Source organism: Apus apus, chromosome 3, assembly GCF_020740795.1.
Source record: "Apus apus isolate bApuApu2 chromosome 3, bApuApu2.pri.cur, whole genome shotgun sequence".
Classification (NCBI taxonomy): Eukaryota; Metazoa; Chordata; class Aves; order Apodiformes; family Apodidae; genus Apus; species Apus apus.
This window is the reverse complement of record NC_067284.1, coordinates 33,302,685-33,591,042: the sequence shown is the minus strand read 5'-3', so window position 1 is coordinate 33,591,042 and position 288,358 is coordinate 33,302,685. Positions and strand designations below refer to the sequence as shown.

Sequence of the window (288,358 nt, the reverse complement as noted above, 5' to 3'; positions counted from 1 at the left end):
GCTTTAAAACAGTTGAGAGGTGTTGGCATTCATACTGGCTATTAATCTGTCTTTATTGTCAATGCTGGAGGAGACTGATGACTCCAGCTCTGAGGGAATCAGGTCTTCTAAACTGACACTGAAAACGTTTTTGCACCTTCACTGTGTTGAGTTGGAACACTGAGATCTTTGGTCCCTGATAGTCTCTAGGAAGGCTCAGTGAAACCAGGATTCTCAAATTCTAGTTTGGTGTAGTCATGGAACAAGTTCACTTTGATATTTTCTAGTATCCGTGTGTTTCAACCACCAGGAAATTACATGGCAATAGCTGCATCTATAAAGAGAGTTGTGCTAGGAATAGTTATGAGACCACCAAATGAATTTATCTCTAGAGGAGATAAAGAAGTGCACCACCAGAATTTAAGCAACAACTGCAACATCAACAGTGCATGTACAGTGAAGCTGTCTAGAGACTGCAAGCTTATATTAGTGTTGTTGCACATATGATGAAAGAAGAATATAGGATAGAAAAGTGTTGAAGTGAGGGATAGTATCTTTTTTTAAAGCAGCCCATACTTTTTGTCCTCACAGTGCTGGGGAGGCATCCATATTCACTCTCCTTCTGTTTGCCAGGTAGATAAGAGGCAAACCCCTTTGACCACAGGAGCGCCTGCAGAAGAGGCTTGGACAGAATGCAGAAGAACGCAGAAGAACTACAGTCCTTGGAAGAAGCTTTTCTTTCTCCTTCAGTACTCATCCATATGCATTTACACTGTGGGTGATCCCATGCAATTCCTATACTCACCAATTAACTGAAGTTAAAATTCCCTTTATAGCTTCTTCATAAAGATAGGGTGGGAGGAGTGGAGTCAAGGCAGTCATTATTGTGTAGATCCAGAAGTGATTCCTACGTGATAACAATGCCAGAGAAGAGAAAGGGGAACAAGATTCTGTTCTGAGTAAAGGGAGAAAATAAATCACAAAAGTCTTCCATTAACTCTAACAGTCTATGAACTGTTCAGGTCTTTGAACTAGTGCTAATCCATATGATGACCACTAGCAAGGATGGGCATGGAGTGGTATGAGCTGGAACTGTTCCTTCAGTAAGGCTGTGGGGCACCATCTGTCAAGGCACAAGGTGTAATACTGCCAAGCATAATTTACAGTTACGTTTTTTTTTGTTTTCTTCACATCGCTAACTTTTCCAGTCTTGAAATCCAGAATTTAAGATTTTGTTTTTTCTTGAATAAACTTTTGTTTTCACTTTTAAGCTTGTCTGGTGGAAAGACTGAATCTGGATAAGGAAAATTCAAATAAAAGGATTTGTCTGGACAGTAACTACTCCAGTAAAACTGTTTGTGAAAGCAACAGCTTTCCTCCCTGCTAGGACCTGAGATATGTCTGTTGCCAGGTATAAGGACTAGTTTGAAAGTGTTACAAACAAGTATTAGGGTTTGGTAGCAGAAAGGTCATTTATAGCTGCGTGTAAACCCTGCATTTTAACATGCTAATTAAAAAAAAAAAAAAAATGTAACTGCTGTTGAAAACTTCACCTCAGATCCTAATTTATTCTAAAAGAAAAAAAAAATCAGTTAAATCTCATGGTTTTGGAAAACAAACTTTAGAATCAGACAATTATTTACCAGAAAGATTATGTAGTTATTCTTCTGAAAAATGCCCTCCTAACAAGTTCTTCTGTTGTTTTTTAATTGTTGAATAGTTTGTTTTCCTTCATGACTTTAGTATCATCTCACTACCACTCTTCCGAGATCATCTGTCATCAGGAATGCAAATGAGTTGAATAATGAATTGTAATCTCTTAGGTGCTATGGTCCTTCAAGACAGGACTTAGTAGAACATACAGCTGTGAACACTTTTCTACTCTGATTAGGATTTCTTCCTATATTCTTACTAGAATGAAACACTTTGCTAGACTGAGGCCAAAAGTGATCTGATTCCTATGAAAACATAATTGAAGGTCAATTTGAAGAGTAGGGATCAAATCTCCTTCCTCATAGGTTACTTCAGAAATCAATGAAAGAGTTGGGTATGTTCATTGATGTCTGTTGCACAGGATTTTTAAATTTGCTTGATAATGCAGACCTAATGTCTAACTATGATCTCTTGGTTGAGACATACAGATTAATTTAAATTCAGCAAACCATACTGAAAATCCTTAACTTTAGTTGTTTTGTCTGTGGCCTGATTGGAACAACAACAACAAAAAAAGGAGTAATTAGTGAAAATAAAAAAGAGCTAATAAAAAACTAACCAATCTTTTATCCCTTACCTGTTTTCCCAAGGAAACAATCGTATATCTGGCATCTTGTGAAATTTAGGTTAATGATCCATCTGAATGGGATGCTTGTAAGCCTCATGGCTTAATCATGCACAGATACTAAATATTGAGTGACCCAGAAATTCTACTGGAAAATACTCTGTTTTCAAGAACTCTTTCCAATCAGCCACCACAACATTGGTATTTGTGACACTGAATATGACAAAAATGGCTCTGAGCATTGTTCAGATGACTTAGTTGTAAGAATTTCAGATTTCAAGCCTTTTGATGCTGGGCAGTCTGCAGCAGAGTCTGTGATACCTGCTGTTTGATGCAGCTACCCTTTGCACTATCATCCTGTCCTACTCCTCTAATCCTAAAATCCTTGGCAGGTGAAGAGCAGCTTCATAACAAATGCACTAGCAGAACACAGTGGATACGTGGGTTCTGACATTCCAACCTGGGGTTACTTAGTGCTTGTGTCTCTGCACACTGAATTTGCCAAAGTAATGAAGCAGAACCACTTTGCTCTCTGCCTGTCACACTTCTGAAGAATCTCCAAAAGGCTCAAAACTCTAATGCTACTTTTGACATTAATACAAAAACAAACAGGGTTGAAGAATGTGTCTCAAGAAGCAGGGAACATCAGACCTATTGGGTGAGGGAAGCATGAAAAAAATCAATCCCAGCCAATATTTCCTGCAGGATGAGCATCCTTCCTCTGTTTTCTGATGTGAGCAACTCCTCGAACACAGAACTAGCAATATATATCTGAGCAATTTTTCTTCTCTAATTATTTTATATCACTATGATTGTAAAGCCTAAGCAATTCCTGTTCCTGCCATTGGACAAATAAGATAATAGGGAACTAGTTCTTCCAGCCTTTGTTTGTGATACTCTCTGCTATGCTGTAAGTTCTTTGATTCAGGTTCTGTCACTTTGCATGTTCTTCTGTGGTATCTGGCTCCTGCTTTCATTAGAGTGTTTAAATACCAAGAGAATACCAAGATAATAAAATAAAATAAATTATAGCTTGAAGTGCCTTCTTCTGCAACTGCAGAAACTTAACAGAAGAACAATGATATATTTAATTTGCAAATCTGGATTTTACAGAGCAGAAAATGATGGGGTTTTTCCCCAACCAACATGGAAAGCACTAAAGTGTTCGCAGCTGTTGCTGTTAACTTTAGTAGCCAGTTGTAAAAAAATTGCGTATCCCCTATTTAGGCAGAATCTTATGCTTTGCTGTATAGAAGTGAATACATTGAACTATTCACACCTATTTCTCTAGTGGATATATTAATATGACTACTAGTACACTCCAATATGAAGTGCTCACAAAAGCTCTTAAAGCAGCAGCTTTATGATCCCACAATGCCAGTAATTTTTGGAACTAAATGCAAACCTGATTTCTTCAAATTAACTTCTTCTCAATAAATATTTTAGCAAATATCTTGATTTAACTGCAGAGCTGATGAGACAACATTGGTGGTAAAAGTGAATACTTTCCCAGGGTTCAAACATGTCCATATGTTTCCATCTGAAATGCCAAACAAAAAAGAAAAAAAAGTGTCAATGTCATTCTCTTATTAAGTTATTGAAATTATTAAAAGAAATAGAAGTTATTAATATGCTAAGTTTGTTTCTTTTTTTATTAAATAGGAAATCAATTAACATAACCTGCAATACTCTACATCTTCTCTGAAACAAAGTGAGAAGTACAGCCTTTTCCATACTCTGTCATAATGTAGCTGAAATGGAAAAAGTCAGATGAAGTTTAACCAGGCCAAGAGAGAAAGAATGCTTTAGAAAAATTGTTTTGTCTTGAACACTCCTAGTCATCCAATGTACCTGAAAATGAAGGATAGGCAAGAAAACTGTTCAGCTAGTCAGCACTAGATTGCAGCTGTTCTGTCCCAGCCAGCCCTCCCTCTCTTTACTCTCCGGGCAAGGAAGGAGGCATGTTCATGGATCAGAGCTATGAATCTTCACTGGGCAGCTGGTTGCTGCCTGTCACCTGATGGCTGGCCACACAAATGAGTCTGCAGCACTGTACAAACTTCAGGCAGGGTTTTGTAGGGGCTTGGCTTAGATTAAGTCTGTTCTAATCTTCAAAATCTTTTGACATAGCAGATACTATTGATTACTCAAATGCTATGAAAGCAAGAAAAAATAAATAAAAATAAATGAAAAGTGCCCTTAAAGTTGTCTCGAATATTTCTCCATATACTCCTCCAGGTAAGCTTCAGGGTGAAAAAAACAACCCTCTCAAAGATATCCAATAGATGTTACTGGAGAAATCTGTATGCTTGCGGCACTGAAACCTGCAACTCTTTGTTATATAAATACTGCTCTCCAAAAGCAGCTCTTGGTCTCCTTGGCAACACAGACTGGGAAGAGCTCACCAGCCTGGTGTTCTGCTGCATGTTCAAGCTTCCAAATCAACTGGAAGATTTTTAGTTTAGGATACAGAACTTCCCTTAGACCAGTTCAAGCTACTAGTGAAGGAGATTCTTCTTTTGTAGACAGTGTCATAATAGCTATAGTTCAGTGAAATATATAAGCAATGAACCAACAGGTGCTTCAGAGAGAAAGAGAACTTCCCTGGCAGAACACTGAGCAATTTATTCCCTTCCTCCTCCCCATCCCGTGTCTCATGATCATAGGACAAAATATTTTAATACTGAAACTCATTTTTTTAACATAGCTCCCCTTAATAACTTGTTCACATAAGGATGCAAGGATGTATAAAAGAATAATCTCATGTCTTTCCCAAAGCTTCCAGAAATTAATGCATTTTTCTGGTATTGTAAGACAAAAATGTGAGAAATCTTTTATATTATTCCTTCTGTCAGTGCTCGTGAGGTGCTATTCCAGGACTAATCCTTACCTAATACTATCAAGCCTGACTTTAGCCATCAAAGATTTAAATTGGTTCTGGAAAGGACAATCTCCTTTTACATCACTCCTTCTTTCCCAGTCCCCTCTAGTTCCCTTGAGGTTTTGTTTGGGGTTTTATCTTGTTCTTAAACTTACTATTCATGCTGTTTCTGTACACACACATGTAATGGTAACTTCATTTAGGATTAAGAGTCAGGTAGTTCTATTTCATCAATTGTCACTGCACTCGACTGCATTCCTCGTTGTCACCAGATTGACAAGGACATCACTAATTAAGGCAACATCACCTAACATCCAAATATTATGTTACTCAAAACATTCAAAGGCTTCTTGATTCATTCACCCTGTGCGGAGAGCCAAGCAAGAGAAGGTGAGGATGTCAGTCTCTTAGGTTGGGGACTTTAAGCTGCAAGCCCCAGCATCCTGCCTTTGCCTCCAAAATAGGCTGTTGGGGAAAGCGATACAGCAATGAGATCACTCTGTACTTCAGACAATTTACTTTTTCCTATTTAAACATACATGTAATAAACCCTCTATTAAAATGAGGCCCACTACATGAAGATGGGCAAAGGTTCAGCTAAAGGGAAAGAAAAATATGTTCTCATACCAGGAGATTTTCCTGCCTGAACAAGTGGGGAATAGTTTTGTGGCTCATTTGCTGGAAATCCCTGGGACCTGGAAGAAGGGGTGAGCATGAACCAACGTACCCAAATCACAGATTTCCCTCACCAGAAGAAGTCAGGATGGTTTTGTTTTCCTTTACAGGTTTAATTTACATGAAGAAACCTTAAAAGGTCAGTGATTGAAACCCTGAAGCAGAGAAGTTGCACTGTCCGAACTGGGCTGGTGAGGCCCAGTCACACACCTGCTCTGGGAGCATGTTGTGTTTGTACTCTCTGTGCTCTGACTCCTCACCAGCAAACACTCTGGGTCTGCCACTGCTTTAGAAACGTTTCTGCTCCAGAGCAAAGCAAAACCACCAGCCCCTGAAAAACAATCCATTTAATTAGATTTTCCCACCACATCCACTTGGATCCAAGGGACTTGCTGAACATTGTGCTACCCCCAGGTAATGTAGGAGAAAGGCTTCTCCAGCCTCTAACAAACTCCTGCAGGGAGGGGTTTACTCATGTTACTGCAGTGCTCTGTAAAATAAAATCTAGTCTGACAAAAAGCAGCTGCAAATGAACAGGAACACTGGTTTCTGATGAAAACTTGAATGACTGGATTGTATGCTGGGTATTATTTTAAACAAAATATTTCCTGCATGTAGCTTATGCCTAATTTACATGTATTACAGCAAAACTAGTAGATGAAATAAAGATAAATTATTTTAAAAATAGATTTTATAGCTTTGTCACTTGCAGAATGTGCACTACCTTAAACCTCACAGGACACATACAATTTTTTACTGTTAATCTGAAATAAATCTTTATCAGTGAAAATGTCTCAAATTGAAACAAGTAAGCTCTTTGATTCTCTTTTTCCCCTCTGCTCGTCAAAATGAAGTCAGAACAGAAGTGGTTTCCAGATCTGTCATTGCAAGCCAAATCAAAACCAGAAGTAAGAAATATAGGCAGACTTTCCTTTCTGTATACTGTTTGTTTTCCAGTCTCTTTTACCAGCCTTTTTTTATGTACCAGTGCTCTTTTTGACCTGAAATAATTTAATTTCCAGTAAGAAGCTGCACCAGTCAAAAACATGGAGAAGTTTTGAAATGCAGCAAGATAAATGTTCAATCAGCATTGCCTTATTGATTATTTTTGACCATGAAAGTGCATTGGAGATCTACAGATTTTCATTGAAGTTTTGTGAGTGATTTTAAATCATCGTTTATGCACTTCAGGCAGTTGGGGTGTTACAGAGTGAGGCAAATCCCAATTTAATTGTGCTTTGCTTATGCAGAATACTGGTTATAAATAGTTGATTGGCTTGGTAGTAAGTGGTGGTTAACTGTCTTATTCTACAAAATAATTTCTTAGTTAAAGATCACAGTATTCATACAATTCAAATTGACTTTGTGTGTTCAGCCCATTTATGAATGAATTTAGTTTGCATCTTATGTTTATAGATGGACTGGTTTCAATAAAAAAAGTAGAAAAGCACCTGAAATTATTTAGGGGATTTTAATATAGATAACAGATTCAGGCAAATCCTTACCTATGGCTAATCATACAGAAAACTACCTGAATCTGAGAGCACCCCTAAACCATGCAGAAAAACAATTTGGTTTTCCTCCATGTAATTAAAATCTGCACTGTAAATGAATATGCACGGGGGATTAGAGACGCATTTCCATCTGAAACTTTACCTCTGGCTTTTCCTGATTTTTGGGTACTTAACTGTGTGGTTGTCATGTTTTCTTAACTTGGTGTTTTTACTTTTCTGAATGGAATGTTTATTTGTGCTGGAGACACATAATAATCAAACATCTGCCTGTGGATACACACAACAAGTACCAGCCAACTAGCTGCTCTAAGGCTTCACCAGGGAAGGAACACCCAGTTTTTGGGTCCAGCAGCACCAACCCTTCTCAACCACAGTCTACTTTTTCATAAATAGGCTCTAGGGTATATTCCTTCCAGCAGAGGGCAGTGGAATGGTAGATGTACACGAATAAAATAGTATTATAATGTCATTCAAGAGAGAAAAAAATCAAATATTCACTGGGGGGGGGAAGTTGAAATTAAATAGACAATAAGCAAGAGATATTATTTGCATGACCCTTCAGGCATAACGTGATTTTGTTTTGGCTTTATTCCAAGAAATAGAGAGGAAACCTTTTGATTAACAATGATGTGCCTTCATGAAAAACACTAGTGCTTAAGAACTAATGAAATATGTATTTCTGAACTAGAAAAAAAATATATTCTGAATGCCTTAATCATAAGAAGTCTCATTTTTGCGTGTCCCAGTTTAAGGTGCATCTTTTTGACAAATACTTCTCTTGAGGAAAAGATTAGATTAGTATTCTCTGTCAAAAGAATACAACCCATTAAGATATTGACTGTGGTATTGTTTCTAATAAAAAAACTGTGCAGACACATAAAGGAGCCCTGACTTCAAATACTTACCGTGAGATATGATGTTCAGTTTCAGATTTTTGACCTGTGCAAAGGTGAAAAGGCTCTCAAAACAGTAAGAGCCTGTGGCAGGTTGGAAATGAGAAGGCTTGAGACAGCAATTGTATGGTTGGGAATAACTAAGACTCAAGGCCTTTATTGATAGCTATGACTTAGCTTTTTAATTGCATTTTCTTGTAGAATATCCACTCTGAGAGTTGAAATTCTTGACTTCTGAAACTTAACTGCTTTGGCAGTATATGCCTAAAGTCAGAGGAAAATGCTAAATGAACCCTCATTCAGGCTGAGCTTCTGTTCCCTGAGAACTTCTGGTAGAAATCTGTTACATGAAACTGCTCCTTCTTTAAGATACACAGCAGAGTTTTCTGTGCACTTGAGAGTAGCATTTAAGCACAGCAGTGCTGCAACTAATACCAATATTTGATGGGAATGCTTGACAAGAAAATATATGTAATAGCTGATTGAATCCTCATTTTCTGGTGTCTCTTCTAGATTACAAGTTCCTCACTTAATGTTCATTTAACATGGTTTCTAAAACCAGAAGCTGCTTTTCTGAAACACTTTTTATTGACTAAACTTCATCCAGACATTTTGTGCAGTAAGATCTTCTAGGTAATACAAACATCCTGGGGAGAAAAAAATGAAAGAAGAAAAGAAAAGAAAAGAAAAGAAAAGAAAAGAAAAGAAAAGAAAAGAAAAGAAAAGAAAAGAAAAGAAAAGAAAAGAAAAGAAAAGAAAAGAAAAGAAAAGAAAAGAAAAGAAAAGAAAAGAAAAGAAAAAGAAAAAAATTTTAAAAAGCTGAAGAAGGAAGAGGGGTAGCAAAAAATGCAAACCTTTAATCTGAGCTAAAAAGACAGAATGTCATGACACTGAATAGTCCGTTTTTTCCCTAGGTGAGTGTCATAGAGAATAACTATTCTACATCCTCCTCACTGCTCAGCTGAATCAGTTGCTAGTCCAGGGTGATACGCAGTGTTGCTCTATTCCTAAACTGGTGTCACTCAAAAGACTACTTTCTAAACATGTCATGATGTCATTTCATGCTGTAACTTCCTCTAGAATCAACCAACATGAAACTGCTTTGCATGAGTTTGCATGGTTCTCTTTTGCTCTTGTTTTTATGTGTGTGAATACATGTTATATTTTCATAATGTCTTACAACCTTTTTCTAATTCCTTTGCATTTGTGCAAGAGACATGAGCGGCAATGAATAATCAGGGTCAGGAGAAAGATGCTAAGTGAGCTCTAGATGTGAATGTAAAGTTATAGCTGTGGATAAGCCAGGTTCTGAGCTAAACTTCTGAAATGCATTTCAAATTTGAGATATTGCTGGTAAGTGAAGAATCAAATTTCCAATTCCAGCTATTTACTTTATAAAAACATACTGGCTGCAAATTACCCACAAAAATGTTGGATGAAATATTGTTCCTGGTCTAAATCTCCAGTGAGTGTCTAGCCAAAAGCAGTATGTTGTTCTGTACCAGTACAGCTCAGAACTCTGGGTGAGTTTTCAGTCTGGTTTATTTTGCTTGCCTTACATTCCCAGCTATCCATAAACATCAGCCTTTGATGTATCTCAGCCTTTCTACTAAGGTAGCTCTGGAGCAATAGATCGAGCCTCCTACTAAGTAAATAAGTCTGCTCTTAACTTTGAGAATTATAAATAACATGAGGAATGTCAGGGCAACCTTGGGGATAAGCCAGGTCCCAGCACAGCTGCTATGACCTTGCATGTCAGCATCTTAGCCTTTACCAGTGGTTGATTTGTGTACAATCACAATCACAGCATGAAATTTCTTGGGGTTTACATTAACTTCATTTTATTTCTTTTTGCTATGTATTAGAAAACTATTAAAAAATAGCAACTGTTTGCAGGCTGCATAAGATTTCCTAGGAGGTTTGATTGGTGGGTCTCAGATAATTCATAATGAAAAGCATGACACCAGTTTACTCTGGTACCAGATAACCACTGTAGACATTTTGTAAGCTTCCAGAAGCTGAAGCCACTTCGCTCCTTTAAAATTTATCTTCTCTGACCCACCACACAGGACACAAAGCCAGAAAAGAAACTTTGCTCATATGCAGAGCAGTGAATAATGACAGTTCTGTAGGAACTAATCCTCTTCCCACTGCAGTTCTGTAGTTCAATTAAGTGTTCTTTAATGAATGTCTAATTTTAAACATGCAATTATTCAGAGGGAGAACAATAGACCTACCTGTGCTTAATTTCCTTAACATGTCAAAGCTGTACTGACTTCTACAGAAGTATAATCAAGTTTCTACCGTTCAGTAGTTCCTTGATAAAGCTAACTTAGGACCTCAATGAAAAACTGAATTCAACATTTATTTTATAGTTCACTAAGGTTTTCTGAATACTTTTAATTAGGTGTATGTTCACTCATGTTGCAGTTGGACTTTCTTAAAAGTTGGGCCAGCAGTATCTCTACCGGGTTCAATTATTCCAAGTAGTAGAATTCACACTGCTTCAATTTTACAGCTGTTGTGGTTTTTCTGAATCAAGGCACTAATTTTTGAGGAAAGTGTATCAATAGTATTTAAAAAGTCCACAGCTAAGAAGCATATAACATAATTCTGTCTTTGATTTTTATCATTGTTGATCTAATTTCTGTCACTTCTGATAGTATATAAGGGGTTTTTTACCTGCTGTGTCCACTTTATTGCAACATAGATACCTCTGCTAGGAATAAATATCTAGCCGCTACATAATGACTGGAAATACTGCCCAGCCATCAAATACTTGTGTGTTAACAGCCATATGAATTCAAGGTGACATCCAGGGAAGTTCATGAAGCTATTCAGAGATTGTTTTGGTTTCCATGGCAAAACTCTGCCTTGTGAAGAGGATAATTTTTTCTTCAGGTACATAAAGTAGCAATACCTGCTTCATATTCTGCATTTCAGTGTAGACCTCTGGTTGTACCATATTTCCCAAAATTTGCAATCTGATTCTCAAGTTTAGATTTCTAAATCCTTAATAATATACTTACATAATTAACCTATGGATGCCAAGAACTTACAGACACACAGAAAACTGTTTATTAATAAACTTCCCTCTCATGACTGCTGAAGGATTCATTAAAGAAAGTCTTATTTCAACATGATTGACATGTGCTAAACCAAGATCTAATATAACAAATTTCTATAGACTTTTGTGTAAATATAAATCAGCCTCTGAAACTTTAGCCATGCAATGGCTGTGCTGTTGTTTCCTGGGAGCACAGTTGTGCTTTTTACCAAGGTATTTGCTGACACTACTTGCTAAAGAATCTGCTTGTGTTTTGAATTATACACATGGTTTAGCTTTACCTTGTTTTTTCGGATTGTCATAGATCCAATTAAGGGAAGGGAAAATGCTGCTTATATTCTTTTAAATACATTACACTTTCTAACATTTTAGCTCAGATGAGAATCAGAGGAAATATTGTTCTGTTTTCTTTTAATCGTATGCAAATTCAATGAAGTTAAAATTGTAGGAGACTTCATTACATTTCACACTTTTCCAATATTTCCACTGCATTTTATTTTCTCAAGATCTGCCTGAAGGTGAATTTGTGTAGAACCTGTTCAGCAATACACACTCTGAGTTATCAAAAAACAAAAAAGCATATTTCCTTCAATGAGGGAAGTTTTTCTTTGCTTTCTGTCACTCCTTCCCCCATCCCATACTCCTTCAACACATATGCTCAGGAATCAGCTTGAAATTTTTGTGTCCTATACACAACATTTACTGAGAAATAAATGTTTTCAGCAGTGTGAAAGGGAAAAGGTGGAAAACCCAGGAAGTTACCAAGAGTATCAATATGTCAAATGGTATTCATATCATGAATACAAGATGTATTTTCTGTGAATATTTGTACTAGTAAATCTTAAATGCACAAATGTTTGCATAAAGGTGTGCTTAAAATATGCATTACTATGAATGTAGTAAGTGTACTTAACATTTCAGGCTGCTACTTTAGGCTGCTCCCCAAAGTATATGTAGTTCTCTGTTAGTTTGCACTTGGCTCCCAGCAACATCCCAGTTCCAGGAAAATGCTAAGATAGACATTAGTCTGAGTGGCAAATGTTTTTCCAGGTTGTCTTAGGGTCTTGGTCCCATACAAATCCAGATGTCTGAGCTTTCCTCCTGTGGAAAACAATACTACTAAAGACAGCTGCTGACCACCTCAGCATCACACCACTCTGGGATCAGGATACAACTAGTGCATGCACCAAGGTCTGAGATCTCCCCAGCGGTGCAGCACAGGCCACACTCAGGCCTCCATTGGCATTTCTGCCTTGGCTTTGGAATTTGCTTTCTGATAACACATATCCAGTACAGATTTCCAAATGTACCTCAGCACATCTAGCATCTAGCTTCCCAAAGCAGTACAAGGCTTTCCCAGTCTCCAGCAAGATGTACGTGGATGAAGAATGTACACTGCTTTGAATTGTAGGTGGTTGTTCTGGTATAAGCAAAGCCAAGGTGAGAGTCGACCACATCAGAAATACAGCATTTTATGCTAGCTTTACACATACTTGTCTGACTATACCTGGTCATGCCAGGCAGCCAGTTATTAATTTAATCTGGCTATTATTTTCCCCAGATTTTGGTTTTGCCACCTAGCTCAGCAGAAAGGAGGTATTTGACAACAGAGCAACCCATGCAAAGACAAAAAACACAAAGAAAGAAGAAAGGGAAAACAATCCATCAAAGTGTTCCTTTGCAACGTGCCCTTACCCTGGGAAAATGAGAAGCTGCAGTTCAGCTGTTGTTTGCTGTGGAGAAAACACAAGCAGGGTGCAGAGGTTCAGTGCTGGTGCATTGACAGATGGGGCAAAACATTCTCAATAGATGTCGACCCCCAGGACTGCCATCAGTGCTGTGTGCTGTGGCTGCACGTGCTGCAGAGCTGATGGGGTTCACTCTTCTTCAGTTGGATGCTTCAGACAGTGGAGCTAACCCAGCATGGGCAGAGCAGTTGAACGTGAAAGAACACCCTTAGTGCGTTGTGGCCTAGTAGATTAATTGTACAGCAAACTAGGTTAGTTGCCCACCTGCTTTTCCTGCGGATTAAATGGGGGATAGTGACTAATAAGTTGTGGGCAGTTTGGGGGGAAAAAAAAAAAAAAAAGTTGTTTATTCAGCACTTTAAAATCAGACATCAATATCTGTTGCAAATGTGATGTGCCACCCAAAGCTTCATTCAACAGAGAGCAGCATAGGACAGGAAAAAAAGGTGTCTCTTCTTGACTCTTTCATACTGCCCTCTGCAGAACCTGGTAATGGGGATGATTACTTGGTCTTTGTTTTGAGAACAAATATGACGCAAGGGGACTTATTCACCACCTTCTCTGGACGAAGTGAGCAAAAACTAAATGAAGCAAGAGAAGGACAGAAACTATGGTTGCCTGAATCACTTTGACTTCTGTGGAGATGACTACTCAGTTAGCAATCAAGTGATAAAAGTGGGGTTTTTTGGCACTCCAAGGTTGTCTCTAGGCACATCAAGCTGATGTTTTCAGAGAAGCCTTTAAAAACAAAGTTTGTTTATTTCTGAAGCTCTTTCTTATGGTTTCTTCAAATGCTGGCTTTAGAATCTGAGGCTGAGGACTTCGAATGAGATTCATTTCTCTGGCTTACACTGATGGACCAAAAAAGCCAGTGTATTTATTCCCTGAGGTAGCTTACAGAAACTTTCAGGGCTCCTTGATTCAGTGCTTTCCTTGAGACTCTTTAGAGGTACAGCACCTTCTCCCTGTTTCTAGTAGTCTCCTTTTCATCCATTCCAGGGATCTTCCCCGCGATGCTCTAGAACTGGAGATTTACTACTTGTAGCATTGCAGCTGCTTCTAGAAGCTGCAGAAAAAAGAGGTGAATTAGATTCCCTACTTTTACTAGTTTCCAGAACTGTCATGAAAAAAAAAAAAAAAATCTGTTCCACAACTGTTAAATCCTGATGAACCCTGCATCAGTATTTTTCAGATTTGGTCACAAGCAGCTGTGGTTAGGTTCCATTTTCAGGATGAACTCTGCTTTTTTGTTTTCTGCTTCTCCCATAAGCATAACACTCCAGCTGAAGGAGTTAAACCAGACTTTACAGTGAATCTCAAGCATATACTGTGCCACGTGATTTTGTAATTGAATTCCGAATTTTTTTTTCTCACTGGCTTGCAATAATGTATGTGCTTGGAGGGAAGATGACTGAGATGGAAATTCACTTACATTCAGTCCACTACACCTCACCCAAAATATGTAGTTGACTGTTACAACACTGTAGTTATGCATCACAGAGACAGACAGAAGAAAGAGGGAGGAAGAGAGAGTGTGCATTTTTCTTGTCATGAATACTAGGCCTTTTACTTCAAAAAGTTCCTTGTGAGTTCAGTAGACACAGTTTTATTTATAGTTTATTTTAGTTTTATCTTCTATACCGTGTGACCTACCCTAAGGGGACACCAGCAATCTTCACACCAAAATGGAAGGAATAAGGAGACTGGTTATGTGGGAACAGCTGCTTGTTTTCAGCAGCATCACTTGAGAGTTTTTCACATTCTCCTTCTCCGCCTCTCCCCAAATGTTCAGCCTGCTGTGTGCAAGCTGGGTGTTTACAGTTCAGGACTATGGAGGAGGAGGAAATATTTTGCCTATTGTTCAGTGACTTCAATGGCTTCACTCCCAGTCACTTGAGGGACGCTGGTGCTTAGCAAATGTCCGTACACTGCTGCTACTGCCTGCGACTTGCAGTCTGCCTGCAGGAATTTAAGGTCTCTCTTTCAAGATAGATCCAGTTGGTGATTGAGGCGGGTGTGAAAGGCAAAGAGCAGTAACCATGGGAAGCTGGTCTGCTGCTTTTTACATGGGAAAACATTTTTCATTCCAGCATTCATGTTATTAACATTAAATGCTGAATATCGTATTAACTGTCTTTTATCCTGCACCACGTTCTTCCCTCTCACACTCTCTTCCTTTGTATTAAATCAAGGTTCTAAAAATAACACAGAAGACACTAACAATTTTATAAATAATCAGGGTAAATAATTAACTCAACATCTGACCATATTCAGTGTTCTTCTGATGTGTTTTCGTTATGTATTTTGTTGCCAAATATTGATAAGTGAATTGTAAATGTATTTTTCATATGATTTTTTAAGCTCAGGGCTGATTTTACTTTTTTTCTAAATGCATGTTTTGTGAAAGTATGCTCCAGTGGATGTTCTTAAAAGGACTGCAATTGGAAAGCCACACTTCAACCACTTTATATTAGAACACATTTGAGATCTTTTTTGGCAAACTGTTCTGCCTATATTTTTGTTTGAAAAAAATGGATATCTGCAGTCTTTCTGCATGTATGCAGGAAAATGGGTTTTTAGAAAACACTGAGACATTGTTTCTTGGTGTCTGTGCCTTATGTTAAGTTTTTGTTGTTGAAACTGAAGAGGTTGGTTATGAAAAAAACATCCATCATATGTCTGAACAGAGCTGTGACTTTGGATAGGACCAAAAGTTCAGCCTACTGACTGTGGTGATGTGAGACCCCAAACGTGTTTCATATTAATTAAGTAAGCACCATGAGGGTTTATTAAAGCTTCCAATATAGTGTAGCACTGTAATGATACTTTCAGGTAAAGAGACAACACAAACAAATGCCTCCGTTTTGTAGGGCAAAAATGGGAAGGGTAAGAGCAACCAATTGTGACTACAGAGACTAGCCCTTGGGTTGCAGTGGGAAATAAAAGGGCGAGACAAATGGGTGTCCATGCCTGCTGGGTCTGCACCTAGTCCACTGGTCATCATCCATTGCCTATTGGGATATACAGAGTTCCAGAAAAGATGCCAAAAGTAGCCTAGCTTTCTGTGCTGAGAAATAACTTGTTGATGGTATGAGGTGATATGCACTTAAATCTACATGCTTTCATTTGTAAGTTGCCCATATATATGAACAATTCACCAATCAACAGAAGAGGGCCTTGCTCCATGATGCTCCCACACTGAAATTAGTATGAATTTTGCTGGTAGATGACTGAAGAATGTAGATAAATCAGATCAATAACGCCTATTCCAAAATGTAAAAAGAACATAAGCTTTTGGAAAAGATGGTCAAAACTAAGTTGCAACACTGAAGCAGGGATTTCACATAATTTGGCTTACTTCTGCAAGTAAGTCTGTAATTACAGAATCACTATTCCTTTTTATTCTTCTCAAAAGTGCTTAATTTTTCCTCCAGCCTGTCTGGATCTCAGCAAGGGGAACAGTCTAAGGAGGTGGCTATCTTCCTGGATCTCAGTCCTAGAGTCTCATACTACAACAGTCTGCAGGAATTCAGAAAAAGTCTGTGTTGCTTTGAATATGCTCAATGCAGGCAGAAGCCTTAGAAAATTAGGCTAAATATCTCTGTCAAGCCTATTTTAAACTGAATTGCAGTTTTTGAGATATTTAGAGCTTTTCCGGCTTAAGTGGTCTTTTTTGAAGAATAAAGAGGCACCAAGAGAATTAATCTACCATCTCCAATTCAAAGCACAGAGGCCAAAAAAATTCTGAACTGTTTTGAAAAAATTGAAATATAGGAAATAATAAACGAATTCTCTCATCATTTTATGACAAAAACTCCTCCCAGACATGATACTTAGCAGGGAAAGTTGCAGCCTAAACTCTTAAAGCTGGGGAGATTATGACAAAGAAAGTGTTAAAAAGCCAGAGACCATACTGCATTTCTGATGTTAGGGTTCAAGAGGCTGAGATATGAGCACAGATGTTGTAGGGTAAGGGGGGGAAAGTCTCTCTTTAGTTATAAACCAGGATGGAATGTAAGGAAGGGTTTTTTCCGGTCCTCTTAGTTAGAATAATAATTTCAGAATGATATATGATAGAATAATTAAGAACAAGTGTTTGGACAAGTTTTCTTCTCAGGTTCTGGACCTGCAAATAGTGCCCAAAATGTCACTCCTAAAACAAAACAGTCTTCTGAGGTCTTTATTATCTGGGTACAGAGTTAAACTGTAGTTTTGTGCAGCTGTAGGTGTCATGTTTTGTTTATATAACTACTTTTTGCTCAAGATAGAGGAAAAGAAGGTGGGGGGAAGGGGCATGATTATTTCATTTTTATGCCAGAACAGCAAAAATGTTTTCTTTTTTTAAACAGCATCTTTTCCCACAGGATTTACAGCTCCAGTTATATGTAGTAGATAGTATCAATGGGGTTTTTTTTAATAAGTATTACATTACAGAAGTAAATGTTTTGTGGAAAAAAAAAAATGTTTTGTGCCTGCTTTATTTGCTTGCTTGCTTGCTCAGTCTAAATCACCACACTTTCAACTTTCTCAGATCCCAGGGGATTTGGTTTGCTTCACTGACGTGTACTGTGTTTTTAAGCAGCACACAGCTGCAGAATAGGGCCAAACAGACAACTGTCAGAAAAGGGGGTGTCAAGCTACCCAGACCAGAATCCTTCTTCAAGAGGAGGATAATCAAAAGATCAATACAATTTTTAATATTGGTTTTTTTTTTTCTAATGTATTGTACTGGGTGTGGTCAAGATGGTAAATACCTGGCAAAATTTCCCAGTATTTTGGGAAATCTGTTTCAAATCAGTGTTGAATGTTGGCTTCACCACCCGAATGCAGAGGAAGGAAAGCCTGTTGCAGTTTCACTGCTGTTATTCCAATCCCTCTGCAATCTTTCAAAATGAAAACAACTGTTAAAGGCAGATTTGCCAGCATCTACTGAAGTGGTGTCACCATCACCTCTCTTTCAACCTACTGAATTCAATGGCTAAATTATTCCTGATAAAGAATGTTCAATATTTCTTTTGCAAAGTATTGCCCATTTATTTGTGAATCTTTCAGTAGCATTTGTACCCAAGGCCATGAGTCCTAGCATTCTGCTTTTTATGTCAATTACAGAACACCCTGGCTCTTCACTTAAGGAGCATTTTTTATGATACTAACACAAAAGAATCGTTTTGTGGACCAAAGGTTCACTTTTCTTTTTTCTATATAGTCATCTTACGTCATGGGTGGTTCTCAGTTTGGGACAGAAATAAGATATCAAAATAATTTTTTAATTTGAATCACAACTGAATTAGCATTGCCATAACAGTTTCCTGATTTTTGAGGAAGTTTTCAGGAACAGCTAATCATCTAATGAGAAGGAATGTAGTGCTAAGGATTATGAAAAATAATATAGGGCATGAAATATGATACTTAGTCTTCCCTAGAGGCTTTTACACAGATGCACATATATATAAATATCAAGTTAAAGCAAAATCTACCTTATAGAATTAGCATAAAATGCTGCTATGGTATCTGCAGTTATAATTACCTTCTTCTTACAGGCAGGGATTGTAAGTCTCAACAGACAGAAGCTCAAACTATGCTTTGCATTTGGAAATCATAGCAAACATGTACAAAGTCATCCAAAATTATTAGCATAAATAGGAAACAGGTGAATGTTGAAATACTCTTTGCTTGATCTTGATTTGTTTTTCCCCACTAACCTGTAAACAGACAGCTTTCTGCCTTTCACCTTCTAAAGGAGTTTCTAAATCAGGTTTACATTTCCTTTACTTGTCTTAAAGATGTTTTTCTAACAGTATCGAGAAGCTGTTTGCCTGATTTCAACTGAAACAGGGAGGAGGCCTGTCATCAGCCATAGAAAAACAATTAAATGTGTCTAGCCCAAAAATAAAGTGAGCACTTTCTTCACATAATAAACTGGTCCTTGGCAGAGCCAGGTTTTCAAACAGACAATATAGAAAGAAGAATATGTCATGAATTCTGTTGTTAGGATAACACCCTGTATACGAGGTATATGAGTGTTTGGAAGCAAAATCTATTGCAAGTCTTTTGAAAAACAAACAAACAAACAAACAACAACAAATTACTACATCACTTTCTGCCCCAGTGGGGGTACATAGAGACAGAAATGAAGAGCAAAAGTTCCATATCCTCCCTCCTTCACTGCCTCCCTCACCTCCTACCCTTCTCTTTCTTTCCCTTCTTCTTTCCTTCCCATTCCAGCAAGACACCTGCCTAGTGGTGTTCCTCTGTCTACTGTGGCTCCTTCATTGTAAACTACTGTGAAACAACTAAGAAAATCCATTTAAAATAACACATAAGGGCTAGCTCAATTAGTTATTAGAATAATAGGATCATCATAAAGTCATAGACTGGTTAAGGTTGGAAGGGACTTTAAAGATCATCAGGTTCCAACCTCCCTGCTATGAGCAGGGTCACTTCACACTAGACCAGGTTGCACAAAGCCTCAATCCAATCCCTCCAGGGAGGGGGCATCAACAACCTCCCTAGGCAACCTATTCCAGCGCCTTCCTACCCTCATGGTGAAGAGTTTCTTCTTTATGTCTAACCTCAACCTACCCTCTTTCAGTTTAAAACCATTACCCTTTGTTCTATCACTACACTCACTGGTGAAAAGTCCCTCCCCAGCTTTCCTGTAGCCCCTTCAAGTACTGGAAGGCTGATACAAGGTCCCTCCAGGGCCTTTAATTCTCTGGGCTGAACAGCCTCAACTCTCTCAGCCTGTCTTTTGTAACAAGGGTGCTCCAGCCCTTTTATCATCTTGGTGGCCCTTCTCTGGACCCTCTCCAACAGCTCCATGTCTTTCCTGTGCTGAAGGCCCCAGAGCTGTACACCGTATTCCAGGTGGGGTCTCATCAGAGCAGAGCAGAGGGGCAGAATCACCTCCCTGGCCCTGCTGGCCACACGTATTCTGATGCAGCCCAGGATGCAGTTGCTCTCTGGGCTCCAGCTCACACTGGCTGCTCATGTCGAGCTTCTTATCTACTACCACCCCCAAGTCCTTCTCCTCAGGACTGCTCGCTAGCCATTCTTCCTCCAGCCTGTATTTGTGCCTGGGGTTGTGCTGACCCAGGTGCAGGAGCCTGCTCTTGGCCTTGTTGAACTTGATGAGGTTGATATTGGCCCACCTCTGCAGCCTGTCAGGGTCCCCCTGGATGTTGTTCCTTCCCTCTAGGGTGCCAACTGCTGCACACAGCTTGGCATTGTCAGCAAACTCGCCAATCCCACTGTCCAGTCTCCAACAAAGATGTTAAACAGCACTCATCACAGTATGACTCCTGAGGGACACCACTCGTCACCTGCCTCCATTTGGACATTGAGCCATTGACCACAACTCTCTGGGTGTGGCCTTCCAGCCAATCTCTTATCCACCAAGTGCTCCATCTGTCAAATCCATGCCTTGTCAGTTTGGAGACCAGGATGTCAAGTGGAACAGTGTCAAACGCTTTGCACAAATCCAGGTAGATGACATCAGTTGCTCTGCCATCATCCACCATCTCTGTAGCTTTGTTGTAGAAGGCCACCAGATTGGTCAGGCATGGTTTGCCCCTAGTGAAGCCATGTTGGTGTCACCAGTCATCTCCTTATTTTCCATGTGCTTTAGCAGATTTTCCAGGACCATCTGCTCCATGATCTTGCTGTGCATAGGTGAGACTGACTGGCCTGTAGTTCCCTGGCTCTTCCTTCTTCCCCTTTTTAAAAATAGGGGCTATGTTCCCTTTTTTCCAATCAGCGGGGACCTCACCAGACTGCCATGGCCTCTCAAATATGATGGACAGAGGCTTAGCAACTGAATCCACCAGCTCCCTCAGTACCCATGGATGGACCCCATCAGGTTCCATAGACTTGTACACCTTCAGGTTCTTTAGATGGTCATGAACCTGTTCTTCTCCTACCATGGGGGGTACTTAGTTCTCCCAGTCCCTGATTTCACCTGCTGTGGCCTTTGTGATGAGCCTGGAGCATTTGCCAGAGAAGACTGATGCAAAGAAGTCACTGAGAACCTCAGCCTTCTCAGTATCTTGCATAGCTAGGTCTCCTGTTTCCTTCAGGAGAGGCCCTACAGTTTCCTTGGTTGTCCTTTTATCCCCGACATACCTATAGAAGCTTTTCTTATTGCTCTTTACATCCCTGGCAAAATTTAATTCCATTTGGGATTTGGCTCTCTTAACCTGACCCCTAGCTGCTCTCTATAATCCTTCCAGGATACCTGCCGTAGCTTCCCCTCTCTGTATGCTTCCTTCTCCAGTTAGAGTTTTTCTAGGAGCTGCTTGCTTATCCACACCGGCCTCCTGGAGTTTTGACTTGTCTTTCTCTGAGTTAGGATGCATCACTCTTGGGCCATGAGTAATACTTAATATTGTTAGAAAAACATGTTTGAAGCACATGACATGTATGATATGTGAAAATCTCATCTGTTAGCAACAATGTTAATTTAGGCAATTGCTCTGGTGGTTCCTGTGATTGTATCCCATATTTTGGAAAAAAAATCTGAGAGTGTGACACCATATTCAATACAGGCTTTATCTACACTGACCTCTTGACCTTCTTGTAATGGCTTTACTCTTCAGACCCCTTGAGAATTCCATTAGGGTAGCTGTTTCCGAGGAGATTTTTTTGTGAGCTGCACTACCCCACATATAGTGATGGTTCACAGACAGGACTTGCCAGGAAACCAGAGGACAGTTTTAAGGTGGGCATTTCTCACACTTGGGCTCAGACTGAAGACAAGCTTTGCCTTTCAGGCATAAAGCATATTGTTACACAACAATTTCTTCAGTAAGAGAGTAGTCGCTAAGGAATAGGCAGCCTGCTGTTTTCATCAAAATGAAATGGAAATGAAATTTAAAAAATAGTGAACCTCTTCAAATGAAGGAGGAGAGTACAGTCCTCATTAGGAGAAATAATGCCAGTATTTAATATTATATAGGATTCTTAAACAAATATGATCATAGGTTATTATTAACTTATTTTAGTGTCTCAGATCTTCTGGGAGTCCCACTGTATTTTACAGACTCTTTCTCTATCACAACTGCAATGCAGTGGGTGGAACATAACAGCTTTCTGCATCCAGAAAGGTACAGAGAAGCTTTCAGCAGAATGCTTTGTGCAAGGACAAAATAACCAAACTAGCAATCAAATTGGAAGCTAGAAAATAAATATGGAGGGGGACAGGAATAAAATACGCTTTTTAATTTCTAAATAGTAAGAAGTGGTTTCCTTTCTCCTCTGCAAAACAGCAGCATGTCAGCATGACATGCATGTTTCTTCTCAGAATATTAGCCAGGGGATCTTCAAGTAGCTGGGTTATTTGAGGGGGAAGAAAAATGAAAGACATAAAAGGAGACCAGAGGGGAGTAAATTTGGTATATTGTTAATCCAGAGAAGGTTTGGGAGAATGGTGCACATTGGAAAGTACCTTGCCCCCTTTCTGGGATAGCATGGGGAATGTAATAAGCACCAGATGCAACACAGTGGAGGGAAAGTAATGCCTGGAGGGAATAGTGTCACTTGCTACTCAAAGGGACTAACTGGTCCAGAAGGGAGAGAGCAGGAAGGAATAAGATGCAATGCCATAGATGAGAGACAAGCTGTTAGAGTTCGGGTCTAGCACTTGGCAAGACAACCTGCCCAGAGCACAAGGACAGGGAAGGATCTCATGCCTCCCAATAGGGAAGATTGTCACAAGACAGGCTGTGACTCCGGACCTGACATAGGAAATGTCCCCTAGTACAGGAATGGGTGCTGGCATTTGTGTCCAGGCTCAGCCTGGTATGAATGATGAGCCTGCTGTCAGCATGATGCAAACTCAGCTTTGAAGGGACAGTTATTCCAGTTTTGTGATTGCTCAGGACTCTGCTTTGTCACTTGTGGCATGGGTGATCAATGACAGGATGCAAAGCTGAGCCTCTTGGAGATGCTGAAAACCCAAGCAGAAGAGCAATGCCATGCTGAAGCACAAAGATGTATACAAACCCAAGGCTGGGGCACCCTTTCCCCTCACACTCCCAAGGCTGTATGTAAGGCTAAGAGGAAGACACCAGGATTCCACTAGCAATTGTGAGATGGCTATGCCATCTATGCCAGATGTAGCATGTTAGCCTGGGCTGGCAAGACGTCTAATTGCCATAATTTAACATGTTTCTACTAAAAAAACCAAAACTATATATATATATAAACATTATATATATATATATATATATATATATGTATATGATGTGGTTCTTATGTTAACAGGATCAAAACTTTGTGTCAGCCTCCTTGCCTGCCATTCTAAGCTTAGTTCAACAATTGCCCAAAGGAGAGAGGAACCATAAACTGCCAAGTGCTGTAATCTCAGTATATCCCATTTAATTTAAAGCCATCTTTAAATTTTATTTTTCTTTACATAAGATTTCTATCAGTTTTCTGTTTCTTATAAATGTTTTTGTAGCATTTACTACCATTGAAGTAGTACTAGCAGCAATAGTATTTGTATTATACTAGTGCCCAGAAACTCCAGAGGGGTTTGGAATATGTGGAAATACAAAAAACAACACATGATCTTTGCCCTGAGGAATTTACACAGTGGATCTTGTTGCAGCTAAATTATGTTTCATCCATTCTTCTAAATCAAAATGCTTAATGAGTAAAGGAATTATCCTGTAATTACAACAGGATTCATGTAGTGCATCACTCTGTTTTTTGACTCTTTTTCTCCTCCCCATTTATTGTCTGCAGTTGAATTACTTTTCACACCATCCCAAGAAAAGGAAGGGTTCTTTTGCCACATATAATCAGATCAGCACAGAAAATCTTCTTCTTTTTTTTTTTTACCTGTGTGAAGTCTCTTTTCCCTGAGTGGTGAATGAAAAAAATTCTTAAACAGCAGTTTTAATTTATTTCCTAACTATATGATACACTCTTTTGTCTTGATAGCTCAACATGGGAACTGCCACAGGAATATTTCATTCTATTCCCTTTGGCAAGTTATTTTCTTTGAATATCACCTTATTTTCCTATGGAAGGATGGCTAGGTATGATGAAGCTCCAAAACAGCAACCCTGCAACAAAACATTATTTCATACAGGATCTTTATGCATTTTTTTACATGGGAAGCCAGGCTGTGGTATGTAAGCCTATCAGACTCTCCCAGAGGATTAGGATGGCTGTCACACAGTGTAGAAAAGACTGCTGAACTATGTCAACACGGACATCAGTCCTACTGCCTCTTAAATTGCCGCATAAACAATATTCTACCAGTCCTCTCTTCATTTTCTAATGGCCATTTAAGGCAGCACTGTCTGCTCAGCTATCTGCTGCTTCCCTTTGGTGCCTTTAACAAGGTGCATCAGGATGATTTTCTCTGGATAACTGGACTCTTATATTACTGTATCTACTTGTGGTGAATGTGTGAGTGGCACAATTTTTCTGTGCCTCCCATAAGAGTTTGTGATTGAAGAAAGGACAAGACTGAGGCAAGGTAAAGATGAAATTTCACAGATCTATGATGAGAACAGGAATGTTCAAGAAAGGGAGAATAATCTTTGCCATTTCACTTAATTTCTCTTGCTGTTCCAAAGAAGCAGCAAAGGCGGATGATGCTGGTGGGCCATGGTCCATCTGAGTGCACCTGCATGCAGGAATTTCTTACATTAAAATATGTCCTTTGAGACAGTGACCAAATATCATCAAACTGAAGAAGGATAGGACAGTTAGCAAAGGGATGAAAAGCTGAGGAAGGTATTCAGGTTTTGCAACAAAGCAGCAAAATTGATGGGGTTTATGAAGTGGTTATTTTGCAAATAAACTCTTTCAGTTAAACTTAAAAACAAGGGAGGAAGATCAGTCACATCTCAGCAAACATATGAATGCAGTTAATGATAATGACATAACTGTTGGGCTGAAAAGGTTGGGCTCAGTGTCCTGGTGAGCCTGATGAGCGGGTGGGATAAACAGAGGCAAAGGCTGAGAATGAATCAAAGCAGAGGACCTTCAGATGGGGGAATACAATCTCTTGTTCTGAGGAACTTCTCAGAGAAATCTAACAGAAACTGAAGCAGGATGTCTGTAGGTGGAATAAAACCAGGATGCAATTAGTTTATTGTCTTCCTGTACTTTAGAAATTCCTGTATTTTAGAAATTAATCATATTTGGGCAACACTGAACTGTCGAATTGCCATGTTCACCTCCTTCATACCACCCAAAACCAGATGGAAAGAGTGGACCCCAGCAGCATGCTACTTAAGCACAGTGGACAGGTGCTGTGGTCTCACCTAAAGGTGTCTGTGAAAAGTGCTGTCCTGGCGCTGGGAGAGGCACAGGGCTGGAAAGCAGAGAAGTTCTCCTAATGAGACAACCCAAAAGGAGGGACAAAAAGCTACACCCACAGCAGATGAACTAAATGGATGAGTTATATAGCTGTTACATTTTAAAGAGGATCATATGCTTACATTCTCTTTGAATGCCCATCCAAAAACTAGCATGCCCTTGGCGGTACCCTGTGATAGGATTTGTTTCTGAAAACACCCTTAATCCCTAGTAAGCTTGATTTGATTCTGAGTTAAATATAAAGATCATACAAAATACTTTGGCTGATGAATAAATTGGGATTCTCTCCCTGCTTTAACTGGTTATATTTTTCTATACTTTTATTTTTAAAGTGTGTAGGTGGTAGGCAGACTTTCTGACACCATTAAGTCAATGGCTTTCTCTAACATGCAAAGCATACAGGTGTATATATTACATTTCCAAAACAGAAAATAATGATTTTTTTTTAAAGTTTCTCTCTGAACTATGTGTGGATAGACTATAGTCATAGCTGTCTTTATTATGTAGCTTCTTTGACAGCAAGAGTCTGAAGGCAGTATGACTGGACAAAACTTTGTCTTGTTAGGCATGTACAAATTTGTCTGGTTGCTATGACAAATGCTCCAAAGCCACATGTGATGCTGAGCTCTTATAGTAGAAATTATAGAGGGCAAGGCTGAATAAAATGAAGTGTTTATTGTCTTCAGTATCCTTCCAAAGCCTACCCTCACTTTGCCTGTTTTCTCCATCCTCTAAGATTTCTTCAGCTGGCCACTGTGGAACAAAACTGGAAAATATCTAGTGTGTAATACAGAATGAGCCAATATAAATTTAAGTTAATACATAAAACCAGGCATGCTGTCCTTTCTCTCCCCACAACCTGCTGCTTTTTCTTGCCAGTGCTGCTGGAAGATGAATATTTTTTGTTTGTCTGAGACACTTTTTTGGTCATTCCCATTTCAGAGTGAGTCAAGTGAGTCAACTTGTACAGACACTTAACCATTTTTTTATGCTGTAAGAAATGTTAGAAAGAGACTGAAGACCAATTTACAAATTCACATTCTCAATGAACACAAGTTTGTTATGTTAATAGAGAATAGAGAAAATATCCAGTATCTTAATTTAGAAGGAAGGGGGCCCATGACTTTAAATTAATATGAGGAAAATTTGCTTTCTCAGAGGCAAAGTTAATTTGCAGTAGAAATCCTTCACGGTGAGAGGATATTCATAGCACTTGTGTGTAAAAAGCATGGTGCTAAGGAAAACAAACCAAAAACCCAACAAGCCGTCAGGTCTATAGGGTTCAAATATTCCAAAACTTGCAGACTGAGCTGGCAGTTGCTGCTCATAAGGTAATTCTAGACTGGAATATCATATGGTGTGAACAGGCAGGACTGAAGGGCTTTGGTAGCAATGTGTGTGGGAAGCCTGCACAGAGACTGCTTGCAGTGTGCCTCACAACCAGAATTGTTCTGCATTACATTCACCCCCACTTTGAAAATATATGCAATATTTATTCTAGTACAGTTTTTGGCATAGTTTACACCTCTAACACTTTGAACAATTTAAGCAAGCTCGGGGATCTTATCGAGGGCAGTAAATTAGAATATTGTGTTTGTAGAAAAAAGGATTTGCTGTACTCCACTGCAAAAGCCAAACCAAAGGTGAACTATGTGCTTTAAAAAACAAAATAAAAATTTTCATGAGATAAACTGTCTTCATCTAGAAAAGAGTTAAATAATGGCCTTATTGACAGCAGCTGAACAAACCTGTCATATAAAAATGTGTAATTTTCAGTATGTTTGGATTAAAGGCTTTTCCCCCATTTTATTACATTGTATAAACATATTTCTTTAATGTATACAGACCCTCACTGGTGTTTGGGAAAACAAACACAAATCTTAGGAACATTTTATAATTATTTCAGGTTTTACAAAAGTTTACTTTTACAAAACCCTGAAGTACATAAGAACCTTTCTGTTCTTTTAAAGGAGTATGTATATGGTGGTAGGGACTATGGTTTAGACTGTGAAAATAAAAAAGATGTTTGCATGACTAAAACCTTCCTGCAGTTTGTGTGGACATGGCCACTTGAAACTACTGACAGCAAGCACTGCAAGCTACAAAAATCCTCAGGAGACTTTTAGAACAAGGAAATTAAGTTCAACCTACTTTTGAAAATAATTCATTGAAGCCTTCTGGCAATATCACAGAAATAGCATTTTTCTACTCTACTTTTTGTCCAAACTACTGTCTGTCTTCTCTCTGCTGTAATTTACATTACCCCCACTCTTTGATGTGTTGATTTTTATGAAGCCCCAGTGAGATAGAGAAATACTTTTATAATCTCATTGTGAGGGAAGAGAAGCACTGTAGAACCAGGCTACTTGCTGAGTTTTTTCAATATGTTTTGTAGTAGATCAGCAAGTTCACTCAGCATCAACTAAATCCCAAATGGAGTAAGTGAAACATTGCATCATTTAGGGTAATTTAAGGAAAAAGCCCTGTTCTTTTCAGGAATACACAAAACTTTCTCATTCAAAACCTTGTTTGGCAAAAGCTACTGTGATTTTGGAGTAACAAAAAAAACCCAAAACAACAAACAAAACAACAAACAAAAACCCACACCACAAACACACAAAAAAACGCAACAAAAATTAAAAAACACTATGATTAAAAACTATAGCTCAAATATAAATCACCTCTTTTGTAGTATAAATTGGTCATTCATAATGTTACAATTCAGAGCAAAAGCTGGGCAAGCAGAGTCTTGAGTGGATCCCAAAGTAGATCAAATTATCAGCATTTGTTCCTGGCAATGAGGCCTTCTCAAGTGGAAGCAGACACTCAACAGAAGATGTATCCTTTAATATTTTTATCCTGACCTAAAGCTCTGCTAAGCTTACATTCCATGAAAGGAAAAGTTAAGTCATGTACGAGAAAAAGACTAGGAAGTTCTGGCTTTGTGTTCCATTTGAGGAAACATCATCCACACAGTTTAGTTGCTATCTCTGCTGCAAGTGGTTCTAGGTATTACTATAAAGATTTCTGTTTTCTGCATTTACTTTCTGTTGAACACCTGGCGATATCCAGTGGCAGAAATGGGGGGGGTGGTGCTCTCTGTAGCACCCAGCAAGAGCCTTCATTTTCTGCAGATGTTGCATCCTCCTTTAAACTAAGTTCAGTCAGAAGCAGCAAATAGCAGTGTTTCTCTCCAACAATACAGAAATCAGGCTGAATATTTCGAGTGTATTTGGATTGATTAGACTGTGTGTGATCTGTTTGGTTAAACAGCAAGTTCTTCTAGAAAACCCAGCAGGACATCACATAGCTAAAACCCATGAGACTTCCTTCTGGAGCTAGTTTATACTGCTAGTTTATACCTGTCAGCCCCAGGGAAACCTAGGCAGCATGGGAAAAGCACAATGGAGAAACTGCTAGCAGCAAATTAAACCTGATCTTTCTTTGCATGTTTCAAACAGGAGTATCATAGAGAAAAAAATAACTCACACATGCTTGTTTATTTGTTCTTTTTCTAAATGTTTTCAAACATTTATGAAACATACTTTGTCTCTAAGTTATCACTGTGATTAAACATGCTTATTAAAAAATAAGTTGAAAGTGCATAGTAAGAAATAAGAGACATTTGGGAACAACTGGAGTCAGTATGTATCATTAAACTGATGTGTTTTGAGATTTAGAATTGTTTGAATCATTTATTGTGAATGGTTTATTTACACAAGACAGCAGCAACTTGGAGAAGTACCCAAGCTGGCTTGAGGTGACATAGCTCGGAGTCCAGTGGCAGCTCAGCTGTGGCACCACAGTGCTCTGCATGGGCTAATTTATCACATTCTTGGCTGTTTTTTAATTTGCCATCACCTGCAGATTTTGTTCTAATGTTCTTGTTAGTCATAATTATTCAACAAATAATTCATGCAAACAAATTTCAGCTTTTGGATAGCTTTTTCTGTGCCCATTTACATGAAATATGGTATCACTCACTGAGTCACGTTACTGTTTTTGTCTTCTGAGTCAATACATGACATTGCTACAAGAAAGCCATAATAAATAATGAAGAACCAGACAAAATGCAACCAATGCTCATTTCTGTAAACTTCTGAATTAGTGTTGGGACTCACAACACTTCTACGAATATACTACTAAGCCACTACACTATAAATAATAAATAAAGACTAAATAAAAATGAACAAAATATCCTGTTTCAGTGAAACTTTGTCACATTGAATGGTAAAACTCCCACTGATTTCACTGAGTTCAGGCTTTTAGTGTTATTCATAAAATATTCACTGGGTTTTTTTATACCATTCTGCCAGTGTCTTGACATCCTAATTCACTGGATTTTTATGCTTTCTTAGTATAGCACAATGACATTAGCTGTAATATTTTTAATTAACATTTAGTTTCAATATTTTTAAAAACATGCTGAGTTGTATTCAAAAAAATTCAATTATTTTTAATAATATAAAGGACTGGATCCTCTAAGAGGCAACCTGGAGCTGTGGCTTTGAGGAATTGTGACAAAATCTCAATGTAAAGAAAGGTCCAACCTAAGACTATCTTGCAAAAGCCCAGCAATAGCCTATGAGAAACGCTCAGCTGTTTTGTTACATATTGTTGCCGATGTAGGATTAGCACAGCTAAGCATTTTGAAAAGTTCCCAGTTTAGCTGACAAATCATAAGCCAAAGTGAGAACTTTTTTTAAGAAATGTAAGACAAATTACCAAAAGGCCTTAACTAACATATAAATTAAATTGAAGTGCCAGGGCTTTCCTCTCAGCAGCGCAAGGCAAAGGATGGAGAAGTGGCCTTTACTGAAGAGGGATGTGTGAAGTTCTACTTTGGAGTTCAGCTCATTCCTCTTGAATACTGTAAATGCTGACAGCTCTGCCCCTTTCCAACATGTGGTTTGGGGACAGCTGGGATGGGATGTCACTCCCTCTGCAGAAACAAGCATTTCACATAAAGACAAGAATCAATGTGTCCTTGCTCCCTCGCATCAGGAGCCAGTTTTGTTTGAGTGTTGTGCCTCCATGTAGTTAGTGAAGTCAGAAATGCCCAGTGATATCTGTATCACCACAGAATTCCAGGTGAAAATGCAGAAGATGTTGCTATTTGGTGAAAAATAATCTCTTTATTTTCCAGAGGATGTCTAAATAGGCAGGAGTCTAAACAAGACGACTGAGTATCAGGTACTTGTGCTCAGGAGGTGTTCTGCCCACCTGCCCACACAATGAAAAGCTTACACATAGTGGAAGAGATCTCTGGAGGTACAGGTCTGTCTCTGAATGTCTAAGGCAGCTTCTCCCTTAAATGGATACATTACTCTTCTTTCTGGTTTGTAACTTTGCAGAAGTTGTAACTACCCAAGCTTAGAGAACCACAGAATATGCAAAACATTAATTTTCTTCTCAATGGTAAATATGTTTCATATACTTGTATTTTTTTTTTTATTATGGGAAAACACCTGTAAATACAATCTATCTATGACACTAGTCGTTTTCTATATTCTGAGTATTAGGTTTCAGTGGCACCAAGTACAATGCTTGGTTGTACAAGGGCAGACTGATTCCTGGTGCAAACAGAAGCAGCCCAATTGCTGTGCAGTAAACAGCAGTCAGAGCACTGAGCAAGCTGGATTCTGTCTGGATCTTGCTCTTTGTGGTCCACACTCTCAGATCCTGTTTTTCAGGAGAACACCTTTGTGCTCAGGCTATGGGGCAGCTTGTTATTCCTGAAGTGCACAGTGGTGCAGACAGAACACAAACCTGAGTGGTCTGGCAGGGAAGTGGCTGCTGCCAAAGCCTGACTCCAGCCTCACAGCTCGAGCACACCACTGGCAGGAAAAGAGTCCTGGGATCCTCATCTCTCCTCTAGTATATGAAACACTATCACACTCATCAGATATTTTTAATGGAATTCAGGGCTAGACTGAGGTGTGTTCTTAGCATAGTCAGCAAACTGAACTCCTCAGGAAACTTGGTCACAGAGATGCCTGGAAGTTTTTTTGCCTACCAGAGTTTTTCTGTCTTAAATTCTTTACACCTAAGGCGTTTTTTTCTTACTTGCTCCTTTGGATGATGCTCTTAGTCATATGGTTTAGTTTTAGGTAGTCCTGCAAGGAGCAGGGATTTGGACTCAACGAATCCTTATGGGTCCCTTCCAGCTCAAGATATTCTATGATTCTATGACTTTGGATGCCTAAAATGGCATTTTAGCTTCTGATCCTAATGTCTAATAATACAATAGTAGCTTCTCACATCTAAGATTGCAATATACTTAACATCTTGGCTTGACAATAGATCAAGAAGACATAACTTCTGTAAGAATCTTGGGAAAAGGGAAGATAATGGGGAAAGTCCTTAGGCAATTTGGCTTCAGCCTAACTTATTGATTATAGTCAAATAAGCAAGAATTTAATTCATTATTAGTGTAATATTGTAACAGATAAGCAAGGAAGTTATACTCAGCCCACAAATATTCTTAAACAAAAGTATTTGGAAAGCATTTGTAATGTTTCTAATGTTACAAGTTTACTAGTCATTGCTTACTAATGTATGGAAATTAGATGTTAAAATATTTTAAATAGCTTTAGGAACAGAAGGTGAAGCTACCATATTTCATCTGCAAAGCCCCTCCAATGGAAAAATCCTGCAGCAAGGCTCACTCACTCTCTGAAAATCGGTTTGAGAGAAATAGAGTGACAAGTATGTGAAATTAAAATCTTCTCAAGTTAATTTGAGGCAGATGTACCAGATCAGTCTGGAGCAAAACAAGGATAACACTAGTCCTCTTCCCTCCAGCTTTGTAGACATCACCACAGTGAGCCTGGCTCCTGCCAACGCTGTGGTGACACTCAGAGCTTGGAAGTGTTCCCTTGCCTGGTTTGAGCCAAAAGTGCCTCTGGAGCCATTGTGATATTCAGAGGGAAGCATCTGGCCTGTGCATGAGTTTGGCTGCACAAGCTGTGAGTCAGGCGTAACCAGTTCTTAATGGTATAGCTTGTCTTTTGCCCCAGGCACCTGAAAAATCCTTGAAGTTCACATTGTCCAGGTCAAACGTGTGAGTCTGGAAAGCCTTTTTCACCTGCCTGACCTGTTAGCAATAGTAATGGTAAAAATACTTCTCATTGGGGAAAATATCTGGCAAGAAATCATTTTAATGAGGACATTTGAAAATACAGCTACAGCTTTTGAGGGCTTTGATCTACTCATCTTGTTAGGTTACTGAGAGATTAACTGAGGAAAAGAAAGTGACTGCAAAACTTGTGACTGATTGAAAGTGGTAAATGTAACTTGCTATAAATTGTGAACCCACATCATTTCAACTCTTGGTGTTTCCAGTTTATTCCCATTTTCACAGCAGAATTCCCGTAATACTCGTGCTTTTTACTGCTTCACCCAGTCCACTTTTCTGAAGTGTGCAGTGACAAACTAGGAACTGGATATAGATATTATTCCACAATAAAATAAAAGATTTAAAATAAGGTTCAGCCGACACCTCTCCTTCTTTAAATATGTTTCATTCACTCCTTTTATCTCTGAACGGTTCCACTTGTTTACAGTCTCTGTGCCCTTCTATTGCTTTTATTAAATAATATTTCCAAAGAGCTGGCAGTGAGCCTTATTTTTTGATTGCAGCCACATAAATCCAGGATAACCTCACTATAAGCATCATCTGAATCCTCACCCAAGAGCAGGATGACCTGACACATGCAAATGTCAGGAAGACTGCTAGGTTTGAAGAGGTGCATCAGGCTTCTCATCCTGCTACATGTGCCATGAAATCTCAGGTGGAAGTTGGCATTTGCATGCATCCTTTGCATGTAAAAGCTATATGACTTCTTTGCAAAGGGCAAAGATGGGCTGTAGACACATGGACACATGTTCTTGTTTGGAAATTTGCTGGCTGGATATGTAATTTGACCAGTGGTTTTGTATTAGAGCAAACTTGGAAGGAGAGAAAAGTATTTGCTTGTATTTTAGAGCAAAAATATTAAGTGACTTTGTCCAGTTATATCCTGTGTGAACCTAAGTCTTCTTTTGGTTTTTTGTACTGAAACACATGCCTCTGTCTGTCTCACCCCAGAGCCCAGTGACATCAGTAGAATTGTTCTGGATTTACAGCAGTATAACTGGGAACAGAACTTGGATCTGTATCTAGTTCATTCAGTCTTTCATTATAACAGACTTCCAAGTTCAGAAATAATCACTGTTCTTCAAAGCTTCTTTTGCTAATCCTCACCTCTCTGTTTATTGAAGTATCCAGAGCTATACCTAAAGCAAAATTAATGGGTGGATTATTACTAACTTTAAATACAAACGGATTAATTAAACTGTGTGCAATTACTCAGATACTTATAATGAAGCAGGGTTTAAGTAACCCCGTGTGTTAGATCATATGACTTTATGTGGAGGATCTTACTTTTCACAAATTTCAGTAGTATATTCTTTTTCCAGCCTTTTAAAATGATTCAGCCTTTACAGTCATTGAAATAATTCAAATGGCAAAGGGAATCAATATCCCACAGCTCCTAGAACAGGAAAAAAAGGCAAATGTTATGCATATTTCTGACATTTAACTTCAATTCTGCAGTCCTTCCAATATAGATTTTGCTGTTGTATGCTCATTTAATATGATGTTGTGTCTTAACTAATCAGGATTTCATCTGTTTGGCAATATAAACCTGTTACCTCTTGACACTTCATTAATTGGACTTTATATACAAAATTTATAGTTCATAGTCCAGTTTTACAGGCATTCTACAATTCCATATGCATTCCTAATCATTACCATTACCCTTTATTTGTTATTTGTTGCAAACATAGTGGCATATCAACACCTTGTTAATTGTGCAGCCTGTTGGCACTTCCACTGCAAACATACATTTGTTGGGTTTTGTCATACTTCCTTTTTAATAGTTTTGGAAATGTAACCTAATTTTCAATTACAATTAAGATTAAACCCTTGCTCCTTATTCTTTGGCCACTTAGTTCACATGTCATATTTATATTAATTGAGTAACTAGTAAAAGGCAAAGTAGAGAGTTAAAGACGATCAAAGTACATTCAGCAAAAAGTACAAAAAAGTTGGAGTAATTATAGATCCATGGAAACAGCATGAATTCAAACATCACAGCAATATTGCAAACGTTTCTATATAAGAATTTGTGACTCTCCAGCCACAATAAATGATTACTGCAACCTAAATGATCTACAGACTATTCCTCCAATATTTGAGGTAATTTTTATTATTAATTTTATTAAGCATCTCCTCATAGTAAATAGTTCATAAAGAGAGGTGTTTTTGCAATGCTACAGGCTTGAGGAACTGTGGCTGGAAAGCTGCCTGGTAGAAAAGGACCTGGGGGTTCTAATAGACAAGTGGCTGAATATGAGCCAGCAGTATGCCCAGGTGGCCAAGAAAGCCAATGGCATCCTGGCTTGTATTAGAAATAGTGTGACCAGCAGAAGTAGAGAGGTGATTGACCCCCTGTACTCAGCACTGGTGAGGCCACACCTGGAGTACTGCATCCAGTTTTTGGCACCTCAACTCAAGAGAGGTATCAAGGTGCTGGAGCGAGTACAGAGGAGGGCAACAAAGCTGGTGAAGGCCCTAGAGAATAAATCTTATGAATAACTCTTGAAGGAGCTGGGAATGTTTAGTTTGAGAAAGAGGAGGCTGAGAGGAGGCCTCATCAGTCTCTACAACTACCTGAAAGGTCATTGTAGAGAGGTTGGTGCTGGTCTCTTTTCACAGGTAATTAGCGACAGAACAAGAGGGAATGGTTTTAAGCTGCAATAGGGGAGGTTTAGACTGGACATTAGGAAAAAAATTTTCACAGAAGGAGTGGTTAGACTCTGGAATAGGCTGCCCAGGGAGGTGGTTGAGTCACCATCCCTCCTTGTGTTTAAGGGTTGTTTGGACATGGTGTTAGTGGATATGGTTTAGAGGAGAACTTTGTAGAGTAGGGATGATGGTTGAACTCTGTGATCCCAAGGGTCTTTTCCAACCTGAATAGTTCTATGATTCTATGATATCCTGGCAGTCAGTCCTCAGAGCTCATGGGCTTTCAAAAAGGGACAGTTCAGCAGATATGGTTCAAGGTTCTACCTAAGATGAACCGTTCCCAGAAGTGGAGCATTAGATGAATGTCTTCTTAGTCTTAAAAGTACTGTGATTATTAACTACTGCGACACTAAGTCTGAAGAGATGCAATAGACTTCAAAGTTAACCAGTCCACACATTTTTTTCTGTCTAGTTTTACCTCAGAGACAAAAACTGTTTGCCTGCTACACTAAAAAAAAACCCAACACATTTTCATTGTATCTTCTGATTTCCAAGAACAGCAGCTGCTGCGCTTCCATCCCTGAAGTGTTTACCAAATGTTTGGATGTGTGGACCAATACCTGGTTCCTAGAATATCCAGAGCATGTTTTGTTTCCAGTGTTAGAATAAAGAGGTAGGGTCAAGAGCAGTGACTCATTTCTGTGCCTGTGGGAGCTGATATTGATGGCAGCAGAGGAAAAAAGGGAAAGAAATGTTATGGAAAAGAACATTATTTTCACAAGAGGGAAGGGAGCCTGAAGCTTTTACGTCACTTCACACTGGTGATGGAATAGAAATGTCCAACTTCTGCATTACTGTTGTTGCTGGCAATTTCCAGCTGTTTCTGTTACTGTCCTGACTGAGCAGAGAATAATCAGAAAAGGCTGGCCTCAGGGTGCAAGAGGCCCTCGAAGACACCAACAAAGAGGCTCTAGAACTGGTCTTGGAATGCAACAGAACCCCAAGGCAGGAAGTAAAATGAAGCCAGCATTTAAAAAGTGAAAAAACTAATTCAGGCAATAATGGGTCTGGCAGACTAACATCAATCTTGGGAAAAACAGTGGAAAAGCTTATACAAAACTCAGTTAGAAGAGGCTTATAGAAACTATATTTATTTAAATAAAATTATACACAATGTTGAAGTTATACAAATGATATAAAAATATATAAAAATAGTATCTGGACAATTAGACTTGTCAAACTGTGTCTTTGAAGAACTGTTAAGTTCAGCTTATAAAGGTAATGCTGCTGATTGAGTATGCTTAGGTTTCTGTAATACATGAGACTTGCCATAGAATAGCACTTTCTGCTAAAAAGTTAGGATGATGCAAAATTAAAGTTTTACATATAAAATGCATTAAAACTGACTAATAGGGCTGTGTTAAAATGGAGCTGTAAAACCTGTCTTTTTCATACACCAATTAAAAAAATATATATCTGTTTCTAAAGCATGAAGGAATTTTAAAAGGAAAAGGACCTTTGGTCAAAATCACCACAGCTATGTGGCCTGGAGTTTCTGCTTTTGATTATATGCCTGTAACAGTACATCAGGCACCCTTCCAGTCAGATGTATGTTAGATGTGTCCAAAATATACCTCTAAGACCATACAGTTCTGTATAAGGGGTGAAAAAGAAATGACCACATTTTAGTTAATGCACACAAGGGTCCATTCCTAATGCTTCTCATCCCTAGGTTTTTCTGTTTCAGAGAAAGGAGACATGATAGTTACTGCTTAAATGGCAGTTAAATACATATACTGAAAATATCTGAAAATGGTCTTGTCTCTTAGTCCTTCCTGCAATAGTATTACAGGCTGATTAATATGTAACACAGATTTAAGAAGATATGATTAAATAAGTTGAAGAGATGGGGCTGAAGCAGAAAATCCTCCTCATAATTGTCCTTTACTGTCAGCGGGTTCAACTTACTGAAGGGCTATTTTTTTTCCTCAAACCACAGCATGAAAAGAAGAAACTCCAGAAGGCAATTAGAAGTACAAGCTAGGCAAGAACAAATTTGGTCTTGGAAAATCTGCAAATCATCCTTTTTCAGTGAAAGCAAAAGACTGCAACTGTCTTTTAGCAGTAGCAGAAGTCACAAGAGTAGAAAATACAACTGTAAAATTAGCTTTAAGATTCTTGTGTGCAAGTACACCAGTATAGTAGTTTCCGTATTCTACAATGAGATTGACTTGACTGTGCCTTGCATAGTATGATATTCAAAAAAAGCTCTACACACTGCACAGCACAAAATGCAGCAAATACTGATTTTTAGCCAGTGATGGTGGTGAAGCCAAAGGTAAACCAGACCAGATCTAAGCCAGGCTTTGCATGGTGCCTGGCTTTGCATTAAGTCTATGTTTGTGAAGCCATAAGATTGTTCTTGGCATTACTACTTGGCAGTTGCAGTAACTTTATGTATCACATGATGTATTTTCTTTTTTTACATGTGCAGTTCATTCCTGGCTGAACTATAAAGATCACATAGGATTAGGAGAGAACATCCATGTACCAGCACTCATGCTGTGAGAAAAGTTTCCCTTTTGTGTATAAACCAAGCTAGAGATCAACTTGAAAGGTTGTTCTTGTATTATTTACTGCTGGGTTTTTTGTTATGTTTGGGTTTTTTTTTCAGGCAGGGGGGAGGTTTTGGGTTTTTTTTTACTGAAAAAAGGGTCCACATTATGTATATAGAAGTGTGGTTAACATCCATATTCTAATTGTTATAGATAGGGGGTTTGTGCTAATAAGAACCTCTAAATGACACAGATAAAATAAAGCTATGATGTAGAATTCAAACCAGAGAATTTAAGATCCATCAAATTATAAGTACTAGGAATAAGTAACAAGCCTAATGTTAGTAATTACATCACTGATTTATTTGGAACAAGAATATAATGCCCACCACAGACTGACAGATTTTATTTTAAGACCGACCCATTTAAGGACTTTGAAATATAGTTCCCTAGTCAGAAAGGCCCAAGTTTATGAAGAGTAGAGAAGTCCGATTACAAAGAGATGAAATACACTCCTTTGTTCTGAATTGCTTAAATAGAAGGGGCTGCAAAATCCCCAGTTTGCCTTCAGTGCTTGTCTAGAGCCTTGAACATACTGATATGCCACCTAATATGTAAGTAAGGGAAGTAATCCTGTAATTCTCCCAAGAAAGTGAGGGTGTAGTTGTTCCAGATTCATCTGCACTCAGGCTCTATTTGGCTCTGAGAGGTACTGGGCAGGAAAAGGAATTGAGGTGGGGAATTAAGATGCCAGGAGAGTGATGGATTCCCTCTTCTTTTGGTCTGGCTGAGCCAGTTCCAGGTCTCAGACCACTGAGCAACTCCCTGTGTTTCACAGCTGATTTAATGTCTGCTTTGCAATGGTAAGTCTGTCACAGCTCTTACCCAAGAGGATGGGAAGGGGCAGCTGGTGCAGTGTTGTCAGCCCTCCCCATATGCCTGGCTGCTCCACTGGGGTGACACAGGGGCTGGGAAGGCTCCCAGCTCCCTTTTCAGAGCTGGGGGCAGACACAGCACCTCCCACAGCCACTGGCACCCTGACTGCCCCAGCTCCTGAGAAGGTGGTGTGGGGAGCTTGTGCCAAGTCTGCTTTTGCTGCCTGCAGAAAACAGACAACACACCAGCAACAGTGAGCATATTTTGAAAGCCAGGTTCTATTTGTTTAGAATAATCTTATTTTTTAAATTATCCTTTTATTCTTGCTATGTGTTGTAAAAATCCTCGCTCATGTGAGTAGTGCCTAGAGCTCATTGCCTAAGTCTTCGTATTGTATCTCCTGTCTCTCCTTACATGCTTTCTGTAACAAAATAGTTAGGAGCACTGATATTTTAAAATACTATTTACATGAGGTAACAGTCTTGCAATGAATGGGACTGTTCACGCCTCAGACCATGGTTTCTTTTTTAATCTCTGTGCATATTCAGAAAATTAGTTATGTTGGATACACTTGGGTCACACTGGAAGTATTTCATTTGAGAACAAGAGCTAGAATTGTTTTGGTTTTAATTAATAAAAGCTGAAACAATAGAGTATAATAAAGGCGCTTGTATATATAATAGTTGTCTCCTTTGCTAAATAACTTTCCTTACCCCTTCCATTCTTACATGGGATACTGGGAAAATACTGCAAGTTGAGAAAAATCTGCTAAAATAAAAAACAAACCCAACAAACAAACAACAAAACCCAAAAAAAACCTAAACCCAAAACAAACAAAAACAGAACTGAAGGCTATCTATACATTTTGCTGATACAGAAATATATTCATAGATGCCAGGAGATGACCTGCAAATTGCTAACCAGCCATGTCACGCACTTGATTTCTATCTACTAGTTCGCAGCTAATCCAAAAGTCATCGTTCTCAGCTACAGTTCAGGAAAAGCTGAATAGCAATCCTATCTGCCAAGTCCAAACAACAGGAACACTAACTCCTTGCCTCTCCTCCAGGAAGCAAAGAAACACTTGTGCAGAATTCTGGTGTCCAGCCAAGCTATGTATATCAAGATTTTATCTGGTAGGCAGGCAATGGAAGAATGTTCAAATGTAATCAAAGACATTTGCTCAATTCATAAGAATGACTTATTATTGATGGTGCTGCTCTTAAGCAAGTAAGGTTAATTTTAAGTTCATTAAACAGTTTGCCTCTCTATCAGAATGACTTGACACTGTTGACAGTATTTATGGTGCAGTGGCCAGACTGAACAGAAAGATGAAACCAGTGGTGAGATACCCCTGCTGGTTACATTGGAAATCATTATCTAGAGAGACTTACCCATTTAAAAAAGTGTCATGAACTTCACATTGCAAAAGTGGTGTTTGAAACCAACTGGAGTTATTCTGAAATACTTGTCAAATTAAATTTTGAGCTAATACAAAGTGGTGGGGGGAAAAATGTTTTAAAAAGAGGGTAGCAATGCACTGTTACTGAGAGTTTGTGTTCTTAAACTGCAGGGATGATTAAGCAGTCAGCTTGGAAGAAATAAGCACTTTTTTTGGTGAAAATCTTTTTAAAGATAAGCATATAGCCCATAAACATTGTTTAAACCTGAATTTGTGGCTGAAGTGACAGATGTGGCATACAACAACATATTACAACTACTATTTTTAGTAGCATATCTTTCAAATTAATAAAATGTGTATTGCTAAAATGCTATGCCTTCATTAATCACCACTTGTTTACAGTAGTACATTATGGGGGGAAAAAAAACAAACACTTTTGCTTGTAAAGAGTATAAAAAGAACAAGTGAGGCTTGTGTAGGCCTGTTGGTTGATAAGGTGTTATCAAGCACTTGATGATGGAAAGTTTCTCAAACTTACACAGTTATTAAAAGAAGCAATAGCAGCAGAATTGTATTTTCTTCTGAGAAATAACAGTATCTAGTATTTTGATATAACGGGAGTACAAGGGGAGGGTTTAGAAGGAGAAATGATATTATGTGGTCAGAAAGTAGCCTTATTATTCCCCCTGTGAGACCACATTTCTGGAATGTTGATAACTGCATAGAAATATTTTTTTAAAAAGAGTTAAGAAAGATAAATAGTAACTTCATGCTGCACAAGTAGTAACTTATGCTATGTAAAAACCTAATTAAAATATTCTACAGAAATTTCCTTTAAAAATTGTTTTTGGAAAATAAGCAGTTTAATATAATTTAAATCTGTATTAAGCCATATAAAGCAGTCCAATAATTCCTTGTATATCTTTCGCTATAAACAGTTCTATATTCCTACTGGTCCCCATTGCAGTTGAGAAACTCGGTTTCTGTGCTTAGCAACCTATTTATGTTCCATTTAGTTAATTAACATACAAACCACCTAGACTGACGTCAGAATTGAAACTACCATTCTGCCTATATTGTGACTGAAAAGATACTTGACAATATACTAAAGACTACAAAGTTAAGAAAAAAAAAGAAAATCTGGTTTAATTTGAGATTATACATTTTGTTTTATTGGCTATGTGAATGGCAGACATAAGAACGACTGTTCTAGGTCAGACTTAAGGGCTAATCTAAATTAAAATTTTGAAATCTAGTAAAAAGGAGCTTGTTGACATATACAGAAGAAACAAGGACCATTTTATGCTGTGGTTCTGTAGACATGAGGGGACACAAAACTGTTCATCACTTGATCAGCAGTATACATTTTGTCCAGTCAAATATTTTTTTGTTAAGGAAACAAAAAACAAAAACAATACCAAGTAGGACGTGCATCATATTCTTTCAAGTGTCAATTTACTTATATCTTTAAAATAACATCTACTGATTTACCCAACGTACACTTACCAATTTATAACCTTCCCCCAAACCACCCCTGAAACCACTTCATTAAATAGCTGCCATGCTGGTTACCTTCCAGGCTTCAGGCACCAGGCAGTTCTAAGCAGGAGGTTATGCATCACAGGTCATTTCAGCTGCTCCTTGAGTTTCTTTAAAACTCAAGCAATACCAGCTGGGTCTCATGATTTGGAAAAGAAAGGCTAATAGTTTTTTCTGTAATCTCCTTTAACAAGGTTACAATTTGAATCTTTGTCTGATGTGACTGTCATATAAAAACCCACTAGCATGGGAACTCTCTTAAGCTCCTCTATCATGAACTCAAAAGCAAAAAGGTTTTGGGTTTGTTATTTGTTCATTTATTGGGTTTTTTGTTGTTTTGTTTTTGCTATGGCTTCATCTGAGCACTTTAGGAAGCTTTACAAAAAGTCCTTCTTTTGCAAGGTGTTTTTCAAACTGCTTCTTGGCTTGATCATCTCACAGCTGAACATGATTCAGCTGCTTCCAAAAATATACAGGTATGTAGTCCTTTCACCAAATAGTACATTTATGTGAGGCTGCTTGGATATTTATAAAACTGTAGTTTAAATGCCATATATTAATACATTCTAATTAACTAATTGCACTACCAACAAGAGGATATTTTTCAAGGCACATGGCCATTTATAAAACATTGGGAAAACAAAACAAAACAGAATTCTGATGGTTGAGAGAACAGTTACTTTAGCCTTTGATGTTTCATTCTCTTTAGAAAACGATACCTGGCTGAAAACATGGTTAACCTGAATGTTGACGAGCTTTCTGACTGCCCAAGGTTATGTTTTTGTGCAGACTGAATATAATTCAGAGCTGGACTCCTACTAATCAGTGACCAGCCAGGATGCATCTTGTCTGATCTTTTCTCACAGCGTGGCTGGGGGCCAGTGCAGGGCCACTAACAAGCCTCATAACCAAAAAAAAGCCAACAGGAAGCCAGGACTTCTTCCTTTTCTTTGTTTTTGTTTTGGTTTGTGGTTTGTTGGGGTTTTTTTGGGGGGAGATTTATTTCTCAAGAACAAAGCCTTGCTAGTTCCTCTTCCCTGGAGCTTCTCCATTGTTGTTTTTCTGATTAATAAGGATGGACCATCCCCCTTTAAGGTCACTGCATTACCCAGTAAGCTCCTCTTAAATCACTTTTGTGTGTAAGAAAAAAGTAATTTTTCCTCTGTCCTAAGACCTGGTAATCTGGAGCACAGAAAACATGTATTTTCCAAAATACATCCAGACAGTGAGACAGCATATCTGTAAGAATTTGTGACATTTCAGAAGGTCATGAGGAGAAGCACCACAGATGTTCTTGCAGACAGTGTTAAGTCCCACCTAAAGAAGCTTTAAACAATGCAAGGCTAACAAATATTAACCCTGCAATATGACATAAAGGCCAATCCTGTATTAATTTCAAAACAGACACAAAGCTAGTTCCTTACTCTTTGGTTTTGTTGATAGATATATTCAGAGGCTCCATTTACTTAGAAAAGTATGTTACTGGATATGTTAAATTTTTAATTCTAAAGAGAAATATTTTCTTCCTGAAATTACACTTTAGTGTTGGTAAATATCACTTCAACAGTTACATAGATCTTCCCAATTGAAACTGATAGAGGGATAGAGAGGAAACTCCAAGATGAGCATGATACACAGCATGGAGTAGACCATTCTAACTCTTGCTATTAAACCTACCTTAAAATCTTCACATCTTGATCCTATCAGCCACTAGAGAAGTTTTCATTTAGAAGTGGTTTTCAGTGGTTCATATTATTACATATATTGTTACAGAATTTGGGGCTACAGCTGTTCAATAAATTGACCGAGGCCAGGGCTTAAGCCCAGGAATATTTGTGCTGTTTACCTGGGGGAAAACTCCACAGCAGGATTTGACTCATGATATCTCCTTCTCTCAGTAATAACAATAAATAGAGACTGTTCAGGTAATGGCACAGACACAAGTGGTTTCCATGAAGCATGTGTACTGCCACCTTATGGTACTTAACAGGGCAAAGAAGGAGGAAGAGTGATGCTATCAGCAGGTGCTGTGATGGCTGCCTGAACCAGGGAATGTGCTCTGGCCTTGCTCCATCTACAAGCATGCTAGTAGCCCACACTAGGGCCATGCTTGGGCCTTAATCTCAAACTTGTATCTTTAAACATTGAATGTAAAGGTGGTTTTTCCATCACAGAGCTACATCTAAGCCCTGTGCTCATAGTCTATTAAAAACTGCTACACAACAGGGCAACAAAAGTTGAGGTAGCACTCTTCCCTCACTTCAGTCTGGTTTACACTATTTCTTCAAGAAAACCCATCTAATACCTATTTGAAGATTTCAGATTATAGAGAACCTTATATGTACCTAGCTAACTACCTTTCCCACATCTGGATGAGAAGCTGAATCCAGATAACCACTAAATTTAAGTTTCTCTGAAGCAGTTTGGGCATTTACTTTCAGAAATATCTCTCTTGTGGAGTTACTTACCAATCATGAGCAAATTGTGTCTTAACCCAGTCAGTTGCTATAGAGAAGATTGGGCTTTTTGAGCCATGGCTTCCAGACCTGAAATAATTCTTGTAGAACTATTCTGAATTCTTTTCAATTTGTGAGCCTTTTATTTCAATTAAAAGTCTTTGCATATTCCACAATAACAAGGCAATCCAAAAAAATTGATCATATCATAGAATACCTGGTTGGAAGGAAACCCAAGGATCATCTAGTCCAACCTTTGACTAAATTTGTTCTCAGACTATCTGAGTAAACCAGAGTGGTTTGAATAATATATGTTACTCCAATAACTAGAAATAATTAGTATTTCTATTAATCTGCTAGTGTGATTGGTGAAATAGTTGAAATTTGATACATTTCTTTTTACTTCATTTGAAACAGTTTTTCCTCGGTCTCTCCACAGGCTCCACTTCAGCATTTATATTAGGGACAGGCCATGTATTCAGGTGTTCAGTTTTCCTCATTTTCACATGTGTTAGTCTGGTTATGCTAATAGTGGTGTTTGGGCTTTGTATCAGTGTTTTGTAGACAGATTGATTTCTGATTTCAGCATTTCTTTGTTTGTGAAATGTATCACTTTATTCCTGTGTGTTGCAAACAACACGATCTCCTGGACAGAATGCTCATCTGCATGTCTCGCCCTGCTCACAGTTCCAGATGGATCACTGCAGTGCTGTATCTCTCCAGTCTGTAAGACACAAAGACAGTAAGAAAGATAGTGTCTAGATACAAGCATCACTGCATAACTTGAAACAAAAGCAGTAAATACAAACTAGATATGTGTGTTGGGGAAAAGAGTGTAGGCTTACTTCAAAGCAGGCATATAAAACAGAGCCATGGTAGTCAAAACACCTCAGGGCACCTCAAATTTAAGGATTATCTATGAACAGTTCCTAGCTGAAATGGCTTTCTTTTCGTAACAAAGGTGAAACTGGCACTTTTGGCATTAAGACTTAATTCTTTTTGTACTTATCTCTCTAATATATTGTTTTTTCACTAGGACCTGTGCTGATTTAAAGAAAATGGGTTAACTATTTTGCATTGTGAAGATCAGCTCAGCATCTGATAAATCTAACTTCTACATAAGAGCACATCTTGTCACCAGTAGCCATAACCTCATGAGTTGCAAGCTGACTAGCTAGCCTAGGCTGTGAGATACAGAAAGGAGAAATTTCCCTCATGATTTTCATCACAGACAGCATAAAATCACAAGGTTTGCAGCTGTATTCCTCAAGCTGTGATCAGAGTTGCTAATTACAAGGCAGGATTCCTCTGGTGCTATGGAGTTATACACAAATGCAACTTTAAAATAAAAACATTTGTATAAAAAAACTCTAGACTTGGTTTCAGTGATCCAGGGGTGATTGCTGTATGTTGGAGCAGCCAGTACATTACATGTAAATGGAAGGATTTATTCACTTTGCCTTGAAGCCTTGTCATTATTTATTTATTTATTTTTCTCAGAGGTTTTACTGAGTGCTTGGCTTTGTTAACATGTACTAACTATTGGCCAGTGCTTAGACATTGCCAGTCTGCCCTTTCCAGTGCATGATGTGAATGCTACTGTGTTCAGAGAGTTCTATGCAAAAGCACCAAGCTTTCTGCTGCCTCCTTTGGAAATAAATAAATAAATAAATTCTTAGCTTTCATCTTCTTGCTTCATTGCTGCATTCTTGAAAATGACTACTCAGGATGCTCACAGAAAGCAGATTTCATGTTCAGATACTGTCACTAACTGCCACAAGGTCTGACCCAGATATAGGTGTACGAGGGGAATGGGATGACCTTTCTGTGCTCTCTGGCTTGCTCACCTGTGCAAGGGGGAATTTTTTTTTTGCATGTGTGCAATGATTAGATCTAGAGACAACATAAGGAAGGGACAGAAATAAAAGTTGTGGCTATTATCTGACTGTTAATTGACCTACTTAGAGCTTTCTGTTGCATTCCTGACATTTGATACATACCTTAATGATGAAAGGTACCTGATTTGGGTACAAACCACACTGAAAATAGATCTGTTTCTGGTGAGCTTGAAAATCCCAGCTTTAGTGTATAACCCAATAAAACAGGAGTTTAGAGTGTACGTTACTTAGCAAGTCCATCTCGGAAATTTCATTGCATTTCTTGGAGGAAAAGAGCTGATCTAATCACAGTGTCAAAAAAAAACCCCAGCCACCAGGAAGGAAGGTTGGTTGACTGCTCTTGCTCTGTCTAGAGGCTGCCAAGTGTGAGTCATGGCATCCATGAAGCTGGGTGCATTGCATTTGAAAATTAAGCTGCTGTCAGGTAAATTGTGCACTAGTTTGGTATTAACAAACTTTTGCTGAACACTCCTGCAGCACTCAGTTTAAAATGGGGCAGTCCCTAAGGACACAGCAGTACATAAGGCACAATATGAGAACTTGATCTGAACTCTGGGAACATACTGCAGTCACACATCGAAAAGGGAGAGAGAAAAGACACCATTCCACTGTCTGTGTTTCTTCCCTTACAAAACATGTTTGGAATCTGCATCTTGCAGTTTCCCCTGGCAACTCTCTGCTATCACAGAATACAATGTCCCAAGGCTACACTCCATTACACTGCACCATCTTTTCCTTTTCTCTTGCTCCGAAAGCTCTAATGAAGCCCATCAAATTTGCACAAGTGCCCTATTTACTGTACAGAAATTACATCCAAAAAAATGATGTTGGCTTCCCATTAATGCTTGAAGACTGGCAGATGATCATGAAAGTCAATTGCTGTTCAGCTTGCTAAGTGATGGCATGTATTGCTGCCTTGCCTAATTACAGCAAATCAGATGTTTCCTATTGTGGAAGACAATACTAACAAATTACTAACTCTTGGTGTTTTAAGGGGAATAGTATATCTTCAGAATCCATTGAAACAGGGCATCAGAACATGTATTTCTGTCCATGTTTTATCATCAGTTATTTTAATGTGTAATTATGGATAGGTAAGGCAGAATTGAGGTGAAATATTCAATCTTTTAATCTGCATTACTGTTCATTGCACAGCAGTAGCTTTTCTCAACTGATTCAGAGCTGAACTAAATTCAGAGCTGAATGTGTACACTGTTTTTTTCATAAGCTTTTCCTCAAGAATGGTCTGTTGATGAGTTACAAGGAAAAAGGAACATGTGGTAAGCAGTGCAGCAAGCACTAGTATGCAGAACGGTAAATATAATCTACAAATAATTTGTTGGGCTCACAGAGATAAAAGGGATTGGCATTTGCACAATAAAACCAACAGAAACTTACCTCTTTCTGAGGTCTTAGTGCTCCTGCTGAGAATAGTAAGAGTATAGCCATTTCTGTGTAAATGCATATTCTCCCTACTTATGAGCCAGTGGTTGCCCAAGACAAATTCTTGCACAAAGGGAGTGTTAGGACATCATGGCAACTCCTACACACACTCTTTGCTTAACTTCTGCATGTAAATTCAATTGGCTATTAAATCACGACTTTTCCCACACAGGTGTGATTTTGCTCTTCCAGCTCAGGGAAGAAAACAGAATTCCATAAAGAAAATTTCAAGGAAGTTTCTGTATTATATGCACCAGCAGAAAATCATTGTTACATATGAATATAGTGAATGGTGGTTTTGGGATGTACCAAAACACACATCCACTCCTGATGAAGTTTCCAGGCAGAGGCCTCCCCCAGCCTCCCTGGGTGCAGCTGCAAATGCCTTGAGGAGAATCTCAGTCTGTGAGAATCTCAGTGCTGTGCTGAGCTTCTGCTGTGCTCTGCTGATCAGAAACTGCTGAGGAGCTACAGGAGGAGGGAGACCTCAGGCCTATTGGGCAGAACTGGATAAGAAAAGGATACCCTTTGAGCCTTGGGGGAGGATTAAGTCAGGTTTTGTTGGAGCATGTCAAGGAAGATTCCTCTGACTGCTGAGCACACTTTTTTATAGCCAGACTGATGCAAAGCCCCTGGAAGGAGTGAGAATGATAATGTGCATACATATCCAGAGGGATTTGTAGTGACAAAATCAGATCTGTTCACATAATTTTGGTCCCATCAGTTTCCCATTCTGTCATCATGTTCATGATCAGGTCCTATGTGTTTGATCTCAAACATCTGTGGTTTACTCTAAAATCAAATGCTTGTAAGATTCTTTACAAACTTAAGACATAAAATATTTCAGTACCATGGAAATGTCTGAAATATCTTCCTGGCTGCTTTTATTTAAGGCAATTTGATGTAAATTATAAGGGGCTTGAATTCTTCTCACTCCGTCTCTCGCTTCCTTCCTTTCCCCTCCCCTTTAACATTTTCTTCCATCTCTTTCCCTGTCCTTCAACCAGAGAAGTCCAAGCGTCTCATATCCTGTCCTCTGAATTATGTTCATTTGCATGACCTCTACCACTCTTGATTGCTGTAATGATTGTCTTTAGTGATTATCATCATCCTGTTCTATTTTTCCAGAGCAATACCTACTTCAGTGAGTTTCAGATTTACAAAATGTGTTATACTAGCAAAAGCTTAAATACTTCCTCTCTTCCTAAGTGATGGTAGTACAAATCTCCTGATAAATCAGTAGCTTACTCCAATGGTCCTGAATAAACTTAGGGTTGGCCTGATGGAAGTGACTCAGCTGAACTGAGCACATCAGCCAAAGTGAAGGGTGTCTCACCATCAAAGGGCTTCACAGTTTCCTTAAGCTGATGTTTAAGGAGTTTCTCTGTGCCTTGCAGCCACTTAATTTCATGAGCACTTCCAGGTATATCCAGTAAAACACTCAACAGGAAAATAAGTAATAAAGTGTTGATATATGCATGCCTATTACACTTGGAAATGCTTTCTAACTACTAATTGTTGAAGAAATCCTCATCCTCTCAGAAAGTTCATAGTACAATAAGAGAATGCAGTAGGGAAGTGCAGAAAAAAAATGTCTGGATGTTACTGGTGCTGTTTTGTGAGTCACGGACCAGGATTTTACAATAATAGCTGCTGAACAAACACTAGTAAAATATGACAATCTTTTTGAAACAGCAAATAGTTCTGTTTTGTTGATAATGCTAATGGGACTTCTGTTTTAAAACTTTTTCAGTAATTCAGTACAACATAGACAAAATATTATAATTCGTGTCCAGTTGTTTGATATTACTAGTACACAGTGAGTGTAGTAATTGCTGGGTCCAACAGTTTTTTCTGGAAAGCAGTTGTCTACAGGAATTTGGATGCATTGTCTGCAAGAACTTCAAAGAAGGAGCCACTGATTCCCCAGCTGAATCCTGTCTCTGGAAGACAGTGGCTCCTGCTAAGCTGCAGCTAGTGCCACCATTCAGAAAAACAGTCACTCACACTGTAAACTACTATATGGTTATGTTAAGAGATCTAAAGGGCTTTGATTTACCACAGCAAGTCATGAAGTCCCACTCCAGGTGTGGTATATATATAGATCTTGTTTATAAGGATGGATTTCTGTTATTCTCATGTCTAAACTGGCTCAGTCATCAGCAGCACAAAACATGGGCAAAACCACTGTGGGCTGTCTGAATTCGTCTGTGTTGGCATGGCCAAGCACACATCACAGCATTCCCTTTCCAAACTGTGGGGACTTTACTCTAGATTGGGAATCAGGGAGAACCAGAAAACATTAGCTCTCTGTTGGAGAAGGAGACAGCAAGCACCGTGTCTGGCAAACTGATGAGTTGGAAACATTGTCTCTGTTTTTTGAGATGTCCAGGAACTTGTAGTTCTGATAGCAGAGGGTAATTCTAATTTCAGATCTATATGGTGATGAGGGAGACCTGACCGTCCACTTCTTCCCAACATTATTTGCTGATTTTCCTAGAATTCCTTTCTGAGACAGGGATGGTCCAGGGATGCAACCTTGGACAGGTTCTTTTGCTCCTATAGCTCTTTAGTCAGGTAGAGATTTAGTGACATGCAGCAAACCTCAAAATTCAGCATTGTTTCTTGAACACATGTTAGTTATTCATCATGCTGTGTCTAAGTTCAACAAGGCAATTTTCTCGGGCCTTTCGTGTTTGGGCAGTAAATGCTTTCTCAGGAGATTTCTACTGCTTCTACACCCAGTCACAGTGGAAGATCTTTCTCATGACTTTTGAGTCCTAACAAACAACAAACACGAGCTGTCTTGTTTTGCTTCACTTTGTGACTAAAATGTAAAGCCCTGTCAGAGTTCCTATTTTCCATACCAATCCAATCTTCAGCTGTCTTCTCTAATATCAGTGTTTCATCCAGTGCTACTTCTATTCCTTAATGCTAGTTCAAATAATAATTGCAATTGCTTATTGATTCTATCAATGTTTATCTGGTAACTGCAAATTAATCTAAGCAAGACAGCAGTGAAAACAGGTGAAGATGTTGTCATACAAAGTTTAAGTGTCTTGTTTTACAGAATTGTTCTTTCAGTCAATGTCAAATGTTTTTAAAGGAAGTTAATTTTTTAAATAATTCTCTTTAAATGTGTGCTAACTTTGTAAGAAATTATCCTGCCCTCCTCTGACCTTGAAATTCCAGGGAAAGGATGGTGTAGCTGACTGAAAACTAAAAAGGAGACTTTCACAAAACAATTGTTTCCACCGGGTGACTAACCAATGTAAAAAGGTTCATTCATCAGTGCCTAACATACCATCCTCTCTTTGGAATATGTAAAGAGCCCTTACATTTCATATTGGTAAATACTGACATTCTGAACAAGAGTAAGAAATACATGGATAGTTGTGTTTGTGTGTCTATGAACATACAAAGCTACAGGCCAGAGAGGATTTTGTGTGTAGGTATGGAAGTCAAAAATTGGGACTTTAGAAATAAATACTGGTCATGTTAAGAGATCAGCCAGATAGGTGAGACCAAAGTGTGTTTCACAATCCTGATGGGACAACTGGGTATCTCAGTGTGTGAGAGTGGTCTGTGATGATGCTTTTGTTTTAGGAAAGGCATCAACTGCCAAATCTCTCCTGATGCTCATTGATCAGCTGAGTTAAACTCTGGGCATCACTGAGATCACTTCCTTCTGTGTGTGTCAGTGCAGGCCGCCTGCTTGCTTTTGCCCTTCAGCTGGGTCACGTTTAGTCTGCTTGTGTATCTAACAGGTGAGATATTTTGCCATTAGGATTTAAAGTTAGGCATACTGGAAAGATTTAGGACCACGTGAAAATATGTATCTCTTCTTAATGCTTGTGGTTGGTAAAAATTTCTCTCTTTTCTGCTCTTTTTTGTTCTTTCGTATTTTCCATTTATGTCAGATTTGCCCTTATTAGAGATGGGTTTGTTTTGCGGTACTGAGTGATCTTAGTCATCACAGAAAAAATCACTTAGAAAATTATCTTAGATAAAGGGTAATTGCACTTCAGTGCAAGTGGCTGAGGTTCTTTAAGCATGACAGGTGCAGTTTCCAGCATTTTGATTCTGTGTTTTCGCTACACAGTAAGATGGGTTTCAGATGCAACCCAAACTGTAGAAGCACAGGATATGTAGCCATACCTGGCAATCACATAAAACATAGATGATTTGTAATAGTTTTTATTTAGCACCTATTTTAATATGTATTTATTAACCTACAGGAGAAGGATTCAATCCCCTAGCTTGGCTTGACCTTGATTCCCAATAGTTACTCCTGGATAATATTCAGAAAAACATATTTCCATATGTTTAGTAAACCTTGTGACTCTGAGAAAGAAATTTAGACAGAAGGACCTTGACAGGCAGAAACCAAAGAAACTTACACTGTACATACCTTGGCATTGCAAGCATCTGGGAAGGGGATTGCATATTTTAAGAGTGCAAAACAGGGACACCAAGTACCTTGTTTGTGGGTTGGATCTGCAGAGATCACGGGGAAATAGTTCTGCTCATAAAGCAGAAGTGTGTGTGCAGAAGGAGGGTGGGTCAGGTGCAGTAACAGGGAGCATTAGCTGGGGTTCTGTTTGATGCCATTAAAAATTCAGCCTAAAGTTAACCTGTCCCTACAAAAGGCCACAGACACATTAAACCAAGTATTTCTACATTCAGTATTATATGCACTTCTTCATAATTTCCAGTAACCTAGTTCCTTATATATCTTCAATTTTAAATCAACATAATGTATTGATGCATGGCATGGATGAAGTCCAATAGCTGGAAAAGATGCTTCTCCTGGTGGTCACTGTTGTCACATCAAGAGCAACTGAACTGTACATGAAGCAGCTCCAAAAAGCACATCAGTGCAAGGGAGGCAGCCTCCAGGAGACAGGGAGGCTGAGGAGCTAAGGGAATAATGATTTCTATCACCCAATTTCATCTACTGCCTACAAAGCCAGGGGGAAGCTATGGTCTTGGTTAAGGTCTGTGAAGATATGGATCAGTGATGCTTGGAATTAGAGGACTGAAAAAGGAGGAGGGCAGCTGACAGAAAATCCATGGTTTGTCCTCTGTCAATGTTGCCAAGGCAAGTTGTCTCAAAATCTTGCTTTATCTCTAATTTACAAAATTGCAGATGGTTGGTACGTCACTGAAGTAACCTGTACTTGAACTGAATGGGTCTGCCTTCACAAGAGGAGCTGAGAATGTACCTGGCTTCTGTTGTACTAAACTGTTTTGCCTGTTTATCAAAATTCCGAAAGAAATAGAATTTTGTGACCCAACAATGTCCCTCCTCTTTTGCAGAAAGAAGTTATGTTTTGGCTTGCACTGCAGGCAGCATAGCACTGAGACGATTTAAACACTGTAAGTAAAAAAAAAAAAAAGGTGAAAAATTAAGAGTCAAACCTTGCAGTCTGAAAGAGATTAACATTGAGATGTTAGATCTGCTGAGAATTTGACTTTTGTATGTTTGTAAGAGACTTTGTCCCTTTTACGTGGCTCAGGAGTATTCTTCTCTTCTGAATTTACAATCTTTAGCACTATATTGGCTAATTTCAAGTAATGAAACAAAATAATGAAATTATTGAAGACTTCAGTGAATTAGGATTACTGCTCAGTCTGTGTAGTCAGTGTTGGGGAGGGCCATGGCAGTGGTACTTTACACTGTACACTTACTCTTCTTTCAGTTTTTCTGATAAGCACATAACACAGAGGAATAATTCCTAATCAGTTCTATGTATTAAAGCCATAACGTAGCATGACATAAATACAACTTTGAGGAGCATGCAGGTTGTTTGAAGAGAGCCCATTTAATGTTTGCAGACTCTATGGGAATCCCAAGGCACAGGGGGGATGTGGGCTGCAGAGCGAGGAGGTGAGGAGGAAGAAAATAGGTGTACAGCTCTACAACTGATGGGACAAATCATCATTCATGTGCAAGTCCTAGTGGTTGAGCAAAACCAAATTATTTTCACTGATTTTCATTTGCAAGTCTCAGCATATTTTTCATCTTAAGGGCCTTCACATGTTAGCTCACCCTAACACATTTAAATTCAACAGGAAGAGAAAGTAAATCATTACTAACTTCATGTGAAAGCTAAAATTCCCTTTGATGTTCATTGAATAATCTGCTAAAATTTTGATAGATTAAATAATTTTGCAAAAAAACAAACGAAAAAAATGTTGTCTTCAGCTTAATTTCAAGTGATGCCTCTTTCATAGAAAAGAAAATGGAAATAGTAAAATAATCTTCGTATTCTGAAAAACACATTGAAATTCCTAAGTGGTAAAATTGTTGAAATGGCTTGAAATCCACTGTATTCTAAAGAATCCATTCCAGGATCTGTTTCCAAGTTTTGCTCAAAGATTTTCTTAATCAACAATCAAATCCTTTTGCACCTAAAACCTTAACGAAGGTAGGAAAATAACAAAGAAAAAGTAACAACTAAGATCTTCATAGTTTCTGTATGCTGAAATGACAATCTAGGAGCTGTGAACTGTTTTCCTCAGTATTTTTCAAGGAAACATTTACCTGCATTTTTATCTGTGTGAAACAGTGATGCAGCACAAATTTTTAAGTATTAAAGAGGCTTTGAATTGGAAACCACTGTATCATTATTTTTCTCTACCTTTCCTTACTTGTTGGCTGTAGAATATAAGATATTTAGTTGAACAAACAAGGCTGTTTGGGTTTTTTCATATATTTTTTCACTTCTACGTTTTCACAGGAGCATATACAAACCTTTCTGACACTGCTTTTAACTCTTCAACATAGAATTGCATCTGGTTTGTTTTTCTGTTGTTTCAACTTCCTTTGTGGCACAGAAAAACATTGCTTTTGGTTTATCTCATCTCTTTTAACCACCCTAAACACCAGGAGCCCCTTAAAGAATCCACTGGCTGAAAAGAAGCAGATAAAAAAATGTTTGCACAGATTAGAGCTGGATGGATTTGGAGAAATATCAGCAACAGTACTATTAAAAAGACAATTTAATTTTTTTAATTTGCTGATCTTGTTGCTTTTGAAGACTGAAAATTTTCTCTGAATGTGTTTGGATTTTAGAGGGAAGTTGTGCCACCCCCGTATGAGTGACTAGAGCAAAGACAAAAGTACTCAGCATTGGCCAAAAAAAGAAGAAAGTTTGTCATCTTTTAGGTAAAAGAAAACACTAAACTTTTCACCTTTCTGTTCTGAATTTCCCTGGGTTTGAAATAAAATATCATACTAGGAAGCAAACAAATGGTTTTGCATATGGTCTGATCACTAAAACAAATATGAGTCATTCACAATGATGTTTTCTCACCCTTCTTTTTCCATGCCTGGGAAATGTGTGTCAGCTTCTTCACTCCAGATAGTGAAGTCCTTTGTGTCTATACACAGCATTTACAGTGGCAGCACAAACTACAGTCTGCCAGGACAGCTCTGCTCTGGCTGTGGGGCATTGAGCTGTCCCCTGTGAGCTGCTGGCCAGGAAACCCGACTCTTAGAGTAAGACATGATGTGGTCCTTTCCACTAGTAATCCCACTGACCCTCTTTCAAACTCACGTAAACACTGTAAAACAGACTCCAGACTGTGACAGGACCCTAAATTAGTTCATAATATTCATGTATGCAGTTATTGTTTCATTAATTCAGGAGTCATGTCTGTTGAAAATCAAGGTCCACACTATATGCCAGATCAGTGCCCTGGGTTAATAAGCATTTGAAGCTCTCTTCCTGATGTTTTCACCATCCTATAAGATACCTGTCGAGCTTATCCAATCCTGTTTATGTGAAATACCTAATCCATAGATAAGAAATTATTTCTATGCTCTTATGTTAGGAAAAAAAAGTTCATTTCATTAGGGATCTTTCTCATCACTAAAATCTAGGAATAAGTGTATAAAAGAAAGTAGAGATCACAGAATCATAGAATGGTTTGGGTTGGAAGGGACCCTAAAGAGGATCTATGTCCAACCTCCCTGCATGGGCGGGGACACTTCCCTAGACCAGGTTGCTCATAGCCCCATCCAACCTAGTCTTGAACACTTCCAGGTATCTCCAGATACTGAATGGAAACAAGATTAGGAACTCTGCTAGGGCATAGGGGACAGAAACAGCTGAATTTCTAGATCATATTGGAAAAATTGTCTGAAAATAGGCAGGTGGGGTAGAAAGCCTGATAAGAATAATGCAGATAAGTTTATGAGAGCTAGAGAGTGTCCCCTTGTTGCAGACACCTTTCTCAGGAGCAGTGTAATCTTTTTACGGCAGCAGTCACATGAAGCCAAACTCAGAAGTCTAAATCATCCAACAACACTCTGGCTTTATGAGTCAGCTAAATGAGGTCTACAGTCACATTAGCAATCTGTGTTCTCCTTTGGGGACCACCTCACTCTGACAAACATCATGCCCTTACTTACCTCCACGATTGTCTCAGTCATACTGCCCTTTGCGTCCTGGCCTTGGGTCATTCCAGACAACCCTGAACCTCAGCTGATCACCAGCCAACAGCATCTCCTGACAGATCAAACAGGCTGTCAGTAAATACACTGCAAATGCTGCACAGATCCTAGGTGAAGAAAAGAACTGTGAGGGACTCTGTTCCAGAGACAGTGCACCAAGGGGGCATCCAGACACTCACTGCATCTGTAAAAAGACAAAAAAGCTAACTGAGGGTGTTAATTTGTAAATAAACGGGCATAGGACATTCACATCTAGTCACTATCCACCCATTTCACCTGATGCAGACTGGAGAAATCTGCCTTAAAACGTTTCCTAACAACAACATATGCAGTGTAACGTACAAACTCACATGCAAGAGGAGGAGTAGTACCTCTTGTTGTCCTGCGGTGGGACAAGCACCAACCTCCCTGACACTATGCTGCTTTGACTGTGGTTGTCCACCCTCTCCTTCCTTTCTTTTCACAACTACGGAAGACTGTGCCTCTGCACTAGTTCTTCACCTTTATTGTCCTCTGACAAAGAAAGCTGCAACAGACTTAGCAAAGGACAGGTTTCATCACAGAGTCTTCAGCACCCTCAGATATACATGTTCGTGCCCTGAGAAAAATCCTAAGGAAATTTCCATGCTTGGGAATTGCTGTGACATCTACAACCTTGCATTTCAGAGCAATTTCAGAGGGAGCTGAAGGATGTGGAAAGGAAAAGTCAAACATGAACTTGTTCAGGAGCAGCAGAAGCTTGAAAAAGTAGCATCTTTTCCCACACTCCGAATGTACTAAACTGCCTCAGATGTCATTGGCAGTAACACGATGAGCAACCTGGGTTCCATGCTGGAGCCCTTCCTAAAGATGGCTGGGGTAGAAATAAAGAGGTGGGAAAAAAGTGAAAGATGCCTTAGGAAGGAGGTATCTTTTTGCCTGTCTGTGGACAGTGCCTGCTATTCTATCATGTGCAAGAGCTTCCCAAGAGCTGCATGATTAAAATATCCTGTTACGGCCAAGATCTCTGCTTCAGACAGTCCTGCAATTGCTAACAAAAAGAGTTACCCACTTGATCTGCCTGGATCTGCAGCAGATCCCCCAACAATGCCTATCATATTTTGTTTTGTATTCTTATTCACACTTTTAATACATGTTTTCTGCTGCTTTCTGAACAACTGAGTGAGATACGTGGCATAATCTCCTTTACCTTTTCCTCTCTTGTTTTTCCTGAACAAGCTGTGCTATTCGGTATTAATATTCCAGTCGCATATTCACGTGACTGTACCCTACCATGTTTCTATTACCTCAGTTCAGTTGTGATTTTGATCATGCATTGAGTTTTCCAGCTCCTTCTATTATTTTTTATACATTTTACAGCAGGATAGAGACATGTAGCCTGAGCATCAGTTGATTTGCTTTCTTCTTCTTCTTCAAATTACATATTTTAAAATAATCATAGTTTTCATTTTTTCAGCTTTTTTTGCCTAGGCCACTCATGTCACCAGCCTGACATTTAGCATATATCAGATTAGCAAATCTATGCTAAAGTTTTTCCTCCTTTCTCTGTTAGATGGAATCTGTTTCTTCTCAGCAGTCCTTTCCACCCCACCATGGAAGCATGTGGCTACACTGAGGAAACCAAGGTCTTCCTTGTAACACTCTACACAGTCATTTGTCTTCTTCCCAGCCTTACACGCATGTATTCATTTGAGATTATCTTTGTCTAAGAAGAAACAGCAATTCTAATTGCTTCTAGTCCTCTTCAACTTTTCACTCAGGAAGCAACTACCTCAAAAAACTCATAGTGACCGCTTATTTTCAGAGGGCCATGTGATTTCTGGGGGCTGAAGTAACCTCTGGCTTCTTCAGGAGAGAGACAATACCTATCTAAGGCTTTGGGCAGAACGAAAATGTACCAGGATACTGTATGTAATATTATTATATTCTAATTATATTATCTTCTAATAAGATTGATGCTAAAATGAAGAAAATTGAAAAAATTGAATTAGAATAGACATTCAGAAATCTACTCTTATCCTTGTACTCCAGAGTAGGCTCAACTATATCAACACTGCTCTGGAATTCTGGTTGCCTAACCATACTTTTAAAAATAGCCAGTAACTGGACACTGCAGACTATCACGGTCTGTCTATTTCAGTACTTCACTCTCCTATCTTTAGTTTATCCTATGTCAAACAACTTTCCTCTGCTGCAGTTTACTTGTTCTAAGAACAATGAATATGGAGAAAAAAATTACTCCCTTCTTCCTTGCAAATTACCTATATCGACACTGGTGAAACCAACAGAGCCACAACACAGGCCCAAGCCATGGACCTTAATCATCTACAATTCCATGTTCCTAGGATGGAACCTTCCAGAGTTTGGGCATTGCCCTAATCACTTCTCAAACACAGTTTGAGACTTACTACCAGCTCAGATGCAGCTATGTTGTCATGAAGGCTGAACAAGAGTTGAAAGGCCAGATAATGTCTCCAGGACAAAGAATAAACTTTAGTATCATTTGTTTCTTTTTAGATAAATGTACCCTTTACATAGTTAATAATTCTTATAAACTCTTACTTTTCAGATTAAACAATGTCAATCTCTGCCTTCCTCCAGATCCTTCTCAGCACAGACTCCAGATCATTTTCAACTGATATGCCCCAAACAGGTCCCTGAAGTGCAGTTCCCCAAGTGCCACTCAGCTGCCTCTTCACCAATGCTGAGTGAAGATGAACATGATGATTTTCTGTGTAGTACAAATAATATTCCTATTTGTGCATTGCAGATTGCTTCATACAATTCTTTAAGCACAGCCAGATGAACTAAATGAGCTCTAATTGATTGTGTAGATCTCTAACATATTTAATACTTTTAATATGTTGCTGCAGCATTTACAGCACCATCACCATCTGTGTTTGTTGTTGAAGCTTATTACGCTAGCAGTTCTACCACAGACAGACTTTTCAGTGAGAAAAAATAAATAAATCATTAAATATTTTGGCCTCTCTGGAGTAATGTTTTGGTAGCATCAGTTGCTGGTCATACAGAAGCTCCTGTTACTTCTGCTATGTCTGTACCTGTCCTGTGGATCATGGAGAAACTTCTTTCTCAGAAGCTATCAACCTATCCACTTTCAAAAGCACTTATATGTGCTTTAAGTTTAAATGTTAGACTGTAAAATCTTTTTAGGAAGGAACTGTGCCTCATAAGCCAATCTCTTTGAAAGAAACACCTAGAAGAGCAAACCAATACAATTAAAATGATGGAGATAACTAAACAGTTATCGTTGCCAACGGACCTCCTTATCTTGTGCTGTTGTGGCCTCTGTTGCCCTTGCTCATTGACCTTGACATACGTTGCTTGTTTTTTGAAGCTTCAGCTGCGTGACGGCTCCTCCCTTGACACTGATGTGGTGATACAGGGAGCCAGGCTTCTCCATTGCCTCTTGCATTTTGACATGGAGTTTGGCACGAAGTAAAGCCCTGTGTGGTGGTGCCCACGGCAGAGCTGGTAGGTGACCACAGCTGGGCTGGGATCTGCTGGTGGAACCAAGGGGTGTCTGACCTTACGGGTGACTGCAGCCCTGGCTCTGATGGGGCAAAGGAAGAAGTTTGCTGATTTGCCATCTAGCCGGTGCTGGCTGAGAAAGGGACGTGCACAGCAGTCTCAGTCTCATCTCTCTCACCCTGTTGACACGGGTGTGACACCTCTGGATTCAGAGCAGCAGTTCCTGATTTACTCCAGGGCAAAGACAGAAACAGGTCTGACTTTGCACCACAACCCACACGGATAACCCAGCCCTCGCTGGGCAACATCTTGGGTATACTTAAGAACACTATACGTAAGCGTATTTTTAGCCTTCTGTGATGAGATGTCGGATCCTTCTGGTACCTCTCAGGACAACAAACTCCCCAGACGCGCCCAGGGCAGGTAACTCAAGCCCCCGGTACCCTCCGAGCCGCCGGGGCTGCCCCAGCCCTGCCCCGCTCCCCAACCGCCCCCCCCAGCAGCCGTTGGAAACCAACGGCACCCGCGGAGGGAAAGCGAAGCCCTCTGACGTCACCGCTGAGGGGAGGGCGCGTCACCCGCGGGGGCTTGGCGGCGGCGCGCGGGCAGCGCGGGCGCGGATTGGCTGCGGGGGCGCGGGCAGCGGCGGCAGCTCCGCACCCGCGCGCACTGCGCGCTCGGCTCCTCAGCCTCTTCCCTCCCTCAGGTGGCTGTGCGGGGTGGGGGGGGGGCGAAGGGGCTTTTACTTTTCTTTTTTTTTAATCTCTTTCCTTATTTTCTTTTTTTACTTTTCCTTTTTTTTTTTTTCTTTCCCTTTTAATTTTTTTTTTTTTTTTTTTTTTTTTCTCTTTTCCTTCTTGCCGTTGCGTGACTCAATTCTGTTCCCCGCTCCTGGATGCAGCTGCTGGCCTCTGCGGGACACAAGCCTTCATGAGCAAGCTGCCCCGCTCAGAGGTTCCGCGGCGTTCAGAGGTCACAGAGCTGCCACTATGGTTAAATGTCTTGTTTAATGGTTGAGGTACGTACAGCGCACCCGGGAGAGGGGCAGCCTGGCGGGTTGTGAAGGTGAACTGAGATGCCGAGGGGGAGAGGGAGGTAAATACTAGCGTTTAGTCTGAAAGATCTGTGCTGGTGATTGTTTCTACAGCAACCGGTTTTTGAATTTCCTCCCTTTTCCCCCTTTATTCAAACGAGATGAAAAATTTAACTTGTTTTGATTTAACCCTTTGCTGGCGAAAGAAGGTTGCGGAAAGAAGCTGTCACTGTGGGTCCTTTCTGACCCCACTGAGGAAAGTGGGATTGCTTTTCCTATGTCCTCCTACTGCTCTGTGGCAGGAGAGGAGACCTGGGGCTCGGCAGGCTTAGATGAAGGGGAGAGAAAGCAGAAACTCGTTCTTACCCTGAGGGAGCTGTGAGTTTGTCTGAGAGAGCAGAGAGAGAGTCGGGAATAAACAGCTCAAGCAGAAAACGGTATCAGCCTCGTTTTTAGGAGCGCAAGTGCCACATTGGTTTCTTTACTACCTGCTAAGGTTGCTTTACTTAATTTGGGCTCAGAAGTTCAAAATAAAGAAGCAGACCGCGCTGTGATTTCTAAGCGGATCGTCAGTGGGAAGGGGGGAAGCTGACAGTCTCGCACCAACTCCAGGTTTCAGATAGCTTTTGCTACGTCAACAGAGAAAAGTGGAAATTGGCTTGGAAGTTGGAGTAATGCAGCCTGACGTCTGTTTGGGGGCATCTAGGTTCGATTCATGTCCGAGCTGGTGCGTCTGTCTGCCTTGAGTGAGTGTTGCAGCCTGACAGGGTGTGCTGCAGGGAAGGAAAGCAACGCTAGCATAACACTAACATTGTTTTCAGGAGTGTGATTCTAGCATGCAAGAGGAGGAGCCACTTGTCAGAGCTCGTGTGTTTGTGTGTGTGAGTGGTCTTAATCACTTCAGCCAGCACAGCCAATTTCCATTGTTGATTGGGTTAATATACAGGTGTGCTCAATGACTAGCAATCTTCATAATTTCACAGTTTGTGAAGCAAGACTTTTTACAGCTCAGTTTGAGGCGTTGCTGTAACTATAAACCCTCTGCAATTCGAAAATCTTTTCGTTTGAAAATTATACCTGAAAAAGCAGTTTGTGTAACAAGGAACAGAACATGAGCACACCCACCTCGTGCAGTGCACCTCAAAGGGTTACAAAACTGAACTGCACTTGGCTGAAGCATGCTAGCTTAAGGACTGCAAAAATATTAGCTCTGAAATGCAGAGGATGTGCTATGTGCTGTGAATGGACAATTGCTATTCTGCAGTGCCTAGTGGGAAAACAAGGACTTTGTGTATTGCAAATGCATAACTGCAGCTCCTCCATTTCCTTTGCTGTATCTTCACTGCAGAAACAAAGAGGCCTGTCAGAGATAAACTCTTTAATGCCCCATCTCTTTTGAGATACTTGAGGTTTGTTGTTTTTTTTTTCCATATCATCCAAGAACCCAAAGTCTATCTTCATTAGTCGCACTGTTATTCTGTAATGTCCGTGGCGTTCTGTCCTCCCCAGCCCTCCTCAGGCTTACTATGTGAACTGCCAGCTGTTTTCAACAACCAGTGCACTGCTGCTCTAGCCCCGGGTTTAGAAAGGTTTATATAGTATTTGTGAGATGATTAATGAGTAAATTTGACTAAGGGGAATCCTCACTCTTTAGAGGCTGGAGCCTGGTCTGTAAGGAACAGCTCTGTAACTACATAAATATATCCAAGTTTCCAAAAGACAATCTGCAAGATATTTGTTTATGATAATTTCCAAGAATTGACTTATTCACTTGTTTTGATAAACAATTTTTAGAGAAGCTTAGGTTTTAAGCTCTGTCATCTACATTTTGCTGCATCTGTGTTTTGTAGCAACTACTAATGGTGATACTAGTAGTAAATATGCTAAGTGGTCTTCATCTGAGGAAATTACACTGCTTTTCTATTTTAGTAAGAAAAGTGTATCTGCAGTGCTCTTGAAACATTCTCAATTCAGCATTGAGAACAAAATACAAATTAAGATTGGCCTTTCTGCAGTGGATGAAACACTTACTGACACGTTTGTCTGATAAAAAAAAATAAATGTATTGCAGAAGTTTCACGCAGTACGCATGGCTGCTCATTCTGAGTTTATTTCCGTAGGGTGGACAAAAGTTGTTGCCAGTGAAGTTCTAGTGATTCCAGCAGAGTAAGGTATACTCTGCTGAGTCTGAGCCAGTGTTTTGCACATCACTGTTTTAAACTATGAAATGCTTAATTCTGTAAAGTAGTGTATAAACATACCATCATAACACCAGCTGTTTCCTTGCCTTCCTCCTGTTGATGTGCTTTTCCCTTCTGAAATCCAGTCCTCTGCTTTCCCTTACCAGACTTCTAGGTAGGTCATTGAAGCAGACTGATTTTCCAGTGCCTTCATTGCAATAATCAAATATAATTGGGACATTCAGTCATTCCTTTTTACTTACCTCTTGGTTCTTCTACCAATAGTTGAAGCATATTTTAATGAGAAACAGTCTGAAAGTTGATATTTTATGACATTTATATGGTTTTCTTGTGATATTTCAGTCTCACAGGGGAAAAAAAAATAATCTTCTTTTGTACTGGTAATTTCCTTTGTAGGAGCTGTATGAAGCAGAAATGCCAGCTACTAACCAAGTCATCACTGTCAATAGACTAAAACCTGACACCTCTTTATATAATCATAAGGAAAGTTTAAAACTTAATCTGTCCTGTAATCAGGTTAGATACAAGGCCAGAAGCTGTTGACACAGTTGGTCTAAGAGAAAAACAAATAATTTGGGTTAGTCAGGAACACATTCCCGTGTACATGAGCATTCTTAGCAACTCAGTAGTGTTCATCTTTTCTCCATTTTTGTGCTTGAAAGTATTACAGTGTTCCATGTGTTTGTCACAGGGTGAAAGTGGAAGGGACAGCTGGGGTCCTACCATCTGCCAGAAGAAAATTAAGTGTTTTGTAATGAAACGATGGCTCAGTATTTCTACTCCTAGATCATTATTGGGTGGAAAATGGGACTCCTTAGCTTGGAATTAGAGCATTCATTTTTCTTGTTCCTCAGCCAGAAAGCAGGCTTACCCTTGTAAGGACATCAATTTTTATACTTCAGTGAAATGTTGGGTTTACATCTAGTGTGAAAAGTGCACTTCTCAGTCACAAGCGTTGGGATGTGGAACCAAGGCTATTTCAAGTTTATACTCTGGGGGCCTTGGGACACAGATGTCCAGCTTAAGTGTCAAAAAAACTGTGCAGAAGTTGTGATGCTTATGCCTTCTCTGGACAACATGAGATGCATCAATTTGGGAAGCTAAAGAGGAACAATGGTAGCTGAAAAGCTGGACCACAAAGCCAGGTACCAGCACACAGTCAGATGAGGGCAGCAGGTAGCCTTCTTCTGTGGGTTCACACAAGGTGAGTAGAAAGCAAATAAGGTGTTTTCTGATACTAGTAGGAATTTATCAGGTCTGAAGTATAACCTTTGTTTAAAAACTAGAGAGATAGAAGCTATTTGTTGCATGTACGGCGATTTATTTAGTTACATTCTGGAAATTTTTTCAAGCAAAAAAAATTCTTCTGTATATTCTTTAAAATTATTTAGAGCACTTTTAATTGTTTTGTTGGGTTTTTTACTATTACTACAGTGCCATTCCAAGAGAATTGCATTAGAAAACAATTGTTGAACCTCTGAACTTATTCTTGTTTTCTGGTAACAGATTGTAGGATTCAGGAGATAGATTGCTAGGGTTCACAGTGCTCAGATCTGGGCTAGTGATAGCTATCTGTTTTAAAGTTTCCAGTTTTAAAGTAGAAAATTAACAAATCAGAGCCAGATCAAAAAGAAGAGAGAACAGTTCCAGAAGCCAGGCTTCAGTGGGAAAACTGTAAGTGAAGAGTTTAGGGTAGAGAAAATTCTCAACCCCTGCCCCCCCCAAAGTGTCAACTGATTTGAGCATTTCTTTTGCACACCTTTAGTAGAGTGGTATCTGCAGTCCCTCAGTGCTGCAATTTTTATATCCATTTTTCTCTTCTTCTGTTCTTAGAAAGTGAAAACTCTGTAGTTATAATTTTATTAGGTAAACAGTGTTGAACTATAGAAATTAAACTACTAAAAAAGGCCTAGTTGAGTTCGATTTTCTTACTCCGTTCTTTCTCCTAGTGGGAGCTGAGTGAGAACTCGGTTTAGCTACTTTTTTAAGCCACACAGTCTTATGGTGGTACATGATACACATCTACTAGATTATTATCCAGCCAAATAAGACATCCAGGTTGCCTAGACAGATAAACATAGCTGATTATCTCTCCCTCTTAATTGATGGGGATGAGCAGTTAGGATTCTCCCAGTCACACACAGAGACAAATTTGTTATAGTTGATCTAAGGAAGAATTGCATGCAGACACAAACAGCAAGATTTATTTACCTTCGAGTAGGTTATTTTAAAAATAAGAAACAAATATTTAGAAGAAGATAGTTGCAGAGGTTTGGGTTTTTTTCTGCAGTTGGTAGGTTTATGCTAGTTACCCACAAAAATTTCTGGTATGAGAAAACTCACCAACTAATACCTCAGTATGGCATGTGTTAATGCCGGCAGTGTAAGGGTTTTAAAACTAGAGCACAGAATTTCTTGTCAGACTAAGCTTAGTTACTTGTCACAGAGGCATAAAAACACACTTGTGGGACCTCTGCTTTCAGGACCTGTGCACAATTTTCTACATGGCTGTTTGTAGCAGTTTATGATAATAACCCATCTGTATGTAGGAACAATGTTTTGGAAAAGACGATTGTTAGTTTTCCAAGGATTGTTAGTTTTTTGGGAGGTCAGCATGTTTTGACTGAGTATGCAGCAACTCAGAGATGGCTCAGAGAAATACACATCTGTAAAAGTGAAATTAAGAAACCTCAAGTAGAGAACTCCTGGAGAATTATATTGAGCTACCATGTAATCACTTCTGCTTCCTTTGGGAAATAAAGGGAAATTGCCCTTTATTCCTTTTGAACAAAAGGGTCTGTACTTTCATGTTCTTATTCCCTTTCCCCTTTCCCAACTTTTTGCCCATAGCACACATCTTACATTGCTTGTGAAGACTTGATAAGCTCTGGGACTTGTCCTAATACAGGGTGGCAGAGCTGTCATTAGTGTGCAAGGACTCATCCCTTGGAAAGAGAGATGACAGTTCCCAGGTGGTTACCATTGTTTAGAAATGAACATATATTGATAGGAAAAGCCTTAATACTTTCCCAAGAATTCAGCTGTCATCCAAAGGGTATAGCTATTTTCACCTTTATGTTTGATGATTCTGGTACAGAACGAGAACTGAGGCTCTGTTTAGACACCGGAGGACAGCGTCTGCTTAATATTTCTGTAGAAGAGCACCAGTTCCCATGAGAAACTGAGGGTGCAGCAGTTCTGTGAGCTTTACTGATGTATGCAGCTGCACAGGAAGTGCACTAAAAGTGGACAAGACTTGACATTTGGTCTTGCCTTTCTCTTAACTTACCACTTATAATTGGCTTTAAATCTCTGAGAAGGTTAGCTAGAATAAGGACTTTCTGCATGTCCGGCTGCTGGGAAGGAGGAGAAGACCTCACACAGACATGCAGAAGGAGAAGAAAGCAGATGCATGAGGTGGAGAAAGCACACTTCTGGCTTTGTGTTAACTGACAACCATGTTGAAACAGGCTGCTGTCCCTTTCTGTTTCAAATGTTGGGATATGCCTCAGCTCTGTATTACTTACCCATTGACGCTTCTGTTTCGTACACTGCCATAATATCAGAGTGTCTATTCATAGCAATGCTCAAGTGGCATCAGAACGGCCATCATAAATTTAATTAGGCAGTGTATCTCCAGTTTAATCAATATGGTCATTAGAAGACTGTAAGACAGCCAGGAAAACAATAATTAGTCCTGATTAATAAAGGAGGACTTGTACACATCAGCGAAGGAAAGGATGGAGCTTTGCTTGTTCAAGTGACTTGCTTTTTGTTTTAGCAAATCTAAGGACACTGTTATTAAAAAACCCTCTTAAAAATGCTCTAACAATACTAAATAAAGTAGAAAATAATGTACTATAGCAAGTGAACTACTATACTGAAAATATATTTTCCAAACTCTAGAATTGTCTTGCTAAAAAACCCCTTGATTTTCTTGAACAACCTACAAGTGCTAGTGAGAAAGATAAAACTGGAATGTATTTCCTCACCAAGCAAATTCCTTAGGTGCTCAGTGGTTTTGTTTTTGTAGAGCTGCTTTAGAAAAGCAGAATGACTGAAAGATAAAAAGCAGACTCAAATTGGATTGGTGTGTGAGAGTGTAAAATGACATGGTTTCACTGAGATGAATGGGACTCCATCAATTTATATCTGTGAAAGAGCAGACCTGTTGAGCTTTCAAGATTTATAAGCACTCCTTCTTTTCACCAGTTAGATCAGAGTTTAGGCTCATTAGCCTTTCATCATCCCTATTTCATACTAGTTTTCCACAACTCCCTCAGCATTGTGGTACCATTGGGCTGCTTTTGGTGGCTCTGCAGAAGCTGCAGTGCATTCCTTCCCTTCCATTACCCTCTAAAGCTCCCTTCTCTCCTTCCCTTTCTTACAGGGGAGAACAAAACAAAAAAACAAACTTCACCAGATTTTATTTTAAATCACAACCTTGATTTTTAGCATGCTAGCTTCTGCAAAAGAGTATGTATTTCTAATACAGACGGGGATGATCTCACTTGTTTTCAGTATAGTTCATGATCTGCTTTCAATGACACAGCTGTGGAAGTATTAATTTTAAAAGCTGAGGAGTAACAGGAAAATAGTGATTTTGTTTAGAGATCAACATGTGCTGCACTGTATCACAAGATATTTTTCATGTAGTAAGGCTGTAACATCCTGTCTCTGAATCACAAAACTGTATCTATAATAATAGTAATATCCACTACCAAAATACAACCTCTGGAATAGTATGGTAACAAAAAGCAGTGCAATGTGAGGCTGTTGAAGGGAGCTCATGCTACATATCATCATCAAAGCTGATAAAATTGGTCAGGCTTTCAAAAAAGCTTGAAATGGCCAGATCTGAAACATTGCTGTGCACAAGAGCTTGCCTGGGAAATGTTTTCCCATTCTACCTCAGACAGGAGCAGCCAACAGCCTGTGGTTAGTGCTCTCTAGAGGATATGAGAGAAAACATTCAAGTTCCCTCTCTGCTAGTGTTGGATTTCCTAGGGTGGGTTACCACTTTGCTTGCTTTGGGTGCCAGCTAGTGGGCAGAGGTGACTGATAAGCTGGTTCCACTTGAGGGACCATTTTGAAAAATCTGCTTAGATCTTTGTATTTTATAGTGCCTGAATTGAAAACTCCAAGTCACTGATACCTTGAATTTCCAAATCTTTCAGCAATCTTCTTCTCACCCTCCTCCTGATAGACCTAGTACCACTTTTGGTCCTTGTTTGGAAAATAAGTAGGGGAAAAAAAATAACAGCACTTCATGCTTTGTTTATGTAAGAACTATATAGTGCTTAAAAGATTATTTCTTTGTGTTAAGATTTCCTTGTAGCGGTAACAGCTTTTCATCTGTCAAACATACTTTTTTTAAAAAAGAGGCTTGCACATGCACCACAGATGTATTATTCTTTTCTTTCTTACCCCAAATTCAACCCTTGAGGACTTTTCTAAGAAGTCTTTAAAAGTAAAGGCTTGTGGGATTCTGTTCCATTTTTTTGGGTTTGTTTTGCTTAAGCACTATAGCAGACATTATTTTAAATCCACTAATATGATAAAAGGTTTATAATGTTTAAACGTGTCAGCTGGTCAGACAGCCTCTTGGGGGGCAGCTTCACATTCATCTGGACCATCTAATAGCCAACTGCAGCTTGGTCTCAGTACAACCCACAAAGTATCACTTGACTAATCCTTTTTTTAACTTTTAATGATGTTTACCACTAATGTGAACAAGCTGGAGCTGACTGCTATTGCTTTCTGTGTGCTTGCAAAAACTATTTCAGGTTTCATAAAAGAATAAAGCATAAAGCATTTAATGTCAATTTGTGTTTCACATTGCACCTTTTTATGTAGCCACCCTTTGCCATTTGTTGACAGCACTTAGACAGTTGACCTTCTTCATCTCTGATTTTAGGAGAACTTCAAAAGCCTCTGAGCTGCTTTCTCAATTTCTAGAGACGTTTTTTTAAAGATTAAATTAAAGGGATATTTCTCCTTTTTGACTCTGTTACCCTAATTTTCTCCTGAGAATACTGGTCTAAAAACTACCTTTTCACCACACTGATTTATATGTTCTGGCATGGGAACTAATGCTGTTTCTCTTAGTAGCAGACAGAAAATTAGTCACAACAGAAGGTAACAACTTCTTCATTACCTAAACTGTTTTACACTTTATTAAGTTCAACACAAGCAACTCTCAACACCTTTGAACAAACCAGGGAGTTCTTGTCCGTGTTGCAAATATATGAGATGATAATTAGTTTATAAAGTCAGAATTGTAAGTCAGCCTTTGTGGCAAACTGGGATCTGAATCATGGTACCACTGAATTCTCCAGAGAAGTGCCACTTGAGTGCAGCAGAGTGAAAAAAAATTGTTCTAGCTAATTTAGATTAAAAAGTCAGATACGAATAACGCTATTAACACAGTTCTTGTGATTTCTGTTAGGAGATGAGATTCGACATATTCTACCCTCACATTTGGCACACTACAGATTCCTCAGTGCTGGCAGCAAGTAATGTGCATTGTAGAGAGTGATAGGTTGGTCTGAGGTGTAGGATATCTGCAGATTTCCATGACAAAGATCAGAAAAGCTTTTATGAAGAGTCCCTAGATTCTACTGAAGTCACCAGTGGTGGTGTAATTTTCAGCTGGTCCCTTAAATTGCCCTCACTGCCCTTCAGAGTCAAGTACCTGCTGAGCATACAAGTGGTTTACTAATTAATGACCCTCTGCAACTTGCCATGAACAACCTCAGGCAGTGCTCCTGCAGTCCCTCTGGGCTGGAAGAGGAACTCCTTGGGAAGTCAGTCATGTAAAAGGGAATGGCCTTGGTCTTAGCCCAGTCAGATACGAAATTGAGTCAGCCTAAGTTGTGACATTATCATGTATTGTATAAGAATTGATAAGACGTTTTTCATGCTCTATGCATGCAGTGGTATACACTGTTCTAGAAGAGCCTGGTATAAAAGGATACGCTAATGAAAACTGAAATTGAGAAAACTGAAATATCAAAAGGAAGAGGTTCTTCTGATCACGGACCATTGCAACTACACTCTCCTGAGCTCTGAGTCTGTGCATTATCTTAAGACAGAGCGTAGGCAGGAGTAAGGGGGAGGTATATCCTCAGCTATCAAGAAACATGAGACATATCTGATGATGAGTGATAACAGAGTGAAAGGGAGAAAGGCAAGCAGAGATGGTCTCAGAGACTTCAGATCCCAAATAGGAACATGATATCATGTTCAGACTCATACCAAATGAAATGCTAACCTAGGAAAAATTGTATTGAGCTAAGAGATTATTTAAGGCTATTGCTCTATGTTGCACAGGGTGTTGCAGTACCAGCAGAGTATGAAAATGTTGTGTGTAGCATGTTAATCAGATCAGTAAGACATCTCTGTTCACCACAGATGGAACCTCAGGAAATGCAAATGTATTAAAGGCTACTTTTAAAAAATCTCTCTATATGTGAATAAATGCCTTTTAAGAGTTGGAGATTCAAGCTTTTGTCATTCCAGATTTTCTAGCTCAGAAAGTTTATTAACTCAAATATTAGTGTTTAAATTTAATATTTAGGTCTTCTGTTCCCTGGGTATGAATCTAGTTATTTTCAGAACAACCAAACATTTGTAAAAGCAGTTTATGTTGACAGTCTTCTACTATGGAAATTTGTCATTTCATAGAATAAATAATTTGCTATGGAAAATTGCTCTGTATCCTAGGGGGTTGGAGTTCTTCCTAAGCTGAGGATAGAATGACTTCAAGCATCTATTTGATTCTTTTTCCTTTTTAAAGGGTAAAAATTAAGGGTTCAGTTCACCTAGCACACGCACACCGAACGCGAACTGTACGCGCTTCCCGCTGATCCCAAGGCACAGGCAGGGTGGAAACCGGACCTGTGCCGGAGCTGTGTCCCTGCAGGCACCCCTGCAGCAGAGCCTGCTGAGCTCTCTGATCCCACAGCTCTGGGAGCAGTGCACCTTCCCACAGCCTCACAGCAGCCAAGGCTTCAGCCAGAATCTCCCTCACAGAGTTTGTCTTCTCTGACCCAAAAGCTCTGGCTTTGCTTGGCATTACATGGGCAGGAAGGGAGTGAAAGGGCGGAGGAGGAACAAACGAAAAGGGTGGATGCGGAGAATGACGGGGGGATATCGCACTGGATCTTGCCATCTTAAATCTTTAATAATGCATCTTCCTACATCCGATACTGACTGCAGAATTCCTGATATTGCCTCTTTCATAATTGTTTCTCCTTCTTTCCATCAAGTCTTCATCTTTTGACCTCCGGTATTTCTACAGTGGCTGCCCACAGAAATACACAATCTGCTCACCATCAGGGTCACCAGGGGTTTGTGTCCAACTTTTCATGCGTTTCTTCATCAGAATCTTCATGATCCTGATGACACAAAGACTATTGCCAGCATCATGATAAAGATTGTTTGCATAGGAGATGTCTCTGAAATTTCAAAATGAGTTGCTAAGAAACTGAGGACTATCATATTCCTCAACAGTTCCATTTCCAAAAGCAAGAGCTATTTCTTCCATTTTTTCAAATAAATCATCGTGTTTAAAAGGAATAATTGAGACAACAAGACATGTATAACAGGTATAGTCCTAGTTTATGGAGTACTGGAACGTATTCATCCTTGAGGATGAATGATAAAACAGAAAAAAAATCTTAGAAGAGTATTGGAAACTTTAACTTTCAGAAACAAGAAGCAATGAGGATAATTTCTATATTTCAGAACATGTATTAACCTCATTAGTTTACTGTGTGACATCTCATTACGTGTGAATATCTGGACCATTCACACAATCTTTGAGAGTTTATTATGGCAATTTTACCTAATGTGTGAAGGAAAACTCATGATGGCAGTATCTGCAAGTGATATGTTCCACAGCAGCACTAATATGGCCAGGCATTTTTTTTTCATGTGGAGAATGGTGATTTTAAATACTCTAAATGTTTTAGATCTCCAACATTGCTTTTAATCATGTGAATAGTTTTGCATATAGGACTGTTTGAATACTGAGCAAATTCCTATGTCTCTGCAGGTCTCGACAATACCAGTTCATAGTACCAGTATCAGATTTTTAGAAATTCTATAGAATATTTATTCAACGGTTATTTTGGAGAACTGACAGAATACATATGTGGATTTGAAATATATGTATATCCTAAATTTTATCACAGTATAAAATATTACTTGTTTGTGAGTTTTTAAATACAGATGTGGGGAAAAAATCAGCATGTAGCAGGCACTCAAAAGATGAAAGATCAGATCTATGATGGATGATTGACCTGCTAAGGAGTTTTGAAAACCTGCTCAGTACAGAAAACTTAGCAGATATACATCAAATTCCCTTCTTAAAAGTGCAAAGAGAAGTCTACTTGGCTTTATGGTAATCTTCCCTGTATGGAAGTGGGTTGCATATATTACATAAAGAAAGTAGTAATTTTTTCCAGGTTTTGTATTCAGCTTATACTTTGAGTCTGATAACAAGCCAAATCCTGCTCTCCTGTTTTATCAACCTGGCCTTGCTGGTTTATGTGTTTTACGTAAGTTCTGTGTTAATATTCTGGCAACTAATCTCTAACAGCATTTTATTTCAAAGAGTCAAACCATCTAACAGTTCAAGTCTTTCTGGGATGTGCCTCATTCTTAATGTCTTCCTTGCTATCTTTTAATCTGCTATGACAAGGTTAGCACTGCAGTTACATAGCCTCTACCTCATCTCCCAATAAACATTTGTTCGTAAATAAATGAATTTGGCAAAATTATCTTGTAGTCTTCTCACTAGCACATCAGCAATCAGGCTACACCTCTGTCTAGATTCCAGCTTCTTAATCATTCTGAAGAAATCAGTACAAATTTAAAATAAAATTGCCTACAGGCACCTGAAATTATTGTAAGTAATGAAATAAGTTCTAGAAACTGCCAAGGTTGCTTTGCAGTTGTTGCTTAGCTCTCATTTTAAATATATGTGTTCCTCTCTCACTGTTGCTGTAGTCTTCTTGTGCTAAATCCTCTGAGGCCATCTTTCCCTTTAAGTGATTGCCCTTTGCATCTTCTTGGCACCAAGTTATTTTCAGCAAGCTGTACTCACAGTGCTGGCAGCCATCCCAGGGAAGCTGCTCTGCCTCAGTGGCAATTGGTACATGGGAATTCCAGAGTAAGGAATGGGCAAAGGTTACTCTGTGTTTTACATCACTCTCAGAAACATCAAACTAGGCTGTTAGTGTTTGACAACAAACAGTGCATGAGGCCTCTAGGTTTTGCAGTTTGTGTCATTCTTTATTTTCCCTGTTCTTGTACCTCCACTGACACCCACCATGCTGAAATATTACCTGTGCCTTACTCTTGTAGTATCGCCCTACAGTGCAGGAAGTCTGGAGAAAAGGTGCAGGTTGACACAGAGCAGTTCAAATAGTAAGAAATAGCTGAACTGCTAAGAAACAAACCAAACACTTGGTAAGATTTGGATATTTGTATTCTCAGACTTTTCCAAGCCTTTGCTGTCCTAAGATCTTAAGAGACCAATTTCAGCCTGGAAGTTACTGTCACTGTATGTTCCAAAAGCAGACAAACAGCAGCTTTTTTTACACAGTAAAACTTGTCATTTCTCAGAAAAAGAACTATGCTATCAAGAACAACAAATACACCAAATAAATACCTGTATATATTTGATGCTAAGAAAAAAATGGAAGGCAACTCCATTTCCACAATTTCCTTTTTATAGCGAAGTTCTAATTGTACTTCTGCCTGCTGGGAGTTTAGTCAGACTTCTGAAGGCTGCTTGTGAATCAGGGGTGCTCCCTGGATGAGAAGTCTGCCTGGCTGTGCCTTGCAGGGTGGGCAACAAGTGCCCAAGCACACCAGCTGGTGCCATTGGTGTTCTTTGTTAGCCCTTGCTGGCTATCTTGGAGCCTGTTCTGCCTGTGAGGTGGCTGGCAAAGTCTTCTGCTATGCCAGAGGATATCGGTGTGCTTTATAAGCAGTGTCTGCCTAATATTGGGAGGATTGTTTTTTTTCCTGATGGGGCAGGTGCTGTACTATTGAGTTAGGATGGTCAGTTAAAGAACATTGCCAAACAGCCTCAGAGATCAGCATTCACTAAAAGGAGGATGGAGGAAGGAAACAATAAATCAAATGCCAGAGTGAATAGAGAGAAACTGAAAAGGTACTGTTAAGTCTGACCGTGCCGATGATTCACCTTAGTGCAAACTTGGTTAATTTTGACTCATATTTGATCCTTTAGTATTGATCCTTAATACTAATATGTAGAAAATCACATAACACAATCTTAATTTTCTATATTTTAAATGGGAAAAAAAGTTATGCTCCTTTCATTTCACAATACCTAGAAAGGAGTTTGTTTTCTAAAATACAGGGGTTTCTAAAGATTGTGTGAAACTATCTGTAAGAGGTAAAGATTTAGAGCAAGTCCATTAATATAAAAATAATGTAATTTTTTTTTTAAAAAACATATTCATGTCATTACTGTGGTTAGCTAGGCTAGCCTTCCAGACCTACTCAGAGATCTTATTAAATCTTTATAAATGGATTTGTTACTTACAGCAAAAAGATAATTTAGAATGCAAATGGGAATTTTTACATGAATGAACTGAGCAGTACTCTTGTGAAAATGAGTGTCACTAGGCATAGCTTTAATACTACAAAGAAAAAAAATCACTGATCCATAACATCCTTTTCTAGTACAACATGTACAAAGCCTCAAGTGCTGGTTTTCAAGTACAGAGTAAGGCAGATTACAAAATGAGATGCATCCATAATATCTTGTTACCTTTGACTTTCTGTATGCATCATAATGATACCATCTTAGCATTTCCCATAGCTACTGGAGAACACTGTTTCTCTTCATTCTAACACAACTGTCAGATGGCCTCTCAGCCATTCCCAGCAGCCTGCTAAAGGACCAGTCCACAAGAGCCATCTATTTCAAAGCCACAGTGGTTCCTTGGAGTGTTTGGGTTCTGCAGGGAGCATTTTTGTCTTGCTTCATTTGCTTTGTGATCTTTAAGGTGAGGAAATTCATCCAACTGTGAATTGTATTATTTATTTTTTTTGCCATAGTGTAATTTAAAGCAAAAGATGTGCTTGAGAAATAGTAGAAAAGGGTATAAATTCCAAGTAATTATCACATGAAGGCTTGTTTGCTACTGAAAATTAGTGAGAAGGTAGTTGTAATACATTTGTTAATGTTTGCAAAAGGTAAGGGTGATATATTTACATTTGAAAGTGTCAATTTGTGTTCCACAGGATCAGGAAGAAATTTTCCATCACCAGCATTAACATGTATGGCATCAACATATAAACAGATGGTTTATACCATTATGTGAATATGTCAAAATTACCTCTTCCAGGCAATCAGATATCTGATGTTTTTCTCTTCTGATGTGGCTTCTCTTAATGCAAAGTTATTTCTCTATTGGACAGCCTAAATCTGACATATAGAACTCTGTCAGATAAATTAATTCTACTCCTATATTCATCAGTAAAAATAAAACAACAGAAATAGGCCAATAAACACTTTTGTAGACTGGTGAACCTTTCTATTGTGACAAAATGTGTTTTCTTTTTTTACACCAAATTTTGTCAGTGCTGATCTCTAATTGTTTAATGATACCGTAAGAAACTCTGGCTTTCCTTAAAAATACAAAACTAATGACAGACCTGCATGAATGACAAGGGAATATTTGTTTTCATTAAATATTTTTCCTATGTTTTTACTCTCTATATATTTACTTGCATTACAGTTATGGTGGTTTCCCTCTGTCATCTCCATTGTCCTAGCTGCTGTGTAATAAGGTGCCACAAACAGTGATTAAGATGTATCTGTTGTATTTTCTTCACAGCAAAAATGCAGTGGAAATGATTGATCTTTTTGAGGAATTCAAGCTTCACCTTCATTGGAAATTACTCTTTTTGGTGCATGCTTGCTGTGTTACAATAGGTTACGAGCCTGTGTTTGAATCAGTCTTAATTTGATTTAACAAAAACTTTGTAAGCCTTCTTAATTCACAATCCTTAATGACAACTTCTGCTAAGATCATTAGAGGTTAGTAGTTCATTAAACATCCATGGTATGAAGCCACATCTGGAGCACTGCATCCCATTCTGGGTTCCCCAGTGTAAGAGATACGGAATTACTGGAGCAAATCCAGTGAAGCACCACAGGGATGAATAAGGACTTGGAGAATCTGCCAGGCAGGGAGAGGCCGAGAGCTGGAACTGTTCAGCCTGAAGCAGAGAAGGGTCAGCAAAGACCTTATCTCAGAGTATAAATAGCTGATGGAGTGTGTTAGGAAGACAGAGCCAGACTGTGGACTGAGTGGTCTCCAGAGGTCACTTTCAACCTCCGCCAACCTGTGACTCTGAGCACTTGACATGACGCATGCAATATGGGTAGTGGCAAGCCCCACAGATGTGACAGGATTGCCAGCAGGCACCAGCTGGAAACACAAATGCCAATAATGTAATTTAGGAAGAGGGCAGGAGGAATGTTTCTCTACTAAGTTTTCTGTAACAGGGAGGGCCAAGCTGACAAATTCTTTCAAGGAAATGTAGAAATTAATATTTTTAGTTCTTTAGCAAAACAATGCCAATAATTTAAACTTTTCCTTTATGTGTTAGAACATTTGGAGGATATTCCATGATATGGCTGTTGCTGCTTTTATTAGCCAGATCAAATTCAGTTTCAGTGCACCTTACCCATTAAGCCACGTTCAATAATGTGCCCTTTTGCTAGTGGGCATTCTATGTTGTCTGTGCTTTGATATTTTTCTGGCACATCCGTTAGTATACTATTGGAGTTCAAAAAGAACATGATAGTTAATGTTTCAAATCTAACACATGCTTTCATTCAGTATTTATGCTTTTAGAAGATGATTAGGAGCTCTGTTTCTTATGCTGTTCCAAATAATTTCTACTATAGATAATTTGAAGGCCTAATTTTGTTTATATGTGCATGTGTGTGTACATGTCCAGGCATTGCCACTTGTATCTCTTCCAAAGACTGTGAAATCCACAGGGAAGCCACATTATAATTTGCACGTAATTTACCTTTACAACTTCTTGGGTTGGTTGGTTGGGGTTTTTTTGAGCATGCCTGCTGTCAGTCTTTGCGAGATTTATTCACAACGGAGAGTATTTCTGAACCCATTCATTATTAGCTTCTATTAGAGGGACAGGGCTGTATAAAAGAATAAGATACATTTGCTGCATATCCTCTGCTCTAATACTCTTCTACTGCAATTTTAAAATAATTATTAGTGAATCATAACTTCTAATTCAGAGATTTACATCCCTGAAAACTTCTAGGACTTAACCGATACAAATTGAAGTTTACTACAAGTAAGGCAAAAAGCCCATATAGTTCTCGTTTAGGAACAACCTTGGAAAAGCCAGTATGTTGTCTCCATCAACAGATAAAGTCAAGAGCCTACCTTGGTGTGGCAGCCCTGCTTAGAAGTCTAGAAGATGAGAAGCAACATGTCATTCTGTGGAGCTGATCTCACACAACACATTCCAGGTCCCTTGTTACAGTTCTCTTTAATTAATATTTTAATTAAAGTGTATCAAAATAATGTAATGAGCTCTGTAATAAATCTCCTGTGTACTACACCAGAGCCAGGATATCACAATAACCGTGAGGAACTAGCACAACAATAGGAACCAAAACTCTGCAGAACTTACTAAATCTCCTGACATGTCCCAATCTGCCCTGTTTGATTAATACAAGAACCCATGTGATTAATCTTGATCAAGAAAGGGAAAGAACCTTTCAACAAGATTATTTTACATTCTGCTAATGTGGAGCTCTGCATCTGTTATGTCAGTGTATCTGAGTGGGATTTGTTCTGTTCTCCAGTAAAAATTATTTTTCTATTTAGGCAGTATCTCTTTTCTAAGCTGCTGGCCACACTTTGCTTATTCCCATTGTTAGGAACCTCTTCCTTTGACTTAGGCTGACTAACAAGCCAAGAAACTTCTTATCAGCATAAGAAATTGAGAATCTGGATGCAGAAATACAAAGTCAGTCTGTGGGAATTGTCAAAATGTGACATTCTGACACTTCTGTGATGTGGCATAGTCATTTTTTTTATCTGTACACTAAAAATACACCTACCTGAAACACTGGAAGATAATCGCATCTGCAGGTGATGACCCAACTGCTTACCTTACTTCTTAAACTTCATGAAAAGGTATAGATTAATTGCATTTGCCAATTTTTGACCACCTGATGACAATAATTATCTTGGGTTTAGTGTTGAAATTAAGGGGTATTTTTTGTTTGTTAGAGGATACAGCTGAGCAGAAGCTGTAAACAGTTTTCTGTTTAGCAACCAAAATTGGTTCAGCATTCAGTATTGTGGAAGTGAATGAGTATGTTCTGATTCATGTGTCCCTGCCCATGCAGGCGGGGTGGTTCTACATGATCTTTAAGGTTCCTTCCAACCCAAACCATTCTGTGGTTCCATGTATTGTCTGTATGTCTGTGGTCTGCTGAAATTTTAATTTAACACAGGCCTATGTTGGAACCTCATCACATTCATATCAGCAACAATCAAAATCGGTTTATAAAGTTATGTAGCTTACTTACAGTTTCTGTCCAAGTTTGTAGTGTTTTTAGCAACAGAGTGTTTGAACCTTCCAACTGTGACTGCATATACTTATTATAAAATTATTTGTTAATCTCAAGGCTGTGATTCCTTGTAAATAGTGTTTTCTGAAACAGTCAACAGATTAGTTGGATGCTGATTTTGTGAAGTGCTTAAACTCAAAATAAGATTGAGGCTCAGTACAAGTACAGAGGGTTTTTTTCCTTAATTTTTCTAGTGCAAGTATTATTTGATGTAATGACATAGTAGCAGCAGGCTTGCAGTTACACTAGGTTAGGAAAAGAAAATTCACTGAATGTTTTATGTAAGACTGGACACTAACAGTGACAGACTTACTAGTTCTTAATGAGCCAGATTTTTAATACTAGAGCTATAAAAAGCTTTTAAGTCCTACATACCATATTTGTGGTCCTTGCACAGCTGTATTTGTCATGTTGAAGAATCTTTAATTACACTACACTTGTAAACTCTTGTTTGGCTCCTGGTTAGTTCATTGACATAGAGAACTCTACTGTGATGACTGTACAATACAGCAGTACCTTCTTTGTTTGCTGGAGACAGAAGAATACAGTAGGTAATGCTACAAAAGGTCTCTTCCAACCCACACATTCTTTGATTCTATTAATTAAGACCAAATAATTCCTTAATAAGAAAATACATTTTGTAACTTTCAAGTTAATAGTTTTTAGTACATTATTCTATGAGGTATTCTTATTTCTTTTGGGGTAAGGTTCTTATTCTCAGCTGCAATGTTATTTGTAATTTAAGAGAGGATCCAAAGCCCATTAAACACAAGGGAAGTCTCTCTCTGACTTTAGTAAACTTTGAATTAAGTCTCTTATCTGAGCATTCTCCTAAGTTCCTGGACATGTAAATGTTGTCATTTACCATATTTACACAACCCAGTAATAACATTTTCTGCGGGGCACACCCATTTTGTTTGCCACATGTGGCTGCACTAACACTGATGGTTGCCACGTAACATTTCTGTATTTCTGTGTAAGAAATATAAAGAGTGCCCACACAGAAATGAATGGGCCCTTTGCCTGTTGTTTGGGTCTCTCAAGTCTTACTGGCTTGGTTGTAAATTCTTCTCTCAGTCACATTTCAGTATCACTTTTTATTTGAAGTGAGACTTGCAGAAGGAAGGATCTGTATTGTTATATCATGGGTGCCTGGCAGTGTTTGAAATTTATGTGTGCATTTTTATATGCCTTGCCTTAAATAGGAACAAGAACTTTGTCTGGTAGAGGTTACTCGTCTCACATTTTATCAGAATTAATTATTTCAGCCTCTTGTATTTCTCAGTTTCTTCCTGCTTGTGAATTCTTCAAGAATGCTCATATTTTATGTACGCTTACTAGCTACCTAATGCTAACAGCCTGGCTGTTACCCTGACATATGCCCAGGCACATTCAAATGTGATCTAGTACAGTGGATTCTTGTTCTGTAAAACAAATATTTCTACATTGCAACCAGTACATGTCAGTTATCCAGGCCTCCATCTCCTTCATGCTTTTAATTGCTATAACATTTCTCCTCTTTTTGGGTTTTATTAAGGCATTCTCCTGTCTTTTCTTTGAGATTTCAGTTGATGTTTCAGTGTGTGTACCATCAGATTTTGTTTGCTGGGCAGGCATTTATATTCCTGGTTTTTATTGTGAAATAGTTGCTCTCCTACTTCCTATACCATTTCTTAGCTATGTAAGTAGTCAGTTTTTACTCACCTAAGCTGGGTTGTAGTTTCCTGAGACAGGTTAAGTTCAAGGGTAAACAGATCAGCTAATCAGTGCTGTACCGTCATTTGTAAAACCTGAATCAAACCAGAATTCTTCTAAGGTTCCAGAGGTATAATCTGCACAGATGACAAGTAATCATGTTGTGGTTTTTCCAGACTTAAGGGACTTAAATTTCCGAATTAGTTGTATCATTTAGAAATTTATATGTTTTAAAAAAACAATTCTTGTTGATTTCTACTCTAGAAGAAAATCTTTAGATTTCTTAAACGAGGCCCCATCAGCTGAATTTGAGCCCTGAGAAAGTAGTGAATATAAATTTATAACCAACTTTTAAAAATATGTTTGAGGCATATTGAAGCTAATATATATCTAATCTCAAAATCACTGTTGGTGTCTTATTTGCATCTTTATTAAACAAAGTCACAATCTGTCCCTAAATCAGGGACACCCGTCACCTGGGAACGCAGTGGGAGCTGGGGGGACTGAACGATGGTGAATCCTCAGTGCCATCATGTACTTGATAAATCAGGCATGGATCCAGTGGGAAAAAGACAGGAGGTTGTGAAGTTAGATTTTTCTCAGAGTACAGACTCAGAGGAGGAGGAGGGCCCTATTTTTCATTTAACTGAATTCAACTGACGATTGTTTTTCTCTTTTATTTGGTTGGTAGTACAGTCTTAATTTATTTTTTATCAAGAAAGGACAGATTCCTGCATTTTTAAAGGAATAAGTAAAAATCAGAATTAAATAAAACATAAATATGAAAATAATAATTAAAAAAGCCCCAAACACAACAAAACTCTACTGTTATGGATGCAATTCAGCAGGACAGCAGTATCTAGGTTTCAAATACTGCCAATAGCAGCTTCTCATCTTGCATGGAAATTGCCTCCAGACAAAAACACAGGTAATTTTCAGAAGGCTTGGAAGATATTTGTTGGTAGCAGGATCAAAAATGTAAGGGGGGTTCATTATTCCACAGAGGGAACCTGAAAGTGGACACCTTCAGCTCATAATTCTAGTTTTACTAGCTGCAGTTCACAAAGCAACAGCTGCATCTACATTGCAAAATACCTCCCACACATACATACACACACAGTGTTTGCACACAATACTGACTTTTTTCCTTTAATGTGTGGGAATAAATTAGAATCTAAGATCTTACTGTAGAGAACATGTGTGCTGTTTAGTTTAAAGGGGTGAAGATACTACATCTCCCATAATACGATCATGCATTTTGCAAATGGAAGAGGGAATCCTGCGAAAAGAACTATTCCAGCAAATCCAGGTAGAGTTTGGCTGAAATTGTTGGGTGTACATGATTCTTTTCCTTCTCCTCCCCCTCTGTTGTACCCTAGTGAGACCCCACCTGGAGTATTGTGTCCAGTTCTGGGCTCCCCAGTTCAAGATGGATAGAGATTTACTTGAGAAAGTCCAACGAAGGACTGCAAGGATGGTTAAGGGACTGGAACACCTGCCTTATCAGGAAAGGCTCAGAGACCTGGGGCTTTTTAGAGAAGACTGAGAGGGGATCTTATTAATGTATATAAATATCTGAAGGGTGGGTGTCAAGAAGGAGGGGCCAATCTCTTTTCAGACATGCCCTGTGGTAGGATGAGGGGCATTGGATTCAAGTTACAACACAGGAAGTTCCACCTTAACATGAGGAAGAACTTCTTTACTGTAAGGGTGATGGAGCACTGTAACAGGCTGCCCAGTGAGGTTGTGGAGTCTCTTTCTCTAGAGACTTTCAAGACCATCTGGATGCATTTCTGAGTGACTTGCCCTAGATTCTATGATGGTCCTGCTCTGGCAGGGGGGTTGGACTCAATGATCTTCAGAGGTCCTTTGCAACCCCTAACATTCTGTGATGCTGTGAGCATCTTCATATGGTCTCCAGTGGTATCCATTAATTAGGAAAGAGACTGTGTAAGTGGAATTTTATGCTATGAGTGAGTACAAATGCTTATATATTATCATTAAAAAAGTGTACTACACAAGAAAGCAGAATCTGAAAATACAGCTAAACTTTTTATGAACTCAGGAGTATGGAATCTTGTTTGCTGTCTTTGTTGTCTGAAGAACTGATCCAGAAATGTCTCGAGAGAATAGGATTTATGAATAGTTTCTGATTTAAGCTGGAAACACTTTGAAAATGTATGTTGACATATTCTCATGAATGTCATTAGCCAAGTGTTTTTCCAAGAATGGCTCCAGTCTGATTAACTTTCATTTAATTATTTCATCCATTGCTGCTTTCTATGCATGCAATTACCCCAGAGGATGGTTGGACTTTTCACTCTTCCTATCAATAGTAGTCATTACTGTAGTGTACTTAAAAATTCTGTGCAAAATCATGCCTTACTGTGCTTTTATCTCAATTAAAGAAATTGTTCTCTTACCCAAATCTGACAGGTTTTTTCTTTACAAATTTTGTTGTAGCAATGGAACAAAGTACATGCAGCCTGTAATGCTTGTTAGAGAACTCTGTTAATAATATTTTATTAAAACAGTTTTGATGCTGGTAAGAATTTCCTTAAAGATGTGTTAAATTTCTGAAGAAGTAAAGAAACGCTTTAGAATGAGTGTCAGGCAATGCTTCTTCAGATGCCGGGGAAAACACTTTCTTCTTTATTTTATTAATGCTGTATGGCTGTTTTAAGTATCCTCTGAACAATGTCCATTGTGGATTTAGACTGAGTACAGCTTTATGAACTCATCCAGCTCAAAGCAGCAGATCAGAGAAGGTTACTATTGATTTGCAGGATCCTCGCAAGCATCAGTGATTCATGTTCAGGGATACTTGTCCCACTGTAGACTGAACAACCAGAATGAAAGGTACACTTCTTAAAGGTAGGAGTTCATGCTGCTGGCAACCTACTACATCAGTCAACGTGACTGGTAACCTTAAATATGCATTAAAGGTACTTTGCTTTAGTCTGTCAAAGAAAATGTTGCCACCTTCTTTTTTGTGACAGAGTGGAGAGACAGAGTACTGGACGCAGGGTGTAAAGCCAGGTGCTGCAGTTTGACCACATCTCTGAGAGACACAAAGAGACTTAGTAATGAGGTACACCTAGCTTTGTAGAAACAGGGTAAGGGGTAAGTTCCTGCACTTTTAGGGGAAAGAAGTAACACAGACCAAGGTGGAATAATCTGGGAACACATACATTATTCATTGTTCGACTGGAGACAAAGATTTTTTTTTCATTAGAAATCGACGAGAGAAATGGAAACATATTCCTCTGAACAGGATCTGTGTTACATATCACTGCATTCTTAATTGAAAAGCAAACTTAATCGGAAGTGGCTTTGGAAAATTTGTTTTGTTTCCTAATGTCTTAGACTATACCACTTGCTGCAGCTGAGAGTGATTTTGTTCTGGCAGCTCAGCCACAGCCATGCTGAAGCTGACTGTCATTAACCATGCAGGAATGTGTCTGCTCAAAGACAGAACATCTGTACTGCCCTTCATGGTGACCTCAGGAGCCTGTGCCATTAGTAAATACACAAAATTTTTTTGGCCATGAATAGGCACTCAGCATTTTTTGACTAAAAGCTTGGAGGTCTTCACAACATCATATCAGAAATAGAATTATCTCTGCATGAAAAAAACTTAAAACGGCAACAACAAATTATTTAATTACCCTGCTCTTCTCCATTTATCCACTGAGATCCCAATGCACTGTTTCAGGAGAACAGTCAGGCTGTAACTAAAAGGGAATCATGTCCTACATACCACTCAGTCATTTAAAATTAGAAAGTATTCTAATACAGCATATTCCTTGATTACTGTAAGACTGAAATAACGTGGTGGGAAATACAGCATCATGAAGGATTTGAAGAGCCTCCTTGTTCAGTGTAATTTTGCATTTCTATAATTGAGAAATGATATGTCATTTAATGAGGCAGCAAAGATGATAGAAAGTGAGTAGGTAGCTGATACCAGCTTCTTGTAGCATACAGAAGTTTTGCACTCATATTTGGAACTGAAATGGCATTGATTGCATTAGCAGATAAGGTTCTCGTAGCCATGATGAAACTGAGTCTCATTTCCTTAACTGATTTGACAGAAGCTCTAAATGTCTTTGATTGTGCCTAGTTTCTTTATTAGATAAAAAAAAGTCTCTTCTTGCCAGAATATGTGCAGAGAGTCATAGGAGGTCTGCACAGCTGAGTGAGGCTGTAGTGGTGTTGGTGTGATGCAGGAGATAAGGTAAAGCCATCGTTTTCTGACTTAGGCAGTACATTTAGTTGTTACTCACATGTTCACAACCAGGGTATTGAGTCCTCCCTTACTGATCTGGGTGGAAAGAAATCTTTTGGCATCTGTGTACAACCAGATATTTATGACTTTGCTCTTGCTGTGTTGATCTGATTCCTATGACTGCTATTTTGGCACTCCAAGGCTCCGCTCTAAGGTCAATTTAAATAGCGAAAGCAGTGTAATAGGGTATGAATTTATGCTTTGCCATAAATTAGCTTTGAAATTGACATAACTTTGTATTATTTTATCAGGATTTAATTCCTAGGTCTTCATTTTGATCTTTTTTCACAGAAATGTATTACCTCCGTTGTCTACAGAATGTAAACATGTAAACCACTGTAATTTACACTAAAGAAATATTTTCATTCTGGTTTAAGTATTGTATTTGTGTATGGGTATCCGAAGCTTAAATTATTTTTCCGAGTGATTAAGATGGAACTTTTAGAGTTATTTCTATTGCTTTTTTTGTTTTTGTTTTGTTTTTTTTTTTTCTCAACAGGGAAACCATTCATTCACAAACAATTCATTCCACATGGCATGAACATTCACACCCATTGAATTTAAGGAATTGCACCATGAATTTTATGATTGAAACTGTTTTTCTACAGTGGCTGCACTGCATCTTCAGATCTACTTAAATTAGAATTTCCAAACCACTAATGATAACCTTCATCCCACAATGAAATTAATTAAAATTTTAATTAACTAAACTATTTTAAGTGGACAAAATTTTATATAAGTAGTGGACAGATTTCTGAAACTAAATTATTGTGACGAAAAAAGACAAAAAAAGGTCAAAATTACAAGAAACAAAGTTACAAGATAAATGATGATTCCCTAAATAATTTTGAGGTATGCTAGTTGAAGTACTTAGCAACAGAGGAATTAAACACAAATTCTGGGTGTGTGTTTAGCAGCGTAGTTTATGGTAATTGTAATACACCACTTTTAAAATTTCCTTGCAAAGTTGCCTTTCCCTTTCATCCATCTCTGTCCTGTTGTTTCAAGGCCAGTATTTGTTTGGCTGGATTGCACAGTGCTTTAGGTTTGTTTATTTTCTACTTCCCAGTGGCTGCAGGTGACTGCCGATCAGATTTTCTGAGAAATTTCAGGAGTTCCTCTTCTCTGATTCCTCTCTTCCAGTACTCTTCTAAGGACTATCTCCTCTTTTACTTCCTTTCATGTAGAAGTTCTGATGATTCTTCAGCAGCCTGAAATTTACCCACATTCCTGTTTCCCATTTTCTGTGTCAAATGCCAGCCTTATGTGCTTTGTTATAGTCAGTGTGTTCGTGTTACTGCATTGGATTTTTCCTCCCTGTTGGATATATTCTCAAATTCAGCCATTTTCAACAGATACTGTGTCTAAGCTTTTGAGCCACCAATGTGTAGTTGCATCCCAGAAGGCCAACTCCATCCTGGGCTGTATCAAAAGAAGCGTGGCCAGCAGATCAAGAAAGGTGATTCTGCCCCTCTACTCTGCCCTGGTGAGACCTCACCTAGAATATTGCATCCAGCTCTGGTGCCCCCAGCACAAGAAAGATGTGGACCTGTTGGAATGTGTCCAGAGAAGGGCCACGAAAATGATCCGAGGGCTGGAGCACCTCTGTGATGAAGACAGGCTGAGGGAGTTGGGGTTGTTCAGTCTGAAAAAGAGAAGGCTCTGAGGGGACCTCATAGTGGCCTTCCAGTATCTGAAGGGGGCCTACAGGAAAGCTGGGGAGGGTCTTTTGACAGGGGCTTGCAGTGAGACAACAAGGGGTAATGGTTTTAAGCTGAAAGAAGAGAGATTTAGGTTAGAGATCAGGCGTAAATTCTTCAGTGTAAGGGTGGTGAGACACTGGAACAGGCTGCCCAGAGATGTTGTGGGGGCTCCATCCCTGGAGGTGTTCAAGGGCAGGTTGGATGGGGCTCTGAGCAGCCTGTTCTAGTGGAAGGCGTCCCTGCCCATGCAGGGGAGTTGGAACTCGATGATTTTTAAGGTCCCTTCCAACTAAAAAAATTCTGTGATTCTATGACACGGCTTTTTTTTTTTTTTCTTTTTGTGGCAGCATTTCGCCTTCACACAAAGTCTTGTTCATGTTTATTCCATATCTTCACTTCTTACACTATGTTTCATTATCTCAGTATTTTCTTCTTTCTCTTCTTTTTCTATATCCTGCATTTGGCTTCAGTTAGATGTTATGTTCATGTACTTTGCAGTGTAATAAGCTGATGTGTGCTTGAAGCAGAAGGTGGAGAATTTCCTCTGCTGCTCTTCCAGGTTTTTCCATTTTTAGTATCCCAGCAGAAAGTTTCTAAAGGTTGGCTTACAGCAGCCTTTTCTCTCAGCCCTGGCCAGTGCTACAGTTAGTTCCAGGAAAACATTTAGTTTCCGCATCCATATCTACTTTAGCGTAGCTTGCTTTGAAGTTGATGACAGAAACAGTTGATAATTACTCAACCCATTTTTCTGCAGCCAGAAAGAAACTGCTTTAAGATTTGTACTTGTTGACAATATCACCCTCTTGCCTGAGAACACGTGTTTCAGGGACCTCAGTAACAGAAATGAGACACAGACTGTAGCAGAGAAACTGCTGAAGGAGTTGGTTGTACCTTTTCATATCGGGCTTAGTGATTAATCCACTTCTCTCCAGAGACTCACAAATAGATTGTATTGTCTGTCTTCTGTTCTCTTGCAGCTGAGTGTTGACAGGAGGGGTGAAAGTTCTGTAAATAAACTGGTTTTATGGTGCACTTGTACAGCTGATGCCAGAAGTGTCATGTAAATCCAGAGACATATATTGCTTATCATAGCAAACCTATATAAATGAACTGCCATGGTAATTCCAGACAGCCAAAGCCAAAATAGGGACTTGAGAGGAAGACTTCTTTTCCCCAGAATAAAAAGGGAAGAGACTCCCCTTCCCCAGACAGCAAGTTAGGCACTGACTAGGAGTTTCTAACTTGGTGGACATCAAAAGATATTATTAATCTATCAGTGAGGATGGAATTTCACCCTGTTTTTTTAGAGGTTATAATTTGGTAAAATGTTACAGAAAGAGAATGTAAAGATAATGTTCTGTTTCCACCCAAATTGCAGTGTAAAAATAAAGGTGCAGTAGTTTCCAAAGACCAAACAGCACTCGAGTATTGAAATGTGAAACCTCTTCTGTATGAACCCTCCTTTGTGGAGAGAAATGGTGATGGACATTGGCACTCTAGAATCTCAGAGAAAACCTTGTCAAATGGCACATCCACTGGAGCCACATTCCCTAGTGCCATGACAGGGTCAGGCAGCCAGGCCAGCCAGAAGGCAGCCACCCTGCTTCTGGTGCCAGAGGGCCTGGTGACCATTACAGTGTGAGTGGATTCAGACTCCAGTTCAGAAAAAGCAGTGGAGGGAGAGAGGAGTGATAAGTGAGAAAGAGAAGGATCTAGAGATCCAACAGAGGTCTAGAAGTTTCAGAAGGGGAGGGAATTCACTGTTTTCCATAACATGGAAGCTACAGAGCACAAAATGGGAACTTCAGGCAGCGGAGTTAAGCCAACGGGAAGTACTTTTCCGCACAACGTGTAATTAAATCGTGGAACTCATTTCCACAGGATGTTGAGGAGGCCAAAAGTACAAATGAGTTCAAAGAGGGACGAGGCAAATTTATGCTGAATAGATCTATTAAATGCTGCTAAACAAGATGGTCCAGCTGCAACCTGCTCAGGAAATCCCCGTACTGCTGAATTCCAGAAACAGGACAGCTACTTACCAGGGGAGGCTTTCAAACCCTGTGCTCTGTTTCTTATGGTCTTTACCTCAATGTCTCTTGCTGGCCACTGTTAAAATAAGATAAAAGCAGAGGATAGATAACCAGACCCCATTTGGTTTTATTTCTGTTAATTTTGATCAGAATGTTATTCAGATGCTGCTGTGCCTTCCGATGCAAAGACAGACAGAGATGAATTGCCATGCAGAAGAAGGATAAACCTTAAAGACCCCCAGTATGCCTTCCCTGTTAGCTTTGTCCTGTACTGCTATCCAGAGCAGCCCTGGCACCGTCATGTTCTGCCCTCAGCTAAACCCAGTGTCTGAGGCACTGTGTGGGGAATAACTCTTACTTTCCTAAAGCCTTTCCTGCCTTTAGTTTTTTTAATGGAGACAGCCCAGAAGAATATGATGATATCCTATCACTATTTACAAATTTGCTTGGGTCGGCACTTGACATGTATGGCTTTATCTCAAAATTTTTCCATGGCTCTCTTTTTTAACAAAAGGCAAATTCTTAAAAAAAAATATTACCTTCATTTTGTTACTTTTGGTGTGATCTACATGAAGAAGGTGGACAGAATGTCACTGTTTGACTCAGCTTCGACAACAATTCTATCGATCCCCTCCCCCTCCCACGCAGGTGGGGAAGGAGAGAGAGAATTAGGAGAGAGACTTTGCTGGATTGAAAACTAAACTACACAGCTTTAATTAAACACCAATGATATAAGAAGATATATACAATTATATACAAATGTGTTCAGGTATGTGCAGAAGCCTCTCCCCTCCCCCCACCCCCAGCAACTCCCACAGCATCTCCTGAGCTGGAACAGTCCTGAAAAATCCTGGACTGAGCCAGAGAAAGTGGAGAGTGATGAGGGTCAGGAGAGCTTGACCCTGGGGATCACTGGTGATGGATGGACGGAGTCCTCCCTGGGCATGGAAGAGAAGGGAAGAAGAAGCAGGAAGGAAGTTGTCTTCTGTGTTCTCTGACCTTCCTCTGAGCTTACGTAGATCTATGGAATGGAATATCTCTGGCCAATTTTGCTGTCTGTCTAACTCAGCCTCCTACGGGGGGGGTCATAGATCTCTCCATAGTGTCTGAGCCAGCAGAGTAAAGATGTGACCTTGAAGATCCAGCAGTTAGAAAAACATTCCACAGTTATCAGCCTTAGTTGGAACACTCTGCTACTAGTTAAAAGAAAGCTTACTGAAGGAAAAAAAAATCAGTAAAAGGAAAATTGGCTTCATCCTGGCTCAAACCAGGACACAGAAGTAGAAGAAGGCAAAAGATCCTGCCTGTGGCCCATGCATAGGTTGCTACTGCTCAGTCTAGAAGCAGGTCAAGTGATTAGCTGCTAGTTTGCAGGACTTCATATAATGACACGCTATAGATAGTCACTGAATCTTTGTTCTACTAAATATTAATGTTTATTTCTATAGCTAAATAGTTAACTTTATGTAACACCAAAAAGAAAAAGTTGATGAAGGAGCTTTCAATAGAAATACATCTTTTTCACACAGCACGGTGGCTGACTGTCATATTTTGATAAAAGATTTTACTGGAAAGGGTCTGTTTTCTTTGATTGTTGTTTTTTTCTTCATCAGAAGACTGAAAACTAAAACATTTTCTGTCACAGGTGGGGACAAGCTAGTTTTGGCTCTTCTCAAGGAAGCTCAGAGGACTGCTCTAATTGAGCTGTCCAGATACAGATCACATGACAAATTCCCACCTTTGTTGTAAGCCTGATTATTTTAGTTAATAGGGACTCTTCAGACGCAGGTATATTTAGATCTGCTGTAATGGGTTTCAATTCCTTGGAACTCCATGAAGCACAGCTGCTTGGCGCAGTTCTGAGTAGTCAATGCCCTCCAGCATAGCCTACTCAGGCCTTCCAAACCCTCATTAACTCTTTGGGCACCAAATTTACACAGAAGAGACCAGCAAAAGAAAACGTTTGTTCCAAATCAGGTGTAGCTATGATTTCCAAATAAGAAAAGATGACGACTGTAAATAGATGTTATTAAGGATGGCTGATGTTTCCCAATATTTCTTTCAAAATCACTATTTTGGTCAGTAATGGTTTTTTTGCACAAGACTAATTCTAGAAAAAAAAGTAGTCTATTTTTGAAAAAAAAAAAAAAAGCCTATAAAAATGTTTTGAAATCTTCAGGACTGTATTTCTTTTTTCTAATCTCTCCCTTTTTCCACTTTGCTCTCTTTATTGGAGTAATAGACTCATGTGCACAGTTCAGTTTGGAAGAAGATGGGGAAAATTAGTTTTTCTGCATGTTTAAGTTTGTGAAAGAAATACCAATGACACATCTTTTTTTAACTGAGTATGTACTTTAGTCTTTTCTCAATAAGTATCATGCAAGAAACCAGACAGGTTATAGATCAAAAATTGCAAAACACAGTTTGATATGAAATTATTCCCTTCAAGAAAAGAAATAATTTCAAAACTTCCATTTGACAGGGAAGGAATAGCTTTAACACATTTAAATCATCTTCATTTATAGTTTGTTGCTGGAATAGATGGAAAAATCTTAGTTTTACAAGTTTTGGATGTTAGGTCACTAACACAGCTTGGTTTTCTGTTTATTAATTTTGAAAGAATACATTTTATTCAATCATTTTCATTTTTAACAATTCAGCAGATTTGTACAGTGATGAAATCAAGTATAACACTTTGTGCTACTGGAGCAGAACCAGAAAGTTGAAGACCCAAAACAGAAACCAGTACCACTTTTATTACAGCAGTTTAACTATCAAAGCTTAGAGTGGCACTTTCTAATAACATTTCCGTAATATAAAAAAAAAAAATCCTGGAGGTTACATCAATCACAGTTATTTACATATTAAAGGGCAGCACTGATTGTGTTTTCATCTCAATTGTATTGCTTAAAAAAATCAGTACATTTTTTTGCATTACTTTATAGACTGGTTGTATTCAAACACACAATGGTATGTTCTGTATCTACACAAAGAGATGGTGTGTGATATAGACACGGGCAAATACATGTCTGAATAAGTTATTCAAATGTGATTATAAAAATAAGATTTCTTTGTTAGTGGCCTGACTGGGGAGCTGTCAGCTGGATTGTGTTTCCACCCTTTCCTAGAGTGAAGTGGGGTCATTTTGCTATTTTCCCAATTAACAAAGGAATAGTGACACCAAAGAAAACTGCTGTTTTGTACAAGAACTTCAATTGTTTCCTTTTTTTTTTATTATTTTTCCCCCTATTGTATTTTGTAGAATGTATTTTGCATTAACTTTTCCACCATTGACTTGGCGTTTATAAATTCTAGTGTTTTTAATTAGAGAAGATTCTCCATCTATAGATATATGTGGCAGAATTCTTTTCACACAGACTTTTAAACAGCAAGTAGTTACATGAAGGCTCTTAAATCACTTGGCCTGCTACAGTCTGGATTATTTTCTCTCGTGCCTACCTAATCTGTCCTTGAATATCTGGTAATAGCACTTACAATTCCTTTCCTTGGAATTCTGCTTGACTGAATCCTGTTTGCAGGTTTTTCCCTGCAGAGCACTTTTTCTGTCTTGCACCCTACTTTTCTCAGCTGCTGTCAGCAGTGGGTTTGTGCATGGAGCCAGTTTCCCCTGGCTGCAGGGATTCAGCAGAGGTCTGGTGCTACGACGTGCTTCCCTTCTTGTGGTTCTGTTGCATCAAGTAAATGTTCTTAGATTAATTTGAATAAGTACCATGTTATGCCTCTGATAATTAGGTATATTCAGCTGCATTATTTTGAGATACCCAAAGATTTTACTGTCATTATCATAGTGGGCAGGCACATGCTTTTGGGTACTTCATTGAAGTAAGAACTGTTTTCCACAGACCTACTTCCATCCACCACCATCTAGGGTGGAACAGTGAGAAAAAAGGGCAGTCTTATTGGGCTGAAAAGTGTTGACATCAGAAATACCTAGAATACACAGGTCTTCCTTACCACCACCTCCTTGCCAGAGCAAGGAGGAAAAATTTAGCGCATCAGGTATTTCAAACAGAAAATACACTGCAGCATGTCTTGTAGCAAACAATCTAATGTAAAATAGAAAATGAGCAGGTTTTTTAATATTTCTCAATTTATACATTTCAAAATTAACTTTACAGTTCACTTTTTACCATACCATTATGTCAGTTATGCTGCTTGAGGACTTCTGCTATATTTGAACAGTCGCCTACTAAGATACCTAAAATACATTACTTAAGTAACTCTTTACCAAGTTTTATGTTTAGTGGTTTTCTTCTGCACAGACAGTGCTCTTTTTAGTGTGAGGATTTACAAGTTTTCATTTAATCTATGTACAAGTTAATAAGATTCTTCATCAATATTTTGGTTTTGTATGAAGATTGCACTTTATGGTAAGCAGCCATTTCCTGTGTGTAAAATCTAAGCAGTATACACTTACCAAGCCCTCCCCATGTTCTTTGTTTAACATAGAAGCACTGGCTCTCTAGCATACTGTTTCTACTATTAGAAAGAGGAAAATAGTCTATGTTTAGGTTAGTAGCCAAGAAAAAATGAAAGATCAGATTAGAAATCATATGATAGGATTCCTTCTGCTTGGAACTAGATAGGTACGTCCAAGTTGTACTACGTTTAAGTGGGAAGTGAGTATGTTGAAATATTAAATAATTTTTCTGGCAGGCATTGTATTTTCTCCTGCAAATATTTACTATTGAAACCTTTTAGAGCTGAAAAAGCAATGTTGGCCAATTTATAGCAAACCAAAAGTGCTCATCTGACAACAAGAAGAAACTAGAATTAGAAAACACGAAGGACAGCCAGCTGTGGGAGTGGTTCTTGTAAGGCAAGCCTGGGAACAGCCCTTTTTGTAAGGTTATTAGAAACCACTTCCTATCAAAAGTCTTCTGAAAAGGTTGTGGGGACAAAGCTTACTTCTCTAGATCACCTTTCTGCCTCTGTCATATTTTAGCTATCACAGATATTCATTACAAAAAGCAGCAGAGTAATTTATTCTTTTGCCAAAAATGAAACTGTGACAAGTAATGGGGTTACCTGATACTGATAGATGTAATATCCCACTTACAGGTTTGCCCTGTTTCTGGCACTGTTGATCTCTATAAACTTTTGAGATTATCTGAGTTCAAAAAATGTTTGAATTTTATGCATCTGTTCATGTTTTAAATGTACGTAAATCATCAAAGTTGGTTCTGTTAAGGCACAATGTTGGAGAATGGATTAACCTGTGAAAGGCAGGTGAACAAAGCCTTGGTATGTTATATACTGAATATTCAGGAAGAATGTTCCTCTGAAAATTGGGTTGACAGGTATCACTGTTCATTTTAATTGAGTGAATAAGATTTTATTTGAATTTGATTGATAGTTTTTAATGCCTCCATCTACACTAAGCAAAGAGAGTTTTATTAGGGACAATGGGAAAGGTATAATCATAGGACCACAAGTCAAGATTAGGACTGCTCTTTTAAAGAGCAGGTGTGGCAGAGAAGGTATGTTGTGGTAATTTAAGTCCACAGCCACACACTGTGCAATATCCTGATGATTTCTTTTACAAAGCATCACTCTGACAACTTGGCCAGCCAGATAAGGAAATCGCTGGTTCTCCCAGACAGGGTGAGATCTTACAAGAAGGAATCTGAGGGCTCTGCTAGAGATAGAACACATACCAGATTTAGAGTGCATGTCATTTTATCTGGATAGCTTGTTTAAAGATAACACAAGTGCCTTAAGATCACTGTAATAAAGTAAACTAAGTGTTTATCTTTAACTTTGACAAATAATCAGTGTGGTCATGATCTGAAGGTGTAGCACCCATAGTGCAATTTGTTCTAACAAATTATAAACAAGGCAGAGAAATGCACTGCCTAGACATACTTTGGAGAGTTCTGGAGTGGTGTCATGGGCGTCATACTGCAGTCTAAAACCTAGTTTGGAGCTTGGTGATGACACCATCACAGCTGAGGAGATCAGTTTATTTTAGCAGATGATAACAAATACCTGGCTGAGGGGCAGTTTGGAGGACAGGGGCGAATGGTTTGTGATTCACCAAAATTGTGCCTTCTTTGGACACAACCTATCTATCAAGGAGAAATTTTTCTCAATTAACTAAAAAGTAATGAGATCAAAAGTAAACTAAAATGCAAACTAGAATGTTTTCAGAAATCCAGATGTGATTTCAATGTAAGTAAGCTCCTTTGCCACACCTTTTTTTTTCTCTCTTTTTTTTTTTTCCTTTTTTTTTTTTCTCCTGAAGGTTCATTTTGAGTTTGAATTTAGAAGTCTATTTGTGTTTCAGTTCATACAGAAAAAAGTGGATCTGGATCAAGGCCCAGTATCTTTATCTGTTTTTACTTCATCAGTAAGTAAAAGACAGACATATGGTAGCAGGCATAAACTCATATGCAGAAGAAAAATTACAGACCACATAATAACTGTGTGGATAGAGATTTTATTCCCTGTCAGAAAGAACTCCCTGTAAAATACTCCAGGCAGTAGCAATAGTACATAGCAACCTGAACAAAGAGACTAATCACTTCTCAAATCATGTCTTTTTGGTTGCTCCAATATGGGGTGCATTTCTTCTATCCACTGTTGCAGTAAACCATCAGTGATTAGAAGCCCCTGATGATGAAGCAAAAAAGGCATTTTTGAATCTACAAAATATCTTTCATCTGACATTTGTGGTGTTTGTATGTCAATAATTAATTAAGACTGAGAACATTTCTGGGAGAAATAAGTTTCATCCCAAATGTGTAGATATGAGGAGAGAACTGATAATTAGCAGAGCCTCCTGCTCTTAGATTTAAAAGTATATACTGAGCTGCCTTTGCTCTTACGTGTTCTGATTATATCTAAATAGTTGCAGCCCCACAGCTCCAATCAACATTACCATCAACTGAGTCCAGAAGCAACACACACATATGTACTTACATATGTATCTTTTTTACATTCTTCTGCTACCATATTTTTAACTTCCTTGTGTCATTAGATGTTTTTTAAATGACGTTAAGAAACATTGAAGTTGTAGAGGGGAAGATTCAAACTTGGTGGCAATGACAAACTTTACAAGTTTGAAAGCAATTATATTTCCTTAAAGAAATAATGAGGCAGCCTTAAGGTTGCCTTAATGCCACTCCATCATGGATACATATGACTAAGTCTTTAATGACATTACATATTTTTTACATTATTTTGTGAAGATTTGTTATATACAAAAGATACATACAAAGATTTGTTATATTGGAATCAGTATGGTCTGCTGGCTGGGCTGGGAACTATAATGAGTTGTGGTAAAGATAAAAGCAGAGAACTTCCATCATCTATGCAAAATAGCCACAAAGTTGTATGAAATATTTTGCCAAAGGTTTTTAGAGCTTTCTGGTCACATTTGGTCACATTTTAGGGAGGGGTTCCAAATTAATGCTTAAAAGGGCCTATGTGCACTTGCTCTTTCAAGATTACTTCTCAGTTCTTGGCCTGCATTTGTTCCTACTGTAAACAATTTCAGTAAGTCGAATCAGATTCTACAAATCTGTATCTTCCTTCTGTCTTTCTTCCCCCTCTTTATAATGTCTTTATAATGAAGGAAATTAGGTTGCTTCTTCCTCATTTTGTGTGATATGTTCACTTCTACCTAGATGTTTCCTTTGTGGACATGTATAAACATATTACACCTGAGCAACTGGTATTTATGTGGGGAAAAACAAAGCCTTTATCTACTTCTCTACTAGTAGATAAAATTTAGCTGTTCAAGAATACGTGTCCTTGGGGTGGGCATCTCTTTTACTGCCTTTTGCTAAGAAATAATGTGTGTTATTTGAAATCATCCCAGAAACCCAAGGCAAGAAACTTCCATCAGCATGAGTCTGATGAAGTGCGGAATTTCTGTTGATCTTTGTGTTCTAAAACACAAATACGTGGTACCAGTAGCCACAGGACAAGAGTCTTTCTAAAAAAAACCATTATCATAATTGGCCCCTATAACTACCTTTCCATTGTTAGGCTTTTGCTGCTGAACAGTGAATGAAATGAGCACAGCATAAGTTTACATCCAGCTGGGAAATAATTTCAAAGCTCCAGTCATGTTCACAGATTAAAAAACAAGTGTTGAGCAGGAAGCGTCAGTCGTAGCAAGGTCTTAGGGTCTGTGAAATCTCACTGGTGACCAAATGCAGCTTGTTCCTTCCCCACAGCTTGCATGGGATTCCTCAACTTTCACTTAACCGTTACTTATTTGTGTTAATTTCTTTTGTTTGATAAATCAGGTTAACTGTTGTGGTAACAATGAGCAAACACTATTATAGGAATTAAATTGTTAACTACAATTGGAGAAAAATTACAGAGCAGAAGCTGTTGCAAAGTCTTGTGGTTTATCCCAACAGTATAGTTGCGTCATGGTTGTTGGCATGTCTCCCAGCTTCCAAGATGTTGTTAGCAGCAAACAAAAGTACAGTACATCTTTATTTTGTGGAACATCTGCCATGCAAACATATTCTCATATGCTTTACCCAGTAACACATACGCAGTATGAGAAATGCAAGTAAAATAATGTTTTGGCAGTAACATTTTAGATTCAGGAGAGTTTCTTATTATCTTTCCAGAGCATAACAGAGTTGATATGACCAACAGGATCAGCTGCTGAATACTTCAAAATAGCAGCATTCACCATTATTATATAGTTGGTTTTTACAAAATCTATTTCACATGGATTGTGTTGGTTATAGGAACTGAGTGTCCATGTATTGTGCAACAGATCTTTCCCATTATTAATAAACAAACATTCAGGGGTTTTCTATTCTAGTGACATGTTTATTTCTCTCTAAATGATCTGTCTGCCCCACCAAACACTTCTTAAACCATTTCCCCAAATTTGGTTGCTTGAAAGTTGCCAAGTAGCTGTTAAAATGCCTGTGCTGCCTATAGCTCTAATGAATACTGCCTTCTCTTTATCTTACGCGATAATTTTGCAGCCGAATCTTCCCAGAGCATAGACTTCTAGCAGCAAGACATCTGAAAGCATTGCAGTAGGGTCGTAAAAAGGGTTGATTCTCTTCAAATAGTTTTTTTGAGGCTTACATAAACTGAGCCAATTATGTAAACAGCACTTTCAGATAGCAAATAGGATAAGTAACAATAAAAATGTCTCTTTGAACATGACACTGTTCATAGGCTCATGTACAAACCTGTGTCCAGGATGCATAGTGCAACCCCTTTCGCTGGGTAGTTGATCCTGACTCTCAAGAAACTGAATAACCCTATTTTTATATAAGCAGTGAGGGGCACAACAGCATTGCTGCTATATTGTAGCCAGTGCTATATGATACAGTGCTAAGGACCTACTGCTAAGAGCAGGGATTTGATGTGTGACAGAATGACATCTTCCACCCTCCCAATCACCAGACCACAGGCTGTTCTGAGTACAGATATGCTCTGTATGACCTTTGTAAGTTCTTCTTTGCCCAGTACCATTAAAGATTGAGTGAACTAGGAGCAAGAGTGAGCACAATTCTCTTTCTTTATGATTTGGACAATGATGTTAGGGAAGGAAAGGCCAAATGATCTGTGGTCTCTGCTCTCTGGACTGCTTATATTTATTGGTCAGTAGGTATGCACAATAAGGAGCAGAGGCAGGAATAATCTGAACCCCAGCCTTTCCTGTCCCAGGTGAGAGCACCATGAGTGCCAAATGCTGCCCATTTGCTCTCTCCCTATTCAAACCAGTCTTTGACTCTTTACTTCACAAACAGTCCACTTCAGTAGTTGAACTGTCTTTGGCCATTACCTGCAGTAAAAGGGGGGGACACTTACATCTCTTTGTCCCCTTTTGTGACACACTGGGTAGCCACGTTGCTTTTGGGCAAGATACTCTCATATAAGGCAGGCAGAGGTTTTCTGGAGATGACTCCATCTAATCCAGTAAGACCAGCTGTTAAAATCACAGCCAGGTTGTTAACAAGCTCTAAGTTACTTTCAGCAAGTTTCATATTTTGTCACCACTGTCATCTCTCAGGAATGCCTCCATTCAAAGCTGGCCCAGTAGATAACTTCTCTCCTCCTCCCCATCCATGTTTAGACCTAGAAATCTCTTCTTTGAGTAAGATCCAATTTCATGCCAGGTTGGTGTGCTTTTGTCAGGACACCCTTGGGGACAGGCAGCAAACTGCTTAGCAATGATAAGTCTCCCCAGAAGAGCATCTTTAAGGAGAGAGAAAAGGTTGCTGTCAAAAAATTACAGAGCAGGGGGTTTGATGGTAGTACATTCAAATACCTGAATTTCAGCTGTTCTACCTTACTTCTGTACTTTTGTGGTCTGCTGCAATTCCTTTAAACTGTAAATGACATCAGTTTCTGGAGGAATTTAGGTCCAAGTTGCTAAAAGATAAATAACAGATTCAGGTAGTGGAGATAGATACAAGAAAAACATATTAAGGAAAGTATGGACAATGTTGGTATTAGGAAAAAATACAGCAGAATATACGCAGAGGTGATGGAAGGGAAACAATTCAGCAGAGAGAGCTGGGAAATGACTGCAAAGCTGTGGAACAATAGAAGAAGAAATATGGCCCTGAACAAGCATGAACATATGATGTTATACTAAATAACAGCAATATTTCTAAAAAAAACACTTTTCAATTCCTAGGTAAGTTACTGTAGAGATAAAGAACCTGATTTGCCTCTTCCATATGTCAAATATATAAGGTCAGTTTTACTGACAAGCTGATGTGATAGTAAATTTGGTTTAGGCAAGAGAATAAGAAGTTAGGCAATACAACACAGGGGCAATGGTAAAAATGAGAATGCTTGGGGAAAAGTCTAGACATTTTAAAAATAAAATACCCATTTCCCCATGTTTTTTCCCAAGGTCTGTTATGCAAATATTAAGAAACACTGAAAATCTTTACAGCTGAAATATTTTATCTCAGTGATTGTGAAAACATCATGGAGCAATATTTAAAATATCTCTTTTATACTTGAACCCTACAAAACAGTTTCTATAAATTGCAAACAAGTTCTTCTTATTAGGATTAATTGGATAAAATATTTTCCATATATTTTCCATGTATTATCAGATAGTTTACTGTGATTCCTTATCCAAACTTAACTATATTCTCATTACTTCCTACAGCATTTAAAATTTATTTTTTTGCTTTTTCCCCAGTCTTTCAAGTGCTTATTTGTGTCTTGTCCAACTCATCAAGTTCCAGTGCTTTGGATGCAGCCATAAAAGATTTTCTCCACTGTCCAGCAGTAGAGGAATCAGAACAACACGTTATTCTAGTGAAACCTGATCTTTATCACTAATTTCTTTTCAAGTCAGACCTTCAGTGGACATCTCAGAATTGCCCACTTACCTTCAAAGGTTTCTACCAGGGGATTTTCTTCACCTTAAAAGTGAGCTTCCTTAGTGGTAACAAGAAGTTTCTGTAGGATTGCATGCCTGTTCTTTCTGCCACACAATTTGTCCTCAACCGAACTCAGGCTGTGTCACCACCTATACAATGTCCAGTCATTCTCATACTTCTTCTCAGTAAAGGTGACCTTTCCAGTGGTTATCTTCTCATCCAGAAAGGTTTGAGAGGTTCAGGCCTTTTTGGCAAACTCTCTATATACCGCGTTTTGTAGGAATGAGGATGTTTTCCTGTATCATCCCCTTTTGCTCCTTAAAATAGTGTCAAACTTTCATCTCAATGAGGATTTCAGATTGACACTACCCTCGTGTTTGTAGGTTGGGTTGCCAAACACATGCCACATGTTAGGTCAGTATTCCCTTTTTAAAAGGAAAAGCATTCAGGGAAACATCTTGGATTTATCTCCAGCTGAAAGCTGTAAGATATTAGTAGAACATGTCTTTCTGGCTAACTCTGCATGAAATCTGCTCTTACACTTCACTGATGAAATGCCAGAGCTTAAACAGGGACCTCGCTTGTGCAGTGTCCTCAACTCAGAGATGTGCAAAGCTGCTGCCTGGAGATCTTCACCAGCTTTCATGCCACTGCTGAAGTCTGCAGACGCTGTGCCACCTTTGAAGAGCAAATCTTTGGTCTCTGTTCAGCCAGAAATGCCATGTGCTTCCTTTCGCTACAAGTGAAAATTGTACCTATAGAGTAAGAATTGGAGAGAGGAACTTCCTTGTCTCTTCAGCAGTATGTTGGCAATGTGCGCATTCACAATCCATTGACTGAACCCCCTTCCTCAACAGCATGTGTCACAAGAAAGAACAGAGAAGGCTGCCTAGCCTGAGTAGCAGTGAAATGAAGGAGAAGAGCTCACACCCTCTGGACTGCGTGCTTTCAAATTGGATTTGGATCAGTCTTATGTTCTTGGGCTGATACCATTTTTCAGGTGCTCCAGTGGCAGCGCCAGGCCACCTTATTTGGAGATGTGTTGAGCTGAATGGCCTATGAAGGAGATAAGCAGAGATTATAGCTGCATGTCTACTTGCACAGACTCTCAGGATTCAAAAGCCAGAGACCAGCATTCTGCATTTTCATCTCTTTTAATGCATTTGAGCAGACGGGAAGAAGGTAAAATGAAGTTTTAAATTGTAGGATATTTTTCTCTTCTGGAGGGAATGGTAAAGGCAACGGAATTTTCGCCTCCAGCTCTCACTGTTCCCCAGGGAGGAGCAGGGTTTGCCGCTGCTTAATAGGCATAGATTTTTCTTGTTGGCCTCTTTCAAAGCTGTCAGACAGAAGTGTGCGGTCAGTGGACCATGATGCCCCTCTGAGACTTCCTCCCAGCTGTCTGTAACAGTAGCAATATTGTGCTCTGCTTAAACAGCCACCATTCATGGTAGAATGCTCCAGCTTTCCCCAATTGCCATGAGCCCACAGTGAATTCCTCCACACGTGCATAAATATCACTATAGTAGTCACCGGTAAGGATTGTTGCATCTCAGATAGGCATTATTTCCCTTAATAGTGCTGTTTTCACACACATTTCCTAAACAGCTTCCTTGGGAGTGAAAACTGTCCAGACGCAGCACGCCCTGAAAAATCTATGCCCCTCTGTGTACAAATGCAGTAGCTCTGCCAAGACTGAACATGCAGTAGAAAAAAGCAGCAACTTGTAAACAGTAGTCTTACACAGGGGCCCTCAATACAGTTTACACTGAGAAAAAAATTAATTCATTTCAAGACTGAGCCATCTGCATGTCTGCAGCCACAGTGCAAAAGCTGTCAGAGGAGTGAACAGAGCTCGAGTGCTTGTTCCGTCTCCACCTCAATGCCTGGCTCACCTTCCTACTTTTCATCTACTGTGCAGTGCTCTACAAACATTACTTTGCAAACATTATGTAGGTGGGCCTCACAACATCTCTGTGAGGTAATTAAACACACAAACCTCACACTGCAAACAGGGAAAGGGAGGCTCAGAACTTGGCTTTCTTGCCAGGCATACAGGGAGAAGCAGTCTTGCATGATTTCAGGCAGTTTAAGGCATTGCTCTTTAGTTCTTTATTTTTGCATTTGTGAGGGCTGTTTTAATCCATGGGGTTTGCTTTGATTCCCAGCAGTATAATCCTTAGATGGGCTTGATCTCAATCAGTTTGTCACTGTGGACTGCTTTTTAACCCACAGAGAGAAAGGGAGGTGTGTAGTGTGCTCCATTTCATCCTTAACCTGCCCCTAAAGTATGCATTATGAACAGAACAGCCACTGCTTCTCACAAAAGGAGATTGCGGGGACTGCTCAGGTACAAGGGGGGAGAGAATCCCCACTCTGTGGCTATGCCCATACTAACAAAGGAGTACTAGATAAAGTCCTGGAGTTTGTCAACTGTATCATTAAATCATTAGCAATAAGTGGGTGAAGTTTTGGTCAGGGCTGATTAGGGCTTTTCCAAAGAATTCATGGAACAGTCCCTGAGCTCCTTAGTGTGCTAGTATAGACAAAGCCTTTATGTGCAAACTGTAAAGTCCATAAAATAATAATGTTTTACTGAAATCTGTGTTACAAACAATTTTCCTGATCATTCTGTCTCTGATGAAATAACCGATCAGCTCCAAGAAACTGATGTAAAAAATACTATATAGCAAAGTATTAATTATCTGTGATTATGAAAGATTTGAAGATACTTCTCACAAAAGCATGAATTTAAATTCCTGGTTTAGGTTGTGCTCTAATTCTACTGTATTTCAGAGCTGGTGCTTTCCTCCACTTACCTTTTTCTTAAGAAGGATGGTTACACCTTATGAACTGAAGAACTGAGGCTGTGGCTTGTTTGTGTGTTCACATGTAAATTTGCACTTTTTGTGCACCTCCTATATACTGGGCCAAATGTTTTCATTTTATTTTGAATGAGGTGTAATGAAGTTTGAAAATATGTTAACACTTCCTGATTTGGAAAATAGTCAACTTTTCTGGTAATTTAAGTGTTTTGGAAGCACAGTCCGTTGATTTGGACTGGTCAAGGAGAAGTGTTTCTTTTAAGGTTTGCTGACTCTTCTTCTGCTTTGTTGTGATGTTGCGCATGGATAAGGAATGTTTCTGGCAGCCTTTGAAAGTATCAGTATTTTGGTATGAAGACTGTTGGTGTTCTTTGTTAGTTTTGTCTGCAGCAGGTGATGTAAGAAAGCTCATTTCTTTTTGCTGAGTGACAGGTCTCAGGTCAGGTCCCTCAGGTGTCAGATATAAGATACAAGTTGCCAGGAATCAAAACTATGGTTAGACAAAATCTTGCAAGAAGGTTCCAAAAGCTTTAGAGATACACATTTGTGACTACTGCACTGTGCCTGGTCTAGCTATAGAGAATGTTATGTTAGCTCCTCTTCTTTATAAAAGAAACCTTGAGTTTTCACTGTGTCTGGTGGAGGTTACTGGAGAACCTCCTAAGAGCATACTTTCTGCATGATCTCTTCTTATGGGTTCTCAAGCAGTCCTTGTATACTCCTGTTTTTTCCTTTAAAAATACCATATCAATACTTTATGTAGCTGGCTGGGTGGAGAAGCTCATGTCCTGGACGCTTGTGGTGAAGGTCAATAGACTATACAAGGTTGCAGTATTTTGTGTTTATTTTGTGGAAATGTTCAGGAACAAAATTGTAAAATATTTATTTTATGCCTTGTTTCAAGTATTATGCAAAACCAATAAAAGTAAGTTGAAAGAAAACATAAGCATTTCTGGTTTTAAATATCAAAGGACAGGAAGTTCTCCATCCGTGATTTCCCATTGGGATTATAGCAATTTACTGTTTTGAAATTCCCTGCTTTATTGTGATATAATGTGTAAAGGATAAGCAAGAGGACATTGAATTTCAGTTTTGTTTGGTTCCGGTTAGATCCTTCATAGTTACCACACCATTGTAAGGTGACATCCGTAAGCTTCCAAAGATATCACAGCCTAAACACTTTTTTGATACAGGATTAACATCCTTTGCATGGGAAAGAAACATTTTAAATATTTTTCCAGGGTTCTGTGTCATTAGAATAGGCTTTTAAAATCCCTTCTGCATCACCTGCAGATAAAAATAAGTGTGCGACTGAGCAATGTTGGATCTCCTTGTTGAGAAGGGAGGTGGACATAGGACAGAGCTTTCTCACATGCAGCAATATAGCTGTCGGAAAACCATTATACTTCAAAACACTAACTAGGCTGGCCTGCATCATATTTAAAGATGCTGTTGTTAGTGAGCATCACAACAGCAGTTTGGTAGTAGTTAGTGTCTAGTAGAGGTGAGTAAGGCAGCCTGAAATGAGGGGTTGTGTTGTCACAGTCATGTCCAGAATGCTGCTGATGTGTGATGGCTTTGATTTTTGTGGAAATTCAGTTATGAACAGGACATGTTATTTAGCTTGTATCTGGTTAAAAGAGCAGAAGACAGTAATTTTATTCAATGATGGTGGTTTAGGAATTAGGCTTAGAGAGGAAAGCTGCCTTTCTGGTCTTCAAAAGGACAGGGTTGAGTCTTGCCTGGGATCCGGGTTGATGGCTGCCACCTGATGTATCTGCACATGGGGCATGCTGAGTGTTGTCCATGTCAGTCACCAGGGCAACTATTGTCTGTGGAAGCTAGAAGTTCTAAGCAGCACTAGCCCAGTGTCAACAGACCTCCTAGTTCAGCTGGAGCATGATTTCCAGTGGCCAAAGAGGGCTGCCATCTGGAGATTAATTTAGCAATGGCTGGAAAGTGAGCTACTTCAAGAGCCAACTTCTTTTGTTACAGGAATTATATTTCTGGCAAACGATTTATTTTTTTTTTTCATTGGTAGAAACTAATACTGGTATGGATGTTTCCCAAGGCACTGAGGAAGGAGGCCCCAGTCAGTTGTGAAATAGCATGCTGAACACAAGGAAAACATTGAAAAACCCACACAATAATTTTGTTATTCTTCTCTTGGATTACTGCACATCCAGATGGGAAGATTAGTCTTCATTTGAGATTTTCGTAAGGAGTTTTTGTTTGGTGATTGTTTTCAAAATTAGAATCTCTTTGGTTTCAGTTTTGTGATTTTTTACTAAGTCTGATTATTCTGAAACAGACATTTCATTAGGATCAACTCTTCTGCCTTTCCCCTTGAAAGGAAGTCCTGGGAAGGCAGTTTTCATCTCTGTTCTCATTCACATTTTTGTACAAATCTGATTAGCTTAATGTAAGATGAATGTGTCAATGCTAAACACAAAACAGACACTCCTGGCAGTGCTCACCCCCTCCTTCAGATGTGTCCTCACAATTCCTGTTCCTGTCAATATGTGATGCCCACTGATACTCCAGGGATTCATCCAGTGGCTTCCAGCTGAGGAGAGAGACAGTGGAGCATGGTGCTGATCAGCTTCACCTAAAGAACCACTGTTGTACCAGCCAGGGTCTCTATTCTCTCTGCAGGTCAGAGACACACAGGGCCTTTCATGTGCTCATCCAAGTGTTACCTGTATGTGGTGGATTTACTTACATACAGGTTCATAAGGAAAAATCTAAATAGTCAACAAGAACAGGGCTAATTTAATAACTGTGTTCTTAAGTCACTGAGGTGCTTTCGGAAATCAAACCTTTACAGTGATTCTGATCTAATATGACACTTGGCTTCAAAGTATTTCCCCTCAAAGCTGATTTTTCTGGCCCAAGTTGTTCAGCTGACTTTATGAGGTGAGAGTGCTCATCAGTCTGAACTATTAGTTCCTGTATTTACTCATCCATTACTCAACAAGATAAATGTAGTCATTCTGTTAATGTAAGAAATAGTACACAGATTTAGAGGCAACTGGAGTGTTACTCCCTGGTCTTTCAGTAGGTTGGTGACCTTTAGCAAGTTTGTGTAATCAGTCCTTTCCTCCATTTCCCATCTGTACAGTATCTAACTGTAAAACTTAGCTTGTCTCAAGGGTAACGAAAAATACTATTGTAAAAAATAACTAACAACAAAATGGAAAGATATTAAAAAATAATAAATCAGAGACACTAAATGTTTTCCACATGCAGAGACTATTAAAAACTCATTACATCGTTTGTGTCAGTCTTCAGCATGAGATCTCCTGCAGTCACTTCAGTCAGTAGGTTAGCATTGCATTGCCAGCATTCAAATCATAGAAATGCGTCTGCATCCATCATACAGAAAGGTCTGAGCAACAAGAGTTTAGATCCAAATGCAAATTTAAGGTGTTTTCATATGAACAGGAGGTACTTCAAAACCTTTTCTAATTGGAACTCAGCACATAGCCACTGAAAAACGTTTGTGCTGAACAGCTTTTTCACCTAGGTTATTAATTAGGTTGGTGTGGCATAAACTGAACAGTAATTGTCAGTTTTAAAATAAAATCAGCCAAAATAATTACATGTAACTTCATTATTTATTATTATGTAAATTCTGATTAAAAAAAAAATGCTAGGAAAGTAAACTTAAACACAGTTTCTAATTGGTGCTGTAAAAAACTTCATTATTCTTTCTTTGTAAAATGATGGGGATGTACCACTTGTACTGTATACAGTTTTATAAGAGTTTTATGGCTCAGGTATATTGCAATATCTGAGGAACCATGACTCATTTGTGAAGAATGACAAGCTCCATATGTAAATACGACAGACACCATAATAATGTATTAATGTTTTAAAAAGAGGATTCTTGATAAGAGGTGCTTTCAGATTCTGACATGGAAAGTGCTTCTGCTCCTTTCTCTCAATCACTGTACTGCACAACTTTTAAACGTACCACTGCTTCCCACAAAGCATAATTCACTCAGCAGTCTTTACTCCCAACAAATTATAACTATTTTTATACTTCATTAAATGCATTATATGTTACATACAAAGGCATATAACAAAATAAATTAGGAAAACTGGAAACAGTATTTTCCCTACTTCATCATTTCTATAAACTAAGAGGAAATAACAGGATTTACCCATGGCTTCAGAGAAGGCATTCTGTTTACTGTGAAGAAAATGCATATTTTCCTGTAGTTGTTTGTGGGCCTCACAGCTGTACTGGGTTATTCACCTTGTACTCTTCCCAAGTGGTCAATCAGTCCTAATAACTATGACCACAGTAGTGTTAAAAGCATCCTTTGAAGTACTTCACCAAAAATGCTATTAATCTAAAGTTGTTAAGCAGTCCATGCTGGCTTCCCTCTGTAGCCAAACCTTCTGGTTATCCCACATGTCATGGTGAGACCATTTTGCAATTCCCTCATCTCTGCTTACCTGCCAGCCACCTTGCCGTGGTGTTGCAACTGGGAGAACATTTCTTCTGTTGGTCAGGTCCAGCCTCTAATGTTCAAGATTAACACCGATTTTAGGTTCTAAATTTGCAGCAGATGTTTTACAGAGTCAGCTCAATCCTTCTTACTTTCATTGATGAAGAGGTAGGCATCCAGGCTTTCTCTGTAAATCAGGCAGGATAAATCAGTCCCTTAGAAATTTCCATCTCTCTTCCTTTGTGAACTTTAGAGGTCAGTTCCCTCAAATGAGATTCAAACCAGTCCACCATAGTTTTAAATATTATGTAGATTTTAGTTTTTTGGTAGTTTTATAAAACAGATGTTCTACCAAAGCTGAGATTTAATTTAAAGAAATAACTAGGTAAGACATTCAGTGTCAGCAATTTTCTGAAAATGTACAGGGAGAATGAATTTTCTTTAAGCCTATCATGTAAAAATTGGGAATTCAAGAAAAAAAGTCAAAGCAATAGATCTTAAGTGTTGTTTTTCAATCCCATCTTTACCAAAAAGGCATAATAAAAGAGACAGTGGAACAGGTTGCCCAGGGAAATTGTGGCTGCCCCCTCCCTGGGTATGTTCAAGGCCAAGTTGCATGGGGCTCTGAGTAACCTGGTCTGGTGGGAGATGTCCTTCCCCATGGCAGGGGGGTTGGATCTAGATGATGAGGTCTCGTCCAACCCAGACCATTCTGATTCTGTTCTAATAACACGCTTAAATAGCACAAGTGAAAAAAAATCATTTGCTTTGGAACAGCAAATGCTACATTGTACACCCAGTTTTCCCCTTGGGGGACCAGACAAAGAACAAACTGCATATGGTAGATATTAGTCACATTACTTAATGTGCCTACTGCAACAAATTCAGATGTATGGTGATAAGGTTGGTAACAGACACTGAATAGAAGTTATGCCATGCATATTAGTCAGGATTGAATTGCTTAATACTAAAAATCAAAGGCATTGTCTGGTTTTGTACAGATGGGTAGGAGCTATATGATAGAAACTGCAACAGTAATATATTCACTGTGTTGACTTTGGCAGCTAAGAATGGAAGATATGAGTAAAACCAGGCCAAAAGGCAATGTAAGATTATTCCCATGACAACAAGAGGTTAACAAGTTAACATTTTTTTCTTCTACAGATGAAGTACAGTTCTCAGATTCCCCCCAGAAAAGCAGTATCTAGTTGAATAGGGAGTAACAGGAGACAGCCTTGCCATTTTTGCAAAACACTTGATGTTTACTACATACAAAAGGAGGACATCTTTCTTCAAGAGAGTTTATCTTCAGAAGATATATCCGGATAAAGAGAAGGAACCACATTCAGCCAAAATCCTTTTGTCACCTTCATTTAGCTCCCGTAAATAATAGGTGTTGTCTCTTCTTTGCACGGCCTGAAAGAATAGTAACTATTTTCTTTTTATTGTTTCATTTCTAAAGAAAGTGGTTTAATACAGAGATATTCTATGAAATTAACTTGTGCCCTGTTTTTTATACTAAATACTACCTTCCTTATATAATGTGCTTTATGTTGTAATTATTTAAAGTGTGAAGAACATGATCTTTTTTCTTCTGCAAAAATACAGTTGTTCATAACCAAGTCTAAAATACTTCCATGTTCCTTAGTGGTGAAAACTTACTAAGAAAATGAAGTGTGGCAGGTGAAGTGTTTGTAGGTCTTTTGCCCTCTGGTATGCTCGGGATCTTATTTGGATTATACATGGAAGTGAACTCTCTAATATCATTCCGTACTTGTTCGAATGGTTTTTCACAAAACAGGATTGTGTCAGTAGCAGATAACAATGAAACTGCTATGGTTTTATTTCCTCTAGGCTGGTGATTGACAGCTCAGGAAGACTTTGAATGCAGACCTAGAGGACATTTTGTTCCCATGGAGTCTTTCTTCTGGTTTTTATGCCAGTTGTTTCTGCAGTCTAAATAAGCTTCTTTAGACTGAAATACTTTTACAGTTTTTGAATGGGGAATCAAGATGCCCATCACTCCGGGAGACCTTGAACCTGCAAGAGAAGGAAGCTACCTGGGCAGTTAATTCCTTGTGTAAACTCCTCTGGTGTATTTTACTACAAGTAAAACATTTACAGTTCTTTTACCATCTCAAGGATGGCCATAGGTGTAGCCTTAGCTAAGAGATTATAATCAGAATGTGTTGAGAAGCAAAAGAAGAGAAAAGAGCAGCTTTGTGCAGCATTTGCTAACAATACGAATCAGTTTTGAGCTGATGCTTTCACACATAAGAAAAAAAACAAAAACAAACAACAAAAACTCTAAAAGAAAGTCTCTGATTCTGAGAATTATTTTCAGAGGGAAAATTAAGTCTTTTTAGCTCCAAAATACTGCAATCTGGGAAACTTTAATTGATATGTCAAAAAAACATGAATTTCCCTGTGCATGGAATATGGTCCTAGTGATTATTGCAGTCTGAATGTTTCCTGAAAATAATAGCATCCCTATGGCTTCAGATATGTTATTAATCCCACTTTTAAAGTTGTCAAAAAGATGTAAGTATCAATGATGCTTTCTTTAAATGCAGAAGATGCTTTTCCTCAATGTCTAATAAGATGATTTTTGAAATGCAAGTTTTTCCTGTCAAAACAACACTTGCTGTTTTGTAGCTCCATATGTTCTGCATGTAGAAGCGTGATGTGTGGTGGCTGTACTTGAAGTTCTGAAAGTCGTTTATGCAGTGCTAAAGTTACTTAGTTTTTTGGTTTTGTTTCCTTTTCTAAACTGCACTGATATAAGAGTACTTCTAATTGATACTTATGACTGTGTTGTCAGGCTAAAACACCACTAGAGATGCCTATTTTGACAGTGTTTGGTAACATGCTGGACAGATGCCCATAAAATTTTGTATGAGGCCATTGGTACAGAACAATTGAAGATAGTGCTTATATTTTAAAATTGCTTATTGTGGCAAAAGAGTTTCAAAGTAAGTACGAGGCAGGAGAGCTCAAAATGTTTGAGGATAACCAGAATCCAGTTTGGGAGCAAAGCTGTAAGTGGTTGGTGATAAGCTCAGGAGATAGAGTCTGAAGTGAGGATTTCATGTTGTGACACATTGGCATAATCCACACAGCTGATGGAAACAAGGCCTGAGGCCATTCTTTGATTGTGTCCTCTTTGCACAGCAGTTGGTCCCACATTTCCTTAGGACATGTAGTGATGACACAGAGTAGCAGAAAGGATTTTCTGCATATGAAGTTTTATTTGCAGAGTCTCTCATGGATGGCAGACAGCAAACACAAAGTTATGTTGTGCAAAGAGCAAGGAGAGAAGGAGAGTGGGGAAAGAGAAAAGCTCACTTTTAACAGGATGACCAATCTTGGAGTCACTGTGTAGCTGTCAGTAGGGCCCTGCAACTTCAGACTCAAGCAATGTGTGGTGCACAAGTGAGGAACTAGGGAAAAGTAGTTTCCTGACTTCTGCCTCTAAGTGCTGTATTGTAATTTCTGCTGAAGCTGTCTGCTTGACCAGACCTCCCACATGTATGTCTTGAAGTTGGTTAGATGTCTTCTAACTCTCTCCTACCTGGTTTGTTGGTCCAGTGCTAGTTCTGTTACCTAAGTCTGCATCTATGCCAGAAGATGAGTGAAAGCAGTGAACTCATGAACACATCACCTCTTGTTGGTATGCTTTTGGCACGAGTGTTTCCCACCAACTCTCATTCCTTAAAAAATGAAGTCCTGGAAATGATGAAACAGAACTGCTTCAGTGCATGCAAATGTTTTAGGGAACAAAAAATGCACAGCACTTGAGAAGCAAGTGGGCACCAGCACTTGGTACCTCTCAGGAAGTGGTCAGGGAGACAGTTTATTAGGCAGGGGGAACCTGATGCCTGTGTCATCTTACCAGCACTCAGTCTCCTTGTCCTTCCGGAGACTGTTTTTGCACACCAAGCATTCAGTATGCATTGGGCACACACAAATAAGCAGGTGCCAAAATTCTTCCCACGTTGCCCTGAACAGCCTGAGGAAACTCTACAGGAGGTTTGTTCTCCCACAGACCTTTGATTTCCTTCTTGGAAAGAATGGTGTGTCAGTCAGTACTTTTGAGGCTTTGACCCTTCCTTTGCTCCAGTAGATAGTTGAAATATGTAAGGAAAACATGTGGTTGAAGTTGAGACCTAAATTTTCCCAAATTAATCCTATATTTTCCTCCCATTATAAATTTCAGTAGAAAGTGAAAATGGCAGCAACAACAGAAAGCAGCTAGGAGAACAGCCCAGCTCTGCAACTCGGAGGAGGAGGAAAGGCAATTGTGTGGTCCAGAAAATGTTTAAATACAGAGAACTTTGATGTTTCACATCAGAGCAACAATAAATAGAGGCAATGAATTTGCCTTTTCCCTAGTATTGATATTTTCCTCCCATCTTCCCTCCCACTTAGAACTGGTTTTGTGGTGGGAAGATCCATTACGTAATCTAGAGATGTTTTGCATTCTTTAAAATGTAAACTAGAAAATGAACTGTAATACAGATTCATCCTGTGAGGTTAAGAAATTAGTTGGCTCTTGGACACTTCTTGGATGATGGCACCTCCTCAGAACATGCCTACAAGTTGTGCCTCGCCTGTTAATGCACACTCAACTGTGACTTACTGCTTATTAATACCCAACATTTTTATTGCTTAGTAATTCTAGATCTAGCTCCCAGTGCCCATGTTATAAACACTTAAAAGTAGGGATGCCATATTGAAACACTGACAGATCCCCACGGGGGTCAGGGCTACTGGTGCCTCCCTAATGAAGTCAAACACTGTTAAACTTATTTTTCCTTAACTGAAGAAGAAAACAGAGCAGTTAAAATGCTATATCCATTTTCCAGCAACATTAATTCATTTCAAACCCCTCTTAATCACAGTAAATCACAGGTTTGTGAGAAAATGAACAGCCTGAAAGTTCACCTCGGGCTATTTAGCCCACAAACAAGTTGCTGACTACTGGCAACAACAGTTGGTTGGGAATTATTGCTCAATGTAGTTGTAATTGCTTATTTTGCCGTGCCTTCTGTTCAGACTAGCTGAGGGTCTACAGCATGGTTAATTCCAGAATGAAGTGCATTGCCAAGGTGCTGCTGGAGAGTGAAACTAGCAATGCTGAGAGGTTATTTGAGCAAAGTGTTTTTACTTTCTGGAGGGAAGAGAAACTTTCTCTTTCTCCAGGAAAGCTTAGAAAGGGAAGAACTCTCAAAACAAGTCTGCCTAGACATAGTTACTCTGCTCTGCGGAAAAATCATCCAGATGTTAGTAGAACCTAAGTTTTCAGTTAGCAGCCTCAGTTCTACACAAAATAGGAAAGGTGGAAACTTTACCCATGAAATATGGTATAGCTGTAATATAATAGTGGTAAAGTAATAGCAGTAATTTGAAGAGCAGCAAATGTAGCATTCTTGCTGCTAATAGTATTTTAAAGGCAATTGTCTGTATGCTGTGATTACACCACATCTGTGAATGGGTGGGTGCACACAGGATACTTGCCTTTTCAAGATAAGTGTACTGTTTTGCACTCCAATACAGTGGAACACTGAAGTTACCAAATGTAGGTCTAAACTTCCAGGTAAGTATAGGTTTATATCTATAATAATGATGGGAATTGTTAAGAAAGGCCAGGGAGGTAATATGTAAACAATCACAATTCTTATGGACCTTGGGAAATTTTATTACCTGAAAGACTCTAGTGGTATTTGCTACCAATGGGAATGTTTATATATATGCAATTCTCAAGTTGTATTCCTTAGACACATATTTTCACATATTATCAGGTAAGAAAAGCTAAGTAAAGCTCTTGAGGAATTCAGAGCTGGAATTCAAGTTCATCTGAATAGGGTGAGTGTTTTGAAATCATTCACTCCAGAGAAAATTGATCAGATGTAGGCCTGTTAAATTTAAAATAGGGTGATAGAGAGAAAAGAAGCTTTTGTCTCTAAACAAATAAAAACAATGGCTTAATTTCCTTTGCTAAAGCAAACAAAGGCCACGGGTAAAGATTCACCAAAATTCAAAAGCATTTGGCATTTAAGTGCATCTCAAGATTCTGCAGAGTATTGGTAGAGAACTTCCTTGTTTTACATAAACATTGGTTTAATCACTGACAGATATTACTACAAGGCTTTCATTTTGAGGGAGACACTTGGGAAAAGGCTGCAGGCAGGACAGATTACATACGTCAGTCTGGTCTGGTAGTTCCTGTACTTTCTTTTGTCCTTGTCAGGAGAGGCAGAACTGGAAATGCCACAAGTGTAATACTGCATTGGAAATCCTGCAGGTCCTACACTCTGATGTTCCATCAGCCTTTGGGATGAATACACCTTAAATCTTCTCCCAGGCAGCCTGAAGACAAAGACCATGTGGCCTGACTCCTTGTGAAACATAACTCTTCATTTTAAGCTATTTATGTGAGTGGCCAGTTGTTTCTATAAAAGATTGCTGAGACTTATGAAGTGATGTTGCTTTTCACACTAAGAGACTTTATTTACATCTATAAATCCTTAGGCAATTAGAATGATGCTTGTACATTCTACAGGATTTTATTCAAGTACTTTTTAGAGGCAATGGGGAAAGAAACATAATAGGAAAACAGAAATATGAATAACTAGCATTTTTTTGCCTCTGACATAGTCCATTTTTTCATAGAAACACGGAAGTTATTTGCTCTGCCTTAAATTCTTTTAGACAGTTGTATCTATGAGTGTATCTTTTAATTCCAATTTCTAAAGGAACAAGAATTTATATGCAGTACTCTGAAAATAAATCACAACAAACAATGTTGTTATGTAGAATCCTCTTCTTTCTACTATTGGTAAGAGCAGAGCATATGAACTTACAGTAACTTTAAAAAAGAAATTAGATGGGTTCTCAAAAAATATTTGGCATGCCATCAATGTGCAATTAACACATCTCCTCTGTTTGGAGGTATAATAATCACTGTCACTTCCTGCAAAAGAAAATTACCCAGTCTTTATTGTCATGTTTGGCTGATCCTGTACATCAAGTACCTCATTAATTATTACAAATGTTGGAAGCAACGTACATGTTGAATGCCATACTCAGGATGTGCAGAACAGAACAGAGTGAAGAAGCCTATAAATGTGGTTCCTGCTCCAATAACCTTTTCTCTGACTAAGCTGGCTTTTCAGAACTTGGTGTCTGCAGCTTAAAACAGTCAAAATTGTGCACATTCAAATTTCCTGCCAGAAAACCTCTTATTATATTTTGAAAACATTAAACATTCTAAAATTACTAAAATAGTTAAATGTTAACTATATGCATTTAATAAGTAGAAAATTGACAAGTCACGTACTGCAGTTCTCATGGTAAACACTTTCAGATCTTTACTTGCTACATTTTTTCTTAGATATGAATTTAGTCCTATTTATTTCAATTACTTTATTTGCATCTCTCTTCTTAAAATGGGCAATGCTTTAATTTACTGTACTGATAGAGGTTGAATAGCATGACTTCAAAAACATTTTTTTCATAGATGAAGTTTTCTCCATAACATTAACAAAACCCTAAAAAATGAGGGCACATTCTGTCTGGGGTATATACCCTGTTTATTGCTACATATTTCAAATCCTCAAATGCAGGTGGTGTGAGCCCAGGCATGCTGGAAATAGAAACCCAACCTATGTATGATCACGTAGTACTTAAGGAGTAACATGAGCTGCACCACTGCATCAGTACAACTGGGCTAGAGGATATTTTCCATCCACTCTCTGAATGAATTTTGTTTTCTAGCCCTACTGTTTCTGCAGTTTTACTTACATTGTTTTGGTGCAGGGCTACTTGCAGAAGGCTTTCTGTTGCCCTTTGTACTCCTCATAGCATCTTGCAAAGAGGTGGTCATGCATGCCAGCACCCTTCTCCAGCAGAGCCTTTCCCTTTGGAGGGTGGTGCCTGTGTAATATGGTGTTTCCCCTTCCCAACAGGTGGTACTGGGCCAGTAGAGCCAGCCAGGCTGGCTCAAGGCTCTCCACTTATCAAAGGATTGGAGTTCGTGTCACATTTCTCCTGAATATCATGTCCTTTCATCCCTATTCTCTAATTGCAACTCTCTCATTTTTTTTGTCTTTGTTTTTTTAAGCTCCACTTTCGGCTGTTCTGTGATTTGTTCTCTTCTTCCATGGGAAACTTGTAAATCCTATTCTAGTTTACCACATTTCAGCTTGTGTAACAGATTCAACATCATGGCATGCATCTGATCTCAGAAAAGAGAGAGTAGATAATTTATTAATTAATTTGCTTAAAAAAATACTTTCTCACATGCAGAATGAATTGCTGGGTACAATCCTATGTGAAAACACATCTATGCTACTGAAAATAGTATTTACTGGAAGTAATTATACTTTCCACAGTAAAACCCACAGTCTAGTCCAGCATTCAGTGATTCAGGAGATATGAAGGTATAATGAAGATTTCACAGAATCATGGAATTGTCAGAGTTGGAAGGGACCTCTAGAGATCATTAGTCCAACTCCCCTGCTAAAGCAGGATTGCCTGGAACACATCACACAGGACTGCATCCAGGTGGGTCTTGCATACCTCCAGAGAAGGGAACTCTACAGCCTCCCTGGGCAGCCTGTTCCAATACCCTGTCACCCTCACCATAAAGTTTTTCCTCATATTTAAATGGAACTTTCTGTGTTTCAGCTTGTGCCCATTGTCCCTTCTCCTGTCACCGGGAACTACTGAAAAGAGTCTTTACCTACTACCTTGTTAAGTCTGACCCCTCCCAAACACAGCAGTGTTTTAACATTTTCAACAACAAATCCTCTCTTACTTCAGGGTAAGTGAAAGCCAGTGGTATTATTTTCAGCCAGGGTGCCTCTGTAAACTCACCAGCCCAGCATCTAAGAGTACATACAGAAGATCCAATCCCACCAGTCTGAACCATGAAGCCCAAACTGAGGTTTAAGATATTCCAACCTTTGGGACAATTTAGATCCAAGAATATGATTTGTCATCTTCTGGAGTGAAATCTTGGAACTCTAATGAGCTTCAAATATAAGTCAGGACTATGATTCCAACCTCATAATGGATTTCAAGAAATGAAGTTCAGATGCAACTGTCCTGTGTGATTTCATTGCTCTTCCTAACAGGATAGTATGTATGGTCTTTAGAGTTCCCCATTGACTCTCTACTTTCTCTAAAATGGGAATGGACAACTGATATCTTCTTCCTGACCTGAATGCTGTGAATGCAGCCAGGACTGCTTATAAGCAGCAGCTTCTAGAGGCTGTTTAGCCAGTCTTTAAAACAGATGTCATATTTCTCTCTCAGCTTCTTCAGCAGACATACATGGTGATCTTAAGGTGTGCAGTGGGTCTGCCTATGTCCAGGGTTATTCTTCCTCCTCTCTCTGCTTTCTGACTGGTTGAAATTTAAAAGTAGAGTAACCAGCATCGAATGTCACATTCCTATTCCTGCTCTCTGGTGGATCCACTAGTGACTGACTCTTGGCCTCATCTCTCAGTACCAGCCACAATATACAAGCAGGTGGAACAAACCCAAACCAGAAAGGGAAGTAAGTTGGGCCAGGAAAAGGACAGGAGAAACTTATCCAAGCCTGGCCTGAATTCACAGCAGTGGCGGCAAAGCCTCAGTGTAATCCTAAAGATTAAATCCTGAAGTCATTCCTTTCTTCTTGTTCATGGAAAACATCTGCTAACAGCAAAAATGCCCAAACAACTCTATTTTTTTTAATGAGCAAAAATTAGTGCCTTCTGTATTTCCATGCCACTTTACACATACTGGATCCAACTTTTTTAAATACTCTGAGCAGTTTGGTAACAGTTTATTTTTCAACTCATTAGTGCGTACCTATGAACTTTTACTGGCTTCAGAAATTAAACTGCTGCTGAAGCTTTTTCTCCTGCTATTTCCAGCTCCAGTGGTAGCAGTGAAAAATCTCCCAGGCTGACTGTTGTAACATGGTTCTCATTGCATTCTGTGGGCTTCAGGGGTTAAGAGGATTCAGATAAGCCAATGAACTTGTATACAGTTTTCTGAGACTTGCAAAGTTTCAAAGTTCATCAGTCACCATAATGTATCCAGTGGGAAGTTAGGGCACTCTGGGGAACATTAGCCATTTTCCCAATTTCCTAACACTAGGACTGGTGAGTATTGCTAGATATTGTACGACATAGTGTGCCAGCCTGAAATGTGATGTTTATATAAGTATGTCTGGAACATACAATACCTCTGAGAGACTAAATAAAAAAAAGCCGAGTTTTCAAAGAGCAGCTTAAATTCAGGGGTGAGGCAGACAGCAAATTTTAATGTGCTTTCTTAAATCTGTGTTTGTCTAAGTGTACTTGAGGTCATGAAGTTGAAGCTGGGGCATTTCTGTGCGAAGATGCACAGATCTTAACATTCTACCTAGAAGAATAAATAGCAAATTTCTTTGTCTTCTGACAGGGAGCTCGTATAAGAGCATTCATAACAATAATTTTGAAATGCTGGGTGTTGTTTTTCTTTTGCAGTCTTTCAGTAGTATGTGCTCCCACCTAGGATGGTTAATACAAGCATCTGTTTGCTCTTTTTAGATGTACTGATATATGAAGAGACTGTGTGGGAGATGGGCTTTTGTTTGTTTATTTGTGTTTATTTCAGTGTGAGGGAGATGAAGGCTGTTTTAAAACTAATAAGTTCCAAATGTGTTGTTCATTTATTAAACTGTTTCATCTGTTTCATCTTCTTTGAAGCTCTGGGGGTTTTTACTTACCTGATTCTTTGTAAACTTTAATATTTGCTGTAATTGTCACTTTTATTAACAACAACAAAAAAAGGAAAAGACAGTACGAACAACTTTGTCTTACATAGAGGAGAAAAAGCTGATGAAAAAAGCCAACTGTGTGAGAGAGAAAGAAAGAGGAAGGGAAATAGATAGATCTTAGTTTTTCCAAACTTGAACCAGTGTGCTTTTATTCCCATTTGGTCATAGATACCAAAAGCAGAAATATGCAGATAAAGAAGTACAGACCACTTTCACGTGTAACATATGAGACTCTCCTTAAGCCCCTATCACAAACACTAAGTGTAGCAATGCAAAATGGAATAGTTTTTGTAGCACCTGAAGGATCTGTGCACTGACTGCAATTGGAGCTGAATCAGACCACACGTGAGCCACACCAATTACGTTCCTCCTGGCAGCTAAACTGACATGCCTGTCTGCATAAAGGGCTGAAAATTGATGTCTTCTCTTTGAAAACAACCCAACATTTTTGCATTTTTGTATTCTGATCCTAATTCTAATGATCTTCCTTTACTGGGTTTGTATAGGGACAGAATATCAGCCCTGATAATATGTTTGTATATGTGAATATTGTTTTTCTTAACCAAACATGTTAGCATACAGATGTAATTTACCTGCACTTTACAACAAAACAATTATACTCACAGGTGTTATGGAGAGTTCAAACATTGTGAGTTGACAGCTTTCATTAATAAATATCTTAAGAGTTTGTGGGTTTTTTTAAATGTTTGTTTTACAGAAATACAAATGATTGCACCAGCATGGCTGGTTTGTTTTCAACTGGGTCATTTCACAGATCCTGTTTAGGGTGCAGCAGTGTGACAACTGACTCAGTATACTTTAATGGCTGCCAGTGGTAAATGAGGCCTCCTGTGTAATTTGATCTGATGCTAATGAAGAGTAACTGGATGAGGGAAGGAGTAGCTTAAGCCATAGATACAAAGGTGAGAGGTGTTACCTGGAGTTTTCCTTGTTGAATACTCTGGAATACAGTGCTGACCCATCTTTGCATATTGGCAGTCCCCATTCTTCCTCAGACTTTGGCTACTTGAAAATCTTTTGATTTTGCTATTTTTAAAAATGTCCCTCAGAACGTCTCTAATGCCAGACATAAACAGAGGTACCAGAGGACAAGGACAGGGATACTATCAATCCCCGAGTCTTTAACTAAATATGTGCTTCTTGGGTTTGTTTTTCAGAGGTGCGGAGAAATCTCATTCGATAATCCTGACCAGAATGCCAAATGTGTTCGCATGCTAGGTAAGGGTAAGAGTCTTTTCCCCTTTTGGTACAACTATGTGGAAGTGTGTTTAACTGGGGATTTCTTCTCAAAAGTACATGATGATGGCTGTGGTGATTCGCAATGGCATTCAGGCAGCTCACCCACATGTAGTCCTCATTAATTTACTCTTTAATTTTCAATTACTTAAACAAAGAATATGTGTATATTCCAGTAGTGCCCGTCTACATGGATGGAAATACAGCTGTGCCAACACTGTAATTGTAATTCTGAGGTACTCAAGTCCAGAGCTCACATTTGAAAGCTGAAAATCTCTGTAATCAGGCCAGATTTTTAAAATGAGCCCACAGAAAATTTGAACTTTTGTAGATTGCACACCTTTAGAGTAGGGAGCATTTATGTACTTTGAAAAAGAGTTTGAATTTCATAAATATATATCAAATCCCTCTAGAGCTTCAGCTGTATCAATCAGCAAAATTTCAAACACTGATTTTACAGATTTGCATTGGCACAGCACTTTGCCCATCATTTATAAAAATTATGATTAAGCAGAAGTGTCTGTTCTGTGGTAACAATATAGGAATGTTCTGGTATGTTTCATTAATTTCTGCGGCTGATTTTATTGTATTTATTTGTTTAATCTTCAGTGCTGGTACTGAAAATTTAACAGCATGTTAGTGTCACAGTGAAAGACAGGGAGTAAACATCTGAAAACCTAAAAGATAATGTTAACTCAGAAAAAATTAAATCACAGAACACTTGCAGGGTTAGGCTTTAAATTCTGAAGACCTTTCACCTGCTAGGCTTTAGATAAATGTATGCTGGAAATTAGAGCATTGCATCTAATAACACAAAGATTGATATAGGCACAATTTTAAACATTGCAACTGGCAATATCTAGGAACTTAATTCCCATCTGGGTACATAGCTGTGTTCTGTAATAACAGATTATGTGGTTTGTTGTTTATATTCATTAAATCCTATTGTCACAATAGACTGTAATTGCTGCAGAGGAAATCTGTCATGCTTATAGTGCACAGATCCCACCAGATGAACTGACACAATGGGCTGTAATGGTCTGTTACATCAATGAGCTGTGGTTAGAGGTTCTGAATGGAACAAGCTGACAGAAAAGATACACTTGTGATCCTTTATCACGCCAGTTATAATCCACAGCTTAAATACCATTGAGATCATAGAACTGTAGTTCTAAGGAAGTTAAATCCATGCAAATGTTATTATCTGGTAGGAAAAAAAAAAAAAAAAAAAAAAAAAAAGAAAAAGCTGGGTGGAGGGGTGTAGCTGAGAACAAAAAAATGACTTGAAGATGCAAGTCTTCTGCACAGATTGGTTCATCATTAGGTTTGGCATTTTTATAATGTCAGTCCAAAACTGGGAGTTTGGCATCACCCTTAGTGCAAATGATTCTTTAGGAACAGTGAGCAGAACAAGGTCTTGTTTCCATTACATATATGCTTATCTGTCTTGTAATATATGCATGTGGAAGAATGAGAACATATGCTGTGCACTGTAAGGAAACTGCTAGCCATGTAAAAATTACTCCAAGGGGTCATGCCAAAGGTGTGACTGGCTCTCAGAGGCTACATCTCATCTTTTAAAATACTTCCCCTGGTGTTATTATTCATTGGTGTCTCTAACAAATTAAGGACTATGCTGTCATATACAATATAGGATATTACATTTCACCCCAGGGTATCCCAGTTCATGTCCAGAGCTATTCTAAGTCCAGGTTATTCTAAGTGCAAGTGTATATCTCAGAATTGGTTCTGTAAGAGGTATGGGAAGTAGAAACTAGCATCATGTGTTCACTCTGAGGGCAGCTACTAAAGACAAATTCACTGTCCTGATTTCTTACAGAAATGTGTGTGGTTCTGTAGCGCTATACAGCCAGAGGGTGTCCATGCTGGCACCTCTCCTTTCATCCTAAGTTCTATATGGAAGAGCAGCAGCCAGAAGTCATGCAACCTAAATGATTTATTGCTGAATGTGTCATGTAGTGTCCAATTTCGAATTTTACAAGGGAATTGAATTTCCAAGAGACCAAAAGACAAAGTTTGTCACTGGTCAGTGCAAAGCTGACATAACGACTGTGGGTGTAACTAGTGAACAAAGCACACAGTGCCTTCAGAGAGGGACATGCTTCTCAGCTACATGGCTTTGAAATGTGCTGAGACAGTTGTGCTGTCATTTACTGTAGCAGTGAGAGTGCTGACGGAAATCTAGAGGGCAAATCCCTGCAAGTGCAAGTGGATAAGTATTTAGTAGGAAAAGAAACACAGGAGGTTGGAGTACTGACTGTATTTGTTCAGGGGTCTTTGATGCAAAACCAGTCTGTACTTGGAACTGTACATTAGGACAAGAGAAGATGGCCTGAAGTTGCGCCAGAGGAGGTTTAGACTGGATATTAGGAAAAATTTCTTTACTGAAGGAGTGGTCAGGCATTGGAACAGCCTGCCCAGAGAAGTGGTGGAGTCACCATCCCTGGAGGTGTTCAAAAAAACACATACATGTGGCACTTCAGGACATGGTTTAGTGGGCATGATGGCATTGGGTTGATGGTTGGGCTTGATGATCTTAGAGGTCTTTTCCAACCTTTATGATTTGATTATTCTATTGTCTTCAAGCAGTACTCTAAAATGGTTACAGCTGTTCTTGTCAGAAAAGACTTGTACCTGCGTTTTGCTACGGGTTCTGGATTAGCTTCAAGTTTAAAGAATTTTGGAATGGTGCTGGGATTGCTATGGAGTCCAGATTCCTTGAGGTAACATGGATTATGTGGAAGAGGTTCTTTTTCTATAAAGGCTGAGGAAGAGATGTTTGCGGTGAAATTCTTATTCTAGTCCTATCTTCCTGCTGGGAAACAGGAGATAATAGATCGAGAAATGCCAACAGTGGCTACAGTGAGAGTAGGTGACTTTTCAATGCACTGATTAGATATCACTCAACTTGAAGTTACAAGTAAAAGAATCAGTTTAATGCCTCATCTTTTAGCATTGGTGATGGATATTTTTAACCCAAGTGTGAAAAATTATTTGAACAACTAAATTAAATGATCATTTAGTGCTGCTTCCTGAGGATATAATAGGTAATAACTATGTACTCTGCCCAGGATATTCTTAGCATCAGTATAATTTTGTGCACTAACTTTCTTACAGAAATTTATTTTTTTCCTTTCATGCTTTATATTGTGCTTGTTTCTTTACAACTCCGTATGTTACACTGGTTGAAGAAATACAACTTCTGTAACTGTCACAGCAGAAAGTTGGTCATTGACCCACCTTAGCCTCCTGAAGATATGTTCAGATTCTAAATCTGTCAGAGTTTTCTTGAGCCTGGCAATGGCCAAGGCTTTAAACATCCCTGCAAATCCATTTTCCTTTGAAAAATGGGAAGAGATGTACTTCCTCACTTCTTAGGAACAACAGGAATAATTTTATAAGTACAGTGAGAAACTGAAGTACTATAATGATGCAGGTCATAAAAATACCACCTGAATGATAAAAGTATGTTGTCAGAGGTTTCCCTTGAATCTTGTGAGTCTCTCTGGAGTAGTAGCTCATCACTTCCATTGCAAGGTAAAAGATCTGCACTGTTCTGCTTAAGCTCAAGCTGTTACCAAGTAAGTGAGGGCACTCAGCTGTGACCAAATTACTAGATAATACTGAATTTGATGTAAAAAAGCTTTTGCTTTATACTGCATTTGGGAAGTCAGAACCCTGGGCTCCTCGTGCTCTTCACTTATAATCATTTTGACTTAAAAAAAGATATTTGGCAAAAAAATTGTGCACATAGCAAGGTACTCACTATCTGGTTATTAGTCCAGGTATTCATATCATGAAGGGCAGAAGGGAACTATCCCTCTCCCTAGAGCACCCACTGCTACTTTCAATGGCACAACTTGTGGTTAATTTTTCCCATATGTAGACAGACATTCTGGGCTCAGACATGACACAATGTCGTATCATGCAGAGATAATTGGTTAGTTTGCTGTGAAAATTGCTGGTTGGATGCCTAAGCTAATTAACTCTGCTGGGAAGAATTGCATACTAGCTTGGAGGAGTCCAAAGTAAAGGCAACTTACCAGTTCTCACATCTTAACTAGCTTGTCCAAAGCTGAGTAACCACTACGTGGCAGAGCACCAAGTTTTATTAGTTTATCCTGGAAAGAATAATATTCCCATATCAGACTAGTTTTAGTGTGGAAGAAAAAAGTTCTGCCAAGTAGAAGAGAAACTTCAGTGTATAAATAAATACTAGTTTTTACATAATAGATACGTTTATCCGTATGTTTGCTGTACAGAAAGTAGGCAGCTGCACTCATCATAACGCATACAAAATTAAATGATCCCATCAGCGTTAATCTGTTTAGCCTTACTGATGACAGTGGAGTAAGGGAGGTGGATGATAAAAGCAAATTAATCTGGTTTGTTACTCCAATAACCAGTTTTCTACCATCAGATTTGGGTTTTACGCCCTACTGAAACACTGGGTAGATTTTGAAGAGGTCACATTTCTTGCTGGCTAACTCTGCTGTCTGCAGAGATTTTTCCAAGGAAAATGTGAATTGCTTTCCTTAAGGAGCTAGTTAGTAAGATGAAAACAGAATCCTTTGAGACGCCCTATGGCAAATGGCTGAGGTGCTTTGTTTTCATTATTGTAAATTCCATGCAGACAGGAATAATGTGAGTTAGTTTTGTTTCCCTTTTGGTGTAGACTTAATGCTTGCAAAAGCAGACAGATGAATCCTTGTTTGGAATAAGAGTGGTTGCCTTGCAAATAGCCATTTAAAATTCATCCAAGAAAAAAGCAATCTGAAAAGAAATAAAAATGAAAGGTCAGGGCTGGCACCTTTTGTTTTCATTACCCAGACTACGAGAACATAACTTTGTTGCTTAGGGCAACAACCGTTTTCATATTCCAGCACAGAGAAGTGCCTACCTCCCTCTTCCCCAAAAATGCTGTTTTGTGGCATCCTTCCACCATTCATTACCTGTGGAGAGTTATGGTTAAAGGAATCGGCATTTAGCCATGAAATGAGCTTCATGGATCCAGCTTCAGTCTTGGTGGCTCTTTGCCCATAGCAGAGAAAACCAGCACACATTTGAACAGAGTTGGCAGCTGCAGCTTCGGAGAGAATAACATTGCAAGAATAACAACGGTGTGGAACGCCAGGGCTGGGGGCACTGGCCAGGCTCTGGCTGCCTCACAGAACGGCTGAGCTCACCACCTCCACTGGCAACAAAAAAAAAAAACAAAACCCAAAAAAAAACCCCAAAATCTATTTAAATTTACTTTGAAAAACGTAATCTGGTAAAGATCCATATAACTTAGTGGGAAAAATAAATATTGGATAATAGTTAAATGTGTCAATTTGCCCTGGAGGTGGAGGGAGAGCTAGAAGCGAGGCAGCTAGTCAAACGGTTCTGTACAGGTCAAGCTCTGCAGCTTTGCAAAGCTTTCTGGAGCCCTCACTGACATCCGCTGAAATGTGACCCTTCATCTCTTGCACACACAGAACTTCTGCTGGAACTGGAAGGCATGCATGAGCAATGGAGTTCTAAATAGCACATGTATGGACTATTTATAACAGTCATTCGAAGACTTGCACATGCACTTGACCTTATGCAGAATAAGTATTCTCTCTGTGCAAATGACATTAAAATAAGCACATGACTTAATCTTTGTAAAATTAAGCAATTGTTTATGGGAAAAAATGTCTAAAATCTTCACCGACTCTCAAGAAATCTATACTCATTGCTATGCTGACCATCAGGGTAGCTGTGGGAGCGGGAAGCCTAGGATGTCTCCTACAAAAATCTAGGCTTCTATTCCATGAGCAGCTTGCAACACAGGATGAAAGGAAGCAGGTTTGAATGCATACAGAAAGATAAACATTATGTCTCTTTTTGATATCTTGTTAACATAGGTAAATTCAAATCTAAACGCAGAAGCCCATGCTACGAGGGCTTACATTTTTATTTTATGCTGTAACTGCTAATGAAAGTCTCTCTGCCAACAATCTGTAATGATGAGAACTGTATGAGGTAGATAACATTTCCAGAACTTTAGTTCTTCCCCAGTTGAGACGACAACTTGAGATTTTCAAGTAACTTCTAATACTTTTTCTTTACTTTTTTTTCCTAAAATGTCATCCCAGTATATTATCGAACTTTACAAATAAGACTTAATCCTGATCTTGCAGCTGTGCTTGTAAATACATTTTTTAAAGTTAGATATCTGTGACATAGCCACCATGAAAATAGATGCTTCCTGCACCTTCATGTCACTTAAGACCCTCAGTTGACTGTCTAGCCCTGAAATGCAATACTTTCTAAATCTCACCTGTTTTCTCCAGTAACTTGTTGCATTGCCCCATGCTTTATCTGGAAGGCCCCAGGCCCCAAGGAGATTTCAGGCTGCCCTCATTTGAGTGTAGCTTGGAGACAGAAAGTGATGAACTGGTGGGTATGAGGTGTAAGCACTTTGTCAGAGTTTACAGTGTACACACGCTGTCATTGTGCCAATTCATCACTCTGCTATGTTTTCACACACAACAAGTAGGAACTCTTTGACTTTAGTGTAAGGAGATTTGTGCCCAAAACCACACAGAATGTAAATATCAAATCCATCTCCTAGCTTCATGACAATTTGATAAATTTGGTTAAGAAACTTTAAAAAAGGTAAAATAAATTGAAAATTCAATTGTCCTTAGTATATTTTCAAGAGCAGTTCTCTAATACCATCTTATTATTGCAGTATTTTTTATTTAATTACTATTTTAGGTAATTATGTAGTCTGGTAGCTGAGTGACAGTGACCACCTGTTTATCTTGTTCTGTCCAGTAGATCAGACTGAAAGCACTTGTCTTACAACAGGCACCTTTCAGAAGGGTACTAAAGGAGACAAAAAAAACTGACTTTGGCATTCAGAGTAGGCATATAGAACACTTTTCTAAGTGTAACTTCTGGTGATTTTTTTTTCTATCGCTTAAATGTTAACTTGAAATGTATATAGTTTTATCATGTGTCTGAGCTTGGTGCAGAAAAGAAATGGGGGTGTCAGGGAACTTAGAGGGAACACATTGAGGATTTGCACCTTCTATATGTTGACACACACCGTGATGGTTTTCTTTAGAAGGGAGAGCTACTGTGTTGCCCACATCTACAACAGCCATTCATTGGCACCACAAGATCCAGCTGACATACCAAATCTTGAGACATGATTAAAAAGGCTCCCCTCCCCCAGATAAAAATACTCCAAACCCCTGACTCTTCACCTTCTCTTTCTATCAAAAAGGATTTTTGACTTCGCTGAGGATCTCACCACATACCACATTTAGAAAAAACACGGGTTTGTAAGTCCTGTCCAGCAGTTGCACTCAAAACATGGCTACACCTACTCACAAACTTAGTGCAGTGTGAAGCCAAGGAATGCCCCCCTTTTTGTCCAAAACATGTTGCAGACAGAAGGATTGCGTTCTGCTGCCCATGTATGTAATAGTTTAGTGAAAGTTTAAACTTTGAATTCTGGGCTTTCCTCACCCTTAAGTAGTTAAAACCCAGAGCACCCACTTTTATCTTACTCATCAAAACAAAGGCAATGCAGGTTGGGGTTAGGTGTTGGTCCACCCATTGACCCTGAACAAAGAAAAATGCTGGGTATGGCTCCAGGAGGATAACAAAGAGACCCATGACTTGTACTTGATTTGGAAGAGCACACACATGTAAGACAAGGATAATTCTGAGTTTTGTTTCCCCAACCTTTCCTTTTATTTGACTAGGCACTTCTTAGATAAGGCAGAGAAACAGATGCTTGATTGATTTACTGAGGATGATCTCATATCTTATTTCATGGTATTTGTCACGAGTTACTGCTGATCCCCTATTGGAAAAAAGGATTCCAAGTACCTATTCAGTCTACTGCTTCTCAGTTTGGTTTTGCCTCGTGCCTTCCGTCATGCCTAAACCTGGACTGCATTCATGTAATCTCCCATCTTCTTTGTCCAAACTGTTGTGAGTAGGATATTTTCACCCAAATAACTTCCTCTACAGAAAATTGCTGTGACTAGCCATACTGCTGTAGTAACACTCACAAAAAAATGTGAAGGGGAGAAAGGTGCAATTATTAGATCTATTAAAGGGACCAAACTGGAAAAGAAAGCTTACCCACCATTTTACAGCCAGACATGCCTGCATGTTAATATCATAAAATCTCCAGATGTAAAGTTGCAAACTTAGATTTAAATGGTTCAAAGTTATATTTTGTTATTTGGGCTCATCTGTATCAATTAATCTTTGCTTCTTTAATTATTCCTTGGTGATACCTTGCAATTTTGCAGTCTCTGAAATTCCTATAGTTAGCTGTGTACCTACCCTCAGCAACAAAGATTCCTGTCAGAGAAAGCCATGGATTTCCTGTGCTTTGGAGCACTGTTCCTGGCTGTAAGTGTTCATAAACTTCTCAGCTTAAAAATATCTTTTCCAATTTTTTAATTTATTTTTTTTCCCTTAATAAATTATAATTTCTAATGACAACCTGTTGCTTTCTGGTATGTCTCATACTTCTTAAAAGCAGTAAGTTCATCTCTTAGGTTATCCCTTGATCATCAGACTACTTAAACATGCATTTATATATTTTCACTGAAGCCAAAAAATGCATAAACTGAAATCTATTCCCATGCTAGGGTCAGTCACAGTGTCTAGCACTGTACATGCTCAAGCCTTGCTCTTACCCAAGTACTTGCGGCTCTGGGCTTATGAAATCACAGAGCATGACTCTGAATATTGGTAGTAAGGGAGGGAACCTGATTTAGCAACAAGAAATGGAATTTCTGAATCTCAGATAGCATGTCAAGAGACAACTGTATTTCTTACAGAAAATCCTACTGGATTTCCATTATAAGGCATTCCTCTCAGTAGGTGAAATAATGCCAAAGATAGCTGGGGTGCAGTTCATCTGACAGAATGTCTGTAAACACCTGTAAAATAAATTTGTATTTTAAGTCTACATCCATCATCTAATCTTCTCTCTTGCAATTGAAAATAATGAGAAAGAGATACTTCTGTAAGACTCAGTTTATTGCAAAACAGCTGTCTAAAACTGCTCCGAGTAACCCTACTCAGATAATGCTTATTACTCTCTCAGTGGTTGCAAGGAGTCAGAGAAGATTGATCTTGCACCTGGAGTGCAAGCATTGTTTTTCATGGTGTTCAAAGCTTTAAACTATGGAAGATAATGGAAAATCAGGCTAATCAGTCTCATCCGTAAGATAATTTACTGGTTTTTAATATAAGAGCAGCTTCCAAGTTTTCCACATATTTATAGTAATGTAGACAGCAAATTGTTTTTATTAATTGACTCATTGCCTTTGTGAAGTCAGAGTTTCTCTCTCTCACCGTGTGACACAGCTGTAGGACCTTTTCTCATCTCCAAGTAGCTCCTGAATTTTAGTTGAATAAAGTAAATTGAAAGCATGATAAAAGATTTTTCAGATGCTTGAAGGGTCCAGATTGGCCCCATGATCACACTGTCTTATGGGTAGAAAATGTGACTGTATCATGAAATGTTTGGATATGAAGATTAAATTCAGCTATTAGTATGTGAAATAGGGTTTTGATTTTCATGACATTTTAAATACACATTTCATTGCATAGTAAAAAAAATATTTAGAAGGGTACTGTATAGCCTCTCCTATGTTAGGGTTTTAGGTTGGGTCAGGAGTGTGTTTTTGAGATGCTATCCCAAGTTACTCAAGATTTTGACTTGCGTTATGGAGCGGTCTGAGAATAGACAAGCTGGACTATTTTTGCATGAGACAGAGCAAGCACCTCTATTGCTTTGTAGCTGCTGCTAGGCATTTACTCTAGGAAATAGATTAGAAGTAGTTCAAACCAAATCCTCCAAAGCACATACACTTTAGACACTGGGTCTTCAGCAGTGGCTTTTTAACTCAACCAATCTGCTCTCCAACCTAGAACTTTGTCAGGCATTTGTCTTATACCCTGACATGAGGACACGTCTATGAGGATTGTCAAATGTGATTTAGTCCAATGTGAAATACTATCCTTTCGAAACTTAAGGTAAAATGTCTTTTAACTCTAGGTCAGGCTTTCACACTTCATTTATAGATTAATAGAGAGTGAATTTCATTTGACACTTCATTCAAACTAATTATCAATATTCTGGAGCTTTGTTTATTGGCATAAAATAGTGAGATCCTCACATTTTGTTCATGCATGCACAATACAAATTAATTTTGTAATATCTTTGCTTTTTATAACAGAGTGTGCTAACAAAAGGAACTCAGAAATACTAGCATCATACACTTTATTCCTAGGCATTTCTTAGAAGAAAGCAAGGACTAAGGGCCTAGAATTTACTTCTTAATTTGAAAATAGTGTAATAAACTGACATCAGAATTGTATAACATTATCATAGCAAGAAGCATATTACCATGCTGACAACATTTTCAGTCAGCTAGGTACCAGTAAGTGAAGATAGCGTATAAAGGTATAAGTACTTTGTCTCGTTTTTGTTCCTGAATACTAGATGAAATCTTGAACATCATCTTAAAAAGAGGCCTGTGCATTTTCACTCTGTGGGCTGTATTTCAGGTTTATTCAGAAGTAGGAAGACAAATTTATAGTTAAGGTACATGACCAAGCATTTTATCAAGTCCCAGAATGTGCTCTGGCACTTTGATAACTGAGACAACCATTTGTCAAGAGACAGGTCATTGCTTGTCTGAGAAAAAGACAGAAGTTTTACCTCACTCACCTCTAACTGCCCTCCAAAGATTGTCTCATGGAACCTGATTTCTTTACCTATTTGTTCCCATTGTTTTATATTTACAGACTTGCATCAGTATCTGCCGTACAGCAAAATCATTGTTAAGCTGGTATTATTTTGCTTTGCTTTGGAAACCACAAATAGGGTTGCCAGTACACCCAGCCATTCTCTGAGTATCAAACTAAAATTGTCACAAAATTGCTCCTATGGAAAGGTTTGCAAAGATGTTAAAGTAAGCTAAGGAGTAGCATAAATTGTTCAGGTCCCTGGTTAGTAACTACATGCTGTAGCAACAATAGCAGTCAGGGACAGAGCTCTGTTGGAAAGGGAAGATGTATGGCAGATGCTCCGTTGTCATTTCTTGCTATCAGCAGAGAGCATAACAACAGGCATCAATCCACTAGTTTAATCAGAGGTAACAATATGCCAAGGGAGCTACCACTTCCAAGGCAAAAGTGCAACTGCTGTCACTGTACATATGTCCTAGAGGGCTTTTTAGGCAAGTGCATGTCATAATATCATAAGAGCCAAAAGAATCAGAGTGCAAGTGACTTTAATTATTAACATCTTTCCATTTTTTAAAAAACAAGGAATGAAAGCATTATAAATCATGAGGTCTAATCTCATTTATTTTCTATTTTTTAAGAACAACACTCAGGGCTTTTGAAGTCTGTGCATTGTTTGTTTCACAAGGGAAAATGACATTATAATAACTCTCAGAACAGATTAGAGAGAAAATTCTGTTGGTTTTGGATATTTTTATTTTAATTCAATCCAGTTTCTCTGTGCCATGAAGGAATCTGTCTTTGGTTATGGAGAACTATCTTAGATACCACAGTGGCTTCCAATTGTGCAGCTCATTGAGACAAAACAAAAAGTCTCTTGATAATTGATGACTGAATAAACAAAGAGGAAACTGCAGGCAGATGTGTGCTGGAAAGCTTTCTGAAATCCTAGGATGGGATGGGAGAGAGTTTGATTTTGATTTTAATCAGAAGAACCACAATTCTCTCTTCACCCAGAATGTTTCCTACTTGATATTTTTTGTTCTTAATCTTTTCTGGGGGAGGGCATTGCTATGTGTAATTTTAGTTGAATTTCCAGTAGTAGATCTAGAGTGATTTTAGCTGGCAGCTGTGCAGCCTCAAGCCCTGCCTCTGCAAAACAGGCTCTGAAGAGGGAACAGAATAAATCCCTCTAACACTGTCCTGCCAGAAAGCTTATTCCTCGACATGGAAAGGTCATCTGCAGGAATTACTAAACTCCTAGCACCTTTGTCCATCTGTTTTTTATATTGTTCCTGGAGCTGCGTCAAGAGTAACAAGATGTGCTGCAGGATCTCATATTATGGACACATTTAACTCCCTCGGTAGGAGTAGCACCAGAAGTACAGGTTCACATAGGCAAGGACCATCAGTCAGCTCCTGTCTTTAAGTCTCCTGCCACTACCCTTCCTTCTCTTCTACAAAAAAGCTTGCCTGCCTCTTGTAACAAGTATGCATCTAAACTGGCTGAAGAGGAAGAGTTTTTTTTCAGAAATGTTTAACAAAAATTGTCTTCCTGCAATTGTATTTCAGTAAAAGAATAAAACTTGAGAGCCAAATCCAATAATTATTAGTGGGAATTCTTTGGCCAGTAACGAGCTTTAGATTCAGAAAAGCTTCTGTGGCATTTTACAGGGATGGCCATTGAATGTCTGTACACTTCAGTCTTTTATGTGGGATGTGCTCTACTGTGTCTCTTGCTGAGTTACTCCAGCATGTGACAGGAGTCCCTGGTGACACCCCATAGCAGGTTGGGCTTGTGTGAGTAACCTCAGTCACAGCAGAAAATGGGATAACGAGACAGACGTGCTGAGGCTCACCTGAGGAATCACTATGGCATCTCTGACTCAAATATTTCCAGATGGAAACATAGCGGCAGGGGGTTGTGGGAGAAAATGAGCACTAAATTGCTCTGACAAATAGAAACAATCCTTGTGGAATTCGGGAACTTTTTGATAAAAATATTTTTTAGCCAAAAGTCCAGTTTTCTACCATGTTTCTTGATTGAGCTTCATCACTTAGAGCAAATAATTAGATGTCAACCCAAGTGCAGTGACCCTTCTTTGTGGTAGTAACTTGTGTGACATGAAGTAAGGCACAGCTGGGTTATCCCATGGATGTGGATGACATAATAGGAGTGATGGAGCTGATGTAGACAGTGCCTACATCAACTGTAGATCAGTGCTGTTGCGTAGCTTGTGAGAGCGTCCTGCCAATGGAGGAGCTGTCTGCCCAACAAGATACAAAACTCTGCTCTTAACACCCTTGACTCACTGATGATCCTGTGGCATATCTTTTGTAAGAGCAGTTTTTATGGTACCTTTAAATGGGACTTGTCCAGTTGTAAAATAATTAGTTGGGTCTTTTATTCCCTTTAAGTTTTGGTGCAGTGTGTACCAACACATTGTTCTAAACTGGATTTAATTGGGCAAGGGATGAGAATGAAGGAGGGATTAGGGATCCTCCCTCCATTTCAGGGAGCCATTTCAGGCTGGCCAAGGCAACACCTGCTCCCATGTGCCAGGCTGCTTCTTCCCATGGATGCCAGTACATGATCAACTGCCTTACCTTTTGACCATAATTTTTTTAAATGCTGGTTTTAGATAGGTTTCCCAAACAATCAAAAAGAGTGCCTCTGTCTTGGTAGAACAGTTTTTTTGCCTACATTTTCCTTGTCTTCATAAAGCTACCCTAGAGTGTTTGCTGGTGTGTAATGCAAGGCTTTGTGGCAAGTTATTTGTCATTTCTCCTAGGCAAAATACCACAGCAATTTGTGTTTGAGTCTCAAAGTGCCTGAGAAGTGCAAATGTCAGTTCAGTTGGGGAACTTAAATATGTATCCACTAAATAAAGTAGCAAAACTGGAACAGGGAATTGGCAGATTCTGTCTTCTATAGTTACGAAGTATTGAAACAGTCACTCCAGTCTCAGTAGGGCTTTGAAAGCATCTGGATATAGCTTATCAGTCAACTAGAGAAAGAATATGAACAAACTAATGACAAACAGTCCCTGTTCACTTGAGGAATCTCACTCCTGTATTTCATTTAGCTCACAAGCACCTGACCAACTGTTAAACCACAGACAGCTACTGTAAAGCTAGTTTAAATTAAAAACAAAACAAAACAACTTAAAGAAAAAAAAAGACTAACCTTAAAAAGAAAAAATAAAAAAAGACATTTTAAAATTACAGCATAATCTGCTCCAATCAAAATCCCACACTACTGAATAAATATTCCTACACTGTGGTCTCTGAACCAGGAGTCCCCATGAAATCACAAGAGCTGATTGTGAAGCATAGACAAGATCCCCGTTCTTCTTCATCCTAGGTGAATGTCATAACCATTACACTACAAGGCCATTTCACTCTTGCGCACACATACACAATGAAGCTTGGATTCTTTTCTGAACAGTCAAGCTGTTCCTGCTCAGCACACCTAACACTGCAGGCAGGGAGAACTGCTGGAGCTACAAGCTGTGGAAGAAGCATTTCCCCCAGCAGACAACAAAATTTCATCTGCCCCGCCCTATTTTATGAATAACCCATGTAAATGCTAAACTGCTGTATAAATTCCATGCACAGTTTTACTGTCATATGGAAAAAGGCATCTCTGTTTCTCCTGGTCCTATTTGGTAATGGTCACCATAAGAGCTTGTGCTGAGCCGTACTCTGTACCTGGCATGTGCTGAGAACACTGGCTGGAGTGAACACAAGGGGATTCCAGTGGATGACTGCTTCATCTCTGGATGAAAACAGGGTGGAAACATGAAAGCAGCAGTGGTTTCAGAGCTCAGCCCCCCTCTGAGGTGCTTTTGAGCATGCTCAAACTCAGGTCTCTCAGACACTGACTGGGTTTTAAGGTTAAAAAGCAAGCAAGCAAAGCAAGACATTTGCACCAGGCATAGTGTTGAAGCATTTTCAGTGTCAAACAAAATCTATGTGGGAGTTTTCAGGGGATTTAAGAACAAAATCCTATTTGGAATTCCTAAATCCTGTTTCAGGAACATTTTTGGGACCTAATGCCATGTTCTTACATTCAGTAAGAAGCAGAGACTGACAGGTCTCATCTGTAATACCTATGCGCAGCAGCTGTGGGCTGCTTCTAATCATCAACATTCTTTAATTATTAATAAAAGTTTTATTAGCCATGAGTCAAAAGCTTCTCTTTTTCTGGCAAAGGACTGAGAAGATAATTTTTCTTTCTAACAGTAGATGTTTTTAAAGCAATAACCCAAAAGTTCAATCAGATTTAAAAATAATAAATGCAAATCCCCAGATAATTAGCATGTTATATAGCTAAGTTGCTAAATACATAATATATCAAATAGCTATTTTCATAAAAGAATATCCCAAACAATTCTGTAATGAAATACATGCCTTGTCTTTTTTCATTTTGTTCATATTGTTCTTATTCTAACACAGCACGAGATGTTAGTGTACAAAATTCATGTTACCTTCTAATTCATTCATGTTACCTTCTACTCTTAGGAAGCATTTTAATTATAACACCTGTTCTGATAACAATTTTGAGTCTTTATTGTTTATGAGATCTAAGGCTAATCAGAAATGTAATGCTTCACTGTACTTCAGGGTGATTGATTTCAGTATATAAAAGAAGACTTTTTTTCCCCCCCCTGTGGAGACATTTGTGCCTCTGTACATTGCAGCTACTGCCATTAACAAGAACCTGGAATTAAGTCAGTGCAAATCAGAAATATGCGCTGAAGATTTCCTCTGTGTGTTGGCTGCTTTGTCTCTCACAGGAGAGACTGTCCCTGCCTTCCCCAGCTACATTATCACACTCTATAAGGAAGGAAGTGCAATGAATGCAGTTGGTTTAATCCCCCCAGGAGTTCCCTCTGGTAGAGTATGTCAAAGCACTCCCAGCCGCCAGCCTGTCAGGTCTGCTCGGATGTTTTGAAGACAGCATGCTCTGAATGGGAATGTAACAATAGCAGGCTGATTTTTCAGCAGCCAGCACTGATAACTCTGATAAACAGTCTTCTTGAGGTAAGAAGTGACGCATATCAGAGGTTCCTGCCTTAGACGCCAAGGTTATTCGTCATGTAATTGGATATTGTTGGAGAAAACCGTAATTATCCCAGATTTAAAGGCATAAGGCCATCTGTGGGATAATATGTGGTCAAAGATAATACTTCACTGCTGAATCCACTTTATTCTTTCCTATTCATTTACTTTTAAGAGATGTGACCTAACCAGGTCTTATTTAAACAAAGCTGGGATTTACTGGCTTCATGATTATTGTTAAATTACAGAGCTGGAATTTCATTGCTCTGGTAGGGTAAAACTTGGACTCTCCTAATTCAGAAGTCCAGGAAGTTCTCAGTGGACAACAGCAAAGAACACACATTCCCTGGCAGATACAGAGGTCTAGCTTTAGCTCCAGCCAGCAGAGAGCAGCTGTAGTGAATCCCTGCTGTTGCCATCAGATTCTCCCTGCACATCGACCTGTTTCACCTGACAAGTGCAATGAAAATTCCCGCTGACATCCAGGTAGGGTTCATCATTAACTTTGCCTGAATTTGCCAATTTCAGGAAACTTCACAAGACCCAGGGATTCTGCTACTCCTGTCCTCACCTACCTCACGTCCCCATTTCTGCTCCCCAGCTGCTCAGCTGTCGCTCTGCTGAAATTGTGTTGGAGCTGGATCCCAGCAGCCCTAATCATCCCTTTAGAACTGCAGTGGGAGTTTTTATCACACTGACTGGCCCAGTAGATTCTAGGAAGTAGCTGGCTACTTGGCCCCAGTGTGCTGGGGCAATTAGTCATCTGGTGGGCCATCTATCTCCTGCTTCCAGGAAGTAAAGGACTGTCACATCACAACAGGTTTTAGCTCCTACCCCAGGGAAACAAGCACATGAAAGCTCACAAAGTTATACTAAAGAAAGTAATTCCTCTGCCTCGGGCCAGCTGCAGATCCCAGCAGCCTTCTCCCTCACACCTCCTGGCACCAGAAAGTTGATCTATGTCTGTCTCCTCCTTCAAGGCTTTGCTCCATCATGTGATAGGAAGTCTGATTCCTGCTGTGCTCACTCTCATTTGCAGCCACATGCTTTTGTGTTTCTCAGTATAAACACCCACCATCCATCCATCCATAGGAGCATTACAAAACCTTCATGTCAATGCTGTCTGCTGCCTTTAAAGATAGATTTCTGCTTGACCAGCCTCCCGGTTTGCTCCTTTGTTTTTTCATGTTCTTAGCATGGCAGCCATACATTACAATACTTTCTTCCCTAAAGTCTGCACACAAAAATGAGGCTTTGGCTTTTCTCCAGCTATTTTCCCATTGTTAACAGGAATATCTGTTTTTAGACCCTTTCCCGTTTTTCCGTAAAGGTAGCCTTATCTTCTTGATCCATCAGTAACAGTTCGTTACTGATGTGGAACTCAGGCTCTTTGAGGTAGCTTTTCCTGTAATTACTGTTTCTGTCATTAATTGTCCCCTGAAGCTAAGGCTATCTAAATGGCATTTGATGCAATTCCTTAGGTTTATATAAGGAAAAAAAAAATTCTACTAGAGTTATTTGGAGATATTTAATTTTGTTCTCCTATCACTGTGGAATAGCTGTTAATGTTTGTAAGCTCTTTTCCCAGCATAACTGTATGAGAATAGATAACCCTGGCTGAAGTTCTAGATTGTTTTTTTGTGAGTGAAGTGGGAGAAAGTTTATAAGAGACTGGTACTGAGCCAAAATATCAAGACATATAGATCCTAGGCTTGTTTAATCATGTTTTATGCATAGATCCAACATATTTTCATGCATAGATACAACCCATTAAATCAATTTAAAAAAAAAAAAAAAAGGAACTTTATTATATATATTAAAAAAATCTCATTCTGAACTGAAACCTTTAACTGTATTATCTTACTCCACTAAATCACTGCTTAAGAAGGAATTTCATCTAGGAAAAGGGAAGAAGATTGAAGGCAATAAGTAATAGAAGGGCACTGGAAAAAGTGGTTGAAGAGTACAAATGAGGGATCCCAGCTCTAAGTGAGGTATTTATGTTGCACAATACTGAGAGAGGTAAATTCTTTTCACAGACATCACACGGCATCACCAGGGAAGCAGCATGCTTTCTCCTCACCTCTTTTGTACCTTCATATGTCCACAATAAGAATGTTTATATCTGAGGATTCCTGCCAATGAACAGACACAGGCATTTTCAGAGTTCTTTTCAGCTCATAGTGTAGCAATGTAAATATCTAACATTAATCAAATTAACTATTTCTGTTGGTTAACTAGAGGGGACCCAAGGATGACAAGCTCAAGAGTTCCCACCTCTGTGAGGAGGAATAATAATAAGAGAAGATAATAAGAGAGGGTAATAAGACTTTGAGAGGGCTCATATATATGAAGAATCAGACATCCAAGACATTAACACTTGTCTGCTCAAAATCTTCTGATGCCCTTCTACTGAGGGGTCCCGTTTAAAGCCAGCAGGTTTTGATTATAGAATAATTGAGGGAATTTTAAAACACTTGATGACAACTGGTGTCAAATATTTTTTCTAAAAAAAAGAAAAGATCACAGGTGATTCAGACAGAGGTGTAGAGAGGGGGTTACATATTGTCTGATATCTGTGCGTTTAATTCTCAATGTCCTATGTGCACATGTGTGGGAGTCTGTGTGTTTGCCTTGTCTTTCTATGCCTGCACACATACATACTCCACATACATGAGCATTAGTGGGAGTGGATTTTTTCTAGAGAACATATAATGCTCATTGAGCAGTACTAAGAAAATGCCAGTTACCCTATTGTGTAGGTAAAAGACATTTTATTTGGTATAATAGAGAAGAATTGCTAAATTGGACATGCTTTGTGAATGCAGAGAATATGCGTTACATGGGAGGAATGAGACCAGCCAAGAAACATGATACAACATATTTTAAAAAGGAAATTTGGCTCTTTAAGGAACAACGATACCTTTCACTCAGCTATTGTATCTTTTCCAGCATAATTTAAAACCTCAGGCTATAATTCTGTGATACCAATGTGTAACATGTTAAAAAGACATCCCTCTCAGTCAGATGATACTTATTCAAAAGTTTCTGAAAATCAATTCATTTGGGATGCTTTTAACTGATTGTCTGGAATCAGGACACCAAAATCAGATGTTGTCTTAGAAACCTGCAGCTTCTAGGTTTTAAAATCTATTGATTCATAGTGAAACATAATTTAATAAATTGAAATGTTTTTCAGTGTAGTGCAATTGGAGGAGTTTTATGTAAATTCTTGGCAAAATTTAAGAACAAAATGAAACAAGTATCTTCTGTGCTATGGAAAACAGCGTATGTGAAAGAAGTGTATGGAAATCACTTACAGATATTCAGAATGATAACTATATAAAACACAGTTCTGTTACTGCACATCAGTTCTGTTCAGGAATGAGACACTGTTACTTTCAGATGGAATAGGAAGACCGTCTTCCCTCCCAAGGCCACCCACAGCTGGAAGAGAAAAATCACACACAGGAATTTCTCCCTCCCAATCTTACTGTTTCCCAGGTCTTCATACAGTTGATGTTGGAAAGCCATCAAGTGCCAGCTCTCTAAGAGCTGCCCATCCTTTCCCTTAAGCACACAGAGCAAACTGGCTTGCCCCACTGCCAACAGCATTTAGGTGGAAAGGCAAGGATCTGCTACAGCTGATGTCGGTGCCACAGCATGCAGTGCTGGCAGTGGAGCAGGCAGGGCAGCTTCTGGCAGCATGAACACAACTGGCTGCCAGAGCAGCTCAGCCTCCAGCCAGCCCAGGGCTTTGCCCAGCATGGGCCAGGCTGTGGCTGCCAGCTGTAACCATACAGTTGATCCATCACTTGCAGCAGGGCTGAAGTAAAGATGAGTTAGGTAAGCACATTGCCCTGTGTTAAACCAAAGGAAATTACCTGTCCCAAATAATATAGGTGATACAGTAACTGAGGCCTTCGTTACTTGTGGCTAGGAAAGATGATTCTTAGAACTGGTCCTAACCCCACTTTTCTGACCAGGATTGATCCTGTTCCCACTTTTCTGACCAAAATATTGCTTTGACCACTACTCCATTTTAAATTTTCCCTCATAATATATTCAAGTTACATAGATAAAAACAGTGTTTCTATCCAACCCTTTTCCGTGTGGTCACAGTTCAGGCACAGATGAACAGCAGAGCTTATAGCTATTACCATAGTTTGCAACTATCCCCTCACCTAATAGCCCAGATGTTATTGGTAAGTCAACGTAAATAATAAAAGAAAAAAGCATGTTCAAATGTGGATGGGGAACAAAAACACCATCTTTTAAATGTGTTCAGAATAAAAGCAACTACAGATGCAAGACACTTTTTCTCAGTAATAAGTGGACTGAATAATAATCTAGTTGGACTTATCTAACACCTCTTGAACTTGTTTAGGAGTTCAGGGGAGATTGCAAGTGCTCTGTCCCTGCCCACACCTGGCCCAGGAGAAGGCTGCTTACATATCCTGCAAACCAGGGTGCTGGGGCCTGGAGATAGCTGGGAATACAGCACTTCGCGAGGTCATGCAGGACTGCCAGTGCTACCTGGCATGATTCATAGGCATTGCAAAGTGATGAACTCCTACTCAGCTCCCTGAAAAAAACTTCACCATTCTGAACCTGGCTAACAGTGTTGCATTTCAACATGTATTTGTTATTTGTACTGTCGCTGATTGCACTTGAGCCCTGAGGGTGACCAGACAGCTATAGAACTTCATAGGCCAGAATAACTATGTTTCAGACCAGAACCTTAAAAATATGTCTCAAAAGAGGTATAGGGCCTCTTTTACTACAGTATGCTAAAGGTTCATTAGTCCTGACATTTATGTTTGCTTTCTTCCTTTGAAGAAAGGTAACACTATTCCCATATTAGCCATAAGAGAACAGTTCCAGCTATGCTGTAAGACACTACAAGCCACTTAATTCCATTTTCCTAATTAACCAAAATTACCCAGTGCAGCATAGTGCTTTTGGTGCTTTTGCAGCTTACATCCCCAGACTTCTTCCCTGAGACATCGGAGAGACAAGACAGAAAGGAGAAGTAGGCTTCAGATCTCATCCCAGCCCTGAGTTGCCACACATCACCAACCCTGCAACCAGGAGGAAGTCCTGAGTTTAGGTAGCTTAGATATAGCCAAACTGATTAAAGCTAATTTCTTAGTATCACCCAGGCAAGGTGACAGACCAGGGAGCTGGATGCAAATCTGCTCAGAAAAAAAGTACACCTCTTCTCAAGAGTGTGTGCAATGTGTGATGGAGCTTTTGGATGCTCTGGAGTTGACATCTGTAGAGATGCAAGTCCGTTACAAAAGGACAGTTCACTTTCCTTTATTTCTGCATCTTGAAACAAATGCCATTATTACAGTGAAACTCCATAAATATGCCTAGATATTGTGAAAACTGCGGTGAAAAAAGAGTTTTGTTATCCTCTAACATAGGAACACTCATACAGCCATTACTGTTGCTGTTTTCTGGAGCTTCAAAGTCTGAATTTGCAAAATTTGTTCAAGCAGAACTGCTGATAGGTTTAAGCAGGTAACAGGCAAACCTCCAGTCTTTTGTGAGTCCATTTTATAGAAAAAATACTGACAATTCTGAATGTTTCTTTCAATTTATCTTAGCATCTTAGAATCCAACAAAAAAACCTGAGATCAGAGTTTTCTCATGAGATTCTCCTCCCTATAAACAACCAAAGGGTAGCACCTTTCGCACTGTTCTCATCCTTCCACTTCTGATCTCAGCAGAAACTGAGGCCCACAGCTGACTCCAGTATTTATTTTTCCAGAAAGCACTGGAACATTTTGAAGCTCAAAACAAAAAGAAAGAAGGTTTGGTTGTTTGGATTCCTGCCAAAGATGTGATGAATTCCACTAAACAATTGTAAAACAGCAATTGTAATCATTTAGGGCATTTGGTCTGTCCCAAAGGCTGTGCCACTATGCACCATTGTAATTTAGGATGCAAGCAGCTTACCCAAACATCAGCCCAAACCTTGACTGGATGAATTATCCAGCTGTTTTCCCATGGCTCCTCTTTGAGTCAAAGGGAAGAGACAGGCTCTGTAATACAGCAATTCAGAGTAGCAGCTAATTTAGTTACTTTTAATTGTCCCCTTGGTGGCTGTCTCATTCCTATTTAAGTTAGTGGCCAAGCTGCATATCTAAAGTTGGCATTGTGAAAGTTTCCCTGCTTCTTACACTGATCTTTGAATGATAATTAGGAACTGTCTGTATAACATCTAGTAAAACAAGGCTCCAACCACACAGACGTCTGTTACCAAATTGATCTAATCCAAAATTTTTTTTACTCCCACATACATGCTGAGGTAAATTGACATTTAGTAATAAAGAAAAAAAAAGCAATTAGGAAAGTTATATTTGGCTTTATGCTACAGGGAAATGACAAAAATAACCTAAAATTGCAGTATATGTTAAATAAAACTATTTGCCTCTGAGATTTAAATATATCATCTACAAAGTTAATATTCTTCATCTTACCTAGACCAACTATCACCTGCTTAATAAAGGTCTACTGCTTTCATTGCATTTTTTATAAAATAAAATTAATTAACCATAGTAAATAGCTACCAATCACAATCTCTTTTACCATACATTGTCTCCCATTTATGTCTGTGTAATACTTTAAGATTTCTTCAACAGGGATCTTCTGCCAGTTCCTCTTGCCACAGTACGTCATGTTCCAGTGGTCCCAGCCACAGGAGAGGGCATTCACTGCAGAGCTGCTGGGGCTGATTTTTTACCACTGTTGGTTCATAGACATTTAGTGCTACAGAGATGCTGTCAGGTCTTCCTTTCTCTTCTATGCCCCACACAAGACACCTGCAAGCTGCTGAGCTCTTGATCTAAACACATCCTCATTCTTGCATTCAAGTTGTCCTGTGCTTGCTCTTGTTTCCATGCACTTTCAGCTAGAAAAGGTTCAATAAGATAGCTACAGCTAGCTGAAATTTTTTCAGCAGGGTAATTTTGCTTCAGAAAAGGCAGTGTTATAATTTTGTTCTCAAAAAATGATTAATATTTTTTTCTGAGGGAAAGTTGCTTCTCGTTTCTCATTTTGTTAAGAAAACAATCAGCATTACATTCTGACCTTTTCTGGTAGTTTTCCTTTGCTATTGTTTTGTTAATTTATTTGGACTCCAATATTCTAACGTGTTTATTCAAATGTTATTCAAATACCAGGTTAAATGTTATTAAAATATCAGGTTATGGGATCTGTTATTCTACTGCAATGTTTTGAAGTTATCTCAAAAAAATACTTCTGACATCAAAAGGAAAAAATATTCTCTCGGAAGTAGTTTACTGCAGATTTTTTATTTTTTCCTAATGGACATTTGGTTTTAACTTTTAATTTCTAAACAAAGTCTGACATTTTCATGAAACAAATTCTGCTTTCCAATTTGCTACTGTGAACATTATTTTTATTATGTTAGTGATTGTATTCTGAACTAAGCAACTGTGCCTTTGAAAAGAAAATAATAAGGACCCAGCAGGCCATCCTAGATGAGCATGCATTTCTCTTTATGCTGTGACTGGAAAAGGAAGTGCATGTTCATGCAAAAATGAGACTTAAATAAGTATTTCCTATTGGACTTATCCAAGCACATATGATGGCATAGATGGAAACCTGAGATTAAGCCATTAAAAATCAGCTGATGTAGATGGCAAATGTCAGCAAAGGAAATGCAGTTCATTTTCCAATTCATTGGCATAGTGGTTTAATAGAGTGATAAGGCAACTGATATTTGATTTTTTTGCACACAGTCACACAGTCTGGTAAAAGTGACATCACTTCCTTGCATGCTAGCCCCACTAAGTTGTTTCCTGTACCAGTGTTTCAGCTGAAATTGGAAATACTGGAGGATTTCTTTCCCTTTCGGAAAAGCCCACGTTAATGGTGGCTGAAACCAGTTTCGTCTGGTACTACTTGAACATTGGTATTATACTTTAACAATAACCATAATGTGTAATGGGTTTCACTGAAGTGCATAAGAAGTCCCTGATAAAAAGAACAAAAACTATTTTAGTTATTTAGTATATGCATAATATGCCGTTAAAAGCAAGCCAGCATTAGCAAGAAGATAGAGTAGGCCATCGTATAGGCTTTTCTTTCATTCTGATTTTAGGACACAGTATCAAATAGCCTGTAATATCTCCACTTTTCAAAGCACTCCAGACCGTGGATAGAGCTGTGTGGAAAGGGAATTCAGAGCTGGGGAGCACAGTTGTCCCAGGCAGCTCAATGCTCCCCTGAGCACTGAAATTTACTTTCCTTGGTTAATGGAGACACACAGCAATCTCCTTCAATCAGCTTCTCTGAGTGTGACCAGAACTTTGCAGACTTCAAAAAAAGGGAGACACTTTGCCAAGCCTATGCTTATAGAGAAAAGAAGGTACTTATCATTCTAAGGATCTGAGCTTGCTTTCCGAATTAAGCATCTTCAGACTGCAGTTGCAGGTGGCAGAACATGTTGGTGGGACCAATCACTCTGGTGTTTAGCTCTCTCATCCCACACAAAGGCGCCTGAAAATGGTTTTGCTGTTGTTTCTAGAGGATCTGTGTCAGCAGAAGGTAAGCTAAAGAGAGTAACCCAAAAGCTTTTAAATTGTGAGGTTAAGTATCCAGTGATGTCTTGTAATTGACTTGGCATACGATATTGCAGACCTCTGAAAAACAGATCAAGCACAGGCAAATATAGTCCCTTGTGCTGAACAGACAGGGGAAGGGAGACAGAAATTCTGTCCTGACTATGCAAAACCACGTTGCTACTGATGGAAAATGTGTTTATGGATGTCTGTACCATGACTGAAGCTCACACTTTGTTGTGTGGCTAAGGTCTGGGAAAAATCTTTATACAGTAAAGCGTTAGTATGATCATCTTATCAAAACAACCTGAATATTTTCATCTTTTACAAAGCTTTTGATCAATTAAGGATTTTTTTAGAATAATGTGTCTTAAAAGTACCATGTACCTAAATGAATATTGCTATCATAAGAGCTGTGCAGAGCCCTGCAAGATGATGTGTGATTGCCTGGATTGAAGGAAAAAAAAAAAACAAACAACCACGCACGTGGTAACAGATATCTTAGCAAACATTGGAAAACATTTATGGTTTTACATATGGTCAGCGTATCTTGGAAAGCGTAGTGCAGCTGGGACTACGTTACTGAGAGCAGCCTGCCCAAATACATCTGAGAGAAACAGCTTTTCCAGAAAGCCTTCTCTCCATCTGCAGGTCTAGTGGATGCCTTTGCCCAGTGCGAGATAGCTTTTCCTCCTAGGCTGTCTACTCAGAGTTTTTTTCTTTCTGCAGCATCACCAGCAAGACTGCATTTCCAGTGGAAGGTGTAGTGAAGAAACCTGACGCGTTTGCGTGATGGTCTGTGGGGTTTGATCGCCTGGTAATGAAATGCCAGCCCAGGGGTGAAAGAGTTCCAGACCTGGGACCACATTGACACAAACGCGGTTGTAAGAAAGGCAGAGAGCTTGATTACTGTAAATATGGCCTGATTTTGAGTCATGAGAAACTAGGTCAGAGGGAGCTCAGTTTGTCACTAGGATGTTTGTGCATCATTGTTAGACCTTTCCCACGACATCCCAGCTCTGTCTCCTGGCCATCCCCACAGCAAACTGCACTCGCTGCTGTTGTGCAAATGCAAAGAGGGAAATGAAGCCAGGGCACTTCTGTGGGAGGGCAAATCACCCCAGCTTTGGGGTTTGCATATGGTCAGAAAGCTGATGTGCAGACAGAGCAAAGACAAAGTGTCATTACAACATGATCATAAATGTAGAAATGGTACTCGAGTGCCATAGGTATTCCAGCCAAGATATTTGTTCTGCTTTTATTTAGTGGCCAAGGTATTCAACCTGACCAAAGTATCAAGTTTATTTAATCACTGCTAGCAACAGGTCTGCAATCAGAATGCACGTGGCATCAGGCAAAGTATGCCTCAGCTGTAGCAGTTTACTCTCGCATTGCAAACAGGGATAAATTTGGGGGAGGTCTGCACAAGGCCTATCTCTAACCTGTGCCATCCTAATGCTTATCATAGGGTCTAAATTGGATTATACCCAGAGAAAAGTTTGCCAGTAATTACTAAATTCTCCAGACAAAACCTGAAGAATAATGAGGAAGAGATACTCTGCAATATTAATATGTGCAGCCATCAAATATCTAACAAGTTTTAGAAGTTAAATATGTATTAATTTTATTTTAAATAGTGCTTCTTTTCCTAGCATAATATTATTTCTTCTCCACTCTGAAAGCTAAAGGGAAAAACTACAGTATCAAATCCTGTGATACCTGATTTACCAGTGAAGGAGCAAGCCCTATTATTTCTCTATCATTATATTTATCTCCCATTTATTCTTACTGTACTATGATTTCTATGACAAAAATATAGACACCACCTGATGCAGATTTTTCATCTACTCACTTTATAATTTCAAAAGGCAAGAAAAAACATAATCATAGTTGCAAGTCTTTTCTAAATAATATAAAGGACAAGGATACCATGGGCTATACAGTCTCTAATGCATCTCATTATGGTTATAGGTGAAAAAAAGAAATACTTCATATGTGGTACATCTGTCATCTTTCAAACTGCTGCTGTAATTTTTAGATACTTATGTCCCAAGTGAGACAACATGCATGCATATTCTCAGCTTTAAAGATGGCAGTAATCCTTCTGAATTCATTGAGACTTAATTGAGACTTAATACTTAATATTAGTTATGTATTTAAGGGATATGCATCTCTTATCTGGTTAGTCCCTTTTTCTACTCAGGCTTTTTTTACCTCTTCACAAAAAGAAATCGTGCAGGATGCTGCTGCTGTTCTAGTTACACAGTTATTATATAAAGCTGTTGATGGGCATTTCCATTATCTCATATAATAGGTTTATTTTTTTTCTGCCCACCTGATTTCTACATACATTTTCAATTAGGTACAGTGTTCTTCACCTCCCACTCCATTATCCCCCAGTTCATTATTAAGCATCCTTTGCAAAACTGTTGCAATGTTTGCTGAGTAACAGCTCCTTTTGGGATGACCCTGAGTTTTTATTACCTCTCCTGACTCTACCTTGGCTCAGGTGAATCTCTCTTGCCTGTACAAATTAAGGGAGGAGATAAACTCATGGAGTCCATCAGAGAAATTGTGCAGCACAATTAAATGTAGTACTAGCAATTCCCTTCTTGGTTGTCCTTCAGCTTATCATTATTATTCTCTTACTATACTTTATTAAGGTGAGATGACTCAATTATCTGTTACTTCCTTTAAAGCTACACAGAATTTCACCATGTACTGTGGAAGATTTTTAAGCATCAGGCTCAGTATGCTGAACTTCTGATTTTCCAAAGCAGGCAATGGAAAAATTACACAACCTCACTGTTTCCAATTACTTACGGACTTCTGTTTATTCCTTTACCACAAGTGTTTTTGCTTAGTTAGTAGTACAGATTGTTAATCATTAAAATGTGCTATCTTACATGTGCTAAGAGTGAAAAAGAAATTGGCTCCTTGCCCTCCAGAATTCAATCCTCAATCCTCACTCCTCTGTTTCCAGAACCTTTTCCCAAGGACTGTGATTGACTGACAACAACCCAAAGATTACCGCGACCCCGCGGAACACCACTGTCTGTCTCCAACATTTCCCAGTAGGTGAGGCTCTCAAGGAGTGATGCTGGCCAGGCCAGAACAAATAGTGTATCCTAATGACCCTTAGAAATTCATTTCACTACTTTTGACACTGAGATGGTAGTAGATTAAAAAAAAATATCCTACTCTGTACCTTGAGTAAATTGTTGAGAATTCATAGTAACAATATTAAACTCATGTCAGAGTTGGGAACAGAAAGTTCTGAGGTAGTGTATAGAATTTAGTATGCACAGTCTTGAGCAAAGACATAGTAACTTTTCCCAAATAAATACAAAATTATTAATATTTAATAAAGTAATGGCTGTGATAGAGATGATTATGAGTAATTGTTCTCGTTAGTGAGAATAAAATTAAAAATTATGGACATCTGGAATTAGGCAAATGTGAGGTAAAGAATAAAAATATTATACTAATATTTTAATGCAATGAAAGAAATGTTCCAGAAGGTCGTTAGAAAAAGTATTGCAAGCTCTGCATAACTCTGCCTGTTTGTGTTTCTTCTGTCATATTCTCCAAGCCTCTTAGGCACTCAGCTTGCTTGTCCCCTCTGAAAGTTACTCACTCATGTTCTTCTTTGCTCTGTTGCTCCTTTCAGGCTGCCCTGCAGATGTGCAACACATTTATGTATTATTTTTCTTCATCTTTAACAACTGTGCCCCACTGTACCCCATACAATGGTGTCATCACCTGGTTCTGACCCTGGGCAATGGCCCAGCCTACTGACTCTGCAACCTCTGGGTCAGAGGCAGAGGCATACTTTTAGTGACTACTAATTTGATTCCACTCATAAGTGCTGTCTAAAGACATATGCTTTACACTTTCTAACAATCAGCATCTGATAGTCTTTGAAACCCGTCTCTACGTTTGGATTACTTAATGTTTGCTGATCACTTGACAAATTTGGTAGTCATTTTCAATTTTTAATTTATTTTTTTTAAAATTATGTACTGCATAAATAGACAATATAAAATCTTTTCAGGCTTCTGTTTGGGAATGTTACTCTTAGTAAGTTGTCACACAATGTGGGTTGGCTGAAAGAATAGACAAATTTTCTAATAGTAATGACTCTGCCACTCTACTAATTTATGAGCCATTTTTTCAAACGTCGGCTATCAGATCGAAGTGAGAGGAATAATGGAATATAAATTCCCCTTTACAATGCTCTGTTAATACAGAAAGGCCGAGCTGCCTGTACTCTGAGGAAGCTGTCAGCAGCGTTGCAGGCTGGAGGTCCCAGTATCATTTACAGTACTGGCAAGCAGAAGGTCATTGCTGGGGAATGAAGCTTGGGGGGGGAAGCAAAAGGAAAAGGCTGAGGGGAGTGGAGGGAGCACTTTCTGCACCCTGAGGATCTTTCTGCACCATTCTGTTTTTTACAGCTTTTGTGTGTCTGGACTGATTTGTTGTGGGAGAGCTGCTGGAGGCAGTATATTTGGCACAGGACAGGGTAGCTCAAAGCCAAAAGGATGGTGCTATTACCAGTTTAAACCATGGCTTTTTCTTTTTTTTCTCTTTCCTCCTCCCTCGTTTTTCTTTGAAGGAAAGAAAATAAAAAAGGGGAAGAAAGGGACTTGCAATGAAAACCAGAGCAGTGGGTTAATGATGGCCCTGCAGGCTTCAGTAGACTGGAAAGATACACGAGGCACTTCCTCTACCATCTGGCATGCAATTCTGCTGCTGCAGCTCTTAGTACATAACTTTGGAGTGAATAAGCAAACAAGTAGAACTTTTTAAGAGACACCAATTACGAAACACCAGCTATTAATCTGTCAAGCTTACTCCCTTCCCTTTTCTCCCACCACAGTATTCCCTCCTCAGGTTTCTTCCAGTTCTTGTGTCTACCTGTGAAAATACACGGTGCCTCGTCAGGCTTTCAGATCCCACTCCACTTGCCTTTTACTTGGCACTGCTTCTCAGGATGAATGAGGGCCAGAGCTAACACATTTATATTTCTCTTGTAATGACTTCAGCTTCTTTGACTCAGAGTTGGAGAGAAATGCAGTTAGCAGCAATAAAGGCATCCATCCCTGTTGCAAGACTTCCTTCAAGTCTAGCTGGAAGTGAGAATTCAGAAGAGAAGCTTTAGGTAAGCTGAGCTTGCTCAAGGACTGTTTAAAATGCAGTCACAAATGGCTGTGTACATTGCTGTGTAGGAGTATGTTATGTTTTAATTCTGATGTCTTTTCTCAAGAGCAATGAAAAGCTGAGGTCACATCTTCAAGTTGGGTAAATCATCACAGCACAGTTAAGTCAGAGAAATCACTTGCAAAATCCGAGCCTTTTGCATCTTAAAAGTCTCTGAGAATTATGCAAATATTTATCTTCTAGGCTTTCCTGTGAGCAGCTTTTATCTGGCTCTATTCTGGTAACAAAAAAAGACAAAAGGAAAGTAAATCAGTAGTAGCAAAATCCTCGATGTATTAAAGATAAATAATCACTGAATTGTAGTACAAATTGTGAAGCACAAATTTAGTAGGAATAAGATGTAATAATTTACACTAATGCCAGGCAACATTTTTACATGATTTATTTTCTTAATTCACAATTGCTGATTCTTAAACTGGCCAAAAAGTAGGGGCGGGGGGGGAAACAGAAAAAAACAGACTATCTAGAGCCGTTATTTTCGTTTAATTTTCCAAGAAAAAATACATACTGTTTGTTAGGTTTATTACATAGCTTCTTGAAACACTAAACCAGTAACAGCAACAGATGACAGTTTCAGTTGGGTTTCTGACTGCCCCCCTGCTTTGCACCTGTAGAGCAATTAATACTTTGATTCTGACTGTCTGATCTTCTCCTCAAGGCAGGTTCATAGCCAAGTGGCCCAACTATAGTTGGCACAAAACTTTTCACAGTTTTAAGGATATAAAAATGTAGTTGCAGAGTTTGAAAACTCAGAAGATTGCTGTTTCTGCTATCAACAGGTTTGGTGGCTAAATTCTGTTAAGTACTTAAATATTCAGATACTCATCTGAAAACTGAATTTGTGAATATATTCTCTTCCAAGATATCTGATACTTCTTGCATCCAGTGAAGCTGGAAATGCCACAAGGGTAGCCTTTCTTTCACACCACTGACACTTGTGGGTTTTGCCCCAGTGTGAAACATGAAATGCAGAGGTAAACGAGGAAAAACAATAACTGGAAAAAAAAGTGACTGCAATTCCTTCTAGCTCAAAACTTCAAAAAATGAAGTAGTTGGGGTGCAAGGTTTAAATTGCCCAGTAGGCAAATGCTCATCTTCTAAGTCTTTCGGACTTCAGCTGCTTAATTTATCCCTAACAGGAACAACATTGCTTTAAAAAGTAATTTCAAAACAAACACTGAATAGAAAAACCTAATATATCACAAGAAGCCATATGAACTTAAACCCAGTAAAATTTACCTTTTCACAGAATTATAACTACGCATTGCATGGCTTTGTTAGTGGTTCTGACACTGTACTGCACATCATCTATTTGTTTTCCTTGCTCTTCACCCCTTTGTTCCAACCGTCAGGACGTCCTGATGCTAGGGACTCTGCAAAATAACAGTACAGCAACAGTAGTGTAATACTTGGGAAGCACTTCACTATTTTCAAGACAGCCACCTGAAAGTGTAGTATGCTGGTAGCTACAGCCTGCAGTCAAAACAGGGCTCCTTCTTGACAAGCATTAGTCATCAGTTTGAGGTGTGAACGTGAAGGTAAGCATTGGCAGAGGATCCTAGAGCAGGGGAAAGCACGCTGCCTCTGCTGATGTTGGCATGAGGAGGAAAGGCTTGTGCACCCTGTTTTCTACAGGTAAGGGTGTTTGTTAACTTTCAGTCCATTCTGCTGTCTCCTCTTCCTCTGTGAAGGATGATCCTGCTTGTTTGCCAGCTTATTTTTCCACCTGGAGAAATGGCAGAACATCGAATGTAACCCGAATGTAACAAATGTAGTAACTATGCCTGCTAGAAAATACTATGATGCCCACTAAAACTCTACTAAACGAGTCTTCTGCAGTTTTACCGGAAACTAAGCGCTGGTGCAAGAGCCCACCCCTCTGCTCTTTCTCTCAACCAAGGGCTAGAAGACAGACAGGCTAGAAGGGATATATGCTGTAAGGCCAAAATATAAATTCGGAAGGGCCCAAGGCGGCTCTCGGCCAGCGAGAGCAGGGCCAGGGGTGCTGCTGTTCCCGGCCTGAGGCGCCCCGGGAGCTCGGGGAAGCGCTGCCCAGCCCCCTGCCGCTGCCGCACCTCGGCGTGGGGCAGAGCACTGGCACGGGCCGCTTGGCCTTTTGGGGTTTTTTTGAGGATTTGCCATGAGTAATTGTCTTCTCGTTAGTCTGCGAGTGATCGCTGCCACCAGGCAGTGTCCTGACGTGAACCCGTGCAGGTGGAGCTTTAGAGCCAAGGTAGGGGCAGACCCCGCACCCTCCCCAAAACTGTAGTTTCAGCACCTCGCTCCTCTCCGACCCGCCAGACGCCGGCGCCCTGGGTGCCCCCTGCGTGCCCGTTCCGGGCACTCTCCCGGGGCTGCAGGTCGAGAGCAGAGCAGGCGGGGGCACCGCTCGCTGCCAGCGGACCCGTACCCCGCTCCCGCCCCGCGCAGGAAGCGCTGGGGCGGGAATCTCCGCCTTTGCTCCCGGCCGAAAGGCAGCCGAGGTTAGCGGGGGTTTGACTAAGAAGCCAAAACCCCCACCGGCTCCGCAACGAGCTCGGCGAGGAGGAAGGCGAGGGCGGGGTGGGCGCTGCCCCATGGCATCACGGCGTGGATAAAGTCAAACCGCCTCCTCCCTGCCTTCCTCCTGAGCGCACCGAGGGCTGCGAGGGGCGGCCCAGCCCCGCTACCCACACCGCCGCTGCCGGGCTGCGTCAGCCCCCGCGCCGGCGGCAGCCGCGGCCCGAGCCCCCGCCCCCGGGGCTGCGCCGGCATGAGCGGCGGCTCCGCGCCTGCCCGCCAGCCGCTTCGCCCCGGCTGCCGGCGCCTGGCGGCGGGCTGAGGGCGCGCAGAGGGCGGGCGGGCGGGCGGGCGGCGAGCGCGGCGGCCGGAGCCCGGCGCTCCTTCCTGCGGGGCCGGGCGCGCCCTGCACGGGGCAGCGGGTGGGCGGCCGGCCGGGCGCCCCCGCCCCGCTCTGGATGCCCATCGCGGCTGCTCGGGCCGGGGGGTGGCTGCGGCTCCCCGGCGCGGGGAGCGGGCCAGGATGCCGGTGCTGGAGCGCTTCTTCCCCGCGGCAGAGCCGGGCAGGCGGAGGAGGACGGGGGAAGAGCCGATGCCCTTTCCCATGGGCAGCCTGCCCGGTTATCAGCAGGGAACCCTGGCCTGGGACTTGCCCGAGATGATCAAGATGGTAAAGCTCGTTTGGAAACCCAAGGGGGAGCTCCGCGGAGCGAAGCACAGAGGGGTTTTGGATGGCGAGGATGTCCTGGGCGGTTCGGCAGGTAGGTCTCCTGTGTCCCGCTGCTTGGGGCAGCCGGGGGTAGGGGCGGCCGGGGCCGGCGCTGGCGGGGCGGTGCGGCCGGAGCGGCTGGTCCCGTCGCGGGGCAGAGCGGCCGGGGCCGGGGCTGCTTGTGCGGGGTGGGCTGGGAGGCGCGGGGCCGGGGAGCGCTGCCCGACGACGGGCGTCCGGCTTTCAGGACGTGTTTTGGTAGCTGCCTCCCCGCGGAAGCGCACACGCGGAGGTTGTGGCGGATCGGGCGGCCAGGTCCGTTTGCTGGCGGCGCTCGCTCCCGCGATCTGTTGCGCGCTTTTGTAAAGCGGGGCGGCAAAAGCCGAGCTAAAAACCAGAGCCGGGTAGCTCCGCGGCGTTGAGGCTGACCTCAGCTGGGGCAGCTGCGCTTGCTGCCGGCGCGGGGGAGCCTCCCGGCTGGCACGGAACTCGGTGGCGGAGGTCCCGCAGTCAAGGTGGGGGAGCGGGGAGGGCGCTGCGGGCCCGCCGGGCAGCTGCGGGAGCGGCGGTGGCTGCGCCCGCCCCGGCGCCGAGGGCTTCCCCCTTGGTTTCGCTGCGGCTTCCTGAGCGCATGGCCTCTCCTCTCAGGCCGCCTAACTTCACCCCCATCGCTGAGCGTCCTCGGCTCGTTTCACATGATCTTCCCGTGCTTCCCATCTGCAAAGCGGCGTGACACCCTTGCGACTTGCGTGTTGTTTGCTACCGGTATTAAAAGTTGTTGGAGTGACACTGCCCCATCCCGCTGCTTTCTCTTTGAACGTGGGATATTACTGGCCAAAGAGCACATGATTTTTTTTATTAACTGTGTAAATCTTGCATGTAACGTTTTTTTCCTAGTTGACAGTCGTGGAGCCATATGGCACCATATCAAATACTTTGTTGAAGTCCAGGTTAGACTTCTTGCATTTTCATGATGTGGAAAGGAGTTGTCGTGTTAGCGTGGTACTTCTGATTAGTTGATACTGCATCTTGTCCCATGATGCATGTCGCTTGTGGTTCAAAACCTCTTGCCCTCTGTTGGAAGCCACCTCTTTCCTTCTTCAAAATTTGACTTGAAAACCTAGGGCCTGTGACTGTCTCGGTATCAGTTGTTTGGGTTTTTTTCATTCTCTTGACATCGTATTACCATTACAGAATAGACTTGGTTAAACTGTGTGGTGGGTTCCTATAGAACTCAGGTCTGGTCTGCAACCTGGTCACTAAACTCTTACAGTGCTTTCAGTCTTCAGAGGCTATGTCTTCATCTTCCTTTGCTGAAGCCTTTATCGAGACCTATCATTCACAGTATTTTATACCAGAATAATTTAATTTCTTCTGTAGCATAACCTCACTGCAGGTATTTCAAAGTGCAGGAGTGTATGTCTGTATCCTCTGTGTGTGTGTGTTACAGCGTAAGTAAACTTAGATATAGTAAGCAAGTAACTGTGTATCACTTTCGAATGCTCACCAGGGTTGGCTGGTTGGTCACTGTGCATTATTTTGGATGTTTGCAGTTTAACTCAGAAAGGCATGGTTCACTTCTCTTTCAAAAAGGGGAAGATGACTCTCAGGCTCCAAGAAGAATGCACAATCTGCCACCCCACTCAATGGGAGTCACTTTGGTTTAAGAGAATAGTGTTGTCGGTGAAAAAAGGGGAGGTCAAATTGCTCAAGACTTGGAGGAAATCAGCTGGGAATACACTATAGCCAACTGGGGAGATTGAGGTTTGTGTGGTGGATGGTAAGCGTTCGGAGATGGACCCGTCAAACAGAACTTAAGAAGTGCTGCATTGGTTACACCTCTTGTATGAGTAATAGTGGTTTTTCAGTATGCTTGTGTTATATCTTGGTGAAATTAGTTTCATTAGGTAACAAATGAGCTTCACCTTCAGATTCCTGGAGGCAACTAAAAATGTACATGAATGTACAGAGACAGATTAGTCCACTAGCAGGATATGAGTAACTTGCATTTACTCAAGTGGCTATTACTCGTATCCTGTGAAGGGACAGTCCTCTTCACAGTGCCAGTTCCTATTCAGTAAACTCAGTTGATTTGCAGTAATTCAAATCAGAGCAGATGACAGCACTAACTCTCCACACTTTAAATACAAATCATCAGACAATTTGAGTGATCCAGACTTGGGTTGCTGGTTTTTCCTCCTCAGCAACAGCCATCCTAGGAGTTTTCCCTCTTGTGGTTTCATTTTAGTCACTTTAAGTACATTGGAGTATGTGGGAAAACCAGTAAATGCTGCAGTCTAGTATATGTAAGTAAGTGGAAAAGAATACAGAAATGCAAAGAAAAGGTAATGGTTTGAAAGAATCAGTAGTATGAGGTACTCAGCTTTATGTTTGTGTGGTGTTTTGTATGTCTTTGGCTCCTTTAAAAAAACAAACCTATGTAACTTACATCTTATAAAAAGGCAGTACTTCAATAGGAAATCAGGTTTTCTTTAGGTGAAGCTAAAGCAAATAACTTCGACTCAAGGTACTGCTAGCTAGGCAAATAAGGGTTGATTGTTCAGTAGTAGAGTTCACAGCACTTTCCACATCAAGGGCTTTTTCATTTAAATTTTTAAGTGTTCATGTGATAACTCATGTTCTGTTATCACATCCTCATGAAACTACTTTGCTTACAGTAGAAGAGAAGGAAATAGATACAGATTCTGGAAGGAAACTCTCAGGATTTCTGCCTTGCTTGATCATGCTAACAGAGATTTAACTAAGCAAATTCCCTTGTCCTAGCTTGAGAGATTGGACTCAGCTTTGGGCTGGCTTTCTAGGAAGGAACAACACTCCTAACCATCGGTAGTGAAGGGGAAGCATAGCTGTATCTCTACATGCTGTCAGTTCTGTGGATGGCAGTGTCTTGGGGACCCATGTAGCTGTAGTTCATACTGCATTCCTCTTTCCTGAGATAGAAGTAGAGAGCTGCTACAGAGCAAAGCTGCCTGTGTGTCCTGGGCTCTCAAATAAAAGATCTATATCTGGGTCTTTCTAGTTTATTACTGAGAAAAAGCTAATCAGTCTCCCCACAAAGAAAGTGTTTGCAACCCATCATGCAGCATGAAGCTAGTATGAGCGAAGAAGAACCTAGATCTCATAGAGGCTGCCTGTCTGGGGCTTCTAATTATTTTGTTTTCCTTCCAAAGGAGAAAAATTCACATGTCAAGCCCTCTCTTATTGCTGCACTGGTTTTTAAACTTAGCATCAATTAAGACTTCAGACCTTTCTCCTGCACCTGGCCTGCTCTTGCTTAGTAACTCTCTTTTTTTGTTTTGTTTTGTTTATTTTGTTTCTCTCCCCATTTCAATTCCTCACCAAATCAGCACAAAACTGTGGCTTGGTGAAGAGTCTCTCTGGCTGTGCCAGGAGCCATTTCACATACTCAGGCTAGCCATTTGATAGTAAAAAAGTATTGAGTGAGAAATGGGTGTAATTCAGTGTCATTCCTTACAGTGTTTCAAATAGATTGTTTGCAAGCCAGTGCTTTTTACTTGAATAAAGTAAAAGCATGTGTTGATATTATTACAATTTAATTATTAAAGTAATTCTTAACAGAAACCATATTGATCACTGGGAGGGAACTGTGTTCTGCTTATGACCCTAACTTTCTCATCACCTTCTCCAAACTCTAGTTCAGCAGCAGCTTTGCAGATCAAGCAAAGCTGATCAGGAGACAGGTATAAGTCTGCCTCCAAGAGTCTTTCTTATGAGCATTAGCAACCTTTTACAGTGATCATCCCAGATAACTCCAGTGAGACTTTCTGTACTGATTGAGTCTTGCACATGTGCAGACATGCAGGACTTTCAGAGAAGGTGCAGTGGTACTTAGAATTATCAAGGTCCTTTGAGACACTGATCTCTGTGGGTTTTTTGAAATAACTCTAAATGTTTTTTTTCCGCCTATCTCTTTCTGTCTGTGGATGTTTTCTCAGAAATGTAGGTTCTGATTCATGCATGCATCATACTTATTGTTAACTGGTGAGTCCCTTTGCCATGAGGAGGAAAAACAAGCAGTACCACACATCACTCCTATTACAGTTTGCTGGTGAGAAAATTTCCCCAGTTATTGATGTGTCCATTCACTTCTCTTCAGTCAGCTGTCTCCTTTTGATTCGGTAATTTTTGTAAACTTTTCACCATTGTCCAAACTGACCTTGTTCTTTCAAATCTTGCAGCTGCATGCTGAGCAGTCCTGTGATACACTTGGTTAAGAGGTCAGAGTTAAACCATCTCTGTGCTTCTTTAGTGGTTGCTTGAAGGTCTTCCCTAAAATTATTCACAAGATGTGCAAATTTTTTCCATAGTATTTAAGGAAACATGCCTTCTATTTCATTTTTCTTTTGTAATTAACAACTTCTAGCATGCTGTGCTGCAGCTTTGGTGCTCATGTTAAAATAAACTTCATCCTTCCGCTTCCCATCATTATTTACAGAATTACCAAATTATTTGAATCAGAGAGACCTTCAAAGATCATTTAGTTCCAAACCTCCCTGCCATGGACAGGGGCGTCTTTCACCAGACCAGGCTCAAAGCCCCATCCAGCCTGACTTTGGAACACTTCAAGTAATGGGGCATCCATAACTTCTCTGCTCATGTATGCTTTTGTAGTCTCACTACAATAATTAAGAATTATAAAGTGCTTAACACCTGAATCTCTGAATTACTGAGAACCAAATGGGGCTTTGGCTAATAGTGTAGAAAGCTCTTAATTTTCTGCAGTTGATGTCGAGCATGTAGGTGCCACAGGTGTAGATCCCAGTAATAAAGAAAACACGGGAGCTATCAAATGCATTGTCTTAGCATCTGACCTGTCTCTTCTGCTGTTCGTTTCATCGAAAACAGCTTCATTTGTGTCCTGGTGAGAGATGCACAGCAGGCAGAAGAGCAGCTTGCTGTATCTTTTTGAAGTTAGCTTTTCTTTTTTGTTGTTGTTTTGTTGTGGTTTGTTTTTTTTTTCTTATAAGGTCTTTGTTGAGACTTATTAAATCTGTTACACTCACGAGGGACAAAGAATGTGAATTTGATAGAATCAAAGCTACCTGTGGCAACCTTGATTGCTCTCTGGCTGTTGTGTTGAAACTACAGGCCCTGAGAATAAGAAATATGCTCTTCCATATTCTTGTGAAGAGCTGGTTAAATCAGTGGAGAACTTTGTGCAATGGCCTCATTGAAGAACAGAGAAGTTAGATTGTATGCAGTACCACTTCTGTACTGTGTGCAGTAGTCCAAGCGATAAAGACTTTGAATTTAAAGCACATCTGTGCTGTTCAAACATAACTTTCCAGTTTACTGGCTGTACACGTGTTAATAATATGTAATTTGGAGTTACTTTTTTGTTTGTTTCTGAAATACTTTAGTCATTAGAGAATTGGTTTCAAATATACAAAAAATCATTTTGAGACATTAAATTATGCTCATTGATGAAATTCTGCTTCTTTCTTAGTGCCTAACTCTTTAGAAGTATTTTATAGAATACAGAATATAGAATGAGAAGCTGAACCTATTTGGAAAGTCTTTGATTTCAAACATGTCAAAATGAACTGACGTGTTTGTCAGCCAAGCTCTGTTTATTTTGGGGGTGAAAATTTTCACTTAATTCTAGGTTTAAGTGTTTAACCAGTCTTGCCTACTTTGTTCTTATGTAAATTTTCTGTTGTGACTTTTTTAGGGTTTTAGGATATTTGAAAATAAGAGGTAGACCAGGGATAAACATTAGAGAATAAATTACCTGAATGTCTCGGCAATTTTTGAGTGGTCTTTCAGTTCAGCCCTCTTGGCCTGTTTTTTGTTTGCTTTGTTGTGAATGTTGGAAAACAAAATTTGTTTGCAGAAATACTTGGAGAAGCTTTTCTAACAGCTGCTCAACTATGTACAGCCACAACAGAAAGAAAAAGATTACAGTATGGATTTAAGGCTTCAGAATAAAGTTAAGAGATAAAAAGTAAATTCCCAGGTTGGTGTTGGCCAGTGTGCAGAAGGTAAACACTGCTGGCGTGCTAGGGAAGTGGCAGAGGTTTTATTGATATGTCGACTCAGACACAAATCGACAGTCTGCTAAGAACTATAAACACAGATTGTGGTGAGTTGTAAAATGGTGGTATGATCTGTTGCTTTCAGTGAAGCTCTTCTGAATATCAGGAGCCAAAGATGTGGCCTTATATATAAAAGTGATGCTTCTCAGGGAAAAGCTACAGCACTATAATGTGAACAGGCTTTTTGATGTGCGGTTGGGTTTTTTTTGTCGGTTTGTTGGGGTTTTTTTGGTATGCTTGTTTGTTTCATTGAAGTTAAAGCTAATGGCTTTGGTTTATATTTGGTAAATTGGCTCTTCAAACTCTTTATACTCTGCTTTATACTCTCTGAAGAATTAAAACTGCTAAATGACTACCAAGAGAAAGCAGTAGTGATATTAACAATGTCTGCCTAGTGGTAATTTTCTGTATTGCTTAAATGTTGTGAGAGAAACGTTTAAAATGCACTGTGGGAGGCTTGATACTGCATCTAACTTCCAGTGCTTCTGAAGTTGAAGAGCATCATATGCAATTTGTTTGCTATTTCAGTGCTCCTTCATAACAAACTTAGTTTGTGATCTGTCATACTTGTTAAAACTGTTTGCTTGGAGACATGCATCCCAGACAGCTTGCTGTTGTCCTGCTTTATGAAGTGTGTCTTTCTAGGGATGCCAAGGAAAAAGGTGCCTTGTGTCACCAGTTTCTCCACTATTAGCTATCCTGACCCCCTTCCTAGAGCTCTGCATTCAGAATGAGCTAAACCATGTTACTTGTGATGGCTCAAATGCTGTTTAACTGCTGTCACATTTCCAAGGGGCATCTTCAGGAATGAGAAAACTTGTGTGGAGTCAGACTGAGGGGAACTCCGTGGTGTCAGCTTCTTTAGGTTGACTTGAAAAACTCAATGGGCCTTATGCTATTTCTTCACAGCAATGATGCACCCGGTTCTGGCCATGATACCATAAAACGTGCGAGTCCTCTTGTCTTTCCTTGGTCTGGACTAAAAAGTGGAAGTACTTAAACCCTCTTGAGACTTTCAGCTTGAAACACACTTTGACATTTGTTAAAAACGTTTTGTAAGTCATCCTAACCTTGTTCAGAAAGAGCATTTTAGCCTGCTTAATTATGGGTTAAATTATACTAACTTTTAAGTACTTGACTGGTTCTTGCTGTACACTTGCCAATGCAAGACAAAAATGCTGCAGCTCTTCATTTTTTCCTCGGCTTGCGACATAAAATTTCTTCTGCCACTGTTATGGCTATGAATAAATCCTGTATGAGAAAAGGAATGAATCCTTATTAACCCCCTGAATAAAGCTTTCAACTCTTCTGTGGAGAGCCAACTATGGTTTCCCCTCTCCCCTCCTCAAATCACTGTAAGATTATAGAAGTTCCTTGTCTTAACCCATCACCTGCTAGGAAGAGGCATCATTCTTGAAAGTTCCTGATGCTGCAAAGCTGAACATAGTGTAGTCGAAGGAGGACAGTCAAACACAGCCAGGGTTCAGCAGGCTCATTATCAAGAGTATTGCAGTCAGATCTGCCCCTTATTACAGTAGCAATAAACAGGCAGACCCCTTCCATTGCTTTTTGAACGAAATATCCTGAAATTCAGGTATCCTCCAGAGTTCTCTGAGAAAATGAATTTTTAAAAATCTGTTAGCTGAGATTGCTGGCATGAAAATGCTGAGTAAGACTGGCCCCAGTACTGACCCCTGGGAACACCACTAATTGCAGGTCTCCAACTGGACTCTGCACTGTTCATCACATATTGTCTCATTGTTCTCCTGCTATCCCTGACCTAAGGTAAGGGCGAAGTATTAACTCTGTGGCCTACTTAACAGCTGCTCTGTGCAGGTGCAGTTAGGTCTGAAGTGGTGTTCTGGAGGGTTTTCAGAACACACTGTGCCATGGCAGGCATTGCTTCATTCCCTGTTGCTTAAGCACTGAGATTGAGATTGAATTGAGATTGAATGTTTTGTTTTCGGCTGCTGGAATTACAGATCGGCCTGAATAACTCCAAATTAAGTACTACACAGTAGTGTTTGAAAGCTAATGCATAAACCAGGTTCATCTAAGTAGAAGGAATTAGGTTTTAAGCTTGATGAAACTATGATCCAAAATGGTCAAAAACTAGTGTGTTGCACAGATGTGCCAGGTGAATATTCAATTGAAAATCATACCGAACAACTGGAAATGGGAGCCACAGAACATTTCTTAAGCTGTCAAAACTTTGACAAGTGCAGAAAACACCTTAAGTATGCAGTCCACTAGTCTGTTTTTAATAGCTGTTGGCTAAATTCTTCCTTGTCTAACAAGAAGTGAGTCTCTCAGCAAGCTTTCCGTCAGTGAAGGTCAGCAGCAGTTAGTCTTTGGGAGGTTATCTGTGCATGTATCTTGATTATTAGGAGACCTGGTTCCGTGGAGCAGCCCGGTGCTTATCCAAATAGCTGTGTGTCCCAAAGTTTGCTTATCCAAACATCTTCTAAATAGTTCATGTGTGCAAAACTTAAGCTGCAAATCTTGTAATTGTAGGCTTTAATGGAAGGTTCCTTATTTCCTGCTTCCAGCCTGAGTGGTTATACTGCAGGAACAGCTGCCTTCATAGTAATTCAGCAATTGCATTTCTAATTCCAAATGGAACTGGGAGAATAAAGGGATGAGAGAGACTGGGCTCCTGTGAACTGCCAAAAAGAATTATTTGCTCCAGCTTGAGTTGTGCATGCAGGTTTGCCTTACTAAAAGAAGGGATGGGGAGGGAAGAATTCTGTATGCCTTGCTTGCAGATTGCTTCAACAATTCAGATGACGTTCAAGCACATTAACAGCGAGAAATGGAAAACTGTGAGGAAGGGAAGGAGGAGAGAGATTCTGAACTTTATACTTGCTGCACAGCTATTACACTTGTTTTCTTCCTGGAAGTGCAAGTGGGCATACTTCATGCTCACATTTGGGAACTAAAGCTAACTGAATAAATTAATACTGGCAACAGCTCAGGGCCTTTCTTGAACTCCAGTTCAATGTGTGTAGAAGAGGTGTGTTGCTTTCCGTGACCACTGGAAAATAGACTCAGCAGAGAAGAATTTACTGCACAGCTGTGAACTACAGCCCTAAAATGGCAGAGGAGCAAGGCTTTTAGGTGAGACAGTGTCAGCATATGCTGCCAGGCGAGGTCAGTTTGAACATCCTGCCTAGAGTCAGCAAGCTGAAAGTGCTGAAGAAAGCAGAGCAGCGAGGAACAGCAGGTACTTACAGGAGACTAACAAAAGATGGGAGTTGGAAGGAGAGAAGAGGAATTTCTTTATTGTTGTTGATTGCACTAGCATGTCTCACTTGAGTTTCATCATGAGTTCCCTCCTTGTCAGTCACGAATAAGGCAACAATCACAGCTGTGTATCTGCACTGGCACAGCTCCTTCCCCACCTTTTTTCTGTCAAATAGTCTTTTCTCTCTTACTGGAAACTGCAATTGCAGCTGTGGACCAAGGGCATGGTGACACAGATAAGCTGGGCTTGATGCAGTGATGCAGCTGTGCATTGACTCTCTGAGCCTCTTTTTTTGTTTATTTAAGAAGCATCTAGTGAGTGGTGAATTACCAGCTTTTCCTGGCTTCATGCATCTTGGCCAAAGCGACAGGAAAGAGCAAGGGCAGCAACTCAGGTTCTGGCAGTGTAGGGGTTCATGTTGAAGACATGCTGCAGGGACAAGGGTAAAGAAGCTGTTTCAGAACTACACTAGCTCAGCTTCATGAGTAATGAGAAGGTTTCAGTATGTTCTGTTTCTTCCTCAGTGCTTGTTAACTTACCCCCGGTAGAACTTAAAGGGGTAGTAGGACTTAACTGGCTTGTGCAGTAACATACAGCACACAAGGTGAAGTGCTGTAAGTAAAATTCAGCAGCTTAAGACAGAAGTGTGCTTAGAGACCCTTTTCTGCCTTCAGGAGGAAGGGATTTTCCTGTTTTAAGTAGAATAAGGTGTATTGAGTGGGTGGTCTGCATGGCTTACCCACTTGGCCTAGTCATGAGAAACGTATGAACTTTGACAAGGTTTCACAGGTCCTTGGTGGGACCTCAGTGCTCAGATCTTTACTAATAATTAGGTCTGAAGTTCTAGCTCATTGAGATACAAGTCTAACTTTAAGTGTCTAAGAAGCTTCCCAATTACTGTCAAATAAATGCTTAACTCGCCTACAGAATCCAGTGTTCTGCTTTTCTGAGTTGTAAAATGGGATCTATAAAATGTGATCATCTGCTGAAGGTTCATAGCTATTAAATAATTATTACATTAATGAGGTGGAATTCTGAATAAAGCTATAACCCTTAACTAGGCAGACTCTGCAAGCTCATTTCATTTCCCAGGGAAATAGCAATAGAACAGATCTTCCCTTCCCCCCTTGCCAGCAGTGAACATCATTAAATATATAATTAGTAGCTGGCAAAACAGACTAAAAGTTAAACTAACTTTGCTAATAATGGGCTTCTCATAATGGAATTCTCATAACGAAAATGCAAGGTACCTTATTTAAATGTTGGCCTCTTGACAGAATCTGCAACACAAACCTCACAAGATTGTCACTAATCTTTTGTAGGTGCCCTGTAGACAAAAATGTGCTGATGTCTGGCTTTGCACAGACTGGAGACCTGGGAGATTATATGTTTTGAATAGGATCAAATGACTAGAAGGAGAAAGCACTCTATACTTAGCTGTCTTGTCATACAGACAGAAAAATGTTTTGCATGTGACCTTGTTAACAGACTGAGCAGCACTACAAAGCAGAGGCAGAGCTTCTGAAGCTTAGATCATAATTGAGAATCTGTGTTTTTCTGGTCATCTGTTGAACTTCCTCCCCTTGCCCCCATTCTCCCATTTAAACTTAGTGACTTCCATTTCCATGCTGACTCCAGTCCAGATGAAGAGATGAGGGTGAGAAAATGTAAGGCAGCTACAAGGTCTGGTCTCCTGGTCTGGTTCCTCTGCATGTCAGAAAGGCAGAGCACCAGTTTGATACAGAATTTCTCTTTCACTGTCAAGTCCTCCTTTTTTCCTTGCACTCATTTGTTCTCCTTTCCCATTGCAAAGTCTGTCTGGTGTGTGCCTCAGCTGTCATGCCTTTGAGCATCTTACCAAATTACAGTGACCAGGCTGACTACCTTGTTACAAATTAATTTTCTGCTGTTGCAATGCACACCTCTGTCTTCAACTTAACTGACTCATACACCTGCAGTCTTACTTGCCACTTCTATTTTAAATAGCCTTTTACATCTTCCTCTCTGCAGCCTCCTCCCCTCTGCATCACAGATTTTCACTGATGCTCCTTTCAGCAGAAGATTGACATCCCCCCCTCCCCTGCCTTCCTTTCTCCTTGTTACAGGTGGAATTTTACTTACTGCTCCTTTCCTTTACCAAAGGACAGCATATGGTAGAGAATATTGCAGACACTTCATCTCCCTTCCAATACACCTTTCACTGTATGAATGACTTGTGAAATGCCTCATAAATATCTAGTCCCCAGCTCAAGGCAATAAAATTCATGTTTTTTCCCCATATATCACCCCACAACTTTTAGTTAGGGTGGATTAAGCTGCTGGTGTGACTGTCACCATGCAAAGGCACTCATACTACCAACCAGCAACTATGTAAGTGCTTTGTCTTGGCCAGAAGGTATATATTCTTTGCCCTGGAGAAGCTTCTCTTTCACTTTTGTCCAGAAGGAGAGAGTGGGTTCTGAAACTTAATTTCCTTGAAAACCTCATTATATTCTGGATCTAAAACATTACAACCACCAAAACCAAATTAGTTGTAGAAGTGTCTTTCCCAGGTGAACTGGTAAGGTGCTGCCAGTAGAAGCCTGTTTGCCTTTAATACTGTTGCTCAAACGTTCTGTTCCTGATTCTGTCAAAGTGTTTTTATCCAGAGAAGGGCCTCTCTTGTGAGCGAGCACAAGTAGGAAATAGAACAGCAAAACCTTGTATCTGTCCCATGTTGCTCTTGCAATTGGAGGCTGATAAAATAACACAGAACTGTCTGAGCCACACACAGAGGCAGAAGTGGAAGGAGCAGAGATCAAATAATATGAAGCAGCATGATAGTAAAAAGTAAAGCATGTAAAAATACCAGACAGATGGCTGGGGTGTGTGGGGGGGACTGCAGCTAATCCATGGGAAATCAGAACGGTTGGATGACTGTTTTAAAAGCTTTTAAATGGGGAAAACAGCAATTTAACCAGACCAGATAAGGGGAAAGCAAAGATAAGCCACACTAAAATGAGGAAAGAATGGCTTCTTAGACATTACTTATGTAGTGCTATAGGACATCACAAATCTAAGTAGCCCATTTTAGTTGAGTGTTGTATAAATCAAAAACTTCTTTGAAAGCAAGAGTGTATATCACCTCCACTCCAGGCTGTCATCTTGAGAATGAAATAAGAAAATGGTTTCTTTAAAGCTTGGTATGGGTGTCTGTGGACAAATGTCTTATAGAAACAGAGGCTGGTGGAAGGTGGCCAGTGAGCAGGAGGCAGCAATGCACAAAGGAGGTGGCATGCTGTTCTTTGGGGAGAAGAATACTTGGTTTTTGCAGGGGAAGAATTAAAATGCTTTTCTCTGTTACTTCTCTCCCCCTGTTATCAAATATAAAATCTGCAAATACAGAAGTTACAATGGAACCAAGGAAGAGCTGGGCAAATATTTAATTTTGCTGTCTCTGTTTACAGGATGTTTCCCCAAATTAAGAAACAAAGGGGAAATGATGGAGAAAAAAAAAACCACAACATTTTAAGAGAGTTGCTGGCTGCTGTTCTTATGCCTCTAATAGTCCATCTTCCTGCTTGAAGTGGAAAGCCACACCTGAAAGCATGCCCAGCTGAGATGCAAGGAGTCAAGCTGGTGGAGCTGCAGGTTGTGATTATCCTAAATCACCAGTGACAGGCTCTGAAAATGCAACCTACAAACTGTTACCACAAGAGATGGCTTTCAAAGAGTGATCTCTGCTGCCCTAAAAAACTACCTGGGAGATGTGGGAGGAGGACGGGTGACCACTGCAGTGGGTTTTCTGTACAAGTCTATTATAAGGTTCAGGGTAGAGGAGAGACTGACTTTCTTCTATTTCCTTTTTAGCTACTGAAGCCATGAACTGGTTTACAGGAAAGGTGCTAAGGTTTGGGGTTTTTTTTGGGGGGGGGTTGAGAACAAAGACTCCGTGTGTAACTTAATGCCTTCTGGAGGAAGTCAGCATGCATTTAGAGCTCTTAGATTCCAGTGTGCAACAGATCAGAAATGAGCTTGGAGTGTCAGCTGTCAAAATGCACACAGATACCACTTCAAGGGAACATGACTTTTGCATGAGGCACTCGGAAGTTGCTCAGGGCTAACAGAGTTGACATGTCAGAGGTGACCTGTGCATGGTATCACCGGTGGTCTGGTGGTGCCTTCTTGCTGTGTGGCAGGGAGTTTTGTTTCCTGGGCTGCAGGAAGACAGGAGATTGAAAGCAGACCTGTGTCTGTGACTCGGGCTGCTCAGCACATTGAGAATATAGTTGTATGGAGCTAAGCAGGACCACAAATGTGGAATTTAAAGGAGTGGTCTTCTTTCCGTACAGATGCAGACATCTTTGTACAGCAGTTAAGCAACTTTGGGCAGGAGAGATTTTGAGCTACTGTGGCATCTTTCCAGGAGCTAATAAGAACTTGAAATAGAGCCCAGGCCCTAAATACACTTTATTTGGGCTCAGAGGAGCAGCTTTTCCTCCTGCTGCAATTCAGTAAGAAAAAGCTTATAATCTTGTCTTTGAGTTTCTAAATTTGAAACTGGATTGACATAGAGAGCCTTCGTGGTAGTTAACAGGTAAGAAGAGGGGCAAACCTCTTCTCATTCTGGATTTACTTTGCCATCAGGGAGTGCTGAGCTGTAGTACAGAGATTGTTATACCTACTAGTGAGCAGAAAACAGTTTATATCATAGTGTACTGTACAGTTCACCTCTAAAACCTACCCACAGAGTGTGGATACAGATGGATGATGACTTTGGAAACCACAGCAGTAGGTTCAAGTTACTGCCCCAGAAGTTTATCAGGTTGAATAGCTTCTTTTGCCTTAAATGGGACTCAGAATATTTGCATGTTCCTCTAACATCACGGAGCTGGAGGGGTGGTACATTCAGCAGCATGGCAGTTACTTCATAAACCAATATACCTTTTGAGTACCATTGCTTAATCTTCCTTAGACTTGAAAGTTGGTGACTGCCTGAAAGACTTAGCGTTGTTGAAAGCAGTGGCTGGTTAGCAAGACCAGGTACTGGCATGGTGGTTATAACAGATTGGGCCCTGTATTTTGTAACCAACTCAGCCCTTCCCAGTTTCTCAGCCAGAACCAGAAGGGAAAGCTTTTCACCCTCTGACCCCGTTTTGGCTACTGAAGGCCCAGTAAATCATCAAGTAAAGCAAATTTTGTAAGAATTACTCAGCTGAAGCTCTGATACATCATCAGAAACATTAAATTTACTGATTTATAGCTTTTGTTTTCTAAAATACATTTTTTTCATTTTGCTTATTTTAAAACAAGGAGGAGTAAAATGGGAGTTGGGTAGCAAAACTGACTTCTCAGGTAAACCAACACAAAAATTGATTTTGACATGCTATTGAAGGAATTAAATGGTACTCACTCCCACAAGTTTGTAAGTATGTCTAATTCAACTCACCAAATAGTTATTAACTTAGATCTCTAGACTGCTGTTCTGTAGTTTATGATGCACGCCATTCCATGAGGTCAGAAAAAAAAATCAAAGTTTAAGATAACAGTTCCCTTCATGGTTATGCTGATGATAATTAAAATCTTTCAAGTGTGGCATTAATAAAGCTTCTCCCTTCTGTCCAGCAAGGCCCACTCTGCTCCACTTCATGCTAGCAAATGAATGGGAGCAAGGAGCTGAGCCTGCCAGGGCCTCTTGGAGTTTCGTGAGGAGCTGAGGCATGATTAGAAACTGGAAAAAGGAGAGACCAGGAACTTTTATGTGTCACTGAGAAAGAATGGGGGTTTTAGAAACTGTGTGGAACTTGAGCCAAAAAAAGAGGTTTAAACTTTTGAAGATCTAGCTTCTGTTCCTAGGCATGATAGAAATAAAGAGCTAATTGAGCAGTAAAACATACTTATTGAAGTTGGCTAGGGTGTGATCACTTGTAAAGGATTACTAACAACAGGATGAGGGTTTTTTCCTCTGCAGGGAAGAGAAATTAAGGAATATAAAATACACAGCATAATATATAATCATGAGCGTTTGAAATCCACATACGTATAAACTCTTTTAGCTTCCTTCTGACTGTTGCATTCATAAAACCTGTCTGCAGTTCTGGTGAGGAAGGGAGGGGTGAGACCTCAGCACTGCAAGTGAGCGGTGACTTTGCTGTCACTTGAGCATGTCCACGCTGCTTTGGGTGTTTTAAATCTGGTGGGAGCTTGTTTCTGAGGTGTGGGTAAGCTGTGTCAGGCAGGGCATTCTGCTCAGTGATCAGCTTGATAGCTCAGGATAAACTCCCAAAATCAACAGTGCTCCCCATCCTTTGCTGTCCATACTGTCACAAAACTTGATTTTGGAGGCTGACCTAGATACCTGTGCCCTACTGTGCTGGGCACTGTACAGGTGAAAAAAAGCCCACAGTTATTGGGTTCCACAAAACTGAAAGGAAAATCTAAATAAACGTAATCAATGGATGTGTTTGGAACTGTTCTCAAATAACAGCTACGATTTGTAAGACTAACCACTTGGCTCAGCAATAAGTAGTTGTAGAACCGGATTTTAAGGAAAGACTGAAGGAAACCAAGTGCTCAGCTGCCACAAATATCCTGCTCTGTTCCTGTAAGAGAAAATAAACCGACAGCTGATGTTAAAAAAAAACAAAACAAAACACAACGTTTTATTAACTGTTGGAAGAATTATTTCTATCAGTATTTCCCAGTAAAACTGAAGTGACTTAATTCCCAAACTTTCTTTTTTTGGGGAAAAAAAAAGGGCGTTTTTTCAGGCTGCTGGAAGTTGGCCACTGAATGTGTCTGTAACACATTAGGCACTGTTTTTCAAAACACCTTGTGGACTGCTAATTGGGGCTTGCATAATACCACAAAATTGCAGGCATTCCTTTGAAATAAGTAGGAATGAAAACTGCTTTTCTGGGGTAAAAGAAAAAGCAAAATTTTATTTTTTAACAAGAAGCCCTAACAAAAATCCTTAGTTTGAATATGTTATGATTATTGTCTGCTTTTTTTTCCCCCTTAAGAAATGAGAATAATTTGAAGAAAAGTTTCTAAGCAGTTTTGAGTTACACAAGTTCAAGGGGGCCTTGCACATACAGTCCTACTGTTCAGGCCAAGAGGTAAACAATTATGAAATGCCTTTGAAATGCTGGGTTGGTGAGGCTTTTCAAGATTATGTATTTTGTCCCTGAACACAACAGTAAGTTGTTGGGAGCAGCAGTGAGTGATACTTATGAACAGATGTCCAAATGAAAAAGTTATGAAATTTAATAGCTCAGGGTCCAAATTCTTAGATATAACACCCTGTTGTAAATCTGACTTGCTCTAGAGGGACCAGGGCAGGATGGAAAAAATAAAAAAAGAAAAAAAGAAAAGAAAAAAAGAAATTAATTACGGAAATATTCTTGCTTGGTCAAAATTCAGACTTACTCAGCTCTGTGACCACTGAAATGCAGTTGAACTCAGGCCTGTCCATCCTGCAGATCTAGGACTGGATTGGGTTTGGGTCTGAAGGTGTTTTTAGGGTAGAATAGGGTAGGGCTGGCAGAGAAAAGCATTAGGCTGCATTTTCTACTTCTGTCCTTTCCAACCATTGGATCACATTTATGCTTTTCATTAGTTTGAATTTTCAAAATATCAATCCAAGCAAGGTTATTTTGGTTGTTTCCTTAGTGTCCAACAACTTATAATGACTGGATGTGGGTAGCAGCTCTTAGGAAGGAAAGCTGGAGAAAGCCAATTTCAGAGCATCACCAAAGAGTGGCTGGGTGCAAGAGAGAGCCAGTCCTATCAAATTAACTCTTATTTCTGTCCTGAAATTCTGAAAGTGCAGTTGTTCTATCTCATCATGCTCTGGGTGATGTATCCAGCCTGAAAGCATGAACATTATATTTCCAAATCTGTTTCACCTCACTGCTTGATTGTCTGTTTAATGAAACACAACAAAAGGAAAGCTTTTAGGCAAGCAGATGTGCTGGTTGCTAATAGAGTTGGAAACTTACACTGTATTTTACCAACGAGATCAGTCTCTTATGGTCAGAAGCTCAGTGCAGCAAATAATATGGCAGCCTGGAGAACAGAGAAGTGTCAGGGAATAGAGAGTTTTTTGTTTCAAGTGTCAGATTTGACAGTACTTTTGTTTATAACTAATGAATAACTAATGCTTATATCTAAGACATGGTATTTCAGACTTGTATAAAGACGACTTTAAATGAAAAGTACGAGTCCTTCCTGTTAATCAATTACACACAAATAAGGAAAGAAAATTGCCTTTAGTTATATTTGAAACACAGGAGGAGGCAGCAAAGGCAGATTATCAGGGCTTTGCACAGCGGTACCTGTGTAAGAAATAAACAGCTTTTGACAGGAAGATTGCAGAAACTGAAATCATGAGGAGAAAAAAGCTGTTGCTAAATGGTAAGCTTGAATTTGCTTTATTTACCCACCATTTTCCTTCTGCTTAAACTCAGGTACTTTCCAGGTTCTTGGAGGTTTCAGTCATCCCTGGGCTGTTGGTAACCTTCTCACCTGCGTAGTAAAACCATGCTTACACAGATTGTTGTGGGGAGAGGCTCTTGCCCTCTCCTGTGCTGCCCCATGGGCTCCTCCATGCTGCTCATGCTGGGGTGCAGAGCTTGTGCACAAAAACGATGGCAGTGCTGAGCAGCCTGCAGAATTACAGCATGTCCAGGACTGTATATTTTTAAGTTTATACATCTCTCTTGAAAAGACAGACAGGAGAACGAAGGAAATGCAGGAGCCCAGAGGTTAAAAAACATCTCAATGAAAGAAAAAAGTTCCTCTTCCAAGACAAGGTTTTGTCACTGACCCCTGCACTTCAGAAAACAATGATGAGTGGTCATAGGTATCTACTAAGCGTAGCATTTGCTTTAGATGGAAAACGAGCAGGAAGAATATAAAAAATCTCTCCAGAAGAGCACAGCATGTACCTGTCTCTCTGTGGAGCAGTGATGAGAATGTCATCATCCTCTCCATAGAGTTCTTGTGAATGTGAAGGTGAGAATCACAGAAAATAGTCACGTAATGACTTAAGCTTTCCTTCCCTACAGTGTTCTGACTTATTTTCTCTTGTCCTGATAAACTATAAGGAATAGAACATGTAATAAAATACTCACGAGTTAAAATGAGTTGTGTTCATTTGCTTACTATTTCCATAGAAATTTATCTACTCGGGATTACAAATAGTGGAAAAGCCAGTGATTGTAATTAACTGGAGATAACATGTCAGTGCATCAGTATTTTTTAAAATATGCCATTTCTGTCACAGGGTTTCAGAAAAATCTAGAAAAGCAGAGGAATGTGATTGTTTGCTGTCACAAGAGATGTCTTTGCAAAATGTGTATTGAAATGCAGTTTCCTGTTGCAGGCGTGTCCGTGGTTCAAACATATTCTGTCCTAGTGTTTCTTATTTTAGACCTACTTCTTAGAAATGACAGCAGAGGACCCCAAAAGACAGATAAACCTCACACTGAGAACTGTGTCTTCTGAGACATGGAAGAAAGTTTTCTTTGCTTTTTGATTTTTCTAGTGCTTTACTTGTTTCCCCTACACTTTCTGGGTTTGGCCCATGCTAGTTGAAATACACACTTACATAAAAGAGGACTTGAAGGCTGTGAATCATAAAACACCTGTTTACATGATCCTTGACTGGATTAGTACCAAAATAAGTGGTCTGCCTCAGCAGTCTTCCTTATCTATGTGGAATAGTCGTAGATATTGATGTACATTTGTGTGCTTGTAGAGAAGTGCCTTAAAGTAATTTTGCTCCTGACCTGAAGATGGTAGGTTTGTTTAATTTTATCATAGGCCTTTAAAGTTCTTTACCTGAAATCTGCTGGAAACTGAACAAAAAAACTGCAAGATGGACTATTCTCTCATTATTTCCAATCCAGACAGAACGTGATTTGGCTTACTTTCTGACTTTGCAGAGACCAAAACCATTGTCTTTCCATTAGCCTACTCCACCTAAAGGCGACAATTAAAAGCAGAACTGTAGCTCCAGCAATGAAAGCTGGTCATTCTAGCACTGATTTTATTAAGCAAGCAGAACCTCATCTATCTATGAAAATGCACTGAACATCATCTAGGTGATCATAGCATTCCTCAGTTTGCTGCAAACTGTCATATTGACTCAAATGGCACTTTACCCACACACACGTTTCAAAGATCCTTTTTTTACTCCCTTATTGGTGAAAATCCTGATTATCTCTTGTTGCGTATAGCTGCTGTGTGGGTACAGTGAAGTCAGACTATTAGATACTTCACAGGAGTGGTGATTTTTACATTTACATTGTGGTACTGAATTTGGAAAGACAACAGGAGCCTTTAAATTGTCACAAGTTTCAGAGAGCAAAGATTTATACTTTCAGGCTAGCTGATAAAGGATATTTTTCCTGTCCTGCAGTGGGTTTGTACAGCCTGAAAGCATCTCTCATCCTTCTACTCATGAAAATAGAAGAAAGTAGGTAATGAAGTGTGGTAAGCTGTAAGTTAGCAAATATTCAGATATGGACACCAAACTATGTAGCTCAATGAATCTGGCCACAATTATTATATAATTACTGTGGTAATGACTGGTTTTTGAATTTTGACTTCACAAAGCATGATTGTGTACTGTTAGTATTTGGTTGCTAGGGGTTTAGTTTAATTAGTCAAGTTTAAACATGGCTTGCTATGAAAAGCAAAACATTTTAGCATGTTGCCGTTTTCCTGAGTTAAGATTGGGCAAGTATGAATTTACAATGAGAAAGCACAGTGAAAGCTGAAGTGTTCTTGGGCAATATCCATCAAAAAATATTTTTGCTAAAAATCTATTTAGTTTTCTTTTTTCCCCTTGGTACTGCTGAACCAATAACCTTTAAATCCAATTAATTTTGTGGCAGATATTTGACAATAATGCATTGCATCCCTACCACAAAAAACAAGGTGAAGCTAATAGAATTTTACGCATTATTCTAAATTACCCTCAACGTTTACCATAGTTACCTAACAGAGAATTTTGTTCACGGTCACTAGGGTACAGTAATTCAGCTCCAAGTTAAGATGCTTCAAAGTACTGAAGTTGTGGATGCAAGTTCCTGCTGTACAAAAGTTCCTGCTGTAACCAGAGGAGATCAAGTCAAGTGAATCCTTCTCCAGGCTCTGCCAACCTATGGCTTTGACTGTAATGGGAGCTGAGTCATGAAGCTCACATGCAAATGCTTACTTTTAAATACTCAAAGTAGGAAAATAAGTTTCTTTTAGCCTTTAGGTTCTGCTATGCTCTGGTGAGGTTAGTTTGTGATGGTCTGATCTACAGCCATCTCAGTGTTTCTTGATAGAGAAAGCAAAACTGGATTTTGCCACACCAGGAACAAAGACACGAGAATGTGTATTTTGTCCTTACCTTTGGTGGCTGCAGAGCTCAGTATTTTGTTGCCAGTAAAAGGCATTCAGGACAGGGAAGGCTGAGAAAGGCTGGTGGGACTTGCCAGGCTAAGCAGAGGGATGGAATCTCTGAGAGAAGCAGGTGGATACAGGGAGAAATAGACTGGAATAACTCCGAGGGATGTAGGGGCTGTGAGTGGGATTTTCTCTGTTCTCCAAATTGACCTCCCCTGGGATTTTACTGAAAGGCTGGGAATGGCCCCTCAGGGATCTCACCTTGGTGGCAGTATCTGGCAGGGCTCAGATGCATAAGAGAAACCTACATCTTAGCTTCTAAGTCCAGTCCCTTCCCAAAGCTGCCTTTAATTCTTATGTTGCCAGAGCAAGAGCAGCCAAGAGCGTTCTCATACCTGCAGACCCAACACACGTAGCAGGCCTGGCCCTCGGCTCTTGCCTGCTCTGCTGCCAGCTCCAAGCAGCTCCAACAGCATGCACAAACCAGGTAGAGGGCACACAGACCTCTTGCTGCTTTCTCCAATCCCTTCACATTGCAGCTGCAGGGAAAGGGAACATTGTCTTTCCCCCTCCTTCATCCTTCTGCCTGAGTCCTGGAGGAGAAGTCAATGCAGCAGGACTCAACATTCAGTGGGACCCAAAGCACTGCACAGCTGCTATGCCTGGATGGACCTGAAATGGTTTGCCCTACTTCTGCCTAAAAGCTTATGAAGGCTTTTTTAAAAAACTTTTGCCAAAATAATTTTTTGAAAAGTTCATAGGATCTTGAGATGTGCTGTTGGGCAAGTCCTCTTATCTCTTGACTTGTACAACTGTCCTTCCTTTGGTTAGATGTTAAAAAAAAATAAGAATATGAAAAAAGAAAAGAAATAACAGAAGGAAATTTCCTCTCACCTGAGTTATGTCTGTCACTTAACTTCTCATGAAGTAATCGTTAGCAGTTGAAATGTGCTTTTGATCTCTCTCCTAAATATGTAATCTGTGTACCTCTTGACCATGATTTTGGACAGTTTCCTGATAAATGGTATTCTCCTTCTGTGTACTCAGGCATTAAGGAAACATATCTACTGTGGTGGAGGTTTATAGTTTTTCATTTCTGTCACTGGGGGGGGGGGTTCAGTTGTTTTGTTATCATCTGGAGTGTAGTATAGCTTAAAAGTTCTAGTCATCACTTCCCTCTTGGTCTCCATCCTCAGCACAGAACAGTATCGCAGTACTCTCCCCGCTTTATGTGGTTGTTAGGGACAAACAATGTTTGATGGAGACTGAAGCCTCTGAGAAATGTTTCTTTAATTTTCTTTGAAAAATTTCTACTTGACAGCTTGTTTTGTCTTTTTTCCAAGAAGGATGTGCTACTCTTGATAGGTTGTTATGGACAGCATGTACAGTTAGTTGTGAGTTGCTCTATTCAGTCACAGCGCGGCCAGTGGTGGTTGCAGCTGCTCCCTTTTAGCTCACTCTGGTTGATCAGCAGTGCAATCCTCAGGAATAACAGAGCGTCATCCTCTGGGCCAGCAGAGCCCTCACAGCTCCTTGCTAATCTTCCCTGAGAAGCTCACCCAAAAGTGTAAGTCGTAGCAGTTGTTGCATGGAGACTTGGCTATAGAGAAGTGAACATAAACCAACTTATTCTTAATTACTTTTTAAAGGAAAGCAGATTTCCTCGGTAGTGATAATCAGTGGAACTTGTGTTTGGAAGAAAGTTGGATTATTCAAAATTAAATAAAATCTGCCCCGGGCAAAATTCCAATGGATCTTATTCCTTTGTAAGTTAAATTACGCTTTTGTAAGTAGTTCCTGAATAAGCTTTAGTAAGTGTAAATTAAAGAGCCACTCATACTAAAAAAATCAGCCAAGGTCTAAATCTGCTTTAGGAACAGTTTTAAAAGCAGTGGTCCAATTGTGTCAGCCACTACATTTTTCTTGTCTTTTATGATTTTCCAAGTTTTTCCGTTTCCATGTCTATATGGCATTATGCATCACTGCCAAATGTATTGCTTTCTGAATCTTAATCTTCCTCATTAGAAGTCAGTGCTGTCTTTGGCTGCACTTGTCAATAAGAAAGGGAGGACATAACTTGGGTCTCCAGCTTTTGAGAAGACCACTCTTAACAAATCTGTTGGAAGCACCACCGTAATCAACTGCATCAGTCCCACCCACTGAGAAGCTGTACTTGCAGCCTGGGTTCTTGTACCCACCAAGTTCAGGTCTCTCTCATGTACCCTAGAGCAGCTCCTTTGATGAGAGGATGCTTATGCTACATCTTCTTTTGGTCCATGTCTTATAGGTCTTTGACAGCCAGGATGTTACACCTCCATGCTGCTCTGCCAGCTTACTGTGTCGTGGACCAGTGGGACTGGTGTGGGAGGCAGCCTACACTTCCAGTTCCTGCTTCTTCTCCGTGCTTGCAACTGGAAATTGGAGGCAACTCATGCCCTATTCTTTCTCTGGCAGTTTTCAGGCCTGTAGAACTAAAGCCAGTTTTGGCATGTAATCCTCAGAAGTGCCTTTTATGAAAGTAAACTTTGGGCTTTTTTGAAAAGCATTGAAGCTGCATGAATTATAAACATCACGTTACTGACTTTCCAAGTGGAGCGACAGATCATTTCGCTCTTTCCTGTGCTATTGTCAGGTGAGAAAACCAAGTTATTCACTCCTCACAATGTTTCCTTGGGTGAAAAAAAGAAATACAAAGTCTTCATGGCTAGAACTGATTAATGTCAATTCTGTAATGACAATATACTTCAAAATCACTGTCTTATGCCCTTTAGGATTTTTTTTCCTCTTTAGCAGTCTCCTCAGTTAGAACGTGTTTATGTTAGATACTCTTTTAAACTAGAATTCTAAAAGGATTCACAGAAAGAAAACAGGGAAATTACCTTGACATTCGGTGACAGCTGTAATGTCATGTAAATCATTACTAATGGAGAACAATTATGGAGGCTCAGAGATGACTGTAATAGATTTTTTCACACAAAGAAGGAAGTATGTTGGACCTACTGTAGAGCTGTGAAGAAGTAATTATCTATCATCTTTTGTACCTAACAAATGAGATATTTTTGAAGATGTCGCAGTAGCCATGGCACACTCAAGAACATCGTGTTCTAGGCAGTGGGGTGTTTTGCTTGCATTTACATCTTTTAGAGCAGCTATCTGTACTGCAGCAGTGCTGTGCCTGCCCCATATTTTGGGTGTGTATGTACATTACCATTTCCATTTTGCACCTCTGTTAGGTAACCCATTACTGGGCACTCTGCTGCCATCTGGGATCCGTGCCATGTTCAGTGACCTCTGCCTCTTATCCAACATGCCAGCATTCATTCTTAAAGTTACTTCTGCTTAGCAATGTGACCTCCTCAGGACTACTACCTCCCATAGAGAAAAGACATTCTATTTCTACAATGGTATTTATACCAAGGTCTGAGAAGGTTTGATGAAATTTAGTAATTTGAGGTTCAAAACTCTAGTGAGAGATAATTATCCATAGCTTATGAAGAAGGAGTAGATGCTGTTTGAATGCTCCCTTGCTTCAAAGACATAATGCTGTTTACATCTGGGTATTCTATTAATTTTCCTCTGATTTTTCAGTTCTCTGTACTTCCTGTAGTTAGGAGTGGCTTTTAGTTAATGCCACTTGTCTCCTGCCTTTGCCTTACAGATTGGGAAAAGTTACTGTAGGGCAGTGTGCATTGACCTGATAGATGGAAAGCTTCAATTGCACCTGCAGTTAGACTCACCATTTATTGCATCCAAGTGAAATAAGAAAGTGTTACTACAACATGGGACTTACTCTGCACGTTTGTGGACTGGAGCCCAGAACCGGGAGGCACCCCTCTACTGGGCTGAATAAGGAGAATCAAAAAACTCAGGCCCAGCCCTTCACCTTGATCTGTATGTTGTTAGGGACTTCTTGCGTCATGGAAATTCAGAGCTATGTTGTAGGATCATTTAGTGACCTAAGTAAAAATGCATGACCTTTTTCAATTTCAAGATTAATGTACTTTAAAGTAAGTCACATTTGGAGATCATGATATTTTCTGTTTGTTAGTCTGTTTCAATCATCTGGGCACGTCACTTACCTGCCCGCTGTGGAGATGATGGGTACTAAAAACCTGAGGTGCCACCCTCTTCTCCACCTTTGTCCTGAAGTGTGGAAGTCTCTTTGAGACTTGAACATCTCAGCTTAAGCTAAATCTTTTAATTGATAGTTGGGGAAAGGATGAGCAACGTTTGATCTGAAAGAGTGTGTGAACTTGATGGTTTAAAAACACCGGGTTCTCAGAAGGAGGTTTCTGTTTCCAGCATTGGTTTCCCATCTGTGAAATGGATTTTATATTTAACAGCTACATGAGAATGAACTGAGCTTAGATTACACTCATGCCTTGTTTGCATTAACTGGAAGAGGCTGGTGTTCTTCCTGTAGTTTGGACTGGCCAGGATCCATCTGACCATTTGTAGAAGGCTTTGTGAAAGAAAGCAACCCCTAATAATACCAGTTGAACAAGCTGCATATTTTGTGATTTTAATCACTCGTCACATAAAAAATGTTCAGTGTCTCTTGAAGACATAACAGGGTCAGGGCTTGCGTGTTTTCTTTCAGTTTGTCTGCAAACATCTATTTTCTCAGTGAATAAAAGTGTAAACAAGAGAGTAAGAGGACAGTTTATTTTCCTGATTTCAGTCCTTTTGTCCCACTCTTTCATCTTAGAATTGCACTGTAAAATTAAATTTTGGGAAAGAAGGATGTTGTTGAAATACTTGTAGTGTTTAAATCTGTTTCCCTGCATAAAAAAATGTACACTGAAACCATTCTGACTACCTCATCGATTCACTCCTGTGGGAGACATCACATCTTAAAAGTCTCTAAAATGTGTTTACGTACATGTTCATTCACATAAATATATACTTATACACATTTAAATATATTTATTTTTATCTTTGCTTTGCTTCCCATTGGAGGATGGTTCAGGGACCTGGCTGCTCAAATGCCATGCCAGGCTGATTTAATTCATGGCCAGCTTTTCCACTTGTTGCTTTGCTAATATAGCCTTTAGAGAAGCCCTGGACTGTTGCCATGCATTAATATTTTGTCCTTAGAATAATTAATGTATGCAGTTTATCTTGTGGCTTAAAACCAAAGCAAAGCAAAACAAAACAAAAACCCACAACCAGACCCAAAACAAAACAAGGACAAAGAACTTGGGTTTTACTCCTGGGCAGAATTGCCCTCCATATGTTTCCAGTGGTGATGTTCACTCATTGTTGTGCTGATGCCAGGTGATAATTGGGAAACTGATGTGGCTGAGAGAACCAAATTTGTGCCAGACTGCTTTTATTCCTTTCCAAAGGGGTCAGTTTTCATCATGGTTGACACACAAGTATTTGTAACAGTAAAACACTGAAGGGGGTTCAGGGACAGGAGCTATCAGATGGTATAGAGGAGAGAGGTCTTGGTTAAGCTGAGTAAAATATGTGTTAGTTCAGTACTGTTCACTCCACCTGCTACCTTGAATTTACTTTGACATCTAGCCTATGATGAGACTAGTATACTCATCTTTACTGGTCTTGCTGTTGGATAAATCACACATATATTTCAGGGTTTTAAACCATGTATTTTTAACTGTGGGATTAAAAAAAAAAAAAAAAAAGATAGGGTGCTCCAAAACAATTGCATAAAAATCTCTTCTTGCATGGGAAACTTCACAGATCAAAGCCTGGGGCAATGTCTTGCGGTGCATGTTGTCTGAAAGATGCCAAATGCCCAAGTGGATCCTGAGAATGTTTTGTTTTTCAATGTCTTATAAATCACTAGCATATATCTGCCTAACTGAACAGCTCCAGTTACACAGTATTGATTTGGTAGCATGCAACTGGGATGAGGAAGCAGGAGAAGGAACTTTTCTCACAAGATTGGAGTTATTTCTGCAAACATATGTGGTGAATTTCAGTAGTTATGCTTGTTCAGGGAAACTGTTGCTCAAAACTTTGTCCTGCTGGTGGTGAGTTGCTCTTCAGACACCTTTAGGTGAGAAATATCTGGGAAACAAGGTATGTGCACCCTATGCAGCAAGATTTTGCATGGACCTCAGCAGTTCGAGTGCATGCAAGAGGCTGTGGGAAAGTTCTGCAAAATCAAAACAGAAATAAAATCTGAACATTAGAGAGCAACAGGAGCTGAGACTTCGAGCACCACCACGCACCCACCTGCACTTTGTTGAAGGCCTGATGCCTTGCAGAGTCAAAAATAAACATTCAGTGGCTCAGAGAGCATGAGGTTAAACTGTGGTGTGAAGTGTGTCCCCAAAACTAGCAATTACAGAACTTCAAGTAAGGTCTTGTAGATGAGAATGTAAGGTTTTAATAACAACTGCATTCTTGTCAGGAATTTGACAGGCTAATTGTTCAACGGCTTTGAAATGAGGTTAACACTTAAGCAAGATTTCTTGCAGGATTTCTGGCCTATTCCATTTCTGATGCAGCTGGATCAATATTGAAGTGGCAGTTTTCAGGACTATCTGAACCTGGATGTTGTTTTGCTTCCTCCCAAAGCAAAGATGAAAAATAAATTGACTTTGCTGCCAGAGATAGTCTCAATAGGTTAATCTCAGAAATGAACTCTCTCAGAATCTTCAGCGGAAATGAGATTTGGCGGGATTAAATGTGATGTAGAAAGAATGATTAGTGGGGCCAATGACCTGGAGAATGTGAGTAAGCATTGAGAGCAGACCTTTCAGAGAACATGGGGGATATACATGTCCATGAAACAAATTAGTCAATTCAAAATCTCCCAAAGCAGAGCAGGAACATCCTGTTAAATGTTAAAAGCAAGACATTTTTTCCTTTCCAGAAGCAGGAGCAGCTGCAGCATAAATAATTGCACAGAGCTGCCTGCAAATCTGCCACCCCTCACTCTCAAACAAGCCCAGAGTTATGACGACTTAAAATCCCCAGAATTTCCACATAGGTGGAAGGGACTTTTGCAAGTCTCCAATACAGCCTACTCATCCAAGCCAGCTCAGATGTGAGCTCAGACCTGATTGCTCAGGGCTTTTCCTAGCCAGGTCTTAGGAACCTCCAAGGATGGAGACTACACAGCCTCAGTGGGCCACCTCTTCCTGAATTGAAGAAAATTCAAGAGAAAACTAAAATCTTCTGATTTATGTGGGGGAGTGTTTAAGACATTGTCTCAGGCTACTTTAGTTAAAAGTAGTCTCTGGCAAGTATAGTGCAATGCTGGTCTCTAAAGAGCAGTTGCTCAAAACCATCTGAAAAGGAGATCATTGAGGTGAGAAGAGGTTAAACATCTTTGTCACCTTCCTAGGCTGGCTTTCCACATAATGGGGAAAAAAAAGTAAAGAGGAGAGGAGCCTATGGGTGGAATGTACAACTGAGTGGTTAACAGAGGTGGGAGCTGATAGAGCCTTTCTTGATGGAGAAGATTATAAGGCCAAAACAGAAATGAGAGGTATAAGAAGATGAGGCCTTATTAAAGAGGCTGAAAAAATAACCTGGGTGATGATTCCTTCTTACATCAGAGAAATAAAGGCAGTTTTCATCAGTGAACCTCCTACTACAGTTGGTGGTATTCAAGAGGTTAGTAAAGCATTGGCCAGGTTTATGTTTATTGAGAAGCGTGGGTTTATGTCCTGAAGACAAAGAGAATAAAAGGGTAGAGTCTTAGTAAATTATGGTGGAAAAGATCAGCCCATAAATATTATTTCAGTAACTGTTTGAAGGAGGAAAACCTTTTTTTTTTTTCTGTGAAGACAGGCAGATGTATTACTGTGTCATTATAAGGCACGCATTTATAGAGTAGTCTGAAGGAGGTATCTGAGAGCATGAGGAATGCTGCTGTGAACAGTCCCCTGTCCCCCAGATATTGGAGAAAATATTTCCTGAGCAGTCTGTTCTGGAGAAAAAGGCAATAGACAGGTTTTAAGTCTAGCCCCTGATCAATTGATATGACTGATAGCTACACAGAGCAGCATACAGAAAAGTTAGCAAACTCAATACAAGGCTTGTTTAATCCATGCTTTTAAGGAATAGAAACTCCTTCGTCCTGGAAGATGATAAAAGTAACAGCATTAAAGAAGAGACTGCTTGTCATCTATATTGATTTCATTCATATGAATTGACAAGTTCTCTCTAGTATTGACAGACTAGTAATGTGTTATGTTTATATACCCAGAGCAGCATGGATTGATTGAAGGGAGACAAATTTCATATAATAGAAAAGCTCTACTGAGAGCTATGCAATTTATAATGTAATATACAATGTGTAGTAACAGGTAGGTTATCTGGAGGTCTCACGGCAAAGAAAATGCCACTTAGCAACCAAAGGTGATACTTAGAAACACTGCATTTAGAAAAATGTGGCTTTGGAGGTAAGGGGAGAGCTTGCATCTCTGCTGTGTCTAAGGGGTTTTAGGCTTTTGAACTAAGGAAAGAAATGTCTTTAATCTGGTTAGTTAACATGGCAGGAGCCTTCACTGTGTTCAGCTACGGCAGGAGAGCATCCACCTGCAGCATTTAGGCAGGAGCTTCCAAACTAAAGGGCTGCTTACAGACAAGAGTGGATAGCCTACCCAAGAGATGATGTAGGGCAGCTTATACAAACCCACTTTTCCTCTTAAAAGCAATGGAATAGCAAACATATTGTTGGAAGTCTTTGGGTATACGATTAATTATGATAAATCTGGAATGTGAAGTGCTATTTTGAAAAAAAAATGCACTGGGGGGAGTGGAAACCTCAAATTCATTATGTTGCATGAGAATTCATACTAATGTGGCAGACAAACACAAGGTTTTACTGAAAGTTTATTATACTGTCTATAATAATAAAGTCTTTGAAGAATGGGTAGAGATTAATTTTTCTTGGATGTGGAGAATAGCTTTCAGTAAAGTGAATATATTTCTACCAACTGTTCTATTTATTACTTCTGCTAAGATTAGAGAATTAAGATTGTGGAAGAATTTCTTCTTAGAATCTCTCAAGTGTGTAAGCCGGTTTTGGTGAGGGAATGTATTTCCCTCCAAGGAGTAGGATATGAAATCTTCTGAAGATATTAGAAGATATCCTATGGTGCAGGAAGAGTTTTTCAGTATGTTTATTTTTGCAGTTTGCAATGTTAATATTTATAGAGAAGTTCCCATAACACTGTGTGCTCCACTGTTGATTAGATGACACAGAATTTCATGAGAGCTAAAAACTATTTGATTTCAACAGGAAAAAAAAGACTTTTTATATAAAATCTTGGAGAAACAAAACCAAGGAAAGAAGTTCGAACTTAGCAGTGAGGAAAGATGTAGAATAATTGCCTTTGTTCTCCCCCTGCTCCCTCCATGCTTTTCTAAGTGTAAAGAAAAACGTTTGTATTCTATATCTGCAGTTTCTCTTTATGTTGATGCACATTTTCTGATGATCTTAAGTAGTGCTAAAGAGCTTGTTGGCAAAGGTGCTTGTTTTTCCAATACCTTGTAGTTGTGGGAGAAACTCAAACAACCTCTACTATTCTGGTTTAGCTACTTATGCTTTTTGTAGAATCATAGAATTATTAAGGTTGGAAGGGACCTCCAAAGATCATTAGATTCCAACCTCCCTGGTATGAGCAAGAACACCTCACACTAGACCAGGCTGTACAAAGCCTCATCCAACCTAGCCTTAAACTCATTTTGTAGAGAAATAAAATCCAATACCCTACCTTTTACATCTGCGAGACAAGATATTGCTCAAAGCAATACACTCATACCTTGTCAAAACCCAGGATTTGCTAAAACATAGTCCATTTTCTCCATCATGTATCTCATCCAATTAGACGAATAAAAAAAGTGGAAGGGCATCCATATCTGAAGAACAAACAGTCTGTAGCCAGAATTTTCTGAATTTCAATAGGTGTTTGTATATAATACAGTGTTTTTCCTTTGTATGTGTTAGTATATTGGGGATGGATACAAGACTTACTTCTAACTAACAGTTACATATATTTCATTTTAGAAAGCAAGTATTAACCTCAATTACTTAGGTTTTGTCTCTTTCACTCCACTTTTTTTCCTGACTGGGAAAAAAAATTCCTAAGTGAATTTTTAATTATTTTTTTTTGAAGTGTATTGATCTGTTCTGAATTGTCCTGGCAGCCTGACATGACTGCCCTAGGAGTGCAGGGTGTCACTGCTGGTTTTCAGGGGACAGGGTTCCACGCCTGCCTAATAGCTCTTTATAATTAGGATAGGACCCTGTTTGCCCATCCTCCCCAGCAGTTTTTGATCTTTTGCTGACCCCAGCGGTTCCTGCAGCTTCCAAATGCAAATGCAGCTGCTCAATTTCTGAAAGATTTGGGAACCATGCTTTCTGCCTCTGCCCCAGGGGCCTGGGGGAGCACCAGCTGGGCTGTTACTTCCATGGAAGGCTTAGAGCTACCTATTTCTTCTTGTTACTTTCAACACAGCCACAGACCAACACATTTAGTTTTCCAGGAGCCCCAGTGACGATATCTGTTACTGAGATAGGAAAATCAGTTCACAAAGAAGGTCAAGCAGTGGGAAGGTGGCTGGGTCACCTCCAGAAGGCCATTCCAGATTCCGTAGAGTTGAAATATTTTTCATCTTTTATATGCAAATGGAAAGTCAGTTCAGAAAAATGAGGTGTCTTTTCAGGTGAAGAAACAGAACAGGCTGTTCAGTTCCCTTGTGGTAACCTTTTGTAGCCACTTCCACTGGCCTTTGTGCACATGAGATCTCTCTGCCCAACAGCCATCTGCGTCCAAGGCTGGTAAGACACCTGGAGATGAGCCAGTAGATCTCAAAGCAACCCCAGGAGCCAGCGTAGGGACAGAATGCATCAGTACATGATACCTGAGATCTAGGAAAAACTATTCTTCCTAGATCTAGGGAAAAAAAAACAACAACAAAACAAACCAACCAAACAAAAAAAAAACATTTGCTGAGCTGTATTTCATTAAAACAGAGAGAACAGGAACATCTTGTACTGAAACAACAAACCTGAAGGATGAGCTTAAAGCTGCAGTTTACTTGCAAGATGGTGCTGGAAGAAGTGATTTATTTTTCTTTTTAACAATCACTTTGTGCTGCAATGGATCCCATTGCATTCTGGAGAGATAATTACTCAGCCATTTAGTTTTGAGGAGGAATAAACCAGGCAGCTTACTTTAAGGCAAACTGGAATATATGTCCTTTCTTAGGATTTCAGGCATGCTTCTATTTGCTGGTTAAGTGTTGATACAGGATCTCTGTTTGAATATCCATTAATACAATCTGCATTACTACACCTGTGTGGATATTAACAGTGTTTTCTCCAGTAATATACATGTGATACTAGTCATTGGTCAGTTTTACAACTACAGACAGAATCTTACGACATTCTTCAGTAGTGTGATGGTGATGAGCTGATTCTTACAAATCCTCATGGACTTTCTTTTCAGTGTAAAACCAAATTAAAATTTGACGTTTTAAAAATTTTCAAGTGTTAAGGTGTTTCACAGGGTTATTGAGACCTAGCCAAATATTTGAGAAGGTTCCTGTGAGTTTTCTAGCAAAGAGTTTTTTAATGCTTTTCTGTAATAAATTCAAAATCTAATTTGCAGAACCTTTACATTAAATACAACTTTTAAGTAGAATCTAATGAGTTAAGATTGGTTTTCATAAAGTTCTGATTATGCTGGTAAGGTGTAGTCTAAGAAAAACACAACTTTTTTTCTGGATGTCACTTGAAGATATACTCAGTGTTTATCCAAGCTGATCTGTTTTGAAGAAAAGTACAATATTCCTACTGGTTTTTCTGTGTTATGTCTTGCAATTCCCAAAACAGAAAACCCAAAAGGAGGAAAAAAAAATCTCTGCTTAGTATGAATTGCACAAGAACATGATGAGTTGAGAAATACTTTTTATATGCCTTTACACACACATGCCAAAAAAGTCTCTGCCAGAGTTATTCTCTATTGGAATTTACAGGAGTTTGTGAAGAGCAAATACTGAAGCTCTGTCTTGCTCTTTCTCCTTTAAAATATTATTTGAGGAGGAGCCTAAGGAGCTGGATTGCTTAGAAATGGATGTGTTCAATGAATAGCTAAGACAGAGCTCTTGGGTTGCTAAGCTGTAATTTAAAGGTAAATTTTGAGACTAAACAAATTAAATTATTGTTTGTACAGTTTATTATTCCTTTGGGGTTTATAAAAACATCTCCAGAATTTTTTTCCTCCACCCAAAAAAGTCTGGTTGTTGTATTAGAAGTTTTACATTGCAGTTTCCTCCTCTTTCTGAAAGACTTCAGCGATTATTTGAATTCCCTAAGAACATGTTAAAACACAAGAGACAAAAGCCTCAGCTTCTGTTTTCAGCCCTAGTTGTGGAGAAAGGCAGTGTGGCAGCATACACTGTCAGTGAGGTAAGTTGGCATTTCTCACATAAAATCATTTGAAATATCATATTTTTGTTGCCAGTTTGATTTTAGTAGTTTTGTATATTTAAAAAAAACAACTGTGAAAAAACACGCATGTGTTAATTAACTTCAAATAAAAATAATGTAGATAACACAATTAAATATGTTTACCAGTGACACTTCTTAAATGGTGAATTGGAAGACATTAAATAGGAAGTTCTTAGGGGGTATCCTGGCCTCTGGAAGGGGCATGCTGCTGGCAGGCTCCAAACCACCAGCATTCCCAGGAAGCTGCCAGTCTGGCTTCTGTTGTGGCACAAACCAGGACAACCCTCTTGGGTGGGGAGGCCGCCCAGTAGCGTTCTTGGCACTGACACAGTAGATGAAGCTTTGTCAAAGGTCATGTCAGCAACAGGCCCAAATTGCAGACCTGGCTTCCAGGAGTAGCTCCAGCATAGGGGTTCATCAGTGTAGACTTCTGGGTAGGGCCAGTTAGCAAACTAATTAATGGTATGATTTTTACACTGTTGGTTCATGTTTCTGTCTATTTGTGGTGGTTTTGGAAGGTATTAAACAAACACCTACTGCTTATCTTGCTAGTTGCTCTTCCTTTCAGGTACTCAGGTTTTGCAGTTTCTGGAATAAAGAGGTGACCCATAGCCACCAGAACAAGTCAGGCAGAGGCTACCTGGCAGCAGCTTGTGCATTTGATGGGCTCAGCAAAGCCCCAGGTGCCACCACATCTGCTGGGGGAGAAGCCCAAGCACCAGCTGCTCTCCTGCTGCTTGGCAGCCTGATGGATGCTCTGCCATCTCAGCCCAGAGGAAACACAAATCCAGGTTGTTCTGTGGAAATAGCAGTCTTTGCCAATGGCAAACACTTAATTAGATTTGTTTATCAATGGTTTTGTAGTTGCAGAAATATGTAGCTAGTTATTATTTTTTTTAGCCAGCTTGTGCTCAGCTCTCTTAAAAATCTGTAAGGATAGAGAAGGTGAACTGCTACTTAATTGTTCTTTAGACAGTATGTATTCACTGCAACTGATCCATAACAGAGAAGGGGGCTCACAGAGTAGGGTAGTATCTGGGTAACACAAGACTGATTCAGAACTTTCTCTTGTGCCACTCTTTTCTAAAGTTTTAAATTTTAAATGCATAGTACATAGCAAAGAGGGTCTGAATCAGTGATCTGTTTAAGTGCAAGAGGTAGCATACTTGCTGAATTCTAGCCAGGTTATGGCTCTGGATTTGGTGGGTTTGGTTTTTTTGTTGTTCGAGTGTTTTTTTAAGATAAAATCAGCTGTGAAAATCACAGTACAAAAAACAGGAAAAGCATTTTCTAGTGCTGTTCCAGTAAAACAGCCAAACTCACCTTCCACTTTATGCAGCTTTATTCCTGAGTCTAAAACAAAAATGAAAAAGGTTCAACTCCAGTTATTATATCCATAAGCTTTTTTTTTTTTCTCAACTGAAAAGCATTCTTATAAGGAACAGGCTTTTTTATCAAAATAATATTTTCTGATGAAGAAATATTACATGATAAAATGTAGGCTAGCTCAGGAAATACTCTTGAATAAGCAAATAATACTGAGGTTACCTCTGCTTATTTTGGACAAAGTTCTCTTGCTTTATTGTTCGATAATTCATGGAGTTACAGAGGTATTTGTATGTTCCACAGAGAAACTCAACCAAATTTAAAACCACTAAGAAATAAGTTTTCCAGCCCCTTGCCATAGATACTGCTTTTGAGTTAAAAAGAAGAATGTATTGCAATATATGATGTGCAAACAAAAGCCAGATAATCTCAAACATTTGTTCCTGAAGTCTCACGTGCAGATGAAGCTCTCAGTCAGAACAAAGTTTCAGGTGGTAAGTTTTCTCCTGCAAGATATTACAGACACCTTCTTGTGCTGCGGAGTCAACACTCGGTGCTTCCTTCTCCTCCTTCCCTCTTTTGTTGTGCTCTCCCAGCCATTAAGACTCTTGGGGCAGCCGCATTGGGATGAGTAAGTGGCCAATACTGGTGGGCTTTCTGCTGCAAAGCCATGCAATCCTCCATCCTCAGGAGAAGCTCTGAGTGGTGCAGAGGCTAAATTACCAGTGGGTCAAAGAGAAGAGAAGGAAGAAGAGGGGTCACATCCAAGTTAATAATACATATATGTATATACACACATACGTATGTATAATGCAGAGAGTAGTTGGAAAGGAGGTGAAGATTGTGCTGAAACCAATGAGGAGGGATCATCCTGTGGTTATCACGCAAGACTGAGACTCTTTTACTTTATTGTGTCTCACTTAATTGCACTAATGTAACTTAAAGGATTGTGCAAGCATCATGCGGTCTGTAGACAGCCGTGTTAGGTACGGGGAGACAGGCTGAATCGGCAGAGACCTAATCTCTTGTTGTGTGAAATGAATGGCAGCCATGCAGTTCTAGAACAAAAGTTAGGGCCACAGAAGATGATTGGAGGGCTGGACTCTCCTATGAAGACAGGCCAAGAGAGTTGGGGTTGTACAGTCTGGAGAAGAGAAGGCTCTGGGGAGACCTTAGAGCACCTTCCAGTTCCTGAAGGGAGCCTACAGGAAAGCTGGGGAGGGACTTTTTACAAGGGCATGGAGTGATAGGATGAGGGGTAATGGCTTTAAACTGGAAGAGGGGAGATTTAGATTAGACATTAGGAAAAAATTCTTTGTGTGAGACACTGGCATAGGATGCCCAGCTGTGGATGCCCCTCCCGGAAAGTGCTCAAGGCGAGGTTGGATGGGGCTCTGAGCAACCTTTTCTAGTGGGAGGTGTCCCTGCCCATGCAGGGGGGTGGAAATTAGATGATCCTTAAGGTGCCTTCCAACACAAACCATTCTATGATTCTGTGATTTTATGAAATTAAAAGGGAGACTGCTTGGCTCATCCACAAGCAAAACTGTCAATTCAGTTAAAACTATTGACAGACTTTAGGTTTTGGCTAGCGTTGAGCATTTCAGAAGTAGGTGATATGTTACTGTAATGGCAACTGCTGTAGTACTGCTTACCTTTTCAAACACATAACTTCTGTAATTTCACTGGAGAGAGGGCAGGTGTAGAAATCTTGTAGACAAAGCTATGGAAATAGAGGGAAATTTTAAGTGTCCTGTTAAGAACTGGCAGCAAATTTTGATTTGATGGCATGAGCAAAACCCTCTGCATTCATTTTCTTTGAGCATTGTCTAATTTAAATGTTGCAGTACGAAGAGCTCATTAGTGTTTGTGTGATGGCAGTGTGGAAACCATGCAGGTCAAGATCCTGTTGAACCACTAAGGCCCTGAATTAGAGAACTCACTGTCTATGTGTGACAAACAAACCACAGAGGCACAGATAGGAAATTATTTGTTCCATAGCAAACCAGGAAATGAGCTCAGGGCTTATGATTGCCATCCCACGTTCTAATTCCAGTTGTCCTCTCTCAGAAATAAAACCATTCATTTCAAATTATTGAGCATTTCCCAAAGCAAGCTCCATGTGTTCTGTTCCACTTAGGAATTATCTATTAATATTTATGTTATTATATCAATTGATATTTACATAAATATAATCTATGAAATTTTAATCATTGGCTATGTTAGGTTCACACAGATTGCAGGAACAAGCAGTTTCAGGCATAATGGTGCCTGAACACAAAATGAGAATGATGCCTTGTGGTTCAAGTAAGTCATCAGTGCAACCTATAAAATGAATATACTCGTAAACAGTGCTTCTTGAGGAACTTGTAGAATAAAAAATTCCATTAACAACGCATATTTTAAAAATAATTTAATATTATAGATAGGTGTGAAACTAGAGTGCAGAACAGTAAAGCAAACACGGTTGAATAAATGCTCAACAATTACCTCAGCTTTCTGCAGAAAAATAGTCCATTCTTCAACTGCAAAACATTCACTGGCAGATTCAAGGCATCTGGTTGGGTTCTCACAGCATTTAAAGCACTGATAATGCTCAAATCAGAAAATCCATGTAGTAGAATCAGGTTTAGATGTTTGAGAGAATTCAGTTTGAAGTTGCAATACACAGGTACATGCAAAGGGGTTTCTGAGAGAGCAGCTATATCTAAAACATTATTACAGATCAGAAAATAAAATTTGTAGTTTTAATAACTTGGGTTCTGGGTGTAACTATGAGTGACAAAAGTAATATCTTTTGGGCAGTGGCAATAGAAGCAGCTTGACCTAATGCACTATACATAGAATTTGAACTCTCTACCTCTTTTGGAATTGGTCTGGGACAAAACACAGATCCTTTGTGCTTTTTCTTTTACATAAAATGAAAGTCATATTAAACTACTTAAAACTATTTTAGAAATTTGCATATATAGAATAGGAAACATACTAGTCTTAGAAGTTTGTTATTAAATACATGTTTATTTTAGTATTTGGGAGTCTAGCAGAAGACTAGAATCCAAAATGTACAATTTAAATAACTAATAATTTTATTTATGCTGTAATTTGTTTGGGAGGGGGATGAGTGTAGCGTGACAGTAAGATACTATCTTCAAAGTTGCCATGATAATGCAACATACTACCTGTTGCTAAGAGCATGCTGTAGCTGTTGTTACTACTTTTGTTACAGCTCTTAATGTTTCAGGACCTATCCTTTAGTTTTTAAGCTGTTATTTTAGATTCAATTTTGTATGTGACAAAATCAGCAAGTTTTGCCACTTCCCAACAGGGCTTTAGAGCAATAGCAATGATAGCAAAGTAAGAACGGATTCTGCTAACATAGCTCTCATCCTCTAATGCAGGGTAATTTACAAGCTATCTAACAATTTCGGAAGACAGGAATTATCAGGATAGTTCAGTGGCCTATCCGTATTAATATCCTCGTTTCCTGGAAAGTCAGGTTGGTATTTGGAGACAGAAGAGACTAAAGCCCCAACAGCAATGCAATCTAAGAACTTCAGAATGCACATCACAGATTCTTAGCACTAGAACCGGTAACACTCAGTTTACTAAGAGGATCCTGTCTGCTCCAATCCGGAGTCCTGATCCAGCAGAGTGCCCTGGGGGCCCTTATGCTGCTCTGGAGCTGCTGAGCAGCACCCGTGTGATCAGCCTCAGGGCAGCAAAAGTGCTGCCATTCAGCACCACAGCAGCACTGAGGCTCTCGACGTGCCATCAGTCATGTCCTAGTGCTTCTGAGTACTACAAGCTACAGGTAAGAATGGAAATTATAAACAGATTGCTAAAAAAGAAGCAGAATCACATTTCCTCCTAGCTGCTTGTTCTTCAAGGTTTTCATTTCCGTCTTCTACTAGTGAGTTCAGCCTCCTAGATAGTAGATGGCTAGCTTGTTACAATATAGTTCAAGCAAAATATTTACCAGTCTCAAGATGATTGTCTAGGCTGATCCTTTCATTTATGGAAGTTGTAGATGACTTCTGTCTTCTGCACTTCTTACTATGCTCTATTGATAAAAATCTCCATGCTTTCTCATTGCATTCTTTTTTCCAAGACCTGTCTCCTGCTTTTCATTCAATAAGTTTCTGTTCTTTGCTGCTAGATGCCAGTGTTTGTCTGTCTTTTCTTCTCTAGATGAAAGCCACTGGCTGAATTTTTCCAAATTCATGCCTGCAAAATGCTATGTCTGAATGTCTCGTGTCTCCCAAATGAAAAGTTTGTGAGTCAGTACGTGTAATTTGCGCGTGTTCTTCTGCTCCTGTTCTTCATGTCCTGTGGTTTACCACTTTATGTAAGCTTTTATATAAACTTCTGTATTCTTGTCTGGAAAATACTGATAATTAAGTAACACACAGTAGTATCCAGAAGCTAGTTATCTCTTTTTTTATAGAGAACAGTAGTGCAATTACTATTGCATAACAAATGCTGATTTGTGTTTAACTGAGCTGTGGAGTGACGCTGTGCTGTACAAGCCTCTACAGTACGTGTTCGGAGGGTGTGCCCACACTGGTGTGAACTGCAGGTGTATGTGCCTCTGTTATATTTATTACAAAGTAAATAGTAACAGTCACAGGGATAATCACAGTGAAAAGCATACTTACAGATAAGAGCTTTGGTGTGGTCTCAGCTGTCTGAATATGATTCTCTCAGAGGCAAGGTCTCACATTCTTCCCAGGACATGCTGTGCTCATAACCGTGGCACCTAATTTAGGAGCAGAGGTGTCTTAGACTCAGTGTGCAAAGTCAAACATGTGCAACCCTGAAAGGCAGTTGAGCCTCTCTGAGCGTTAGTCATGGGGTGGAGGCACCTACTCCTCTCTGCTGAATGTACACAAGTACATGAATACATCTGACCTTAAGGCAATAATTCGTCGCCCATTATCAAACTCAAACAATTGAAAGCACTTCTACTGCAATATAATGTATTGACATTTTGGAAAGTCAGTGCTGCCTTCTTTAGCACGTAAGGATTGTCTGCCCTAATCAACTCTCACAATTTTTTCAGTTGAATGTAGCGTCTTAGTTTTGCAGGTTCTGCGTTTGCTCGTGCAAGAACTAACAGGTCTGTGAAGAGGGTAATGTGGGTACTACTTCAGTATCTGGATTTCTGATGATTGCTGTTACCTGGTTCGCTGTGGCAGTTTTCCCATCCTCTTGGATTTCAGTTGTCTGCAAAGCACTTTTTCCAAAGTCTGCAAGTTGCAAGAACATTGCCTCAAATAGTTCAGTTCAAAACCTTTTCTCCAGAGTTACTAATGTGATCTGATATGGTTTAGGGCAAAGTTTCAGGATTGTCTGTGCAGAATATTCATTTACCTTTGTTCTATAAGTTCCTTTGTCAGAATGAACCAGCCGTTAAAGGCATGTCTGTGGTTCCTAGGGTCTTCCTCTGGCTGCATATCCATATAGGCTACACAGGAGTGCAAAAGGGAACTTTTCAGGAGACCTTTAGCATTGAGGAGGGTTTTATGAACAGACTGTCAGCTTCTGTTTCTTGCATTTTACTGATTGCACAAGCAGTGGTGAATGTATTGTTTAAGAGATTGAGGTATAGCAGTTGTATGGATTTTAGTCAGTAAAGGAGGGTAGAAATTACGGTGGGGCGGGTACAAGCAGGCAGTGCCACTAGTTGACGTTGAGCATGAGATCCAGCATTCACCCCAAAACATAGCTTTGTAAGAAAACAGACAATGAGCAAAATGTTTCATCTGCATCACTGGTCTGGAGATGAAATTCTGAATAGCTGGAATTTAAGTAACTGACTGGTAAAAAAACAAAACCAAACTTATTCACAGGGTAGGACCACTGCAGAGGAAATTTAAGAGATTTTCTCTGTAAAATAATTTTTTAATAAATAACTTAAAAACCCCTCTACAAATGGTTTCTACATTGTCATTTTGTCCCTTTTTTGCTAAAAAGGTGTTTCAACAGGTATCTGCTTGCAAAGCATTCTGAAATGAAACTTCAGAACGCACTGGATGAAATCACTACTTAGGAGCTCATTATGATTGTTACCAGAAATAGTAGAACCATGCATTGTATGGCACAGAAAACCCAGTGTTTCGGAATATTTAAGTGTTCAAAAGCTCAGTGCTTACAAATGGGTGAAGTGAGATGATTCTGACAGTTTCTCCTGCTGGAAAACCTCAAATTTCAGTCTCGTCATGTCTGCTCAGAGGAAATATTCTTGTTCACAGAAAATCGTATGCACATGACAAAATCTGCATAAAATGCTTTCTTCAGACAAGATTTTACAATAATAATCTTTAGAACACTTAAGATAACAAAATTAAAATAATCCAAACAAGAACAAACATTAGATTTCTTGGGCTTGTTTAGCCTGGAGAAGAGGAGACTCAGAGGGGACCTTATCACTCTCTTCAACTGCCTGAAGGGAGGTTGAAGTCAGGTGTGGGCTGGGCTCTTTTTCCGGGCAACTAGCAACAAGACGAGAGGGCCTGGCCTCAGGCTGCTCCAGGGGAAGTTTGGGTTGGATATTAGGAAGTACTTCCTCATGGAGAAGGTGATTAGACATTGGAATGGACTTCCCAGGGAAGTGGTGGAGGCACTGTCCCTGAATGTGTTCAAGGAAAGGCTGGATGTGGCAGTTAGTGCCATGGTCTAGCCAATGTGGTGGTGTCGATCGTAGGCTGGACTTGATCTTAAAAGTCTTTTCCAGCCCTGGTAATTCTGTGATTCTGTGATTCTTAAAAAATAATTCCAGTAGCTCTGCTACTTGTTTTTAATGTAGCTTTTAATCTGAGTTTGCTACTTTTACACAGCAATACTTCCCTCTTTTAGAAAGTTTTTCCTCCAAAACCAGAATGATGAGTAAGCCATCAACTGCTCATCTTCCTGCATCTCAGATATTCCAAGCTTTTTCGTAACTGAAATAGAGGAGACAGGGGCTCCATGGACTCCATGAGGGGCTCTATTACTGCCACTCAGTTTTCCATGGAAAGTGCTGTATGTGTCCTAAAGGATTCAGCTGAAGAAATACTTGGAAGAAAACTGTAGAAAAGCTTAACTAGAATAAATACTTGTAACCTCTTGTGAATTTGCTGTGGTATTCCTGACTTACCACATGGAGCTGTGTACTAAACAAAATCAAGAATTTAGTGGCTGGTCCTAACTTCTGCTGCATAAAGCTGCTCTGTTGTTTTGTCACAGCTATGGCCCTGTTTTCTCTCCTAATTTGTTGTGCTTGCTCAGTGAAATTGAATCCCACGTCATTTCAGGCGAATCTTTGAATTCTTTTCCTCAGTGCAGATGGCTCTTTCCTCCAGACATGTCAGGCAGCTGAGAGCTGCCTCATGTTTTCCTTAACCCTTCTGCCCATTTTGAAGCCCCGTTGACACTGCAGCCTCAGCACTACCATGGGTCTTGCCCCATGTCTCATTTTCCTGTGAGTATAAGCTGTCGTACGTGTCAGTCACATGTGCTGCACAGGCTTCTATTAGCTAATGTAGGTTTCTTTGGTTGGTTTGGTTTCTTGACTGTTCTTACAAGGGCAAAGCAAATTTGAAGAGCCTGGTGGCCCCTGGGAGATGTCCCCACTGGAGGTCTCGTGGCCTGTTGGCTCCAGCAAGGGTGCAGCCCTTTGTGTTTGTGGCTGCAAATGTTCTAGCCTTGCATTTTCAGCCCAAAGCAACCAAGCAGAACCTCTACCCTTGCCATGTCCCTTCACCCTGTTTGTTTAACTTGGGAACACAATGAGCTGTCAAAATTTCCTGCCCAGTTTCCACAGAATCCTTCCTTTTGCTCCAAAAAAGATTATTCATCTAAAACTGCTAATTGCATAAATTGTCAGAACAATTGCTTAGCTTGATTTTAAGGTGGAGAACAAAGAGATATAAAAGTCCAGTGGACTGATGAAAGTTGCCCTCAAAGTCCTCTGTCAAAGCGAAGAAGAGAGTCTGGTGTGTTGCCATTAATGGCCCTCGCCAATCAGAAATTAAAAATCATGTGAGATGCTGTACATCTGCTGCAATTCCTATGCTTAGTATCTCTATTGAGGGTACTTAGAGGTAATTAAAAGTAGTAGCTAAGAATACAAATGTTTTCCAAATAAGTAAGCCAAGAAAAAACAGGGGAAAGCAGGTGTGGTTGATTTAGCCCACCACCCCTTCCCAACTAATCTTTCTCTAATGATGTAGAAAGAGACTAGGAGGCACCTGGCGAAGTATTCTGAAATAACAGATTCATGAGGTAGAGCTACTTGATAACATCATCTACTCATCAGAAACTTGCCTTCCCTGAGGGTAAAGTTAATAACCCTCAAATATAAGGATTTTAGTGGCTTCTACTAAGTCAGCAGGGATGCAGATTGATTCTGCATATAGGTTGCTGTAGTGCTAGAGATACTCCAGGCTTTTATTATCAGTAAAAACTGTAAAATTACACATATAGCTAATCAAAATAATCAGTAATTTTCCATGACTTCAGATCTTTGGCTTTACTGGTTCATTTAAACTCATTCAGGTTTCCTTAATTTGAAGAATGTAGAGCTGGTAGCAAGTTTGATGATCATCAAGCCCGGTCATTACCTACAGGTCTTTCACTGTATGTAGAGCACATGCCATCAGCTGCTTCAATTGTTTCCATCTCCTCCTTCAGAATTATATTCTTCTGATCACATAAATGGTTCTTTCCCTACTCTGCTGCTTATCAGTAGTGAACATTACCCCTGGAGGATTTTAGTGCCCTGGTCATCTTCCTAGAGGTCCTTCTCTCATCTTCTTCCAGGAGGAATTCAGCTTTCTCAGAAACAGTATTTCAGATGAACTTTTACCAAGTGCTTTGACTGATGGCATCAGTACCTCCCTTGCTTTCCCTCTCTTTACTGGAATTACTTTGCCTGAATAGTCTACATATGTGTCTGAGTTGGCTAGTCTTAAGTTCAGTAGGAGGCATCCTCCATGAGAGGAAATTGGACTACCAGTAAAACGAGAGTGGAAACTGCGGGTAGCTGGGCCATAGAGCAGTTGGGGCAGAGCAGGTAACAGTAGCAGTGAACACTATTTAAAATTGCTATAGCAGTATATACTTTATAACTCCCAGCTCTGTGTTAACATCAAGTCTCATTAGCGCTCTCCTAGTTCTGTGTCAAGATCATCAATAAAAAAAATTAAGGCCATTCCCAACATTAATCTTCTAAAGATCATGCTGTAATTGTTCTCAAGCAAAGTCTCCTTCCAATGCGCCTTGTTATGTTCTTACTTTTAGTCTTTTCCAACTTCAATTTTTGTTCTAACCTTGTGTCTTCTCTTACATGTTTAATAAAATCCACATGGTTGAAGTGCACTACAGTGTTGAATTTTTCCTCTTGTCTAACAATTAGCTATTTTATTTGAGGTAATTAAGCATCAAATTTTATCTTCTATGGTCTACTTTTGGTAAGCCCACGTTGTGTTTTTTCAAGTGTTCCATCTGTCTACCTTCCTTTGATGTTCTCTTCCTCAAAATTTAGGGTCATGCTATTGAGATCAGAGTTGGGCAATTTTTTTATATACATAACTGTGTATGAGTTTGTTATTCTGTAGTACTCTGGTACCTCTTATGATCTGATAGATATATCATTTCCTGTCCAGAAAGAAAATCAGTCATTCTGGGTTTACAGTATCATATGTCTTGGGGTGTTTTTGTCAGATTTTTTGAGTTTGAATGTATCTCTTTTTTTCCAAAGTGTCTGTTGATTCAGTCACGAGTGACATGTTTATCAGTGTGTTAATGCAGGGGATTATTTCCAGTTTCCCATTATTCACTGGTGCGTACAGCAAAACAAAAGCCTCAATCAAGCCATTCTCTGAATTTACACCCATTCTTCATTTGCTGATGGTTGTGTTAGTGACAGGCTCAAGCCTGCCTGGTTTTTTTAGGGTTTGTATAATGTGTACCATATGCTTGCCTTTCTTACTCTTCCTGCACGAACCAGCCAATCTAACGGGTCTCCCTGTGGCAGAGAGCAGTGCTTTTTAAGTCAGAGTGCTGCCTTATGAGCTCTGACTCATGGGTGCTGAAGAATCTTGCTGGGGTCTTTTATAAGCTCTCCAGCTGTTTGCTTCACCCTTCTGCCGTTCAACAGAAGGGTGGCAGGGGAATAGGTTGATACACCTCCCATTGGCACAAGTGGCATGTGGTTTCAAACTTCTGCTGAAGGTAGACCCATGCTGTCACCGTAGCCTTGAAGTGCAACAGCTGAAGAGCAGCCAGGGGTTTGCACCTCCTGCCCCTGCTGTCAGGAGTGGTAACAACAGCTGGAGTTGTTTTGGGTTGGTTCCTTAGAGCCAGCAGTTGGCAAGCAGGGGCTGAGTACAGGGAACATGTGGTCTGTCTCTGGAAATAAAAAAAGCAAAGCAAAAGTAAGGATGAGAGAAAATAGATTTAGATTTATAATCAAAAGTGAGTTTCTTTGACATAGTCTCAATTCGAGTGCACGGTCTCATGTCTTTGTACCTCTAAGGACCCCTAGAGGGCATGTAAGTTTTTCTCCACCTTGAATATTTAGCTTAATAGTCAGCTTGGCTTTCTTCCCCTAAACATAATTGTAAGCACATTTTAAGTGAACGTTAGATAGGAAAAAATAGCAGTATCTAACTAGCTCCTTCTTTTATGCTGCTTGTTTTTAAACACAAGCACTAGAGGCTAGTACCAGCAGCCAAATTCTTAAATTATTTTTGTTTAGATTAGTCAGCTGCTATATTCATATCCCAGAGGAAGCACAATTGAAACTAGCTAATCATTCATAATTTTATGACAAGCTTTGAGAAGCCTACAGTGGCATCTCTCAGAGGAGGTGCAGTGGGTATGCTCTCAGCACTATGGCCTGAGCTCCTGCAGAGAAGGAACTGGTATTGTGAAGAACTGGAGTATTCTGACCTGAACCTCTAAAATCTCCAGATTTTTACTTACTTAAGGTTTTGTTGGGTTTTTTTATGTTTTGGTCTTACATTTGCCTGTAAAGAAAATACTAAATTATAGTCCAAGATATTTAGAGCTGTGGGAATTAAAAAATTACATCTGCCTCCCACTGCCTCCAATCTACTTAATATGAGGTTTTTGTAATGTTTATACATCCTGAGTAGCATTTTTCTTCTTAAATGAGTTTTGCCTATTTCATCAATATGACATGGTTAGTCAGGTGCTAATCAATGTGAATGACACAGCAATACTAATTCTTAGTATTGTCACTTTATGATATCTGAATTTACATTCTAAAGCTCTGGATTAATGCTTATCTGAGAACATCAGATTTTGCTTACATAAAGCAGCTTCAGTGTTTGAGGGGAAGGCTGACATTTTCCAGAATGCTCAAAGAGCAGTAAGTAAAGTAAAAAACAAACTTAAAAAAACCCCCCACAAACAAACAAACAAAAAAACCCTTCATATTTTGTTTGTGTCTTTTTTCATCAACTCATGATTTTGAGTCCAGACCCAAAGCTTTGAAGGTCAGTTGGACTGTGAGCCTAGTCCAAGCTTGAGACCTTTGTGTGTGATGCTGTGACAGTCAGAATCCAGATGGTCTTGTCTGGGCAAAAAACTGGACTTCTACACTACTGAAGCAGTGAAAGCCAAGCAGTGGGCAAAAAGCTGTTCAATAGAGTAAACACGGGGTGTTTGTGCCTTTGTTCTGCTACGAGGATCAGCTGTTCCACTTCACCCAGTTACCCAGGGGTGCCATGGGATATGATGGTTTGGACCTTAGTTTTCCTGCTGGAGGAGTGTAATGTCGTCACTTTGAATAGAAAATAGATCTGGATGTAAACTGCAGAGAAAGGCAGCTGCCCCTTCTAATGTCTCTGGGGATTTTGTGTTTTGCAGGAGATGCACGGGTGAGAAGTCAGACAGGGGTTCTCTCCGAGCGCCGCGGCTCCTACCCATTTATAGACTTCCGTCTTCTTAACAGTAAGTGCAACCCTTCCTTCAGATCTGCGTTAAGAAAAACAAACCTGTCTTGAAAGTATACAGACCAAAGTATCTGGTTTCACATATATCTGTAGTTCAGCTGTCTTCATACAGTCAGCATTTAGAATTCTGTTATTCCCACCCAGTGTTTGAGTGTGGAATGTTTTGATTGCATGAATACTGTCCGTAAAGCTGCGTCTCTCCAGTAAATACAGTATTGCCATGGGGTGTGCTGGGGAGGAAGAGGGTGCTTCAGAATTAAAAAAGATAAACCTCTGTGTCCTTTAGCCTCTTAGCCAACAGTTGGAAGAGATTTATGTGAGTCTGTTATCTGGTCATATAGAATTGGCACAGAAGGGGAGCATGTGACAGTACTGACCAGTGGTTTACAATCACATTAATTTTTCCAACAATTAGAACCCAATCCAAAGCCCCATGGAGTCTTCTCATTGACGTCAATGGATTTTGGGTCAGGCCAGCAGTGAACATCTGTTAAAAATAACGCTAACCTCATTTTGATTGAAGTTATTTTGCCACTGTTGTAAATAAAGGAGGGTAAATTTAAAAGAAAATAAAAGTTAAGATCCTGGGGTTCTTTTCACCCGATGGATTCTCTGCTGATGCAGACCCATTACCCAGTGTTTAAAAAAAATAAAAAAAACCCTCTGTTCAGACACAGGCAGCTCTCGATGTGTCCTTCTGTACTGCACAGGCCAGTGCATCTAACCTTTGAAACAAAAGTTAGTCACTGTCTTCAAAACAGACTGAACCTCTGACAGTTTGTTCAGTGATTACACTCTGAGCTTCTAGCCATTATGCTTTGCATTAAAAAGCTGTTACCAAACCAGAACTTTACTTTCCTTTTTGCAACTGCTTTGCAGGGTGCCTGGGGATGGGAGGGAGGGAGGTGGCAGGGAAGGGAGGAAGAAGCCCAGCTGCAAAGGGTGAGGTCTGGCTGGGAGTGGGGAGAAAAGAGGGGCTGATAGGAAGGAGGGAGGACTTGTGCTCTGATGGGCTGCACTCACCCAAGCTGGCAGAGTTCCTGCTGCCTGGCAAAGGGCTTGCTCTCAGTCTCCCTGATCAGATGTATTTACTAGGTTGTAAGTCCATCAGAGTGCTTGCTGAGGCTGAGGTAGAAAAACATAAGGGGTAAGATGAGTCCAGCAGTTTTCCTAGGACAACAATCATGTACTGGTTGGGCAGAGCTCTGAGGATAATTTAGCCCTAGCTTGCCAATGAAAAATGTGAAGAGAAAACTATTTTAGACTAGCTTGAAATATTACTGTTGATGCCTTTATAAAGACGGAGCAGAAAATAAAACACTTATTTTCATTCATGAAGTAGATGGGAATATATATTCACATTCAAATGTGTCCAAATTAATTGTTTCCTTTTTATTCTGAATACATAGATTTTAAAGTTCTCATAATATGTTCTTTCCTCTCCCTGGTAAAGAAAGGAAAAACTTTTCACTCTGTTTTCTGGCAATCGGGCTTTCACTTTTATCCCCTGTAGATGAATCCTGCCATCCTTCACATCCTGCCAGCTTCTGGGAAGAGCTGGTGCTGTGGGCTGTCTAGGGAGAGATGTCCTGGTGGATACTCAGCCTTTGATCGTGCAGGGAGCAGGGCTCTCCTGGAACTGCTGAACTTAAAAGCCTTGCCTCTCTCTGCATGTACCTCTGGTCCCACACAGGTGGGCACCTGGGGTTTCTGTGTTCTGTGCTGTCTGTTCCAGGAACATCTGACTCATTCTTTCTTTTTACTGCTTTTTCTTATTCTGAAAGAAGTCACTAGAGCCGATTTTGATCTCTGTGTAAGGAAAAGCAGTGAGCCTGCGTCTGGATTGACCATTGTTTTCAGATTTTTATGTATTTATTTATTTCTGCCTAGGGAGTGATGTTAGCCTAATCTTTCAGTGCAAAATTAAGTGAGATTTCTAGACACGTGACTACTAATTTTGAAGTTGGCAAGTGTCCTTGGCCTGGCTTACTCAGTGACCTGCAGGTAAATGAAGATGCTTAGTGTCAGAGCACGCAGACATGGGTTTTGCCAGGAAGTAAACAGATTTTTCTATTATTTGTTCATATACATTGTATCTGTCAAATCCATTTCTGCTGTGCATACCATGGTGCTGCACGTCTATCAAAAAGGAAGAGATAGAAATGTCACTATTGCAAACTATTGAAAAGTGCCTAATACGGTAAAACTTTGGCACCCTGTTACAGTTATTTGGGGGCAATAACTGAGAGGCAGCAACTCTATACTGAAGGCTCTTAGAGTAAGAGAGGGCTGAAGCAAACAAAATTCTGTATTAAATACCCTCCGAAGTTATAAAGAAAGGTGTTTGTAACTCCAGCTTCTTGTGAATTCAGATAACTGAGCTTAGTGATTGTTCCCTCTACCACCTAAAATATTATTCCAAGTAACAGTACCACCCTTGTTTTAAAGTAAGGGAAAACACTGGAGCTCATTCTTGAACAAAGTTGACATTCATTTTGAAAATTGACTTGAAAAAAATAAATCAGGGCATTGCTATTTAATGTCAGACCAAAGGTTACTTAAATGTAACTTTCTTAGCATACTTACAAATGCAGCCAAACTAGTGGATTTTTCCCTACTATGGCTATCAAGAATTAACACCCAGTTTTCTTTTTTCTGGAGTCCACAGTAAAGCCCCTGTGTAACTTAAGATACTGCTAAGTGTTTTTGAATAGGAGAACTTCCTGTGCTGTGAAAATGGGCTCTTCTGTAGCCCTAACCAAAGCCAACTGTATTAATGCTACCTTCTTGCTGTCTGAGCTAACGTCTGTGATGCTATCCACACATTCCTCCAGTGCCTCTGCAATGTATAGAAAGTTAGTGAGCGTCGTTTCACCTTGTCAGTGCCAGGCTGTGAGGACAATAAGATTTTCCAGGATCCTGTCTGGAATAGATGCAAGGCTTTAGCATCTTCCCGTCCTTCCTCTGCCTAGCTGCAAGCTTTCCTGGAGGTGTAGTTGCACTGGTGGATTTGGGGATTCTTCAGTTGATTCTGAAATGCAAAACTGAATGTAAACTATTCCCGTGTCACCAAGAACTCCTCAGTTCTGCCTTTTGAGGAGCAGAGGTTTGCCACAGCTTCTGTAGTCAGTCCCTGCAACTTGTGGAGACCTCCGTGACCAACCAGCTACTCGTTTGTGTTGACTGTGTCGAGTCAGAAGCTCAACTTAGCATTAGAAACTTATTTTCCGGAAGTAATGGGATGAAATAGGCAAGTGTAAGGTGCCATCGAGCAGCTGAATACAATATATAAATGAAATAATAGCAATTCCAAAGCAAGCCTCACAAATTTTAGGAAAGTTTGGCTCTGAACTTGGTTGCTTTAGCTTATAGCTGAACTTAACACAAGTTGAAATTCATGGTGGCAGTTTATTGGCAGTTCTGCATTTCTGTGAGTGAAATGAACCTTTTTTGTGCTCACAGGACAGAAAAGGAGTTAAACTGAATATGTGCAGTGTCATAACTCAGAATTTGTAGCACTTCTGTGACGAAAATTAACTGGATCCAATTATCCTTTTAGCTAAGCATAGTTTGAGTTTGAGAAATAAAGGACTGTAGAGTGAGGCAGCAATAATTTAATTCTCTGATTGACAAAGTTGCTCAATGAGTCACTGAACCAGATCCCTTCACTGATTAATATGCATTGATTAAAATCACTTTCATTATCTTATGATGAGTTGTGCTGGTGACTGTGGTGATACTTTTCTTCATTGCATTAAGCAGAAGTTTAAGGGAATTCCTTGTGATAAATCTAGACTTGTGGGTGAGTGTGCCACAATAACCAAGAAGACCTCACCCTGCTCCAGTTAAATAAGATACTCTGGTTTATAGCCATATTAAATTAAGGAGAATAACAAAATAACATAGGTTACATCTGCCATGAGTAAGTTTTTCTTGACAAACTTGCTTGTCAAGCTTTAAGTCAGAAGACAAGGAGATTCTTAAGATTTAAACAGTGGTTCTCCAGTTTCCTTCTTGTTTATGCAGAGCTTTTCTCTGGATTTAATTTTTGCTCAGAAGGGGCAAAATTATTAGCCTCTAATTGACTTTATTTAAATATGTCTGTCATGGAGTAATATAATTGAAATTGTTTCTGCTTGTATTTTTAACTTGTCCTGAAAAATTCTTCATTAGGGTCACTTAGCTTTGTCACACTCTTAGTCATGCCATAGCTTTTGTTATCTTGCACCCACTTATTTTCAGTAAGCATCCACACTATCCCTGTGTCTGATAGACATTTCATCTCCCTATATATTGATCTAGAAGGGATGAAAAGGAAAGGGAAAGGATATAGTATGTGACCTGCAAAGTGGAGTCTCTGTACCAAAGCGGTGTTACCTGCAGAGATGTCTCGTTTCTTACACACTGCACAACAGGAATGTAGAGTGGCATTTGGGCATATCTAAAAGGTCAAAATGTCTCTGAAGGCACTCCAAAGGTGTAACTGTGTATTACCTAGGTTCCTGCTGTATGCAGCAGGCAAAGCATGCAGGCAAAAGTTGAGTCAGAAAAACCCCTGCCTGCTTCAAGCTCAGCTTAGCAAATTAAGTTAGTATAGATGATACACTTTAGTACCAGATGGTGAAAAACAGTGATATTAGGCACCATGCAGTCTCTGTCTTTTATTTGCTGTCTCATTTGAGTCAGGCAAAATCCTCTGGTTTTCAGTCTGTTTGCAAATAAAGTGATGCTTTGCAGACATGTGATGAATTAGGTACTACAGAAGTTGTCAGGGTTGGTAAGGGAAAAGATGAACTCATGAACAAGTCTCCATCTCAAAAGACCAAAGTCTGTGGATGTTTGAATCTGTGGTTTCTGCCTGTCTACAGAAGGGTACATTTGCAAAATTTACATTCATTTTTGGTTTTCAATTTTGAATTACTCCAGGGCTTTCAGGTAGGGCCCATCTCCAGGGAAAATAAAACTTAACCGCAGCCACCAACCCAAATCTGAACCATCAAGTAACCTGAACCCAAATGAGTTAGGTTAAAAAGAGTTTGGTTAACTGTCTTGTTTTGTTGCCTTTGGCTAAAAAAAGATGTGGGAGTGAGAGATGCCTTTTCAGATGTTTTTGACCCAGGTTAAATTAGGACACTAAAAGTCTTGTGAGGAAGTCTCTAGGGCTGATTGAATTACTTGGATCCCAACCCAGCCTGTGGAGATGAGTCCAGAGTTCCAGATGGTTATTAAATTAGAAAGGGAGAGATCTTATGAGGTCTGCATCATTTCTACATAATACCTCCATTAGTTCCTCATGGATAAGCATGTCCAAAAGATACTCATCAACATCCCAAAGGCACACAGGCTTCTTAATCTGGTTAGCTTGGGTCTGGTTTGAATGGCAAGAAAAATTCCAGAACTTAAGTCAGCCTGTGGCCTTGCTTTCAGTTTCCTGTTCAAGGAAGAGGACTTGGGATTCTCTTAACAATGTTTCAGCACAAAGATTGTTATATTTTCTAGTAACACTTTACTATACTAAAGAAGTCTTCTTGTAATTGGAAATTAGTCTGATTTCCCCTTTTTCATCATTGCTGTTGTTGTTGCTGTTGTTGTTTAGGGTGTTGTTTGTGTTTTCAACAGTTGTTATCTGCAAAATTTAATAACCAGGTAGATTGAAAAGCGTATTCTACTTCCTGCCATTCATGCTTCTTGTTTAGCTTTTATGCTACATTTGTAAAAAATGAAAGCCAAAATGTAAAAATGATTGATGCCTCTGCCCTCATATGCTAACAAATAGCAGCAGTTTGGGTTATAAATGCTTCAGAAGAGTGAGAGTGCTTGTGAGAGTGAGCAGAGCAAACAAAAATCTCAATGTGCTTCACACACAAAGTGTTAGCGAACACTGACCTGATTATACCTCTTTATTATTTTATTATATTTTTAATACAGATTTGGGATTCAGTTCAGCTGAGAATGTCCCTTTAAAAGTTTCCAAATGATGCGTGATCCATTCTGCCACCCCACCTTCTTTTCCCTGATTAGAAAAGGGAAAGGGTGTACTGAAGATAACACTGAGGATATTTTCCAAATGACCAGAGGAAAAGAAAGAACAAGGAGAAGGGATCATTAAGATGATAAATGAAAGTTGGGTTTGCTGTTATTACAGGTTATGTTGCTTTTTCTCCAGGGGAATGAAGGGGGAGAGGATGTACCATTTCCTGTTGGGGAAACTATAATCAGCTATAGAACATTTGCAGATTTAGGAAAAAAGGTCCTGACTGCGCTAGTGTATAAAGACTGAAGTGGCAAAGTGAAGGTTCAAATTGAAATGGTAATGACTTTGTGGAGAAATGGAACACAACATGCTGTTTCTAAAGAACTTGTAGGAGGCTTAATAAAAGACACCAAGATGTATGTTTGCCTAAAGGTGATTGATGACCCCAATAAAGTCTGCAAACTGTGAAGAGAAACACATCTAAATCTTTAAGTTTTATTTCTGTTGTTAGGTCTAATATTCTGTTGCCTAACAGAATCCTGTAGGATCTTTGAAATACTAGCTTCTCCAGAACCTGGTGTAGTAGGATAATTCAGTATGTAAGTGGAATAATCTGCAAAATCAAGTTCTGTAATCACTTTCAAACACTATCAAAAGGAATATGTCTTTTGGGATGGGGGGGAAACTGCATGATCAGTGTTCTTCAAGATGCCAACATTTGCAGGAACTTCATGGTTTGGAAACTGAGCTGTTGTAAGCCACCATCACCTCAAGTGATGTTCAAAGAAAAGGAAATCTTATAGCAAGGTGATCTAGAAAGCTGGTGTCTCAGAACCTCTCACATTGCATTAACTAAATTAGCCAAAGAAGTGCGTGAGCACCTCTTCTGTAAACAGGACTCTGCGTTGATTTGGGGCACTTGTGCAGGTGATTGCAGAATGGAAACTTGACAAACTGCTGAAAGTTTTAAAGATATTTTGGTTTACATCTTCTAACTTTCTCTTTTTCTCTGATGTCTTCAGAGTCCCCTCTCTCTTTCTCACAGCCTCTTTCCTAGTTGAAAAAATGTTTACCCATTTAAAGATAAATAATTAAGTTGTAGCTCATATGAACAGTGGCAGCTAACAGAAAGTACTTGACTTCTAAAACTGAATTTTATAAGAAGTCAAGGAACAATTTTTTTTTTTAATAGAGAAGCAAGTGTAAACAAAATGTTTATAACACAACCTTTTTGGATTCCCATATAGCTTGAGGAAGCCTCATAAGGATTTCTACATTGATAAGATTTCAGTACACCATTTGTTTTGCTGTAGGAATTACATACTGCAAGGTGTTCATCTCTCTTGTCTTAGTTGTGGTGACCAGCATGTATTCAGATGATAAAATTGGTATTGGCATAATATTACTATTTTTGAGTGAAATTCTCACACCAGATGCAGATAATTGAGAAGTAGAGCTGGGATATTCATCGGAGCTTCTTGGTACTTCTACACTAATTGAAAAGCTTTCAGACAACAATTCCTTTACTTACATTTCTGGTGCTTAGTGCATTTTCTCAGACCTTTCCTCAGAACTGCAGTGTTTCCTTTCCGAAAGATTTATGAGCTGCAAGTTGCAAGGTAACAGGAAGGCTTGGACAGTACAAAGAGAAGAATTATCTGTTCTTGTACTTTACCAGTGCCTTCTCTAAAATTAAAATTTGAAATGTTAAGTTTGGAATGAATGCTTAGACTGCCTGTGCCAATTTGGGTATCCCTGCTTATACTGCTGTTGTCTTTTGGATAATACCATAAATCCATAATGTAAGAAGATACTAAGGCACAGCAGGTGTTTTTTTTTTCTATCATCAGTGCAATGCTCTCTTCTTTATAAGAAAAATGTAACAGCTAAGTCATGCAATGAGTATGCCAAACAAGACTTCAGTAAAGGCAATCTAAATGCCTGGTATGATTTGACACACAGACATCAGTTATTTCTCATAAGTCAATTACATATCTCTTGGATTCTCAAATAAAAGCCTTCTAATCAGCTGTAAAACTAGGAACCAGTGCAAGAGATCGCATCTGTAAAGTATAGATCCAGAGACATACAGTTTTCTCAGAGTCCTGGCTGTTTGCAGACTGTCCAGACAGTAAATTGCAGGCCTGATCCTCTCACTTTACTTTCCAGATATTCCAGCACTGTTCTACCAATCCTGCCTGACTCTTCAGGCATACGGTTGTACAGCAGTGGCTGAGTGCAGAATAGTTTTGCATCCTTGGAAGAGGGGAAAGGATCTTCCAAACCATATAAGTCAAGGCAGGTGCTTGAGGACCTGATTTATTCCCCATCCTTTTGGAAAGAAGGGGAAAAACACTTTCTGCTTCTGAATCAGTTGCCTGTTGAAAATTAATAAAACTTTGGTTACCCACTCATGCTGCGGGGTGACCTGTTTGCATTGTACACTGAAGTGCAAGAATATAAAAAAGGCAATACTGCGAAGGAAAACTCAAAGCCTTCTTTAAATGCATAACCAAGTTTGTTTACTTTGAAAGAACAAAAACAACGTAATGAGCATCTGGTGCAGAGTTCAGTACATCCTTGTCCAAATTTGATTTATGTGACTGTTTCTGGATGTTAACCAGTGTTAACATAACCTCCACCATTTTAAATTCACGCTGCCTGTGGGCATGTGCTAGCACAGCAACGGGGAAGAATTCTGAAAGAAAACTGGTAGCAGTTCCTAGAGCAGGAAACCTCTTTCCCTGAAATAACAGAGGCTGGGATGTAGTGAGCCATGGATCATGTTAAGGCGAGCAGATCTGTGTAACTGGAGGAACTTTGTTAGGAGAGAGAAGGCAGCCGTTGATTCCTGTAAATATTAACTTCTTGAGGGCCACATGTGGTAACCCAGCATCGTCCCCTGGTCTGATAGTGTGTAACTGTGATGTGGATATCAAATGACCCAAGGAAAAATGCAACCACTTTGGCTGTCTCCTTGAACACATCAGGAGATACGCTGTGAGCTCAGGCCATCTGTGGTTTTGAAGGCAGAAGTTAAGCTTTGCCAGGAATGCTTATGTGGGCACTTGTGTAAATGTGTATGTAATCCACACAATATGTGTATCTGTATGTAATCCATACAATCACTTTGTTCTGTATACAAAGACAGGATTCTCCAGCCACCGTGCTAAGCAGTAACTCTACTGCATGTGAGAATGTGCATTTTTTTAAAAGATACAGATGATGCTTTTTTTAGGTGAACAAAACATTCAGGAGTTATCGCAATTATTGAAGATGAACACAGTTCTCAGGGGAAGTTTTATGGGTAGAAACAACATGTCTTTCATGTTAATTTCAAAATTGCACATAATTACTAAATCCTTCCCATGTGAGCCTTGCAGCTTGTGTTCTTCAACTAGATAACATAGCGTATGTTTTAGCCTCCATAGTTCCTTGATTGAAGTTCAGTGATATCTGCAGCAATGTTTTTTATTCATTTACTTGTAATTCAGTTTAACCTAATTAGAAGAAGCTATCAATAACTCTTTACGTTTCAAAGTCATTATATGACTTGCATCAGGTGTCATCACCAAAATTTAAAATTGAGAATTTAAATTGAAACTTACAGTTGTCAATAAAGAAGTGGTACGTTCAGCATATTGCTGTAAGTCATTCACCTAAACCTTTAATTTAATTTTAAGACTGCATCATGATGCTGTGTCAGCTGGTGGATCCTGTGTGCAAGGAGATCCAGGTGCGATTGCTGAACTGAGGACAGAGTTCGAGCATTCACCCTCAGCTGCTTCACCTTCTGTTCTTCTTTTTTCATCGTCCTTTTTCTCTCAGCTTCATATAGCTGTCTTTTTTCTTTTTTTTTGTTTGACACCGATTTTTCTAGGGGAAAGACATCGTGCTAATGAGATTATAATAGTTCGGGGTGTCTTGTGCTTGAAGAGGAGCAGAGTCTTAGTCCAGTTTTATGCCAGACACCATCATAATGAGATACTTTATTGTGGATGGCCTAGTAGCCTGCTAAGGGTCATAGCAATCATCTGACAAGTCCTGTGATTCATAGACAAATAACTTATTACTGAAATGGCCCACAGGATGTGATTTTAACATGATACTCTTTAAGTCAACATCCAGAGTTTGTGTGTGGATAGACTGCAGTGCGGGATTTGGGATATTCCATCAGGAGCCCAGTTTTGAAAATACTCTTCCTGCCATTCTTCATCAGTACTATGAACTCCTTCCCTTATGAATGAAAATACAGGGCAACAGATTACTATGGGTAATCTTTTTTGCATAATATATTATAATACAGTGCTCATCTGAAGCAGCAATTCATGTTTCAAAGGCACCATCTGCCAATAATTAAATTTCAGTTGAGACCCGGGACAGCCATCCAGAGCAACATGACAAAGCAGTGGCAAAAAGTTTGATGGTTGAATTCAGAAAATTCATTTCACGATAAGAAATTATTTATTTAAACCTAATGTGTTTGTCATTTGGAAAGTATTTGTGCTCCTGAAATAATCTGCTAATCCAAAGGATAAAAGAACCACTTCTTCATAATCCAACATATGGCTGCTTATTGGGACTTGGGCCAAACCTTCACCTTTAAATCATCCTCAGCAACACTTTGGGTGAGTTTTAAAGGCAGTTCAAGAGAACACGGGAGGCAACTTCAGTTATCTGTCTTTAACTGAAAAAGCAGATACTAACTTAGATAAAAATTAGCTGAAGCAACTACTGATTTTTCATGTACAAAAGGGAAGTTTTCTGTATGTTAAAATTTAAACATGTCACCCAAAAGCAGTGGCAGTCTGGGGGCAAAGATGGAATCAGGAAAGTGGGGAGGTTGAGAAACAGCTGACAAAGTTTAAAAAATGAGTTAATGTTAAGCGTGTTTTGTTATCCAGGAATTAAACTGAATGCCAGCCAGTTCTTAGCAGCACTATATAAATTAAAAGAAATGCAAAAACAAGTCTGCTAGTTCCTCCACATGTCACTGGGTAGCTGTTAGCACCTATGTTAGTCACTCCTTCAGCAGGCCATGAAATTGTTCCAGCTTTTAAAATGTGTGAGAGAATTAAGACAGGTGCTGGCAGATCATAAATGAAAATCTAACCTTCAGGCTGATACAGTGGTGACATTGTTACTGTTTGCAGTCTTGAAAACACATGGCTTGTCAAGTTGCAATAAAATTTATGTTGTGCTTTTACATTATTATAACTCAGTGAGGTCTCTGGAATGCCCACAAGAAGTGTGAGACTTACAGGTCTAAGAAAAAACATTAATTATTGATACTCAGTGTGTAAGTATATAGTTTTTTGTTGTCACTGACTTTGTTTTGCTTAATAGCTGTTGGATTACTTAAGGAAGGAGCATGCTTCAGAAGGTTCTCACACATCTGCTGTTGGAAAAATCGAACACTGAACCAGCTACGATCCAATGAAACCCTAATGACTTCTCTGGAAAACCTCTCAGTATAATACTCATGAAACCAGCATATATATTCGTATTTTAACTTTACAGAACAAATAACATTTTTGCATAAAAAGAAATAGAATCGAGAGAGTCATCTTCAGTCCAGTAATATTTTTCCTGAGCTCTTATTTAAACATGAAATCCAGTTAATTGCTAGGCAGCTTCTTATCTCACGCAATCCTTTCTGTTTTCTAAAAGGAGTGCTTAATCTTCAGTTTCTCACAGGGTTCCTCTTATGAATAAAACTGTGTAGAGTCTTACCACCTTTGAACAACTGTCCAGTTTCTGTCTTCCTGTTTGACATATCTTATACCAGACTGCAAAGTGAAAGCATCAAGACTATATGTGAGGTTTCTGTTAAGAGTCCAGATGAAATTCCTTAAGTCCTTATCAGTTTTAGGAAGCCTGCATATTATTATTACTAACAGGAAGGTAATTTAATTACTCCAGTGGCTTATTTAATCACTGTATAAAGACTTCCTTGAATTTTTGTGTCACATCTATCCCTATATGAAAATCTCCTAATACAGTTTTAGGGAATTAGAATTATCCTAGTAGAGTGAAAAAAACATATTCTTTTGTGTATCTAGAAATACATGTGTTGCCTGAATATATTTGTTTTCCTAAGTGTAGCACTGAAAGATTGTCTTAATTTCTAATTTGCCTTATTATGTAGGAAGGACAGCAGAAAACATGATAGGATGATTAACCTACTCTTACTATTTTCCCTCTTTCATTTTCCAAAAAGTGGGTCATACATTTATGCTTTTAAACTGTATTTTGGCATCGCTTTTTAGGTTCTGTATCCAAGATCGCCTCGTAGGCTAGTGCTGTGCAATGTTAATGATGTATTCTAGTGACAGTCCTGTGAGGTAGCAAGGTAATGCCATTTTCAATGGAATGGGTAGGGAACAGAGGCACAGAAGAGTAAGAGCAGCTTTCTTGTACATAACTGCCTAGTAATTCAGGATCCCTCTAGACAGCTACTGTTAGGTGATCTATCCCCCCCCCAGTGACTGAGCCTGGATCCCATTAAAGCCTGTGGCAGGCAGTGTACTGAACTCCGATCTTCCAAGTCCTACATTACTACTCTGACTGCTAGAATGTATATCCTTTCTGAAATAAACAGATACATTATGCTGAAGGACAGGGATTTGAATACTGCTCCTTCATGTGGCTTGGCAAGAAGCACAAGCTTTATTATTTCTCTTATTAAGTGAGAATGTCATCCTTCACCTTGGGTTTAATGGCTTGTGTACTGATTGCCTTTCACAGATACTACACTCTCAGGGGAAATCGGCACCAAGAAAAAAGTGAAAAGACTGTTAAGTTTCCAGAGGTATTTCCATGCATCCCGGTTACTGCGTGGAATTGTACCACAAGCCTCTCTGTACCTACTGGATGAGGACTACCTTGGGCAAGCAAGGGTAAGATGGGTCTCCAGATCTCCCTTGTTTTAAATAATATTCCAGAGAGTGTCAGGTTTTTTTCAGTGTTCAGATAAGCAAATACATGGCTGATCTTTCTTAAATTACCCATGTTACTTGCCTGCCTCGCAGCAAACAGACTGTCCATTCCTCCTTTGTGGTTACAACTTTGAAGGCTTAGTCTCAAAACAAAAAGAAAATGTCTAAATCTACTCAGCATTTTCAGATTCTGTCAACTGAAATTATAATCTCGATTTATAAAAGGATTAAGTGTATCCCTGGCTGAGTTACTGAATTGAGTAAGTGCAGCCTCAACACAAGATCTAGTTCATCCTCTTGAAAAAAGACAGCTGTCTCTCAGCTGGCGTGGAGCAGCTATTAGGCAACCCACTATAGCTCTCCGACATGGCAAAGGTTAGGAAACAGGGCAAGTTCACTGCAAAGAATTTCACAATAATCAAAAGGTAATTCTCTTATTTTGCAGCTCTTATACTTGCTTTGAGTGATATTTTCTAACAAAATTTGCACAGCTGGTGGCAGTGGGATTATGTGCCTAGGCCATTTTTATTCTCTGCAATAGAAGACTACGTGCCAGGTGTTAGAAAGTAACTAAGAATCCAGAACTGGTTTGGATATAGACCAAGTGATGGAAGTAAACACACATTTCATTCATGCAATACACCACTGAAGGGTTGTGTAGTCAGTCCAGACTTGGTCTCTTGACTGAACTGATGTAGCTATAAAAATGCTGTGTATGGTGGTAATGATGGATTCTTCTGTGTGGCTGAGGTGGCTTCACAGAAGCACTGCACCTAAGTTCATAAAACCTATTTCTGTTCCTTGGTTTGTTTAGCAAAATGCAGCTCATCATATTCACTATGAGAGCTAATATTGTGGTGTAAAAAAAAAAAAAAACAACAGCTGAGAGAATTGGTACTGAAGTGATTTTGAAACATGAAAGAGCTGAACAGTAAAAGAGACTATTTTCATATGTTTTGGTTTATATTTTTCCACATTTGGAGCCTGATATGGAAGATACTTTAGTGTCAAGTCCAAAACCTCCTCAGTTAGAAGTGCAAGTGATATTTTATTCAGTATAGCTAAATTTGGTTCCCAATGTCAGATATTTCAAATACATCTCTAACACTTTCCCATGCAAAACTTTAATGCTGCAGCAGCCAGTCCTGTGATTGATGTAGAATACTAAGTCAAATCTGCTTTACATTTTGACATACTAGTCATTTGCCTTTCCTTATTTGCTTTTTCTAGCACATGCTATCCAAAGTGGGAATGTGGGATTTTGACATTTTCTTGTTTGACCGCTTGACAAATGGTAAGTAATTTTTTTAAAGGTTTTATTTGAATATGACTATTATAAAAATCCCTAATTAATTAATTGCTGAATGTTTCCAGTTTAGATTACTGAAGAGAAATCAGACACAGTTAGCTTCTCTTAAAATCACATCCTTGAACATTTTCAGGCTTTTCTCAGAATGTTCACATCTATAGGATAGTATTTAAAGTGTGGTTTTGTATTAATTTAATCTCCTATATTTATTGTGGTCACCTTTTCAAGGAGGTGTTTCAGTTTCCTTTACCTGGGAAATTCCAAAGGTACTTCAAATTAGATATATTGGTTGATAAGTCCAGATCTCCATAATCAGTCGATTTCTTTGAATGTGAAATACCTTTAACTGAAGATACCCATGCTTCTGTTCAGCAGCAAAAATTAGGAAATCCATTAAGATGGTAAAAACCTGTGAAATATTTTGTCTAAGTATATGCCCGTAACAGCACCCTGCTCTTTCCCCCTAGTGCCTAGGCAATGCCTCTTGGTGAGGTAACTGCTGAAGAGTGTCATGATCCCACCTTCCTCCTTTCTGTATTGCTCATAGGAACAAGATCACTCATTCCTCATGCCCAATCTAATTAGTTTTGGCTGTGGCAGAACGTGTAGAAAAAAGTTGGTTTAGAGGTTACTTCAGCTGAGGGACTGGCAGTGAAGAGTGGAAAGGACTGCAGATGGCAAAGGAGGCAAAGGCATAATTCTTCTAAGTTACCTTTCTGCACCCCTGCTCAGTAGTAAAGACCAAATAAGTTTCCATGTCCTCTTTGTACATGTATTTATTTTCTTTCCTGAGGTCCATTAAATAATTCAAACATTGTTTATACATCGTATGGTTTGGTTGGTTTGGAGTTTTGTTGCTAATGCTGAATTGTGCAGTGCAAACTTTAAAAGATGTGTGATGGATGGTTGATCATGTAATACTGGTTAGGCCCCACTTTGCCGGTATTCCCAGCATTGGATTCACAGTAAGGTCAGTGTATGTTACAGTGGGACTGAAGACCATAAATGCTGAAACTCATGTTTTCTTGTCTGCGTCATCACTAGGAGATGCAATTGTAGCTGAGCTAGGTGCATGGGTTAATTACATGTTTGTACAACCATGTGTAAAATAAAAAATGTAATTACAGACTGCTGATTTCTCAGTAGTCAATTAATTAGTACAGTATGGCAAACTAAAGTGGCAGAAAAGCCATTCTTCTTCCTGTCACTTCTGGAGGGAGACCTGGATTATGAAGATGATGTGGCTCTCAAGGCTGTCAAAACCCTTCCAGTTAAGACCATGTCAGTTCCCCATCTGTGTCATGTTGAAGCAGCATGTAGACACGAGAGTGGCCCACCACTGATACAGCCGTACCATCAAATCTTGATTATATATAGAAGTCATTTGAGTATGTGAGTGTCATCTAAGCTCATATGATAGGAGTTAAGGTGATGAGAGCTGACTCATAGAACATTACCAAGATTTTTAGTCTTGCTTGGTTTGTAACTACATGTCAAGGGAATCTAAGAGTTGTTATTTTCTGCTTTTAGGAAACAGTCTCGTAACACTGCTTTGTCACCTCTTCAATGTGCATGGACTTATTCACCATTTCCAGTTAGATATGGTTACGTTACACAGGTTTTTAGGTAAGTGCTCACCATAAAGATGTCTTTAAATGCAGTTTACAGCTGAAGAAGGGCATCAAGGCATCAGCTTGGTCTGCATATCTGTGTAAGCCATGATGTTGTTGCAAATATTTCAGTAAAAAAAAATCTGTGATATATATTAGTGTACCATTTACAGGCACTTGGGTACTTGTTTCACTACTTACTAAGTCAATGGAGGGACTTCAGAAGGCTTTGCACTGGGCTGAAGCATCCCAGTACCACACATAACACTGGGGATGAAAAAGTGTGCCAGGCAGAGATGTGGCTGGCCAAGTGGGCCCAGGCAGACACTGCAAACCTACCCCTGCACAGCACAGTTGTGGTGCAGTGTCATTATTTTAGTCACTAATAGACCACTGAGACCCAGGACAGTTAAAACTTATGTGCAAAATTTAACAAATTATATCAAGCTGTCTGCACTGAATAGTGTTGATGAAAGCCCCTGCTGCTGTTACTGCCAACAGAAATATTAGCCCCATGCTGTCAGCAAACCAAAAGAAGAAACTGGCCAAAATCAGTGAGTTTTTGCATCATGTTTTGAGTGCAGCTGAATGGCGGTTTGTTAGGCTGTCACACAGAGTTTCAAAGGCAAGGCCTCTTCTTTAAGACTGCGTAATTGTCACTTCTGGGAAGCATTCCTCTGGTGTGGAGGCAGACAAAATCTCCCTGCCATTCCTGACTCCTGTGGGCAGCCGCGAAGTGGATGCTCAGATAACTGGAGCTAGCGGTGTTCAAGGGTTTAAAGGATTACCCACTGTAACTGCAAACGCTTGTGGAGCTGGAAACAAGCAGAAGACTAGGACTTGGAGACAAGTACCATGCCCCTTACCTTTTTGTTTGATTAATTTGATAGTGTCTAGGAGAGCACCTTGACCAAGGTCATGTGCAGCTTCCGCTGTTGACGTGGTGTTGCCCTGAGACTACCTAGTGGTGCAGGCACTGCACCAGGTGAGCAAAGTACACACCTCCTAGATTTTCTGTGAGAGTTAAAAGCCTGTCTCTCAGTCTTCCAGCTGGACCAGTTCCAGCCCTGCACGCTAAAACAAGAGGGACTTGTATTTTAAAATGGTTGCTTAGATGGGACAAAAATTATCACAGAGGATTTTGCTCTGAATACCCCAGTGCTTTATCTTTTGATTCTCTCTCTGGAGGATGTAGGAATGCCTTTGACCACTGCTAGTCACTCAAATAACAAATGATGCCGTGTTGTCAGGGCCTCACCCCCTGACAGTGTAAAATAGGTGGGACTGCCTTAATGGCATTACTCCCCTATGACAGCAATGTAAATAATTACACTCCGTTGTGGATAAATTTTCCTCTCTTCCTTATTTATTTTACTCCTGAATGAGAGCCTTCACTAAGGCAAGAAAGAGTTGATTTATGAACTAGAGCCAGTATATCCCCTTGGGCCTCACAAATCCTTTCATGCATTTTTTCTCTAAAGGTATCCCAGTAAGAGCAGCAGTCTAAGTAAGCTACAGATATTTGAAGAAACTCCTTAGGCAGCTGACTGTAAAACCTCAAATTGTATTTTAAATCCAGTTTCCACTTGTGGCCATGGCATTCAGAGACAAAAGGATCTTTATTTTCTGTTTTGGTTCCCAGTTATGGTTCAAGAAGATTACCATAGCCAAAACCCGTACCACAATGCTGTCCATGCTGCTGATGTCACACAAGCTATGCACTGCTATCTGAGGGAGTCCAAGGTAATGACAACGTTTCACCCTGATGTTGCTTTCAGATAATTCTCGATATTTTACCTTCCTAGGATTGGAAAAAACAAAACAAAACAAAACAATAGCAGAAAATATTGCATACTTGAAGTGAGCAACGAGGCAGCAGCAGAGTCAGCTACAGATTACAGACACTTGAAGCAAGCTCTGCAGTCACTATTCATCACACAGGTGACATATTCAAGTGCTGGCATGTAAGTTCCAGCAAGTTATGCCATGTACCAGCCAACTGTGAGTGGCTCCTTTCACCCCGGCCAAGCCCAAGGGCAAGGGCAGTGCCTGCCTGTGCCTCCCTCCCTTCAGGGCACAAGCCCCTCACTTCCATATTTCAGAAAACCAAATTTGGCAGTGCAACACTGCCAGGAAAGAGGAAGACATTCCCTTTGAATCTGTCTGCTGCCAGAATGTCCTGTGCTGCAGCCAGCCCTCGCAGCATGAGGCTGTGATGTTGCTGTAGGTGTCACTGGAAGGCGCCGTAATGCTGAGCCACAGTGTAAGAATAGAGCTCATCTTTCCTGGCTTGACTCAACTGAAGGGAAGTTCTGCTAGAACTAGCTAATTGTTACACCAGATTATAGTAATGGTAAGTGAGGCCAGGAGCAGGCCCCAGCTTTCCTGTATTTCCATCTCCTGTGAGATCTGCAAGTCCCTGCTGTCAAAAAGTGCAGAGGACAAAAGATACCCAGAATCCGTACCAGACTGCTTTTCGTTCCTCATCACAGGATGCTTCTTTCAGCTTACAGACCTCTACTCTGTACAGACTCATTGGACCAGTAATAACTGCCTCATGCTCAGAAACACAAAATGCTAAGACTTCAATTTCTTTCCCCAATGATAACAAAATTTGCTTCTGAATGATAAGCAGTATAGTAGAAAAAAATCTGGGCAGGTTTTCGAATTTGGATGTCTGGAGCTAGAAAGGTAAATTATGTTCTCTAATACAATGCCTGTATTTGAAATGAGATATCCAGTAGCCAAGTTTGACATTTCAAAAGTTTATAAACTCTGCATTTTACAGCACAGTGCTGTACTAGAAAAATGAAGCTCGACGTACTGTTAATATTACTAAATACTATGTGAAGCAGAGCCCTTACCATGTATGCTAACATATGCCAACCTGAGAGTATTCTTACTTATTTTATAAAACTGAATCATTTAGACTGAGCTCAAGCACTTCTTATAACAACAATCCTAACATTGCCATAAACAGTAAACAGATAAGAAGTGCAAACTAATAAAATATGAGTATATAGTCTAATACATTTATAGATGCTAGTTCAACAATCACCTTTAAAAAGCTGTTATATTTTACATTTGTGTACAAATTTGTGTTCTACAAAACTGAGCAATGCCATGATATTAGCTGATTACTTTATTTGCCAAAAGAAAAAAAAAAAGTGTATTGTTCATGTTCTCATGATTAACATGCCAACTTGATTAACATGCTGTGATTCAGCTTGCCAACTTCCTCACCCCGTCGGACATCATGCTCGGACTGCTAGCTGCTGCTGCTCATGATGTGGATCATCCAGGGGTCAACCAGCCCTTCCTGATCAAAACTAAACACCACCTTGCCAGCCTGTACCAGGTGAGACTGCTCATCAAGTGGATGACATATACACTGGTGTCAAGGAGGGTCTAAGCAATTTGCAGTGAAATGTCATGCCCGAATGAGGCAGTGGGGGGTTGTCGATCAAATCAACCTGCAATTTAGAGTCTGGACAGTGTCAGTGAAGCTCCTCACTAGGTTTCTCTTCTTACAGCAAAGCTGATAAAAATGAGAAAGAAGTCGGAAATGTCAGATTTGGTTGAGGCCATTTAAGCCAAATCGGTTGCCTGGGTTATTTCTACTGTAGATCTTCTGGGGTAAGGAAATGTGTGTAGGAGATCTAAAATCACAGAGAGATAGTTTGTACTTCATCTTCTTTCAGTGACCAAGGAGGCAGCAGGCATGATCTAAATGGGCAGTGCTATAAAAGAAACCTTTGCTTCATGTGGCTCTGGTAAAATTAAATAATGAATATTGCAATTAAAAAAAAATTAGTAGATAGCGGAAATCAAGGGAAAAGTTGTAGATATTTACCCAAACATGCCTAGAGATACAAGGAAAGACATGAAAACAGCCAGTGTAGGTCACACCACAGGCTGTCTAGACCAGTATCCTGTTTCTAAGAGCAGCCAACAAGACATCTCAGTGAGAAGCAGAAGCCTGGGATAAGTCCCAAGTTGTCCTTCACCTGGTACAGGTCCCAGCTCTGGCAAGCAATAGTAGAAGACTTCCTGAAACAAAAACACAGACCCTCTTGTTCAGTAACTACCAACAAACCTATCCTGCCCTGATTTCTGTGGTCCTTCTAAAATATATTTGTAGTTTTGGCCCATGGCAATCACTATAGCTCAGAATTTTATCTACAACTGTCCTGTGTGTACAGTCTTTGCACACATGCTTGTATATGCATATCTCCACTCTTTATTTACATATGCATACCAGAGCAATGCTGTAAATCATTTTGGTTGCACTAACCATAATACATAGCTAATTAATGGAAGTGGTATTGGTTTGTATAAGGTATCAGAAGCAGAATATCCCAAATTAAAAATTAATCTAACTAAAGAAGACTCACAGATAGCTGTGTACCTCTCTACACAACCTTAGCAAGTGGAGAGTTGTTGTACCCTAAGTGTCAGGCCAGCTGAGGAGGAAGGGAGAAAAGCCAGGGGACTTTGGGAAGGTAATGTTAATGAAACTTTGAAGAGAAGTGGGGAGAGCCATTCCACAAAAACCCTGCCTCTATTAAAAGGTATAAACAACACATTAATAGTGGGAAACAGCAATATATAATTAGGTTGAAAGTTCTGGCTGGTCTGAAAGAAATGTAGCTAAAATAAAATGCTACCATCTTGATGACATGGTTTCTGCTCAGCTAACTGGGCTAGAATATATTTTCAAATGTTGGTTAGAAAAGGCAGTGACAATACAGCAAATGTCATCTTTCAACAGCAAATGTGATTTTTAAGTATTCTGTTCAGGAATGTTTACTAGCAAGCTTTACTTACATTATTTTATCTGAAATAGATCCCAGATTGTTTCCAAAGATTTTAGTTGTACACAGAATATGAATGCCAATAAAAATAACAATGCTGGAAACAAGTTTTGCTGACAACATTTTTAGTAAAAAATTTAGATTAAGTGAATAGTCTTTAAAACAATAAATTATATTCTTCTCAAGATTAGGACTTTAACATGTGCTTGAAAAGGAAACAAAAAAGTTCTAGGGCTTTTAGTTTTTAAATGGCAGAGCCACAGGACTGCTGGGGCTAATCAGAAAAGTAATTGAACAGAAGTAAATTTGAACATAGTTGGCAAACATCTGTCACCGAGGTTCTGGCTGCTTGCATTTAACAGGGAAGTCATATGACTTCATGCTCCGTTGTCACTTTTTAGCTTGACCTTCCCTTTTCCTTCCTCCAAGTGCTTGAAGTGTGGGAAGCTAGACAGTGCAACAGCTTCCCTCCCTTTCAGTGCTCCCTATAGCAGCAGGCAAAGAGCAGAAACTTACAGGAGTTGAAATGCTCTGGGATGGGTACCTGAGTTTACTTTTCCCTTTGAGTAACTATTAGTTGGATGAAGGAGAGTTCTTGGATACCTGCACACTCAGGTGTGTGGCCAAAGAGCAACTGCATCCATGGAGTGTAATTCCCAGATGAAGCAGGTGCTGCTGAAGCAGCTCCTCCCAGCAAGTATTGCCACTGTGCTGGAAGGGAAGCGGGGGCACAGGGTGCTCCAAGGGGGTTCTCCTCAGCTGGGAAGACAGACTGGGGTGGCAGGAGCTGTGCACACAGGCAGTGCCTTAAACCTTCACAAAAGCCAAAGCTGACAGTCAGGCAGGGTTTGTCTAATTTACCTTAGGGTAGGAAGATGGCAGCCTGTGAATTTGAGGTGACTTGGGACCAGGATTTGGCTCAGAGATTAGTGAAGAAAAAGGAAAAAAAAGAAAGAAATTGTTGTTATGACCTATTATATTCCCATGTTTTTCTTGGTCAGAGTGCAGGGTTGCAGAAGTCCATCCTGATGTATTTAGGCAAAAGGAGAAGAGGGGTATTTAAGTTGGCTAATGAATAGAATCACTGTCAAAAGTAATTCAGATATTGCGTAGCTGATCCTGAGTTCTAAATCTGTCAGCTCTTCCAAGGAAAAGGACTTAAGACTGCATGGTTGGAAAGTCTTGGGGTTGGTTTGGTTTTGTTTTCTCCCCCAGTATCCATGATTTCAATTAGGGAAACAAACAAACAAAAAAGCCACAAAGAAATACCAAAGCAATGTATCAGTGATTGTGTGAATGCAAAAGCAGCAGAACTGATTGCGTAAAAATATTGTAATAGGAAATCAGCCCGATTTGCAATCTCACCTTTGCACTAATTTTGAGCACAAAATTGCGAGAAAAATACAGCCAAGATGATCAAAATGCAAATTGGACCTTGGTTACTGGCAATGTTTAGTTTTTCAACAGTCATTAGATGTGACGGGACTACAGAGGAGGATGGGGAAAGCTTAAGGAGAAGTACTGTTCGGTCCCTCTTGGAGGAGTGGAAGCTGTGCGTCCCATCCAGCGGGAAAGGCAGCACTAGTGCAGCTACACCACAGAGCTGTGGGACTGTGCAGAGCAGAGCCTGAGATTCCTAGTGTCGACAGAGAGGGAATTCTGGCTCTGGTTTCCCAAGTGGCAGTGACAGGATGGAGTCCTTGTGCTGCTGCCTGCCCAAAAGTTTTGGTTGCAGTTGGGGTTTTTTTAATCCAGTGCTTGTCCACAGCAAAAGCCATAAAGTGCCCAAAGCAGGCATCAGGTGCCATAACTGCCCTGAGAGAGCCCCCAAGAGGGGCATATCTTTGGGGATAACTGAGGTCTGTGCTGTCCACAGGAAGGGTGCTCCCCTGGGTTGCTTCTCTGCAACAAGTGGATGCTTTTGTGAATCAGAAGAATTGTGCTAAAGGTTTCTCAATGAGTGATGTTTCTGAGGCGTTCAGTGGTAGAAAGTACTCTGTGAACTAAACGAATGGTGATTGGCAATTGCAGTGTGTGTTAAGACAGTAATACAAAGTCATCAGACATAAGATACCCAATTGTAATTTATAGACAACCTAGAAAGCTGGGGTTTGTTCCCTAGGAATTTTTTTCCAACTGAAATTTGGTTCCACTTAGTTGGAAGCAAACAAACAAAAAGGACTCGAAATTTGTTGCAGACTAAGTTGCTGAAGCCTGCAGATGCTCCGTGATGCTGATAATCCTCTTGTCTTCACTGAGCAGCTGCAGACCACTTCCAGTTCTCTTGACTCCAAAGGAGATTTGGCAGTTTAGCTTTCTTTTACTTGTCCACTCTGCTTTCAAATTGTAGAAGCTGAGAAGTCAACCTGGGATCAGTAGGAGGTAGAAATATGATTTTGCACTCGGTCTTTAATTCGTTTGCTAAGAAATCTGTTAGAATGCAAGCTACCTCCCACTTAGATGAGATTAGCTCCTCTATTCACAGCAGGGCTGAAAACCCATGGAATAACAGGACTCTAGGGCTGGCCTTAGCTAGGACACCTAGAAGCACAAGGCCCTTAACTCTAGAAATTCAGACCAATTCTTCAAATCCAAAAGGTGGCTAAAAAGTACACATTTTAGGCTCAACGTTACAGCCCTTCCAGCCAGCTCTAGGTTTTAGGCAATGTGGCAAATCTGTATCTGTACCATGGATATCTGCCTAATCCTTGAATGTATTCCTGTTTATTCCTCCTTAGAATGTTTCAGTGCTAGAAAATCACCACTGGCGATCTACGATAGGCATGCTTCGGGAGTCACGGCTCCTCGCCCATCTGCCCAAGGAGGTGACGTAAGTGTCTGCTGGGGGAAATGAATCCTTGGAACTGGCCCGTGGCTTCCATCTCTCTTCTTAAAAGGAGACTGGCAAAGAGGCCCAGGATTCAGAGTAGGCTGAACTTCCAGCCCTCTCTTGGTGCCAGTGTGAAATCATGAGACAATTTTATACAGCAGAAGTATTTTCTGAGACGTTGCCGCTCCCGCAGCACGGGGCTGAGGCCACCTTTGGTGCTGGGAACATTAGGAGTCCCAGCAGGAATGGACCTTTTCAGATCCATTGTTGACCATTTTCATTTTACATAGCACCAACGAAATGTGGAAAGATTTAGTGATTAAAAAGCATGAAATAGAAAAAAGAAGGAGTTGGTGAAGTAGCATCAAGACTGCTCAGGACTTCCACACCTGACTGAGGAGGTGTGGGTCAGTCCTCACCGTCTTTTTAGGTGAAGCAAAAAAACCCAAACAAACCAGCAGCATAAGCACCCTGGCCAAGTTAATGCTATCTTTTTACCTGCTAGTGTAGTGCAGTGTTATTCCCACCGAGGAATGGAGATGAAGGCAATGAACATCCTGCAATACCAAGTTTTAATCACAGGTAACCTTACCAAAAATATAAACAAGTTACCTGTAAGCAATAAGCTCCATATCCCTCCAGAAATCTCTTGCATCAGACCAACAGCTTCAGTTGTCCTTTAAAGCACTTCAGTCCAGTCCTTCACAGCTTCAATGGCAACTTCAGAAGTGCAGTATTCACCACCCAGTTCTGAGCAGCTGAAGCAAGATGTGATTTTCTAGATGCATCATGCTTTTGTTTTGTTTGGGTTTTTTTTACTTTCCTAGCACTTTGTAGAAGCTTTCAGAGCCACCTGTGCCAACAGGCATTTTTCTTCTACTTTATCTATTCCTCCTGAACCCGTTTCAGCAGCTAGAACAGTTGTACCCTGCAAACCCCAGCAGACTGACCAAACAGATCAGACTGGATCTGTAAAGAAACAGGAAGCTTTATGCTAGCTATGATATGTAGCAGGTTGTTTTGAGAATGTTCAGTGGTTCTATGACTGAAGGGGCTTATTTTCTTTAATTGCAGCCAGGACATTGAGCAGCAATTGGGCTCCCTCATCTTAGCAACAGACATCAACAGGCAGAATGAGTTTCTGATCCGTTTGAAATCCCACCTTGACAATCAGGATTTGAGGTTGGAGGATGCACAAGACAGACATTTTATGCTTCAGGTAAATTTAAAAAATATTTTTCTGCTATTTTTTTAAATTCATTTTTGAAGTAACAATATTCACTCGTGTGTGTTTGAATAGCATATAATAGTGTGTCTGGACATCATCATCTCCTTACCTATCACCATGAACACTTTCCTTCTGCCATCTGGCTTGTCAGGCAAGCATAAGTTGCCTCTGGTATTTCCTTATGAAATTTCCTTGAGTTTAAAAGCTGTGAATGCAACAGATACAGGAGAGTGTCAAATGCTGAGAAATTAAGATAAGCTATTAATTTCCTTTCCAGACCACTGCTTCTCTTGCCAGGTAATGCTTCAATTATAGTCTCTTTTCTGGCAAATGTCACTTCACTGGTGTTATTTCCTAGTACTGTGCAGGAGGGCCCCCTTGTTGGTGTTCTTTCCAAGACAGCCTGGCATCAGGTGCCCAAGTCCTGTTCCTGTGATGGATGTTCAGAAACTGCCTCAGCAGAGACAGCTGTTGCCATGGCAGCAGGTGCTTCTCTTGTGGCTCTGCCCAGCTAATGAGGAAACCATGCTTTATTTAAAAATCAAATAGGTTCAGATTGGTTCTTCCAGCAAAGCTGCAGTCATTAACAGGCTCTTCAGAATAAACGTCTGCCTATTAAAGCATTATTGTGATTAAAGTAGCTACATGTACATGGTTCTCTGGAGAAATGACGTTAATTTCGCTCTTAAATACATAAAGGAGTTTAAGAACTCATCATTTATAAAACAAACATCTACATGTTACCACTTTGTCGAGGTTATAGGAAAGGTGACAGTTGCAAGGAAAGAACTACTCGTGTTAGTTCTTCCCCCTCCAGCAGCATGGGAAATATAGGAATCTACTCACCTGTCCTCCATCAAACATGCTTTCTGTCAGATTCCTGCATGGGCCATGCTGGGCAGGGTGATGGGCTTATTGTATTTCTGGCCAAGATTAGGCAGGAAAGTTGTGCAGAATTCAAAGGCAGAGGGATTATAGACCTCAACTATGGCAAAAAGGTTCTTAAGCGTTTTGTGGAAGATAGGAAGTAGGGCACAGACATGGTGAGATTTACTTACCTGGTGGATTAGTTGTGGAAGAAAAAGAAGTAAAAGTATCAAGGAATCTTGATTGATTGGGATAAGTTAAAGAACGTTTGAAAGGTCCTTTTAAATAGACAGTAACGTTAAAGCTAAGAAATTTAATTCAGAAAGAAAAGTGACTTAGAGGCTTTCCTCCTCCAGTTTACAGGTCTGAATTTATACAGGAAACATTTCTTATGTTTTCCTCCTGGATGCCAGCATCCTTTCTGACCTCTGTCAGGCTGACTGTGTACAGTCTGTGAAGAAACAAGGCACATGACATCTTGTTCCAAGGCAATGAGACAGACTATTACATGGTTTACTTTTTTGAAGCAGTTACTTGATTTTAAAAACCTCTTGCCCTCCTGTACTGCTTCCCCTGCAAAGCACTTCAAAAGTACTAGTTAACTAAGTGAAACCAAGCTGGGATGGTGTGGAAAGCTCTTGAGCTTAGCTTTGTAAACAAAAAGATGAAGTGTGACTGAAGTGAGATGCAAGGTCACTCCCTGAGACCGCAGAGAAATTATGCCCAAATACACCAGCTTGGCTCTTCTCTTCTGTGTCATCAGCCATGGATGTTGAGCCAGGCAGTCAGCAGGAGCCAGCCGGAGGCTTTTGTTAGCTTATTGCTTGCAAGGAATATCCAAAAAGACTTTGCAGCCTTGGAATTTGGCCCTCCTCTTGTTCTCACTACAGTTAAGCAGAGGGCTGAATGGAAGTTTTGTTTGCAGCTTAAATAAGTGCTCTTTCCTCAGGAGGCATATTTGGGTGAGGCTGAGTCTCTAAAAGGTGATCTTAACCCTTTCCAGCATCACTGGTGAGGGTTGCGAGTTTCATGACTGCAGATTTACTGCTGAAGCACTGCTAGGCAGAACCTTCTTTCCTCACGGGTCCTTTTCCCCTTTGCTTCCAGATTGCCCTCAAGTGCGCTGACATCTGCAACCCCTGCCGGCTCTGGGACCTGAGCAGGCAGTGGAGCGAGCGGGTCTGCGAGGAGTTTTACCGGCAAGGTCAGCCCCTCGTGCGCGGCTCTCCCCTTTCCCCTCGGCTCTCCAGGCCACTTAGGTGGCGAGACAGAGGCAGTATTCAGCCTACGCCTGGGCCCTAAAGCCTCCCTCAAGAACGAGCTGCTGAACAGACGCTCTGCCTCATTTGAGAAGTGGGAAGGGACAGAAGAGCAGCGAGTGTTTCTTTGCCCTGGCTGCTCTGGTAGCAGCCTCAGGCAGGAGGGAGGGCTCTGCTGTGCCTCAGTGCTTGCGTTTGGCTGGAGACCTCCTGGCTGGATTCTTCTCTGAGAACCCTCCAGTCACCCTTAGCTCTACTGAGCTGGAATGGTGCCAGGGCCACACTGCACCAAACCCTGCCGCTGTCCTCTGAATTCTGTCTGGCTTTTCACGCTCCTACTGCAGCTCTGACGGCTGCCTTAGCCTCCCTGCTTCCCAAATATGACACATTCTTCTGGGCACAAATGCAAAGAAAGGGTTCAAACGCAGTTCCCAGCACACCAAGCTCTTCTAACACTGTTGAAAGGGCCAAAGTAGGCAAGCCAAAGCTCAGCTAGAACCTATTGCATATGTTTTCAAACCCCTGAAGAGAATGCAGTCAGGCAGGGTTGGTTTTTTTTAAACATAATAATTACACCACTTGGCTCTATCTGCATAGGCAAGGTCATGCTGTGCTACAACACAGGGTGCAGCAGAGTTTAATCACTGCTAAATTCTTTGTTTGGAGCATCCTGAGAGCTGAAGGCAAGTGGTACAGACAGTGGGAGAGCACACAGTGAAGTTCTAAATTCATTTAGAATTCTGCACTACAAAAGTAAAGGCACATTTGAGCTGGTACCAAGTGCAGTTAATTCATAACAAGGCCAAATAGGTAATCAGGTTAATTTTCAGCCAGTGTCAGCTTAAGCTGGTGAAATGTCTTTGATGCTTTTGAAGTGACATAAGTAACTTGCCAGGTGCAGGTTTATTCAGCCAGCATAGTCAAGGCATAATCAATATCAACTCATGAGGGCACTAGTTGTGTGATACCTCACCTTTGTGTATTGAAGGACCATGCTGAGTAAGACAGCACTCAACCCTTATAAATATAAACTTTTTCCCCAAGACTTATTAGTGTAATATCTAAAATATGCCTCTGACAGGGGACACTGAAGCATATGAAAACAGTTAGAAATGTAACAGGGAGAAAAAGAATGCTTCTTGTGGGAGAATATACAGAAAGTGAGGTCTTACTGACACTAGTGGCTGTGTAATCCTGGTAAGTGATACAAAAAACAATATTAAATAGCATGTATTCAGATAGCATTATCACTTTAAAATGTTATTGTAGACCTCTCTATCCCCTCACACAAAATGCTGGGGCTTGAAGCTTTTTTTTTTTGTCACTAAGTTTTACATTTGAAAATCATAGCTCTCATTTTCTGATTTTTAACTATAGATGAGGTAAATACTATAATTAGTACCTTGTTTAATCTTCCTTCTGGAAGGCATGCAAAGTTTCTCTGCTGTCTCAAGTCAGTTTTGTCCAGGTGACTCTTTGGGGACTTCCTGGACCACCCAGGAAATTAGTGATACAAGTTCAGTGCAGCAGCATAGGCATAGTCCTGAGACCCAGCTACACCATTGTAATAAGACAAACTTTTAATTTCGTCCTTTTCCACATTTATAACTTGAACTCCATAGCCCTTGACACATGAACACATGTTGCCTGAGCTCTTGCTCTGGCTCTTACTAGTTTGTTAGAGCAGACACAGCTGTGGACTGCCAGGCTCCACCACACTGCCTTTTAACAGCCATTTCCAAAATCATAGAGTAGCCACTCATCCTACAGTACTAATGGAGGTGCCTTTCTTCTAAAATACATATTCTGCTTTTTTCTTGTAGACAGATACTTGAACACTGAGTAAATGAACTAAAATATCCTAAAAATCTTTCATGTGAGAGGATCTGTTTTAAAAATTAAGGTCTACAGAACATTGAAGTGCTTAGATCTAATGTTCATTCAGAAGTCACCTTTCCGTAGAGAGATTTTTTTGTGGTATACATACAGATGTCCAGAAAATGAAAGTATTTAGACATTTAACATGGTTGTCATTGGTGCAAGATTCCAGGTATTCAAATCCACACAGTTTCAGTCACTGTAAGAGTCTGTCATAGATATGGAGAAGAAAGACAAATGGTAGCAAATTATTTTCTCCTTTTCTTTTCTTTTCTTTTTTATTTTTATTTTCCCCCTCTTTGCAGGTGACCTGGAACAAAAATTTGAACTGGAAATTAGCCCCCTTTGTAATCAGCAGAAGGATACAATACCAAGCATACAGATTGGTAAGTGTTGGTTTCATTCTCTTCTCCCCATGTTTATCTCAATATGGCACAAGCTGAAAGAGAAATTTTCTTTTTTTCCCCACAATCTAGTTGTTTTACCAGTAAGAACTGCAAGTACCTTAAGAGTCACTATTTACATTCTAAATAAAAAGGTTCAAAAAGAAACCTATCCAAGCCAAATGTTCAAGAGAAAGAGGAGTCATTGCACAGGGATTAAAAGGGGTCATTCTAATACCTGTGGAGGAGAATCGCAGCCAACGCATGCGAGCACACACCAGTTACTTTCTAGTCTGAAACCTCCTCAGAGAGGGATGCTGTCTCTCACAGATTTTACTGTCACACACACAGACAGAGCCACATCTTGTCATGTGTGCTGGTGAAAAGCTGTGCCTTTCAAAAAGAGCTGATGGCTGCATGAGGGTTTATTGTTATTTCTCTTCAGGGTTTTTGCCAGTTACGTTGCTGTATTCTCTCAAGGCACTTGATGGGGCAGTGCACTCAGGGAATGAACGTGTTCCTCACCTGCTGTCCTTGGTGTGTTTCCCCAGGGTTCATGACGTACATCGTAGAGCCACTCTTTGAGAGGTGGGCCCAGTTCACAGGCGATACCCCCCTGTCTGCAAACATGCTAAACCATCTCAGGAGGAACAAGGCCAAGTGGAGGAGTTTGCTCCACAAGCAACACAGCAGTAGTAGGAGCAATGACCACTCAGGTCAAGTGACTGGCAGCCAAGAACAGACTTTAAATGAAGAAGAGACTCCTTAGTGGCAGCTTTGCACTTCTTTTCCTTATAGCACTGCTATCTCTGTCTTGATCACAGCAGCAAACAAAAGCCCGAGGAGCCAGGAGCCTGTCGTCGAGACCGTGGAAAGGGAAGAAATGGCAAAGCAGAAGCTGTAAGGGTCCTCGCAAACAAGCCCTCAGCTCTGCTGGATCCCTTTCTGGATCTCCTTCCCGTTGCTCTCCCCTCTCTTCATTCTGCACATGCCTAGTGCCATTTGTCACTTCTGCTAATGAACTGCCTGAACGCAGAGGCCCTGTCAGCGTGCTGAGGCTGGGCCAGTCATGGCTGCTCTGAGGCAGGGAGGGTTCCTGAGAGAACAGGGGAGATGGAAGCACTCTTGGTTACACCTTTGTTTACCACGAGTCATACTGTGACATACGTATATAGGCCCAGAGCACCACAGGCTTCCCAGGCTGGCAGCTGGGCTGCACATTGAACCACCAGCATCTTCAGCATCAGAGGACACCGAGGGAGACAGCACTCGCAGAGGGCAGAAAGTCTGGTTATTTTAGTAACTAAAACCTTTTTAACTTTTGTATTCTGTGCACTAAACAACAGATCTAGAAACCTTGGACTGAAGTTACGCTCCATATACACAACTCCAGTGTAACGAGGCTCATTTTGGTAATCATTTTTATGCCACTTTGGATAAAAGACAGGCATCTTCTCACTGCAAGGCACAGTATTCCCTTGCAAATGTAAGGGAAGGTGTTGTATAGTCTAAACCTTTGAAACACGAACAGCTCTATCTTTTGAGTACTGTTTCAAGTAACATGTTTATATTCATATGTGTACATTTTCTGTAAATACAAAGCGCTACTGATTCCCATGCCAAAATACTGGAGTACTGTGGGATTGCTACCTGTAAAAACATTGGCACTGTGAACAGAATACTGTTAGTTTTAATACAAGAGAAAGCATTTGTAAATATGGTATAGAGTTTATTAATATACACCATTGTTTGTGGATAAAAGCCTTAACTACTAGCATCCTTCATCTTCTGATAGCTGCCAAAATCATATGATCACAAGACACAATTCTGAACTGCCTTTCCACTATCCAAGGTGTATCAAAGGTCATAAAGGAATGAAGTCTGTCAGGATAACTTCTTGAAAACTTCAAACACATTCCATATGGGTCCATGTTATTAGTCCATGGCACCTTTCACATTCGGTCTAGGCAAATGCTTCACAGAGCCTGAAGTTTTAAGTTTGACAAAATAAAAACCAAAACCCACAGCAACACAACATCATTTAAACAGTTCAACCCAAGCACCATTTATTCAAGTGTGAATTTTTATTAAATAGCTTAGTGATCTACAAAGCACGACATTCTAATAGCTCTGGAGTCCAATTGTTTTCTTGAGTGATGTTGCAGTGTAGCTTATTTTTTTCCCCACATTCCCACCTTAGCCATAATCAAAATGCATTTGTGTTTTTATTTTCACACCAAAAAAAGAAATAAAAAATAAAAAAATATTAAGCTGACTTTTAGATCAGTCTCGATGAAGGAAGAAAAAAATGTATTGTAGTCAGACTGTTAAGAAAAATCCTCTTGACTATAGTAGTAGCTGAGGAATTTTCTGTGGTCTCATGTTTGTGAAAGATACATGGCCTTCTCTGTGCCATAAACAGCTTCAGTTCAGCAAGTCTTTAGAAACCTTTACTTAAGCTTCTATCATTTAAATGAGATTGTATTCCAAAGCACTGCTAGATGGCACCTTTGCCCCCAGAAAAATTAAGTGCATTCAGGTAAACTGTAGCGTTCTTGTAAACCCTCAGTACATCAAATCTGCATATCTGTTTTCCAAAAGAACATAGTTAGATGTGAATACCTGGGAGAGGCCAAGTTGGTGTTTGAGAAAGATAGTATTTACTCATAAACACGCAAGGAGAGATATAATAGAGTTTTTCTCAATTACATGGAAGGTTGATTAGACAAAGTGTTCATGATCGTAAGGTGAACAACGTGTTTAACGGAAAATAGAAAGCCTTTTATTACAGAATGTTTTACTCTGCTAATTCATTGGACGTGTATCTTTAGAGAAACAGACTGAAACCAAGTGAAGTAGGAAGGTGGAAATCACTATGAGGACACGAAGAATCCAGTGTTTTTCTCCTCTGCTGTTCTGTAAGCTATAAGTTGTTGAAAACATTCTTCTTCCTTGCTCTTCTAAATGTGACTCACATTTTAGAAAGAACGAGCAAAGAGAGAGAGTTGTAGTAGAAAAAAAATTATTTCTAACTACAGGACATAAAGGTCTTTTTAACGACCTGATGGTGGGGGCAGGAGTATCACCATTTTGCAGCTCTTTAGGTGTATTATTCCTTCTGACAGATTCAGAACAGTTATTAGGACATTACAAGAGCAGTGTAATGTGTTGCTTAGGAGCACTAAAGTACAAAAAAAAAGGGATATAATTTCCCTTGTTTTTTTTTCTTTTTACTAAGAAATTGAAGCCATTTTCCATCTAGTTCAAATAATTATTATTTTATATTCTGAATTTTACTTCAACCCAGTGTCTAGCAGCATAAAAAGCTCTTGACAGATACATTGTTGAGCTGTATCTGAGGAGCTTCCAGAAGATAGGTCCAATAGGAAGGCTTGGGTACAAATCAAGTCTGTTATAGTTACAATAAAACTGTTACAATAAAACCAAGACCTTTTCTGTAAATAGAGCCTACAAGGTCCTTTACAAGTCTGCTCTTACCAAGTTAAAATTCACCAATTTCAACTCTTAAAGTGAACAGTTGGTAGGGTTTTTTGGTGCACTGAACATACTTGCTTGATTTCAGTCATCTTGTCTAATGAAACAAGGCTTGAAATAGGTTGAGGGTGGCTCCAGAAATGCATCTGTACTCATGAGCCAAACCCAGTACTCAAGCTTGGGTCTGGGCCAGTTTGCCTCAGGTGCCCTAGACAAAAGTATGCTGAAAAGTCAGGCTCTGGCAGCAGATGCCTGGCAGCCAAAGTCACTGGGGTCTGTAAGGCATTTGATTTCTCTTAGAAGAAAATCTGTATCTGATACAGCCAATCCAACAGCACCAGTGCCCAGTGTATGTGGTTGTGATATATACTTGGTATTATCTAGTTTGGAGAACTTTTCTGTACTGGGATTTGTTGCCAGGATGCCAACAGAATGCTAGACGCACAGAATAGAACATCTATGCAGATGATACAGATTTTTATCTTGCTAGCCCTTTTAGCCACTTCACAGAAAGCCCTTGGAAATTATTTTTCTTTCTTATTGGGCCAGTGCAGCTAAAACATACTGAAGTTTTAAAACTGAAATAAGTTTTTCATATAAGGAAAGAATCAGGAGCTTAAAACACTTTGTTGCCGCACAAATAAAATTAATTTGATTAAAACCTAGTTTATTTAAGTGTAGATTTTATATCATCAAAGAGGCAACTTTTGCATAAATAACAATAATAAAGTGGTGATAAGTTAAACTTTTAGGCTGGTTAAAATAATGCATACATATGCATTTAATTAAGAAAATATTTTTACCTACCTTTAGATTTTGAAGGGTCAAATGTTCCAGCCACCAAAAAGGGGAGAAAAGGATTTCTGAAAATGTGTTCCTTTGAAATACAGAAAGAGAGAGAGGAGTAGCTGAGATTAAGTAGAATCTGTGGAGAAAAAAAAAAACCACATGATCTGCAGTTGTATCTAACCTAATCTAAAACTTAAGTCAATTATTTTTATATAAACATGGTTTTTATGAAGAAACTCCAAGCCTCCCCAAACAATCAGTGAGAAGGCTGCTACTACAGGACATGAGTTAAGCCCATTTCACACTGCACAGCTCTCTCACCAGCTTTGCCAATCTGCCATTGAAATTTCTATTACAAGTTTCCAACAAAACAGAGTCAGACTGCATATCTAGTCCTTCCAAATGGACTCTCCTAGAAAAGGAGAAACATGCAAGTAATTTTATTTTCAGGTATCAGTTGGAGAACGAGTCATTATTTACAGCCTTATATTTTAAGTAACTCAGCTGAATTGTCCATTAAGTACTCCCATTGCCCTCCTGACACCACCATCCCCCACTCATGGCCCACAAAAATCAATACTTAAATTTGAATAAAGATCCTGCAAATCTGAAAAAAGCCACACCAAAACACAGAAACCCAAGGCAAGCTTCATAACATGAATATGTATCCAAATTACTTTGATTGGTGCAAACTATTCTTCTATTGTTTGTTTCTATAATCCAATATTTTAGGTACATAAAACTTTAAGTGCAGAGCATAAGTTTGACTTGGATGTAAAATATATTCTGCTTATCTTTGAATTCAAGATTGTATATGTCATGTTAATTGTAAAGCATTTTATGTATACATATTCACATATCTTATACAACTCTATGGGCCAAACACTGGTCCCACCAACTTCACTGGGATCAAGAATCAGCCCCCATATGTGCGTATATATGCCATATGCATCATTCTGAAAGGAAGCACTAGATTGTGTGAAAATGCTGTGACTGCTATGCAGTGATGCCAAGAGATTTAACTGTATCTTTTTTAACATACTGCTGTAAGTATTCATCATGTCAAAGAATGACAACTAATAAAAAAAAAAAAAAAAAAGAAGAATGAAGTGTGGAAAGTTCTTTGGTAGGGCCAGTGGATGGAAAGCACTGGTTTGGCAAGGCAGCAGAAGTCCTGCTGTGTCTGTCCTCCCACTGCCTCTCTCTCCATACCAACAAAATAATCCCTTTCCTAGTGCACTGAGTAGAGCTTTTCTCTAAATTTGCCCATAGGAATAACCAGCAAGAAAAGCATTTCCAGATCTTCCAACCATATAGTAGAAAGATTTTCAAAGGCCAGAGAGAGTGTTTCCCTGTGTAAGTAAAGAAGAGGGAATTGTCTGTTATTACTGTTTCAGTACAAGTAACTAGTTCTGCTTAGTGTCCTTGGTCAGTTTTAATCTGCTTTCTCCTTTCTCCGTTGCAGACAACGTGCAACATGGCAGAGGCATGTGAATTGCAACTGAAAATAAGGGCAATATTGACTTTCTGCAGCAATGAGTATTTCTAAGTGAGAAATACCTGTCATCACTGATGGGCTGCTGCCCCTGCAGGGACTCTTCTTGACTTTGATACATTTCCAAAGGCAGAGTTTACTTGTACCTCAAAGACTTCAGTAACAACACATAGTTTGTGCAGAGCAACTGCTACAACTGAATATAAGAGCTGGAAATAGGTTTGGTTTCAGTGTTATTTAGCCAATATTTTAAATGCACTTTCTTAAACAAAACACCCTTCAGAATCATAACAAAAGGTGTTTTTGTGGGTCCCTCAGATGCAAGCTGAACTGCAGAATGGATTCTAGACTGGAACCTGTTGGAGATCTGTCCTATATATGTGTGGAATTGTGATGGTTCCTCCAGGAGAAGTTTTACACAGTCAGCACTGGAAAAACCACTCACAGTCTCCCCCAGTGGAGACAGCAGTGTTATTTTCAAGAACAGCTAAGTCCAGTACACATCCTTACCCTGCACAGGCATTATCCATATGGGTGTTGATGTTTAATGGTTCAAAACACATCATGTTGACTAGTGCATTGAACTGAATCACTGAACTTAACAGCAAAAGAAAAATTAATCATACATCCTTTTTTTTTTTGTCCTGGACAGAGTTAACTGTGGTTTTACAGCTTGGGTAGAGAATCTGGGAAACATAACTATTCATTAAGAAAAGAAGCAATACAATATGCATGTTACAAATAATTATTTAGGTGACAGACATCTTTCCCCTGAAGGTGAGGAAAGCAGGGTCTCTCCAGTGTCCAACACAGTCCAATCCTCCAAGCTAACATGGGTGTAGTTCCAAAATGTGCTGGTTTCAGCAACAAGATAGGTTTATGGTGTTCCCACTCCTATGCCTCTTGATCTTTTGGTGATGCTGTGGACAGTACAGTCTCCAGCAGATATTTAGGGGCAGACAGACAGAAAATGCAATCATAGAATAAAGAAAAGGCTTATATTGGTTCTGCCACTAAAACAAATGGATCACCTTTACTATATTCTGGGCTAGTTTGGGTCTCTGGAAGAGTTTTACTAAACATTGTGACACAGATCCATCCACAACAACTGAATTTTGCTACCAGCAGCACTGTTTCCTAAAAGCTAGGCAGGACCACGTAGACCTAAACACACAAGGAAATGAGCATCACAAGGGCAGATAAATTTCATGTCAGACAATTGTATGTTAATAGACTTTGGAGACAAGAGGTGAATCCTGTACTCTACAGGTCTCTAAATGTGTTGTAATAGATTAGGAAGGGGATCTGAGTGTCATAAGAAGTTGTAACTAAAATGGTGTACCAGAATTCATACAAACAGGGAGATCAGTTCTATGCCATAATTTTCATACTAATCATCCCTCTCTAGAAAGTGCAAGTACAAGAGTAGGAAGTGCAAAGAAGGGTGGCAAAAAGCAATTGGAATCACTAAAAACCTCCAGAAAGGACAGAGCAGGAGGAAAGACTGTAGTTTTGTTATTATCACCTATAAAAAAATTAACATTTGGGCAGAATGAGAGCTTCTGTTTTCCTTGAATCAAAACATAGGGAAAGCAAAGCAACACATGGAAGTTGCTGCTACAAGAATACATTAATCACATAGCAAAACTTAAAAGAAGATTGAACAGCTATATGAACAAGAAAACACATGGTTACAAAGTAATATTACTAGAATCATCATCTTCAAGAAAATATACCCTAAGACTTAAATTAACCTTTTGTTTAGAATGACACTTCTATGAGCTACTCATGCAGGTCAGCAGCTGTTACATTTGAAAGCCAGAGTTCATTCATATGTGCAGAGGATTCTTATGAGCTTATCTCATACATAAGCATATTTATGGAATAAATATAGCCACCCAAAAAAATAAATAAATCAGGAGCTACAGCTACACCTGTACTTGATGCCCAGCCTCATTTCTGCAACAGGACCTACCAAGATCTGGAAGCAAACCTTGGGCTAGTCACTTCAGCCAGTCAAAATCCAAAGAAAACAGGAAGGACTGGAACGTATGGTAGATTCAGAGACAGATTCAACAAGAAAGATGAAGTATTGTCCTAAAGACCACTTGTTTGTATCTTTCATGTTTTGCCGTGGATAAATATTTTTCAATTCAATCTCTAAGGGAAAGGGGGGAGGGTCATATCATCAACTGAGAGACCAGAACACAAGGGGCATTACTTTGTTTAACGTGTATTGTTTTGGTGGGATGAAGTTCCATGTACATGACTACTTCTGGGATGCTGGCACTGCTTTCTGTGGTACCTATGCACAAGACATTTCCCCTCTGTAACAAAACAGTCAATACCACCAGTTCTGCCATTACTGCATTAAACATTAAGGAGTGGCCATTTGCACTGTGTGCACAGGAGTGCCTTTTGTCAGCACTAAGGCCTAATTCACATGCACGTGTGTCTGCTGACTGCTCCCACTCCGGCATTAAAGGGAAACCTTCCTCAACAATGCTGCTCCCTGAAGACTACCAGTGGAAAGACAAACCTTAAACAAACTAAGAAACATAATTAAGTCAGTGGTAATGTTGGATAGGTAGCTTCAGCTACTCAAAACAGCTGACATTGGCACACTGTGTGCTTTAGATGTGAACGAAAGTTTTAACATAGCAGATACACTTCCTATATTTACCTTAATTGTAGATACAAAGATAATACACACAAAAAAGATACTACCTGAAGATATTAGTGGATTGAAGTGAAGAAACCTTGATAAGCTCCATAGTCTGCTTCCTTCTGCACTCGATCCTCCCATTCCTCCATGCTTGCTGTATGAGGAGTCATGTCTGGAGAAGACTAAAACTGATTATCAAGCCCCCATTTTTATTTTCTTAGATCTCTTGCCCACCATGCAGCCCTAATTACAGTCAGCTTCCCAAAGACACCAACTAGTCACAATCAAGACAAATACAATTTTCTTTGGGGAAGCATGGTATTTATTTAGTATGTTCCACATCATATGTTATGTTCTTTAAGGAGCAGAGTGACTTCCTCCCTGCTCCCAAAAGAGAGGAGAAATTCTTCCTTCTCTGAGATTCCCTGGATTGGTCTGGAACTGAGAAAGGTCAAAGACTACAGGATATTTCATATAAGGGATCCATAGCAAGAAGCTCACAGCTCAGTTGGAGAATGCAGCAAGTAAATAACATTCTTGTGAGGCTTTGCTGTCACCTTGCCATGAGAGGGGCCTAGGAGCCTTCACTGCAACTTAAAAGGTGCTAAGTGGAAGCAAGCGATCACATGCAAGGGCACAGCAGGCAGAGGAAGAGTTACTTAAAACCCCCTTTTTATTTTCTGTCTTTGGTTATTTCTCAATTCTCCCTAGCTATAACTGTGGAGGATTTATTGTAATAAAACTGCCTTTTTGATTTCAAGAGAAACATTTTCCTAAGGCTCAGATCAGCTTCAATTCCTGCCACATTTCTTATTAAGCACATTTTACAACAGTATGAAACCTAATTTCTTTTTAAAGAGATTTTCAGTTTCCCAGTTTTAAGGAGTCATAGTTAAATATTCTACCATTAATGTTTGCTGAAGAAGGAATGAAGGAAAAGTGTCTGGACTCCAGCTGTTTTTTGCCAAATCCTTTACCTGCCCAAGACCTAAGCATATCAGCAATACAACCTGGCATCACAAACAGCCTTCATTTCCCTTCTGAGCAGTTGCACTACTTGGGCCCACATGTTTGCAGGTTTTGAAATATAAACCACTAGCAAAATTATCTGGCATGTTGACTATTGCCACCCAACAGTCACATTGTACATTAAATGCTAGCTAAAGGTGGAATTTATTTATTGGCACTGTGGTCACACTTTTGAGCACTCTAGTTCTAGACGAGGGCCTAACAAGGACACCAATACTGCTCCTATCACAACTCTGCACAACAGAAATAATTTCATAACAGATTCATGTCACTTCAAAGCTCAAGAAGAAAATCACTGCAGATCCTGTAGAGAGCTAGATGGGAAAGGGCAATATTTAATTTAAAGTAGATAAGCTACTTCAGTTTTGTGGAAAAAAGGTAATTAATCAGCTATAAGAAGTACCTGAAAAGAAACTGCACCTGTTGCTGGATTTTTTGGGAAAGAGTTTACTCCTTCACCAGTTCTTTCTTTCTGGTACCTCAGTGTCATTAACTTAAAGGGAGAGCTTACATCATCACTCCTGAGTTACTTGACAGCTTCAAGTTTTGGCTGTGGTTGTTATACTGCTCTCAGGGACATCTTATATAATAATGCAGATGTCATTTTTCAGCTGGCACAGCGTATCTACAAACTTAAATTTTATGGAGTTCCATGAAAGTATGGAGTCTTCTTAAAGCTCTGAATATCAGCAAGGAGTCTGCACCTTCAAGAAAAACACAGGCTCCTCCGACTGAGGAAGTAAAAGTACTTTAGCAATGTAAAAGTAAAATAAAAATTTTCAGTCAATGCTTATCTCTTTGTTAGAGAACCTATCATGAATACATTCAAAAATAAACATACTTCAGAACTTCTCTATGGAAAACATCAGGGGGAGAGAAGGAAGTCAGCATTGTCAAAGGGTGACTCAGCCAAGAAAAATCTCTTAGGAAGTGCATCTGATTAATATATCTTGAGACCTAAGCTTTTACATCTACAAGGCCTCCATCACCTAGATATCAGAAGTTGTTGGTTTAGTTAGTTCAACTGTAGTTGGTTCACTGCAAAACTAACTTTGGGTTCTACTATAGAGAATGAGTCACCACTCTGCATTGTGGAGGTCGTGTTCATCATTGAAAGAACTCTCCTTTAAATTACTCTAGTTTCAACTTCCTGCTACAGTGCTATGTTTCTCTCCATCACATAAAGGCTTTTAGCACCTTCCCCCCCTTATTTTCATGTGTTCACAGACAAATCAGGCCTCTGCAAACAGATTTTCTGTTTCTGCAAGAATACAGTAGCAAAACCTAAAAATTTGAACAAAACTCTTTATCGTTTTCCAACTGATTGTACTAGAATGTACTCAGTTTCTGAAGACCTAGTGTATTATGGCATTATCATGGCTTTGTGCCATCGTTCCCATCTTCATTATTTTTTATGAGGTAATTTTTGGTTTTAATTATCCACAAATTTTTCACTTCTTTCATTACTAAAAATACAAAACTGCATTAACCTAGAACCATTCCCTATGACCCTAGAGGAAATACTTCTGTCCTGGTTTGAGCCAGGATGAAGCTATTTTTCCTTTTACTGATTTTTTTCCTTCAGTAAGCTTTCTTTTAACTAGTAGCAAAGTGTCCCAGCTTGGGCTGATAGCAGCTGGAATGTTATTCTAACTGCTGGGTCTTCAAGGTCACATCTTTACTCTGCCAGCTCAGACACTACGTAGGAGGCTGAATTAGACAGACAGCAAAACTGGCCAGAGATATTCCATTCCATAGATCTACGTAAGCTCAGAGGAAGGTCAGAGATCACAGAAGACAACTTCCTTCCTGCTTCTTCTTCCCTTCTCTTCCATCCGTGGCCGGTGTCCAGGGAGGACTCCGTCCATCCAGCACCACTGACTCCCAGGCTCGAGCTCTCCTGACCCTCCTCACTCTGTGCTCTCTCCTGCAGTGCTCCAAGACTTCTCAGGACTGTTCGCAGCCCAGGAGATGCTGTGAGAGTTGCGGGGGGTGTGGGGAGGTGAGAGGCTTTTGCACATATCTGAACATATTTATATATAATTGTATATATTTTCTTATATCATTACTGTTTGATTAAAGCTGGGTAGTTTAGTTTTCAATGTAGCCAAGTCTCTCTCTCTCTCCTTCCCCCGCTGGGTGGGAGGGGGAGGGGATCGAGAGCGTTGTTGTCGGACCGAGTCAAACAGTGACAACTTCCTTTCAGTGATTCATGTTATCTGCCAGTTAATCAGTTCAACATCCATTTAACATATACTTTGTTGATAATTTCAATGTTGTATTTTAATTTACAGTGATCTATTGCAACTATTTTTGTCAAAGATTATTTAAAAGATCTGTTTACCAATACAGTCACCTGAGATCACTCCTGTCATCTCAGTATTTCCAAATCTGCAGTATCATCCTATCATACAAATTTTTTGTCTAGGGTTGATACATGCTAATTGATCTATAGTCATCTGGTTTACCCCACTTTTATTAAAAAGAAAACTATGCACCACAATAATTTTCTGAATTTCTGTGTTACTCTGAGGTTTATTCAAAGTGAACATAAAAGGCCAGATATGTCCTTCAGCCAACTTCTTTAGGTTTCACAGATTCAAATGGTTAACCATCTGCAGTTTAAAGCTTTCTTCTAGCAAGCAGAGTTTAACTTATTCCTCCACTAGATAATTACTTTTGTAGTAATGAGTGCTCCTGCTTTTTTGTTGTTGTTGTTGTTGTTAAGTAAATACTTCTCACTTTTCCAAAAATCTATGGAATTCGTGAGACTTAAATTTTTGTTTAAGCAATGGAACAGCAATAAGTTCCAAATGAAAGCACCAGTGAACATCACCAGGTGTAGTGCTCATGAACCTCAACTGGTTCCAGCTCAGCTGTTGTGGCTTTTTGTGCTCAGTCAAGGTCTGGCCGTGTACCACTTTCTTCAAAGCTGCACTGAGTCTTCACTGGGAGGGAGACACATATGCTGGAGCGTGAGAAAGGGCTTAGTCCTATATTCAAGGTGCAACAACCTTTCTCCATGGCTTTTATGACACTGGGGAGGTTGGGGGTGGCAAGAAGGGGAGTACAGTGAAGGAAAAGATTGTGAGTTTGTACAGATGTGTAGAAATAGCCCAAGTTTCTGCAGGTTCCCCAGGGAACTACTAGCTTAGAAGACTGTTAACATGCTCTTCTCCTAGCAACAGCACCAATAGCTTACAAAGCATGAAGCAGGATCTCCTGAATTCTGTTTATTTTGATTGCCTTATGTTAATGTTTCTTTCTTTTATTTGTGACCTCAACATTTTAACTTGACATCAAAAATCATTATATTACTGACAAACTAAGTTGTAGAGCATATTGTTTGGTATATTCTTCAAATGTTAATAAAAAGCCTATGCCACCACTGAGAAATAATAAATGGACTGAAGATTTATTAGAAATTTTGGAAAAAAAAAAAAAAGAAAAAGAAAAAAAAAAGACCCTGCTGAAACCTAACAAGCAAAACCTGAATATTATTTATATACATGCAGTCAGTGCATATGAGAGGGACAGAAGATGCAAGAAGCAAATACAACCAGTTCAAAGACATACGAGTGGTCAAAAAGGTAGATAAGGAAGAAGGCTTGTTGATAAAGCCCACATTTCATCTGATTCAAATCAAAGTACAGCTTCAAACTAGCTATTTTTACTACTTCAAAATAATTACTTCCAGATTCCTTTCCCACATGCCATGCTGGTAAAGCAGCTCCTAACTTGAATGAAATCAAAAACAAGAACATTGAGCTTGACCTCTATTCAGAAACACTTCCTCAAGGGCAAGGAGAGTGCACAACAAAAACAACCTGGCTTATCAAGCCTGCCCCAGTAGGTGACAGTCAAACATAGTGTGTAAGTCAAGCAATACACCTACTGGAAAAAGCATACAGGAAAAAGGTGACTGAAATACCAGCCAGACAAAATAAGCAACAAACAACAGAACAGGCATGCAAAAATGCACCACTCTAAATGGCACAAAAACCACCCCCTCACTTCAGTATTAGAACTCAGCCACCCTCACTGACCTATACTGCTATTTCAGACCTTTTAACACAAATGCCTACAGGTCTCACTATCAAAAAAACAAGCCAAATACCCCATAAGGTGACCTTTAAAGTGACCATGCATCAGAGAAACATAAGACAACAGTAATACATGAAGAAACTAAATCTAAGCTACTCCTCCTTTCTACTAGCAGGTGTTGCTCAGTGGCAACTCCTGCCCAGCAAATACTGCTGCTGTTTTATGGGCTGAGACTAAAGAGTAGGATCAATCAATCTAGTTTAACTTTCCCCATTAAGTATAATGCAGAGTACTAAAGAGGAAGCAGAAACGGTAAGAGCAAGTGCAGAAGTTCTGCCCAGTTCAAGGTGATAGGATGGGTAAGACATTTATTTAAAGTAAAGCCCTAAGTTCCACTCCAGCAGTTCTAATGGAAGCTGCAGCAAAGCAGAAAGCAGGACTGAGGTCGAACTTTGCCCAGCCCTTCAATCATAGATTTACTTAGCTGTATAAATGCACCTAAACTCATTCAAATAATTGCTTAAAGAACCAAGAATGTGCATGCTTACAGGAGCAGAGTATAATATTTCATCTGAGAGAAAAATGGCAAATTTTATGCCAGATGGTCACTTGGACTTTTAACCAGTAAGTGGCAGCATATTTGCACTTGTATAACCTAGAAGTTATTTACACAAATCCCTGCAATTTCATGGCAATACTCATTAACTGTGCACTGCACCACAAGCAGAATTTTTCTCCAATAGTCATTTTACACGAGCTATGAGAGGATATTTCCTCAGGAGAAGCTTACTGCCAGAGTAAGCTCTTCTCTAACTCACGACATAAAAACTTCTGTCTGTGCTCCTAGATGTTCAATGTTTAGGAAAATTAAGTCGCAGATACATTTTGTGAATAAATGCATAGATTAGCTGTTGACTTTTTACTAAGCCAAATATATATAAATACATATATTACACCACTAACTTAGAAGCATACACCTTTAAAATGTAGTGAGTAGCACTAAGGAGAAAAATATATGAAGAGATTAACATTTTGCTGTTAGACTTGACGATGCAAAATTACTTTTAAATTCAAGATTTACAACATAGACCTGGAATAACACTGCTCTCTTGTGGTTAAATAGTTCATCTGCAGAATGTATCAACCATTTATATCTATTATTTTTGAAATATATTTCAAATACATTTTTTGCTGATTTAAGGGTTTACTTCAACCAGTGCCAACTCCAGCCCTCCACACTGTGCTGCTACCTCTCTACTGCCTAGAGAATCTAGGCTCCTGCTTTTGGTTCTCTCACCCATTGAAATAAAATGCCTAAATAAGGCTTAAACAAGAATTATAAATGCTTCCATCCCAATAACAATCAAAATGAGTGTTTGAACACTCCTGCTTATCTACATAAATTATCTGCTTCTAAAGTCTCCTTCAGCCCTCCAGGCAAACAGCCTGAATAAAAACATACACAGAAATCAAAATGTAAAGAGGACTAGAAACACAGCTGGAACAAAAGCACCACATTGTTTTTCTTTCAACATGCAAAAAAAATTAATCACATTTCCGTTGCAGGAGAGATCCTGCTCACAGGACTTCTGGGAAAAAATCCATTTCAAACAAAGGGCCTTTTGATTATTAGAATTATTTATTAGAACTAATTCTCTAAATAAAGAATACCATGGAAACAAATATCTAATGTAATAAAAAATCTCTTAGCCAATTATCTAAATAATAGCTAAGAAAAACAGAGTGAAGTTATTATTTTAGGAAAATAATTTTTAGTAAAACGGAGTGATTCTATTATTCTATGATATTGCAAATGAAACTACTATCCTACTCTCCAAGTACAAAACATTTTAAATTAAAAAAAAATATTCTTTAGCAACACAGAAGGTGTTAAAATCTCAAGTTTTTTGCTAGGATGGCAAGGTCAAAGACCCACTGTAGGTGCTTCCACATACATCTGGATTAATTTGGATTCATATTCACAATTAAGTGATTTTTCAGTCATTCTTTTCTAGTTCTGTTCAACACAGGCCAAGATCATTTATCTGTAATTTAATTTTGAGATGTCCTAATATACATTGATTAACACTGACATTTGAGTTAGTATCAATTATCTTATAGAAGATTGCTATTTTTTCACATAACTTGAGTTACTCTTCCTCAAAAAGCATACAATATTTTTTAGTACCTTCTAAGATTCCTCCATTTCTTGCAAAATCTCTTCTATACTTAGTATCCAATACCTGTCCTTTTTTGCTATACTGCTTACAATAGTTTCAGCATCATACTTCAGCAAAGTATTTTGAAACATAATGAAAAATTTCCATTAGTGATTTACACCAGGTATCATGTTCCTTCTAGTTAAGCTACATGCTTCCCCTTCAAATCTTTGAAATTAAATTGGACAATGTAAAGTACACTGAGTTCCTCTGAGGGAAGTTCCCATGTCTACCTCTATGGAAATTACCTGATTTCAGTTTCTCCAAGGTGGAGCCACATTTGCTAATCAAGGCTGGTATGCTTCTGACGACCCAGATGGTTCAAATGTGCTCTCTTGTAACAGCTCCTCTCTTCTTTATAATGTCTTTCTTTTATCTTTGAGGATTAATATTCTCTCTTTAAAAATCCTTATACCTTGAAAACAGAAAATCTTGAAGGAGTCACCAAGAGACTCTGACCCTGCCAACACAGGGAGAAATACTTAGACAAGAAAGGTTGGCAAAGTAACCAAATGGAATAGAATACAACATACATATTGGACAAAATATATGATGCTTCAAGCAAGCAGCAAGGCAAGAAAGGAAAAAAATATTAGTATATTTGTTGAAGAAACACTACAATAGCTTCAACATTAAGTTATTCTAAACTCCCTAAGTACTGCAAAGGAACAACCAAATAAAATGCACATTTCCAGCTTCTGTAGATTTTATCCGCCAACCAAGACTTTCAACAGTTTTGCAACTAAAAAGAAACAAAAGTATACACTGCAAAATGAAACCCAGAAAGGATAGCATGTCCTTTCAAAACACCTCCAGAGGCAGAAGTCAGTTCAGTATTTTAAAACCTAAAAATAAAATAAAATACAAAAGCATGTGTTTCAGCAGGAGTTAGTGTCCTGACCATTATTAACTGCCTTGCAAATCTTTTCACTACCATTTAGACTCTACAAAGTAAACAATGAAAATTAACTTTACAGGTACTTGGAAAAATGTGGTCATTAATGTCTAGACTTACACTTGAAAGAACTTTCAGGAATAATTTTCTGTATCTGTCAGTAATTCTCCCAAACATGAGAAAAGGGAAAAGAATAGCCTGTAGTCTGATACATGAAAGTAAATGTATGAGATGGCAGGCACAAGCCCTGAAAAATGAAGAATATGAAGTAGGATATAAAAAAAACCCAAACGTGTATGTAAAAACCTGTTTGGTTTTGCAGTTTTAGTTACCATCGTTTTTCAGTTTAGAGAGGTTTGTCATTAAACCTGGAAGAGAAACAGCAAGTCTTCAAAGCAGCATCAGATTCCTAAATGAACAGTTGCTTACACCAGTTTTCTTCAAAAAACAGCACAACTGCCCAGACATTCCACCTGAAACTAGCTGGTTTTGTATATTGGGTTACTTACTCTAACTGTGATTTAAATACAAGTTGTTAACACATTACATTGAAGGATAACATCAATCCATTTATATGTAGCATAGAAACATTTAGATTGGAAAAGACCGTTATGATCATTGAGTCCAAAAGAAATACGTATTATTACAAAAATATTTTCATTCTCATAAAATAAATTATATTGTGTAAAAATTCTGTCTAAACAAATAAAATAATTATTAACTTATTCTTCACAAATGCGCATGAAACTACATAAGACAGATCTTTTACTTGGCAGCACATTCTCAATGCCAAACGTATCTGGTGCGATGAACATCCATGCTCTTCCTCCTCCCCAATATTGCTTCTGCATCTCTAAGAGCTGTGTTGTCACATAACCTTGTTTACCTGGGGTCCCTGGTAATCTGTAAGTAACCAACATGGATTCTAGCTGGGCACAGATAACCTTAGAGAACCTCAAGTTGCTTCCAAGTTGTTGATACAGATGTTTTAGTCAAAGAAAATAAGGTGACAAAGCCACATTTCCATTAATTCTGCAAGCAAGAAGTATCTCTGCAGGGGGTGATCATCTTTTCATTACTAAATATCACTGTTTAAGTTTTGCAACTTCTTAGTATTGAAAACTGTCAGATATTACCAGATGCCACCCACAGACTTCTCAAGATATACCAGGGCTCAATGCCTAACCTAATTTACATCTGGAGTTACATAAAACAAAGCATCTGTTCTTGTAACACGTATAGGTGGTACATAGCTGAAAAAAAAAAAATAAAAAAAAGACATGATCTATGACTTCTTTTCCCTAAGGAAGCACAGAATCACAGCAGGGTCATGGTTGGAAAGGATCTCTGAGATCACCAAGTTCAACCATTAAAAAAAAACCCACAACAAAGAACAACACAAAACCCACAAAAAAACCAACAAAAATCCCCACCAAAAAAACCCCACAAACACCCAACCTACAATCTCAGCCATTTTAAAAAACAAAACAAAAAAACAACAACCATCTTTTAATACTTCTGGATTATTTTAATGCAGTAAGCAGCCCAAAGGACCATCCTAAAGAGAAATGGAATTCAGCTATACCAACCCCATTACTGCACAATTCACATCAGACTGATGCAAAAATCAGATAGTATCCAACAACTTGAAGGGTTACACAATGCACTAAAACTTGCAGATGCTTCTGAAGTCTGACACTTGATCCTTGGTTTAAGAGGTACTAAGAAATTTCTGAGAAGTCTTTTCCGAAGTGAAAAGATGACTTTCCAAATTCAAAATTCCCACTGCAAAATGCTCCTGTAGGCCAAACGTGTAATTGAAATGATCAACTCTGGAGAGCACAGAAAATACACACAAAAGGAATTCAAAACAACAACTCTTCCTGAAGAGAAGAAACTGCTGATCACATGTAGCAACTGAAGTAGGAGAGAAGACTGCTGTATTCATGGCTTCACAGACAAATTCAGTCTCTACCAGCAAGAATTCCACCATCACACCTGTCAGTCACAGCAGAACAGCCACAACTGCTGAGATCCCCTGGGTCTGAGAATCGTCTGTGGACCACAGGAGGCACCTGCTCCACCTCCTCACACTGCAGAGCCTGAGCACAAAGGAGCCGATCCACAGGCCTTGTGCTCCCTGCTGCCCTGGTATGCCAGAGCAGGAGACAGAAGACAACAGGGGAGCACTGATGGAAGAGGGCAAGACTGCTAAACTGAGGGTCAGGCTAGCTATTCCGTATGGATTTCACAGCAGTTGTCAAGTCTTGGTAGAGACTGTGACAAATTAGTCTTTTGGAAGTGCAAAGAAAGGGAAGGTCACAGTGTTACGGACTGAGGAGGAACAGGATAATGTGATAAAGTTCAATAATTACTAAATTCAGAAACAAACATTTAGAAGACAATTTTAGAAGCTTAAAAATAACAAGTCACTTAAGCTCCAATTTTAGTCAGAAGATGACTTAAAATTAAAACAAATATGGAATTTCCACAGTAATTTCTTACAACTGTGCAAATAAGACTCAGCAGCAAGAAGGAATCCAGCTGTTAAGTCTACTCTGTGTTAGGAGACAGGAAAACAGAAAACACACAGGTACTTCACCAAGGACTCTGGCAGGAAAAATGTAAGCTCTATTTTAATTAATTTTAGATAATACAATTTATGTAAGAAGTTGTCCAGTATGGTCAGCTCTTAAGATACAAAAAAGTTAGTTTGCAACACAAAATGCCACTACCATACACATCTATGATAGAAAGAAAATTTTATTTTATGAACTCGTGTGAACAAAACAGACTTGATTTGGAGAAGCCAGGAGGGAGTTCTTGTTTATTTACATACAGCATTTAGACTGTGTGCTAGCAGCTCTGACTACAAGGTCTTTTTTTTTTTTGCTCAGAACACAACTCCTCCATTTTACAGGCATTTAACAGGCAACCTGCAGTTTACTTACAGCACAGGAAATTTTCGTTAACTTAAAACTGTATCTACAGACCCAAAATAAGTTAGAATACTGTCTGCATATGCCATATGGAGTTCCATCAGCAAAATGAGAAAACTGAGGCAACTATACCATTCTGAGGAAGCAGTGCTAGCTGCCATTAATTATATACAGTGAGTTATACATTCCTCATTATTTACACTGAAAAGCAAACAGAGCGTACACCTCAGCTGCCAAACCAGTAATAATTTTTCTTTAACACACACTTATTTCAAACAAAAAGCTTATTTTGGTTGTGTACATCACATTCACAAGTTTGGATGCTAGGAAACTAAGGAGAGGGAAGAGGCAATTTTAGAAAGCTTACAACCCAAACTTCAACAGCATCGGAGAGATGTGTCCTAGAAAACATCACATTACAGCAGTTTTCAAGTGGATCCACCACTTACGCACCCAACAAAGTCTCCTTAGAAGTCTTCATCAGCTAAAGATGAGCTTCCACTTTCCACGCTGATACTGGTTTAACTTCTTCAGTTCTTTTAAGGCTAGATTTTGCATTTGGCTTCCAACTGCAACGACCAGCCTGGGGAGCAAGGGTGGAATTAAACAAAATTATACCCAAGAAAACTGAATGAGAAGATCTTTGCAGTACAGGCAGTTTGGAAGAGTAGTTGTGCTACTCTTAACATATGAAGAATAAAATAGTAAGCCTGTGCAACTTTTATCATTTTGCATCTATTCCTGAACATGATGGCCTTAGGCAGTCTCTCTTCCAGGATTTTATCATTCAGCTGTTAGATTCTGCCACATAAGCTATTCCAGAAACAATCTGATTGAGGATCTAACTTTGTATCTAGATCCAGGTATGCCAGCTATGCAATGCAAAGGTCTGCAGCATCCAAAATACAAGCCTGCATGTTTTTAACAAGTTTCTGATTTTTCCTTTGGGGAAAAAAAGGCAACAGGGAAATTTATGAAGACTGCACTAGAGCTACAGACTCACTACAACCTGTAGAATATATGCTACATTTCACTTGTGAAATACTTGTAGCTGCTGAAATTAAAACAAAAAAAAATTATACCTGGAAATAGAAACATGCACCTTAATTTTCCTTCAGTTACCAAGCAAGCAGCTAGTCACAGACATACATGTGGCAGCCTTCCAAGAATATTTGCATTTCCATTATATGTTTTGCATTGTTATTATTTTCCTCCATTAGGCTAACAAAGGTCACACTGCAAATCTTTATCTCACTCTTAAGATAAAAGATGGAATTATTAAACAGAAAAGCACAGTTTAAATTACTGCTCCCTATTTCCATCCATCTTATCTAAGCAGCTCTGAAGTGGAAGTCTCTACCAAATAGCAAACAGTACTGCTGAGCTGTGTGGAAATGATGCTACCTAAAAGAAAAACATCACTGCCAATGTCTTCATTTTAATTTCTGAACACGCAAGCACATGTGGGTCAGACCTCTCTGTACCTTCTTAGCATCTTTATCAGTAAAACTAGTCAAGAAGTAGCTAGTATTAGTAACTAGACACACAGTTTCTATGCATGGATACTTGCCAGTTAGTGTCAAGCAGATGTCCATAGTTCAATCAACTACAAGCTGAATTTTTAACATCAGTTTTTCCTCTTAGAGCATGTGGAAGTGCATTCACCAGTCTAAATACACCCAAAACAATTAATCTTTGAGATTCTCTGCATTGATTAGACTTGAAGAAAAGCAACTATCTAGACTGAAGGCTTAAAAACATTGCAGAAAAATCATAGACTCATGAAAACCCTTCAACTATCCATGAGAACAGCAGCCACTTCAAGAATATAAAAACACATTCTTATATAAAAACATACCAGTGGCATCTCTGGACTAGAAAATGAGGAGGTGTCAAAAGATCTATTTTCTTTGTCCAGGGAATCATCTTCGTCATTATTTTTATGTGCAAACTTCTGCTTTAGTGCATGGGTTAGTAGAGCAACTGGATCCCAATCTGAACTTTGCCTCTTTTTGGGTCTAGAAAGAGGAGTACCTCCAGGTGACCTACAAAAACAAGCAAGTGAATTATTGTCTCCTGCCCTTAATCCTCTCTCTGCTGAGTGACCCAAAATCCAGACACACAATTTCTGTATATGCCCTATCCTATAAATCCCTGATTACACAAATAATGCTGCTAATGCTATTTTACAGCAATTTCCCAAATAGGACTAATACAAGTACACCCAACAACTTCTCCGCCAGATTCTTAACTTGAAAATACAACTTGATGCTGTTCCATAATGAAAAGTTACAGTAAATCAATACAAAATATTACAGTAATGCAAATATATAACGTAGGGAAAAAAAAGGCAGAATGTGCAGTCTTTAGTAATGCTTTTTTGTGACACATTACCTGAGCTTAACATCAAAATAGCAGACCATTAAAAATATTTATAATCCAACTGCACTATTGAAGCAAAAATTAAAGAAACATTTCCAATAAAAGATACAGCATGTACTTTCTTCAACACTTCAAAGCTATGACCAGGACACCTTGGGTATGCTAACAGTAGTTTTTCAATGTTTTCCTAAGGATTTGCCTTTTCACAGTGAATCAAGAAAGTTTATTTGTTCATATAAATTTTCTGTAACTTTGTAGGCAACTTCTAAAGTGATCTCCAGACAGCAACACACCCACCTCCTCTCCCCAACCTCAGATTTGTATACTAAAGCTACTTTTAAATGCTCCCCTATTCAGCATGCTTTATTTAAATGCATCTAAAAACCACACCACAAGTATCTTAAATGCCAATTTGTGAACTTAGAAATTGTCAACTTCAGTTTGTCAGCAGTAGCTGCTCATTAAATTAACGTTTCACACTGGTGTTCTCTAGTGCTACTGAAGTGCCATGATGCTCACATTGTCTTGGATTACTTGGGCACACATTCAATCAACCTACCTCTCAACAGCTCGCAACTGAACTTTGTTGAGGTCTTTCAAAACATCCATCATACTAGGAATGCTCTTTGTCCTCTGGTGATCCACAGCATCAGCTGTAGAGGAACCACTGCTTCTTGCAGCACGCCGTTGCTTTATAAGTTCAATTGCCGAGTTACAAGCGTCAACACCAGAGAGTGCACCAGAGGAAAGTGGAGGAGGAGAAGGAATTACAAAGTGATTGTGAGAGATGGACAATGGTGTAGAAGTCATGGCTGGCACTGGGTAAAATCCATCCGGAGTGCTGAATGCTTTAAAGGCTTCTGGATGCAATTATAAAAGAAAAAGAGTAATCTTATTTTTAGTCAGTATACCCTCACAACTAATAATATTAAGTAACATCTGGGATGACTCAGTTTTAAGTCAAGAAAAGACAGCTGTCTTAAAGCACTTTCTTACAAGCTTCATACATTTTACCACAGAGGGATTATATTTAAACACAGAATATTTTTTACTTCAAAGCCACAGATTCAGAACACATGAACTAATGGATCTGAGGTGTCCCATGCTGTCCTGGTTTTCTCCATCTGTGTCTTCAATCTAAGCACTAGATAAATCAGCAAAGCAGCACTGCAACAGCAAAGCAGCCTGCTACTACTTACAGTTCATTCTCAGTGGAGCAAAAGCAAAGATAAACACAAAACATGTAAAACAGCCTACAATACTGACTACAATGGAGAAGGGACAAAATAAGAGCCAACAGAACACCTAAAGTAAGGACACAGGTGTCTCACCTGCTGCTTAAGTTCACTTGGCACAATGCACACAACCATAACTCCCTCACACCCGTTCAAATGTTTCAACAATCAGTGCAACTGAAACAATCAAGACCTCAGCATGAATTTCACTCTTTGATACTCCAGCGGCTGTTAGACACAGCTACTGCAGCTTTTGTTTGTTAAAGCCTGAACCTGACTTCCTTAGAACACCTTTTTTAATCATTATTTTGATAACTTGTTTGAAACAGTTAAAAAAAAACAAACAAAAGGGATAATAAATAGGCTGTAACTTTTTAAGCAGTGATTGGTAGCCTACCAATTACAATCAAAGCATGGAAATGAGTATAAAGATCACTTAGGATCAGTTGCATTCAAAATTGGCAAATGGGCCATGAAAAAGGGGACAGGGATTAGGGATGGCACCAAATACTGAAAAGAGAAACAAAATACCACATTCTGTAAATTATGTTGGTATAACTTCAGTTAGAGAAATCAGAGATGTTTCCTATCAGTATCAAAAATGGCAAGATGTGAACAGGAATACTAAAGCAAAAAAAGGAAAACTGGTTTGCTTCAAACCAGGAGGGCTTACGTGGTGGAACACTTCCCAATGTCTGGGCTGAGACAACAGCAGCAATCTGAGCACGAAGGAATGTCAGCTCCTCTTCAAGCGCGGAAATTTTCTGCAGCGCTGCTTGACCAACAAGACTGTCACTTTCTGTACTGCTTTTTGGAACAGTTTGTATCGAATCTAGGGGTGGATGAAGGCCACAGTAAGGTGCACTTTTTTCTTTTCTCCAGAATTCAGTCCTAGAACACAAGAAACACAGTTTCAAAACGCTTGGCCAGCAATGGACATCTCTGTTCAAGCAAGTTACCATCATTCAGCAAGACATAAATTCACAGATTCTTGAAGAAAACTTTAAACTTCTAACTATTCATAACCTTACAAAATTTTAAGTCTCCCTTTCCTCAATTACAATACAGATCCTTGAGAAGTCATCATATAGAAGGGGGATAATTTACTCGGGGATAGAGAATACATCTTAAAGTCATAACATAGAATTGAGCTGTTACTATTCAATAACCATTAGACTGACACCATAAAGGTGTCTCTCCCTGCTCCCTACCTGGAAAAGTAGATATGAAAGGCAGGGAGAGTCAGATAATAATAATCTCTTAATTAGGCTTCACACATTTTAGTCATTTATCAACTGTCTGCAAGATGAACACCGCAAGCAGTAGAAAAGTTGCGATCTTTCAGAAAATATATTAAAAAATTATAATTAGTTTTAATACACACTTACAGAACAAGAACCTCATCTTCCGTAAGCTACACATGACCACAGACTGAACCAGAAAATTGTGCTACAAGTCTCAGGTTTGAATTTTAAAAATTGTTTTAAGTCTTTGCCTGCAGAAATAACTGTAGAGTATAGAATGAGTGTAAATTCGAACTACCAGAATTTCATTATGAAACAAAGAAGGAAATCAAATATACTCTATGTGTTCATGATGCACTAAGTTTTGTCTGGAACAAAACTATCCGTTTTTCCTTGTAATAGTTCTCCTTTGACTTCAAATCAGACCTGCAGCTCTGCTTCCAAACACCCTTGCTCTTCACACTAGCTCAGAAGGAAAAGATATCAATGAGAATACTTTTCTTGAAAAACATCCCACGAAGCCAGGAGAGGAGGAAGAAAGAATGTAAACAACAGAAGAATGAACTTCCATTGATCTGTGAATCAGATAGGCTAAAGAACAGTGTAAGCAAGACAAAACAGGCCACAGATCCTTTTAACAACATTCTCACTCTTTCTGCAAAAGAGAAAACCTTCCACAATTCAATAGTAAAGCCATAAGATGAAACACAACTTCATCAGAACTTCTCTAGTAATAAGTGTGTAATTTCATTGCTTTCTTGTACCTCCATTACCAGCAAGCAGCACAAAGATCACAAACACACGCCAACATGAAGTAGAATTACACTGTCTGACATGGATCTAGTACAAGACAATACAAGTGTCCAAATTTTAATCTTCCTTATGGCTCTGACTCATCCTCTGATTTTTTAACAGATCCTTTAAAGGAACAATAACCAACTTTCTGCTTCTTCTCTAGAGGGAAAAAAAACAAAAGAAAACCCAAGGAAACTTTTATACTATTTGTCTCTGCAAATTCCTGGATAATTTGTCACTTTGTGGTACTTGTAATATTTTATAATTGTAAAAATATTTTCTTTTAGCATTCTGTAAAATCAAGATGAAGTTACACAAACTATATTGAAAGTAAATTTTTAAAATAAAGAAATAATGTTTTTTTTTCCATCAAAGCGAACATCAGGTTTACACTCAGCAGTGTAATAATGGACATCAGGAGACATGTAAATATTTTTTTTCTTCCCCCCCCCCCCTTGTCAAAATGCTGGTAGGCTAAAATGACAGAGAGAAGAATAATCATGTTTTATGTTGCATATATAAGTTTCCCTTATACTCTCTCCCTCATAAAGTAAGTGGTAAATTAAAACAAATTAAAATACCAGTAATGCAGATGATTTGCTATCAGGAACAGAAAATAACTGACTCAAATTTCAGAAATGTTTCAGATAAGAATACATAGGAAGAATATCCAGGTAAGCAGCAGGAACTGTGTCCATAAAAGAACAAAAAGCTTCCAGGGTTGGTTTAGCTGAAAACCTGAAAGGGCTAGGGGAAATAAAAAAACAACAAAGCCAACCAAACATGACAAAATCAAACACCACAAAGAACAGGTAAGTGACTTTTATTACTTCTTTTTATGCATGTATTCCACTTTTACTTACCTAAGTCTAGTAAATGCTTGTCCCTCATCATTTGCCACCCACAGGACATCAGCAAGTGATGGAGCTACAGGAGCTGGAACTATGCTTTGTTCATCATAACCCAAGTCTTGCACAAGCTGAAAAAAAACCAAATAAGAATAAACATATGAAGAGAAACCAGATTCAGCACATCCCAGAAGTTCTGCTTCAGGAAAAGAAATTTTTAAGCAGTGCTATAAACAAGCTGAAAACTGAGCATAAGGGATAGACACAGGGGTTACACAAGGTAAAAAGAACAGAAACTCCATCAGTACACTAAAAAGGTAGAAAACTTAAACAACTGAAGTGCATATATAACAGTAAATAACTTACTTGAAAATAAGGTCTTGGGCAGGGCTCTAAGGAAAGAATTGTCCCAAGTCTACGGACAATACTTCGAGTAGATCCATATTCCTTCTTTTGGCAAAAAGATATGACCTACAAAACAAAATACTCATATTCAGAAAATCAAAACCAAAGCCCTCAGTTCTTACAATCAAAGTTATTAAATAATGTCATGCTATATGTAATTAAATACAATGCAATGAGGTTAACCTAACTTTTCAATGCCCTTCCCAAGCTGAAAGTCCAAAGTGGCCTACACTGGTTTTAACAGTTTCCAAAACAACACCAAGATGCAGCATGTACCCAGTATCTTTTAGAGTGGCACAAAGGCCAACAGAAATGTAGCAGCTACATCATGTAGCCAGTAATATCCCCAGCTACTGACACAAAAGAAAGAAGTGCACATTTGAGTAACCGTAGGTATCTATATACGTTTAAAGGGAAAAAAACAGTAAAGAAGTGAAATAAGCAAAAGGTACCTTGACCTGGTACTTCCTTATGATGGCATACAAGTGCTGGAAATGCCTCCTTGATGAGATTGCTGAAGGAATGCATGTTCTGACCGTTCGACTTACACTGCTGCTGAACACACCACTCTCCAAACACACGGCCTGTCAAAGAAACCCCCAAGAACTCCCGACAATGACACCAAAAAGTAACACAGACAGCTCAGACTAGTCTAATTCCTAGAAGTACTTCAGCAGCGCCAGGTAAGTAAACCAAGGCTTTCCTCAGAGCCACAAGCTGCAGCTGGGCCCCACTCTTGAGCCCTGCGACCGCAGAGGCGCCCAGAAGCGCAGGCTCCGACACTTAAAAGAGCCAAGCATTAACAGCTAGAGATAGTGTTTTTTCCCCCGTTCAGACAAAAACCAGTGGAGCCACTGGAACGGCCGTGCCAGAGCGGTGACCCGCGGGCACGGCTCAGCGCACCGCCTCCCTTCCCGCACCGCCTCCCTTCCCGCACCGCCTCCCTTCCCGCACCGCCTCCCTTCCCGCACCGCCTCCCTTCCCGCACCGCCTCCCTTCCCGCACCGCCCGGCCCGCGGGCCGAGCCCGCCCTCCGGCGGCAGCGGCGGAACCTCCGCCCGGCCTCCAAACCCCCGCCGGCGGGTCTCCTCCCCGCGCCCCGGGGCTCACCTGCTCGGGCGGCCAGCCCAGGTACCGCAGCACCTGCCGGAGCAGCTCCACCACCAGCGCCATGCCGCCAGCGGGCAGAGGCACCGCGCCCCGCCGGCGCTCCACGCTCACCGGAGGCTGCCAGCGTCCTCGCCCTGCGGCGGGAGCCTCCAGCGGGCGGGACACGGCAGCGGGCCCGGGACACGGCAGCCGGACCGGGACACGGCAGCCGGACCGGGACACGGCAGCGGGCTCCCCTCCCTCAGTCCCGCCGGGCTCGTCCCGGCCAAGCCGCGGGGAGCGGCACCGGGCGGTGGCAGGGGCGGGGCGGGGCGGAAAGGAGCCAATAGGAGGCACAGAGCGCTCAGCACGGAGCCAATCAGGGGCGAGGGCGGGCGGCGCCCGCGGGGGGTGTCGGGAAGGCGTGCTTTGAATGCTGCCGCCGCCCAGGGAGCGGCCGGCCCGGGCTGCCCGGGGGCCGACAGACCGACCGGCCGGCCGAGCGCCGGCAGCCCCGCCCGCCCAGGGACCGGCCGGCCGAGCGCCGGCAGCCCCGCCGCGGCAGAACCCGAGCCTTCTCTGGGCTCCCGGGATGGATGGCTGCCGCTCCTGAACGAGGGAAACGAAACCTAAGCGTGCGAAATGGCACTGAACGGGCCACGTGAGCAGGAGAACCTCACTTGGGCAACAGGAGGTGACTGAATTAATCATGGGGCCCTGGTCAAACATCTCGTTTAAGTTTAGCTGCTTAGGTCTTCAATGCAACAAATTTCTAGCTACTTCGTTCCAAGAATGAAAAAGGAAGATAGCAGCAGCGTGCCCGTGCGCCGGCAGCACAAGCTGCAGTAACAGCTCGTTACCAGCCTCCCCGGTTCACAGACCTAGCAGTGCCGAAGCTTAAGGACAGGAAGGGTAGGACTTTTTAACTGATACTCTGAAAAGCTGTACTACACTACCCGCCTTCACAGAATGTAGTTCTCACTCAACTCCTCCAACACCTGCTTAATTGGGAAGGGGGCTGGGAAGAACTGCAGCTGCACCCCAAAGCTAGAAGAGCAGGGTCTCAAAAGCAACAGCAGAAGTGAGGCAATTTAGCCAGACCACACTATCACCAGTAAGAAGCTGCTTTGGAACTGGAGGGACCAGCTGGGAACTCATACAGGAGTGCTTCAACGCAGCAAGGACAACTCTGAGCAGTACAGATGGGACCCTGCAAGATCCCCTTAGCAGAAGGATTTTGTGAAGGCCAGCTTTAAGAAACACGGAGAAGCGATACGGGCCTTAAGGCTTAATGCTGCAGCTTTCACCTCTGGAGGTAACCAAAGCCAGGTAACGGCTCCTCTTCTGAAGCACCAGCACAGCACAACTACTGCAGGAACACCTTAATCACAGGTAGCTGCCCACTGGTACAGGAATGATACTGACTGTTCCTGGGAAGTCAGAGAATGTGAGATGTCATTCCAAAGGAAGAAACTGAATGTGTGCAGGGTCTAGACTAACACAGCTATTGGATTCTTCCCCCAAAGTGAAATGAATGCCTGATTATTTTCTCTGAAGTGCAGGGATAACTTCATACCACCCAGAGATGAAGCAGGTTCAGAACAGACAGTGCAACAGAAACTGCTGCACTGCTGGAAAGCAATGAGTCAGCAGGAAATACTGAATTAAAGATGTCTCTAACATTTTACACTAGTAGAATGCTTGGATTTTTTTTTTCTCCACATATCCATCAATGACAGTCTTCAACTTCTAACACAAGAAATGCAAAATGCACTGAACTTTCATTCACAGCAGTCATACAACTGCTTCAGTAGCACCTGATGATAACCTCAAAACATGTATTTTTTTTAAATCACAACAGTGAAAATTCACTATTTAGGGTGAAGGACTAGTCAGTACTGAAGAGTTAATTTTGGATTAAAAAACCCCACTCAACTCTTGTTTGTTTCTTGTAGATCTTCAATAGAGTACAACTTTCATCTTTAACCACATTATCTTAATTAAAGCTTTTTTACATGTGACTTTACAGCTGTCACCATGTCTTCTGTACACTTAATATAAGTACATGGAAACTATGGATAATGAACAAAGGATTTTTACAATCTAACCTAGACAGGTCTGCAGGATCAAATGCCATTATCAAAGCCATCTCTACCAGATTTCCTTGGACAATCAGCTGAAGCAGAAAACTTCTATCTGCCTTGTCATACAGGAACTGTCTTCCTTAGGACATACAGACCACTAACAATTCAATTTCAACTTGACCTAGATGATAAAGGTTATCTGTTCTAAGGTTATGATAGTTCAAGTATATCTTGATCCTATTTGTTAGTTTCAGACTGCTGCCAAGTTAATTGTCTTTCTTGTTTCTTCTGATTTAGTATAAACAAAGTCTGTGGGCTTTGCTAAGAAGTCCAAGAAATAATCAGTTTTACATTTCACACACCTATTAAAAGATGCACTGTACGTGTAAAAGCAGATCCTGCAACAAAGGTAGTTTGCCTAAACCTCCTCAAACATAAGGCAGGAATGACCCTTTAGTAACTACCACTGGAGAGCAAACATTAATCCAGCAACAGATGCTGGCAAACTAGTGCCATCTGAAATCCAGTTTCCCAAAATACAGTCAGGATTGGTGACAGTACTACTTTTTTCTGCTTTCTACTGTAAAGCCAGTAAGAGGACATAAATCATATATGTATTTAATAAAAGTACCTCTAGAAAACTTTTTTCCTTTTTTTTTTTTTAAGGACATTATGTCATTCTAAGGACTAAACTAAGAAAAACAGTACATTAATTAACCCCACATAACATTAAGATTTACTATAACTATAGCAGTCTGAGAAAGAAAACCTAAATAGTCTTTTATCAGAGTGTCCTTGTCCTGGTAATTCAAGTATGCTACTGTCATATTTAACATTCTGTAGGTTACACATACACCTGCTTCTAAACAAAGCTTGTGGGCTTGTTGTTCTGTGTTGTGTTTTTAAAAAACAAAGACTGTTGACAAATTTTTGTGGCTGAAGTGCAGAAATACTAGAAGCACAACTATTCAGAACTCAGTGTTGAAAACTGCCTTATTCTACTTTCATCATTGAGTTACAACTTCAAATTTACATATTGTATAAAGCAGAATACTAAAGAAATGTACCTCCAGGGCACTGTATTTGCACTTTGTGGAAATGTTTTGTATATGTGAAGTACCTTTACTGATTCAGGTTTTAACACATCTTGCTTTACATTTTCATGGATTTTTGTGGTGTTTTTTTGTTTTGCTCTTCCCTTCTCCTTGCAGCCATTTCACTTAAGGCTGTAAATCTGATAGATCTAAAGACTTAGTCTTGCCAGATTACATACCTAGATAGCCAAGTCCACAGAAGGAATATTGAAGGGGCAGCTTAACAAACTGAAACACAATTATTTTAAAAGCTAGACTGATGCTGCCACTGATTTAATAACTTGAGCATTCTGTTGATCACCTATTTTCATATCTGTTTGAGAAGTTTCTAGCAGCAGACTTGGAAATAGGTTTTTTAAACTCACATTTGAGAAGGGAAGTAATACACTTGAAAGGAAATAATACACTTGAAACTCACTTGAGTATTTATATACGTATGTATTTCTCAGGCTACTGAAGAAGAGTGACAATTTTGCTCTCAAAGACAAAATTCTTGCTGCACTTTCTAGCATGGTGGAGTAAAAATTGAGGTTTATCACAGACGCACTATGCTAATGTGTTTCTTGTGCACTAATGTATCATCAAGATTTTGCACAACTGTTCGTACTGACGCTATGAGTGGGTACTTACACTGAAATACACCTCGTATAAAAAGGCAACACTAAAGTAGTAAGCAGTTTATAAAAAATGGGGCTCCGAGATTTCAGGTGTGCAGAGCTCTAAGTTTACTTCAGAATAAAACACAAGACATAGGGGAGAATCAAAACTTTTGGAGTTGTACTTGACCATATATTTGGACAAAGCAGAATTACAATGCATATAACAAACAGTAAAATTTCTTAAAAGTTGTTACAAATATTTTACTTCCTACCTGTACGATCATTAACATAGTTTACTATATCAAGATTTTTTTTCTAAAGGCTTAAAACAAAAACAATCCCTCTAAACTACTTTCCAACAGTAAAATCTAAGTAAAATGCTTACATTCATCTGACAACAAAAAAACATATTAAAAATGGTGTGTGGGTGGTGCAAGAGCTTTCAGTTATAACTTTCTTCCAGCACTATTCCTGTGGAAAGAAAGAAAACAGTCTTGTTGTAAACTGGTAATAACCAAACTCCAAAACCATTTAATGTGATATCCCACCTCACCAGACACACCCAATTTCTTGAGATACTGCAAGAAAACCTGTTTAATTTGCAATTCACTACAACCACTTACCTTTTCCTCTTTGCGTCTGTCCTTGTCTTCATTATTTTCAATTGTTTCTTCTTCATCTTCCACAATCCCATCCCCTTGATACTTGTCATGTGTCCACTTCGGACTGCTACCTGACTTCTTGAAGTTGAAACGCCCTCTGCCACGCTGGAAAGTACCACGGCCTCTTCCTCGTTTGGCCCAATAATCCACACCATCATCTCTGTCATCATGCTGCAATACCAGACAAAGAATAACGTTAGAACACCTCTTAAAAGTACCCCTTAAATGTTAGTACTTCAGGTCAACTTTATACTACACACAGAAAAAAAACAAAACACAAGTAAGAGAACTAAGTTCAGATCATAATCTATGGAATATATTATTAATTATATCCTTACAATTCATGATGCTGTAACTAAAACCACAGCAATAAAATTGTTTTAAGAGCTCTTATTAGCTACAGGTCTACTCAGATGTTTGTGAGTAAAAATAAGTTGTCAATTATCTTCAGTTAGAAAATGAGTTACTAGTTTTGAGAGAACAAAGAAGCTCTAATAATGTGCTAGTATTTACTTTTTTTTTAACTTTAATGCAGAGATACAGCTCCTTATACTTAAGGAAAGGTAACTGAAGGCAGTTTTCAGAAACCCTGCTTCACTCGCACAACATAGGGCAAATGAAGTTTAAACTGTTTAAATTGGTCATTAACAAACAACCATTGAGTTATTCTGGTTAATAAGCTTTTTAAAGTTTACTATCTTACTACCAAATACAGCCTTACATAAGGTAAGTCCTTCTGACAACCATTCCATGCACTGCATGAACACTACAGACAATTATTTAATATAAAAAGTTTTATATTTAGAAGAGTGAGGTACACTTGCTTCAACATCTAGTTTTATTACTTGTGATTTGGAAAGAAATCTGAACTATTAAACACATACCACACCTATATAAAGCAATTTATTAACAATTATATGTTGTAACAATAGCTTATGGGTGGCTTTTCATTTAAATTAAAAAACACTTTTAGAGATGAGAAAAAACACTGGAGTTAGTTATTTGCTCTAGCTATCACAGCATTTCTTAATGACTAGATTTATCATATCTCCTTCTATGTTTATAGGTCAGAAATGTTTATATATGTGTGGGGAGACAAGAGAACTCCTTGTACAAGCAACCAAATTGAGATTGCATTGCTTCTTGGATTAACTGTTAACCTATTTGCGACACATTATGATGGCATACAAGAAGGTCTATTCTTCACCACTTAACATTTTTCAATGGTGAAACAACATTCTTAGAGATTTGTATTACGGAAACCAAGTAGAACAGACACTACTTACTCAGTGTACTACACTAGTTACTGGGTGGTTATATCCACAGTCCTCCTTTCATAAACCAGATGGGAAAGGCATCAAAACTCGGGAAACATTCTTATGACTATCACCCTACTCAACTAAGAACAGAAGGACTGCTAACAACAGTCAGCCTACATGCATCCACAAATACTGTCAGCTTTTCCTGATCTTCCACTTTTGTAGACTTCCAGACAAATCTAAGACAAAGCTCAAACGCCATATGGACACAAATCCAGGAACACACAGCACAAGTCTTTCTGCTTTCAAATTTGTTTTCAGTAATTTTAGTTTGAGTCTGCCTTCTTCCCCACTCACTGACAGAAGTTGTACAGATGACTTCCATGTCAGGCTGCAGATCTTGCCAGCCTGCTGTGGAAAGATACAAGAGAAGCAGAACCAGGCACTACAACAAGGGGGATGTTCTCCTGGTGAGGTAACCAAAGGCCCTGTCTCTACATGCATGCTACTTCTACGCTTGTAGAAAACTGAAAAAACAAAAGCATGCATAAGATATCAAGTTCTCCACACCCACCAAGAAGTATTTCTTGCTTTTTGGGGTATATTCAGGATCCCATTCCTCTTCCTTCGGCCTCTTCTGAAAAGTAGTATTTGAGTTGCTGGGACCAGTATTTGTTCCAGCAAAGACTCCTCTGGCTCTTCCTCTGCCCCTAATTCGAAACTGATTAACCAAAATGTCATTTAATCCATTTACACAAAACCACAAAGAAGTGTTCAAGTTCTCTATTACCAAAAATGCTCTTTCTGTGCTTAATTACAGTATCTACAAGTGTAAAACCATTTCAAAATTCACATACTACCTTAAGTAATATATGCAAGCATTCACTTTGAAATAGTAATTTACATTTAATTGAAACACATTCGAGTTCGTGGCATAAATTCACCCACGACCACCAAAAAGAAACTTCCTTTGACTGCTGGTAAACCCATCTGTTGCAACAAAAGGTCAGAAGAAGCTTCTGAAGCTGTTCACAGACAAAAGACAAAAACAGAAAAACTAGACTGAAAGAGGGAGAACACTGTCAGGGGGAAAAGAATTGTCATTTATGGAGTCAGTCATACTGGTTATGAGAAAATTATTCTAGAATACATAAAAACAAAGCAGTTTTCAAGTAAGTATAACCACCTTGTGTTACTCAAACATTTTCAGTTGAGATTCAGAAAGGTACTTTAGGCCAAAGTAAGTTTCAAATGAGTAAATTCTTTACTCAGAAAAATCAACAATATGTCCCGTATAGAGTAGCAATACACTTGAAGTGAAAATACGCATCTTCAGTATTCTTTATAGTGAATGAACACGATTTTAAAATGTTAGGCTAGGAAGTCTCATGGCACTAAAGAAAATATTTCTCTCAGAATACAGTTCCCTCAGCATGTAAATTTTTACTTTAAAGAACACATTAAACAAGGAATTTATATCTTCCATTCAAGGGGAAAAGAAAGGTTAGATTGGCAAGACAAATTGCTAAAACCTGCAGTTAGTGCAAAACATTATTTCCATAAATAGCCTAGTTAAAAACAGAACTGGGTCATCAGAGTACTTGTACAAAAATGTGACTGGAAATTAATTTCATTTGCTAAAAAGATGTTCCATAAACATAGACTAGAAAAGATATAATTAACTAACTTGAAAGAGGAGTATTATGTATATTTAGTTTCACACAGCTCTAACATTTCTAATGCCAAATTTATGCCAGACAGTTTTAAAACTACTTTGATATCAAACCAACTGAAAAACAACCTGCAAAAGACTCACAAGATCTATTCAATACACTTCAGGCTAACAAGAAAAAAAAAAATAAATTTTTTTAGAGAATCACTCAGGAAGTGACAGACTATCTCACCTGAAGAAAACTGCACAAGAGAGGAAATATTATATGCTTTATTTCCCATAGCTTTGAAAACCTTTACAAAATTATGACACAACAAGCAGTATCATATCATGGGGAAACACGATCAAGAGACATTAAAAAAAGAGATGAGAGAGGTCAGCATTTCCTGATATTAGATCCTACAACCAGATTCCCTTCAGGAAAAACATCTAGAGCTTGCCTCAACACTGTATTAATACCCACCCCAGCTCTCCCTCCTTCCCTGGTCATCTTTCAGGCAAAGAAATAGGGGAGATGAAATCCACTGTGGTTTTACCTTTATGAGCTTACTTACTGCAAAGACCAACACAAAAAGGGTAGAGGATATTTTCTATAGAAAGAGAAAACTCCTTTTGATCAGAACCTGTTATACACAGAATTCTTTAGGAGCTGGATACTAATGTCATCAAGAGATTCTACTTATCCTTCTGTGTTGCTACTTCAAAATTATTCATTATGTTGATGTGCAAGAAGCCTGGAATTAAACATTATAGTCTATCAGCAGATGTCAGTGAAAAATCACTGTGGATTTAATACAAAACTGACAGCTTAGCTTACATTAAAAGTCTTCCCTATCCAGCCAGCTACGCTCTCCCAGTGTATCAAGGCTTCCACCTTTGGGGAGGATGCACAACCTTTACTGGAATGCAGCTACTATTAGCCTGAGTTACAAAGACATTCCTATACTAGCCACCCATAATCAGAGCTGGCAGTCGCCAGTCATTAAATTAGTAGAACCCTATCAAATCTTCAATTCACATCTACTTAAATTTCATGTAATCTCTTTCATGCATCTCTTTCACTGTACATACCTGGTTTTATAAATGAGTACGGCTCCACCAATGAGGAGTTTTCTTCAACTGATTCTCGGGGGGTGGGGGGGGGTTAAGCTCTACTTTAACTCAGTGCCACTAACTTATACTGTTGGAAATCGTGCAGATTTTTTCATATTTTATGCCTACACCATCCAAGGGTTTATACAATTATGTTACATAGCTGTTCCTTAGTAGAATATTCTTAAAATTGTATTAAAAAAACAACAACAAAGGACAAAATGACGTATTTTTAGTGTTAGAAATTTTGAAAGTAACTAGTTTTTTAGATGGAAGATTCCAACCTTAACTCAAGTGCTGCAAACCCCACATGCATTTCAGACACCATCATGTGTTGTTCAAAACTGCTTTTACACTACTATGAACAATTCAATATGCATTTATACCTAGCAATGCCTTTTAGCATTATTTAGTCTTAATTACAGGCTACATGAAGGAATTATTGTGAAAGTATGAAATTACTCCTACCCATTATGTAAGTCTATTTGACATTTTTTCCCCCCACTTAAACATGGAACTTGTTTTTTTTTTGTGGTTTGGTTTTTTTGTTGTTGTTGTTGTGGTTTGTGTTTTGTTCGGGGTTTTTTTTCAGCATTCCGTATCTTTTCAAGGCCTCCTCTATTGATTCCTAGTCTTTCCTAATGCTCCTACCTTTCCCAATTAAATATCAGTAATTACACTGACATGCAATTTTTAACTTTCAAATTTTTCTGCAGACTATAGTTGTCAATATGTCACTTTCCAAATCACAATGCTAAAACACATTTCACAGATTAAAAAAATGAGCTTTCATGCTCACTGTGGCTAGTTCAGGCCAAAGAAACACTGAAAGATGACAAGTATACCATCTCCTCTCCTCAATACAACTATTTATTTCATGGTTAACGTATATTTTTAATCATACACCATTTAACAAGCTACTGGCATCGCATACAAGGGAGGGCAAAACCAAACTGAAAAAGACGGAAAAAGAGAACCTGCAGGCTGTTAAGAAGGCAAAACATCACAGGTTTGATCTTTACAGAAAGTTAAATTTTCAGATCCTGTTAGGAAGCAACATAATTACAGAAGAGCAAGGAATAAAAGGGAAATAATTTTCCTCACCCTTGTCCTAGGTTATCTGATGATACACTAATGCGTATTTACCCAACAATTACCTGGTTTTGGGCAGTGCTGGGAAAAGCCAACACATTCAGGTTTGGTACATTACATAAAATAACTCAAGAATCACTGCTACGAAAGAAGTGTAGCCTAATATTAATCAACGCACCACTTCCTCATTTTATTTGATATACTACTACTATTGGCAAAATGTTCATGATTTGGGGGAAGAGTAAGAGAACAACTTACAAAGGTGCCTCTTGGCCTGCTGACTCCTGCAAAACCAGAGTACTCCTTCTGTTCATGGTGGGTTTTGAACTCTTCATCTCTTTCTTTCTTGCAATCTTTTTCTTCTCGAGAACTGGATGAGGAAGAAGATGGAGAGGAAGATGGGGAGGACCGACCACGGTCTTGATCTCTTTTTTGTTTACTGAAAAATAAAAAGATAATACTGTGTGCTATTTTTGAAGTATAAGATAAGTCTGTAACATGCTATACTAAAAGGGGTCTGTTTATATTTTATGAAAAGCTATCCCCCTTCTGGTTATAAAGTCACACATGTTACATATTTTACATGTTAGGGTGAAGTACAGTTCCACTTTCCAGCCTCCTCTTATGCATTTAAATGCACTAAATGTATATTATTGCTATTGAGTTGGAAAGCAGCAGTCTGCAAACTGCTAGTACAGTTTTTCTAGCTTTTGACGCCACAAAGAGATTGTTACTTTTAAGATCTGCCTTTCTTCTGAGGCAGAAAAACAGAAATTGAAGGGAAGAAACCCCCCCGAGGCAGTCTTACAGCAACTTTACATGGTTCAGTTTGCACACTGTTGAAAAGTTATCATGTGGGCTCCTCTACATCTGTGTACAGATGGCTGTATGGAGTTAGCCAGTGGAAGATAACGTGGATACCAAAGTCAGAAAGTAAATGGGAAACAGGAAGCATAAGTAAAAATTCGTTCTATGTCCAGTACAAGGCAGGAAAAAAAATTTTCCTACAGCAAGACTTTTTATAACCCCACAGTGGTACTAATTTGATTTACAAGATTTTTATATTCTATTCAAAAGAAGTTCATACCTGACGTAATTCTTACCACTGCTACACAGTATCCACTGAGATATGCTAACAGTTTTTTCTTAAAACAGCCCACTGGCTTTAGACAACAGTGAAAATTCCCCTTCTCACCCATGTTAAAACATAAGCATCAGTAAGATTCTCATACTCTGGGTGTTATGAGTTGAAAAAGTGCGGAATCAAGCATAACGAACCAAAGTTCTTACACAAACTGTTTATAGAAATGTACTGCATTGAAGTCCAACCTCCTGATGTAGCCTGGATAATAGGACAGATTAATTTGTCATTTTTTTTTTCAGTGTTAGCTTGCTATTCCAAAGTTTTTGTCCTCATCCACCATAAGCCGTGTAAAAGACAGATAATACATATTTGCTGTAAAACAAATAATTTTAATTGTTTAAATTTAAATGTTCCATCATACATTGAAAATTGAAAGCAATTATGTTTACAATTACAAAAGGCTAATTAGAAGCTAAAAACCTTCAGGGGGACTCAGAATATTTACCTGTCATCCTTGTACGATTTGTAATCCTTGTAATCTTTTGGAGTTTTCTCGTGCTTTCTTGACCCACTGGATTCCCTGGAACCCTTTGAGTCTCCTCGCTCTTTACTTCGCTCTTTTCTACGTCGGTCAATGTCATGTCGAAGATCAGCAGAATCGCACCTTAATTTTTTATCTCCCTACAAACAAATACATACTTTGGAAAAAAATTCTGAAATAAAACATCCAGAAGACAGTCTGAATGAAAAGACAAGTTATGCATCCGTTTTTTTAAAAGCGAGATGAAAATTACCTATTTTTCAACAAGCTCTTCAGCACACAAATTGACTTTAAGTGAAGGCCCTTTACAATCAATGGCTAGATCTAAAAAAAGAACAGCTAAGAATTTCAGTTTCAAATCATCACTCTCATCAAGCCAACGGGACATCTATTTTTTTATGCAGGCAGACCATAATACATGGTACTGGAGGATATTTAAGTATTCACTTCTTCTGGTGAATTGTTTTTAACAGAGCACAAGCACCTTTGCAATTCCACCATACTACTCACTGACCACCTGAGTACTTTTTTTTAGCCTTTGTATTCTTTGGTCTTTGAGCAGCTTAGTGCCCAAAACTGATCAAGAATTGTCCAAGAAGGAAGAACAGGTGGGAGAAGATTTGACCTTACATGCTACATTATCAATATAGCAAAATCATGCCACATACACTGGCGTCTTGATAACTTGTTTTATTCAAACAAAAAAAAAATATGTTCAAAATGCAAGCACTCCAGATACAATAAAATTATTTTTGTATTTTTATACACAACATTGAAGAACAGATTTAAAAGAAATCACAATAAATTTAGAAATACAGATAGGACAACTACTTAGAACCTACTTTTTGACTTTCTTCTTTGAAGACTCTCTCTTCACCTGCTAAACGGGTATGCTTCCTCAAAGTACTTGGAGAGATGTCAATCCTCCTAAATGTAAAATAAAAGCTGTGTCTGGCCTTTTGTGTATGTGATGGTTAATGGCCTCAAGACATTACTTTTCAACAGAAAAATGGAGAAACAAAGTATTCCTGCAGTAGAACAAACTTTTTTTGCATGTAAAGCCCCCCCATCAGAATACTGAAGCAGACTAAAATTTCGGTTCTGTTCTGTGTGACGTATGCTACAAACACAATTACAGAAAATAAGCAGTCTGATTTTTCACATTTTAAGTACAGCTTTGAAGATACGAAAAAATATTTAATGAGTTTTTTCAAAAGTTCAGTATCTGTAGGTAGTTGAAAATCCACCCCCCCCAAGAAATCACCAACACTATGACAGTTTGCTGTAAAGTCAAAAACGTGTAACAATTAAGGAAACTTACAAAGCTGGATACTGAATATGGAGATAATATATCCTCACATGCAACACAAATATAGTACACTGCATCAAAAAATACAGCACAGGATCAGAAACTACATCTGCATGCCTACCTTCTTACCTTTCAGGCTCTCAGATTTTTCAAAAAACTGCTGTAAATTAACACACACAAAAACTAAAGTAGTATGAGATGGAACATTTCACACTGAAGAATAGGGATGCATGTACAGGGCTTCTTTTCATCTTCAAGACATATGCCCCTCAATATTTGAGCACTGCATGTGAGAAAAGTAAATATATCCCAAATGAGATATAGAAGTAGAGAAGACATCTGCTACAAAACCACAGATGAAGCCAGACTTGGGATCAGATGAGTTCTCTTTTACAGAAGGGAGTTTTGGTGGGGGGGTTCGTAGTTTGTATTTACAGAGGAATTGACAAAATACCCCAGACAGATTTAGATAAATTATTTTAGGTTCTCAAAAGAAATATTAGCAGACATTATTTGAAACACAAAGCATCTACATATGCAGTTAACATATACCTATGTATTTCTGGGCTCTTTTGCCGGGTGCAGTGTTCTTCAGTAGCTTTTTGATATGCAGTGAACCTCTCATTTAGGGTCATTCCAGCTGACTTGAAGTATTGCTCTGTTGGTTACAATAGAAAAAACACTGTTTCATTAGTTTAATTCAACTGACAGGTATTTAACTCCTGACAGAAAGGCAAATAGCAGGCAAAACAGTGTTTTCAATAAATCTATCAGGACAAGGAAATGTGTTGTTCTCTCTATTTTTACACATTCTGTAACCAAAAAAACTAACAGTCCACAGCATCACTGCAAGTCTACTTGTAACTATGCCATGACTGTATTATACCTAATACAAGCATTGTTTACTGATTGGTCTTGCTCATTTTCAATGACATTTTCCTCTAATGAAAGATAAGGAAGCAATTGCTTAACAGTTATTTTATACTTAGCCCGTAAGAGAATGTGAAGTTACTTTGAAATAATCAATACCTGCAATAAGTACATTTTACTATTCAACTAATCTTTAACTTAAAATTAATTAACTCAGTGAAAGCACTTAAGCACTGTATGCTTCAATAACTACACGAATGATCTAACAAATAATTTATTAAATAAATGCAATCTCTTGAAATTGTAATGATAAAGATCCAAGACAATTAAAGCACCTAAAAGTAAATAAATTCATTTAAACATCTGGCATCTTGGCAAACTTGACAACTTCTCTGAAAAATTTTCTCTTCCCTTCAGAGACAGTTAAATTAGCAACAACAAAACTCATTTTTAAACCAGCTCAACAAATGTGTTTAAATGTAATATAGAAATACAGAAAGTCATGAGCTATGAAATGTTACATATGAAGCAAGCTATCTGCTTAACAGGTCAACATACATCTGTATCAACTTACCGCCCGGCATCCAGAATTTGTCTCATAACCAACCATTAAAACTTGAAACGGCCACTACAAGGGTAGTGCCTCAATCATAATTCCATCAAACACAGGAATTTGAGCTAGCAACTCTGTTTTTATGCCATTTTTGCCAGGAAGACAGAAGGTTCAACTTTGCCTGTTTGGCATCTGTATCTTTCAACAGCTATTTTACTTTTGTAACATGGATTTTGCCATTTCAAAACACATTCCAGGACCTAGTTACAATGAAAAAGAAAACATCACTGGGCATTTTCAGCTCTACATTAATAAAGAGCTGTTCAGACTGGTCGCATCACACCAATAATGAACATAACTTCCATTTGTCAAAAGAGTTACTAAAATCTGATCACAGACCACAGTAAATTTGAAACTTAAGAGATGTTCAGTTTCAAAAACAACTGCAACTGTACATATTCTAATAACTTGACCAAATAAGTTCTTCAGCTGTTACATTTACCAGGTATTTGTTAAACATACAAAATTTTACAGAAAAAACAGTCTATTCTGTGATCAATATGTCAGAGTTTCAGGAATATTATTTCACCTACAGCCTACATATAAGCAAAACTTACAGAAGCTCTCACTGGATTGAGCCTTTGGATCTCTTTACACACCAATAAAATAGATATTTCCACAACAAAGTTCATTAATACAGGTGTCCCAATAACAACTGTTTTACTCTAATACATTATCATAATCTATTATTGTTAACAATTACTTTCTTCCTCGTAAGTTATGCAAAATGCAAGAAATCATTTGGCCTAAGTCATGTGAATCATGCCAACAGAATGAGACTTTTAAGGGAACCTTAGCACATACTTCTAGCGCACAAATAATTGCAATTTCAGAAGCTAAAGCATCTTAAAAAACAATGCTTACAGACAGCTAGGCTGAAAATGGATACCTAATTAAGCATTTCCACACTCCCCCTTTGTATGATGATACAGCAACATTATTTTCACTAGCAAATTCTTCCATGTTATCTCAGTACATTAAACACAAGACAATAACCCAGTGAACGTTAAATGCTACAGAAAAAAAAAATTTACAAAACTCTCCTGGTATCCTCACTATACTTCAAGGAATTACCTATTTTTCCGTCTGAAGACTCTGACAGGACGTGTGACCTAAATTAAATACATCTACTTTGATAGTTTGGGTTTTGAGGGATTTGTTGCTGCTTGGTTGGGGGTGGGGGGTTGGTTCTTACAGTAAGCAACAGCCACTACTGTTAAATCAGAGAATAATTAAGTGTATAATTCATTGAATGGAGGTTTATTTATCCACTGTCAAGTTCCTGTAAGTGCAACTCCTGGCTACAGCTCTACAATACTGTCAAACAGGAATAAAATGCAGTATCGTGGTGTATTTTAGTACCATTTAGAACACCACTTTTGTTAAATCTTTTGAGACCAAACAATCTCCTCAGGTAAGAACATGGAAACAAGTTCTGGCGTGCTCCAAAAGGAATGCCACTATATTTATAGTGCAAAAGACATCTGTCAACCCACACTGCACCACTTTATTATAAAATTGTATGTTACAACCATTCAAATAAAACTAAGAAGAGATTGACCAATATAGCATGTTTAAACTACACTGCAAAACTCCAAACTTTATACACTACTTAGGCTTAAAAATTTATCCAAAAACATAGTCTTACTGCTATTATGCTCTTAATTGCTTCATTGTTTTTTTGTTGGGCTTTTTTGGTTTTATTATTGGTTTTGGTTTTTGGTTTGTTTTTTTTAATACTAGCTTCTGTGGCTATTATTTTTGTGTACCTAAAAAAAACCACAACAAACAAGTCTGACAAAATCAACATTAAAAGAGGGCTGAAATCTTCCTGTACTTGAGATATCAAATAGGTTTAAGTGAAGTTGTCAGATGTGTGCTCAGTACAATAAACTGAAGACATACCTTTGACGTGATGAACCAAGGACACAATGTGCTGAATAAATGACTCTGAGGTGCTTTTGCTGGCCTGTGGCAACTTAATGTGGTCAAAGATGGATCGGAACTCTTGCTCCTTCTTGACGGAATGGACAAGTGTGCTAGCAAGCAGCCTGTCTTTAGTCAAGGAAGCAGGTCTAAAATGCATCAACAACAAAAAAAGACACACAAGAAGAAACAACTAGTTTAAATAAAGATGAATTACACTGCAGGCAGGAGGAGAACCGTGCTGTAAAGTGGAATAAATTACCTATTGGAATCATCAAGAGGTACCGGTGCCATTTTGAGTTTAACTTCAGGACGATGGGAGTCACTGGCTATCATTTTGATCCTAAGTGGGCTCTCCTCTCTGAAGGTGGATTTTTCTCTCGCATCCAGATTCTTGTGTAGAGGGGGACTGTAATCAAAGAGTTCTTTGAGCTTTTCAGACTTTACCTGCTCAGGTGACTGAGTTTCTTTCTTCATCATTAGTCTCTCAGAACTTTTGTCTTCTTCCTTGTGCTTATCTTTTGTTGCACTAGGCCTTTCCACTACATAGCCAGTCTCTTTAAGCTTATAACTTTTCTCATCTCTAAATCCATCGCTCTCTCTATTGCCCTTGATTGATATTTTAGATTTGTATTTGGTTCCTTCCTCCTCAGCATTCCGGTGAGATGCAGTAGGAAAATTTTTACCCTGATCTGCCAGGACAGACTTTCTGAACTGTCTGTAATCCTCTGTCTCCTCTGTGTCCTCCCCTTCAGAGTCATTAAACTTTTCTTTCCCAGTCTCTTTATCAACGAAAAAATCTAAAGTTTCCTGTTCCTCCCATTCCCTTTCTCCCTCTGTCCTCCCTTTTTCTGATCCTCTCTCCTTCTGGGCCTCCTTCTCCCTGGTATTACCCCTATCAAGCAGGTATACTCTAGACTCTTCATCTGTGTACCTGTGGATAGCAAAGAAGAGACTGGTAACTCTGGATTGCATTAATTTCAGTTCACTTGCATTCCTCTTTTGTGTCAATTCCACACCAAGAAGAAAATACATTCCTCCCAGTAATTCAACTATAGCATGCAACAATTTGCACACCATTAACACCGTACCCACTGTCATTTACATATTACTGGAAGCATCTGAAGAATATAATGCCTTTCTGTAGAACACCTAAAAATTCTCTACTCGACTACACAAAAAAAATCAGTGGTTTGTTTTTTCTTAATTGGTACTATTTCACATTGTTTGACAACAGTAATTTTTTTTCTAACAATTTCAAATCAAACTTGATAATTCAGGCTGCCATTAATCTTTGTACTTCTAGTGAAAAAGTTAAGAGTACCATTTAAAAAAAGTGAATTATTTTCAAGATCCTGCACATTTCCAAGAGAATTCCAAAGTCTGACACAGGCTAAATGCATTCAGTGTACCGTGTACAACCAGGCAAACTTTAGAAGGCAGCTATCCTAAACACAGGACACACCAATTATTTCAGCCAATGCCTTATCTATACACTATTTTCACATAGGTCCTAATATATTCACCAACTCCAATACGTCTATCCCAGGGGAAGTAATGTTTTTGATCTTCTGAGCAGTGTATTTTTACATAACAGATCACCAACTGGACAAATTCATTTAAAAGCCTACAGTCAAGCCTACATGGCTGTAATTAATTTTGTAAAAAATCCACTGAAGTACAAGTCATATTTGATAGGAACAGCCTAACGTCAGGAAGCTGGACACTTTTACAAGTTGTAGAAATATCAAACAATTGAAGAGCAAATGTAATAGTTTTACATTAAGTGGAATATATACATACAACTTTAAATATGTTATCCTTCACATCAATAGAATTATGTTCCAAGAATACAAAGACGTACTCTCTTTCATATGTAATGCAAGTCAAGGCAAAGTTGTCATATTGAACCACACAATTAGCAATAGATGCTGTTTATGTTAACAAAATCATTGTACCACATCTGTATTTTTAGACTTCCAGAAGATCTGCATTTCAAACTATATCAAGCATTCGAATTTAACAATACCTGACCGGAATTCACAAGCAAGTCTGATGCACTATTTCAAATAAGATTTTTCTCAACAGTACATGGGAGTATAAGAAAATACACCATTAAAGGAAAAGCACAAATCAGTTTTTCCTCAAGGATATACGTTCCTATCTCTGCTAGCCAATGGCCAAGAACTTCAAGCGTCTTGGAAGAAAAAGGTGTATGGTTTCAAGCTCAATTCCAACGAGACTAAAATTAGTAATATTTATTTCATAGTATTGCATAGAGCATTTTTCCAAGGCATGGTGATTGTCAGAATTCTATGACAGATGGTATTTTAAAAGGCAATGTTAGGCTTATAGTGTAATTCTTACCTTTTCATAAACTTTCCACCTTTTGCAGTTTCCTGTTCACCACCCTCAGGATAAAATGACCGCACGCGAGCCTCCTCCCGTGGAGCACTCTGTGGTGGGATTGTCTTTGCAGGGCTTCTTCTCGAAGGGATGTGATGGATTGGGCTGTTCTGAGAAGGACTATAACGGCTAGAACCATTTCCAAGAGAACCAGAGCCAGACCTCTCAGGACTATGCTGAATGGAATGGGAATGTTGAGGTGTGTCCTTTGCTGAATGGGCTGTACTAAGCAAAGGGGCATCAGAGCAAGATGAACTCTGGCTAGGTGGGGTGGCAATAGAAGGACTATGGGGTGACCTTGGACTGTTATCATATGCTGAAAGGCCAGGCCAAATGTCGCCAGAAGCTGCTGATGATTTGTTAAAATCGTCAAGAGACTCTGATGGGTCATGTTCAAATGTATCTTTCTGTTCATCTTGAGATTTATTTTTCAAAGGGCTGTCTTGCAAAGGAGCCCCTTCAGTTTTCTTTGCCTGCTTTTCCAGAGACGCACGTCTTTTGGAAGAGACAGGTGATTTGCTGTATGGGGATGAAGAACGAGATGAAGAGGACCTTGGGGACCTGGAAGATCTGTAAGATCGACGAGATCTGCTCCGGGACCTCTGGGAAGACACAGACCTTCGTTTTGGGCTTCTGGAACGTGAACGGCCACGTCTAGGGCTTCGGGAGTGTCTTCGGTTCCAGACAGGCCTATAACCTCCACGATGGTATCTACCACCTCCTCCTTGATAATACCCTCTACCTCTTCCTCTGTAACCATAGGGACGTCTCATTCCTCTATTATTTCTGTAATCTCTGCGATAATCTCTAGAATAAACACGATCCCTGCTGCGAGATCGTGAGTATGTCCTTGATCGAGACCTAGAACTAAAATTAAAAAGCAAACATTAACATCTGACAAATGAAGAAGAAAAAAAAAAAAAGTGCCTTGACACTAAATGCTAGATTTCTCAAACACAGATTGGTACAGGAACAGAACTAACAGTCTTAAAGTGACTTCTACAATCTGTACTTATTAATTCTGTTTCAAAGGTCTAATAAATATGTCTATACCCCTCAAGACTTAGGCATCAAACAACTAAGACATTACCAGCCTTAGTGGCATGTCCTGCCATTTTACGAGAGACTACCACCACTCTGGAGAATGGCACTCAGTTCCTCAGCCACCAGGGTTCACAGCCTGGCACATGAAGTTACAGACCACCAATTCAATATGCCAGCCTGTGGATAGCAACTGATGAGGCAGTAAATATTCAGCCACTTCTTTTATAGGAGATGGTAATGTCCACTAGTAAGAAAGATGAGGAAAAGGTTGGAGGCAACTGAGAAGATATAAACAAATCTCATCTGCTGAAGCCTTAAGTTATTCCAGATTTGAAAAGCTGCATAAGAAACAGAAAAAAATCACAGGGAAAGAGACTGGACAACAAGAAAATCATGTGAAGGGGTAGAAGAGAATCAAAAGACACAAATAATGAAGAACCATTAGCATTCGGAAGTTACCTTATAATACAGGTAAAGAGAAAACCAGCTAAGTATAAAACAAGGAAGTAACAGAAGTTCCATTCAAAGCAGAATTTACCTACTGCCTAAAGTGAGCAAGATTCCAGGCTCACTGCTGCAATGACATCATGACAGTGAAAAATAATTTCCAGACAAAAACTAATACACTAAACAAACTTTTTATGCAATAAGACACCAATTTACCTGTATCGTTTTTTTCTAGAATGTGATCTGGATCTTGACCTAGAGCTGGACTGAGATCTGGACTTTGATCTTGAAGAATGTGATCTAGAGTTAGATCGACCCATTTTTCCCAGTAGATACACTCCTTCCCAAAAGGAAAAGCAGAGAGGAGGGAGGGGGAAAAAAAAAAAGGAAGTGACTGTTTAGAATCCATGTAAACCATTTTATATGCTAAAATGAGAATATTAGAAAGAGGTATAGCATTTCCTAAACAAAAAAGCCTTTAAAGAGGCTATGAGTACACTTATTAGTAAACTGACAGCTCAAACACATTTTAAAGATTTTAATATAGCTGAAGTACACACAGTTTGCTTGAAAAGAAAGCATAACTCTAAAAGGTTTTCCAGATTTAGTTGCAAACTGATCCTGTAGAAGGAGAGAGGAAGCAGCAGAAAAAAAACATTTCTGAAAATTAAGGCAAGAAATAATCAGAGTCTGGGCAATCACATATATTAATGCTAACCATAAAAACCCCTACACCTGTTCCTTTTCTTTTCAGATCAGTGGCTAAAAATCCCCAATTTAATTAATAAAAACGTAGACGCATTACAATTTGATTTTGAAACTGCCCAGTTTAAAAAAAGAAAATTAAAGTCACATTAGCCTGAACACAAACTGTGGACAAGTAAATACATATTTTCAGGCCTTTGTATGCTCAATATCTATAATAATCGCTGTTTAACAATAATTAAAACAAAATGAAAAAAGCTAAACATTTAGTTTCTGTATTGCAAACAAGCATGAAAGCCTAAAATTACTGCACTGAAAATACAAGCTCAACACAACAAGCAATTTCTGTCACAAGGTACTTTATATAATCTGTCTTGTTACCTGGGTGATCCTTCAATTATGTAAAGAGAAATAAACAACATTAGAGCTTAAAGTTAATGAAATTTCAGATATTTTAGACACATACAAGCAAACTCAAAAGAAAAAAGCAGACTAACTGTTCACCTATCAACTAGTCCCTCCTGCACAACATGACTTTCCCCATCATAGAAGCAAAAGAGATTCCATGGTCCCAAAGAGATGTAACCTCATCTGAAAACTAACAGCAAAAAAATCATTTTAACCTAAACTAGCTTTCAATTTAACTAAGAGAATTATTTACCTTGGAGAAGAATGTGTTGAATTATGTCTTTTACTGGCTCCTTCCATTAAAAAGCAAATTTACATAACCTATACTCAGAAGATGAGTTTCTCATTCATTGTGTTCAGTTAAACCCACAGAAAATCATCCATAACTGCTTATGCTCATCCAGTCACAGGCAACATAAATTCAGCTTTTAAAATGTTCTAAGATACGGAGCATACCAATTTTCCAGAAGTGATAGCAAAAAAAAATAGGGTGTTGGTTTTTTTACTGCAAGTAGTTTTCAGAACAAACTTCAGATGAACAGTACATTTCTATTATAAAACAACCCAAACCCAGCTTTAAAGGAAATTTACTTTCTCTGTATTCAACAGTAACACTTACACATTTCATTTGTAGACAGAAGTATGTATAAACAGAATGACAGCTGACTTTTACAAGAAAGATACTCATTTCAGAAAGTTTTATATATTCTAGTTATTTATTGCAAGCATAAATATTAGGAAAAGAAAATTCATTTTCATTTTAAATGGTTGGGTTCAATATTAATATTTTAAAAACAGAATTAAGTTATCCTTACCTCAAACTGTTTGTTGGTGCCAATGAAGTAATTGTTTCAAAACTCCTTTTGTGCTTTCAGCAATGTTGATCCCTATGGAACACAAAAAGTGGCTGTCAAAGACATGGACTCCTACTACACAGCAGGTGGTATCTTTTGCTTAAATGGGTTCAAGCATTAACCTGTTACTTATGAAAAGACAACAAGGGGCAAACTTACTCTTGGCCTCAGTGAAGCTGCATGTTAAGACTGGAGCAGCTCAAGCTTTGGCCACTACTGAGGGAGCAAATCCTACTCCCATTCCATACAGGATCACTCCTACTTCAACTTTAAGAGGGCTGTATAACATACCATCCTCACCTTCACAACACCCCTCACTGGCACCCTTTGGGACCCTCAGTGAGTAAGCTCTTCATACCCAGAAACCACTTTCACATAGCTAGGTTATTGAACTGGCATAATGAAGGGCCAAACCAGTGCCAGAGCTGGATTACAAAGGAAAGAACAGCACACAGCCAGGAGGAAGTAAAACAGACAGTGACCAACTGCTAGACCAGTCTGAAGTCTAACATACAGCTTTGCACTGAACTGGAGCCATCTTTTTCGAGAAAACAATGGGATGAAGATTTAGGACAACAGTGAATGCTTTACCTTTTGTTTTTTCTGCAACATTTAAGCATGACACTGTTATACCTTCTTGTTTAAAATGCATAAATATATGAGTTTACTTAAATAACCAACATCTCCTCCTTCAAAAATAAGCTCTTTTACCCTATACAGAAACAGAACACAATTTTAACAATGAGATCAATCCCAAAAGTAAGAACTTTACACTGGCCTCAGCTTTGAATTGCCTCAAAGCCTTAAGACTGTATACATAGACTCAACATTAAGCACACTTCTCAGTTCCACTCAAGCAAGTAAGAATTGTGTCCCAATTCAATACAGAAGGGATGGACTTCCCAGAAATTCTGCATCTCAACAATGTATTCATTAAAGCCAAAGCTGTAAAACATCCACTGGTTCTATATGACACTCTGACAATTGTTTATACATGTTTTCAATGTTTTCTTTGTCTAAAAGCAGAAATGCACCACTTGTGTTCATAAACACTGCTTTCAAATGTCCACTTACCATTCACTAGTAGTGACCAATATATTTCCCATTTCTACAAAATACACGCTTTAGTAAGATTTTTTACTTCTCATCATCAGCAAGCATGAATCTCTGAAGGAGCACAGTAGTGTATCGGACCATTTCAGATCTTGTCTAGACAAAAGGTGAGATGGTATTAGCCAGCAAAGGTTAATTAAGGCATTCAGAAGTCTAGTACAGAAAACACAACACAAACTCCAGCTAAAAGGTTGAAGTTTAGTCAGAGATTTTAAATAAATAGTTAAATAATCTCTACTTCTGAGTTTAAAAAGCAATCTGCTGGTGTTAGCTGAAATTAAAAATCCTAATTTGGACAAGTCTTTAGATCCTGAAGATACAGAACAAGAAAGCCATTTCACCTTTAAAATCTCTGGGTAGAAGACAGGATCATAGATTACTATAGCTCAAACTCTGGCAGTCACTTATCCATTGTTTCAGTTTCTAACAACTGGCAAAGGTGAGAAGTAGCCACACATTTTTTTTATTTTTTTTTTAAACAGCCATTGGATATATAACATGTTCAATTCTGTCAGATAAAAATATATTTGCTACCCTTCTATTTTTTTTTTTAAAGAAGAGTATGCATGTAACATCTTCAAAGAAAAAGAGTATAATAAATTAAAAAACCTCAGCTATTTGCAGCTTTTGGTTCCATTTAATTGTAATAGATAAAACAAAAACCCCTTTTCCAAATTACTCCCATACCTAGGAATGTAAGTGAAAAGACTACACAGCTGTTTGGGTTTTTTTGTTAAGGTTTGTCTGTGCAAATATTCCTACAATATGCAAGAATTTAAAATTTTATTAATCTCTATTAAAGCTAATTTAGAGAACACTGGTAGGTATAGAAAAGTACAGAAAAACAGCCCTTTTACAGCAGGAAGTTCCTACATGATTCAATTTGGTAGATAAAGTACACATTCCTCTGAAAGCATCACAACTACAAAATATTGTTTCACAGTAACAAACACAATCAGCCACAGCCTCCTCCTGTAGACTCTCACTGTCAGTCTGTGTCAGCTGCACCATGTCAAATAAGGGCACAAGTGGTAAACGGCAATGAAAAAGAGGTGCTAAGCATCATATGTTGTGACACAACGTCTATCACCAAATCAAAAGACTAGCTGCCCAGAGAGGATATGAAGTCTCCTTCTCTGGAAACATTTCAAACCTATATGGACATGTTCCTGTGTGATCTACTGTAGGTGATGTTGCACTAGCAAGGGGGTTGGCCTGGATGATCTTCAGAGGTCACTTCCAACCCTGATCACTCTACTACACCAAGGCTGTAATCCACATGCTTTTTGCAACTCAAGCTTATTTTTTTCCCCTTGCTTTCTGCCCTAAATAAGGGAAAAGAGATGCTTGGCTCTTAACCATTTCCCTCCTGTGCTATAAATTCCAGGTATTGCAAAGGAAGCTGCTCTAGATCCACAGGACTTTAAATCAGAGTAAGCCAGTACCACTAGTTTAAAGAAACACTCCCATTTCTCCCACCCTTTGTTTCCTCACATTCCTAATTATCATCCCCCTTATGCCAGCACGAGTAGTTCTGCACACACAGTGAATCAAATTGGAAAATGTATGGAACACCTGGATTAGTTTCAATACAAATTATTTTTCCGAGGCAGTTCATGACACAGCTGCACAAACATTTGGACCAACACAGGGAAGTTGCAATAGCAGCCAGACAGGACTGCTTCTTTTGGCAGCTTTACAATCTTAAAGCTTCCCTGAAACTAGCTTGGCAAAGCCATCAACAACAAACAAGAAGCTTAGAAGTTAAGCTTTTTAATAGTACTTGCAAGTAGCTCTAAAAAAACCTCACAAAAAAACAACAACAAAAAAAAACACCCAACACTCCCGAACAACCAAACCTTAACACAGAAACCTAGAAATCTTTAAAAAACAGATAGTCCACTACCTGTCAGATACCAAGTCACATTCATTACCAAAAAGGGGTCAAGAAAGCTTCAAAAGGACACAACAGCAGGATCTTTGGATGTCTTAAATCAGTCTCAGCCAGCAAGTGTGACCATCAAGCAAAAACAACATACACAACAGAATCACACTTACCCTACTTCAAGAACACAATACTGTAACTGTTAGCATTTGCTATGTTTAAAAGAAAAATTAAGGACCAAGAAAAATGTTTCCAGTTCCTTTTAAACATTATTTTAAGAGTCTTTACTGCAGCACTGATGTTAAAGTTTTCTCAGAGTACACAGACTGCAGATGCAACTTACCTATTAAGCCATTATTTGAAGTTTTACACCACACAGAACTTTTTAAAGACATTTTAGGACAGTTATCCTCATGTACAACAGCAAAACATTGCTTCCTCTTAGCTTCATTACTGCTGCTATTCTTCATTTATGGTTAAGTCACCACCCCCGAAGGTATTTAAGAGACACATATGGTACTTAGCAACATGGTTTAGTGGTGGACTTGGCAGTGCTAAGATAATGGTTGCACCTGATGAGCCTAAAGGTCTTTTCCAAATAAAACATCTCTATCATTTAGTAGTCTACATTTCTCTAGCTTAAGCAGTACTTGAAAACCATCACGAAGATTTAAGTCAAAATCTTGTTAAAGTAATTCAAAAGCTGCTGCCAAAATGCATTTACATTCAGAGATTCAGGCTTCAAACAAAATTATTATACAACCAGGACAAAACAACAGGGGGACAGGACAGTCTTCAAGAAATCCCACAGAATCTGTCATATTCTCTCATAATACATACACTGAATTAAAGACAGTCTTCTTGAGACAGTACTGGAAGGCTCCTATTCAGTGCTTGTACATCTTCCACCTTTTTTTTTTTTTCTAATGCCCACAAACTTAACAGCAGCACTTTACAAATAAGAACAGAATGCATTTTGCTGGTGACTGTACAACCATATCACTCAGATCATCAGTGACTAGAATCCTACCAATACTAAACACCATAGCAAATTTGCCTAAATTATCTCAGAATCTACAAGTAAAGACTTGGATGCATATTTTTCCCCTATTTACATTCTTGCTATATAACATTATCTTCGTAAGGTCCACACAAGGACATAACAGACCTATGTAAGAAACAAAGCATGAAAGTCAACTTCATTCACTTAATCTGCAAAGATTTTGTATTGCTTTATAGAAAGTAAAAAAGTAGCATCCTAGTAACAGTAAAATCAGCTCTGCAAAACCGTCATATGACTGATGGCTGTTCTTTTATGTAATACTATTGGCAAACAAAAGCACGTTTCTCCTCTAACTAAAAACACTGAAATGAAAGTGACTATTTCTAACAATGCAGTCAATATGCAAAAAAAGGAATTAGCATGCTTTTGGATACACATTTTGGATAGCCATTCTTGTTATTTTCCTTGTGTTTTAAACACTGTGTTTTCACATTTGCCCTTACACAGTGCTTTCCTCAATCTCTCTGCAATAAACTCTGAGCAGACTGCCGCAGAAAAGGCTATCTTCCCTCCCTCGTTTGTTTGAATGCTGCTACTCCTATAGGTGAGCGAACTCGTCCAAAAGAAAACTGTCTGGATGAAAAGACAAAGGTCACTTTTCATCTGCAGATCCCATTTACCACAAGGCTGCATGGAAACCAATGCCAGGACAACAAACAAGACAGCAACGCACTTTTTCAGAATACCTTTGGGAGAAACTCTTACTGAGATAAACTGAATACGGCTGTAAACAAAGACTTACTCTCTTCAGTAGTTTCTTTCACCTATCTCCACTACTTGAAAACAAACCCCAAATGTTCTCCAGCATTTCTCAAGCCCCTACACCACAATCTCTCCTTGACAACCAGCCCAAATCCACTCCTTCCAAATACCTTGCATTCTAGCTCCAAACAACAGCTTCCTGCTGACCCTTTCTAAATTCTTAAAACCACATTCCAAGTTTTCCGCACTCCCAGCAGCAGCAAGCCCTTCCCCATGGTCATCCTCCCCGCATTTCCCCAAGAGTGTCTCAGTCACAGCCTTCACGGCGGGCATTGCTCCTTCCAGCTAGGCCCACTAAAGCCTTGCTCAAACCACCGAGCCAGTGCGCTGGAGAGAGGCAGTCACGCCCCAAGTACTGATACACGAAACACATGAAACCTTTTCCTGCCATTCAACATCAAAAGGGTAGGAGGAAGCAATTCTTACCCTCCCTGCCTTAAGAAACTGCACGTTCAGAGGACAACCTTTACCCCTCCTTATTTCACCTACTTTTGTCTAAAGCAACAAGATTACCAGAGAGGAGAAAGAGAAAGGAGGCGACAGAAGGCAAAAGACAACAGCTAGACAGCATTTTCCTGGAACCCCACGCTTTTTAATCGATCCTTCCCACACTGAGAACAACTATTCTAAGGGATGTTTTCACATATTCATAATAAACCAACCATTACTGAAGCAGTGACTACTTGCAGTGCCAAAAAACTCCTTTGTCTTCCATACCACAAGTCTTTCTGTGGTAAAATTTAACTGCAACTGTTAAGGTAAAATTTTATCTCCCAGATAAGTAAGTGACAACTTGTACTAACTCGGTAAAGGATCACCCTGACACACAAAGCAATAAATTGATTTTCGTAAGAAAATTGTATGTGAAAAGCTTACAACGCAAAAAAAGGACAAGATCCCGCAAAGGCTGTATAATCAACATGGGGAACAGAGCAGCCCCTTTCAGTAAGGGGCCTAAAACCCATCACAGCCCCTCTTCGGCTTCTGCGGGCATTTTTAAACAGGGAAGATAACGCCAGGGAGCAAGCAGGAGCGCAGCATTTACAGCACAAGCGCCTCGACCGCAGTCATGCCCGAGGGGAAGTTCCTCCAGCGAGCGCAAAGGCTGATCCGATACCGGGAAGCATCCTTTCACCTCAGCACCGCTTCCCTCCTTAGAGTCACTCCCGCGAGGATAACGGGGAGATTTTATACTCCCGCAACCAGCGCCGCATGGCGATCCCCTCGGGCCTATCTCCCACAGAGAAGGCGGAAAGGCTGGAAACCCAGGGATGGAGGCCCGCCCGGGCAGGCCGCCCCTTCCGCGCCACCCGCTCCCATTCCCCGGCGGGCTCCCCCCCCCCCGCCCCGCAGCCGCCAAGCGGCTCCAGGCAAATCCGCCGCCGCCTCCCGCCGCCCCTCTCCTCGCTACCTTGGCTCCCCGCGGCTGCGTCGGAGGCCGAGGAGGCGCGACTCCCGCAGGCGGCAGGGCCCGCCCGGTGCGGGGCGGGGGGGGGGGGGCAGGAGAATGGCTGCGGCGCCGCCGGGTCACGCGGCAGCCAAGGGCGGGACGGCGCGGCGCGCGGGCCGCGCGCGGGGGAGAGGAGGCGGGAGGGGCGGCCGCGCGCGGGGCGCGGGGCGGGGGGAGGGGCAGAGGCTGCTCCCCCTCAGCCTCCCGCCGCCATCTTCCCCCCCCAGCCCCGGGGCCGGGCCGGCCGCGGCGGGGCGCGGCGCTGTCCCGCCAAGCCCTCCCGCCGCCCCAGCGCCTGCGCCTCCTCCTCCTCCTCCTCACCTGGCGGGGGGAAACTCCCGGCGGCCCCGCTCCCTCAGGGCAGCTCGGCCGCCATGGCCCGTCTCGCCGGAGGAAGAGGCGCGGGACCCGAGGGGAAAAAGGGGAAAACCACCATAGAGAGCGGGGGGCGGCCGCCGCCGCGGCTGCGTCACTTCCGGCCTGGGCGGGGAGAGGCCCGCGCCCCTCGCAGCCCCCGCGCCATCTTGGTTTCGGGTAGCCGTCCGCAAGGAAGATGGCGGCGCTGGGGCGGCCGGCCCCGCACCTGGGCCCCGGCGGAGCGGGCCCGCCCTGCCTCCCCCTGCCGTGCCCCGCGGCTCCCGGCTCCTCCCGCAGCGCCGCGACTAACAGCTACCGCCGTTTATCCTCTCCTTCCGTGAAGAAGGGCCCGAGGGGCCGGGCCCCCCGGGCCGCTGCCCGGTTACCTGCGGGGCAGGATGCGCGGCCCTCCAGAAGCGCTGCTCGGAAGAGCTGGGCTGCAGAGCGGCGCCCGCGAGCGGCTGGCGGCACCGGCGGCCGCTGCTCCCGTGCGGCAGGAGGGCGATGGCGCAGCAGCCGGGCTGGGCCGCGGCGGCACCTCCGGCAGGTGTGTGCCCATCGCGGGGCCGCGATCCCGCCCCGCAGCCGCGGGGGGAAGCGAGCCCCAGGCGTCTGTGCCACCAGAAGAGCCGCCCGGAGCTGTGGGTGAAGAGTATTGACAGGTGCACAAAGATGTCTGTTGCCTGGGTCGGTCCTAAAGTTTACGCTACTCAAATCTTCCCCACCTGAGTTATGTTTCTTAAAAGGCCATTGCATAGTAGTTCTGAGGCAAGAAAAACACTAGAGATAGAAAAGGATGCACAGGCACAATTTTAACTCCGTTTTTAAGGGACAGTGACTGGAAGGCAGTCAACAGCTGATGGAGGAAAAAGGTATAGAAGATGGGAAACAGACATAATCCCCAAATGCCAGTTTGCTGTTTCCTGTAGTGACACACTGTGTGGCCGGTGCTGAAAAAAATGTAATGAAAATGTTTAGTTCTGAGAAGTTCTGGTTAACTGATGGACAGCCTGGCCTAGAGACAGACACAGTTCCTTCGTAACATTTCATAGATATTTTTAATACTGTTTGTTCACACTTCTGATTCTATGATTCTAAGGGACATAGGCCCCTCTGACCTGCCTTTCATGTTTTAGAGGCACTGTCTTTCACTACAAAGCAACAAATCTGCCATTTAAAAAGATCATGTGTTTATCATGGGAGGTAATAGCTCTGGGCATGACACAAAGTATCGCTTTATTTGAACACAGCAACAGTCTAGAAAATTTCCAATAAAGTATGAAGTTCAAGGGAAGATAAACGAAGACATAGCAGCACAATACTAGTGTGTCATCATTGGCCCAAGACAAACTCTTGGTGACTGTTAGCAGATGTCCTTGATATTTGGAGTCAGCCAAGTACTTGTACATCTTCTAAGAACTAACAGAGAAAGGGGAACTGAGTAGGAAAGTCCATGGTTAATAGTCAGCATTGAAGTGAGATTTTCCTGTCAGGGAAAGCCACTCTTAAGTGTTACAAAATGATAATGTAACCTCAATTCTAAAGATTTATTAAGAATTAAGAAACCCAGAGTGAGGTTGGTTTTAATCTCTTCAGAAACTAGGGTGTAGGCTTGCACAAGTCCGCAGGGTTGCTTACCATCTTCAGCCTGGTTCTTTACATGCAGAAGTTGTTTTACAGGAGAAATTCTCCTCAAAAGCAGCTTCTTCTCCTGTTAAAACCTTGCACAATTTTACAGCCCCCTTGGGTAACTTTTGTCAATCCATGAGTGGGACAAGGCTCAAGGGAGCTGTGTAAAGGGGATGCCTCAGTAGACAGCACTTTCCCTCTGAGCAAGGATGAGTGAATACCTCAGCCAAGGTGTTTGATGCAGTGAGAGCAACTTCCTTTGTACTCTACAGCAACTGCAATGAATGCAAAGCTCTGCCTAACTATGCAATGAAGTAACCCCTGGCAGTTTCTCACAAATCTGGATCTATCAAGTCCTTGCATCTGGCTCCCTCCTGCTTAAATTACTATGGTTTCTGTTCAGCCCAAATTCCTCCTAAAATCTTAATGGTGAATATATGCATATATTGTGTCTGTATATATAGTGTATATGAAAGTATATACACAAACACACACATATCTATGTATTCTATGACAAGGTGAGCCACTTAGTGGATGAAGGAAAGGCTGTGGATGTTGTCTACCTCGATTTTAGTAAAGCCTTTGACAGTTTCCCATAGCATTCTCCTGGAAAAACTGGCTGCGTATGGCTTGGAGGGGCGTACACTTCACTAGGTATAAAACTGGCTGGCTGGCCGGGCCCAGAGAGTTGTGGGGAATTGAGTCAAACCCAGCTGGTGGCCAGTCACAAGTGGTGTTCCCCAGGGCTCAGTGTTGGGGCCCGTACAATCTTCATCAATGATCTGAATGAGGGATTGAGTGCATCCTCAGTCAGTTTGAAGTTGACACCAAGTTGGGCTGGATTGTTGGTCTACTCAAGAGTAGGGAAGGCTCTGCCGAGGGACCTGGACAGGCTGGATCAATGGGCCAAGGCAAATTGTATTAAATTCAACAAGATCAAGTGCTGGGTCCTGCACTTTGGTCACAATTACTCCAGGCCTGGGGCAAAGTGGCTGGAAGGTGCCCAGAGGAAAAGGACCTGGGGGTGCTGGCTGACAGTCCCTTCCAGGCAGGAGTCAGGTGCCTGGGCCTCCATGTGCCACTTCCCTACTAAAGCAGGCTGTAAGAGGTCATCCTGCCACTGCAGGCTTCCAGTGTTGACCACCACCTCTGAGCCCTCCGGCAGAAAAAATTAAGCTGTCATAGATGTGAAGCCTTTCCAGTCAAGCCAGTTAGGTTTATTTAAGGAAGAAAAACTTTGGAAGCACCCGTTGGCTCGTATGCTATCATATTTTGCCCAAGTTTTGTCTGAATCCCTTTGCCCAAATTTGAGGTTCTCTTCTACGTTCACAAACATTCATGGAGTGTATTGTGTAAAAGAATGAAGAAAGCAGCAATATCTGAATTCTCAATCTTTTTACCTCTCTTCTTTACTCAACTGATTAAGAGTTTATATTACACCAGGCTGGTTTCCACCAGTTGGAACAGCACAAAATTGCTGCTGCTGCTGAGGGAAACAAAAGGACAATATGCAGGCAGATTACATTGGAGAAAGGCTTCTCTACAAAATTGGCCAGACAATTTCACCACAATAATAGCTTCCCACATGGAAAAGCTATTTTAAAATACACGACTCTTACTAGAACATTTTTTTTTTCTCAAAAATTAGAGTTGTGTTGTTTTTTTTTTTTCGAGAATAAAAGGCATTTCCTTGAGTATAAAATATTCATATGAAGGCAGAGAGGAACTTATCCTGGAATAATAAACTGATACTGGATGAACTATACTTGAATGGATATGCTGGATTATCTGTGTCAGTTCCCCAGTATAGATATGCTCCAGGAATAGAAATAATGTCTTTGTTCTCTTGACTCTCTAAGTTAGTTGGCACCTGAAGAGTTGATCTCATCCAAATACCTTCACATTTCTTGCTTTCTTCTGCTTCATGTTTCTCTCAGCAAACTTCTAGAGACTGGCCATGGTTTAAACTGTCTAGGAATGTATGTAAATTAAACAATACTCAACTAAAAATCCTGTAGTCTTCAGTGACAGTTTGGCTTATATAAATAATGAAAGATGTAGACCATGGACTTTTTTTTTTTTTTTCTAAAAAGTTAGCACATCTAGTGGTACTTTGAAGCAATCTCACCTTATCCAACAAGGTCAAACTCTAGGAATGTTTGACTTGTATCCCCAACTTGATGTTGGGAAATGCAAAATATAACTATTACGAGCCAGACATTAAAGGCTCCTGGAGTATCTGCCAACAGCTTTAGCAAAAGCAGTATTTGGACATTGACTAATATGTGTACTACCATGCATCAACTTTGAAACAAACCAGCATTAAATCTCACCTGTCTAGATGATACCATTATCCTAATTAACTAGGTTTGAAGGGGGATGGGGATGAAACCAGGCTTACTAGAGAGAAGCCTGGGAGCAGCATGCCAGTTCTTGTAAGTCAAAGTGCTAGCAAGGTCTTACAGTCAGTTGCTTCAGTAGAGGTGGGTGATGGTGATCCATGTGGCAGTGAAGACACAAGGGGCAGTAATAGGTTGGTAACTGTGGAGGTGTCTGAGTGCGGTCAGGTGGGAATTGGGGCTTGTGTCTCCAAAAAGGTGTCAGAACAATTAGCCCAGCTGAAGTGCATCTACACCAATGCACACAGCACAGGCAACAAACAGGAAGAGCTGGAGGCCATTGTACAGCAAGAAAACTATGATATAGTTGCTATCAGAGATACATGGTGGGAAGACTCGCACAACTGGAGTGCTGCAATTGATGGCTGCCAATTTTCAGAAGGGATAGGCCAGGAAGGAGAGGTGGTGGGGTGGCCCTCTGTGTTAGGGATAGATTTAAATGCCTAGAACTTAACAATGTGAATAACAGTGTTGAGTGTTTATGGGTAAGAATCAAGGGGAAGGCCAATAAGGCAGACATCATGGTGGGAGTTTGTTATAGACCCACCAAGAAGGGTGTAGAGGCTGATGAAATATTCTATAAACAGCTGGCAGAGATCTCATGATCGCTTGCCCTTGTTCTCATGGGGGACTTCAACTTCCCAGATGTCTGCTGGAAATATAACACAGCAGAGAAGGAACAGTCCCAGAGGTTCCTGGAGTGTGTGGAAGACAACTTCATGATACAGCTGGTGAGGGAGACAGCTAGGGAAAATGCCCTGCTGGACCTGCTGTGTGTTAACTGAGAAGATCTTGTCCTGAATGTAAAGGTTGGAGGTCATCTGGGGCAGAGTGATCACGAAATTATGGTAGAGTTTTCAATTCTTGGAGAAGCAAGGAGAGGAGCCAGCAGAATTACAACCTTGGACTTGCAAAGGACAGACTTCAGCCTGTTTCAGAGCATGGTTGAGAGTGTTCCCTAGGGAGACCATGAGTAAATTCTAATGAGTGAGATGCAATGGAATGGTGAGGGAAAAGATCAAAATCACCATCAGCTTCTACGAGTGCAAAAAGGCTTATCTAAAGCTATCAAATGGTCATCAAGGAGACCCAGAAGACAAGACATGTAATCAGAGTCCTTTGTACATTTTTTTCACCACAGAAATCTGGACCACTTTGTTCACCTGATCCACCAGATCACCTTCTAGATGCCTGAATGCTGGGCAGGCTACTTGGACACGTGTCTTGGTGATGAAATCACGCAGGAATGAGGACAGGAGAAACCAGTCTTTTTGTAAATAAAATAACCTTTCCCTCCATATAACATCTGGCTTTGAGCTTTAGAATATTGTTTCTACAGGACTGCAGCATTATTTCCTACAATAATATGATGCAGTATGAGGCAA

At 39.6% G+C, this 288,358-nt stretch overlaps 3 protein-coding genes across 13 annotated transcripts; 1 reads left to right on the top strand and 2 right to left on the bottom strand.

Annotated features, from left to right (window-relative positions):
• The first annotated feature begins 59,904 nt into the window (after positions 1-59,904).
• PDE7B (phosphodiesterase 7B) lies at positions 59,905-229,283 on the top strand. Of its 3 annotated transcripts, XM_051614723.1 has the most exons (14): positions 59,905-59,986; positions 60,182-60,298; positions 118,528-118,588; positions 197,811-197,894; positions 210,618-210,769; positions 212,039-212,102; positions 213,648-213,743; positions 215,370-215,470; positions 216,954-217,085; positions 221,280-221,371; positions 222,446-222,590; positions 224,574-224,670; positions 226,909-226,989; positions 227,538-229,283. In XM_051614723.1, the coding sequence occupies exons 2-14, from the start codon at positions 60,278-60,280 to the stop codon at positions 227,753-227,755; spliced, it is 1,344 nt and encodes a 447-aa protein (XP_051470683.1). In that variant the 5' UTR covers positions 59,905-59,986; positions 60,182-60,277; the 3' UTR covers positions 227,756-229,283. The 3 variants fall into 3 exon arrangements, with proteins under 3 accessions (XP_051470683.1, XP_051470684.1, XP_051470682.1); XM_051614724.1 differs by lacking the exons at positions 59,905-59,986; positions 60,182-60,298 and adding an exon at positions 112,954-112,970; XM_051614722.1 differs by lacking the exons at positions 59,905-59,986; positions 60,182-60,298; positions 118,528-118,588 and adding an exon at positions 151,122-151,520.
• A 17,017-nt stretch (positions 229,284-246,300) lies between these two features.
• On the bottom strand, positions 246,301-254,638 carry MTFR2 (mitochondrial fission regulator 2). Its single transcript, XM_051614727.1, has 8 exons — positions 254,576-254,638; positions 253,918-254,049; positions 253,427-253,531; positions 253,076-253,191; positions 250,847-251,064; positions 249,498-249,798; positions 248,415-248,601; positions 246,301-247,139 (listed from the first exon to the last, which is right to left on the bottom strand). Exons 1-8 carry the CDS (start codon positions 254,636-254,638, stop codon positions 247,041-247,043), a joined length of 1,221 nt encoding a protein of 406 aa, XP_051470687.1. The 3' UTR covers positions 246,301-247,040.
• Positions 254,639-258,433: 3,795 nt separating this feature from the next.
• BCLAF1 (BCL2 associated transcription factor 1) lies at positions 258,434-283,042 on the bottom strand. 9 transcript variants are annotated; one of them, XM_051614714.1, is made up of 14 exons: positions 282,910-283,042; positions 277,390-277,524; positions 276,277-276,348; positions 274,565-274,688; positions 272,819-273,724; positions 270,714-271,385; positions 270,431-270,600; positions 267,595-267,700; positions 266,576-266,660; positions 265,698-265,873; positions 264,367-264,547; positions 260,827-260,973; positions 258,955-259,164; positions 258,434-258,802 (listed from the first exon to the last, which is right to left on the bottom strand). In XM_051614714.1, exons 4-14 carry the CDS (start codon positions 274,666-274,668, stop codon positions 258,797-258,799), a joined length of 2,763 nt encoding a protein of 920 aa, XP_051470674.1. In that variant the 5' UTR covers positions 274,669-274,688; positions 276,277-276,348; positions 277,390-277,524; positions 282,910-283,042; the 3' UTR covers positions 258,434-258,796. The 9 variants fall into 9 exon arrangements, 8 of the variants coding, with proteins under 8 accessions (XP_051470674.1, XP_051470675.1, XP_051470673.1 ...); XM_051614715.1 differs by lacking the exon at positions 282,910-283,042 and adding an exon at positions 282,550-282,632; XM_051614713.1 differs by lacking the exon at positions 277,390-277,524.
• Positions 283,043-288,358: the final 5,316 nt, after the last annotated feature.

Coding starts and splice junctions, on each gene's coding strand:
- PDE7B (XM_051614722.1), top strand. CDS start 151,283: ATGCCGGTGCTGGAGCGCTTCTTCCCCGCGGCAGAGCCGGGCAGGCGG. Junction 151,521..197,810: donor TGTCCTGGGCGGTTCGGCAG/GTAGGTCTCCTG, acceptor TGTGTTTTGCAG/GAGATGCACGGGTGAGAAGT. Junction 210,770..212,038: donor ACTACCTTGGGCAAGCAAGG/GTAAGATGGGTC, acceptor TGCTTTTTCTAG/CACATGCTATCCAAAGTGGG.
- MTFR2 (XM_051614727.1), bottom strand. CDS start 254,638: ATGGCGCTGGTGGTGGAGCTGCTCCGGCAGGTGCTGCGGTACCTGGGC. Junction 251,065..253,075: donor CAAGCATTTACTAGACTTAG/GTAAGTAAAAGT, acceptor CTTGTGTTCTAG/GACTGAATTCTGGAGAAAAG. Junction 249,799..250,846: donor ATTGGGAAGTGTTCCACCAC/GTAAGCCCTCCT, acceptor AATTGCATCCAG/AAGCCTTTAAAGCATTCAGC.
- BCLAF1 (XM_051614714.1), bottom strand. CDS start 274,668: ATGGGTCGATCTAACTCTAGATCACATTCTTCAAGATCAAAGTCCAGA. Junction 273,725..274,564: donor TCTAGAAAAAAACGATACAG/GTAAATTGGTGT, acceptor TTTTAATTTTAG/TTCTAGGTCTCGATCAAGGA. Junction 264,548..265,697: donor AAATCGTACAAGGATGACAG/GTAAATATTCTG, acceptor TTTATTTTTCAG/TAAACAAAAAAGAGATCAAG.